The sequence below is a fragment of the Bos javanicus genome, chromosome 8 (genome assembly GCF_032452875.1).
Source record: "Bos javanicus breed banteng chromosome 8, ARS-OSU_banteng_1.0, whole genome shotgun sequence".
Taxonomy (NCBI): domain Eukaryota; kingdom Metazoa; phylum Chordata; class Mammalia; order Artiodactyla; family Bovidae; genus Bos; species Bos javanicus.
Genome location: NC_083875.1, coordinates 102,034,366 through 102,255,397, shown reverse-complemented (window position 1 = coordinate 102,255,397; position 221,032 = coordinate 102,034,366). Strand labels below are relative to the sequence as shown.

General features: G+C 42.7%; 1 protein-coding gene and 1 non-coding gene across 6 annotated transcripts; one reads left to right on the top strand and one right to left on the bottom strand.

Annotated features, from left to right (window-relative positions):
• The first annotated feature begins 21,049 nt into the window (after positions 1-21,049).
• Positions 21,050-172,065, top strand: SUSD1 (sushi domain containing 1). 5 transcript variants are annotated; one of them, XM_061426489.1, is made up of 18 exons: positions 21,050-22,270; positions 32,650-32,763; positions 34,803-35,551; positions 50,381-50,500; positions 52,891-53,046; positions 63,923-64,075; positions 64,919-65,098; positions 81,033-81,212; positions 93,397-93,494; positions 94,114-94,300; positions 102,685-102,794; positions 107,263-107,455; positions 129,747-129,838; positions 132,146-132,332; positions 144,021-144,117; positions 147,968-148,226; positions 151,778-151,817; positions 165,246-166,612. In XM_061426489.1, exons 3-18 carry the CDS (start codon positions 35,443-35,445, stop codon positions 165,419-165,421), a joined length of 2,337 nt encoding a protein of 778 aa, XP_061282473.1. In that variant the 5' UTR covers positions 21,050-22,270; positions 32,650-32,763; positions 34,803-35,442; the 3' UTR covers positions 165,422-166,612. The 5 variants fall into 5 exon arrangements, 4 of the variants coding, with proteins under 4 accessions (XP_061282473.1, XP_061282474.1, XP_061282475.1 ...); XM_061426490.1 differs by lacking the exon at positions 21,050-22,270 and having other exon boundaries at positions 32,591-32,763; XR_009738215.1 differs by lacking the exons at positions 21,050-22,270; positions 32,650-32,763; positions 165,246-166,612 and adding exons at positions 151,534-151,635; positions 166,640-166,674 and having other exon boundaries at positions 33,789-35,551.
• On the bottom strand, positions 23,975-24,081 carry LOC133253576 (U6 spliceosomal RNA). Its single transcript, XR_009738351.1, has one exon. It is a non-coding gene; the product is annotated as a U6 spliceosomal RNA (small nuclear RNA).
• Positions 172,066-221,032: the final 48,967 nt, after the last annotated feature.

Below are 221,032 nucleotides of genomic sequence, written 5' to 3'. Positions count from 1 at the left end.
TGAATGCTGTCTTTTGCTCTCTCTGTGTATATATCTCTCTCTCTCCTTTCTGTCTCTCTTTCACACACACAGACAATATATGTACAATGCCAAACAAGAGTTGGAACATTTTTTCCAGTTTTTGGCTTCCCTAGGGAGCTAATATACATAAATTTTGAGACATGAGGTGTGATCTCAAACCAAGTTTGTGTTCTTTTCAATTAAAGGGTAACGTAGTTACCAGCTGCCTATATATTTCTTTTCCATAGACAAAAATGTTTTATTTCTAGGTTCTTTAAAGTATTATTGGATTTTGGGAGTCTAAGCAGTCATTTATTTTAATCTTTTATTCTTAGATCTTTTGCAAGTGGGAATTTATGTGTGTGTGATTATTTTTAATGGCATAGAAGACTCTTAACTACTACTGATATTTGCTCATCTAAAAATCTATTGTCTCCATGAATGTAACTAGGTCAAATTTTTTTTTTTCTTTTAGATCTAGAGGCATTTTTATCAGGGAAAGATAAAATAACCCTATGGCCAAAACAGTTTTTGTTAACTTCTATAAACTATCACTTCATGGGAAATGGATGGGGAAACAGTGTCACACTTTATTTTTGGGGCTCCAAAATCACTGCAGATGGTGATTGCAGCCATGAAATTAAAAGACTCTTGCTCCTTGGAAGAAAAGCTACGATAAACCTAGATAGCATATTAAAAAGCAGAGACATTACTTTGCCAACAAAGGTCCGTCTAGTCAAGGCTATGGTTTTTCCAGTGGTCATGTATGGATGTGAGAGTTGGGCTATAAAGAAAGCTGAGCACCGAAGAATTAATGCTTTTGAACTGCGATGTTGGAGAATACTCTTGAGAGTCCCTTGGACTGCAAGGAGGTCCAACCAGTCCATCCTAAAGGAGATCAGTCCTGGGTGTCCATTGGAAGGACTGATGCTAAAGCTGAAACTCCAATGCTTTGGCTACCTCATGTGAAGAGTTGACTCACTGGAAAAGACCCTGATGCTGGGAGGGATTGGGGGCAGGAGGAGAAGGGGACGACAGAGGATGAGATGACTGGATGGCATCACCGACTCGATGGACATGAGTTTGAGTGGACTCCGGGGGTTAGTGATGGACAGGGAGGCCTGGCGTGCTGCGATTCATGGGGTCACAAAGAGTCAGACATGACTGAGCGACTGAACTGAACTGAATCTGACCCCATTGAGCTGTTAATTACCTCTTTCCAGGCTCTATCTCCAAATATGGTTACATTCTGAGATACTGGGGGTTAGGATTTCAGTAGAAGAATTTTGAGGGGACACAATTCAGCTCACCAAGTACTGATTGTACCAGAATTAAGCTATGTGCCGGGAAAGATAATGAAAAGTTAGAGATATCATGATTTACCTTTTAAGAACTGTGTAATCTAGTAGAAATGTCAGTCTAAATCCATAAGTCAAATAGCCTTGAACTCTTGCCTTCAATGGGAAGCTCCCCAAAGGGATCATGAGGCCTCTCTAGGCCATTCTAATCAGAATATATATACGGCTAAAGCTATCCTACAGCTAATTATGAACATGTAGGAACACATACTGTGTGATAGCTATCTCTAGAAAGTAAGCCATTTCAGGACAAGGATCATTTCTAAGACATATACCATTACTTGAAGAACAATTGTAGAAACAACACTATCAAATAAGCTGTACCCAATTTTTAATGCCCAATATTTGCAGATAATTAAACTGAGATGCTGTTAGGAATAGTTGGAAGTAAACCCGCCTTGTTTACTCTCTGTGTGGTTGTACATCAGTGAATTTTTTTCTATGCCACTTCTGGTGGAATTCTTCACTATATGTTTCTGTTGATTTATGTTGAGCTGATAAAATTCTAATCATTTTCTTAGAATTACCACATTCATAATCATAGGGTTCTGATATAGAATTCCTACCTCTGCTAGTATAAAAAAGTATGATTAAATAGAAAAAAATTAGTGATTCTAATGTCCCATGGATATCTCTGTATTTTCTTCATTCCTGTCTTTGTTCTAAGGATATACACAGGGTAACAGGGAAAGATTCAGTGGTTTTGTTGGAGTAAGTTGCACATCATTTGATTAAGTAAAGCACCTATATCCTTGCTCTATGCCTAAAGTTATGGAATTACCCCAGTCCTTGATCCTGCAGAAAACAAGTATTAAATTCTAACCTGTTAAGAGATTGTTTTTAGCCAAATGAAAGCCAGTATTAGTTACATAAATGTTAGGCAAAGTCACATTAGGACAACAGGCACTGTGGGAAAGAAGTTCATAAAGATGTATTTTTATAGTGGAATACTTCATACAAGTGAACACAGTAAAGCTACAGGAAAGAATCTCACAAATGTGATGTTGAACAAAGGAAGCCATACAAAAAATGAATATATAATGTGTAATTCTATTTATATCAAGTTCAGGAACAGGTAATTGAGGGCATGAGGAGAGGTTTCTGACGTGTGGTTAATATTTTTAAAATTTTGTTCCGGTTATCCTGGAGTGCTTACTTTCTGATAATTCATTGAGCTTGTACACTTAAAATTTGTGCATTTATCTGTGTATTATGTCAATTTAAAAGAATTTGAAAAATGGTTATAATTGAGCAAGGAGCTGTAAACCATTTTGCTTACTTAAGTCAGCTGATTATTCTACCCAGGAGGGCCATTTTATAAAGTACTCAAGATAGCATGTACTGAGTCTCATCATGACACTCTTCCACATCTATATATTGCATTTCTCTGACCATGGCATACCTATGGGAAAAATGTTTCTCTGACAACACAAAAAAAACACAGTGTTTTCAAATAAATGTTACCTTTTTGAATGGTTTTACACCCCACTAGATTCAGGAAAGATTTCAGTAGTACATTTTAGTTTTGTTTTTGCAAATAAAAGCTGAATCTGATGGCCTATCTGATATCTAACTCCTTACACACTTCCATCAAGAAAAGCCGGAAAAACCTACCTAGCTCCCTGGCACCCTAAGAGGAGACTTTATACAAAAGTATTGGCAGAAAGCTATATATGACAAACCCACAGCAAACATTATCCTCAATGGTGAAAAATTGAAAGCATTTCCTCTAAAGTCAGGAACAAGACAAGGATGCCCACTTTCACCATTACTATTCAACATAGTTTTGGAAGTTTTGGCCACAGCAATCAGAGCAGAAAAATAAAAGGAATCCAAATTGGAAAAGAAGAAGTAAAACTCTCACTGTTTGCAGATGACATGATCCTCTACATAGAAAACCCTAAAGACTCCACCAGAAAATTACTAGAACTAATCAATGAATATAGTGAAGTTGCAGGATATAAAATCAACACACAGAAATCCCTTCCATTCCTATACACTAATAATGAGAAAATAGAGAAATTAAGGAAACAATTCCATTCACCATTGCAATGAAAAGAATAAAATACTTAGGAATATATCTACCTAAAGAAACTAAAGACCTATGTATAGAAAACTAGAAAACACTGGTGAAAGAAATCAAAGAGGACACTAATAGATGAAGAAATATACCATGTTCATGGATTGGAAGAATCAATATAGTGAAAATGAGTATATTACCCAAAGCAATTTATAGATTCAATGCAATCCCTATCAAGCTACCAACGGTATTCTTCACAGAGCTAGAACAAATAATTTCACAATTTGTATGGAAATACAAAAAAACCTCAAATAGCCAAAGCTATCTTGAGAAAGAAGAATGGAACTGGAGGAATCAACCTGCCTGACTTCAGGCTCTACTACAAAGCCACAGTCATCAAGACAGTATGGGACTGGCACAAATATAGATCAATGGAACAAAATAGAAAGCCTGGAGATAAATCCATGCACATATGGACACCTTATCTTTGACAAAGGAGGCAAGAATATACAATGGATTAAAGACAATCTCTTTAACAAGTGGTGCTTGTAAAAGAATGAAGCTAGAGCACTTTCTAACACCATACACAAAAATAAACTCAAAATGGATTAAAGATCTAAATGTAAGACCAGAAACTATAAAACTCCTAGAGGAAAACATAGGCAAAACACTCTCCGACATACATCACAGCATGATCCTCTATGACCTACCTCCCAGAATATTGGAAATCAAAGCAAAAATAAACAAATGGGACCTAATTAAACTTAAAAGCTTCTGCACAACAAAGGAAACTATAAACAAGATGAAAAGACAGCCTTCAGAATGGGAGAAAATAGTAGCAAATGAAGCAACTGACAAACAACTAATCTCAAAAATATACAAGCAACTCCTGCAGCTCAATTCCAGAAAAATAAATGACCCAATCAAAAAATGGGCCAAAGAACTAAATAGACATTTCTCCAAAGAAGACATACAGATGGCTAACAAACACATGAAAAGATGCTCAACATCACTCATTATCAGAGAAATACAAATCAAAACCACTATGAGGTACCATTTCACGCCAGTCAGAATGGCTGCGATCCAGAAGTCTACAAGCAATAAATGCTGGAGAGGGTGTGGAGAAAAGGGAACCCTCTTACACTGTTGGTGGGAATGCAAACTAGTACAGCCACTATGGAGAACGGTGTGGAGATTCCTTAAAAAACTGGAAATAGAACTGCCTTATGATCCAGCAATCCCACTGCTGGGCATACACACTGAGGAAACCAGAAGGGAAAGAGACACGTGTACCCCAATGTTCATCGCAGCACTGTTTATAATAGCCAGGACATGGAAGCAACCTAGATGTCCATCAGCAGATGAATGGATAAGAAAGCAGTGGTACATATACCCAATGGAGTATTACTCAGCCATTAAAAAGAATACATTTGAATCAGTTCTAATGATCTGGATGAAACTGGAGCCTATTGTACAGAGTGAAGTAAGCCAGAAAGAAAAACACCAATACAGTATACTAACGCATATATATGGAATTTAGAAAGATGGTAACAATAACCCTGTATACGAGATAGCAAAAGAGACACTGATGTATAGAACAGTCTTTTGGACTCTGTGGGAGAGGGAGAGGGTGGGATGATTTGGGAGAATGGCATTGAAACATGTATAATATCATGTATGAAATGAGATGCCAGTCCAGGTTCGATGCACGATACTGGATGCTTGGGGCTGGTGCACTGGGACGACCCAGAGGGATGGTATGGGGAGGGAGGAGGGAGGAGGGTTCAGAATGGGGAACACATGTATACCTGTGGCAGATTCATTTTGATATATGGCAAAGCCAATACAATATTGTAAAGTTAAAAAAAAAAGTCTTGGCAGAACTTCTTGTTATTAAGATTCTTAAATATATACTAATTAGTACAATGGAGGCCCATTTACACAATACCCAACTTCAACTAGTGGCCAAACTTTTTCATCTACTCCTTGTTCCACTTGAATTATTTTAAAACAAATCCCAATCTTCATATAATTTCATCTCTAGATACTTCAGTACTTAGTCTACCAGTTCAGTTCAGTAGCTCAGTCCTGTCCAACTCTTAGTGACTCTATGGACCGAAGAATGCCAGGCTTCCCTGTCCATCACCAACTCCCAGAGCTTGCTCAAACTCATGTCCATCTAGTCGGCAATGCCATCCAACCATCTCATCCTCTGTCGTCCCCTTCTCCTCCTGCCTTCAATCTTTTCAGCATCTGGGTGTTTTCTAATGAGTCGGTTCTTTGCATCAGGTGGCCAAAGTATTGGAGTTTCAGCTTCAGCATCAGTCCTTCCAATGAATATTCGGGACTGATCTCCTTTAGGACTGACTGATTTGATCTCTTTGCAGTCCAAGGGACTCTCAAGAGTCTTCTGCAACACCACAGTTCAAAAGCATCAATCCTTCAATGCTCAGCTTTCTTTATGGTCCAACTCTCACATCCCTATATGACTACTGGAAAAACCATAGCTTTAACTAGATGGACATTTGTCAGCTAAGGTCTGCTTTTTAATATGCTGTCTAGGTTTGTCATAGCTTTTGTTCCAAGGAGCAAGTGTCTTAATTTCATGACTGCAGTCACCATCTGTAGTGATTTTGGAGCCCAAGAAAATAAAGTCTTTCACTGTTTCCATTGTTTCCCCATCTATTTGCCATGAAGTGATGGGACTGGATGCCATGATCTTAGTTTTTTGAATGTTAAGTTTTAAGCCATACATTGTAATTATTGATAGCCTTTTAAGATATAGCTTCCTTTCCCATCATTTTTTTTCATGTAACTTACTTGAAGAAATTGAGCTATTTGTTTTGTGAAAATTCTAGCAGTCTAGATTTCACATGCCCTCCATGATATTATTTCTTAACATATCTCCCCACCTCAGAGTTTTTGTAAATTGTCAGTTGCTTCTTTCCTTAAGTTTTGCCTGCCTCCCCCTTATTTAGGGGTGGTGGGAGGCAAGAATATTTCATAAATGGCACCAGGCACATACAATGTGTCTTTTCTTGGCATGGTAATAGCCATTGCTGATATTGCATAGGTCAGTTAATATTTAGAAATTGCAAAACAGCAAGGTTCTATCCTTTAGGGTATTTTCTTGTTTTGAAATATTTATTTATTTATTAAATATTCCTTGTTGCTGTGCATGGACTTCCTCTAATTGCAGCGAACAAGGGCTGCTGTTCTCTGTGGTTTGGGTGTTCTCACTGCAGTCGCTTGTCTTGTGTGCAGAGCATAGACTCTCGGCACGTGGGCTCAGCAGTTGCACACGGGCTTAGTTGCTTCATGGTATGTCCCCTGCATTGGCAGGTGGATTTTTTACCACTGGACCACTAGGGAAATATCTTTCAGGTGTTTTATTTGTATTACTTTTATGTAATAAGAGAACTTCCCAATATCAACTATTTGGTTACTCTGAGGTATAGTCTCTATAGGAAAGAAAAGATAAATGCTTGACTCTTTGTCTGTTTTTGAAATAATTGTTTTGTTTCCTATCATGCTCTAAAAATGTATTTGCCTTGTTTTTTTTTTTTTTTTTTAACTTGTTTTTTTAATGGAAAAGAAAGAAAGTGAAGTCAGTCAGTCTCTTCCGACTTTGTGACCCCAGGGACTGTAGCCTACCAGGTTCCTCCATCTATGGGATTTTCCAGGCGAGAACACTGGAGTGGGTTGCCATTTCCTTCTCCATTTTTAATGGAAAACTTCAAACATTTGTGAAAGTAGACTAGCACAATGAAACTCATATTCCTGTCGCCTAAACTATGCCTTTATATTCAGTATTTGGGTCTTCCCAGATGGCTCAGTGGTAAGGAAACTGCCTGCCAATTCAGGAGACACAGGTTTGATCCCTGGATCAGGAAGATCCCCCAGAGGAGGAAATGGCAACTCACACCAGTATTCTTGCCTGGAAAAATCCCATGGACAGAAGAGCCTGGCAGACTACAGTCGAGAGTGTCACAAAGAGTTGGACATGACTGAGCGTGCACACACACACACATTCAGTGTTTTATCTTCTATAACCATACTCATTCTCCCATTCTACCTGGAAAAATATTAATTCATTTTACACAGTAGTTTGCAAACTTGTAAAATGTTGTATGCAGGTAACTATAGCCATTTTTAATTGCTGTTTTTTTCTGTTGTACTTCTTTTTTCTTTAGTCATCTTGCCAGAAGAATTTTCAAAGAACCTGCTTTTCATCTGATTTGATCCCCCAAATAAGTTTATCTTTTAGTTCATTAATTTAGAAAAAAAGTGCTGTGTTTGGATTTATATTGTGGTTCTTCTGCAAAAGACTTTTGGTGTGTTAATCATAACTGTCTGCTTTGATTTTTTAAATTTATTTTTAATTGAAGGGTAATTGATTTACAGTATTGTGTTGGCTTCTGCCATATAACATCATGAATTAGCCAGAAGTATGCACATGTCCCCTCTCTCCTAAACCTCCCCACAACTGCTCACCCTATCCCGCTTCTCTAGGTTGTCACAGAAGACCAGAATGAGCTATGCCCATACAGCAGCTTCCCACTGGCTATCTATTTTAAACTGGGAACTGTCTGCTTGATCACCTTATTTATCCTAAGGATTTCCACTGCATATCTATCCCTTATTGTTTTTATGGAAAAAAACAAACAAACAAAAAAAAAAAAAGGCTTGGGAGTGAAATAAAACTAAGTAGAAATAAAAACTTACTTGGAAAAAAAAAAAGGTTTAGGATTGTCCCAATGACTCTCTCACTCCCATACCTCTTTTTTGATGGACAAATTTGCTTGCAGGAGGGTTCAAAGTGGTAAATTAATCTAACCACGGCATCAAGGAAGTGGGTTAAGCTCTGGTATGTATATCCTTTCTTGCAACATACAAGAGCTTACAAACCAAGTCTCAAGAACCTTACTCACTAACATTGAGTATTTTCTAAATATCTCTTAATATAGTCCCCAAACAGTGACTCTCAACCCAAGGTTTTCCAGAACAGGCATAGAATCTCTGTATTTTCAGATAATGTTTCCAGTTTGGGTTTGTTTTTTTTTTTTTTTTTAACATACAGTTCTTAGAACCACAGAATTAACTGTTAATTAATGTGTCTGGCATAGACAAGTTGGCTCACTTCTAGACTAATCTGTGAATTCTCACAAATAAAGACATAAAGATTAAAGAGATTACAAGGTTGTGATGATAAGCTCTATTCACTAAACAAGCAGACTCTTCCCTTAAGTAAACATTCATGCAGAGAACATCATACAGTAGATTATCAGCTAAATAAATAAAGATTTGAATTTCCTTACAGCTGGTAGGAGCTTCTGGTGGGAGCAGCTCCCCATTTTTTCCCTTGGCAGTTCCCATTCTTCACCCCTAAAGTAAAACTACTGAGACCCTTATAGATAGAACCTTGGTGCTTCAGGTGACTTTATAGACAGCAAACTGCTTATTATAGATCAACATCTTGTCTAAAACAAGCACCAGCTGTTCATCGAACTACACAGGGAGCTGAGTGAATACTCATAAAAGGAGATGGGGGCCCTGGCTCAACCTACAACAACACCTACTTTCCACTTCCACTTTAGGGCTTGGGGAATTGGGTGACAAACTCCAACAGAGCATATGTATTCACAGATCCCTACTCTTGCTGCAACTGTTGTTTCTGAACTATACATTTTTGGGGTGGCCATAACTTGTTCCACCATGATCCCTAAAAGCATTGTTGTTCAGTTACTAAGTCATGCCCAACTCTTTGTGACCCCATGAACTGCAGCATGCCAGGCTTCTGTATCCTTCACCACCTCCCAGAGTTTGCTCAAACTCATGTCCATTGAATCAGTGATGCCATCCAACCATCTCATCCTCTGCTGCCCTCTTCTCCTCTTGCCCTCAATCTTTCCCAGCATCAGGGTCTTTTTCAATGAACCAGCTCTTGTCATCAGGTAGCCAAAGTATTGGAGCTTCAGCATCAATTCAGACTTTCCCAGATGGGATCAATCCGAAGCAAGCGAAAATATTCCCTTGCACGATGTATTAGTTTGCTGGAGCTGCTGTAACAAAGTACCACAGACTGGGTGACTTAAAGAGCAGAAGTTTGTTTCCTCCAAGTTCTGGGAGTTAGATGTCTGAGATAAGGTTGTTGGCAGGTTTGATTTCTTCTCTGTGTTGTGTCCTAATCTGTTGTAAGGACCCCAGTCATACTGGATTGGGGCCCACCCATCTGACCTCACTGGGAGATAGTGAAGCACAGGGAAGCCTGGCATGCTGCAGTCAATGGGATCGCAAAGAGTTTTGAGCGACTGAACAACTTCTGAGCTCGTTTTTACCACAATTACCTCTTTTAAGCCTCAATCGCTAAATACAGTTACAGTCTGAGGTCCTGGGGGTTAGAACTTCAATATGTATATTTGGAGAGGCATAGTCCAGATCATACTACACATTTTTCCCTTAGGAACCCAGGACCCTGCTTAGAATCTTCAGGACCTTAGGAGAAGACTCTGAGAAAAGCTATCTATTTTTTAATCTCATTGATCAGGGCCTGTGCTGTTTGTGGAGGAAAAAGAGAACTGGGACTGCAGTGGTTTGAAAAGGAAAATTCTTAGAAACATAATTCTCATACCAAAGATAGTGAGCATGAGTTTAAATTTTATTTAACTCATTAATGAAGGAGTTGGCAGAATGACAGAACTGGATAGGAAAGAATTAGAACTAGTTTTCATATAATTAGTGGACAAAGGAATTCTGAAATGAGATTTCTTACTTAAATATAAAACTAGTTAATCTTCTGCAGACAATTAAGTTAAATAGCCATTTGAGGTTCTCTTCTCTCCTGGATAGTTTTTAAAAAATAAAAAAATGACACCCTTAACAGTTTTCCATAAGTTAACATCTAACTTTGTAGAATTGTTAGTTACCTAATCATCGTTTTGTATTACCTCAAAGTTTTTTTTTCTCTTGCATGAATAAAATCACCACTTAGAGTCTAATATATATTTTCATTTATCCTGAGTCTCCTTCAACAATTTTGCCAGCTATGGACCTTAAAAGAAACAGTTCTAAAGATTGACTTCTGCCATGATTGCAGTAGGGGCTTCATTGACCTGCTGTCTAGAAAGATTGATGAAAATTAAAACATAAAACATAAAACTGTTTTAAATCTGGAAAAGGGCCTTGAAGACAAACAGCACACAAAGAAGCATGTATTCAAGAACATTGACAAAAACTTGTAAGAAAGGTCAGAATCTATGGTATTTAAACCAAGATGGCTCCCTCTCTTCCCAGTACCAGCTCCCAGACAGACAGCTGCAGTCAAGAACATCTCCCAGCACACAAAGTATTTTCTTCCTGGGAGCAGCAGAACAATAGCTTTTCACATCCTGCACACAGCCATCTATTGCTGAGGCTAAGACCTGAGTGGTCAAGGAGTAGGGGGTTCTTTCTCCCACCCAGCCCCTAATCATGGAGTGGAGGCTGTCCTCAGATGGAGTGTGTTGAGAATACTCGGGCCCTGTCACTTCTGCCGTGGCCTGTGAAAGGGGGTCTCCAAGCTGGGAAGGCCAAGCCAGGAGGACACTGGGCTGCTCCCCATTAACAAAGACCATGTCATTGATGGCACTTGAGCCAGTCTCCACTAAGCCATTTTCTTGACTAGGCCTCCTCCTTGTGCCGGGTCTCAAGAGTCCAGTTTTATCAGGAAGCTTGCCAAGTCAGTTTAGAGAGACTCTCCACATCCTTCATATCCAATCACTCTGGTCTACCCTCCAGGAGTCTCCAATGTAGGTAAATGGTTTGATTTTTCATATAGGATCTTCCAGAAAGACTGATGAAGTTTTCAATGGGAAGTATCAATAGTTTGTGTCCTAAGATTCTTTGAATACCCTTTACTAGGATGAGGAATCTTGTATATCAAAGCACATGTGTTAAGTGCAATTTAGTTCTAGACGTTTACATGTCCGATGTGCTAGGCACAGAGACAAAGCTTATCCTCTGCTCTTGAGCTCACAATCTAATCAGGGAGGAAAACACACGCACAAATCATTGTAACAAAAAGTACTAAATGTCAGGATGGATTAGGATGAAATATTATGGGCTCACACAGGAGAAGTATTCAGCTCAGTGTGAGCTGTAGGAAAGGCTTCCTGGAAGATACCTGAGCTGGGTATCATAGAATGGGTAGGAGGAGGCAGGCCAGATGAACGAGAAGAGGGGCATCCAGACAATGGGAAAAGTATAAGCAAAGATGCCAAGATAAAAAGCTGTGTAGGTTGCACAGAAGCCTAACATTTAAGTATTGCCAATTTAAGGAGTGTAAAGTATGAAGCTGGAAACATGGATACATCAGGACAAACTTTACATGTCCATTTAAGGAGTCTTGACTTTATCATGCCATGAAAGTGCTTTAACCTGTATTGTCAGTATGGCAGCCACTAACCAAGTGTGGCTTATGGAGCACTTGAAATGTGGCTAGTCCAAACTGAGATCTGGTGTAAGTAGAAAATAGACCCTGGATTTTGAAGATAAAAAAAGAAGAATGTTAAGTCTTTTATTAGTAACTCCTCATATTTATTATATGCTAAAACAATACTTTGGCATATTGTGTTAAATAAAATATGTTATTAAAATTAATTCCCTCTGTCTTTTAAAATTTGACTACTAGAATATTATAAATTACCTGAGGTTCAAATTTGTGGCTTGTAGTTTTTATAGTTATTTCAATTGTACAGTGCTGCTGTAACCCACTGGATGAAGACAGATGAGTGAGATTTCTGAAATCTGGGTTCAAAAGAGCTGAGCAAAGATCCTGAGCTAAATTTACTAGTTTTTTGGTGTATTAATTTGCTAAGGCTGCCATAACAAAATATGAGACTAGGTGTTTTAAATAACAGAAATTATTTCTTTACAGTTGTGAGGGATGGAAATCCGAGATCAAGTTGTCAGCAGATTTGGTTTCTTCTGAGGTCTCTCCACAGCGTCCTCACACGGCCTGTTCTCTGTGCTCACGCATCTCTGGTGCTTCTTTACTTCTTCCTCTTCTAAGGACACCAGTCATGTTGGATTAGGGCCCCATTCTTCTGACCTCTTTTAACCTTAATTACTTCCTAAAGGCTTCTCTCCTAATATAGTCACATTGGGAGTTAGGGCTTCAGCTAATGAATCTGGGGGGACACAATTCAATCCATTACACTCTGCACTTTGGTTGCTTCTCTGTAAAATGATGGTGATAATAATGTTAGTAGTACATTTCACACAAAATTGCCATGAGAAATAAATGAGTCACTATACATAAAGTACTTAGTGATTTCACATATGAAATGTTATCCAAAATCTATTATTTTTAAAATAATTTTTATTGGAGTATCCAGCCATCTCATCCTCTGTCATCCCCTTCTCCTCTTGCCCCCAATTTCTCCAAGCATCAGAGTCTTTGCCAATGAGTCAACTCTTCACATGAGGTGGCCAAAGTACTGGAGTTTCAGCTTTAGCATCATTCCTTCCAAAGAATTCCCAGGGCTGATCTCCTTCAGAATGGACTGGTTGGATCTCCTTGCAGTCCAAGGGACTCTCAAGAGTCTTCTCCAACACCACAGTTCAAAAGCATCAATTCTTCGGCGTTCAGCTTTCTTTATAGTCCAACTCTCACATCCATACATGACCACAGGAAAAACCATAGCCTTGACTAGACGAACCTTTGTTGGCAAAGTAATGTCTCTGCTTTTGAATATGCTATCTAGGTTGGTCATAACTTTCCTTCCAAGGAGTAAGTGTCTTTTAATATCATGGCTTCAGTCACCATCTGTACGTCTAAGTGAACTCTGGGAGTTGGTGATGGACAGGGAGGCCTGGCGTGCTGCGATTCATGGGGTCGCAAAGAGTCGGACACGACTGAGCGACTGATCTGACCTGATCTGATTTGACAGTTGCTTTACCATACTGTGTTCATTTCTACCGCACAGCAAAAGGAAGCAGCCGTTGTTGTTGCTGTTTAGTCACTAAGTCGTGTCTGACTCTTTGTGACTTCATGGACTGTAGCACACCAGGCTCCTCTGTCCTCCGGTATCTCCCAGAGTTTGCTCAAATTCATGTATCGATTGAGTCGGTGATGTTATCTAACCATCTCACCCTCTGCCGCCCACTTCTCCTTTTGCCTTCAATGAACCATACGTATACATGTATCCCCTCCCTTTAGAACTTCCTCCCCATAAGGAAATGATCCACATCTTCCAACAAAGCCAGAAATTTTAATTAAACAGAGTGCTATCAGCAAGGTGGAGCCTCTGCAGACAACTATTGCGTATCCTTCTACTAGTGTCTTTTTTCAGCACTATTTTTTCCAGTTATAGCAGTTTTTCTCAACTCTTCTTTATTCTCCTTTGATAAATATGTAAATCTTGTGCTCCCCTTTAGGGTTGTTAGAACATATATAATAATGTAAATAACCATCATAACTAAAAATAAACAATAGCAATTTTTGAGAGCAAATGCATATTGTTTTGGTTTTTTTTTTAATTCATATTTTTTAGCCACGTTTTTGTAAGGTGGTTAGGGCTTCCCCAGTGGTTCAGTGGTAAAAAAAATCCACCTACCAATGAAGGAGACACAGGAAATACGGGTCCAATCACTGGGTTGGGAAGATCCCCTGGAGGAGGGAATGGAAACCCACTCCAGAATTCTTGCCTGGGAAATCCCATGGACAGGGGAGCCTGGAGGGCTACAGTCCCTGGGGTCTCAAAGAGTCATACACGACTGAAGCAACTGAGCGAACGAGCAAGCCAATAACATGGTTACTGATGTGAGCGCTGGGAAAACAGCTTGCCATGAAAGCCTTGCCTGCTATGCAGTGTGGAAGACGCAGCCTTTTCCAAGTCAAGTCTGCTCCTGCTTGGTTTACATAGCCAGGGCTGTGGACAAATCAGCTTACAAACATACAGTGATGGAAATGATAATGATGGCACATAAATTGCTTCTCTTCTCCGTGATAAACTGGGAACCGCTTTATCCCTAAATTCTCCAAAGTGCTTTTCTAAATGTTTTCTTATGTAACTGACTCAAACTTATCTTCCTTTCAACCCTTCTTGAGATTTTTCCTGGCAAAGACCGACTATTAGGAAGGAAGAGTTTTCCCCTGGAGGAGTTTCCCCAAAGAAATTTGGGTCTACCCCTGACACAAGGAAAAGTTTGCCTGAATTTATCTTGCAGCTGGACTGAAGGGGGTTGGAATTTGTTTTTCTTGGAAGCCAATCTCAAAATCCTTGTCCTTTAGAACATCATCAAAATGAGAAAATGAAAAGACGTTTCAATGTCAGCTGGAACCTAGAAATGGGTTTTTGTTAGACCACGCTTAAAAGAACAAACAGGGTTGCTATTTGAGCCTTTGTTATTCAGGTTCGGTGTTTTCACAGCCTCAGTTCTACATTCCAAGCAAAACAAGCTCCATTGCAGAGTTAGGCTGTTCTGAAAAGTTTGCAAAAGTCGGCCTCACCCCAAAGTACGGTAATAGTTTCTAAATTTAATGAAGTGAATATTTATTTGACCACCCACAAACTTCAGTGTGGAATTGAAGAAATTTGTACAAATTTGGCATCGTCATTCAGATGTTCACAAAAAATAGATAATCCAATTGTTTTCTACCTGCCCCCAACTGCCTTGATGGCAACCTGCCAGAGACTCTACAGCTTACTGCAGCCATGCCTGCTGTTTGTCCCTTTTCCTCTTTCCATCCTGTGTCCAGGTCCTCATCCCCTCCTGCCTCCCCAGAGATCTCACTCTATCCATGATCCATTATCTATGTCCACTGGCCCATCTCTCTTGCTTCTTCCATCTCATCTGCTTCATGGGGTTTTCCTGTCAGCCTTTTAACTGTGCTCAAGTCTCTCCAATCTATTATTTATTTACTTATTTATTTTTGGCTGCAACAGGTCTTAGCTGTGGCACTTGGGCTTAGTAGTGGCGGCGCTGGGACTCAAGGAAATAAAACCTCCAGTGCTCCTTTGCCTTCCATTCTACATCTCATCTTCCCCTTCTCAGACTTCCAAATAGAATGGTCTCTGCTTCTTCAACTTTCTACTCTCATGAGAGCCCCCTCTTCTGTGCATTGGATGAACTCAAAATCAGAACTTGCTTGAAAATTAAAAACCTACACTCCCCTTCAAATAGAACACTTACTTTCTGTCTGCAGGGATGGTAGCAAAAGTACACTACAAATGTGTGCTGAGCGCCACCTTGGTTCCAAGGGCTGTTCTAAATGCTTACTCATTCCATATTCTCCATGTGCCTGGCATCCTAGAGTGTCACACTTGAATCTCTGAATTTTTAAAATATTTATATTTATTTATTTGGCTGTGCTGGGTCTTAGTTGCAGCATGTGGGATCTAGTTCCACGACTGGGGGTCGAACCCCAGGCCCCTGCATTGGGAGCTCAGAATCTTAGTTGCTGGACCACCAGGGAAGTCCTGAAATCTCTGTATTTTGTATTAGGAAGTAAGTTTTTAAAGGTAAAATAGAAATATTTTCTATGTTTTCTTCCATTCTGAGAGTCTGACATGTGCCCTTTCCACCCCTCTGGTTAAGAATTACTGATCTAGAGAGTCAACAGTTGGGGAAATAATCATTCCTTCTTTCTTCTTAGTAGACTATGGATGCAACTTTTCTGCACCAGTGGCGATGGCGTCTCCAGGAAGAATAGCCGATTAGAACGGAAGCACAGCCTTGCAATTAGGGCTTCAGAATGCCAGGTGACCTTTTCTCTCACAGTGGAAATGTCATTGTCATGTTTCTCTTTTAATTTGTGACTAAGAATGAATGTCATCACCCACCATCTCTTGCTCAGAAGAGATTACCAGTCACTGTATAAATAACACAGCTACCCGCAATTCAATTTCCCAAGACTGCAGACCTTTAAAGAGAGGTGATCCTTTAAGAAAAAACAGAAAACCTGGAGAGGTGATGTTCATAGTGAGACCAAGGGACATATGAAGATACCTCCTGGCTCCAAACCCAGGACATTATTGGCCATTCATTTATCACACACTAGAGTAAATACTTTGTGAGGTCCTGTGGTCACAAGGTCAAATAAGACAAGGCTCCTTGCCCTGGTTAAAGGGAGAGAAATAGCTAAACATTGTAAAAGAGGGTTTACAGAACACTGGAGGAGCACCATGGAAGGAGAAGGAGCCAGAGTGAAGTCTGGGCAGGGTCTTGGATGATGTAATAATCAAGAGACTCTAGGTGATGCTATGATAACAGATAAACCCTAAACATTCACAGCTTCCAACAATAAATAAAATTCAGTTCTATGGACCAGACGTGGTCGCTGTACCATCTAAAACACATGGCCTCCAAAGTCTCCTTAGCACAGAAAAAGCAATGTTCAAAGGCCACAGTTCTTACTTGCCCCACTGCTCGTCTAAGAAGTGATACATGGGACATATGATATCATATTATACAATATTATGTCATGAGATTTATATCATAGTGTGCATGGGTCATACTTATACTGAAACTATTTGTTGTTGATATGAAATTCAAATTTAACTGGGTATCCTATATTTTCATTTGCTAAATCTGTGGAAAATTCTTAAAGGGATGGGAATACCAGATCACCTCACCTGCCTCCTGAGAAACCTGTATGCAGGCCAGGAAGCAACAGTTAGAACCGAACATGGAACAATGGACTGGTTCCAAATTGGGAAAGGAGTACATCAAGGCTGTATATTGTCACCCTGCTTATTTAACTTCTATGTAGAGTACATCATGCAAAATGCCGGGCTGGATGAAGCATAAGCTGGAATCAAAATTGCTAGGAGAAATATCTGGAGAAGGAAATGGCAACCCACTCCAGTGTTCTTGCCTGGAGAAGCCCATGGACGGAGAAGCCTGGTAGGCTGCAGTCCATGGGGTCGCACAGAGTCGGACACGACTGAAGCGACTTAGCAGCAGCAGGAGAAATATCAATAACCTCGAATATGCAGATGACACCACCCTTATGGCAGAAAGCAAAGAGGAACTAAAGAACCTCTTGATGAAAGTGAAAGAGGAGAGTGAAAAAGCTGGCCCAAAATTCGAAATTCAAAAAGCTAAGATCATGGCGTCCGGTCCCATCACTTCATGGCAAATAGAGAGGAAACAATGAAAACAGTGAGAGACTTTATTTTCTTGGGCTCCAAAATCACTGCAGATGGTGACTGCAGCCATGAAATTAAAAGATACTTGCTCCTTGGAAGAAAAGCTATGACCAACCTAAACAACATATTGAAAAACAGAAACATTACTTTTCCGACAAAGTCCCATCGAGTCAAAGCTATGGTTTTTCCAGTAGTCATGAGCTTCCCTTGTGGCTCAGCTGGTAAAGAATCTGCCTGCAATGAGGGAGACCTGGGTTCGATCCCTGGGTTGGGAAGATCCCCTCGGGAAGGGAAAGGCTACCCACTGCAGTATTCTGGCCTAGAGAAAGAGTCAGACACAACTGAGCAACTTTCACTTGTATGGATGTGAGAGTTGGACCATAAAGAAAGCTGAGCACCAAAGCATTGATGCTTTTGAACTGTGGTGTTTCAGAAGACTCTTGAGAGTCCCTTGGACTGCAAGGAGATCCAACCAGTCAATCGTAAAGGAAATCAGTCCTGAATATTCATTGGAAGGACTGATACTGAAGCTGAAGCTCCAATACTTTGGCCACCTGATGCAAAGAACTGACTCATTAGGAAAAACCCTGATGCTGGGAAAGATTGAAGGCAGGAGGAGAAGGGGACAACAGAGGATGAAATGGTTGGATGGCATCACAGACTCAATGACGTGAGTTTAAGCAAGCTCTGGGAAAGGAAGCCTGGCGTGCTTCAGTCCATGGGGTCGCAAAGAGTTGGACACGACTGAGCGACTCAACAACAATCCTATACTTTCAGTTGCTAAATCTGGCAGTGAAGGAAAGGTTTGTGGCATTTTGTGATCAGTTGCTACCCCCAGGATGGATGGGCCCTGAGCATCAGCCTGACATTTTGAGTGGCATGGTCACCACAGGCCCCAGCAGCTCTTGCAAGCACAGAGGTTCTGCTGGGGCAGGCAGAGCGGAGTCTGGACAGCCTCCAGGAGACCACAGCTGTTGGAGGAAACTCAGAGCTGCTGGTGTGGGCGAGAGGGCTGTCTCTGTGCTGACGATCCCTCAGGAGTTCTTCCCGGGGCCAAGCCACCCACACACCTGGCCTGGAAGCTCACATGGGCTTCTAGGGTCAAAGCTGGTCCCACGTGGTCTGATGCAGAAGTGGAGAGGAGACACTAGGATGTCCAAACATCCTAGCAGCCGTGCAACCCTGCTCCCTCCATACACACTATCATCCAAGCCACAGGTTCAGGGCTTGCCCTAGTGGTCCAGTGGTTAAGGCTCTGTACTGCCAATGCGGGGGCATGGGTTCGATCCTTGGTTGGGGAACTAAGAGCCCACAGGCTGCCAAAGATATTTTAAAAAAAAGCAGCAGGTTCATCTCCCAAGCTCCTGCATCTAGGCCCAGCTCTCAGTACCTCAGAACAAGGCAGCATTCACATCAGAGGCTGGCAGTCCCCACCACCCCTACATTTGCAGAGCCTGGGACAAGACTAAACGTGCCCCATATTGAATAATATGTCTCCCTACAAAGTTGAAAAATATGGCAAACACTCTAACCCACTCCAGTGTTCTTGCCTGGAGAATCCCAGGGATGGGGGAGCCTGGTGGGCTGCCGTCTATGGGGTCACACAGAGTTGGACATGACTGAAGTGAATTAGCAACTAACTTTTATACAGCTAAGAGTTGGCAGACTGTTAAGATGATGGAATTTAATTATTACTGCACATGTCTGGGTGTTCTGTTGAGTAGCCAGTGATGTTTGGATGAGTCATTGAATAAAGACATACACAGTTTATAAGATATATATATATGTACCCCATGTTTTTCTATTCATTTTAGCAAAATTATATTGACATACTAAAGGTTTTCTCATAATTTGTACAGTCTTGACAGTAAACTCCAAAGCAGAGGTTGACAAACTTTTTCTATGGAGGATCACATAGTAAAAATTTTAGGTTTTGTGGGCCATATGGTTTCTTTGAAAATTACTCAACTCTGCCACCAGAATGGGCTTCACTGGTGGCTCAGACAGTAAAGAATCTGCGTGCAATGTGGGAGACCTGGGTTTGATCCCTGGTTTGGGAAGATGCCCTGGAGGAGGGTGTGGCAACCCACTCCAGTATTTTTGCCTGGAGAATCCCATGGACAGAGGAGCCTGGCGGGCTACAGTCCATGGGGTTGAAAAGAGTTGGACATGACTGAGCAACTAAGCACAGCACAGCCACTAGAATGTCGTGTCTGACTCTTTGAGACCCCATGGACTATACCGTCCATGGAACTCTTCAGGCCTGAATACTGGAGTGGGTAGTCCTTCCCTTCTCCAGGGGATCTTCCCAACCCAGGGCCTGAACCCAGGTCTCCCACATTGCAGGCGGACTCTATACCAGCTGAGCCACAAGGGAAGCCCAGAATAAGAAAGCAGCCGTAGACAACTTGTAGGTGATGAGTGATGTAGCTGTGTTCCAATAAAACTTTGCTTTCAAAACAAAACCAGGTGGTGGGTCTGATTTAATTCTGCAGCATTAAAAACAAAATGTTACTGTGTTCACAGGGTACGAAATTTGAATATATTTTATCAAAAACAGTAAATCAAAATTTTAAATTATTTTAATATAATTTAAGAAATTGCCTTCTAAAACAGTCAAACTGTTTCACTAAAATCAATAGTAAAATACAAATTATGATAGGAAAATATCAACACTTGATGTCAAAGTTATTTAAATAAAGCTGACAATTTTTTGTAGTTTTATTTAAAAAAATTTTTATTTTTGATTGGAGGATAATGACTTTACAATGTTCTGTTGGTTTCTGCCAAACAACAACATGAACAACACCCCCTCCCTCTGACTTTTAGTTTTGTAAAGATTTGATTAAGCCTATGAAATCTAAAAAATAAATCTATAAAAATAAAACTATTCACAGTTCCAGCCTTTAATACTCGGTTGCCAACAGTAAAGAACTGGGATCATGCTTCATATACATTAGATGTAGACCAATATGTTTACAAAATTAAAAGTCACATGAATTCCTAATGTTGCAAAATGTTCCTCAACAGTCAGGGGCAATGGTTGCAAAACTACAAACTGGTGAGGCATGGATTAGCTATAACTTGAAGAAAAACAGACAGTGGACCCTCAGCACTGCTGGAAAATGGTATTTTATCATGAAAAAATCTGTTACATCCAAACTATCACAGAGGAGGGATTTAATAAGTTAATCTGTCTTCTGTCTCTTTTTTATGTTCTTTCAGTTCTCAAACCTCCCTACCCTTAGAGGCATCTACCTCTGACGTCAGCAGTGACACAATGAGAAACTCCTGGGGCATTTGGAAGCTGCTGAAGGAAATGGCAACCCACTCCAGAACCCTTGCCTGGAAAATCCCATGGAAGGAGGAGTGTGGGTGACTACAGTCCATGGGGTCGCAAAGAGTTGGACACGACTGAGCGACTTCATTTTCTTTCTTTCTTTCTACATTGTGTTTCAATAACGTGAGGCAAGAGAAGTGGAGAAAGACTGAGCGACTTCATTTTCTTTCTTTCTTTCTACATTGTGTTTCAATAACGTAGGGCAAGAGAAGTGGAGAAACATTTCCTGAGTTTGGGTGGGGTTGATCATGGGAGTGGATGTTTAGAGTTAGGAAATGGCAACCCACTCCAGTATTCTTGCCTGGAGAGTCCCATGGACAGAGGAGCCTGGCGGGCTACAGTCCATGGGGTTGCAAAAGTCGGACGTGACTTGGCGACTAAACCACAACCACATGAAGGCTGAGTGACTTTTAACGTAACGACTTTATTTTTCGGCCACACTGGGTCTTCCTTGCTTTTCTCAGGCTTTCTCTAGTTTGTAGTGAGCAGGGGCTACTCTTCGTTGTGGTGCTCAGGCGTCTCTCTGCGGTGGTTTCTCTTGTGGAGCTCAAGCTCTAGGTGCACAGGCTCAGCAGTGGTGGCCCCGGTTCCTAGTTGCTCTGGGGCATGTGGAACCTTCCAGCACCAGGGAAGATTCCAAACCCTGTCCTCTGCATCGGTAGGCAGATTCTTATCTACTGCGCCCTCAGGGAAGCCCCTTAGTGATTTTTGATAAATAATTTTTGCCAAGTCTTTTTTTTTTTTTCTTTTTTCTTTTCTTCTTTGTAACTTCTTTGTATTAAAATGTTTTACATTTCCCAGGCGGATGCCCAAGGTGGCAAAGGGTTGGTCCTAGGCTGATGGCTCTGTCCGTCTCCCTGGGCAACCGGATGCCCTTCAGGATCAAGCAGGTACCGCTGGGCTGGGAGGTGATGGACGTGTGCCGTGAGCGCACCAACATTTCTGGCAGTTGTGCAGAAACAAGGTAAAATCCCTGATCTTCCTCTGCAAGAGGATGAACACAAACCCATCCGCAGCCGCCGCCACTTCTGAGCCGCATCTTTTGGAGGGTGTGTGGCAGGCCTTCCCCAAAACCACGGGATGCCAGGCCATCCTGAGCCCTCAAGGTTTTTGATGGGACCCTGCTGCCCTCTGACCAGGAAAAGCAAAGAGTGGTTCCTGTTGCCCTCAAGGCCGTTTGTGTGAAGCTTGTGTGAAAGTTTGCTTCCCCCTGGGTTTCTGGCTCACAGGTTGGCAGTGGCAGCCCCACTGGAGGAGAAGTAGGAGTAGGTCAAGATCGGTTACAGGAAGGAAGAACAGCTCACGAGGCTACGGAAACAGGCTGAAAAGAACCTGAGAAGAAAACTGACGAATACGCAGAGGTCCTCAAGACTTTCAGGGTCCTGATCCGCGCCTAATGAAGACTGTGTATTTCTCAAAGGTTAAAAAAAAAAAAAAGTTCCTAATTCACTCATATGACTTTCACAATCAGATGATGAACCAGAAAGGATTATTACATGCATTAATAAATTTAATTTTTGAGAAAATGTTTGTAATTGGCAGGATCCTCTGAAAAGTGGGGTTCAGAGTGGGGGGCTCTTCTTGCTATAACTAAAGAGCATCCTGGGTTGGAGATACTTCCTGGGGAAAGTCTTTGAGAGCCTGGAGGCTTAGGGCTGGGCATGAGCAGGAGTTTCCTTTCAATTTCTTTTTTCTTTATTAATGTGGACCACTTTCAAAGTCTTTATTAAATTTGCCACAATATTGCTTCTGTTGTTTATGTTCTGGTTTTTTGGCCCTGAGGCATGTGGGATCCTGGCTCCTCAACCAGGGATCGAACTTGCACCCCATGCACCGGGAGGTGAATTCTCAACGACTGAACCACCAGGAAGGATCCTCCTTTCCATTTCTTTTTTCTTTTTTTTTAATTTTATTTTATTTAACTTTACAATATTGTATTGGTTTTGCCATATATCAAAATGAATCTGCCACAGGTATACATGTGTTCCCCATCCTGAACCCTCCTCCCTCCTCCCTCCCCATACCATCCCTCTGGGTCGTCCCAGTGCACCAGCCCCAAGCATCCAGTATCGTGCATCGAACCTGGACTGGCATCTCGTTTCATACATGATATTATACATGTTTCAATGCCATTCTCCCAAATCATCCCACCCTCTCCCTCTCCCACAGAGTCCAAAAGACTGTTCTGTACATCAGTGTCTCTTTTGCTATCTCGTATACAGGGTTATTGTTACCATCTTTCTAAATTCCATATATATGCGTTAGTATACTGTACTGGTGTTTTTCTTTCTGGCTTACTTCACTCTGTACAATAGGCTCCAGTTTCATCCAGATCATTAGAACTGATTCAAATGTATTCTTTTTAATGGCTGAGTAATACTCCATTGGGTATATGTACCACTGCTTTCTTATCCATTCATCTGCTGATGGACATCTAGGTTGCTTCCATGTCCTGGCTATTATAAACAGTGCTGCGATGAACATTGGGGTACACGTGTCTCTTTCCCTTCTGGTTTCCTCAGTGTGTATGCCCAGCAGTGGGATTGCTGGATCATAAGGCAGTTCTATTTCCAGTTTTTTAAGGAATCTCCACACCGTTCTCCATAGTGGCTGTACTAGTTTGCATTCCCACCAACAGTGTAAGAGGGTTCCCTTTTCTCCACACCCTCTCCAGCATTTATTGCTTGTAGACTTCTGGATCGCAGCCATTCTGACTGGCGTGAAATGGTACCTCATAGTGGTTTTGATTTGTATTTCTCTGATAATGAGTGATGTTGAGCATCTTTTCATGTGTTTGTTAGCCATCTGTATGTCTTCTTTGGAGAAATGTCTATTTAGTTCTTTGGCCCATTTTTTGATTGGGTCATTCATTTTTCTGGAATTGAGCTGCAGGAGTTGCTTGTATATTTTTGAGATTAGTTGTTTGTCAGTTGCTTCATTTGCTATTATTTTCTCCCATTCTGAAGGCTGTCTTTTTACCTTGCTTATAGTTTCCTTTGTTGTGCAGAAGCTTTTAAGTTTAATTAGGTCCCATTTGTTTATTTTTGCTTTGATTTCCAATATTCTGGGAGGTGGGTCATAGAGGATCCTGCTGTGATGTATGTCAGAGAGTGTTTTGCCTATAAAAAATATGGAACGCTTCACGAATTTGCGTGTCATCCTTGCGCAGGAGCCATGCTAATCTTCTCTGTATTGCTCCAATTTTAGTATATGTGCTGCCGAAGCGAGCACCCTCCTTTCAATTTCTGACTTTCTTCTCTGAGTATCTCCAACCCTTAGCAAATTTCTTTGCAATTTTTTTTTTTCCAGAGGAAAACTCTTTTCTGTCTGTCTTGTGTTTTCCTTTGGGTCCCTGTTTTCATCTTTTGAAAATCTGCTCATCTTTTAGGGTCTAGTTTGAAGGCTTCCTCCTTAATGATTTCTTTCTTGTTCTGGGCAGCTGAAAGGCCCCCTAATGTGAACTGCCCGCCCCCCACCCATAGGATTTTGTTTAAAGCAGAGAAATGCTTCTTAAAAACTCGACTGGTCGAGAAGCCACAGTCCTTCCTGCATCTTGGCAGAGGCTACAAATGCGGTGGGTGGTTGAAGGAAGTCATGGAGTGTCCTTGCCTGGAACTTCCCTCCTTAGACCACCCTAGACGGGTCCTGGGAGCTAACCTGAGGTAACTTCAGGCTCATTTCCCAGGAAAGTTGGAAAGTTTGTCTCTAGAAAGCCATTTCTAGGGTATTCTGGAGTCATTGTGTTCTAAAAGACCGGAGGTAAGCGTAATGAACTGCACCCAACAGTGTAAGGGGTATGCATTTAAGGTTGTACACCTGAGTTATACAAAATGTAAGACTATTACAAGGATTTTTATTATTAGGACCTGTGGGGAAAAGATCCACTTGATTCTACACTGGTCAAACTGTTCCCCAAGTACTGTGTTCAGTCTGGGGCATAAATAACTCTTTAAGTAGATATAGATTACAAGAACAACAATAATAAAACACAAAGTAGTTACCCACTCCAGTGTTCTTGCCTGGAGAATCCCAGGGACGGGGGAGCCTTGTGGGCTGTCGTCTCTGGGGTCGCACAGAGTTGGACACGACTGAAGCGACTTAGCAGCAGCAGCAGCAGTTACCCAGAATGGTGAGACTCAAAGCTACATCCTAGAATGCCGTAAGGCGAGGGAGTCCAGCTCAGATAAGCTTTGATTTGTGAAAAGGCAGATCTGGTAAGCTGAGAAGGGAGGAGTTCTGAAGAGCCAGTGTGCTAACAAAGTTACAGTCATACCTACTGTTCTTGCTGCCTGGCACCATTTACCCTGCTGATAAAAATGTTGCCCTATATCACGAATCCCTCCTTCCTGGCTCAGTCCTTGGGGTTTGGGTGAGGCTGACCCCACACTCAGGCTGAGCTCTGGTAGCTCCAGGCTATTTATTGATCCTATTATCCAGGACCATGGTGTGGCTATGGGTACCTCTGTCCCGAGGGAGAAAAAGTGTCGAGGCTTTTGTGTCTCTTCTGGGGAAGTGTCCTTTGTATTTGAAGCTGAAATGCTGTAAGAACTGATCTGCAGCAGCTATCATGTAGGAATGCAGTGAAAACCTGAAGAACAGAGCAAGCAGAGCTAAGAGAGAGAAACTGGATTCCAGGGGCGCTGTTGGTGTTTGGTCAAGTCACACCTTAAGTCAGGTCTGTCAGTGCACCTCTCAGATTATAGGAGTCAACAACTTCCAGTTTTGCTTTCAACATTTTGGATCATAGGAAGTCATGTGAACCAAAAGTCTCCCAAGTAGTATGCAGCAGGGAAGTGAAGCAGAGGGACTCAGGAAAGAGCAATTCTGACAGCAGCTGGTGAGTTGGTAATATGGAGAGCTAGTCTGTTTGGGAAGGTGCAGGTGACTTGATTTAGATGATGTTTGACAACTTGTGTTTTATCTGAGCGTCTAAGGTCTATGGCCTGTCAGCCCAATACTATGCAATATTGGCAAATTATTGATATACATAAGAAGTAACTGCCATGATGACAAAGAATAATTTGATTTAAAAAAATTACCCGTGAGTACTTAGGGTTTCTTCCACAAACCTGCCAGAGAAAATCAAAGCATAAGAAATCTTTTGAACTGGCTAATACCCACTTTGGCACAGACTCAAAGTTTCTCACTCATATCCATTTGAAAACCACTGTGGGAGCAAGTCAGTACAACGTGGGGTGACATCAGAGTCCAGGAGACAGTCACTGTGGGAGAGTCACCTGGGGATAGATCATCCAGGAGCATGGAGCCCTTGAATGAACAGGAAATGAGACATGTAGGGAGCTGACTAATCTGAGGATTGTCTACATTGGCTTCCTCCAAGGATGAGTAGCTGAGCTGAATGTTAACCCCCACCGGCAACTGAGGACAGACAGTGACTGACTCCAATCCTCCTTCCTTCTTCCAACATGTAGAATACTTGCTAGGTACCAAGAGTTGTTCCAGATATAAGGATAGCTGGTTAATATGGCATTCACAGCCTTGAGTCTAATGGGAAGGACAGACAATTAAATGCTGAAAAGTCACTTATAGGGAAACTTTGGAAGTAGAAATGTATACTTAATATTGGTGGATTTCACTGTATGTAAATTTTGTGTGTATGCAGTCACTCCAGTCGTATCTGACTCTATGTGACTCCATGGACTGTTGCTCACCAGGCTCCTCTGTCCATGGGATTTTCCAGGCAAAAATACTAGTGTGGGCTGCCATTTCCTACTCCAGGGAATCTTCCTGACCCAAGGATCGAACCTGTGATTCCTGCCTCTCCTGCATTGGCAAATGGATTCTTTACTACTGTGCTACCTGGGAATCCCATGTAAAGTATACTTGAGTTTAAACAACAACAACAACAAAAACAGACAGGAAAAAATAAAACAGAATCACCTAAAAGTGGAACTGGAAATCCAGGCAGGGTATTATCAGAGCACCAAAATAGAGGTTATTTGTGTAAGATATAAAGCTGATTGTGATCAGATTAATAAATGCATGAAAGAGCCGATGCACCTACAACCCATGAAAGCAGAAAGAGAGGCTCTTCAAAACAGTAAACTTTCTACTTGGAACACTAGAATAACCTCAAGTTCAGAGATATCAGGGGCAGGGAGAAGGAACTGATATGATGGTGCTGCTGCTGCTGCTAAGTTGCTTCAGTCATGTCCGACTCTGAGACCCCATGGACGATGAGCTGGTAATTAATTCATGAGCTGCAAACATCTGCACCCATTCTCTGCCTTAGAAGTGGTGGATCCTGGATTTTTTCCTCCAAGTGAAAATTTTAAGTAAAGCTTATTTTTTACCAAATAAGATGAGAGTTATGATACCTGAGGCTCCCAGAGAAGGCACTGGAGCCAGAGAAAGTAGCCAGTGTACACTTTCTCCCTTCCACCCTCAAAACCATTAGAGCTAGGACCACTGAAACCAAATCTCTATTTACTGTTAAGAAAGCAGAGATTCTCACCTGGCCTTGGGAAATATATCCGAACTTCTTATTCTACATAGATGAAACTCTCATGTGAAAACTAACAGGCATTCAAAAAGCATGAAACAAATGAGGAAAACCAACAGAAGTATCATCCAATGCTACCAATAAACAAACGACCTGCTGATGAACGTGCTAATCAAGAAAGAAAAGGACTTTGCAGTACCATAGTTGGGGGACTTCCCTGGCAGTCCAGTGGTTAAAACTCTGAGGTTTCACTGCAGGGGGCACAGATTTGATCCCTGGTCAGGGAACCCAGATCCTGCGTGTCATGAGGGCATGGGCAAAAAAAGAAAGTTAAAATATGATAGTTGGTATACGTGAGGAAGTCAAGACATTCCATTTACAGAAATAAAGGCAGTCTATAAAAAGAAAGAGTTCTTGGAAATTCATGCTTGGGAAAAACATGAATGTGGAAATAAAAAACTATTTCAACGGATGGACTGAAGAGCAGGAAAGGGATGAATGAAGACCAAATTGTGAACAGAAAGACTGTCAGAGCTGTCTTCCATATTCAGTGAATAAACACAAAGAAGATGATGAGAATAAAATAAATACTGAGCCATGGAAGCTATAGGCAAACTTTTAGAAGCTGTCTACCATACATTCCAGAAGAGAGAAATAGAATCAAGAGAACAAAAGAATCAATGAATCAAAAGGAAAAAAATGTCTCTGCTGAAAAAAGGCTCAAATCTACAAATTGAAAGGGTTCAATGAGTGCTGGGTCAGAATGATGAAAAACTACATCCTCATGAAATTTCTGAATTCCGAGGATAGACAGAAAACCCCCAAAGCTTGGGTTGAGCAGCACTAGAGACACATTACCTGGAAGGAATCAAATCAGTCTGTGGTTCTCATCAGCAACGCTAATACAGAAGACAAAATTCTAAGGAAAGATTCTTTTGAACCCAGCTTCTAGATGCTGTTACCCTATCATTTAATTATTGTGAATTCAGAATTCTCAACTCACTTAATCTTTAAGTAAATAAATGATGGGAACAAAAATCAAGATATATTTGGACATGCAAACGTTCTGAAAGTTTACCATCCAGGAACCACTTTCTGAAAGAGATACTCAGATGTACTAGAAGCTGAAGAAGAAGGAGGAAGAGGAGGAGCAGGAGGGTGAAATAGGAAGCCACAGGGCACAAAACTCAGCAGTTAGCAAAGAAATCAGTAAAACCTGTGGCTAAGCCCATTGTGAAATAATTGAGTACAGTATTTCTATTTTAAAGATTGTACTATTTGCTAAGGTCAGTGATTGGTCTTCACTGTTGGCTGGTTCTCATTAAGCAAGGCATAGCTCCATCAGCCTTCAGAGCTGTTGTGAGCTTCCTCAGCAACTGTGTCAGTCATGGTTAGATGCGCCCCACTTCTCAGGGCTGTGGGTGCCTGCAAAGGTCCTCAGGCCGATTCTTGGTCCGGAAATGGGCTGCAGCAGGCTTCCTTTTGGGGTTTGTGGAACAAACATACCAACAGCTGAGGCATCCACTTGTGAGGCAGGTGACTCTGTGTGTGTGTGTGTGTGTGTGAGAGAGAGAGAGAGAGAGAGAGAGAGAGAGAGAGAGAGACTGGGTGGCAGAGCCCTAGTCTTGCTTGGTGTTACCCCTGCTACCAAGGGGAGGGGGAAGGGGCAAGGATGGCCAATACTATGCCAGCTGCTCTCTGAACTTCAGCTGGAATGTCTGAAGTTTGCTTCCAAATCCACATCTTCCAGGGCTTTCCCTGGTGATCCAGTGGTTAAGGCTTTGCCTTCCAACACAGGAGGTGCAGGTTGGATGCCTGGTTGAGGAATTAATATCTCATATGCCTTGAGGCCAAAAACCAAAACATAAAACGTAAGCGATATTGTAACAAACTCAATAAAGACTTTAAAAATGGTCCACATTTTTAATACTGGATGCTTGGGGCTAGTGCTCTGGAACGACCCAGAGGGATGGTATGGGGAGGGAGGAGGGAGGAGGGTTCAGGATGGGGAACACATGTATACCTGTGGCGGATTCATTTTGAACTTTGGCAAAACTAATACAATTTGTAAAGTTTAAAAATAAAATAAAATAAAAATGGTCCACATTTTTAAAAAATTCCAAATCTTCTATCAGAGTGCACTTACCAGTGTAAAGTGGGGAGGGGCCACTGTTCTGCTGAGTCATCCCTTCCCACCCATGTCTGCTTTGCTTTTCTGAGAACCCTGGTGTCCGGATGGCTTCTAGCACAGTCAAATGTAACAGCCAATAGTCTATTTGTTGCCCAAGCTCCACAAACTAACTGCAGGTAGGATGTTTGGTTTGTGTGTGTGTTCGGGGGAGGGAGAGGCGTGTGGAGGAAGGCAGGATAATCCGGCTTGTTATTTCTCCCATCGCAATGAAGTGTCTGAGAGTCATTGAACTTCTAAGAATGACAAGTTTACCTGCACTTGACTTAGAGATGGTCAGCAGCAGGGCTTTTCTCCATAGAGACAGGTTCCTGTTATTGGTCTGGACAAATCTGCTTAAGAGGTTGACTCCATCCTGGGAGGGTCAATGTGGCCTCTTACAGGTAGCCTGGCGATGTTCTCAGAGGTCACGTCAGCTAGGGATAGATGTGTGTGAGAAATGTGTGTGACGTGGAGTGTGGTGTTACAGAGGGGGCTCGCTTTTATCGTTTTCAAGCACTCACAGCTTTTATCGTTTTCAAGCACTCACAGTTTTTCAACCAAAGTAATTCAGAGGCTTCAAATATTTAAATTTGCAAGTTAATTTGCAAGTTAATGCCAACTTCAAGCAATAAGTTCTACACCAAAGCTTATCAAACTCATTACAATTATATATTCAAACCATTCCTGAAATACCCACAGATAAGCAATTTATTTACAAATTGCAGGCCTGCTAGTATTCCCAAGCCAGCCTCTGGAAAAAGCAGTAAGTCATTTCTGGTTAGGAGTGTGATGACCAAGCAAGGGATTTTTCCAGGAAAGTTCCAAGATATTTGGTATCCAACCTCCCTGCCTCCCTTTTCCTTCTGGCTCTGTGTCATGTCGGGATGAGAACCCACCAGGCAAACACCAAGCTTTATATTGTAAGGAGACACACTGAAGAGCAGCCTGGGGGGAAATGCGAGAGACACTAGAACCAGTGTTCACTTTCCATTTGCCCATACTTCTCTTCTCCACACTCCTGCCTGCCTCACAGGCCGCTCAGGGCTCTCTAGGAATCCCATCCATTTATGTCTCAGGGATTGGGGGATGGGGCTTTCCAAGGGATCTTTCCTATAATTCTGATTTGTCAAGATCCAAAGTTAATGGAGGGGAGTCCTATATGTTAGCGCCTGCCTGGTAAAATAAAATAGGTACCCACATTTTTTTCTCATTGACTTTTAAAAATCATTTTCATCATGTTTAAATGTACAGCTCGGTGGCATTAAGTACATTCATCTTGTTTGCAACCATCACCACCATCCACCCACAGAATTTTTCATCTTGCAAAAGTGAAACCCTCTACTAATTAAACATCAAGTTCCCATTTCCCTCTTCTCCAAACTCCTTCTACTTCTGTCTCTATGAATTTTCCACCTTATATAAGTGGAAACTAATAGTTCAGTTCAGTTCAGTTCAGTCGCTCAGTCGTGTCCGACTCTTTGCAACTCCATGAATCACAGCACACCAGGCCTCCCTGTCCATCACCAACTCCCGGGAGTTCACTCAGACTCACGTCCATCGAGTCAGTGATGCCATCCAGCCATCTCATCCTCTGTCATCCCCTTCTCCTCCTGCCTCCAATCCCTCCCAGCATCAGAGTCTTTTCCAATGAGTCAACTCTTCGCATGAGGTGGCCAAAGTACTGGAGTTTCAGCTTTAGCATCATTCCCTCCAAAGAAATCCCAGGGCTGATCTCCTTCAGAATGGACTGGTTGGATCTCCTTGCAGTCCAAGGGACTCTCAAGAGTCTTCTCCAACACCACAGTTCAAAAGCATCAATTCTTCGGTGCTCAGCCTTCTTCACAGTCCAACTCTCACATCCATACATGACCACAGGAAAAACCATAGCCTTGACTAGACGGACCTTTGTTGGCAAAGTAATGTCTCTGCTTTTGAATATGCTATCTAGGTTGGGCATAACTTTCCTTCCAAGGAGTAAGTGTCTTTTAATTTCATGGCTGCAGTCACCATCTGCAGTGATTTTGGAGCCCAGAAAAATAAAGTCTGACACTGTTTCCACTGTTTCCCCATCTATTTCCCATGAAGTGATGGGACCGGATGCCATGATCTTCGTTTTCTGAATGTTGAACTTATAGTACTTACCCTTTTTTAACTGGCTTATTTCACTTAGCATAATGTCCTCAAGTTTCATCTACAATGTAGCATGTGTCAGAATTTACTTCCTTTTTCTTAAGATTTTTTTTTTAATGTGGACCGTTTTTAAAGTCTTTATTGAATTTTTTACAATATTGCTTCTGCTTCATTTGTTAAAAATCTTATTATTATTATTTTTTTTTTGCCAAAACTTCAGCCATTTGGGATCTTAGTTCCTCCACCAGGGATCAAAGCCTTATTCTCTGCATTGGAAGGCAAAGTCTTAACCACTGGATGGCTAGGGAAGTCCCTACTTCCATTTTAAGGTCAAATAATATTCCATTGTATGTCTCTACTACATTTTGTTTATCCACCCATCCTTTCATGGACATTTGGATTGCTTCCATCCTCTGGCTCATGTGAATAATGCTGCTGTGAACATGGGCATTCTTTGTTGTCACAGAATGTTTTGATTGTGTAGCAAGCTGTATTAAAATAGACTTCAGTATTTCTTAGACTTCGATGATGGGAAACAGGAATAAGTTAGGAAGCTGTCTGGATTATGTACAGGAGACTGCTTGATGTCCCTTAAGATCACTTCCACAATATTGGTCAGTAAACCTCAATATTTTAGGTAGGATTTAAATATTTCATTAATTATATGAAGGCTCACTGATGAGTAAATTACTGTAAAAAACTTTTTAAAGAGAAGTTTAAAGTATTTAAGTGTGGAAAATGATAGTTTTTCTGGAGAGCCAGGAAACTGGCATTTGGTGGCCTGAAGCGTGAAGAAGGGGCAGATTATAGTGAACAATATGTACACAGATGAGGAAAATAAAATGCTTTGAACTAGGAAGAAGTGTACTTTTCATTTTTTTCAACAATTCTTACACATTGGTACTGGAGTAAATTTGAAAATATTATAATATCTGTACATTATATTAATATGTACAAAAGCTATGCATATAATTAAAAAACTTTTTAAATCACATGTATTTAAAAAATTTTCCCCTTTATCTCCCATCTCTTTTAGTGGACACTTTTGTGGAGGCCGTGTGGCAAATCTAATCCAACGCAGTTTTCAAAGCTATCTCGTTCACTGATGTCATTTTTTCCTGTTTGAAAGCACTACTGCATACTTACTCGGGTGTGTATCTCTCTGGACATTTTATATTTTACTGGGATTTAGGAGATAGAAGAGAGAGCTCTTTCAGAATTTATGATGTCATCTTGAAACCCAAAGTCATTTTTTTCTTTGATGAAGTCATTAAAATCTTGATATCATGGGAAAAAAAGGTTCTCTGTAAATTCTCTTTTACAAGACAGTAGTGTACTGACCGTGCTCTCTTAAAAGAAGCACATTTTTCTTAAGCTAAATATTTTCTTGGTAATAATCTCACTGCCAAAATTAATTAACACTGGTTCAATATTCTCTTTTAATTCTAGAGACAAGTACTAATAAGATAATTTTTCATTGTGTGACTCCATGAACTTACCATTGGGTAGGATGTAGTTTGTTTTTACAAAAAATATTTGTTTGAAAACAAAAAATCAGTCAATAAAAAGAACTGAGGAAAGTCACACAATCTAATGCAGGATATAAGTGCATCATGTATTTTACTAACATGAAATTTTCAAAATTTAGAAAGACTCCAAGCTTCTAATTCAGGAGACACAGGTTTGGGGAGCTAAGATTTTACATGCCACGAGACTCAGCCAAAAGATTAAAAAAAAAAAATTTAAAAAAACCCAAATGGTGCACAATCCTCTAGAATAAAATAATCTTCAGAAGGGCTACTACAGAACACCTAAGACCCCATTGAAAAGACACCCAGTAATCTGTTGTCCATTTCCAAGTTTTGGATACTTTTTCCCTGACATCACCAATTAAAAATGTATATGGCTTCCCTGGTGGCTCAGATGGGAAAGAATTTGCTTGCAATGTGGGAGACCTGGGGTTCATTCCTGGGCTGGGAAGATCCCTGGAGGAAGGCATGGCAACCCACTCCAGTATTCTTGCCTGGAGAATCTCCATGGACAGAGGAGCCTGGGGAAGGGGGGGTGGGGTTTACAGCCCATGGAGTCGCAAAGAGTTGGACCCGACTGAGTGACTAAGCACAAGCACAATAACCTCTACACATACACATATTTATAAACACATGTACACAAATGTATTAAAATGTATGTATTTATTTGGCATGGGAGCATGGCAGAGAAGAAGACGTATAGGTTGGTGAAAATGTCCTGAATGTATTTTTGTTGAAACAATGACATGATTTGAAAGTTCATGGAAAGCGGAGCTTAAAGGCACTGTCTAAATAATAGGAGATAGCTTGCACTACCTGCCCTGTTCATAGTACTCCCCAAAGCAGGCTCTTATCTTTGCTAAGCAAAGAATAATTAGCAAGGAAGCCTGATGCAAAGGGCCTAGGAAGTTTATTTTTAACCACTTCTTTTTAAGGCTGCACAGCAAGTTGAACCCTTATATGGGTGTGGTCCTGGGTGGTTAGGGTGAGAGCAAGCCCATGGCACAGAGACAAAGCCAGTGAGGATATGGGTGAAGAAGTGGAGGGGGCCGCTGCTCTTGGGGTGCTCCACAGACACCTAAAAACGGACACCTCAAGCTGAAAACGTTCAACCTGGAACTTATTTTTTCTTTCCCTGCAGCCAGCCTCTCCCTATCCCAGCTTGCCACAACTCCCTTTGTGTGATTCCCACTGCCATCAACCCAGCTGCCCAAACCGAAAGTTTCGGTGACATTTGTAATTTCTCTTTGCTTGTCCACCGCAGTCCACTGGTCATAAGATCCAGTGGATTCCACCCAATACTACTCTCACTTGTTACTTCCCTCCACACTCAGAGCCACTGCTCCGCTCCGGGTCGTGTCCTCTCTTGCCTGGATCTCTCAACCAGCTCTGGGCGGGCTCCCTGCCTCCCGGGCCACTTTCCCAGTCCTACAGAGCCAACCCGGGGAGACTTTCCTGATGAGATCCCGGTGATGGCTTCTCAGCAACCTCCTTTCCTGGGTTTATGAGTTCTTCTTTATCTCCGCAGCTCACTGCCTCTCTCCAACTGTCCGTTCTCCCTCTAAGGAGGTCTCCCTCCCCATTTCTAGAATGCGCGCTCTCTAGTCTAGCCCCACGCCTCTCACCGCTTAGATTCCTCTCTGGCCCTTCTCACCCCCAGGTCTTCGCTTACATCTTCCTGAAGCCTCTCTGACGCCCCAAGCTGACTGTCCGCGGAGTAGCAGGAAGTCCTACCAGCTCTGAAGCCACTGACGGTCTTGTCGCCTGGTCAAGCCTGTCGCCAGGGTGCCCTGGACCGACGGGCTTCTCGCCCTTGGAGCTCCAGCCACCTCACCCAGCTCTCTTTCAGCTCCTGAAAGATTCCTGTTCCTTCTGCCCCTCACCCCTCTTCCTTTGCCACCCCGGGAGTGCCTCCCTGAGCCCCTAGGATCCCGCCATCGTTCCACAGGCTTAGGGCACGGGACACGTTTTCTCCCGGGCAGTCGGGAACTCCACGTTCGGGGGTGTCACTAGGCCGGGCCCGCCGGGTGTCCCTGGGCCCGCAGCGCCCGGCGCGCAGCAGGTGCACGGCCGGTGCAGGAGCGATTGCTTGAAGGAGCATTCTCCGGGGCGCGGGCCTGCTGGGGAGGAAGGGCCCGCGCGCCGCTCCCCAAGCCCGGGACCCCGCGGCACCCTCTGCTCCCCCGTGCGGCGCCGGAAGCGCCCAGCCCGGTCCCCTCCCCGGGGCGCCAGCCGCCTTATCTCGGCGCCTCGGGGCCGCAGGAGGAGTCCAGGCGCGCCGGGAAGGAGGCGGCGGCGGCATGGCCAGGGGACCCTGGGGCGTCGGCATTCCGCTAGGCCGCCTGCTGCTGCCGCTGCTGCTGCCGCTCAGCCTAGCCCGAGGCGCGCCCGGAGCGTGGAGCCAGGACGGTGAGTGCGGGCGGGGAGCGGGCGCGGCGCTCCCCCGCCCCTGGGCCGGGCTGGCGCGGAGCCGGGGAGTGGGGCTCAGGTCGGAGATCGGGAGGGCGGGGCTCCGCGATACTGGTGGGCTTTCCCGGCTGCCTTCCCCGCCCCCGCACAGGGGCTGTGGGGAGCTGAGTGCCCTGCGGCCGGGTCCGCGCCCCCCCGGGGACCTGGCGCGAGCCGGGGCTAGGCGCGAGCGGGGGGGTGGGGGCGCCCCCTGGGAGAGCCGCGCCCCGCGCGAGAGGGCGTGGAAGGGCGTTCCGCCTGCACTGTCACGCTTCCGGCCCCGCTGTGGCTTTTGCGCGACAAATTCTTGACCCTGGAGCAGTTTTCTTCCTGCCTTTTAATTTTTGACATTTGATGAAGAACCGGGTGCTAATATGGTGATAAAGAAGTGTAAGGAAGTTTAAGGGAATAAAGCACTCATTAATCAGTTGATTCATTTAACAGATGAATGGTCCTTGAATAGTTTTCTTGAGAAGGATGTGAGGTCCCTGTGCTGGCCCTCATTGACCTCATAGTCGTGTCCGACTCTTTGCCACCCCATGAACTGTAGCCGGCCTGGCTACTCTGTCCATGGGATTCTCCAGGCAAGAATACTGGAATGGGTTGCCATGCCCTCCTCCAGGGGATCTTCCCAACCCAGGGATGGAATCCAGGTCTCCCTCATTGCAGGCATTTTCTTTATGTCTGAGTCACCAGGAAGCCCATTCTGGAGAAGACTCAAGCAAATAATCCATTTCCAGGCAGTTGGAGTAGTAGCTTGCCAGGCTCCTCTGGTCATGAAATTCTCCAGGGAGTGGGTTGCCAGTTCCTTCTCCAGGGGAATCCTCCCAACTCAGGGATCGAGCCCTGGTCTCCTGCATTACAGGCAGATTCTTTACTGCCTGAGCCACCAGGTAAGCCCTAGAATCCCATCAGTGCTCTGAAAAGTTGAATGGTCAGAAGAGGGAGAGACTACATTTGAATAAGGGAATCCGGTGGCACCGTGGATGAGGTGACCCTTAAATGGGGCCAAAAAAAGTAGGTAATATTCGATATGGGAAGCTGAGGAAAAGGCATCCCAGCTCATCACAGAGGGCACAGTCAGCTCTCCACTGAGAATGAATGAGTGAATGAATGAATCCCAGATGGAGGGGACAAAGTAAGAAAGCGCGTGGAGACACAAAAGCACAGGGTCTGCATTTCCGTTTGACTGATGTGTAGAAGGTGGGTGGAAAATGGGGGCGGAACAGCAGGTTGGAGTTCACCAGAAGGCAGTGCGTTGTAGTTGGCAGACTCAGGCATTTAGACTTAGATGCTTCTGGGCAGTGAGAAGCCATTGATAATCACTGCAGGTTTAGTACAGGGAGTGAGCGATATAAAAAATGGTACAAGGGAGACTCTTCTGTTGGTCCAGCGGGTAAGACTCCACGCTTCCACAACAGAGGGCATGGATTCAACCCCTGACTGGGGAACTAAGATCCCACATGCCAGGCAGTGCAGCCGAAAAAAGAGGTATAAGGAAAGCGTCGAGCTTCCCTAATAAAATGAAAGTCATCCTGTGAAGTGAAGTGAAGTAAATGAAACAGTCATCCTGTAGTGGATGGCAAATACCATGTAAGGAGATGCTCAGAGACTCTGTGGCTTCTACTCTTGTTCCCCCCAATTCTCTTCACCTTGGGACTTTCACTATCCCCGGATGGTATTTTTCTTGGTTGGCGAATCTTCTGAAGTACCCCCCCCCCACTTTTTTTTTAACATCAGATGCTCTGATGGGCTTTCTAACTTCCTTCTCTAACTTGGTCTCCCACAGCAGTGTAGATAAAAGCTTGCAGATGCTTGGAGCATACTTCAGAATCTCTATGTGAAGACAGTAGCCTTGGAAACTGTCCGCTGTGTTCCCATTGACTTGCTGGGTTCAGATGTTGACCGAAGTAACTACATAAGCCCAGCCATCTGCAACTGCTTAACTGCTGTGGTGTGAATCTTGGGAAATGGAAGTCAGGGTTGAGGTTGAGCCTCCTCTCCCTATGTCAGCATTTTCCCATCCTTTACAACCGTGGAGAACCTGGTGTGATCAAGGGCAGGTTTCCTTGCGGTAGATGGTGTGGGAACTGACTGGAGGCTTACGGGCTCTTGAGGAAGTTGTTACATCTGTTCTAAAAGTCCTGACTCTTGGCCCCACAGTCATAACAGCAGGAAATGAGGACTGTGTGTAGATGATAAGGTGGAAAGGGAAGGACTTAATGACAGATGTTAAGGTTCAAGCGAACCAAAGAGGGAAGATGGAACAATACAGGTTTGGGACGGGTTGATTTGGTATATGGTTCTATAGTGCTATAGTGCTCTGTCGTGTCCTACTCTTTGCGACCCCGTGGACTGTAGCCCACCAGGTTTCTTGCCTGATTTCCCTGGAGTGGGTTGCCATTTCCTGCTCCAGGGATCTTCATGACCCAAGGATTGAACCTGCTTCTCTGCATCTCCTGCATTGGGCAGGCAGGCTCTTTACCACTAGTGCTACCTGGGAAGCCCCATATGGTTCCATTGTTGTTCAGTTGCTAAGTCATGTTTGACTGTTTGTGACCCCATGGACTGCAGCACACCAGGCTTCCATGTCCTCACTATTTCCCGGAGTTTGCTCAAACTAATGTCCGCTGAGTTCGTGATGCTATACAACCATCTTATCCTCTGTACCCTCCTTCTCCTCCAGCCCTCAGTTTTTCCCAGCCTCAGGGTCTTTTTCAATGAGTCAGCTCTTCACATCAGGTGGCCCAAGTTTTGGAGTTTCAACTTCAGCATCAGTCCTTCCAATGAATATTCAGGGTTGATTTCCTTTAGGATTGACTGGTTGGATCTCCTTGCAGTCCAAGGGACTCTCAAAAGTCTTCTCCAACACCACAGTTTGAACGCATCAGTTCTTCGGCCCTCAGTCTTCTTTATGGTGCCACTTTTATATATGGTTCTATAGGAGGACAAAAAAAGATTTGGGAAGAAAGATACTTCGTTGTTTTGGAGATCCTGAATTTGAGGTGATGTTAGGAATTTGGAGAGATGAAATCAACAGGGAATTGAGGCTGTGGACAGTAAGTGTCTGCAGTGATGGTGACTCAATGGTCACTTGAAGCCTTGAGGTTGATAAGACTAAGAGGACCGAGGACAGATTCTTTTTGGTTTTTGTTTTTTTTCCAATTTTTTCATTATTTATTTTTAATTGAAGGATAATCACAATATTCTGTTTATTTCTTCCATACATCAACATGGATGTTCCCTTCCTCGCGAGCCTCCCTTCCACCTCCTGCCACATCCCACCCCTCTAGGTTGTCACAGAGCCCCAGTTTGAATTCCCTGAGTCATGCAGCAGATTCCCACTGGCTATCTACTTTACATATGTTAGTGTATACGTTTCCACGCTACTCTCTCCATTCGTCCCACCCTCTTCTTCCTACCCATAAATGTGTTCACAAGTCTGTTCTATTTTTGCATCTCTACTGCTACCATGCAAAGAACCTATTCATCAGTACCATTTTTCTAGGTTCCATCGATATGTGTTAATATACGGTATTTGTTTTTCTCTTTCTGACTTACTTCACTCTGTATAATAGGCTCTAGGTTCATCCACCTAATTAGCACTGACTCAAATTCGTTCCTTTTTATGGCTGAGTAATATTCCATTGTGTATATGTACCACAGCTTTTTCATCCATCTGTTGATGGACACCTAGGTTGCTTCCATGTCCTAGCTATTGTAAATAGTGTTGCAATGAACAGTGGAGTACATGTGTCTTTTTCATTTATGGTTTTCTCAGGGTATATGCCCAGTAGTGGGGTTGTTGGATCATATGGTAGTTTTATTCGTAGTTTTAAAAGAAGTCTCCATACCGTCTTCCATAGTGGCTGTATCAATTTACATTCCCACCAACAGTGCAAGGGGTTCCCTTTTCTCCACACCCTCTCCAGCATTTATTGTTGGTAGAGTTTTTTGATGATGACCCTTCTGACCAGTATGAGGTGATATGTCATTGTAGTTTTGATGTGCGCTTCTCTAATAGTGAGTGATGTTGAGCTTCTTTTGATGTGTTTAGTAGCCTTCGAGGACAGATTCTTGGAAACACTAAGTTCAGATGATACACGTGGAGGAGAAGGAGCAGCACCCACATAAGTCAAAGGAAGACTGAACTAGAAGAACATCGAGGAAACCAGGAGAATGGGAGCCAAGGGCGTGGAGACTGAGAACAAGTCTTTAGTTTTGGTGACTCTGTCTGTGGGAGCCAGAGCTAACTGAGCAGTGAGAGTGAGAGCCAGATGCTGCTGCTGCTGCTGCTAAGTCGCTTCAGTCGTGTCTGACTCTGTGCGATCCCATAGGGCTCAAATGAATGCAGGACCTTGACTGCAGAGTAGATACTCTTTAAAGAAGATCGAAGCAAATAGGAGATTGTGTTCAGTTGGGCTGGCCAGGTCAGTGCAAGATATTCTTTTTTTTTTGGCCAGGAGAACAGTGGTAAAGCTGTCTCCAGCACATTTTATTTTTACTTTTTATTGGACTATAATTACCTTACGATGCTTTGTTAGTTTCTGCTGTACAATGAAGTGAATCAGCTGTATGTATGCATATATCCCCTCCCCCATAGACCTCCGCCCCACTCCTGTCCCTCTAGGTCATCACAGAGCGTGAGCTGAGCGTCTTAAGCTTTATAGCAGCTTCTCACTAGCTATCTGTTTTGCACATGGTAGTGTATATATGTCAATCCTAATTTCCCAACTCATCCCATCTTCCCCTCCCTCCTGTGTCCACGTATCTGTTCTCTACATCTGTGTCAGTATTCCTGCACTGGAAAGAGGTTCATCAGTACATCTAACACATTTTAGAATGAGATGAATTACCCAGTAGAGTGAGAAACTGAAAATGTAAAAAAAAAAATGAGACTTACTGGAGAAGGTCGAAAACAAAGGTGGTCTACAAGTGGAAAGCTTCATCAGGAGAGGGGAAGGAAGGAGAAGAATGGAGACCTGCTCTTGCCTTCCCCTACAACTGGCTGCTTAGTGAGTGCTGTGCAGTTTTCAAAACCAGCCCAACTGTCCTCCTTCTTGGAGGCCCCTTGGAGTTTTCCAGTTCCTTTTGCAGGACCAGAGACACCACACACACGCCTCTGTGCTATATTGTGTGGGACACTACACACTTAAGGAAGTATCTATACATACACATATGTACACATACATATCTATATAATACCTTTGCCCTATACGCTTACACCATATTGCAGTGTAATTGTTTACTAGTGTGAGAGGTCCTTGTGAGTAGGGACTGTGGCTTGTATTCGGAATCTGGTATGGAAATAAATGAAGACTACTCCATGAGAATAGGCAAAGGCTGTTTATATAGAGCTTCCTCTAGCAAGAGAGTCAGCCATCATCTCTTATGTTTGTCAGAGACTCAAAGACAGGCTGGGGAGTGTCACAACTTGACAGCGGAAAAGGGAAGTCTTCAGGTGTGCCCCCGTTGGCTGGAGGATGTTGCCATGGGGAAGCTGGAGATGGCTTCCCTCTAACAGTAGGCATCCCATTGGTTAGGGGAGTGTATTTGGCTTTCTCTGATTGGCCCTAAGTTTGAGGCATGGGCAAATATTAGGGAAACTGGCCAATACTGATTAAATCCTGATGACTTGGCTGTTACAGAGGTGGTTTGACTTACTAGACCAGTGGTTGCAGGTTGTAGGTCAGAGTTCTGTTTTTATGTATGATCTAGCCATTGTCCATTTGTATTTTCAGTCTCTCACTGGTAACATTGCTAAATTATATTTAACTGTCATCCAAGATGCTCCACACAGCCTTTGACTGTGTGGATCACAACAAACTGTGGAAAATTCTCAAAGAGATGGGAATACCAGACCACCTCACTTGCCTCATGAGAAACCTGTATGCAGGTCAAGAAGCAACAGTTAGAACAAGATATGGAACAACACACTGGTTCCAAATCGGGAAAGGAGTACGTCGAGGCTGTATATTGTCACCCTGCTTATTTAACTGCTATGCAGAGTACACCATGCGAAATGCAAGGCTGGACAAACCACATGCTGGAATCAAGACTGCAGGGAGAAATATCAATAACCTCAGATATGCAAATGATACCATCTTTATGGCAGAAAGCGAAGAGGAACTAAAGAGCCTCTTGATGAAGGTGAAAGAGGAGAGTGAAAAAGCTGGCTGAAAACTTAAATTCAAAAAGCTAAGATCATGGCATCCGGTCCCATCACTTCATGGCAAATAGATGGGGAAACAATGGAAACAGTGAGAGACTTTATTTTCTTGGGCTCCAACATCACTGCAGATGGTGACCACACCCATGAAATTAAAGGATGCTTGCTCCTTGGAAGAAAAGCTATGACCAGCCTAGACAGCTGTCTAGGCTGATTAAAAATTTTAATCTCTGATTAAAAATCAGAGACATTACTTTGCCAACAAAGGTCCATCTAGTCAAAGCTATGGTTTTTCCAGTAGTCATGTATGGATGTGAGAGTTGGACCATATAGAAGGCTGAGTGCCGAAGAATTGATGCTTTTGAACTGTGGTGTTGGAGAAGACTCTTGAGAGTCCCTTGGACTGCAAGGAGATCAAACCAGCCAATTCTAAAGGAGATCAACCCTGAATATTCACTAGAAGGACTGATGCTGAAGCTAAAGCTTCAGTACTTTGGCCACCTGATGCAAAGAGCCAATTAATTAGAAAAGATGCTCATCCTGGGAAATATTGAAAACAGGAGGAGAAGGGAATGACAGAGGACGAGATGGTTGGATGGCACCGCCGATTCGATGGACATGAGTTTGAGCAAGCTCCAAGAGACGGTGAAAAACAGAGAAGCCTGGTGTGCTGCAGTCCGTGGGGTTGCAAAGAGTCGGACATGACTGAGCGACTGAACAACAAAAACAACAACAAAGATGCTTCAGGGAGGAGAGAGTGGAGGAGCGGAAGTCAGGTAGCCTGAGTGGGAGGAAGGTGTGAGATGGTAGTAGACAGAGCAGGAGGGTGTTGGTGGGTGGGTGAGGTGCCAAGCCCTAGTGGAGCAGAGAGGTTAGTAATGGGTGAGGAGGGCTGGAACCAGTCAGTCCTGTTTCTTAACCTTTCCCTGGTATTGCTCCGAGTCTGGGAGTGGCTGAGGAACCTGTTGGCTCAGGCCCTTTGGGGTTGGGGAAAGCCAGGGGTTGGGCAGAGGCCTTGAGAGGCTTGGGGAGTGATGGTGGAGGGGGTTGGGGAAGTTGTTATGGTACGAAGGGCGCTGACTTCCCGAATCTGCATCCCATAGGCTTAGTTTTCACTCTGTCATCGTGAATCACAGCCGCACATACTCTGTTCAGAGTGAGAAGAGGAGGAAACAGGGGGAAATGGAAGGAGCGCCTTGTTTTGGAGTGACTTATAGTCACTCAAAGTAACAGAGCAGGATTAGAGCTGACGAGGCCGATTCCCACCGTGGCCTGTCTTCCTTCTCCAGGAACTTGGCTCTTAGGGCCTATTCTCAGCTTCTGGTCAAATCCTAAAATGGGCTCTTAGGTCTCTGCAGCCCAAGGTAGCAAGTGGCCTGTTGGCCTTAGGTCTGCAAAGGGGACGGGGCGGGGGGTGAGGTGGGGGTGGGGTTGAATATGGATTACAGAAAAAAAAAAAGGTATGCAGCTTGCTGGAGAATGTGAGGCAGCCTGTTTGTGGGTGACACTCAGGACATGAACCTTAGGGTGTGGCTGCTTTGCTCAGAGTTCCGAAGCACTGATGTTGGGACACTTGGCATGGGTTGGTTCCTGGTCTGGAGGCCAGGTGTGGCGGTCCTGCTGCAAGTTGGTCTCAGTTAAAGAGGAAGGTGGACAGAAGAAGGCAAAAGGGCCAGCGCAGCTGTGGGCTGATAGTCATTTAATGCAAGGAAAGGTTGTAGGTTCTTGACTGGGAATGGCAGCCTTGCACTGAGGGGAGAGGGAGTAGCCCGTGGTTCCCACTGCCCTGCGAGGACTATACTGCTTGAAAGAGTAGAGTGTGCTCTGTCTTGGTGGATTTTTAATGCAGAGGCTATTTTGTTTGTTTGTTTTTGTTTTCCTGTCAGGCATGTTGGAGAGGAGAGACTACAAGATCTCTCACGTTCCTTCTGTCTCCGGAATTTGATGCAGTCTCTTAGGAGCTGTGCGATTTTCTGTGGTACTGTGGAAGACTCGGGAATGCTTTCTCTTCCTGAGCATCGGCCCCCCCTTTGCTTTCTTCCTCAGGTCATCTGATCTGTTTCCACATGTCTCCATGAGTGTGAGAGACAGGATCTCAGGCAGGGGGTGCAGTGGGCTGGTCTGGTGAACGGCTGGGGAGTAGATCACGATTTGAATCCAAGCACTCCATTTGTGCTTTTAAAACTTCCTTCTTCCCTTGACAGTGGACAAAATCTGCTTTGTCACAGTCCATCTGCTGTTGTTTGAAGGGTGCATGTAAGTTGTTGCTTGAATTTTGAAATATGAGCTGGCAGCCTCCACTCCATCCCGAGGTCTAGGTGTCCGTGTGCAGTGACATGGAGAGGAGGGAGGGGTAAGCAGAGCTGAAAGGGTGAGGAAGCTGAACTTACAACTTCTGAGTCAGATGTTACTCAGAAGGCTGAGAGGATGTGGGAGGTAGACAGGGAGTGAACAAGGAGGTACTATGGTTCCCAGAATATCAACCCCCTGAATAGGCAGGCATCTGTCTACACGATATTCCTTTGGGTTTTTGTATCAATGCAGCTCTCCATGACTCTTTATTAGTATAATTGGGAGCTGGCTAGCTGTCAGTACCTTCATTTATTCATTAACGAAGAGCTGTTGAGTGGATGTTACAATAATGCCTGACATATTCTAATTGCTTTACGCGAATGAACTCCTTTACTCTTCAACCCACAAAACAGCCTGTAGGTTTATTTTCATCCTCGGATTACAGATTTACAGGAAACTGAGGCACAGGATTGTCAAGGATTCCTCAGCTAGCTAGTGGCCAAGCTAGGACTGTAGCCCAAGTGATCTGTCTTAACCTTGCTCTGAACCAGGGTGTCTCAGACCAGGCACTGCCTCATGCATGACTCGTTTCTAACAACAATAATAATATCTATGGAAAGAGATATAAATATTCATGGAAATTAGCTCTTTGTCTAGTGCTTGAAAGCTCCTGAAGCACTGATATTTCTCATTTAGTCCTCGAAACGTGATCTCCATCTGAAAGATTAAAACCAGATCTCTGACAGTTTCCTTGCCTACGATCCCATAATCAGGGAGCAAGAGAGAAAACCCCAATTGAGATTGAGACACTGGTGCTCTCATTGTTGGATGTAGTTTTAGCTGACTTAGTCACTGCAGAGTAGAGAAGGGAAGTGAGTCTCGGGTGGCAGCCCTCAGCTGAGAGATACAGTAATAGTAACAGAGAGTACCTGTCAGGTGTATCCTCTTAGACTTTTGGAGTTTGCATTCTCCTGTTGCTCTGCCAGTAATTCTAGGCATCCCTAGGCCAAGGGGAAGGTGGCGGGGGGGTGTCCCTCACCTCTGTAGTAGTCACCTCGGTTACTGCGTTGCAGCCACCTCTCTGCTGTCCTAAGCAGAATCTGCTGAAGACAGAAGTCACGTCATCCTTCATGTGGCTGTGGAGCTGCGCCTTGACACAGTTCCTCTCGCCACCCCTGTCCCCAGGTAATAGCAAAGGCACACCTGGAGGATTCTGTTGGGTTATTCTCTCTGTCATGTTGGTCCCACGGCTGAGCTGCGCCTCAGTCCAGACTTGGTGAAAGATGTCTTCGGTATTGCCTTTTCTTTCCCCAGGGTCCTTGATAGATTGAGACTTCTTCTGGTGGCTCAGTTGGCAAAGAATCCGCCTGCAGTGTGGGAGACCTGGGTTTGATCACTGGGTTGGGAAGATCCCCTGGAGAAGGGAAAGGCTACCTACTCCAGTATTCTGGCCTGGAGAAGTCCATGGACTGTGCAGCCTATGGGGTTGCAGAGTCAGACACAACTGAGCAACTTTCACTTTCACTTCTGGGAGCTTCTTAGAAATGCAGATTCTCAGGCTCTGCCCACACCCAAACCCAACACTTCAGATTCTGTTTTAACAAGTTCTCCAAATAGGGTGACCAATTATCTTGGTTTGCACCCAACTGAGGGGTTTCCTGGGACAGGGGACTTTTAGTATTAAAACTGGGTTGAATTGGTTACTTTGTCTCCGGTGATTCTGGGTGTTTGTGTGACTACAAATGTTTATTATTGTTTTAAGTTGCTAAGTTTTGGAGTAATTCATTAGGTAACAGTAAAAAACGGACTGAACAACTAACACTTTTTTTTTTCAAGAAGGAATAAATATGTGATTAATGTCTGCAAAATTTAACATTGTTAAATTTTAAAATCACTTTGTAAACTAATTGTGTACATTTATGCTCTTCTCCAGTGGTTCTTTTTTAAGATGAATTAATTGTCCGTTGTTCTGTGTCTCTGCTGCTGCGCGCAGGCTCTCTCTCCTTGCAGTGAGCAGGCGCTATTCTGTTGCGCTGCTCTGGCTTCTCATCGTGGCGGCTTCTCTTGTTGCGGAGCCCACAGGCTCTTGGGCTTCCGTAGTTGCCGCCCGTGATCTCGGTAGTTGTGGCTTTCAGGCTCTAGAGCTCGGGTTCAGTCGTTGTGGCACAGAGGCTTAGTGCTCTCCAGCACGTGGAATCTTCCGGGACCAGGGCTGGAACCGGTGTCCCCTGCGTTGGTAGGCAGAGTCTCAACCACTGGACCACAGGAGAAGCCCTCTAGTGATTCTTAACTGAGCTAGGAGCTGTTGATCGGTGGATGCTATTGTGTGGTCAGAAGCAGCCCCAAACCCACCCCAGCCGCTGCCCTTCCTTGTATTGAGGTTGTGCTTCCTACCCCTTTCTTTAGGATAGGTTTCTTCCCCACTCCTGGTCCCACAAGCAATTAGCACTCAGAGGCTCTCCCTACTAGGCCCTGCAGAGTGGGCTAATTATGGCTGAACAAGAGGCCTCCGTTGAGGTCCCACTTTCTCTGGAAACCACTTGCTCTTCTGCAGGTGGTATGGGAAGCCTTTGGTAGCCTGGCACACATCTTGTGTATTAAAAATGGTTAAATAGATTTACCCCATATTGGTGGACATTTAGTGTGGGGACTCATCTCTCCCTTCAACTCTGTCTGTTGCTCATATAACTGGAACCTTCCTGGTGCATTTTTCCAGGTTGTAACGTTCCATCTTATGCCAGGGTTAGTTAGAGGATCTGGGCATTTAACTACTCCTCCATATTTTCCACTTATTCCTTAAATTCTCAGGCCCTACCCTTTATGTTTGCATTCTGAGGCACTTAGGGACCTCATTCCTGAGCCTTTCTGGTTGACTTTTATTTATTTTTATTTTAATTATTCTTTTTTTCCCTCCTTCCCTCTTTCTTCCTTTCTCCCTTCCTTTCTTTCTTTTTTCTTTCCTTTTAATTCTTCCTCTCAGTCAATTCCCACATGTCCATCTCTTTCATCTTCTGAAATATTGTCAGCATCCTTGGCTGCTGTCATCTTCTCTTCCAGGGTTTATACCTTCTTGGTCCTTTAATGTCATTTTTAAATTTGGGGGTGGAGGGTTGTGAGTGTGTTTAATCTGCTGTGTTTAATTGAAAGTCTTTCATTTGTAATTTAAAAGAAATTGTTTATGTATTTTAGTTGTATGTTTGTATATATACTCTTTTTTTTTTCTTTACCAATCTTGAATTTGACTACTAGTCTTTATGATGGGCTGACTTTGGCAAAAGTTTTTTCAAGGAATTTGAATATATTTTCTAATTTTTTAACATCTTTTTACTAAGTCCTCACTCCCCTATCCACAGCCTCTCTTTGTTTTTTCTTTCTTCAAGCTTCTTGCATTAAAATTATATTTTCCCCTATCCCCTTCCTGGCTGCCTGCTTTTCTTTTTTCTCTTAAAGTATATAAAAACATGTCAAACTCAGCTTTTCTGAAGTAGATAAGCTTTTATGTCTGGTATTAAACATTTCAATGTTGATATCCTCTTTTTGCTCCAATAATTATTTAGGAGACTATTCTGTAGTTTACAAGAAGGCTTACTTTTGGGGATGCAAGTCTTATGTTTTATCTTGTAATTTTATTATATTATTACATGGTAGTCAGTATGACCTATATAATTTCTAACTTTTTAAAGTTTGTTGCATTTTTCTTTAAAGTTTGGGATACAATAAAATTTGTAAATATCCTTTGGTTAATTTAGTACTTCTTAGTGATAAGCATGGCTTGTCTCATTTTTGTGTTGTATTTTGTTTAAAAAAATAAAAAGCAAGCCTGATTAAGAATATTTGTATGTTGCCCTTTCTTGGTTGGTTTCATGCCTAGAGCAGTCTGTGGGCTCTTTATTACCTGGGTAGTAATGGAGCCAAGACTAAGGTGAAATTCCATGCTGAAATGTTCTCCTTCCTAGGTCAACTCCTGATATTACAGACACTGGGAGTGCAATATAATATTCCCACAAAGCCTCGGCTAGAAATTCTTGTTTGATCTTGGGCCATGTATCACCATCTGGTAGATCTGGATGTTTCAGGAATTTAAGCCCCAGACATTTTTGCTCCTTATCTAAATAATTGGGATCTGGTGATCCTCCTGGGACTGGTTATTGTCTCACTGACATTTAAAACACATTTGCCACTTTTTCCCTAAAAGCAAAATGGATAGGGCAGTAGATGAGTACCTCTCCCCTCCATTTGCTTTTTAAAAATAACGTGCTGCGATTCATGGGGTCGCAAAGAGTTGGACACGACTGAGCGACTGATCTGATCCGATCTGATTGTAGTTTATTTTATTTTTTGGTCATGCTGCACAGCTTGCAGGATCTTAATTCCCCCACCAGGGGTTGAACCTATGCCCCCTGCAGTAGAAGCATGGAGTCTTAATGCCCAGGGAATTTCCCCATTTGCTTTTTAAGTTGTAGGCAGTAGGACTCCAGGTGCCTTTATCCAGTTGGCCAATAAAAATATACTGAATGTTTTTACCCCGCCATAATGATATGTGGGCAAATGACATAATTCCTGTCCTTGAGAAGCTCATTCATAATAACAAGCTGAGAAGACAGAGATGGAATAGAATATATTGACAAATTAACATGTTTGATATGGGAATGTATAAGCATTAGGAGAGCACAGAGGAAGATACATTTAATTTTCCTAAAGAATGAAAGAATGTGGACCACCCTAGGGAGAGTGGGGTCTTGAAATGAGAATAGGTGCTAGTTGGCCAGAGAGGGAAGGATAGACATTCTAGCTGAAGGAACATCATGACTAGGGCATGAACTAAGACAGTGGGTAGCATGTTTGTGTGGGAAAGAGCAGTTGGCCTCTTTCCTGGAGAACACTGTATATTTGAGTTTGGAAGCATTGAGGCTTACAGAAGTTAGTCTGGGGTTACACTTATGGAAGCACTGAATACCAGGTAGAAGAATTTGCACTCTTCTTGTGGGGAGTGGGCAACCACTGCAGATTTCTAAGGATGAAATAAGGTCTTTTGTTGTTGTTCAGTCACTAAGTCACGTCCAACTCTTTGCCCCTCCATGGACTGCAGCACACCAGGCTTCCCTGTCCTTCACTGTCTCCCAGAGTTTGCTCAAATTCATGTCCACTGAGTCAGTGATGCTATCCAACCATCTCACCCTCTGCTGTCCTTTTCTCCTTTTACCTTCAGTCTTTCCCAGCATCAGAGTCTTTTCATTGAGTCAGTTCTTGGCGTCACGTGGCCAAAGTATTAGAGCTTCAACTTCAGCATCAGTCCTTCCAATGAATATTCAGGGTTGATTTCCTTTAGAATTGACTGGTTTGATCTCCTTGCAGTACAGTGGATTCTCAGGAGTCTTCTCCAGCACCACAATTCAAAAGCATTAATTCTTGGGTGCTCAGCCTTTTTTATGGTCCAACTCTCACACTCATATATAACTACTGGAAAAACCATAGCTTTGACTAGACAGACCTTTGTTAGGAAGTGATGTCTCTGCTTTTTAATATACTGTCTAGATTTGTCATCACTTTTCTTCTCAGGAGCAAGTGTCTCTTAATTTCACAATTGCAGTCACCATCTGCAGTGGTTTTTGAAGCCAAGAAAATAAAATCTGTCACTGCTTCCACTTTTCTCCTATTTACCATGAAGTGATGGGATCTGATGCCATGATCTTGGTTTTTTGAATGTTGAGTTTTAAGCCAACCTTTTCATTCTCCTCTTTTATCCTCATCAAGAGGCTCTTTAATTCCTTTTCACTTTCTGCCACTAGAGTGGTATCATCTGCATTTTTGATGTTATTGATTTTTCTCCTTGCATCTTGATTCTGGCTTGTGCTTCATCCAGCCCAGCATTTTGCGTGATATATTCTGCATAGAAGTTAAACAAGCAGGGTGACAATATATAGCCTTGACGTACTCCTTTCCCAATTTGGAACCAGTCCATTATTCCATATCAAGTTCTGTTGTTTCTTCACCTGCATACAGGTTTCTCAGGAGGCAGGTAAGGTGGTCTGGTATTCCTATCTCTTTAAGAATTTTCCACAGTTTGTTGTGAACCACACAGTCAAAGGCTTTAGCGTAGTCAATGACAAAACTGGTCCCCTGGAGGAGGAAATGGTATACCACTCCAGTATTCTTGCTGTGAGAACTCCCCATGAACAGTATGAACAGTATGGAATAAAATCAACCCTTTATAATTTTGGTATTCAAATGTTGGTTCTCCATTGTAAATGTCTGCTACCAAAAATGTGACTCATCTAGAGTACGTTATTGAAATGTTCTTTTCCTGATATATGCAATTTATGATTCAGATTTCCATTCGGATATCTGTGCCACTTGCCATGAACATGCTACTTGCTTGAAAAGAGAAACAACAAGCATCTGTATCTGCAAATATGGATTTGTGGGCAATGGGAGGACTCATTGTATTGGTAAGTTCTGACTCTTGGCTAAGTTGAAAACTTCATCAAGAAACAAGATTCTCCAGTATTAAAGAGTTGGTGTCCTTGGGGGGAAAACATTGTTATTGTTCATGTGCTTTTATTATAAGAAGTTTTATCAATTACAGTAAGTCTCTGTTTTAGTGTTTGGATATATCATTTCTTTAGCATTTACAAGGAATTATCCCTCGTGTTAGAGATCACTGAACTTGAAACTCTGGGAACTCTCTGACCTAACACAGATATGAAATCTGTTTTTAAGTCTTGGGTTTAACTTAGCAATTTGAGTGAGTATTGTCTTTTTAAATTTCTCTAGTTGTTTTGACAGAAAACTATTTTTATTAGTACCATGAGGAAAAACAAAGCACAATTGCCTATTGAACTTTTCTGGCTGATAGGTGAAATACTGTTTCTTTGAGTCTTATGTCTACCAAAATCCATCCTTCAAATTTTTTATAGTTGTGACCCTTTAAGCTCTTGGATGACTTACAGAAATACACATACCTTTAGACTAGAAGTATCTGAAATTATTTTTTGTCTCAGAGAATCCACCATGCCATAAGAGTCAGATAATATCCAGCTTCAAGCCCAATTCAGAGAGAGAGATTTCCATAGCAACTTTACGGTAACGGATGTTAGGATAATCATGGTTTTCTCCCAGCATCCATGTTACCTGCAGTGAACATATGGATAGTTTTGCCTTGTAGCTGTGAATTGACAGTGTATACCACCTCACTGTGGTATCTTTTTTTTTTTTTTTTTGCTTCCTAAAGAAAAATAACAATTAAATCCTGAGTTCAAAAACTCATATTCTACTTCACAGGTACATGTTTTCACAATCACACAACTTTGCTTGTTCCTGCAGGCTGGAGTTGGGCCTTCCTGACCCTCTCTGTTTAGGATAAAAACACTATATACTACATATTCCAATAACTGGTGTGCTGAGACCACACCATACGTTGCAGGTTAGATCACAGATGTGCCAATGCTAAGTCATGGGACCTAAGAACTCTAGAATCTCCTACAAACCCATATGTCCCTTCTGATGAAGTCTGCAGGGGAGATATGCCGCAGGAACAATAGCAAAGGAATATTCCATCTTATGGGCAGGTGGACTTGTGTCTGAAACCCCCGTGCCCTGCTTAGTAAGCCAGGACACTTGACCTGGCTATGGCTTGAGGGTCCATTTTGCCTCTCTGTTCTTAGTCAGATCTTTTAACCACAGATAGTTTTAATGATGAATAGATTTAATTAAAATTTAAAAAGATAATATAAGGTAAATGAAAGAAAAAAACCTACCAGATTTTGAACGGAGTGTGGGGTGCTCTTGGGTTAGCAGGAATTGTGTGCAATTGTGAGAGGCAATTGAACTGTTGTGAGTGGACCAGTAGTGTAATAAAACACTAAGTGACAAAAAACTCCAGTTTCTCAGCAGATGATATCCTCCCCGCAAAAAACTAGCTGGATAGATCACCTCTCAAAGGATGTAAGAGAAATTGGCCACAGGGGTTTCCTCTGGTGGTATAGTCTAAGGCAGAGTGAGTAAATTCTAACCTGGGGGCCAGACTTCATTGCTGCCTGTTTTTGTAATAGGGTCTTAATTTGTTTACTGACTCTCTGTGCTTTTATGATCCAAAGTATGGATGAGCAGTTGCAACTGGAGACCCATGACTGGCCTGTGACAGAAAAAGTTTGCTGACCCCCGAGCTGGAGGACAGGAGGGAGGTTTATGTTCATTTGACATTGATGTCAAACGATTGAATTAGAAATAGTCAGGGCAGGTCCTGTGGTCTCATCCCAGGTTCCAGCCCCTCCTCACTGGGTGCTTAACATTGTTTATATGGATCACTAAGGATCAGCAGGAGCTGCTTCTGCCACAGTATTAGCCCTGCCCCCAGATGAGGCTTGAGCACTAATTCCATTGTGTGTCCTGGTGACTCAGAAGTAACAGATTTTCCAGTTAATCATTGGATGCAAAATCATCCTACTTTGATTTTTGTAAAAAAAGGCAAGAGAATGGCTGAGCTGGAAAAGTGGGATTCTGCTGGATTTTCCCCTCCCAGGCCTATGACAAGATCTTTTTAAGTGTGGAGAAGTTCAGAAAGCATCTCTATCTCCCAGTCTTCAAGTAGGATGGGCTATCAGAAAGAGATGTTGAGTTTCTCTTGTGGTTTCGTACATACTTGGCATGCGACGACGAGTGGCCCATGTCCCGGAGTCTGAGAAGTACAGTGAGCAGAGGAGAGGCTGGGGAAATAGATCTTTCTGCTGTTGTCATAGAATATTGATTCCCAAGTCCATAGCACAGGAGAACAGTCTGGGTAGTTGATCGTGGTATGGAGTGACAGCCCTCTCTGTGCTTTGTCTCAATGTACCCACAGATAAAGATGAGTGCCAGTATGGAGCCAGTGTGGTCTGTGGGAACCACACATCTTGCCACAACATACCCGGAGGCTTTTATTGCATTTGCCTGGAAGGATATCGAGCCACAAACAACAACAAGACGTTCATCCCCAATGACGGCACCTTTTGCACAGGTACTCAGGAAGGGGGTTGCAGATGGCATCGTGGTGATGGCCGAGGGTACCTGGTACCTGGGATGTGGAGGAGGGAGAGGGCAGGGCCAGGATGGGGTGTGATTTAAGGAAGGGACTCTCCTTTATTGATGGGGGATATTTGGACATGGACTGAGTATTAGTATCAGGGAATTATTGTTCATTTTGTTAGAAAGAATAGCTGTATTATAGTATTTTAGGATAATATTCTTATTTTGGGAGCTGCGTGCTAAAGTATCTAGGAGTGTTATTATGAAGCATCTGATGTAGTGTTTATCTATAAGATACTTTAAATGGCAAAATGTGAATGATTGTTGAATCTTGGGGGTGGAGGTAGAACTAGAGGAGACTGTAATATTTTTTCGCTTGTTCTGTGTGTCTGAAATGTTTCATAACAAACAGCAGGGAGAGATTCTTTGAGATGGCGTGCCATCTGCAGTAGCCTTTGGAGTGACTGTGGTACTCGCCAGCTCTGTGCATACAGCCCCAGGGATGAGCTCTATGATGCACCTATTAGAGTTGTGGGCTTGTCTCCTGGAGGAATAAGCTGAGTGAGGAGCACAACTCTTAGGATCTCAGTAGCTTTGAAGGTCAGGTTTTGGACATATGTTGGTCAAATAAAAGGGATGGGCAAAGGCCTTCTAATTTTCAGTAGCTCCTGTTATTATTTTCATGATTGTATGTCATGATAATATAGCTCTTGGATTTTCTAAGGAAATCTTTGAACAGTAATGAGGAGGAAAGGCAAGAAAAGACTCCTGGTTCTAAGATGGTTTTGTGTAGACTTAATGATTCTTCTTGAGGAGGTCATGGCAACCCACTCCAGTATTCTTGCTGGGAGAATCCCATGAACAGAGGAGCCTGGCAGGCTACAGTCCATAGCATAACAAAGAGTTGGACAGGACAGGAGTGACTTAGCAGGCACAGTGATTCTTCTTAAAAAGCTTTGTGATATTTAAAGGTTTGGGGGAGACACAAAGAGAGAGGAAAGCATTTTTTATCTTTTTCCCAGGAACCTCAGGTTCTGATGCTCTGATTCATTCTTCCTCTTGACCTGTACCAAGGTAAAATTCCCTCAAAGGGTACATTTGATTTATTCTTGGCATGAATGAGCACGTTCCCTCAGAGAAAACATTTTATAATATCTTGTTGTTTTAGGTAGCAGATTACTTCCTACATGATTGCAGAAGTGCAGTGTTGCAGAATTAAATTAGGTGCCTTAAAAAAAAAACTTGGAAGATGATGGTTCATTCAATATACATTTTTCATGCGCTTCCTACGTGCCAAGGCTGTGCTAGTAGGAGGTGATGGCAGACAGCTAATTTCAGTATAATGTATTAGTCATGAGTAAGCAGAGGGCGCTTTCCAGAGTCTGGAATCCTTGGAGGCACTTACCTTGGAAGTGGGTGAGAGATGTGGTGCTTTCCGGAGGACTTAACACCTGAAATTGTGTTTTCAAGTCTGTGGGAGTTTGACAGGAAAAATTTTGTAACAGTATATTTCAGTATAGTTTCCAAGGATGCATTATGTTTTTTAAAGGATACGAAGAAGAAAAAGAAAGAAAGAAATATTATATGCAAGGGCCAAATAGATGTCAGCTTAGGAAGAACTGACCTTCCTGGAACAAAATCCTTATCTAGGCTCTGCTTCTATTTATTCTACTTCTTATAATTATTTGGTGACCTTCCCCTTTAAAAAAAAAATGAAGTATAATTCATTAAACCACAAAATGCCCTCTTTTCAAGGGTACAATTCAGTGGTTTTCAGTATAATTCAAAAAAGTTATGCAACAATCTCCACTATCCGATTTTAGAACCTCCCTTTAACCCTCAAAAGAAACCCCATATCCAATGGCAGTTATTCCAATTATTTTTTTTTTTGAGGCCTTTATTTTTTACTTTGTAAAACCTGATGGATGACTTTTCTTGATGACACTGAGTTTCTTCCAGAATCACAGTTTCACAGAAACACTAGTGGACTTTAGGTAGGGCAGAAGCTTTAGCAAGTTTTGGGGTATCAGCAGTTATCTAGTGCTTGCCTGGAACCGGAAGATTATAAATCCCAGTTCTTGAATTCTGAGAAATTCCTGTGACTTGCTGTTCATTGTACTCTGCAGGGTTCAAGTCAAGTTCAGGAGCTGTTGCAGGTAGGCCTCCTTGGATGTCACTGAGTATAGATGAGGGCTGAGCTGCAGCGGTTCTAGTGCTGGAGAACCCACAGACGTTCTGGTCCCCAGGCTGCCCCTGGAACGACTCCTGGCGATCATGAAAACTTTGCGATGAGCCACAACCCAGGGGAAGAAGCTCTATGGCACTTGCAGCGTGAGGGCATTCCAAAATGCCGGAGGCCTGGACAAAGAAAGGCGTTGTTGTCCCTCATGATGGTCTTCATTTCTTCACATCCTTGCCAACACTGGATAATATCAATAACAGTCCCCATCTTAAATGGGTGTTTGTGTTCCTCTAATGTGGCTTCCTAAGATATAGGTTTCTGAGCTGAATTTGGTGTTTGAGGAGGGACTGTGGCCTCTGTTTTAGAGCATTTAAATGAAAGAGGAGAGTGAAAAAGTTGGCTTAAAGCTCAACATTCAGAAAACTAAGATTATGGCATCTGGTCCCATCACTTCATGGCAGATAGATGGGGAAACAGTGGAAACAGCAGCTGACTTTGTTTTTTTGGGCTCCAAAATCACTGCAGATGGCGATTGCAGCAATGAAATTAAAAGACACTTGCTCCTTGGAAGGAAAGCTATGACCAACCTAGACAGCATATTAAAAAGCAGAGACATTACTTTGCCAACAAGGGTCTGTCTAGTCAAGGCTATGGTTTTTCCAGTAGTCATGTATGGATGTGAGAGTTGGAGTATAAAAAAAGCTGAGCACCAAAGAATTGATGGTTTTGAACAGTGGTGTTGGAGAAGACTCTTGAGAGTCCCTTGGACTGCAAGGAAATCCAACCAGTCCATCCTAAAAGAGATCAGTCCTGGGTGTTCATTGGAAGGACTGATGTTGAGGTTGAAACTCCAATACTTTGGCTACCTGATGCAAAGAGCTAACTCATTGGAAAAGACCCTGATGCTGGGAAAGATTGAGGGCAGGAGGAGAAGGGGGAAGACAGAGGATGAGATGGTTGGATGACATCATCGACTCGATGGACATGGGTTTGAGTGGACTCCGGGAGTTGGTGATGGACAGGGAGGCCTGGCGTGCTGCAGTCCATGGGGTCGCAAAAAGTCAGACACGGCTGAGCCACTGAACTGAACTGAACTGAAATCTAGCATTTAAATCAACAAGCCGTGTGGCCACTCCCCTGCCAGCATGCTCATTGTTCATGGTCAGGGTCAGGTGTGGGTTAGGAGTGGCTTGTGCTCTAGGGGGAGCTGAGTCAGTAGAGAGGCGAGGCCCATTCACATATTGGCTAACAAGTATTGAGGACCAAAGATCAAGCAGGCACTGTGTTAAGTGCTTTCCACATGTTTTATTTAATTTGTGCCAAAAAACCCTACTATAATGAACTTCATTTTATAGAAGTGGTTTAGAAAGTTTAAAGAACAGACATTAGTAGAACTAGTAGGTAGCAGAATCAATTCTCCAACCTGGGTCTGTTTGACTTTCAAATCCATGAAAGAATTTTAAATATAGAACATCCAGGGCTCTGGGATGAGGTCAGAGTGTCTTGCTCGGTTTTGCTTTATTTTCTACCAAAGAATGGTTCTGGCTGTGGATAAAGTTAAATAATATTATATATAGAATGAGCCATAGGGAATTTCTCCCTTGACTAGTTAACTATGTTAATATGGTTGCTCAGAACATTTTTTTCTTGACAAGCAAACATGTTATAACCTTGGAGACCCAATGGAATCTACCACTACATGGAGAGTTTGTCCTGTTGAGCTTAACATGTCTATCCAGTCAAGACCTAGAACAGTTTAGTAAAGGTATTCTTTGGGAGCATTAGGAAGTAGCAGAGGATTAAATGTGAAAATCATGTCGTACTCATCTCAGTGATATATGGTAAATACATCTAGACTTCCTTAAGGCAACTGATGTTCCTGACAATCTCTGTGGATGAGACAGAGAATTATTGATTGGATGATGTTAAAATTAGATTGTAAAGGAAGAAACAGTGTGGCGTAGTGTTTACGGATATGGTCTTAGAAGCCAGACACATGGCTTCTGATTCTAGCCTTTCCACTGTTTAACCTGCGTGGCTTCAGGTTAACCATTCAATGCTTCAGTTACTTCATCTGTAAAATGGGGATAATAATAGCATCAACTTCTCAGGGGTTTTGTGAAGAATAAATAAGATGGAAAATAATCATGAATAAATGACGAAGTGTTTAGAACAGTGCTTGACGTGCACAAGATGCCATGCAGGAGTTATCGTTATTAACAGTCATTATAACAATTATTGTTATTAGGCTGTTGAATGACTGTACACAAAGAAAACGGATTAATGCCTGCAGTGACTCATACAGAGCTAATCAGTAGCTAGAAACTCCAAGTGTTTTCCATACCACTGCATTTTTGCCTTATAAAACTTGGACCTTTTATTTTTAGTAGCTCCTGAAAAATTAATTTATTCCTACTCACTACCTTTGTAGGAATCTGGGGCAGGTGGACAGGCTGGAAAATGGTTTCTGTGTTAAAAATGTATACATAAACACATTTTACAAATTCCTCAGTGGGAAAAAAAAAATCTTACTAAGCTAAGATGATGGATCCAGTCTAGGAACACAGTGCTGAAATCATTTCTAAACTTCGTACTAGATTGAGATTGATTTTAAGAATCCTTTCTTATCAGTTACCCAAACTTCCATGATTTTGTTATCAACAATGTCTGTTGGGTTTGCCTGGTGGCTCAGTTGAATCTGCCTGCCAGTTCAGGAGACACGGGTTTGATTCCTGGTCTGGGAAGATCCCGCATGCAAATAAGCCCATGTGCCACAGCTATTGAGCCTGTGCTCTAGAGCCCGGGAGCTGCAACTGCTGAAGTCTGTGCTCCCTAGAGCCCGTGCTCCCTAGAGCCTGTGCTCCCTGCTCCGAAACAGCAAAGGCCACAGTGATGAGAAACCTGGACACCTCAACTAGAGAGTAGCCCCTGTTCAGGGCAACTAGAGGAAAAGCCCACAGAGCAACAAAGACCCGGCACAGCCGAAAGTAGATAAGGCAATACAATTATAGAAAAAAGAGCAAAAAACAATGTTTGTTTGACTGGTTTCACTTCTCACCACCCTTTGTTGTGTTTTATGACGTCTTCTCCTTTCTTGACAATATTTATTCTGATTTTTTTTGTCAGTAGTGTGGTTCTTGAGATCATTCATGTTCTAAAATGTCATTCCTTTCCTTAAATATAGCACAATGTTTTGCTCTCTTTTCCTTAGAACTCTGTACATATTACTCCTGTACTATCTGGCATTTAGTGTTTCAGACAAGAAGTCCTGGGTCAGATTGCTTCTCTTTTCCTCATAAATTACTATTCCCTTCTCTCAGGAGGTTTATAGATTTTTCTCTTCTTCCCTGAAACCCAGAATGACTCATTTTTCAGCATTCATACCTGTCACCTTAAAAGGCTATTTTTATTTGAATACAAAACTGGTGCAGTTTTTCTTTTGATATTAAATTTTTATATATATACTCCATTTTCTTCCATAATTCCTTTTAAATAGATATTGAATGTTTTGGGTCTGTCCTCATATAATTTTTTTGTCCCATAGTTTCTGTCTTAAATAATTAATTTTTCTATGTGTTTTAGAGAATTCCTTGAGTTGAAATTTGCGAATTTATTTTCAGTGCCTCTATTGAGCTTTTATTTTTGGCATTTGTATTTTGTTTTTAATTTCCAAGACTTCATTTTTTTTTTCCCTCAGAAATTCCCTTTTTCATTAATACAGTATCTTCTTCACCTAATTTGGATTTCAGCATCTCTTCCTATGTCAGGAGTGTCTTGGTTATTTCTTACTGAGTAACTCTACTCCTCCCAGCCCACAACTGCCCCCAGATTTAGTGGTTTAAAACAACAATGGATTATTTGTTGCAATTCTGTGGCTAGGCGGTTTTGTCACTTGTATGCACGTATTCAAGTGGTGGCTGGATTAGGTGGCTGATGAAAGAAGGCCTGTCTCACATACGGCTCGGTTGGGGTGTGTGTGTGTGTGTGTGTGTTCAGCTGTGTCCGACTCTTTGCGACCCTATGGACTGTAGCTCTCCAGGCTCCTCTGACCATGGCATGGAATTTTCCAGACAATACTGGAGTGGGTTGCCATTTCCTACTCCAGGAGCTCTATCCATGTCTCTTGCGTCTCCTGTGTTGACAGGTGGATTCTTTACCACTAGCGTCACCTGGACCTTGATTCTAGCTGTCAAGCAGGCCACCTTAGTTCTCCTTCATGCGGTATCTCGTCTTTAGGGCCTCTCTGACCAGCCTGTCTCTCAAGCACGGCAGCCTGGGTTTTCTGTAGCGTGGACGCTGGATTCCAGCTGAGGGAGAGAGGAAGCTGCCAGGCATCGTCTAAGGCGATGTCCAGAGCAGGCGCCATGTTGCTTCTGCCAAGTTCCGTTGGACAAAGCCAGTCTCAAGACCAGCTCAAGAGGAGGGGAAATGGATTCCATTCTTGATGGGCGGAGAGGCAAGAAAGGAAGGGAAGAGATGTTGACAGCCATCACTGGAGCCCATTTCCCACACAGTTTCCCAAAGATGTAGGTTGATCAGAATTGGTCCCTTGGGTCTCCTCCAGCAACTGAATGAATTACTGTTTCCCAGACAACAACCAGCTAGCAATGAGGTAGGTATTCCTTGGTCCAAAACCCAAAACCAAACAGACTAGTATATAGACTATTTGTTGCTAAGTTGCTTCAGTTGTGTCCGACTCTGTGTGACCCCATAGATGACAGCCCACCAGGCTCCCCCATCCCTGAGATTCTCCAGGCAAGAACACTGGAGTGGGTTGCGATTTCCTTCTCCAATGCATGAAAGTGAAAAGTGAAAGTGAAGTCGCTCAGTCCTGTCCGACTCCTAGCGACCCCGTGGACTGCAGCCTACCAGGCTCCTCCGTCCATGGTGTTTTCCAGGCAAGAGTGCTGGAGTTGGGTGCCATTGCCTTCTCCAATAAAGACTATAGTGAATTTTAATAAAATCACTAAACAGAAATATGAAAGGATTCTGAGATTATATTCTTCCTTTTGGGTGGGGGCATTGTTAAAATGTTATATTTTATTTTTTAAATGAAATGATAGTGTTAGTTTTTTTGGGGAAAAAAAGACTTTACTGGAAAATTAGAATATTTGTCAAAGAAAAGAAATGCAAGAAGGCAAAGTGGTTGTCTGAGGAGATTTTACAAATAGCTGAGGAAAGAAGAGAAGCAAAAGGTAAAGGAGAAAGGGGAACATAATACCCAACTGAATACAGAGTTCCAGAGAACAGCAAAGAGAGATGAAAAGGCCTTCTTAAGTGAACCATGCAAAGAAATAGAAGAAAACAATAGAATGGGAAAGACTAGAGATCTCTTCAAGAAAATTGGAGATATCAAGGGAACATTTCATGCAAGGATGGGCATGATAAAGGACAAAAATGGTAAGATTAAGAAGAGGTGGTAAGAACACAGAAGAACTATACAAAAAAGGTCTCAGTGACCTGGATAACCATGATGGTGTGGTCACTCACCTAGAGCCAGACATCCTGGAGTGTCAAGTCAAGTGGGCCTTAGGAAGCATCACTATGAACAAAGCTAGTGGAGGTGACAGAACTCCAGATGAGCTATTTCAAATCCTAAAAGATGATGCTGTGAAAGTGCTGCATTCAATATGCCAGCAAATTTGGAAAATTCAGCAGTGTCCACAGGACTGCAAAAGGTCAGTTTTCATTCCAGTCCCAAAGAAGGGCAATGCCAAAGAATGCTCAAACTACAGTTGTACTTATTTCATATGTTAGCAAGGATATGCTCAAAATCCTTCAAGTGAGGCTTCAGCAGTGAACTGAGAATTTCCAGATGTACAAGCTGAGTTTAGAAAAGGCAGAGAAACCAGAGACCAGATTGCCAACATTTGTTGGATCATGAAGAAAACAAGGGGATTCCAGAAGAATATCTACTTCTTCTTCATTGACTACACTAAAGCCTTTGACTGTGTGGAACACAACAAACTGTGGAAAATTCTTAAAGAGATGGGAATACCAGACCACCTGACCTGTCTTCTGAGAAACTTGTATGTGGGTCAAGAAGCAACAGTTAGAACCTTACATAGAACAACTGAGTGCTTCAAAATTGGGAAAGGAGTATGATAAGGCTGTGTATTGTCACTCTGCTGTTTAACTACTATGCAGAGCACATCATTCAAAATGCCGGGCTGGATGAAGCACAAGCTGGAATCAAGATTGCCGGGAGAAATATCAACAACATCAGATATGCAGATGACACCAACTCTAATGGCACAAAGTGAAGAGGAATTAAAGAGCCACTTGATGAAGGTGAAAGAGGAAAGTAAAAAAGCTGGCTTAAAACTCAGTATTCCAAAACTAAGATCTTGGTAGCTGGTCCCATCACTTCATGGTAAATAGAAGGGGAAAAAGTGGAAGCAGTGACAGATTTTATTTTCTTGGGCTCCCAAATTATTGGATACAGTGACTGCAGTCATGAAATTAAAAGAATTTTACTCCTGGGAAGAAAAGCTATGACAAACCTAGACAATATATTAAAAAGCAGAGATGTCACTTTGCCGACAGAGGTCTGTCTAGTCAAAGCTATGGTTTTTCCAGTAGTTCATGTATGGGTGTGGGAGTTGGACCATAAAAAAGGCTGAGTGCTAAAGAATTGATGCTTTTGAATTGTGGTGCTGGAGAAGATTCTTGAGAGTTCCTTGGACTACAAGGAGATCAAGCCTGTCAATTCTAAAGGAAATCAGTCCTGAATATTCATTGGAAGGACTGATGCTGAAGCTGATGCTCTAGTACTTTGGCCACCAGATGCAAAGAGCTGACTCATTGGAAAAGACCCTGATGATGGGAAAGACTAAAGGGAAAAAGAGAAGGGGGCGACAGAGGATGAGATGATTAGATAGCATCATTGCCTCAATGGACATGAATTTGATCAAACTCTGAGAGATAGTGGAAGACAGAGGAGCCTGGCAGTCCATGGGGTTGCAAAGAGTTGGACTGCTGCTGCTGCTGCTAAGTCGCTTCAGTCGTGTCCGACTCTGTGCAACCCCATAGACGGCAGCCCATCAGGCTTCCCCGTCCCTGGGATTCTCCAGGCAAGAACACTGGAGTGGATTGCCATTTCCTTCTCCAATCCATGAAAGTGAAAAGTGAAACTGAAGTCGCTCAGTCGTTTCCAACTCTAGCGACCCCATGGACTGCAGCCCACCAGGCTCCTCGGTCCATGGGATTTTCCAGGCAAAAGTACTGGAGTGGGGTGCCATTGCCTTCTCCGAAGAGTTGGATAGGACTTAGCAATTGAATAACAACAACAACATCATCAACAATATCAGTTCTTCCAAAACTACACGTCTTTGAAATCCCAGAGTCTGGGAATAACCAGATTTTCTTCAGTCACACGGCCCCTCCTGTCCTCTGTCCCCCTGATAGTTCTGGCAAATGTCCTGGAAAAAGTCCCCTTTTACTTAAGGTACTTTTCTTTCTCTAAGTGAAATTGGTGTGTCTGTGGCTCTGATGGAGTTTCTAAAGCTTTAAATTTTGTTCACTAAGCCAAATCTGAGGGTAAAAACTGCTAACTTGCAGAAAGATTTCTTTTTTTCAGCCTCTGAATGATTGTGTGGTTTTTACTCCTGTACCTGCTACCACTGGCAATCTTCAATCAAAGGGAAAAGTCTGCTAAGAAGCATGTCTTATCCTTCTTGAAGGCTGTTTTAAGCACTTCTGGTCTTGGTAAAATTAGTGAGACCCTTCTAAGTGGCTTCTTTTCTTCTTGCTTTATGCTCATGAAACATTTTTCACTCTGGTCTAAGCTGTTTTGTATTAGGAGTTCTTCAGATATTTTAACATTAAGTTGATGCCAGCCTTATTTTATAGTAATTTAATTTTTAGCATACTTTTTTGGGTTCATTTTGTTGGTTTGTCAAGAGAGTTGGTAATAGTTTTTGGCTTTTATAAGTTTTCAGAACACATTGACAAATATTTATTGAGCACCTCTTGGTGCCTATGATATGAAGGACACAGCAGAAGAACTCTTAAGGAGTACAACAAATTTGTGATACAGTTACAAACAAATGCATCTGCTTAAAAGTGTAGATTGAGAGTGTGAGAAGTGGCTATCAGGAAGAATGGATAAAGAAGATGTGCCACATATACACAATGGAATATTACTCAGCTGTTAAAAAGAACAAAATAATGCCATTTGCAGCAACATGGGTGGATCTAGAGATTGTCACAATGAGTGAAGTAAGTCAGACAGAAAAGGAGAAATAGCATACAACATCCTGTATATGTGGAATCTAAAAAAAGTGATGTAAATGAACTTACGAAACAGAGACTCACAAACTTTGAGAATAATCTTATGGTTGCTGGGGGGTAGGGAAAGGGATAGTTTGGGAGTTTGGGATGGACATGTACACACTGCTATTTTTAAAACGGATAACCTACAAGGACCTACTATCTAGTTTAGGGAACTCTGCTCAGTGTTATGTGGCAGCCTGGATGGGAGGGGAGTTGAGGGAGAATGGATACAAGTATATGTATGGGCGAGTCCCTTCTCTATTCACTTGAAACTATCGCAATATTGATACTTGGCTTTACCTCAATACAAAATAAAAAGTTAAATCCCCCACCACAAAGAAGAAATGGCTGTCACAATGTCCAACCCTTTTCTCCTTTTTGTTTTTCTCTCCCTTCTTGTATGGGTCTCAAGACATAGATGAGTGTGAGGTTTCCAGCCGGTGCAGGCGTGGAGGACGGTGTGTGAACACTCGTGGGAGCTACGAATGCTACTGTATGGATGGGTACTTGCCAAAAGGTGGGCCTGAGCCTTTCCATCCGACCAGAGATGCCACGTCATGCACAGGTGGGTTCCTGCCAAAGAATGCAGCATCCAAAGGTGAGAGTCTGTTGATGACTCTCCTGCTCTGAGCCTAAGTCTAGGAGTCTGTGTGGAGGATGTTGGTGGGAATTTGTGTTTTGCATATTTATAACCTATAAAATTAAGTAATAGTCATGATAGAGGGGGCTATATTAAAGTTAAAAAAAACTTTAGGGGTTTTTGTAGTTAATAGATATTCAGATATTAACCATTACATTAGATAGTAAACACAGCTAATCTGGTAAGGACCAGCATCTCAAAAGTTACCAAGGAAGTTGAAAGGCTTATATATTTTAGGATATTGTGCAAAACGAAATTTATACTTTGTTGGGCTAGGCGTCTCTCCGTTGTTGTTTAGTCCCTAAGTCATGTCTGACTTTTTTGCAGCCCTGTTGACTGTAGCCCACCAGTCTCCTGTCCGTGGCATTTCCCGGACAAGGATACTGGAGTGGGTTACCATTTCCTTCTTCAGGGGGATCTTCCTGACTCAGGGATCGAACTCACGTCTCCTGCATTGGCCGGTGGGTTCTTTACCCCTGAGTCACCAGGAAAGCCCATAGGCTTGTCTTTAGTTAGTGTAAATTAGCGAGAGTTGATTGCCAGATCCTTTCAGTTTTGTGCTGTTACTTGTGGAAGACCAGATGACTGAATAGAGACACTCAGTGGAAACGTGCCCAAAGTCTTGTAGAAATGAGTCAGTCTATTTTAAAATATGACTCAATTGTGTATGTGTGAGGGAAGAGAGGATAAAGTGAAGATGGAAAAAGATTATGTATTTTGAAAATACACGTTTATGTAGTAACAAGTTTGACGTTAATTTATTTTCAGAAATAGACTGTGGGACCCCTCCTGAGATTCCAGGTGGCTATATCATAGGAAATTATACCTCTAGACTTGGCAGTCAGGTTCATTACGCTTGCAAAGAAGGATTCTTCAGTGACTCAGAAGATACAGCTTCAAGCTGCACAGCCATGGGCACGTGGGAGTCCCCCAAATTAAATTGCCAAGGTGAGTTTTTGCAGAGGTCCAGCTTCCCAGCTTATAGCATCTGGAGGCTGTTTTCTTATTTCTGTCTAAATCTCTTCTTGGGATAATGAATGAATTAAATAAATCCAATAATTTCCTATTGATTCTACTAGGTTTCAGTTGGTTCTCTTGGTATTTAAAGGAATAATATCATCTGCTAATGATGATAATTCCATCTTTCATTTTCCCATGTTTACAATAGTCATGTTTTTCTCTTAACTGACCACTTAGCTAGTGTTTTCAGAGCAAAGGGTTAAGTAGTAGTATTGACTTTGAATTTTCTTTCCTTATTCCTGACTTTCATGGGAGTGGTTTGAGTATTTCATTATCATTCATGATTTTGGCTTTCTGATGTTACCTACATCTAGTTATGCTTTTATGTACCCTGAAAGAGTGCTATGTGCTAAATTCTGTTCTAAGCACTCATTCAGTCCTTACAATATCCCTATGAATGTGTACTATTATTATCGCACTTTACAGATGGAAAAACTGAGGCATGGAAAAGTTAAGTACTTTGAGGTTATTGAACTAGTGATAGAGCTGAAGTTTAAACTCAAAATTCTAGTTTCTGGGGTTGAATGCTTAATCAGTCTGGTATACGCCTGCTTTTGTGATGGTGTTGGTTTCTGGTTTGTTTTCTACTTTTGTCTTTTCATCATGTTACCAGTTTTTGGCTATATATACATGATATTAAGGAAGTATTCATCTATTTCTATTTTACCAGGGTTTGTATTATTTTTATCATGTCTTTTAAGCATGTATTAAGGTGATCATGTATACTTTTCTCCTCAGTTATATGTTGGTTTATATTATTAAATTTCCTAATAATGATCAATGCTAGTTGCTGGAATGGATTCTTCTGGGTCTTTGGTGTTTTATTCTTTCAGTCTGGATTATATTTGCTAAATTGTATCTAAAATTCTTGCATTGATATTCATAAGTAAGATTGGTCTATTTTCTTTTCTATGCTATCTTTGGTGGTATAGTTATTAATGTTATTCTAGATTTTGAGAAAAGAAAGTGAAAGCATTTCCTTCTTTCTATATTCTCTGGAATACAATAAACAGGATTTTTGAAGACTTCATCTGGAAAACCATCTGGATGTGGCACTTGGGGAGAGGTAGTCCTTGGGATATTAAAAAAAAAAAAAAAAAGAATACTTACTGGTCCTGTTTAAGTTCCCTATTCTTTTTGATATTCATTTTGGTAATTTACATGTTCTTAGAAAAATCATCAATTTCAAATTTATTTGCAGAGAGAAGGGTAAGGCACTCACTTACTTTACACTCAGTTACTTTTTTATTTCCTGTAGTTATATGTGTTATAATACTGAAATATTGGAGACAATTTCAAATGTCTATTGATAAAGAAAGAAATTAGTCAAATAAATCATAGCATATACATGAGATGGAATATTCTATAGCTAATCTGTTGAAAAGAATGTTTACTGACATAGGTATATTAATAGTATATTACTGAATTACAAACTATATGAATAATATGCCCTTAATTTTGAAAATTTTCATATATACGTATGTTTATGAAAAAGTTCAGAAAGCTAAACATTAAAACATTAACTGTGCAGAGGAATTCCCTGGTGATCCAGTGGTTAGGACTCTGCACTTCCACTGCAGGGGGCATGGGTTCCATCCCTGGTGGGCGAACCAAGCTCCTGTATTCCATGCTGCTGTGCTTAGTCGCTCAGTCATGTCCAACTCTTTGTGACCCCATGGACTGTAGCCCTCCAGTCTTCTCTGTCAATGGGGATTCTCCAGGCAAGAATACTGGAGTGGGTTGCCATGCCGTCTCCAGGGGATCTTTCCAACCCAGGGATCAAACCCAGGTCTCCCACACTGCAGGCGAATTCTTTACTGTCTGAGTCACCAGGGACGCCCCCTGCATGCCATATGGTGCAGCCAAAACAAAGCAAAACAAACCCGGAAAATGTTATTGAAGGGATTTTTTTTTACGTATTAGACAAAGTAACAAAGTTGTTTCCATTTTGGAAAAGAGAAAATAAAGCAATTTTCATGGAATTTATTGTGTAGCTGAGAAACCTCAGTGATGGGCTTGGCTAAATTAATCCTTTTGATATTCTGATTTGCGATTCAGGCTCTAACGAACTCTGATAATTGTCATCCTGGGGGTTAAGAAATTCTAAAAGTACATTTTAGTTCTCACATTGTCTTTCTGTGGATCAATTAAAATACAGAACTGAGATTAAAATGTGCCATAATGCATGTCAAAGAACTCCCTAGAGATTTACGTAAGAAACTTCATATAAGACAGTTCGTATTACTTTGAAAATCAGTCGTCATCCAGATTATTGAACTGAGAATATAGAAAGTTAATTTAGAGAAGAGTGCTTGTTCCATTCCCCAAAGAACTGTCACTTAGCGGGCCTTCATTTCTTCCTTCCCTCCGGTAATAGCTGTTCCCTGTGCTTGCTGACACCCTCCCCCGCGGCACCACATGGCCACTGGCTTCGCCCTGCTGTGCTTTCTCTCTAAGCTCATGCCTTCATATTTATCCTTCTTCAGTCTTCTATGGGGCTCCAGAATCTGGGCCCTGTGCCAGCCGGCACTGTATTTTTAGTTGAGTGTTATGAAGCCACAGGAATTGGGAATTCCACTGAAAACACTAGCAAACTGTGAACTTGGATGCTGAAGAGCAGGTACTTATGAAAGGAGCAGCTGTGTGGTCCAGATGGCAGCGTGTATGTCTGATGATGGACTTCCCCACCAGAGAAGGTACAGTTGGCGGGTCCTGCTGTTTGCCTTCTCCCAATTACTGGAGGCTCTGCTGCTGCTTTGGTGAGGGGGGATGGAGGGGGGCTGTGACATAAGTTCCCTGTTCAAGCAGTCCTCAGAAGTGGATGATGGAAGGGAAGATGACATCTTCCAAAATAGGTAAGAATTTGTGGAGACGTCCATCACACATTTCCAGCATCTCTCTGGAAAAGGCAATCTCTAGCTTGCATTTCCTTTGTTGTTCAATTTCTAAGTCATGTCTGACTCTCACCCCATGGACTGCAGCACGCCAGGCTTCCCTGTCCTTCACTGTCTCCCAGAGTTTGCTAAATTTGTGTCCATTGAGTTGGTGATGCCATCCAACCACTTCATCCTTTATTGCCCCCTTCTCCTGCCCTCCATCTTTCCCAGCATCAGCGTCTTTTCCAGTGAGTCAGCTCTTCACATTAGGTGGCCAAGGTATTGAAGCTTCAGCTTCAGCATCAGTCCTTCCAACAAATATTTGGGGTTGATTTCCTTAGGATTGACTGATTTGATCTCCTTGCTGTCCTAGGGATTTTCAAGAGTCTTCTCAGCACCACAGTGCTTCGGTGCTCAGCCTTCTTTCTGGTCCAACTCTGACACCTGTATACAACTACTGGTAAAACCATAGCTTTGACTGGACAGACCTTTGCTGGCAAAGTGATATCTCTGCTTTTTAATAGGCTGTCTAGGTTTGTCATAGCTTTTATTTTGCTATTATTATTTTTAATTTTCAGAAAAGGTGCCAGTTGTAAGGGACAGCTTAAAGAATTTGAGTTTTTAAAAATTCAGCCAAGCCAGGAGCAAGGTGAGGGAGTCACTTTAACCACATTATCATTAGCAACAAATCCAGAGTCCAGATCTGACGCTATACTTGATAGATCCTGTGCCTAGGCAAGTCTGGAATCTGGAAGGAGAAAAACCAGGTACACCAGGAACTATTCTATAAGACTGAATTCTTAAGTATCATGTAAGAAAAATGGGTAGAAACTTAGAGAGTTCAGATGGAGAGCCGGGGCGGGTCAAGGATGAGGTGGCATTTGCATTCTTCCGTTTGGGTAGTCTGCTTCCTGTGCAAGTGTCTAGAGACAGTGGTTAGCAGTGTAGGTAGACCAGTTGAGGGTTCTGGGACCATCTAGGTTTGTTCCCATCCTTTTTGGGGCCTTATCTTCCTTTCGGGCTGGGAGTTCTCACCAGAGTGTTTCTGGTACTGAATAGTCCCTTAAGAATCCACTTCTATGCTTGCTTCTCCTTGCTTAAAACTCCTCTAAAAACAGTGAAATGGCCACTACTCCTAGAGTAAGATCCTTACGCCTAATGATGGGTTTTAAAAAAAATATTTGTTTAATTTATCTAGTTGGCTGTATGTGTTCTTAGTTGTGGCATGCAGGATCCAGTTCCCTGAATGGGGATCAAACCCAGACTCCTTGTACTGGGAGCGCAGAGTCTTAGCTGCTAGACCACCAAGGAAGTTCCATAACCATGGATTTTAAAGCCAACACGGGTCTGGTCCTTTTGTGTTTCTGTACGGGTTATGTCTCCCAATATTCTCTCCCAACCAGTATGTCTCTTACCAGCTTCAAGGCCTTTTCTCTCTACTTGAAAGAATTGCCAATCTGCTTTAAAAAATTGTTATTGTGGTAGACCACACATAATATAAAGTTCACCATTTTAGCCGTTTATAAACCATTTATAAACGTACAATTCAGTGGCATAAAGTGCATTCACAGTGTGTGTAACCATCGCTGCTGTCCATTTGCATCATCCAAAACAGAAACTCTATACCCATTAAAAAAGAATCCCCCATTCCTTCTCTCGCTTCTACTTTCTGTCCCTGTGAATTTGTGTTATAGTTACCTCATATGTGTGGACTCATACAATACTTGTCTTTTTATGTCTGGCTTATTTGACTTCACATAATATTTTCAAGGTTCATCCATGTTACAGCATGTATAAAACTTCATTCATTTTTTTCCCTTTTAGTTTCATTGAGATGTAATTAACAAGCATTACTGTATAAATTTAAGGTGTGCAGCATAATGATTTGACTTACATACACCATATCATGAAATGATTGTCACTGTGAATTTAGTGCCGATTCATTGTCACACACAGATACGACATTAAAAAAATAGAAAATGAGGGGAATTCCCTGGTGGTCCAATGGTTAGGACTCTGCACTTTCACTACAGGCGGCCCAGGTTTGATCTCTTGTCGGAAAACTAAGATCTCACAGGTCAGCTAAATAAATACATAGAAGCTACACACTGGATGTTTCCATTAAAAAAAAAAAGAAGTAGAAAAATGAGTTTTTCTCCTTGTGATGAGAACTTTTAGGATTTACTCTCAACAATTTTCATATATAATGTATAGCGGTGTCAATTTATCACTTTGTGCATTTCATCCCAAGTACTTATTTATTTTATAACTGGGAGTTTGTACCTTTTGAAGAACGTCATTCCTTTTTCAGGCTGAATAATTTTCTATTGTACGTACACTCCACATTTTATTTCTTCATTCATCTGTTGAGGGAGGCTAGGTACTTTTTGCACAGCAAGCTCCTTTTCATCTTTCAAGTTTCAGCTTTGATGTCATTTCTGACATCCTGTTGCTTAGGATGTAAGTGTGTTGTTTATTATTATTTTTATGGGACAGACTGATAAAAAATCAGTCTGGGAGGACATCAAGCATGCATCTTCTTCAGTATCATCTCTCTGCCTCCTGGCACAGTGACTGGCATACCTAAGGCCTGTGGAAGCACCCCAGACCTCCCCCAAAAGGTGGCAGAGATGATGGCAGACATAGTGGAATTGGCTTCTGAACCACATCCTGGCTTATCCTGTGGCTGAGCCTTGCCGAAACCCTGGTCTCCTCTTTTCCTGATTCCACATCTTCTTACTCTGTCTTCTGCACCTTCATGCCTGCTTCTCACCTGGCATGACATTTCTGTGCTTTGCTAACCCACAAACAAGGCTCTGGGGCTGACTCTTGGTTTCCCCATCTCCACACATGTGGCCTCCAGGATGGATGGCACAATCCTGTGGGCTGATTGCAGAGGCAGGGTTTCTTCTTTGAGTTGGTTAACAAAGGTGGGACATGGTTTCGCAAGTCTGCTCACAGCTGAACCAGAGCTTGAAGGTTTACAAGGTTTTGCTTAAACACTGTTTCGCTTGCTTTTTAGAAATGCCTTCTGAGGTGGTTACTGTTTTTTTTTTAGTGGAAGTCGCTCAGTCGTGTCCAACTCTTTGCAACCCCATGGACTGTAACCCCATGGTCCGTTGAATTCTCCAGGCCAGAATACTGGAGTGGGTAGAGTTTCTCTGCTCCAGGGGATCTTCCTAACCCAGGGATTGAACCCAGGTTTCCCACATTGTAGGCAGATTCTTTACCACCTGAACCATAAGGGAACTAGTTTGGCTTTATTTCCCATTTCATAAATATTCCATTTACAACTAATAATGGGTATCATTTCCCATTAAGAGCTAGAGCAAGGAAATGACTTACCTTATGTCACCAGCTTAGACATCAAGTTGAAAACCCGAAGCACCTTTCCAGAAGGCAAATTCCATATACAAGCAAGCCTTAGTGAGCCCTGGAGGTGGGAGGCAATGGTGAAAGGCTGGAGGGTTCTAGAAGGAGAGAGACGCTGGGGCAAACTTACCTTCCTGCCCAGTGTGGTCTTGAACCCACCCAGAGGGATGTGTGTTGTTGCTGAGTCAACGCTTCATCTTTTAAGATTTTCTTTGTGGAGCCCAATCTCATCTCTACACAGTTGGGGAGTGTTTGAAAAAGCTTTGGCATAAGCTGGAATACAAATGACTGCCTTCAGGGGAGGAGTGGTGGACAAGTTTCACCGCACTGCTGTCTCTGAATTTTTAGTAGTGTGTGAGGATTCTGGGACTACACCCAGACTTAGCAGGGAAGAGCGCTGAGATCAGCTCCTGACGTCTCTACCTGGGTGAGAGAGGAGGGCGTGGTCACACACTTGGTGTTTAGCATCTGTGTTCCGGGTGATGGGACTTTTTGCTCCTTTGAAACTGATTTTCTGGGTCCTCACTGCATACTGATCTTTTTTTTTTAATTTACTTTTTTTTAAAGTAGTGTTAGTCACTCAGTCGTGTTCGACTCTTTGCGACCTCGTGGACTATAGCCCGCCAGGCTCCTCTCTCCATGGAATTCTCCAGACAAGAATATGGAGTGGGTAGCCATCCCCTCCTCCAAGGGATCTTCCCAACCTTGGGATCGAACCCAGGTCTCCCACATTGCAGGCAGATTCTTGACTGTCTGATCCACCAGGGAAGCCAATTTTTAAAAAAATTATTTAAATTTTAAAAATGTATTTATTTATTTATGACTGGATCTTCGTTGCTGCCTGCAGGCTTTCTCCAGTTGCAGTGAGCAGGAGTTACTCTTCATTGTGGTGCACAGGCTTCTCATTGAGGTGGCTTCTCTTGTTGCAGAGCACAGGCTCTAGGGTGCACAGGCTTCAGTACTTGTGGCATATGGGCTCAGTAGTTGCAGCCTGAGGGCTCTAGAGCACAGGTTCAATAGTTGTGGCATACAGGCTTGGCTGCCCCACAGCACGTGGAATCTTTCTGGACCAGAGATCGAACCCATGTCCCCTGCATTGGCAGGCAGACTCTCAACCACTGGAGCACCAAAGAAGTCTCCCTATTGATCTTTAAAAACTGTCTTGACTTATACTGGCTGCGTGCAACAAATCTCTTGTGTGATCCTTTTGCCAAGTAAATGCCATTAAACATATCACGTACAAATGTTTGGAGTCATGTGAGTATACAAAATGAATAATGACATTGATTATAAGACTCAGGGTGATGAAACATGAACTCTAGAATCAGAAAGTCTTGTGTGAGTTTTGGCTAAGCTGCTCAGTGGTTCCATCACCACCTCTAGACTTCTCCAAACTCCAGCTGCCTTCTGTCGAAGGGGGAGAAATTATTGTCACCCTAGAGTTATTATTACGTTTTAAGGAGATAATGATTAAAAGTGTTTGGCATTGTGCTTGATGCAGAATAGCTGCTGGGTAAGTGTTTGCCATCAGAATATGAGAGTCATAATCTAGACAGGTTTGGCTGGTAATTTTTCTAACAAAAATTCTAGGTCTTTCTGAAACATCCTACTATAAAATGGGAAGGTCTAAAATTTTTTAGCTTTCACTTTACCTTATTTATTGGTTTTTGATCCATGTGTTCTATTTACAGCTAGAACAGTTTTAGTGTTATTTTTTGAAAAAAGATTGTTATGCAGCTAGCTCAAAGCATCAAAAACCATTTCACCTCTACAAGTGGAAGATCTCTATAAGAAATATACTGATAAACTTTTTCATTTTCCTTCCAGCACTCACGCTTTTACCTGCCCTATCACCTCCTCTGATGTTTCTGAAGTTTTCAGATTCTACCTGTTTCCATATTAGACACTATTTGTTGACAGTAAGTGTTTTTATGTGAAATGGAAAAAATTTTTTTTCCCTCCAAATGATCTGTGGTTACAATCTGAAGGATAAGTATTGAGGTTAAAGTTCATGGGAGACTTCAGAATACAAAATCCACTAAAAAGTAATTTTTTTCTTTCTACCATCTTAAGGGCAAGTAGACTTTTTGGTACTAATGAGTTCAGTGACAGCAGTTCATAAGCTGCTTATAAGAATGTGCTTCATGGGATTATGTAACCCTCCCATTTCCCTTGGATGATTGTGATATGATTTTCTGAATTCAAGTTCTCATATTGTGATGTTAAGATTTCAACCCCAGCATCAAATATGTATGTAGTTTAATGCCCAAGTGATTGTGAATTAACTATATTTGGCCAGATTCAGAACATGTCATAAAGTGGGTGAAACTTTGTCATAAGGCTACATTTATATTTCTTACATATAAACTTCACCAGAATTCTGGTTCAAGATGGTGGAGTGTGCTTCATCTTCTCCTGAGAGAGCAGTAAAATCAGAGCTAACTGCTGAAAACTGTTAACAGGAAGATGCTGGAACCCACTAAACTTCACCAAAATTAATGCTCATAATAATATTAATAGCTCACATGACTATAGGGGATATTCTAAATATATAGGATATAGATATAGCTCACAAAGAGCTTACTGTTAAGAGGAGAAGAGAACAGTTTTATAAATGAAGAGTATAGGTATAAGTGCTGAATTATCTGATCTAGAGCATGAATGTAGTGTAGACTCGCATTCACCTACCTGGACTGCTCCGGCCCTTACAACCTATCATGTTACATTAATTTCCACGTGTTACAAAGCTTCTGATTTGATACTGCATGCTGCGTGCTTAGTTGCTCAGTCATGTCTGACTTTTTGCTATGGACTGTAGCCCACAAACCTTCTCCGTCCATGGATTCTCTAGGCAAGAATACTGGAGTGGGTTGCCACGCTCTCCTCCAAGGGATCTTCCCAACCCAGGGACTGAATCCCTGTCTCTTAGTTTCCTGCAATAGTAGGCAGATTCTTTACCACTAGCACCTCCTGGAAAGTCCCTGATTTGGTACTCGGCACAGTAAGGGACTTATTGTTGGGTAAACGTGAAAATTGACTTTAATGTGATTTTCTTTCATTTTCATCCGTGTAGCTGCCCTTTTGCTAGAGTTTTTCATTTAGTAGTTTATTTTTCTGGGAATAAGAAATAATTATTTTTCTGGGAAGAAAAAAGTAAAACAGGTTTTTCTTTTTTTTGGGGGGGGAGTCAATATTAATAAGTAGGTCAATCATTCATTCCCTCAGCATTTGGCAAGATGTCTGCCTCAATTTGTGGACATTATTGGTCATTTTTTTTTCTTTCTCAGCTTGGTACTTATTGGTCTCTAAAACAGTCTTAAATTAAGCCTTATATTACACTGTTATTGCTATCATCAATCACATTATTTGCTGATGTGTATAATAAACAACAGTTATTGCTGATACAGTAAGTTGTTGATTAGATGCCATAAATTGCCTATACCTTTCATCAAACAAATTTCCTTCTGGAACATTTTCTTGGGTAGAATATTAAAGGGTGGATAAGCATTTTTACCTTTAAGATATGAAACAGAGTTACAATATCAGTGTGATCTTTGAAACTGGCATAACAGGTTTTCCCCCAGGGAGACCTATTTTGAAGTTGATTATTTGAATAAAATCACAGATAATAAGATACTAAGGAAAAATTCCCAGCCACATTCATAATTAGATGACTGTATTCCTGCTGCAGATTCAATATAATTACCCAGAGATACGCGTGCTTTAATGAACACCCCTGTGCATATGCAACACAAAATCTGTGCCACTTAGTTTTTTTCTTTCCTTTGGATGTTAACTGTTTTTAAATGGCTTCTTTCCTTGTGACAATGCTAGTTTTATTATCAATTGTAATCTCTGTTGGGTTGAGTTTTGAATATGTCTTAATCAGGGTCACTGGCTTTCTTGGGTCCCATTTGGCCTGAGTAGAAGTGGCAGTGGCCACCATCTCAGCATGATGCCAACATCTATGATGGGCTTATGTTCCAGATAAGACTTGGCCAGACCCAGGGTTAAATATCAGTACCAAGAAAGCTTCAGGGCAAGTACAGTGGCAGGGGAAATCCATTTCCAGCCACTCTCTTGCTATGGTTGAAAGTGAAAGTGAAGTCGCTCAGTCGTGTCCGACTCTTTGCAACCCCATGGACTGTAGCCTATCAGCCTCCGCCGTCCATCAGATTTTCCAGGCAAGAGTGCTGGAGTGGATTGTCATTTCCTTCTCCAGGGGATCTTCCTGACCCAGGAATCGAACCCAGGTCTCCCGCATTGCAGGCAGACGCTTTACCGCCTGAGCCACCGGGGAAGCCCCTTGCTATGGTTAAGTAGAGGGAATTGTCATAGAACCATTGTGGACTGATTGAAATGCTTTTTCATGCAACCTTTTCTTCTGAGGTTTTGGTTAACCTATAAAGTCAGAGCCTAGAGTGAACCCCTTCAGTGTGAGGCTGCCTGGATTGAATGAACCTGGACTTCAGGATCACAAAAACCATGCTTTGAATACTGGCTCTATCTTTTAATAGTGAAGTAACTTTTGAATGTGACTTAAACTCTTCGGACCTCCATTTCTGTATCTGTAACCTACATGAGAATAAGACATTCACCTTGCAGTAGGGTTTTCCATGAGAAATAAATAAGATTGTATATATGGAAGAGACTACCTTATGTTTAGTTGGATTTTGGTGCATGCTACTTTAAAATTATTAAAATTTTTGATTAAAATTATTGCGGTTTAAAAAACATTCCCAGAATTCACCGTTAAAAGAATGATAGTTTTTTGTGGGCCTTTTTCTCAGCTTTCATCTATTTGGTGTTTGGTAGGTGTGAGTTACCTCTGTTAGGTAAAAAATATAGAGGTGATGTGCTCCTGTCTTGTTATCGGTCCTTACAATTTACTAATGTGTTTTTCCTTCCTCCGGGGCTCTGGTCATATCAAAGTAACATTTAGAAAAAGATTTCTTTTTTTTATTTTTGGCTGCGCTGGACCTTGGTTCTGTGCTCGGGCTTTCTCTAGCTGTGGAGAGCGGGGGCTTCTCTCAGTTGCAGTGCGTGGCCTTCTCTTGCTGCGGAGCATGGACTCTAGGGTGTGCGGATTTCGGGAGTCGTGGCACATTAACTTGGCACGTAGGTGCCCCAAGGCACGTGGAATCTTAGTTCCTGAATCAGGTATTCAACCCATGTCTCCTGCATTGACAGGTGGATTCTTAACCACTGACTACAAAGTAAGCCCTAAAATAATATTTATTGCATCTTGAACAACGATGAAGTAGTAGCAAGCTACCAATGAGCAACTGTTTATTATTTACTGAAACTCCAGTACTTTGGCCACCTCATGTGAAGAGTTGACTCATTGGAAAAGACTCTGATGTTGGGAGGGATTGGGGGCAGGAGGAGAAGGGGACGACAGAGGATGAGATGGCTGGATGGTATCACTGACTCGATGGACATGAGTCTGAGTGAACTCCGGGAGTTGGTGATGGATAGGGAGGCCTGGCGTGCTGCGATTCATGGGGTCGCAAAGAGTCGGACACGACTGAGCGACTGATCTGATCTGAAAACGTGCAAATGTAAGTAGGCATTGTGAGGATGCAAGAGATTATAAGACAAAGCTTCTTTCCTTTAGGAACTGTTCATGTATTTGGGAAGACATAGTCATAAAAGAACCCCACTAAATCCTCAAGCAGGATATAAAGGTCAAATGAACCGTATAAACATTCTTTTAACAAATTATTTATTTAGTATATTTTTGGCTGCGCTGGGTCTCTGTTGTGGGCCTGTGGGCTTTCTGCAGTTGCAGCAAGCAGCGGCTACTCTCTTGTTACGGTGCCCTGGCTTCTCATGGCTGTGGCTTCTCTTGTCGTAGAGCACGGGCTCTAGGGCCCTGGCCTTCAGAAGTTGCTCTTGCAGAACTCAGTAGTTGCGACACACAGGCTCTCGAGCACAGGCTCAGGAACTGTGGCACACAGGCTTAGTCGCCCCATGACATGTGGGATCTTAGTTCCTGGACCAGGGATTGAACCCATGTCCCCTGCATTGGCAGGCGAATTCTTAAAAAATCACTGGGCCACCAAGGAAGACCCAGATAAATAATTATCCTTGTTTCTACTTCTTCTCTCATTCTCACATCTAATCTGTCACCAGGAATCTTATTTTGCTTCCTGTATACACCTAGAATCCATCCCATTCTCTCCATCTCCGTCATGACCTTTCAAGTGCATCTAAGACCTCATCTCTCTCTCTTGGACTTCTGCTCTAGACCCTGACTCACCTCTCCTTTTATTCCTGTTCTCTACCCAACATTCAAAATGGTCTTTTAGAAGTCTAAGTCAGATAATCTCATTCCCTTGCTCAAAGCCCTCGCATGGCACTCAGCTGCTTTTTCATAAGCTCCAAGCTCTTTCCTAAGGCTTACAAGGCCCTCTGTGACCGTCTCTGCTCTTCTCTGCACCGTCATCTCATGCCACTTCTCCTTGCTGACTGTGCTCCAGCCAACAGGCCGCATTTCCCCTTCTGGAACACATCAAGAACTTTCTCACCATAGGGTCTTTGCATTGGCTCTTTCACTTGATTGAAATGTTCTTCCTCTGATCCTGAACATGACAGGCTCATTCTCATCCTGCAGGTCCTAACTCAGATGCTACCTCCTCCAAGAGCTCAAACTATTCCTGACCACTCTGTGTAAAAAGTCTTCCCCATCCTATCACATTATCCCTCCTCCTACTTAACATGTTCCACCATCTGCAATTACCTTGTTGGTTTTTTTTTTTTTTTTTTGTCCAATTATTCTCTCCCTAAGTTCTCTGAGGGGAGTGATCTTATCCATTTTGTCCACTGCTGTAGTGTATAGCATACTGTCTCACATATACTAGGTGCTTAATAAATAAATGAGTAAGTGAATGAATGAACACAGGCCACGGAAGCTCAGAGGAAGAAGGGATCCCTCTATTAGTCATAGAGCAGTTTCTTCATTGGGAAGGATTTTGCTAGGTTTGAGGGAGGAAGCATGTAATCTGAGGAGAGAGAAAGTGAGCAAGGTGGAAGGTGATAGAAAGGGGCATATGCTATAGATTTTCAAAGATGGAGCTGCTCCTGAGAGGCAGTGGTTGTAGGAATCTGATGGATGTGGATTCGGCTTCTAACCGTCATACGATTACCCGTATGACTTTGGATGTTTTATTTAACCATGTTAAGTCATTTTACCTGTAAGATGGGGGAAATAGTCTCTACTATGGAGGGTTACTGTGAAGTAGTAATGTTAGATACTTGAGGCCCATTTGGGATGCGTGTGATGTCAAGGGGTAGCCATTCATACCACTGTTTAATTTAGGTTCTCACCTGTGAGCGTGCATACAGATCAGATTGGCAGCTTTGTAGAAATGTAGATACCAAGAACCCAACAAACTACTACTCATTCAGAAGAGTTGTCTCTGGGTGATGGTGGTGTATGTGTGTGTGTGTGTGCAAAAGAGAGAGACACTCCATTGTGTGATTTTTTTCAAAAGCTCCCTAGGTGATTTAGACTGTATAGCTCTTGTTTAGAACCATGTGTTTAATCCTCTCTAAATATCTCTTGCCAAGGGACTGTCCGACTTGAATAGCTCTGAGATGGGAAGGCACAGAGTTGGGTCCAAGTTGCCTATCCCTGGGCATCTATCTGAGTCCCTAGAGACCAAGCTATTGATTTCTTATCTATTAATATCAGTTAAAAAAGAATCTTGTAGTCCCAACTAAAGCCACCGTGCCTTCCATTATTCTTGGTCATGTCCAAGATGAAAGTCAATTTAATTTTTTTTCTATACCTTTATACCTTTAGTATCTATATGCTGTGCTCAGTTGCTAAGTCCTGTCCATGAGATTTTCCAGTCAAGAACACTGGAGTGGGTTGCCATGGCCTCCTCCAGGGATCTTCCAGACCCAGGGATCAAACCACATCGCCTGTATCTCCTGCACTGGCAAACGGATTTTTTTTTTTTTATCACTGTGCCCCCTGGAAAGCCCTTAGTATCTATGCCTCACCCCTAATCCAGAGGTCTGGTTATCAGATTCCCTTTCAAACCTCTCCAATGTGCAGTTTAGAATTCCAGCTTCAATTTCGATGAAAGAAAGTCAAAGTTAGTCGCTCAATCATGTCCGACTCTTTGCAGTCCCATGAACTGCAGCCTGCTAGGCTTCTCTGTCTATGAAATTCTCCAGGCAAGAGTAGTGGAGTGGGTTGCCAATTCCTTCTCCAGGGTATCTTCCTGACCCAGGGATTGAACCTGAGTCTCCTGCATTGCAGCAGATTCTTTACTGTTTGTGCCACCAGGGAAGCCCATAGACCTACATAAATCTATACCCTCAGTTTATTCACTGATGATCCCTCTAATTTCCTGCTGTAACTGAACCCTGTCTTGAACTGGCTGTTTTAGATGTCTACAGTGGCTGGGCAGTCTTAGGAAACATTAACCACCTGTTCAGCTGGTTGCTCATATACACACAAATATACTCACATCTTGGAATGTTTGGGGCCAGTATACAGGCTGAAAGATCTGACGTTGGGAAGATATGCTGAGGGCCAAGAGGTTTTGTGTTGGGCCAACATGTACGAGAAGGGAACAAATCTCTGTGGGCAGACATGGGAATTGAGAGGTGGACAGGATTGGAGGCTTTATTTAATGACCACTTCATTCTGGTTCCATAACTGCTCAGGATTTGTATCTGCACTGACCAGAGACTAACTCTTTACTGCTGGGTCTGTCAAGCTCTACATCACACTTAAATGATTGTGGAGACTTATCTGTACATCCTGCTTGTTTCATTCTTGTGTTTCTTCTAAAGGCCATCCTTCTCTTTGCTTAGGGTATTTATTCTGATTCACTTATGTTATTGGGTTGAAGTTATTTTTGAATTTTTTCCCAGAAAAGGTACACACGTAGATTTTTTAAGAATCGTAAAATACCCGAAAGTGACTCTTTTATTCTTCTATGAGGCAGAGTTTGGCTGGGTCTAAAATGGCAATGTCGTAATCCTTGTCCTTCAGATTGTTCTCTGTAAGTATTCCAGTGTCTTCCAGTAGTCAGAGTTGCAGAGAAGAAATTTCATATTCATTTTATAAATCCAGGCTTGTCTCCCTCTATGTAGCTGATTTTTTCCCTTTGAAAGGTGCATCTACATTGAATGTTAATTAACTTTCCCCGTTAATTTCCTTTAAAAAGTTCAGAGATTTTGTATGTATTTTGTTTACTCTTCAGCTGGCCAAAAAAACCTACAATTATATTATTATTTACTCAGGAGTTAATGACCTGAAGATAAAGATAGCAGAAAAATCTTAGTGTTTAAAAGAACCCTGAGATGGATTCTTTCATTGACCAAGGAGTTCTCTATAGTATAAATAATCTCATAATTAGAATGTTTTCTATATATACATGTTTGTAAATTTCATTAAGCTCAGAGAACTCCATTTTCTTTACTTCTGAACAATCTTATGTTATGTATCTGCTGTTGAATTATTTGATGGGGTTAATGTCTTTCCTTATCCCATATGACTGGACTCTATCATTGATGAATGTTTATTTCTAAAAGGTGAATTATGGGATGGAAGTCATGGGTCATAACAAATGCCGTCCTACTTCTTATTGTAGAGATTGACTGTGGCCGCCCTCCAGAAGTGCAGCACGCGATCCTAGAGGGGAATCACAGCTCCAGACTGGGCAGCGTGGCTCACTATGTCTGTCTAGAGGGCTTTGAGAGCCCTGGAGGAAAGATCACTTCCGTTTGCACAGAGAAGGGCACCTGGAGAACCAGTGCTTCGTCATGCTCAGGTATAACCCCCATCCTGTAGGGCTCCTGTCTCCTGGAGGTAAATAGCTAGCAGGAGTGTGGAACCTAAAGCCTTTGCTTGCTTGCTCTGTGCACTGCACCTAGCCACGCCTTTACCTAGCCACAGTGGGCACTTGGCTTTAGATTTGTCAGCCGAACCCTGAAGATTTAAAGGGTGGATTGGGAAAATAATTTGGATAGAAAACATTATGCATTTGTCTTTTGAAACTCACCTTAAATCACAGTGACTCCTATCTCTTCTGCTTGGTTGGCTGAGAGACTTTTCTCTATGAACCATTTTCACAGGGGGGCTTACTTGAAAGTCCTAATTAAGCACATGTTGACAGCTTTTCAGGGAAAAGGTGGTGTCATGTATAGCGAGGTTTTTAATGTTTATTTTTAATTGTGGTAAAATATGCACAACATAAAATCTACCATCTTAACGCTTTTTCGGTGTTAACTATTTTCACATTGTGCAACCAGTCTCCAGAACTTTTTCATCTTGTAAAACTGAAAGTCTGTATCCATTAAAGAGTAACTCCCTATTTTCCCACTCCCCACAGCTTCTGGTACCACCATTCTGCTTTCTGTTTGTATGAGTTTGGCTAATTGACCTCAAGTAAGCAAAACCATTAGTATTTATGCTTCCGTGGCTGGCTTATGATCCTTAACATAATGTACTCCAGGTTTATCCATGTTGTTGCCAATGGTGGTATTTCCTTCTTTTTTCTGGCTGAATGATAATATTCTGCTGTGTTTATATATGCATTATGCTTATCTGTTCATCTGTTGATGGACAGTTCTGTTGCTTCCACCTTTTGGTTATTGAGACTAATGCCTCTCTGAGCACGGGCTTACAAATATCTCTTTGAGACCTTGATTTGAATTCTTTTGGATGTGCCTGCTGTGCTAAGCTGCTTCCATTGTGTCTGACTCTTTACGACCCCATGGACTGTAGCCCACCAGCTACTCTGTCCATGGGATTCTCCAGGTAAGAATATTGAAGTGCGTTGCCATGCCCTCCTCCAGGGGATTTTCCCAACCCTGGAATCAAACCTGCATCTCTTACGTCTCCTGCTTTGGGAGGCGGGTTCTTTACCATTAGCGCCACCTGGGAAGTTCACAATTCTTTTGATATATTCCCTCAAATGGGATTACCTGTGAAAAGGGGTTTTGAGACTTCAGTTCAAATTCTAGCCGTCCCCGGTGCCAGCTGTGTGTCATCACATAAGGCATTATTCTCTTAGAGCCTCAGTTTCCTAGTCTGTAAGAGGGGGGAAATATAGCCTGTTTTTCCTACTTCAAATAGTTGTTGAGAGGGAATCAAATGAGATAATCTACAGGGAACATTTCAAAGTTTAAACCACTGTGCACATGTTAGGTCTTTTACTGAAATTATTAGCATGACTTGAAGCAGATCCTCTCATGAGTCAGAAGTATAGACTTCCACATGCTTTATTTCACCTTGGCCTCCAAGAAACAAGATGGGGAAAGGCAGTGATTCTTAGGCTTGTGATAGTTGGCCCAGGGTGTGACAAATTGTTGTCACCTAGTCTTGAATGGGAGAAGGCAATGGCACCCCACTCCAGTACTCTTGCCTAGAAAATCCCATGGTCGGAGGAACCTGGTAGGCTGCAGTCCATGGGGTCTTGAAGAGTCAGACATGACTGAGCGACTTCACTTTCACTTTTCACTTTCATGTATTGGAGAAGGAAATGGCAACCCACTCCAGCGTTCTTGCCTGGAGAATCCCAGGGACGGGGGAGCCTGGTGGGCTGCCGTCTATGGGGTCGCACAGAGTCGGACATGACTGAAGCGACTTAGCAGCAGCAGCAGAAGTCTTGAATGACTCTGGTAATTTGTTTCTAGATGTTGACTTGCTTGGCTCTGAAGACAGATCTCTGAAGAGTGAAATCCCAAGGTAGCTTTGGTTTGGGTCTCTGGATTGACTTGCAATTGAATTATGGCAGTGTCTTCAGTTCAGTTCAGTTCAATCGCTCAGTTGTGTCTGACTCTTTGTGACCCCATAAACCTCAGCACGCCAGGCCTCCCTGTCCATCACCAACTCACAGAGTTTACCCAAACTTATGTCCATTGAGTTGGTGATGCCATCCAACCATCTCATCCTCTGTTATCCCCTTCTCCTTCTGCCTTCAATCTTTCCCAGCATCAGGGTCTTTTCAAATGAGTCAGCTCTTCGCATCAAGTGGCCAAAGAATTGGAGTTTCAGCTTCAACATCAGTCCTTCCAATGAACACTCAAGACTGATCTCCTTTAGGATGGGCTGGTTAGATCTCCTTGAAGTCCAAGGGACTCTCAAGAGTCTTCTCCAACACTGCAGTTCAAAAGGATCAGTTCTTCGGTGCTCAGCTTTCTTTATAGTCCAACTCTCACATTCATACATGACTCCTGGAAAAACCATAGCCTTGACTAGATGGACCTTTGTTGGCAAAGTAATGTCTCTGCTTGAGTCTTGTCAGTCTAAGTTTTCTAAAGGAAAGTCTAGCATGAGCAAATATAACACATGGACTGCAGGTTATTATTTGTCCATAGAGGAAGGGTTTATGGCCATTTGTGGGACTGGGATTTGAAGAAATCTATCAATTCATTCAATAGATATTTATTTAGCATACATTGTGTGTGGGGTACTTTGCTGGACACTATCTTTTTGGAATTTATGGGGCAATGGAGTAAACAGATTTTTCTCCAAAGAAATGCACATACAGATATACATTTAATATTGAAACCCTTGGGTAAAGAACCCTGGAGAAGATGAAGAACTCAGTCCTGTTGCTGAAACCATGTCTGCGCCATGCATTTTCCACATTTAGTTATCTATACCACTACTGCAGCAGGATGTAGGTTAGAGATTGCAGCCATAGCAACAAGGAGGGGTAGACTTGGATGGGAACCCAGAGATCTCGATCAGCCTTCTCTTAGGTCCCACTGACTTGTCCAACTTCACAGAGAAGCGAGGGCAAACCTGTAACTAACATCAAGGACTCCAGAGTTCCCGTCTTCATCATTGGAAACATTGAGAAGAGCTAATGCCGTTTCAAACCAGACTGATAGTCTTCCCAAACAATGACTGCCTCTCCAACAGCACCTCTAAGTTATTTGGAGGAAATGAGGCAGCTGCCTCGTGGATGGCTGAATTCAACATCGGGGAGATGGTCTTGGGCCAGGGGTACCTGTGGAGTCACTGGGTCTGAGAGCTGGGCGTAGCTTCAGGACCCTTAGCCATTTTCTGCAAGGCTCAAGCTGCTTGTGCCCCCACCATTCAGAATTCAGTGGGAGCACTAGGATTAGTCACTCCCTGAAAAACCAGTGGATCTGCATGGGGCATAGTAAGCTATTAATTAGCTGATGCTTGTAGAGCACTTTGAAGAACAAACATGTTATGTAACTGCTAATTATAATTACCGACCTCAGCCTGCCACCTTTCACAATGTCTGTGGCTCCAGCTGCAGCTGTTTCCATGGGCTTATGCAAGCTTTGATTTAAGAAGAGAAAAGGCATTCTCCCTGAGAGCTGTGATCTTTCTCTGAGGAGGCCTCTATGCCCTCAATCAAGATTGGCAGCTAAATTCAATTTCCGCAGATAAAGGGGGCGATTTACATGCTGATTAATTCATGGCACAATGCGCAGGATCGCTGGGTGGGTAGGTAGGAGACGGTTCTGGAACTGTAGTGAGAGAGGCTGATTACCACGGCTCTTGCTCAGCTGCCCCTCCCTCCTTCTTTTTCCTATTTTTCACCCGTTTCTTCCTACCACCCGCTTCTGCCTTACCTCTTTCTGTGTATTTTGTATTTACCCTCCTCAATGTTCACTTTTTCTCCAATTTTTTTCTACTTTTCTGCCTAACCCGTGAATACCTTTTACCCTGGTCCTCTGTTTCCATTCTGTTTTATACTTGAACATTTAATTCCAAATTGGGTGGAATAATTTCTCATTTTACTTGGGTTGTTCTTAGTTAAAAATAGTTTTGAAGTCCCTGCTTATTTGGACTAGTAGCTTAGAAACACATATATTTAAAAAATGTATTGAAGTATAGTTGATTTGCAATGTTGTGTTGATTTCTGCTGTTTAGCACAGTGATTCAGTTAGAACTGTATACGTTTTGAATGGAGTATGAACTCTGGCAAGGTGGTGGGACCTTTTTTTTTTAAGGCCAGTTTAGACTGGAAACTCCAGACAGCCGAGAATTAGGCAATTATGTTGGTGTCTGGAAAAACCCCAGGTGGAAGCTTGATGTTCAGTGAGTCGGCTTACCTCAAGATCAAAGAGACTGATTCATTCTTGATAAGACTGTCCCTGGCTTTCATTCTGCACAGGTCATTTGGCTTTTTATGTTTAGAATCTGAGTTAATAATTATGAAGTTGATGCTCACTCACTCCAGGCTCTTAGAAGAGCAGCGTCTCTATTGAAACGCAGACCGTTTGACTGCTGGGAGCCTCTCTGAGTCCCTCACCCGACTCAGGCACTGGAGTCCTAATGCTTCCAGGCCTCCTGTTAGCTTCTGTTCCTCCTACTTTTGTTGTTGTTGATGCTGCTCTTCAGCCCAGTGAGTGCTCACTTGCAGCTTGACATATTTCAGATAGGAGAGAAAGGTCAGCCGGAATAAATGGGCACACATGCAAATAGCCACATGCCTGGAATTTGTTTACATACATAATGTTAGACCATCAGGCATTACAGCTGCCATCGATCACACACCAGCTTAGACACCCACGGCTCTGCCAGGAGCCTTGATGCTTGGTTTCATTGTGGCCTCAGAAAAACCTGGTGAAATAAGTATTGATATTTTCATTTCATAGATGAGTAATCTGAGACTCGTAAAAGTGAAACAACTTTCACAGGGTCATTCAGTGACTAGTAAATGGCAGAGACAGGATTTGAACTTAGGTCTTGAGGCCCGAGATCTGTCTCCTACCAGTTTCCCGAGGTTGAACTATTTGTAGATCACCCTGACAGAGTTTGTCAGAGGAAAAGTATTGGTTATTTAATGTTTCTTTAAACAACTTAGATTTAAAACTTAAATTTGTAGTTTAAATTTATTGACCAAGGACACTTTGTAATATATGTGATAGCATGAATTTGATGTTAACAGCTCGTTTTTTTCAAAAGTCAATACCAGGCGAGCCTATAGGAATGTATTCAGGTGTCAGCAAAACGCATCCTAAAGTGTATGAAGCATTTTAGAAAAGCATACTCTACGTCATGCTGCTCTGCCTCTTTTATGCGACCCTAAAGACTGAAAGCGCCTCCCAGCTGGCACTGGTGGCAAAGAACTGGCCTGCCAGTGCAGGAGATGTAGAGACGTGGGTTCTATCCCTGGGTCAGGAAGATTCCCGTGAGGAGGAAATGGCAACCCATTCCGGGATTCTTGCCTGGAGAATCCCACGGATAGAGCAGCCTGGAGTGCCACCGGCCATAGGGTTGCAAAGAGTCGTACACGACTGAAGTAGCTTAGCACGCAAAGACTAAAATCAAACAGGAAGCACAGCAGAACTCTTATAAGCAAACACGCTTTGTTTAACATTGTCACCTTGGGGAGGGAGCCGTACTCTCATTTCAATGATGCTATTATCAAAATGTTTCTGTTTTGTAATCCAACTGGGATGGCCTTTGAAGGTAGTTTAATGCAGCACACTGGAAGATTGGTCATGTTAGTTTTGAAATCAGGTACTGTTTTCATCTAGAAATGACCTCCAGCTTGACCATCTGCTAGGGTCTCCTGAATTTATTTGGTAGGATCTTTTACTGTTTTCAAAAATAAAGAACATGGATATAAAATTGGAAACCAAAATTGAGTACGTTAGACCAGGCCCTGCCCACAATGGGGCTGCTGAGAGAGCGGGGTGTGCTCACTGACTCTGTCCCTCCCACCCCATTCTTGTCTCAGTCTCTCCTGCAGGAGAATCAGGCGTCCAACACCCCAGTACACTGTGGTTCTCTCACCAGGGTTTCTTAATGATCACCTAACCGTCAAATTCATCTTGTAGCATCAATCCTTGTTCCTTTTAACCTTTTTATAACACTTAGCATTGCCCACCATTTATCCATATATTCATCCATCTATTTAATCAATCAACCAAATGATAAATAGTTTAAAAATATCTGCGTCCAACCAACTGTGTTAGTTTCTGGGGATAGAGAGATAGACCTTGTTTGTCTTTGCTGTTATAGAGCTCACATTCAGGAGAGATTTGTTGTTGTTGTTCAGTCGCTCAGTTGTGTCCATCTCTTTGTGACCCCATAGACTGCAGCATGCCAGGCTTCCCTGTCCTTTATCATCTCCGGAGCTTACTCAAATTCATGCCCATTAAGTCGGTGATGCCATCCAACCATCTCATTCTCTGTCGTCCCCTTCTCCTGCTTTCAATTTTTCCCAGCATCAGGGTCTTTCCCAATGAGTCAGTTCTTTGCATCAGGTGACCAAAGTTTTGGAGCTTCAGCTTCAGCATCAGTCCTTCCAATATTCAGGGTTGATTTCCTGAATCTTGATCTCCTTGCAGTCCAAAGGACTCTCAAGAGTCTTCTCCAACACCACAGTTCCAAAGCATCAATTCTGTTCATGGTCCAAGCCCTCAGGAGAGATAGACTTAGATGTTAAACAACTAATTACAAAATTAGTCGTTACAAATGTGACGAGTACCACAGAGAAATACTAAATGCTAATAGAATGCTAAAATACATGTCTTTATATATATGTACATTTATACACACAAGCAACCATGGGCCACATGCAGAATCTAAAGCAAAGCAAAGGTACTTTATCACCAGTGAAGGCTTTTGTTCTCAAGGTTCAATGTAGAGTTCATTTGGATGGTGTTGGGGCCTCCTTTGTTTAAAGCTGGGGAGGCCTAAGTGTCCTACAACTGGACAAGCCAGAGATCTGCTCTGCCTGCCTCTCTCCAGTCAGACCTCAAGTCTGATCATGGAACCGTGTGCCCTCCTTTGGGAGAGAAAGAGCCATATGTGAGAAGGGTGAGAGATCAAGCCCTTGGTGCCTCATGTTTTGCTCCGCACTTTTCTTGGGTGGGGTTGAGAAGGTTGGGGTGTTCGGTGGGAAGGAAGCGAGATAACTTTTGAAGAAACAGACATGACTGCAGATCTTCTGTGTCCTTGACTCCCAAGGCATCGGACTGTCCTCGCCAACCACTGACCTCCTTCCGTGTCGCTCTGTCCTCTGATTTCCCCTTGGGTTTCCATGTGTCTTAGTCCCCTGCTGTTGTGCTGCCCACTCTCCACGTTGGACAGGGGTGGGTCACCTGCACCCAGAGCTTCAGTTGCCAGCCACACATTGATGACCTTCAAGAAAGTTTTTCACCTAGATAGATTAACTCAGACTTAGCATGTTCTGGGCATAATTCATTAGTTCCTTGCTCACAAATGCCTTCTTCTTCCTCCCATGTTTCTCATGAGAGCAGTAGAAGGCAATCCATTCAGACTCTCAGGCTTTGAGACTGGCAGTCAGCCTAGACGCCTTATCACTCATCTCCTATTGCTTCTCCTTCAGGAGAAACTATTGCTTATGGTTTTCAAGGCAATGCCTGATTCCATATTTTCACCTTTTTGCTGAGTAACTTCTTCAGTGCAGAGGCTCTGGGTTTTGGAGTCTGGTGGGTCTAGTTCTGAATTCTGACTTGACTGCTTACTGCTTCTGTCCACACTATCTGGTCCATAGTACCTTTTACCTTTTAACTCGCTCAGTCATCTCCGACTCTTTGCGACCCATGGACTGTAGCCTACCAGGCTTCTCCGACCATCGGATTTTCTAGGCAAGAATACTGGAGTGGGTTACCATTTCCTTCTCCAGGAGATCTTCCTGACCCAGGGATTGAACCCAGGTCTCCCACATTGTAGGCAGATGCTTTACTGTCTGAGCCACCAGGGATAACATCTGGTCCATAGTAACAACTCAGTAAATGTTCACCTATAATTGACTTTATGATTGCTTCCCATGACTACTGTGAAGATGTGATCAAGTCTATAAAGACCCATATGTCAGTGTTTGATGTATTGGAATCACTGATTAAAGGGGGTCAAATTCTTTCCTTGTGACCTCCAGTTTTTCCTTCAAAACACACCGGAGTTATTTTTTTTTCTTTTAATTAAAAAAATTTTTATTTTGGCCACACCACGCAGCATGGGATCTCAGTTTCCCAACCAAGGATTGAGCTTGTGTCCCTGCATCGGAAGCTCAGAGTCTTAGCCACTGGACCACCAGGGAATTCCTCCTCCAGAGGTATCTTTCTTAAAAAAAAAAAAAAAGTCCCCACCATCTTCCTGCTTTTAGCTCTCCATGGCTGGTAGGAGTAAGTCTGTGTTTAGTCTGGTGCACAGGTCTTCCCAAGTCTGATCCTGTTCTCTTTCTGAAACCTTGCTGCCCCTCTTCCTCCTCTCCAGCATGTTACATATTACCACTCTGAAATTGTCCATACAGGTTACACCTAGGACTTTGGACCTGCTTAGATGTCTTCCCCACTCCTAAGCCCTGAAGCCGGGAAGGGTTGCATGGCCTCCATGAAGCTGGCTTCCCCAGTTCTTCCAGTGAGAGTGGTGGCTTCTTTCTCGATACCCTGTGGTACTTGTGTGTAACTTTGTTCTGATATTGATGGAATCATGATTTATCTGCTTGTGTGTTAGCTTCCTCCATTAGATACAGTGTTCCTCAGGGAAAGACTTACCTTCTGATCATCAGCCCAGTGCCTGGCAGGGGAGGATGTTTGGCGTTCAATGATGGTTCAGTTAAGGGTCAATGGTGAATAAAGTGCACTGGACTCAGATCCAAAGAGAACTTCCAAAAGTATTTTAAGTTTTCAGTACTATTAGAATGAAGGTGTAGCCTCCCAAGTCATCTCTTTTAAAAGGGCAGCATGAATGTAGATGTTTAATATCTTTGTAACATTTACAAAGAAGTCTTTCCAGCTGGTGTGTAGACACCTGGAGGGAAGAGCAACTGAATTTTGTTCAACTACTCCTTGGGATGAAATAGCTGACCTCCCTACAAAAAGATCTGGGTCCCATCTGTGCAGAGCGCAGGGCACAGGCTGGAGGCAGATGGCATTTCTGAGATGTCATTTGTGGTTGTCATAGTGAATGAGCAAAAAGGAAGAACAAGAAAGGAAACTTTCATGTCTCCTTTCTTTTTTTTTTTTTTTTACATTTTAGGATAACAGGGTTAGAACTTTTTTAAAAATTTAAACTTATTTATTTTAATTGGAGGCTAATTACTTTACAATATTGTATTGGTTTTGCCTCATGTCCCCTTTCTAATCTCTGCTTGGGTGGCAAAGGGTCCCGAGTGGGAAGGAAGTATGCTTTAATGGCAACTCAGCGACAAGGTGAGGAGTGGGGTGTTTCCTTTTCCTTCTGGACCAGGGGGTGAGTGTCGGGGGCTGTGGGAGTGAACAGAAGAGTCTAGAACTCTGTGCTTTGACGGGCTGGAGAGGGAAGGGGTTGGGAATATTTGGGACTTTTTCAAGCTGACAAAAGACTGTTGCCAGTGTCATCATCATGATACCCAAGGAAGTGAATGGATTGGATCTTTGCATCCATCAGAGTACCCATGTCCACACCTGGAATATTTCTTTGATTTCAAATTATTTTTGCTCCAGGAAGACGCACTGATGTAGTGACCCAGGAGTGCAGTAGATGGGCACACTTGATCCTCTGGGGTCTCTCCAGAAATTTGCCTCTTTTCCTCTTCCTGCCTGCATTTATTCCCACTTACTGTCAGCTGACTGGGCTTACCCATGACCAGGTCAAGTGTGACATCAAATCTCGGCAGTGCTGCTGATTGGGTGATTTAATAAAGATATAAAATCTTCCATGGGCAAGGGGGTCAGTAGATTAGGGTCTATCTAAAGGTAGCATTGGTTCTGAGTATGAAGAAATGGGGCTTCCCAGGTGGCTCAGGGGTAAAGAATCTGCCTGCTAATGCAGGAGACATGGGTTTGATCCCTGGGTTGGAAAGATCCCCTGTAGAAGGCAGTGGCATCCCACTCCAGTATTCTTGCCTAGGAAATCCCATGGACAGAGGAGCCTGGACAGGCTACAGTCCATGAGGTCTCAAAGAATCTGACATGACTGAGCAACTAACACACACACACACACACACACATCCCAGGAAGCAGGAGTGAAGGCTGAGGTGGGCAGAGCAGGGAAGGAAGCCAAGCCAGCATGAGGATTCCTTGTTGCCCCGGTCCTTACTGAGTGCATGTGATCGCTCCATCAGTGTAGCAGCGCCCTGGGGAAGCTTCGCCACAAGGGGAAGAAAAGTAAGGGGCAGATTTTTCCAGTACTTCCTGTCTTTCAGAAAGTGTCCATTCCCCCCCACTTCCAGGTTGCACATGCAGCAGGGAAACCCCAGCCTGGGAGACAAGACATGGTCATGTTGTCAAAGCTCAGGCAGGGCAGGAGCAAGGGGCATGTGAGCTGAGAGGGTCTAAAACATCCATAAGGGCATCTGCTTCAGTGGGAAAGCTTGAATGTAGGCTGGGGAATATTCCCCTTTGGTGAGATGTTGATTCTCTCCTCTAGAGGTGATAGTTTGGTAACTTCTACCTGCATGAAATAGGGCTTCCCTGATAGCTCAGTTGGTAAAGAATCCGCCTGCAATGTAGGAGACCCTGGTTCAACTTCTGGGTTGGGAAAATCTGCTGGAGAAGGGATAGGTACCCACTCCAGTGTTCTTGGGTTTCCCTGGTGCCTCAGCTAATAAAGAATCTGCCTATAATGTGGGAGACCTGAGTCCGATCCCTGGGTTGGGAAGATCCCCTGGAAAAGGGAAAGGCTACCCACTTCAGTGTTCTGGCTTGGAAAATCTCATGGACTGTACAGTCCATGGGGTCAGACATGACCAAGCGACTTTCACTTTCACCTGCAGGGAATTTTATTCCTTTTGATGCTGTTGTAAGTGAGTTTTTTAAAAATTTCATCTTTGGCTTGTTCCTTAATAGTGGACAGGGATGCAATTGCTTTTTGTACATTGACCTTGTATCCTGCTACCTGGTTGAAGTTGTTTCTTAGCTTTAATTGTGTGTGTGTGTGTGTGTGTGAATTCCTTAAGACTTTTTTTAGACAAGAGCATGTCAGCTGCAAGTAAAAATAGTTTTACTTATCTGCAGGAAATTTGTTAAATAGAGAAAAAGCTAAGTCCTTTCCCCATTCTCATCTGAACAACTTCCTAAGTCATTTACTAGGTTCATTGGAAACTGTTATCTCAGGACCCAAGGCCATAATACAGTTTCCCACATTGCTAAATTTATTACATGAAACATGTACAGAATATTTATTTATTTGAAAAATTTTAATTGGAGAATAATTGCTTTACAATATTGTGTTGGCTTCTGCCATATAACAACGTGAATCAGCCATAAGTATACATACGTCCCCTCCCTCTTGAGCCTCCATCCCACCCCTCTAGGTTGTCAGAGTACTGCGCTGAGCTCCCTGTGACATACAGCAACTTCCCATTAGTGATCTATTTTACATATGTAATGTGTATGTTTCAATGCTATCCTTTCAATTGGTCACCCCCCCCAACCCCACCACCGCCACATGCAGAATATTTAAAAGAAACAGAACAACTTAAAGAAATTAGTGGCTTCCAGATAAATCAGGTTTAAATGGTTCCAGGGACCTCATGGAGAATTTATTTAGCTTACCCGCAACGGGCTGCTCCTGAGGAATGGTCATGGGTGGTGATCTGTGTCATTTCCCTCCTGGGAACAGCAGTGACCTGGTGATCAAAACGCTCCATCAGTCGGTGGGATGAGGGAATCGGAAGCTGGTCTAACCTGTGCAGCTGCAGGGAAGGTTCAGGGCTCGGCTCTGGGTCCCTTTCCTTCCCCCAGGAATGGAATGCCAGTGGCATCCAGTGGCCTGTCAGACCAATCACAGGCTGGAATTCTCACCGTACTTAAGGGAATTCTCAGCCTTTTCTTCCACATCAGGTCATGGGCCGAGCTCACTCATGATAAAGTTAAATTGAGTGATTGGCCTGGGATAACTTGAACTGCTGATTTGGTTTCTGAATCCTAGTGTGAATGGTGACCAGCAGAGAGACCAGCTGGGCAAGTAAACAAAGTCATGCCCTCTAAAGGGCTGGCCATTAGGATTTTTCCAAAGTCTTTTGATGCATTTTGTTGAGTGGATTCTTTCTTTTTTTCTTTTAGAAATAATTATAGAAATTAATGAGGTGTCAGTGTTTAATAACACCTGTGTGAGGTGGCAAATAAACCCAGGAAGAATAAACTCCAAGATCGAATATGTGGTAAGTGAAGTGAACTCCTTTTTTTTCTGCCAGGGCAGAGATGGTTACCATGGGAATGAGAGTCAGAGGAACTTGCTTCCGGAAGTGCTTCTCAATCAAATAGCTCTCCAATCCCATAGTCCTTTTTAAAGTGAGTAGAGTTTTTCAGATATCTGGATTATTTTATTTTACATGTGGTGTTTAATGTGCTTGTCATCCTCCAGGGTGTATGCGTGGGGGGTGTATTTATATTTGGCATCATCATGATTGCTTGTTTCCAAGCTCTCGTGTGTCACTCCCCCAGAACCTAGAAGCATCTGCTGCCTGGGTGACAGGATGCAGCAAGCAAGTCTCGGGTTGTGACTGCCTCCATTGATCGCTGGTCATTTGAGTGCAGGATAGCACTCCTTAGAGAAACTCCCCATTTTATGTCACTTCTCAGGGTTTCTGGACTATCAGGCTGATCAGATTTCATCATCAGAGACCAGATAGCAGAGGTTCGCCCTGTTTGCCTGCCCCGGGGTGAGCAGTGCAGTATAAAAGGGAGTAGTAAGACAGTAGTTTCCAGCACTACAAAATCTCTCTTGGTTGTTTTCAGTGGAGTCACAGTGGGTTTCTCTTGTCTTTTCCCCTCACAAAGATATACATAAAAGGACAGCGGTTGGACCCCCTGGAATCAGGTCATGAGGAGACAGTTAATTTGACCACAGAGAGCAGGACCCCAGAAGTGTGCCTAGACCTGTACCCGGGCACCAACTACACCGTGAACATTTCTACAGCCCCTCCCCGACGCTCCGTGCCAGCCGTCACTGAGTTCCAGACAGCTGGTAGGTGGAGGTGAAGTCTCATTTCCTCCTAGAGAATGCTAAGCGCAGGATGTGGGGAAATGTGCTTCAGAATCCACAGGTCAGGAGAGTTCACAGTTACTTTCTAAGGTTTGCAGCCAAGGGGTTAATTACTCCAGGGGTCAGAACCAGAGCAGAGCTAGTAGGAGAGATTCCTGTCCTAAGGATGCCAGACTGAATGGGCACTGATGTATGGATTCTCAGCTGGGTCCTCTAGTTGACGTGGAAGGCAACAAGAAGGCATTTAAAAGACAGCAGTAGGCAGTGATGCCCTCTGTTTCAGTTGTCCACGGCAATAGAGGGTAGCCATCTGGCTTATCTTTGGTGGGAAACTCAAAAGTCATTTCTTACTCTTGCCTATGACAAAGGAGGAGTCAGGGAGGCTGACCCAGGAGCTGTACATCTAGGATGAGAAGTGACCCCAGGACTGATTAGGGGTGGGGATTCAAAGTGAGGGTGAGCAGGTGGAGAGGAGGAGGCAGCCTTAGGATGCAGGAGGGTAGAAGTTGGTTGGAAAGCAGATTGGAGGGAAGGAGCCTCAGGAAGTTGTAATAAACACTAAGGCACATAGATATCATCTGGATTTTTATATCATCATGACAATTACAATAAGTTTTTTTCAGCACTCTGGTTGTGGGATGTCAAAATTAATTAAATTCTTTAAAAGCAAACCTTGAGAAGCCATTGGTGTCATTTATTGTCTTGTATGAGTTGAGGTAGTTTTCAGCTAGGTATTTGATATCCTATTTAAGAAAACCTACTTAAGTTGGACCATAAAGGAAGCTGAGTGCTGAAGAATTGATGCTTTTGAACTGTGGTGTTGTAGAAGACTCTTGAGAGTCCCTTGGACTGCAAGGAGATCCAACCAGTCAATCGTAAAGGAAATCAGTCCTGAATATTCATTAGAATGACTGATGCTGAAGCTGAAGCTCCAATACTTTGGCCACCTGATATGAAGAACTGACTCATTAGAAAAGACCCTGATGTTGGGAAAGATTGAAGGCAGGAGGAGAAGGGGATGACAGAGGATGAGATGGTTGGATGGCATCACCAACTCAATGGACATGAGTCTGAGCAAGCTCCGGGAGTTGGTGATGGACAGGGAAGCCGGGCTCAGAGTCGGACATGACTGAGTGACTGAATTGAATTTAAGAAAACTCAACCTTTAGGTATTGCTGCTGCTAGGAACTGGGAAGTAACATGGATGTGGCAGAAATAAATGAAAAGTGTGTTAGTCTTTACAATATCATTCAGACTATGAAATTATACAAAATAGGTCTCAGGGTACTTGTATAGAAATAAAATGATTTATTTCTAAGTAAAGACTATGTTAGGGAAAGATATTGTCAATTTAATATGGTAACTAATTAGAGAAAATTATTCAAAGTTAACAATAAACTACTGTAGATTTATTAGGAATAAAAAGATCATCCTAGGACTCCAAACTCATCTGTCCCTGTTCAGTCAATGACAGATTGCTGTTCATTGTCCGCTGTTTTTACTAACATCCTCTTCAACCTTTCCAAGTTAATTTCAGTTGGGGCAAGCATGGTCTTTGGGTTCAGACAGACCTGGATTTACATCTTAACTCTGCTGCTTAAGAGTTGAGTGACCCTGGCTGAGTCTGTTAATGTCTCCAGACCTCCTTCTGTCTGAAATTTTAAGTGGAACTAGATTAAATTTGCAAGTTAATCTAGTGAGGATTGGGCTTTATATTGAATTATCCCAACTGGGTACAAGGTACATTTCTACATTTTCTCCATATCTACTCGAGTTTTGTCTTTCCTGTTTATTTATGCCTTCATGCGAAGATTTGTCATTCTGTTCATTTAGATCCTGCACATTTAGCCATCTGATTTCATGATTAGCGTTATGCCAGTTCTCGTTAAATGAATTGGGAAGTTTTCCATATTTTTATACCCTGGAAAAGTTTATATCACTTCGGAATTATCCCCTTTCTTTAAAGCTGGACACACTTGCTCATAATGTCATTTAAGTTTCATCCCTTTGGGAGATAATTCTTTGATGACTGTCAATTTCTTCTGTGGTTTTGGGGATTTGTGTTTCTTACATATTCTTGAGTCAATTTTTATAATTTATACTTTCTTAGAAAATGCCCATTGAGTTGTGATTTTATTTTTTATCTATTTATTTTTAATTTTTTAAAATTAAAAAAAATTTTAATTGGAGGCTAATTACTTTACAATATTGTGGTGGTTTTTGCCGTACGTTCACATGATATATTGGCAGAATGTCAAATGGAATGTTTGTTGACAGCTCCTCTGGAGTTATAGATTATATATTCCCAGGTTATTTTGATTCCTAGTTTTGTGTTTCTTTCTTTTTAACACTTGCTTTGCTTAGCTTGGGTTGTCTGTTTCATTACTATTCTTTTCCCTGAAGAATAATCTTCTGGGTTTTTAAAATTATTTTTTATCTCATTAATTTCTCTCATTTTTAAATTTCCTTCTCCCGGATTCTCTTAAGTTGATTATATTGTTCTATTACTAAATTCTTGAGTTAATTGCATAGTTCAACTTATTTCCATTATTTTCTGTTTGATGATAAAAGTCTTCAGTTCTTCTTTCTCCCTTCTGGATTTGAACTTTGGTGGAATTCCTTAGGCATTTATACATATTCTCTTTATTTTTACTTTCAAGACACGGTGTAATTGCTATTCTGATTTTCCCTTGATGGAGGAATTATTTATGAGGGTGTTAATATATGTTCCCTTTATTTTTACTTTCAAAGCATTATATACTTGGTATTTTGGGTTCCGCATTGATTGAAAGATTAATTATGTATGTATCAAGTGGTAGGTTTAAAAGATTCTCAACATTTACACTTTGCTGTTGATTTCTAGGTTTTTTTTTCAATTTTAGTATTCTTTGGGGGGGATTTGCTGACATTTTCTTGGGGTTTACTATTTGGCAAAGTTTTGCAGTACTGGGTGTAGTGTTTGCTTTTAAATGAGGTAAGACTTAGTCTTCAATCAACTTTAGTGGTAAGGCTTTTCAGGACTTCTGTTTTTGTTGTTGTTATTATTTTTTGCTTATTTAGATTGCCATTCTTCTCAGTTTGTCTTGTACATTCTGATGGTTTGTCTCACACATTTTGATGTTATGATATTTATGTTCATGATTGATGTCCTAATTGTAGATTCTAACTTGCACTATTAACAAGTGGCTCACTTTAGCCTATTTAATAATTTTTTTGCCCTGATTTTCTTGACTTCTTTGTGCTCTGCTTGCATGATATGCCTTTGCCCACTTTTCTTCTTAAAATCTGTCTGGATAATACTACTATGGATGTACTTGAGGAGATAGCATATGTTGCAAACGTTTGTAAGAAAAATAGAGTTAATCCATTTACACAGTAGTGTTTGTGATATGGTTTTCCTTTCTTCTGTCATCTTAATTTTTTCTCTTTTTAATGCTTTGTTGCTATGTCTATTGCATTCTCTCTTTGCTGCACAAATGTTCTTTTCTCAGTGATTCAGACGGTAGAGATCTTGCTTTTATTCGGTACTACACATTGAAAAACAAAAACAAAAAAATCCTATTTGAATGTGTATTTCTCTTATTACCAGTGTCGAGACTGGAATTATGTTGACTTCTCCCCCCAAAAGACAAGGAAGTTAGCATTTTTTACTTCCTTTTATTCCTTCCCCTTTTGCTTTCCTTTTGCTACTGGCTTAATACAGCTTTTTATTGCCAGCCTCTTATTTTTAATAATTTTTAACATGCACTACATCTTTTAAGAATTCATTTTTATATAAACTTATAGCAATATTTATAACAATTATATAAACAGCTGTATGTTTTCATGGTTTTAGTGTTTACTAGCGGTTCTTTCATACCAAAGTTTTCCTGTTTTCCTCTATTTTTATTTCTCTTTCTGCATCGTGATTTCTATTTTCTTACTGAGGAATGGGATACTTTCTGAGCCCAGGATTATCTGAGAACCTCATTTTGTTGTCTTCACAAGTGAATGGGAGCTTGATTGAAGATAAAATTATTGGACAAAACCTTTGTTGTCAGAATCCTGGAGGTTTCACATTGGCTTTGGGAATTTAAAATTTTGAAAGAGGAATTTGAAGGTGTGATTTTTTTTTTTTTTCAATCCCATGTAGACAATCTGATCTTTTTCAGCCTGGATATCATAGTTTTCTTTATATGTAAAGTTCCAGACTTTAATCATTTACTCGTGCATGTGGTAAATGCTTATTGACCACTTACTATGTGTTTGACAGTTTTGGGCATTGGGAATTCAATAGTGAGTGAGACAGAAATCTTTTCTTTCATGAAGTTTCAGTCATGGGTTATATACATGTTAATGTTTTTCACAGAGTTTTCCTACAGCCCTGTAAGTTTTTGGATCCTCACATTTCAGTCTATCTACACATTAAGAATATTTTCTTTCATTAAATCTCTGAGTATTGTTTTTGTTTGTTTGTGTCAACTTAAAAAAATATGCACAGTGTGAGAATTGAGAGTTAAGTTTTATTTGGGGCAGTATGAGGACTGCTGCTTGGGAGGCAGCACCTCAGATAGCTCTGAGAAACTTCCAAACTGTTCCAAAGACACTATATATGTGATTTTGATAAAGGGGGAGTACATGGAATCAAGTACAGATTTTTTGGTAGAAAGTTTCTGCTTGTCTCGTGAAGCTTCTGCTAGTCACAAGAAACAATCTTCACCAAGAAGGACTTTAGGTCTTTTCTCGATATGAAGAGATATAAGAATTGGGCTCATAAAATCAGCTCCTGAGGATATCTAGCTATCTGAAGACCTGCCCTGCCAGTCTCCCGGGAGCACAGAGTGCCTCATTTCTGCTCTCCACTCTGAACTCCTTCAGCGGGTGCTGCAGTTCAGCTGCTGCAGCAGCACGTTAATCTTTGTAGAGGTAGGTGACGAGCAACCGTGGCAAGTGCCGATTTGTGATTGACATTTGTTTTTGCACTTCAAATACTCCTATGTGGAATTCCTTGTCTATCTGCATTGGTCTTCCATTTTCTCTCTCTTTTTTACATCCATGCCTTCTCCCTCTGCCCTCTGTGAGTATGTAGTAAGTTTGTTCTCTGGATGCATTTGTGCGTCTATGAGTTGACATTTCTGATGCACTTTAAATTCTGCTGCTGCACTTTCATTTCCTTTTGGTTTTTGTCTCTTCCAGTTCCTCTTTTATTTCTGCCTCTCTCAACCAGTTTCCTCTCTGCTATCACATTCTTCTACCATCTCATCCTTTATCTGTTTGAATACATCTTTAAAATTTTTTACTGAGTGTACAAAACAGATGTTGCTGAGTTTTGCCATTATTTTGCTCAATATTTTTTCAACAGTCTTCATTCTTTGCTTTCAAGGCTTGATCTCCCTCTTCTTCTTTGTAGAATCATTTCTTAGGCTCCCCCCTTTCTTGATTATGATTACTTACCCTTGGAAGTAAAAGTTTTATTTAGGGACTTCCCTGGTGGTCCAGTGGTAAAGAGTTCACCTTGCCATGCGGAGGATACAAGTTCGATCCCTGACAGGGGAACTAAGATCCCACAAGCCATGGGGTAACTAAGCCCGTGAGCCACAAATGCTGAAACCCATGAGCCACAACTGGACAGTTCATGCATACCAATGAAAAGATCTCCCCTGAGAACAAAGATCTTGCGTGCTGCAACTTAGATCCGAGGCAGTCAAATAAATAAATAAGTAAATAAATATGTTTTTAAAAGTTTTATTTAGGATCGATATTCCCTTCATAATAAAATGGATGGCATTCCCTTTGGTCTTCCTTCTTATTGGATAATATTGATATGCTTATCTCAGATCTCATCTTGAAGGATTTACTGATGGTTGGATGATCCAGTGTCCTTTGAGGAGCAGCTGCAAGAAAGCCTCCTGCCCTGATTGAACACTTGGCTATCTTGGATCAATAAAACTGTAGCTCTTGCGTCAGCTCAGCATCACCTGGCTTCATATGGACCTTCGCCTACAAAGGCTGGAAGGAACAAGTCTCCCCTTTTGCCGACCACAGCTTTCTGTCAAATGGAACCTCCAGAGCCCCAGGCCTCCACTTAGAAGTCCTTCTCTGTTAATGATCTCCATTGTGCTAACGAGAGACTATTATTATTAGAAGTAGAAGTAGTGAGAACAAACAGTGTATGTAGCCTGGGTGCTTATCAGAATTGCCTGCTGAGTTAGAAAAAGAAAAGAAGAAAAAAACCCACCAGTGTCCAAGCTTTCCTGTAGATCTGCTGATGGGCATTTAGGATTGGGAGCCACCAGGCTAAGGGGCTCCAGCTGGAGAAGTCCTTGCTTCCAGCCCCAACTCTATGGGCACCAGTCCACCCTGTTCCTTCCGTTGAGATTTTGGGACCCTGTTCCTTTGCTTGGAAAGCATATTGCACAGAGCTCTCAGCCTTTTTCTTTGCCCAGATTCTTCCATGCTGAGCTATGTAGAAATATCTTCATGTTTCTGCCTTATAGATGGCAGTCAACCCTTCTTTCCAACCCAGATGCAAATTGACCCATTTTTACTACTCTCCGTCAATTCTGTCAGGGTTGGGGGTGGGAAGTGGGAACCAGATGCCTTTGTTCTCAGACCATAAGGGATATAAGTGGGAAAATCATATTGAGACAGGAACTCTGCAGACAATACTTCTGCTTTATGTTCTGTTTGTGTACAGACATATACTGTATGTGGTATTGCTCACACAGGTATACTTGGTATGCCTCAAAACCACATGCATACATGGGGCAATTTTTGTTTCTGGTATCCTTATGCAGTCTTAAAAATGAAAGTTGTGAAGGTATCAGAGAGCACTTGTGATAGGTCTTCAAATTCTTTCTCATAACCATATTTTTACATCTTCCAATAAGAGCTGCTGCTGCTGCCAAGTCATTTCAGTCATGTCTGACTCTGTGCGACCCCATAGACGGCAGCCCACCAGGCTCCCCCGTCCCTGGGATTCTCCAGGCAAGAACACTGGAGTGGGTTGCCATTTCCTTCTCCAATGCATGATAGTGAAAAGTCAAAGTGAAGTCACTCAGCCGTGTCTGACTCTTCGAAACCCCATGGACTGCAGCCCACCAAGCTCCTCCATCCAGCCAAGACTATTTTCTCCAAGCTGATTGCCTGGTGCTGCCTCTGTCAGTGATATTTAAAATTTGAAATGGACAATTCTGATTTTGAAGACAAAAGTTTATTGCTATCATTATTTCTTCTTAGGTAGCAAAGACTCCAGTGGGAGAAATACACATGAAAGGTTGTTATAAAAAGCTTCTCTCTGCTAAACATTGAAGCTTTTTCACATTTGTAGAAAATGTCCAGACTTGTTTGTTAGGAAATCTGCTTTTTTCTTGAAAATTAGCCTTGGTGTTACTAGACTCTCTGTGGGGTCTTAACAAACTTCTTTTTTGTTGTTGTTTTAACTGCCTTAAGAAAATAGAACATCGAAGGAATGAATTAGACTGCAGGAGGCATGAAATTACTTTTCTTCTATACAGGGATGGAAATACATCTGCTTCTTGATTATTTTACTGCCTTAGCCCTCATCTAAGGAGCCCTGGAAATACTGTCTGCTGAGAACAAACATCTTGCTTGGTCATCTACTTTCTGGTCATCTTCTAGGTTGGAAACATTTGCTCTAAGAGTTCTAATCCCTGACCTTTACTTTTATTCAGCTTTCTCCTTATTCTCAGACTTTCTGCCTGTTGAGATACTTACCTTCATGACATTTTACTTATGGGACAATCCAAATGATAGGATTAACTTTCTAAAATCTCACACCTTTATTGGTTAACAATAGTTTCATTTATTTTATTATTATTTATTGATTTTTGACTGCTCTGGGTCTTTGTTGCTGCACACGGGGCTCTCTCTAGTTGCGGTGAGTGAGGACTCCTTTCTAGTTTCAGTGTTCAGGCTTCTCGTTGCCTTGAGTTCTCTTGTTGCTGAGCACAGACTCTAGGGTACCCTGGCTCAGCAGTTGTGGCACCTAGGCCTAGTCGCTCCAGCATGCAGAATCTTCCCGGACCAGGGATCGAACCCACATCCCCTACATTGGCAGGTGTATTCTTGACCACTGAGCCCCAAGGAAAGTCCTACAACCGTTTAAAAATATATATACATTATTTATGCTTGTGATATAAAAAAAGTAACACGGATTGCTTGATTGCACAAATAGGAAATTGAGGGCCAGAGGGGTTAAGTGACTTAGCTAAGGTCATGCAGTTAAGAAGCTGTGGAGCCAGAACTTGGAGCCAGGTTTGATGCTTCTGCTGTTAAACATTCTGTTGGCTCTCGGAGTTGCAGTTGTCCTTTATCATGGTATGTTTTACTAGCAACATTTCCCTGTGTTCTTTCTTATCATTTAGGTGATGATCTCTTAGAAGATGATGGGATTTTCAATATTTCAATATTTAATGAAGTTTGCTTGAAATTGAACAGGCATTCTAGGAAAGTTGGATCAGAACGAGTGTATCAAGTAAGAAGATCTCTTATGCTATTCTTAATAAATTGTGTCACTTAAATATTTGGGTGCTCTCCAAGTGGGGATCCAGAGTATTTAAACACACGAATGGAATGAACTTCTAGATTGTTTAATTCTTATTTCTAGAGATGGATGCAAGACAGCTGCAAGTGAGGAACTAAATTGAAGGAAGATACTATATATAATATATTTAATTTTAATGATTTGCTATCATTTTCTCTGATATTTCATATATATTATATGTTATTAATATTTTGGTATATTAGTTGCAGCTGATTTTGTCATCAAATTCATACATGGAGGTGGGTTTTTAAGAAACTTCTTGCAGGGCTGTTGGTTCTCATTTAACTTGAATTTATAAACATCACAAATCTCAAGTAAAATTGTGAGTGTAATCAGGTAGGAACTGAGATTTGTTATTTTTGTGTCAGTTTCAGTTCAGTTCAGGCAAATTTTGCAAATTTGCCTCAGACTGATCTTCATTCTACCCCACTGCATTCATTCTGTCCGGTTGCAGTCACCCAATCCAAATTCTCATACAGCATAACAGAGTTCCTGGTACTTGAAAAATTAATATTTAAAAAAAAAGTGACATTCGTATCTCATTTACCTTTTCTATTTACTGGGGAGAAAGAGTATCTACACTTAGATGGCTTTATATTCAGAGAAATTCTCCAGGTAGCTGCTTGGAACTTTCTAATTTTGTTCAGTTCAGTTCAGTTCAGTTGCTCAGTCGTGTCCGACTCTTTGAGACCCCATGGACTGCAGCACGCCAGGCCTCCTTGTCTATCACCAACTCTCAGAGCTTACTTGAGTAAGCTTATGTCCATTGAGTCGGTGATGCCATCCAGCCATCTCATCCTCTGTCGTCCCCTTCTCCTCCCGCCCTCAATCCTTCCCAGCATCAGGGTCTTTTCCAATGATTCAGTTCTTCACATCAGGTGGCCAAAGTATTGGAGTTTCAGCCTCAGCATCAGTCCTTCCAATGAATATTCAAGACTGATTTCCTTTAGGATGGACTGGTTGGATCTCTTTGCAGTCCAAGGAGTCCAACACCACAGTTCAAAAGCATCAATTCTTTGGCACTCAGCTTTCTTTAAAGTCCAGCTCTCACATTCATACAGTTTAGTGCCTAGCAAATCATCTGGCAGAGTGTAGACTAAGTATTAAATTAGAATTAATTCATCAACCGTTTGCCAGAAGAATATCATGTGTTAGGACCTGGAAATTCGGTCTGAATTAATATAAGCATACATGTAAACAGACAACTATAATTTGGTATCATAAGAGTTTTGATAAAAAGTAAATAAATGGAATAGGAGATGATGTTCAGGTACAGTTTTCTTTTAACAAGAATCAGAAATGATGCCAAGTCATAGACAGTAAGTGGAATTCACCAGATGAAAGATGTTGCGTGAGGTGGAAGAAGGGCACCGTGGGCATGTAGAGTAGCTTATTGGATAATCGAGAATGTGGCTTTTTGGAGGAACAGAGAAAACACGGGAGATGGGAAGAAATGAGACAAAAATCTGAGTAGTGGCCTGGTCATCCTTGATTCCTGTACTTTTGAACTTGAATCTTATTTTGATGTCTGTGTGGAAGCACTGAAGGATAAACAGGTGAGTGAAATATTCAAATTTTTATACTGGAAAGAACACTGGATCTAGAAATATATTCAGGTACCTAAGTAATTTAATATAAAATAAAGATGGTTTTTCAAATGAATACAGAAATAAATGGTTTGGAGACAATTGGTTAACACCTTGGTTAAGAGGATAAATGATTCTTACTTCATGGCCTATACTAAAATGATTAAAGAGTTCAATTTAAAAATCGCTATTTTTTTAATATGTCAGACAAAGATTAAGTAACATGTGTAACACTCTTAGCGAATCCATTGGAAAGAAGTGAACATTCAAAGGGAGTTTGCAAAAGAGAATATGCTTACTGCCAAAACACACATGAGCATGTGTTATGCCTCAAAAAAAATATAAACCATGAGTTACCATAGTCTTTCTATAAACTTGGAGTGAATCCTGTTACACACAGCTGTGGGCACTTAAATTGGCATGACTTTCCAGAATGGTTACTTGTTAGGGTCTATCAGTAAATTTTCAGACATATACTATAATTTATTATGCAGACATACACAGAAAGGTTAAACTATCCTCTGAAGCTTTATTTATATTAGGGGAAATTGAAAACAACTTAAATGTCCATTAATAGGGATTTGTTCCAATAACTAATCATACATTCATCGGATCAAACACTATCAGACTCGAAATAGCTTCTGCTTCCCGCTGGACAGCATTTGCTGCTGTGGACCAATATTCGCACTGAAATAGTCTCTTTATCTCTTCCGGTCTGAGCCCTCTCAGTCTCCTTTACAAGATCTCTCTTCTGTCTGTGCCTTAAATTTGATTACCCCAAGGCTGTGCCTTCCCTGTTCTCTTGTCCTAACGTACCTGTCTTTGGGTGTCTTACCCATTGTCTTGACTTCTGTGACCGTCTCCGTCTCCCAAGACTCCTGAGTCGACTTAGTTAGGGCTAATCTATTCTCTAAGCTCTGGGTCCTGTACCCCACCCCCTACCAGCTTCCTGTGCTCCCTTTACTGTGTCTTCACATATGTGACTCTCTACCTGCAAAACCCTTCTTTCCCTCATTGTACCTGGCTAACTCCTGCTTGTCCTGCAGTGATCAGCTTGGTCATCTCCCTGGTGGGAGGCCTTCTCTGACTTCTTCCCCCAAATGCCATCCCTTCTTTGAATTGTTTTTCCTATCCTGACTTTTCACATCTGCAACTCACATGGGTAATGCCAATTTCCCCTTCAGTCCACAATTAAGATGAGGAAGCCTTCCCTGATCCCTAAAGGAGGAAGGTCAGGTGGCCCTCCTGGGTACTCCTCCAGCCTCATGTGTTGTAACACTTATTCCTGTGTATTTTATTTGCCTGGATACTTACCTGTGAGTTCCTTGAGGTTGGGACCTGTATCTTATTTACTGCTGTATACCCAACACTGTATACTCTGGCTGGCAAGTAACAGGCACTCTATCCATTTGTAGGATTATTTAACGATAGAGAAAATTTTATAATATGTTGTTAAGTAAAAGGACTATAAAATTATTCAAACCGTGTGATTTCAAGTTTGTTAACTAGGAAGTAATTTTTGTTTATAGACTGAAATACGGGTAGTTTAGAATGAGACAGACTAAATGCAGCCTCCATAGTTGTGAGGTTTTTCTCCAGCAGATGGCAGCAGTCTAAATGTAGACGTGGGTGAGGTCAAACGTCTGGCTGGACTGAGTGCTTTCAATTGTCAAGAGTGGGTGATATTGAGAAGAAAAGGGTAAGGGCGTTGAGGGTATCAGGCAAGGAGAGCAGTAGAAGTGATATAACAATGGTTTGGTTTTTTTTGAGATAGGTAGGGAAGCTGAGAGTGGGGGTGTTAGAATATTAGTAGACAGTTTTGAGTGAGGAAGTCTTAGGGGATTTCGTGAGAGCAATCAGAGTGGGAGCAAGTGGTCCAGAAGAATAGGGGATTAGGAGATCCTGGTGGAGCAGCTCAGAGGAGGACACAGTCTAGGCTGTGGATATGGGTAGCTCAGGTGGAGTGGAGGAACTTCACAGCAGTGAACTCAAGGCACTCTGAGACCAAGTTTTGATGGCTTATCTATATAAGGACTTTCATGTTACCCAAGAGAATGCTAGGAATGCTTGCCTCTGTCGGGGAGAGAGGAATCTCTCAATGAGCCAGGTGAAGAATGGCTGTGATGAAGAAGGGTAGAGGATGGAAGAGTCAGTGACACCAGCATCAAAGGAAACTCTAAAAATATGTACGTCCAGCTAAAGCACCAGATGATCATATGATCTGGGACTTTTACATTTTTTTTTCCTTTATAAGCCCCTATATTATATGTACATCTTGAGTTGGTGGTGGCCCCACTCCAGTACTTTTGCCTGGAAAATCCCATGGACGGAGGAGCCTGGTAGGCTGCAGTTCATGGGGTTGCTAGAGTCGGACACAACTGAGCGACTTCACTTTCACTTTGCACTTTCATGCATTGGAGAAGGAAATGGCAACCCACTCCAGTGTTCTTGCCTGGAGAATCCCAGGGACGGGAAGCCTGGTAGGCTGCCGTCTATGGGGTCGCACAGAGTCAGACACGACTGAAGCGACTTAGCAGCAGCAGTAGCAGCAGCTTGACATTTGGTTCATCTGAGATGTAGTTATGCATTTTAAGCTTAGTCTTATAGCTGGTTGAGGGGGAGGTTGCATAGGCTAGGTAGGGTAACTTTGTAAAGCTGTCACCCAGTTTAGCTTGCTATTGTATTAAAAATAATTCTCTGTGGGTGAGGATAAGTAGAAGGAAGCTCCTTGCTTTCTTTCCATTTTGCTTGTAGTATAGGTATCTGCAAGCCAAACAAATTTAATGGATCCCTTTCTTTTAATCTCATGACAGTTTAAAGTTCTAGGTCGAAGGTGGTATCTGAATACTTTTTATCACGCAACATCGTTTAACTTTACTACGAGGGAACAGACGGCAGTGGTGTGTTTAGATCTGTATCCAGCAACTGACTACTCGGTGAATGTCACCCTCCTTGGATCTCCGGAGCGGCCGTCGGTGCAAACAACAGTAACCACCGCACCAGCAGGTAGGTGGGGTGTCTTTCTGTTTGGGGTCTTAAGACAACAAGTTAAATGTGTATTGAACTACACAACATGGGGGAGCATAAAGAATGCTAGTCTTGGAGGCAAGAGACCTGGGTTCTCGGTCTAACAAACTGCCAGTTTTGTCTGGGGTACAAGGTCTCTGAATCTCCCTCCCCCACAGGGGTGCAGGCTCAGAGAGGATACAGTCCAGGAACTGAATGATTTACTCAGGAATCTCTAGGAGTAATGGATCGAGCATTGTGTAAGGTTTTCTATCTTCCGCCTCAAATTTAAGACAGCTGAAACCTAAAGGTAGACATTTGGGCAACTAGAACCAGCTTCCAGGAGTTCGGAAGTGTGAGCTCCACTGTGTTGGGCATTGGAGGGACAAGGAGGCCACCTGACTGGGTCTCATACAAGCACATTAACGCAACACAGAGAACAGTGGCCTAAAGCAGATTAGGCGCCTTCCCCTGTGGCTTGTGTTGTTGCTGTTTAGCCGCTCAGTTGTGTCACTCTTTGCGACCCCATAGACTGCAGCACAGCAGGCTGCCCTGTCCTTCACTCTCTCCTGGAGCTTGCTCAAACTTGTGTCCATTGAGTCAGTGATGCCATCCAACCATTGCATCCTCTGTTGCCCCCTTCTCCTCCTGCCTTCAGTCTTTCCCAGAATCAGAATCTTTTCCAATGAGTCGACTCTTCACATCAGGTGGCCAAAGTATTGGAGCTTCAGTTTCAGCATCTGTCCTTGCAATGAATACTCAGGGTTGATTTCCTTTCCCAATAGAAGCGGCTGTGTCAACTCCACAGCTCCCCCTAGTGGCAAGAAATGCTGATGTCGCTACAATTAATTGATTTTTTTTTTTGACGTGCTGTAGCAGGAGCAGCAGCAGCAGGGCATTCAGCATCTTTAGTTCCCTGCTGCTGTTGCTGCTGCTACTAAGTCGCTTCAGTCGTGTCCGACTCTGTGCGACCCCATAGACGGCAGCCCAGTAGGCTCCTCTGTCCCTGGGATTCAAACTCGCACCCACTGCATTGGAAGTGCTGAGTCTTAACCACTGGACTGCCAGGGAAGTCCTTCTACAATTAATTTCTTTTGTTCTTTTATCAGTAGGGTTTAAGGGACAAATCTATGGACAGCCGGGCAGAGACGCTGCCCCCTTTGAAGGAACGCAGTAGAGTAAGATAGGTCTTGCTCTTACCTTCCTGAGGCCTTTATCCTGTTCACCCACTGATCTTTGCGGGTCGAGAGTGAACACTTGGGTCTTTGTACTTGGAAGGCTCTGAAATATAATAGACACAAGTGAGGGCCATGCAGTACAGGAGAATGAAAATTCACTATTTTATTTTCCATCTCAGATTATGCTTGGTATCAACACACATTGCAAGATGAATTCCTCCTCACAGCATAAACCTAGCCCCCACATCCATTTCCAGAATTTGAATATACATTTCCTCCAACTGTTCAATCCTCAGAGGAATGAAAGTCTGAAATTAACACCTACTTCTCCTTGTAAATTAATATGTAAAGGCACTCGAGTCCCAGGTTCTTTCCTCCCCAGTGTTTTCTCTGCAAAGTCTCTGTCAGAGTGGCCTGCTTGTGATGGAGAGTGTGTTCTAGCTGTTACATCCTAGAAATCTTGTTTTTTGTAATAGACGTGACTTCTTGGTGGAGGTGCTGCTCAGTCACTCAGTTGGGCCCAACTCTTTGCGACCCCATTAACAGTAGTACTCTACCAGGCTTCTCTGTCCATGGGATTCTCCAGGCAAGAATACTGGAGCGGGTTGCCATTTCCTCCTCCAAGGGATCTTCCCAACCCAGGGACTGAAACTGCATCTGTTGATCTCCTGCCTTGGCAGGCGGATTCTTTATCACTGAGCCACCTGGAAAGCCTATATTACTAAGGTACCTCCAAAGTTGAAGTAATCTTGAATTATCCCAAGTTTCATCTTTCAATGTCTCAACGTGAGGCCCAGAGTTACAGAACTTTGAAAAGCAAAATTAGGTGACAGCTGTACAACACTGTGAGTGTACTAAGTATCATTGAATTGTATGCATTAAAGTGGTTAATTTTATGTTGTGTGAATGTCAGTGAGAAAAACCCGGTGGATTAGATATGTTTGTCTTGCTCCTGGGCCTCAGTTACCTTCTGCGTGATTCGTTATGTGACATAATTCAAGTAAAATGTTTAACAGAGTTCCTAGTACATAATAATGTACATAATATGTACATTATATTACATGATGATGTAATATGTTATTATATTATTATTATATTACATAATATTTTATGTAATATAATAATATTATATACATTATTATATTACATAATGTAATTATGTTACATATTATATTACATAATATAATAATATTATATACATTATTATATTATATAATGTAATTATGTTACATATTATATTACATAATGTAATATAATAATATTATATACATAATGTAATATAATATTATATACATTATTATATTACATAATGTAATTATGTTACATATTATATTACATAATGTAATATAATAATATTATATACATTATTATATTACATAACATAATTATGTTACATATTATATTACATAATATAATAATATTATATACATTATTATATTATATAATGTAATTATGTTACATATTATATTACATAATGTAATATAATAATATATACATAATGTACTATAATATTATATACATTATTATATTACATAACATAATTATGTTACATATTATATTACATAATGTAATATAATATTATATACATTATTATATTACATAACATAATTATGTTACATATTATATTACATAATATAATATTATATACATTATTATATTACATAACGTAATTACATTACATATTATATTACATAATGTAATATAATATTATATACACTATTATATTACATAATAATGATGTAATGATGTAGTAGTGATGATGACAGTGCTAGCTTTATTTACTCATTTGTTTAAATTAATTTTTATTGGAATATAGTTGCTTTACAATGCTGTGTTAGTTTTTACTGTATAGTGAAGTGAATCAGCTATACGTGTACAGAGATCCCCTGTTTCTTGGATTTCCTTCGCATTTGGGTCACCACAGAGCGCTGAGCAGAGTCCCCTGAGCTGCGCAGTCGGTTCTCATCAGTTGTCTATTTTATACACAGCATCAGCTCTAACTTTGCTTTCTGAGCACTGAAGATGCGCAGCCGTTGTTCAAAGTGCTTTCCTTGAGTCAACCCGGGCCCACCCAACCTTCTGAGGAAGGCATTGCTATTATTCCCCCTTTACAGATAAGGACCATGAGGCACGGAGAAAGTTAAGCTGCAAGCCCAAGATCACAAAACTCGTGAGTGGTACAAGTGGGATTTGAACCCAGCCTGGCTCCAGGGCCCTCATTTTTAATCGGTGCATCTACTGCTTTTAACTAAATATTAGTGCTCGAAAAAAAGAAACATTTTGTTCCTAGAACCAGCGCGTGTTCGTCCAGACCCACCTTGCTTTGTCAGCCTTGGACTGTGAGCAGAGGCTTCAAGTGCCATGGGTGTGTAAATGCGTTCATTGAATAGATGTTCATTTCTTATCTATTGTGTGTCAGGCAGGTTCTGGTCGCTGACAATGCAGCAGCAATAAAACAGTCTCAGCTGTCATGGGGTTGGAGTCAGGAGGTTGGAGAGGAGACAGATAAACAAGTAAGGAAATATATGTTAGGTGGGGCTAAGTGGTAAGATGAATAAAATTTGGCAAAGGGAGTGGCAGTTGATGGTCAGGGAGGGCCTCTGTTGTAAAGAGACGTTTAAGTACAGGTTTGAAGGAAGTGAGGGGAACACCGTGTGACAGGCATGTCCTTGGCGTGTTCTGGGAACATCAGGGAAGCCAGCATGGCTGGAGCAGAGTGGGTTGGAGAAAGTGGCAGGAGATGCAGTCTCTAGCTTGAGTTTAATGAGGGGGGCTTGTTGCCAAGTTGAGAAAGTGAGACTATTGTTATCACCTCCTTTGCAAGGTGGACCCCAGATTATCCACAGTGAGTATAATCGACCGTGGGATGTGTCAGCCTCTATGGGTCACTAAGCAATCAGAAGTCCACCCCCCATGAGTTTCAACTTAATTTGGGAAATCTCTTTTCATAAAGTTCCTTGGATTCCGTCTGACCTTAGGCTGCTCATCTGTTATATAGGAGGAGGAAATCTGCTCTCTCTGAACATTTTGGAACTTTGCCCATGGGGGCTCCAGGTCTTTCTTGTTATCTATCCCATGTATTTAGAACCTTGTATTTTCATTTCTCCTTCAGGCCCTGTTTCTCCCACCCTCTACCGTTGCTAAAGACCTTGATCTGTGTAGTGAAAGAGCCTCCTTTCTCTGTAAGCAGGGCATCCATATCTATAGTAGGAAACTCTTCAAGTGAAACGCATTGTCTTAAACAGAAATGGACTCTCTGACGTGGAAAACAAACTAATGGTTGCCAGAGAGGGATGGCAGGCGGCAGGCGGTGGTGTTTAGTTGCTAAGTTGTGCCTGACTCTTTTGCAACCATAATGAGTCTTTTGAAACCTCAGTGACCGTAGCCTGCCAGGCTTCTCTGTCCATTGGATACTGGAGAGGGTTGCCATTTCCTTCCCCAGGGGATCTTCCTGACCCAGGGATTGAACCCATGTCTCCTGCATTGGCAGGTGGATTCTTTACCACTGAGCCATCTGGGAAGCTCCAGTGGGGGCAAGGGGCACAGATAAATGAAGAACTTGGGATTAACATATACACGCTGCTATATATAAGGTAGGGCTTCCCTGTTGGCTCATATAAATCTAGAATCTTTACCTGATTCTAGGTAAAGAATCTGCCTGCCAATCAGGAGATGCAGGAGACTGGGATTCAGTCTCTGGGTTGGGAAGATCCCCTGGAGAAGGAAATGGCCCTGCAGTATGTCATGGACAGAGGAACCTGGCAGGCTACAGTCCATAGGGTCGCTAAAGTCAGACCCAACTTAGCCACTCAAGAGCAGCAGCAACAACATATATAAGGTAGGGAAACAACGAGGACCTACTGTATAGCACAGAGAACTGTATTCAATATCTTGTAATAACATTTAATGGAAAAGAATCTGAAAAGTATATATATGTGTGTGTGTGTACGCAGAGTCGGACACGACTGAGCGACTGAACTGAACTGAACTGATATGTATATATATACATATATATATATATAAATTGTATATTTGAATCACCTTGCTGTACACTTGATACTAACACAAAATTGTAAATTAACTATACTTCTATATACAGAAAGGAGGGTACATGCCAAATGGGGAGAAAAGTACTGCAATAAACTCATAGTCGTTAAAAAAGAAAGAAAGAAAGAAATGTAATGTCTTGCAACACAGTCCCAACTTCCTGCTCTTTTCTCTGAATTTCTCTGTACCCAGAAAGCTCCCAATAATTGTTCTAATCCAAATGACTTCCTATTATTGAATGACTTGCTTCTGAGTCCTGCTTCCTGGTTAAGAAGTTTCCTTTGTCTTTCCTGGAAAATTACCCTCCTCTGATCCTTGGGCTGCTGTTGAGTTTCTGGAACTTGTGCTTTCATTGGTCTGATGTGGTCAGGAAGTCTCCTAGGTTAGTGGTTTTTCACCCAAACCCCACCTTTCCTTAGAACTGAATTTCTAAGACTTGAACTGCCCGTGTTTCTTTGATGGGAACCGAAGCACTCCTTCCTACCACCCTTTCCTTTACTGCGTTGGGAGGGATAATCCTCCAATGTTCCAGGGCCTCCTAAGTGTTCCCTTCTGCTCCGTCAGGCTAGCTGAGTGGTAAGCGTTCAACCCTCCATGCCAGCTGTTTCTATTCCTTCTTCTTCCCCAGGCCTGGCTAATACCTTTTGCTATAGATTAGTACTTACCTTCTCTATATTTGCTTTTTGTTTTCGTACTTCGATGTTTGTTCTCCTAACATATAATTTTGGATTCTACCTGTGAGGTCTTCATAGAGCAAGAGCGATGCCTTGCCTCAGTCAGTATTCAAATAAATTCTTCCCACCTTCCCTCTTGTTAGGAGATATTTATTTCTGTTCAGTTCAGTCTGTGACCTCAGCCTGAGCCTGATCAAGGGTCAGGCACCCTGAATCCTCCTTACATCTCTGCTTTCTGCTCCTTCTTTTCAAGTTTTAAATCCGTGTATTTCCCGGGCAGACTTCTTGTAGTCTGTGCCATACCTGGTGTTTCAGCTGTAAGAACAATGTCACCTGGAAACTCACTTAATGATGCCTGAAGAATCCTACACTGATCTTTCTAGTCTTTCTCTTATTAAATATGTCACATTTTCTGTAGCTACATAGTACCACAACTCTAGTTACTGAAAAGTTCTCTATTAGTGCTTACACTGGGTTACCTATTTAAAACTGTCAGAGGACCCTTCTTGATAGAATAATACTTAACTCTGATCCCACCTTTTGGGGGATCATTTTGTTTTTACTCCAGAATAGTCCCTTTATTCTTCTCTTTGATGATTTTCAGCCATTACCCTGACCTAGTGAGTATTTCTACCTTTTCTACTCTCTTTAGAGCAGTTACATTTGGATATATCTCCTTTTCCTTATTGTGGTTTTCTATCTGGGATAACAACATTGTACAGGAGATAGTAATCAAAACCATCCCCAAGAAGAAGAAATTCAAAAAGGCAAAATGGTTGTCTGAGGAGGTATTACAAATAGCTGAGAAAAGAAGAAAAGTGAAAAGCAAAGGGGAAAAGGAAAGATATAAGCATCTGAGTGCAGAGTTCCAAAGAATAGCAAGGAGAGATACGAAAGCCTTCCTCAATGATCAATGCACAGAAATAGAGGAAAGTAATAGAATGGGAAAGACTAGAGATCTCTTCAAGAAAATTAGAGATACCAAGAGAACATTTCATGCAAAGATGGGCACAATAATGGACAGAAATGGTATGGACCTAACAGAAGCAGAAGATATTAAGAAGAGGTGGCAAGAATACACAGAAGAACTGTACAAAAAAGATCTTCATGACCCAGATAACCATGATGGTGTGATCACTGGACTAGAGCCAAACATCCTGAAATGTGAAGTCAAGTGGGCTTTAGGAAGCATCACTATGAACAAAGCTTGTGGAGGTGATGAAATTCCAGTTGAGCTATTTCAAATCCTAAAAGATGATGCTATGAAAGTGCTGCACTCAATATGCCAGCAAATTTGGAAAACTCAGCAGTGGCCACAGGACTGGAAAATGTCAGTTTTCATTCCCATCTCAAAGAAAGGCAATGCCAAAGAATGCTCAGACTACCGCACAATTGCACTCATCTCACACGCTAGTAAAGTAATGCTCAAAATTCTCCAAGCCTGGCTTCAACAGTACATGAACCATGAACTTCTAAATGTTCAAGCTGGTTTTAGAAAAGGGAGAGGAACCAGGTATCAAATTGTCAACACCCACTGGATCATTGAAAAAGCAAAAGAGTTCCAGAAAAATACCTACTTCTGCTTTATTGACTATGCCAAAGCCTTTGACTGTGTGGATCACAAGAAACTGTGGACAATTCTGAAAGAGATGGGAATACCAGACCATCTTACCTGTCTGCTGAGAAATCTGTATTCAGGTCAAGGGGCAACAGTTAGAACTGGACATGGATCAACAGACTGGTTCCAAACAGGAAAGGAGTACATCAAGGCTGTATATTGTCACCCTGCTTATTTAACTTATATGCAGAGTACATCATATGAAATGCTGGGTTGGATGAAGCACAAGCTGGAATCAAGATTACTGGGAGAAATATCAATCACCTCAGATATGTAGATGATACCACTCTTATGACAGAAAGTGAAGAACTAAACTAAGAGGCTAAAGGCTAAAGAGCCTCTTGATGAAAGTGAAAGAGGAGAGTGAAAAAGTTGGCTCGAAACTCAACATTCAGAAAATGAAGATCATGGCATCTGGTCCCATCACTTCAAGGCAAATAGATGGGAGAACAATGGAAACAGTGACAGATTTTATTTTGGGGGGCTCCAAAATCACTGCAGATGGTGACTGCAGCCATGAAATTAAAAGACACTTGCTCCCTGGAAGAAAAGCTATGACCAACCAAGACAGCATATTGAAAAGCAGAGACATTACTTTGCCGACAAAGGTCCGTTTAGTCAAAGCTATGGTTTTTCCAGTAGTCATGTGAGAGTTGGACTATAAAGAAAGCTGAGCGCCGAAGAATTGATGCTTTTGAACTGTGGTGTTGGAGAAGACCCTTGGACTGCAAGGAGATCCAACCAGTCCATCCTAAAGGAAATGTCTTGAATATTCATTGTAAGAACTGATACTGAAGCTGAAACTGCAATACTTTGGCCACCTGATGGGAAGAACTGATTCATTGGAAAAGACCCTGATGCTGGGAAAGATTGAAGGCGGGAGGAGAAGGGGACGACAGAGGATGAGATGGTTGGATGGCATCACTGACTCAGTGACATGAGTTTGAGCAAGCTCCGGGAGTTGGTGAGGGACAGGGAAGCCTGGCGTGCTGCATGCAGTCCACGGGGTCACAGTCACAGTTGGACGCAACTGAGCGACTGAACTGAACCGAATATGATTTCAAATTTTCTTCTCCTCCTTCACTTTATTCCATTTTCTCCCAATATTGTCCCATTTGCAAGATGTAAACCTCTTCTGTAAACTGATTTCATTCCTTTTTCAGAGCTTGAGCAAATCTCATCTTTAGAAAGAAAGGGTTCTAGCCAATACCTTTTATGACTTTTCCTCAGCACTTGAGTTTGTAATAATCCCACTGGATTTTATCCCCTTTTCAACCAGGAAGAATCCCTGCTCTAGAATCCCCAGGCTGTTGTTGTTGTTCAGTTGCTAAGTCGTGTCCGACTCCTTGTGACCCCTGGACTGCAGGGCTCCAATGCAGTCCTCCAGGCTGCATGTCTGGAGGCCTCCCTGTCCCTTACTGTCTCCCAGAGTTTGCCCAAGTTCATGTCCATTGAATTGGTGATGCCATCCAACCATCTCATCCTCTGTTGCCCTACTCTTCTGCCTTCAGTCTTTCCCAGCTCAGGGTCTTTTCCAGTGAGTTGGCTCTTTGCATCATGTGGCCAAAGCATTGGAGCTTCAGCTTCAGCATCAGTCCTTCCAACAAGTAGGATTGGAAGGACTGATGCTTTAGGATTAACTGGTTTGAGCTTCTCAGTCTGGGGCTCTGTAAAACAATCCAGAGCAATTTGAGAGCCTGTGATGTTGGGGTGACTCCTGAGCCTGTAGACAAACCATGGGTTCAGTCTTTTCTCAGATCTCTTCATTCTGAACAAGATAAAGAGAGACAGAATTTGGGGCAGCTAATCTCCTGTTGTCCGCTAATGTCTGGCTCTTCCAGATGCTCTCTAAAATCTATCAAAATCTGCCACTAATGATCTTTTTGTGTTTCACGAACTTTAGCTAACACAAGAATTACCTGGAGAGCTTATTAAAGCATAGGTTCCTGAACTCCAGCCTAGAGGTTCTGACTCAGCAGGCCTGGAGCACAGACCTCAAAATTTCATTTCTAGTAAGTTTCCAGGCCTTGTTGATGCTGCCAGTCCATGTTTTGAACAGCACTGCTCTAACCACACAAGCTACTTAGCTACTTCTGGGCAAATTAAAACCTTTACTTAGAAGAAAAGACACGATAAAGAGAAAGACCTCCCCCAAAAAAAGTGGTGGACAAAATAATTCAAAGTGCTTATACTTAAGAAACTCACACATTTTGCCTGATATGTGAAGTTTTCCTGGTAATTGAATATCTATCAATACCCCATCTAATTATTTTTTAACGTGGCTACACCAAGTCTTCGTTGTGGTGCATGGGCTCTAGCTCCCTGGTCAGGGATGGAGCCCAGGCCTGCTGCACTGGGAGCACGGAGTCTTATCCACTGGACCACCAGGCAGGTCTCAGTGCTTGATCTATTCTTGCAATTCTAGTATAGAGACCAAGAGCCTCCATCTCTCCCGGTGGTGCTTTGCTCCCCGGTCATGGCTCTTGTCTTGATATAACCTCAGTGTATTCACATGTTGCAGGTAGAAGAGCGTGAATCTTACCTACCCCACTTCTGCAGCCTGACACATGAAAAGTAAAGTATCGACTTTATTTGCCTGAGCAAGTTCCCAGGAATTACCCCAACATACTTCTAGTAAGAGTGATACTGGAGAATGAGGCTTAGATGTGTGTGGCAAAATGGGGTTTCCTACTGTCTTTCCCCCTGGAAGTTTGGGTAGTTGGGTCTGCACAGGGACCCGCCTGCCTTACCCATCCAGTCTCAGGCTGATGATCCGAGGAGAAGGAGTGGGCAGAGACCAGTTACTCACTTCTCGGAAACGAGTTACACATGTCCCTTGCACCTGAGTGTAGGCAGGTCCCAGACAGCAAGGATCTGCTTCTTTGGGCAGTGACCTATGACATATGAACTCCACCCACTAGGAAATGTGACCGAAGGAATAGTAGCCCTCTTCTTACCTGTCAGATTACATATTACTGTTCATTCCTTGAGGATTAGTGAGTAGGGAGTGGAGAGAGGCCATAATTGTTCTTTCTTTTGTAAAAATCAGGAGACAGGTAACTAGCAAGCTTTAACACACATGACCTCTGTAACATTAGAGAGTTGATTGGGAAAGATCCATTCTAGTTCTAGGAGTGTAAGTTAGGAAAGTAACTCTAAGTTCCTCCAAATTCATGTATTTCAACATCCAAATTTCTTGACTAATTTCTTTACCATTGTTATTACATTTATCTGTTCAATTCTGTGTTTTCATTGATATATACAACTTATTCATCGAGTAAGAGTTTATTATTGGTGCCAAATTATTTGTGTCAAATACTTATCCTATTTTATTTTTTTTTAATTTGTTTATGATGTCTTTGATGTATAAAGGTTTTAGGTTTCTATGCAGTCCAATCGATTGATCTTTCCTTTGTGATTTATTGTATTAATGTTAAATATAGATTTTTTTTTCAAACAAAAGTTTTTATTTATAGTCCATCTTTTCTTTCTAGGACTTTAAGTAACCTGTACCATAGGGAAAGTGTTAGTTGCTCAGTTGTGTCCGACTCTTTGCGACCCTATGGACTGTAGCCCGCCAGGCTCCTCTGATGGTGGGATTAACCTGGCAAGAATACTGGAGTGGGTTGCCATTTCCTCCTCCAGCAGATCTTCCCAACCCAGGGATCGCACCTGGGTCTCCCACATTGCACACAGATTGTTTACCATCTGAGCCACCAGGAAAGCTAAGTGACCTACATGGGTGTGTAAAATAAGTAGGTAACCTAAAGAAGAATGTAAAACAAACTCAGGACCTAAAAAAGATGTCAGAATAAGGCTAAGAATAATTCATATCCTTATAATCTATTTACTTTTTCATCAGTGGCTCGCACATTTAAGTTTAAGTTTTCAACCCATCCAGTCAGGAAGGAAGGCATTACATGACTTATAAGATTACAACAAATGGTGTTTTTGGAAAGAAGTAAAGTTATTTTCAACATATAGAAATTTCTGATTCAGGGGGGTGGTTCATAAGTAATTCAGTGTTTGAGCAGCATTTTATGATTTTATGATGCTGTTTCTTATATTGCCCCTCAACATGGCTCATTGTATTTTCAGTTCAGTTCAGTTGCTCAGTCGTGTCCGACTCTTTGCGACCCCATGAATCACTGCACACCAGGCCTCCCTGTCCATCACCAACTCCCGGAGTTCACCCAGATTCACGTCCATCGAGTCAGTGATGCCATCCAGCCATCTCATCCTCTGTCATCCCCTTCTCCTCCTGCCCCCAATCCCTCCCAGCATCAGGGTCCTTTCCAATGAGTCAACTCTTTGCATTGTATTTTAGAAAAGCACGATTCATTGTGCAGTGGGCAAGGAAAGGTGCCTTAGAAATGCCTGTGCTCTGCTGATCTGACTTGATTCAGGGGTATGATCAGGTTAGTTCAGATTATTTGGAGGAATGAACTGGAGTCCATGTTTTTCAGGAAATATTTCCTAAATATTGCTGCTCGATAAATGATGGGGCCCATGTGTTCAGATGATTCTGTCTCATCCATCCCTAGGAAACAGTTGATCTGTGTTGCCAGTTGAATTACAAGGATCTGTGCCCGAAAAGAAGGCCACCTGCCTCCATTATAGGGCTAAGCTGAGTCCAGGGAGCTAAGCTAAGGGAAATGTACAGATCTGCCCTCCATGGTTGAATCTCAATTCCTGTCCTTACAATGTGATCACATACTTTTAGCCTGAAAATATCATGGTAGTTTTAACTAGATACCAAATTTGTCTTAAGAAAAATTTCAGCAAAATAATGAACTCTCAACTTTGAACAATGGTTATATCCTTCTAGGACAAACTGAAATGTACATCAAGGACAACTAAAATGATACCCTATTTATAGAGTTACAGAAGGGCAATAAAAATAGTAACTGTGCTTTCCAGATAGTTGATTTGTAGCCATTTTTTTTCTTGACAATATTTACCTTGAAAAACCAACTGTCTATTTAGGCTGCTTCTAATTAGAGGTTTAAAACGGAATCATTTATGACTAAGAGAATGCTGGTTTTTCTGTTCTCTTTAGAAGAGGGTTGCTTGCATTTAGTTACTTCTAAAATAGTGCTGGTAAATTTTAAAAAGTATCTAAAAAAGAGGAACAGGCCACTATTCCTCTATTCCCTGGTAGAATGCCTGACTGATGAAGTGGCTTACGATAGCAGGTTTTCTAACAGCATGCATAATTTGGGATCTCTTGGGACCTTATAAAACTTCCCCTGTAACTGATTGCTGTTCACAGAATTGAAGTCCAAACAAAAGATAGTAAAGACCTCAAATAATTTAACCTGGTTTCTGATATTTTTCCACAAAATGATAAATATTGTAATAACATTTCTGGGTGGAAAAGGTATGTCTGAAGTCAGCCTGCTTCCTTATAAGCCATCAGCTTGAGGAACTCATACTTGCCATTGGCCAAGCCAAAAATCAGCATATATTTTGCATGGAATAGCCAGTCATCTGTAATATGCCAAAAATGGAGAGAGAAAATGGTTGTTCTTTATAAGATAATGACATTGTAGATCCAGCTAGGTAGAACCATACTCAGAGGATAAATAAAGATGAATAAGTTCTTTGGAATTGGAGCTTGTCATTAAATGGACTTTAAATGGCTCTAAATGCAATGGGTTCATCTCATTCTTCTGTTTCAGGGCCACTATATTCTAATCGTGTGTACAGACAAAGAGGCTCCAAGGCTCTCTCCTTGGCTGAAATCAGACAAAAGACCACTTGCTGGGGACCAGCCCCAGCTGATCCAGGGTATTCGAAGGAGAGACGGCCTAGGCGACTATTTATATGCTAATTAGAGATATAGAGAACAATAGAATGAGGATAGCTCAGTAGGAAAATTCAGTGGAGAAAAGAGGCTGAGTAGCTTGGTTTACGCGGGAGACCAATAAAACTTCAAGACAAGAAGTTTGCACCACTTATGTAGGCCGCAGGCGCCCTCTCGAATAGCGGAAGGTGCCTCACCCTAGACACCTTCTCGAGTGGGTCTTAGAAGCCCAGGCATAATTAGTAAGCGTGGTGGGTTCCGCGCTCCAGATGGAGACTCAGCTGGAAGTTAAAGGGAAGAATGACATGGGGAGACCAAGCGTTGGTGAGCAAGGCCCATAGCTTTATTTTTAACAGGGGCTTTTATACCCTAAGTTACACATAGAGGATAATAGGGGATGCAAAGTCAGCAGTCTTTGATTCTTATCAAAAACCAAGGTTTCTTTCCTGCAAATTTATCGTATACAAATGGTTTAGGTGATTTACATCATCTTCTGGCCAGAAGGCCTACTAACATTTTATGACTCTTGAAAAGGACTTATCAACAAAGACTTATTTTCTCTAAGAGTAATTATTTTAAGGTTTGGCACCATCTTCCAAAGATAAAATTGCATTCCTATAGGGCGGATGTGTAATGGGCTTACAACAAAGAAAAGAATTTATTACCTTAAGGGTCTAAAGTTACTAACACCAAGGCCACTACTTATTTTTTCTACATACCAACTATTAATTAATACATATTCAAGGATACAATTCAGGGGATGTGAAAACTTGGCAACAAGCATTGACTCATCAATGAAATCCTTTACTAGTTTATTCTGACAGTTTTTAACTCTCTGAGAGGCTCTAAGCTATTTGAATATCTTAAGCTTCCCGTGCCTCTGGAGGCTGGGAGACTGTAAACAATCGTATGCATAGCTGCAGGAGTCCGGGTACACTTGTCAGGTGAGTTAGAGAGCCATCTGAGGGGTTTGGATTTAAACACTCCTAATTGCCCAGGAACTTTATTAATTGGAGCTGTAAGTTAACTCTTTGACAGAGAGAGAGCGAGATGGTGGTAGGGGACAGCCCCCAGTAAAGTCAGAGGTGAGAGCACAAAGCAATAAAGTAGGCAGACTCTGGTTTTTTGGGGGAAAATGCTCGAGAATATCCGGGCAGACTCCTGAGGCTCGATCCCGACTTTGCGTATGCCGAGCCTCCTTCCTCATGACCTTTGTCACGAGTGGAATGCCTCACCGGCTCCCGGCAACCACTTACTTCTTAGTTTACCCTGTCCATTAATACAGTACAAAGGAAACCTAACTACTTGGTGTTCTTTTTTCTTTTCATTTCCTTGTGACTTTTTAATTAGATATAATTTCACATTTCTCTCTCTTGTTCTCTCTTTCTCGCCCCTTTTCCTGAAATAAATCCCACTTGGTCATTAGTACATTATTTTTTTATATGGCATTAGATTCTGTTTCTTACTTTTCTTTGAGTATTTTTGCACCAATATTCATGTGATGTGAATTTATAGTTTTCTTTCTTCTTCTGGACTATCCTTATCAGGTTTAGACATTAGTATTTTCCTTGTTTCATAAAAAGAATTTGGAAAATTTCCTTCATCATCACAATTTATGAAGCATTTGGACTACCTGTTCTTGGACGGTTAGGTAGAATTCCTTTGGGTAACAGTCTAGGCCTAGGGATTTTCTGTGTTAGTTCCTTGATGATGGTCTCAATTTTTTTTTTTTTTATGGACATTGTATGTTTCAGCTTTTAATGTCTAATGGAGGCCATTTTGGTAAACTGTGTTAGGAATTACCCATTTTATCTGTTTTCAAAATTTATTTGCCTGGTGGTCTGCAAAAGTAACTTTTTGAATTTTCTTTTATTTCAAAGATTATTTCTCCTTTTACTTGATTTTTTCCTTTTTATTTTCTAGCTGATTAGTTAGCAGTTTGTCTATTTTGATAAGTATTTTCAAAAAGTCAAGATTTTTTTTTTTTATTAATTAGATCTACTATTTGTTTCTACAATTAGATCTACTCCACATCAGGGATTAGCAAAGTACGGACCGTGGGCCAAATCTGGCCTGTCATCTGATTTCATAATAAAGTTTTATTGGAACACAGTCAAGTCATTTATTTTCATATCGTCTGGTTGCTTTTGTGCTACAAAGCCAAGATTGAGTAGTTGTAACAGAAGCGTCTGGTCCAGAAAACCTAAAATATTTACTATTGGACCCTCTACAGAAACATTTCCTGACTCTTGCTCTACATCATTCATTTCTGCTCTCATATTTCCTGTATCTTTTCTTATGCTTCCTTTTGCTTTATAAAGGTGGTTGTAGTTTATCTGTATTCTTCTATTTTGGGTTCTCTTTTGATGTATGGGGCTTCCCTTGTGGCTCAGCTGGTAAATAATCCGCCTGCAATGTGGGAGACCTGGGTTCAATCCCTGGGTTGGGAAGATCCCCTGGAGAAAGGAACGGCTACCCACTCTAGTGTACTGGCCTGGAGAATTCCATGGACTGTATGGTCCATGGGGTTGCAAAGAGTCGGGCCTGCCTGAGCGACTTTCACTTTGACTTAATCGGATCGTACCTTCTCCCTGCACTATTTTTTCCTGTCACCGCATAGTTTCCAAAGGATACCTATTCCTTCCTTTCTATCCTCTGTTTTCCCAGAAGCAATACCTTTCTCGTTCAGTTGCCAAGTTGTGTCTGACTCCTTGCAACCCCATGAACTCAGCACACTAAGTTTCCCTGTCCTTCACCATCTCCCAGAGTTTGCTCAAATTCATCTCCACTGAGTCACTGATGCCATCCAACCATCCCATCCTCTGTTGCTCCCTTCTCCTCCTGCCCTCAATCTTTCCCATCATCAGGGTCTTTTCCAATGAGTTGGCTCTTTGTATCAGGTGGCCAAATTATTGGAGCTTTAGCTTCAGCATCAGTCCTTCCAGTGAATACTCAGGGTTGATTTCCCTTAGGATTGACTGGTTTGACCTGAAGTCTCATAGATTTTTCTTCTTTTGCTTGTAGTTAGTACTCTGATATGCCAGGTCTCCTTTTCAGTATTTTCACCCTTAAGGTGAAATTCCTCTTTCTGGGAGTGACTCTGACTCATGACTGGGCCCTTTGCTTCCTTCTTCTCTTTCACAGGGCTCTTCTAGAACCCCCTCACTCTCTAGAATGTTGTGTGGGCAATTGAGAGATAGCTTTGCTGGGATTTGCTATTCGTTTTTTTATAAAAGGTGATTTAAAGTTTGCAGTTTTCTCTTTTCTTCCAGTGGTGATGACAGTATTGGTTTTATGTTGTTCTGTTTGCTTTTCCAGTTGATCTGAAGTATATTTTGGAGAATGTATGGAGAGATTTGCATTTAAGGGGCCACCACTATCAGTGAAGTAATTGGAACGCTAATCTTAATGAACTCTTTTTTGAAAATTTCTTTCTGGTTGTGCTGGGTATTTGCTGCTGCACAGGCTTTTCTCTAGTTGCGGCGAGCGGGGGCTACTCTTCCTTGCAGGGCACGGGCCTCTCATTGCAGAGGCTTCTCTTGTTGTGGAGCGTGGGCTCTAGAGTTTGTGGGCTTCAGAGCACAGGCTCAGTAGTTCTGGTGCACGGGCTCAGTTGCTCTGTGGCAAGTGGGATCTTCCCGGATCAGGGATCCTACCAGTGTCTCCTGCATTGGCTGGTAGATTCTTCCCGGCTGAGCCACCAGGGAAGCCCTGTAATAAACTCTCTAAGTGCTAACTTTCCGCCTCCATATCTCTGCTCTCCTGCCCTTTCTTCTACCTGGAAACCTCACCCCTCTTCTTCAGTTCCTGTATTCCCTTCTTTCATGATCCCCTCAACTGAAAGTACATGTTCTTCTTTCTGAATCTTTTCCAGGAGGAAATATTGGGAGGAGTTTGGCACAGTTACTCTGGAGTCAGGTTATCTAAATTCAAATCGCAGATCTGTTTTCAATCTCTGTGCCTTTAAGCAAGTTATTTAACCTCATGTAGCTAAACTGCCTTAACTTTAAAAATGGGAATAAGGTTATGGATTTGTTGTGAGACTAAATGTGTTAATGCACATGGAAAACCAGCATAATATGTGAAATGCAATAAGCATCTATCAAATGTCAACTGTGACTTAAATTTATCTTATGACATTTATTATATACCCTTTTATATTTTTGTTACATTGATATAGTGTGTAACTTTTCTCAATTAAATACATATTAAGGGCAGGAACCATGTCTTATTCAGAGTACTTGTATTCCATTTGGTTAATATATCAGGTAGGGGCTTCCCTCGTAGCTCAGCTGGTAAAGAATCCACTTGCAGTGCAGGAGACCTGGGTTCCATCTCTGGGTTGGGAAGATTCCCTGGAGAAGGGCATGGCAACCCACTCCAGTATTTGTCAGGAGAAGCCCATGGATAGAGGAGCCTGGCAGGCTATAGTGCATGGGCTGGACATGATTGAGCAACTTGCACACTCCCAGTATATCAGGTACTTAGATTTCCTCATACTTCTGACTGCTTACATTTTAACAGTAGGGAATGCCATGGTCGCCACTGTCCCGGGCACTAGGTGTACAAAGATGAGTGAGACATGGTGTTTCATAATACACACATGCATAATTATACATACATAGTAATATAATGCATAAAGTGTAGTTTGAAGTTGCAGGGGACTCTGGGAGCCCTGAGAAAGTAATGACTGATTTTGCCCAGAGTTGCTTGCTTGCATTAACAAGGCTGAAACATAATTTCTAAGAATCTGATGAACTAAGAGCCAAAATTTTTCTTCTCTGAGTCATTCTTGCAGGTCTGGTTTTTCAGCTTCAGGCTTCTAGCTTAGATTGGCCCTGTGGGTGGGGAAAGGAGAGAGAGAAGGCAGAGTGACCACTGAAAGTGCAGCAGAGAATGGCCATTTGAATGAGAGACCGGGCATGTATAATATTTAATAGAGCAAAGGATCAGAGAGTGGGGCAGGACAAGATTCATCATGAGCTGCCTTCTACTGGGGATCCTTTTTCCACTCCAAGTGAGCTCAGCAGGGATTCAACCTACCTTTAGTTCAAACCGTGAGCTCTTTGGATGGAAAGAAGGGAATCTAGAGAGAGTCACTCTCTGACCAACATGAACCTAAACTTAACCAGTGAGATGTTTCCTGTGAACAGAAGGAATTGTGGACCTACCATTACTTAACATTACAGTTATCTGTGGCATGCAGGATCTAGTTCCCTTCCCAGGGACTGAACCCAGGCCCCCTGCCTCGGGAACACAGAGTCTTAGCCACTGGACCACCATGGAAGTCCCAAGATTATATTTTAAGATTTATTTTTTCACTTATTTTCTGCCTTTTTCACTAGAATGAATCCCATTAGGTGCAGGGACTTCGTTTTCTCACCACTTTATCCTGCTCCAAAGTGTGCCTGGCACATGGTGAGAGCTTTCTAAATATTCACTGAATGAATGAGTAAACTTATTCCAAGAAGGACCATGGAATCACCTTTGGAAGTACATTCTGCTTGTAGGTTACGTGGTGGAGAATTGGTATCTGCACTTTCCTATCTTTTCATTCAAGGATGTGGCATTTTTCTCTTTATTGTTTTCTTTCATGTCCTTCAGAGAAAAAAAAATCTTCATGTTGTTGCCAAAATCTTGATCCCCCTGTCCAACTGATGCCAAATAGAAATATGGAGACAGAGTTTGGAGAAAATAAAAAAGTAGACTTATTCTTTGCCAGGCACAGGGGAAACACAGCAGGCTAGTGCTTCAGGAGCTGTCCCCTGCTCTCTGGGAGACAGGGAAAAAGTTTTATATCCTAATGAATGTTTTGCTTTTTTTTTGGTAAAATTTCAAAATGGCTACAGCAACCGGATCTGGTGTCTCTGAAGTTAGCGACCTGTGACCTTTTTGAAATGTAGAATGCTACAAGAGAAGAATGCCAGGTGCAGAGTATAGTTTATATGGAATCAGAGAGTAATTAGTTTTGTTTAGCTTTGTGAAGGACAAATCGAGCTACAAGTGTTTGTAGTAACAGCTAAAGAATAATCAAGATTGCTTACCTCTTTTAGGGTTATTTATGCTGTTTCCCCAGCTTGTTCATTGCTTCCTTATTTTCCTTGTTTATCAGAAAAGAAAAGTCTCATGTCTGTTTAAGAAAAGTATTATTTCAATTTTCCTGCCACAATGTAAGTCTTGGACATTTCTACTCTGATTTATTTCTAGGTATTTGAAGTTTGTTCATGTTTTCTTCTCTTGTGAATAGAGGTCTTTTAAATTTTCTGTTTTATTTGTGGTTTCAATTTACTTGTGTGAGCAGGCCTGTGTTCATCCTGGGGGCTCAAAGGGAGAATCCCTTTCCTTGCCCTTTCTGGTTTCTAGAGCCTGCCTATATTCCTTGGCTTGTGGCCCCATCCTCAGTCTTTAAAGCTCCTCAGTTTAACCTTAAATTTCTCTCTGGCTCTGATCTTGTCTCCTTCTTTTAAGAACCCTTGTCACTGCATTGAGCCCATCTGAATAATCCAGGATAATCTTCCACACTGTAATTACATTTGCAAAGTCTGTATGCCATTAAGGTAACATGATACAGATTCTAGGAACTAGGATGTGGATGTCTTTGGAGGGACCGTTATTCGGCCCACCATACTTGTTCTTGCAGATATATAGAAAACTGTTAGTTTTTCTATGTTCTTACCTTTGGGTACACTTTGCCAAATTCCTATTATTTGTTTTTCTATTGTATATTTGTTTTTTAGTTGATTCTTTTCGATTCACTAGCAGTTGCATAATTTGATCCCTTTCTTTCTGGCATTTATAGCTCATCTTTTCATTGCCTAGGTCTGCATTGTCTAGAATCTCCTGAGTATAGAGGAGCCTGACAAGGTTGCAAGAGTCGGACATGACTCAGGGGCTAAACAACAACAAAAGGGCTAGATAGCAGCTGTCAGGCCATGCATCCTTGGATTGTTCTTAACTTTTCTAGAAATCGCTTCATTGTTTTACCACTAAGTATGGTGTTTTCTAATAAACACTCCTTTAAATCAGTGAGTTTCTATCAAATTAAATCCTAGTTTATGAAGATTTCTAGAAAGGAATGTCCATTAAATGTATTAACCATTATGAATATAAAAGTGACCATATGGTTTTTCTCTTTTGATCTATTAATGTCTTTCCTAATAATGATCACGGAGAAGGCAATGGCACCCCACTCCAGTACTCTTGCCTGGAAAATCCCATGGATGGAGGAGCCTGGTAGGCTGCAGTCCAGGGGGTCACACAGAATCGGACACGACTGAGCGACTTCACTTTCACTTTTCACTTTCATGCATTGGAGCAGGAAATGGCAACCCACTCCGGTGTTCTTGCCTGGAGAATCCCAGGGACGGGGGAGCCTGGTGGGCTGCTGTCTATGGGGTCGCAAAGAGTCAGACATGACTGAAGTGACAGCAGCAGCAGCAGCAATAATGATCATCTCTGTATTCCTGGAGTAAATCTCCCTTGTTTCTAGTATACTGCTCTTTGAATGTATTGCTGACTTCTATTTGCTATTATTTGATTTTGTATTTTTGTATTTATATTTATAACTGAGTTTGGCATACTGTGTTTAGTTATTAGTTGTGCCATTTTGTACAGCTTGGGCATTGTTGATTATCCGGTCATACTGAATGAATTGGAAACTTGCTACCTTTTTGTATGATCTGGAACTGTTTAAATACTATTAAAATTATATATGTTTTGAAAATTTAAGAAGTGTGAGTTTCCTTTAACCACTGCTATTTATCTCTAAAACCATCTTCTATACCTAGTAGCAAGATTGCCTTAACCTGAATCACCTATACTTTCTTCCCTACTTTGTCTTACAACATTTGAAGTAAAGCTTGTGACCTGTGGAACAGGTTTTCTTCGGGCAAAGCTGCCCAATCCATAAAAAGGGGTCACGTCCATTTGGCTTGGCTTCTTTCAAAGGAACCTGTTAATTGAGGGGGTTACACAATAGGGTTGGCTCTCATGAGATTTTCTTTTTTTCAGGTGCTTTGGGAGTTGTCTTTATCACATATTAATCATCATAGTGTTCCTATGAAACTTCTTAGCAAGTTTGATATATTATTTTCAGTTTAGGGACAGGGATCATCTTTGAAGGAAGTAACCTCTGATACCAGAGTTTTGAATAACTAGTCTTTATTTGGGGCTTCCCTGGTGGTGCAGGCAGTAGAGTCTGCCTGCAATGCAGGAGACCCAGGTCTGATCCGTGGGTCTGGAAGATCCCCTGGAGAAGGGATTGGCTACCCACTCCAGTATTCCTTCCTGGAGAATCCCATGAACAGAGGAGTCTGGTGGGCTACAGTCCACAGAATCACAGAGAATTGGACACGACTGATCGATTAACACTTTCACAGTCTTTATTTTAAAAGCTTGACGAATGTGCCTCTATATTACACAGTACCAGATCTGAACTATCTTTTGGATTGATTACCATGACATTGAGCAGAGACCAATGAATGGTTCTTTAGTAATAAAAGATGAGGAAGCCCAAACCAAGAGGGACCATTCCCCGCTTTCCATCATGAAAAGCCTGACTGTTTGAGGTGGCCTTTTTTATTTCCTCAGGGAGCAATTCTCAGTTCTCTGCTGAAATGTTGCTCTCAGCTCAGAATTTCAAACTGGTGCTTTTTTGTCTAAATGAGGTTTGTCCAAGGCAAAGACAATGAGTTTTAGCTTAGGAAACCAAGGGAATTTGCAGTGAATAGACACATAATTTTTAAGAAGGATCCTCTGATTGGGTATCTTTTGGTCGTGAATCTTTCATCAGGACTGAGTTTACTGGCATATAAAAATGGGGTTTCTTGGACTGCTACCACTAGTTTCTAAACTGAAATAGTGCAGAAGGCATCCTCTTGTAAATGCTTATCTTTGGAAGATTGTTCAATTAGAAAGTAGTATTTTGGTATAAGGTGTAAGTTGATTTCTCATTCTTTTCCTCTTGCAGTAAAACAAACCATCAGTAACATTTCAGTATTTAATGAAACCTGCTTGAGATGGAGAAGTATGAAGACAGCTGATATAGAGGAGATGTATTTAGTAAGTTACTGAAACTTATTTTTTTTTAGGTGTTTGTCTTGTGTGAGAGGTTCAAAAAATATCAACACCCCCCCAAAAAAAACCCCCACTTATATAGTTTCCATAATCAATGAAAGATTTATAGTTACAATTGCAATAAGAAGCAAGAACCATATAAGCCAGGAATCCCACTGCTGAGCAAATACCCTGAGAAAACATCATTCAAAAAGATACATGCACCCCAATGTTCATTGTAGCACTATTTACAGTAGCCAGGGCATGGAAGCAACCTAAATGCCCATCAACAGAGGAATGGATAAAGATGTGTAACATATATACAAAGGACTGTTACTCAGCCATTAAAAAAGCAAAATAATGCTATTTGCAGCAACACGGATGGATCCAAAGATTGTCATACTGAGTGAATAAGTCAGACAAAGAAAGACAAATATCATATGATATAATTTATATGTGGAATCTAAAAAAAAAAGTTACTAATGCCTATTTGCAGGTACTAATGCCTGTCAGACATGGAGAACAGACTTGTGGATTTAGCAGGGGAAGGGGAGGGTGGACTGAACTGAGAGAGCAGCATTGAAATATACACATTAGCATATATAAAATGGATAGCTAGTGGGAAGTTGCTGTATAATAAAGAAGGCTCAACCCAGTACTCTGTGACAACCTAGATGGGTAGGATGGCGTGGAGTGGTGGGAGCGAGCGTCAAGAAGGAGGAGACATGTGTATACTTACGGCTGATTCACGTTGTTGTTTGGCAGAAACCGACACGACATTGTAAAGCAATTACCCTCCAGTGTGAAAAAAGGGTACAAATGAACTAGAGGTAGGGGATAAGAGAGGGAGGGATAAATTGGGAGATTGGGACTGACATGCGTGCGTGTGTGCTAAATCACTGCAATCATGTCTGACTCTGTGGGACCCTATGGACCCACATAGCTCATCTGTCCATGGGAGGTACTTGTAACAGAGAAGCAAGACATTCATTCCAGTATTCTCCAAGCACGAATACTGGACTGGGTTGCCATGCCCTCCTCCAGGGGGTCTTCCCAACCCAGGGACTGAACCCACATCTCTTAGTCTTAGTGCCACCAGGGAGGCCCAGGGACTGGCATATACATACCACCATATATAAAACAGATAACTGGTAAGAGCCTGAGGTGTAGCACAGGGAACTCTACTCAATACTCTCTAATGAGCCATATGAAAAAGACTCTTAAAAAAGTGGATACATGTGTGCGTGTACCTGATTCCCTTTGCTGTGCACCTGAAATTAACACAACATGGTAAATTAACTATACTCCAATAAAAATTAAAAACGTAAAATAAAAACTGAATGCAATTCTTAAAAAAGAAGAAGAAGAAGCAAGAAAGTGGGCATTTCTGCCACATGTTTGAAGTCAGAGACTTTGGGGATTGATGAGAAAGACATGAGAGTTTCTCTGTGTAACATAGTCTGACACAGAGCTGAGGTTCAGGCGGAATCCATGGAAGGAAGCCAGCGACTTTTCATGGGTGTGTGTCTCTCTGCACCGGTGCCTCTGATAAGGGTCTGAATGTGTTGCCTAGAGAGTCAAGGGGGAACTTTTAAAGCTAAATATGTTTGTAGCAAAGGTACAGACCATGGGATGAGCTGCTGCTAGAAGAAAGTAAGTAGGAAGAAAAGTGGATCTGTTGGTCCAGATGCTGGGAATGTCAGAAGGTGGTGAGAGAGGAGAAAAACCCTTCCCAGGTCTTACCAGAAACCGGCTAGGAGTATCCTAACGCACACCCTGCTCTGGAAAAGCCTTAGTTCAGATTCTTTTTTTTTTTCCTAGGAAATTGTTCTCTGGCCTTCCTTCTTCAGGTTTGCCAACAGGCTTTCTCACTGGGCATGTGCCATTATGTGTGTGGGAACAAAAAAGGAGAAACTCGTCAGTTTCAGGGCCTGATGTGCATTTTGATTTAAAAATATATTTATTTTACTGATGATATTGTAATTATGGACTTCCCAAATATTTATAGTATTACAGCTCTACTTGTATTTCATATTTGTTTTCTCAAACTTTAAACTTTTTATTTTGTGTTGGGGCATAGCCTATTGACAATGTTCTGGTAGTTTCAGGGGAACAGCAAAGGGACTCAGCCATTCATATACATATATCCAGCCTCTCCCAAACCCTCCTCCCATCCAGGATACCGCATAATGTATTTCACGTTTTAGAGGAACTTTAGAATGGAGAGCAAGAGTGCCCATGAGAAAAAGTAAGTGTCCAGGCATTCAACCTTTCAAGCTAGTAATTTACCTGGTGAACTTTTCTATGTTTCAGGTCCACATTTGGGGCCAGAGATGGTATCAAAAAGGATTTGCCCAGGAAATGATCTTTAATATCACTGCCAGCAGTCAGACTCCTGAGACGTGTTTGGACCTGAGTCCAGGTACCAACTACAGTGTCAGCATCCAGGCTTTGTCTTCTGAACTTCCTGTGGTCATCTCCCTGACAACCCAGATAACAGGTAAATCTTGAATAACAGCATTTGGCCGAATGAAATCGCCGCAGAGCTGTATAGGCTCGAACAAAGAGGCACACTATTACTTTTTATCATTATATGATGAACTTTAAGAGAAAGAGGAAGAAGGATATGAAGATTGGAGAGAGGTTCTCAAGGGACTTCCCTGAAACTGTAATGTTTTATTTCTTAAAAGATATCTAAAACAAAATAGCAGCATTGAATAAATCTGGGGAGTGTATCCATGAGTGTTGGTTACATTTCTTCTGGATATTTGAACTATTTCATCCTTAAGAAGAATTTGTCCTCTGTTTCTTTCTCAATAACCTATTTGTGATTCTGTTACAAGTACCTTAAGAGTGGGTTACTCTCCGGGGGAGAATGACTGGCAGTCCTGCTCTAGTACCCTAGAAAATCACTTTCCACTCATTTTCTCATCTCGCCTCAATTCTGTGATGGTGTCCTCCAGCCTCTTGTGTCTTATTTTCCTGAAAAATTAGAAGTAATCAGGTGAGGACTTCCTACTCCCAAAGTCTCCCGGGGCTGCCTGCAGGCAGAACCTGTATTTTATCTTCTCTCTTGGTCCCAACTCTCTTGCCCCCATCTTCCCTTAATCCTGCCATCCCTTCTTGCCGCGTCTGTTCCCCCAGTAAAGAATGGGTCCCACCACTGCCTTGGCAGGCTGTCATGTCTCCTTTTTAAATGCAAACAAAGATAGACGTACTTCCTTGGGTGCCATATTCCCTGCAGCTGCTCTGTCTTTCCCGTCTTTACAGTGAACCTCCCTGCAAGAATGTTGTGGAGGCGCCACATCCTTACCTCCTCTTCTGTCTTTGTTTGCAGTCCAGAGGCATTTGTTCTCAATGCTTTACTGGGAGTGTCTCTATCTTGCAAAATCCGCCGGCCAATTTTATTCTTATCTGATTTTCTCTACAGCATTTGGCATCCCCTCCTTGAAACACCTTTTCTCTTGGCTTTTGGATCCTGCTGCCTCGCTGGCTGCTCCTTCCCAGTCTGTTCCACCAGTTCCATCTACTTTAATGTTGCCCCGCCCTCTGCCTTCTCATCCCTTTACTTCATTATCTACCCTTTCTGCCTCGGTGATCTCTACCAGTCTCATGGCTACAAACAATACCTGTATTTCGACAATCCCCGAGTATCTGTCCTAGTCACATTCTCTCCTCTGAGCTCCATATATCTACCTGTCTCCAATATCCTATTTGAACATTTAATAAGCAAGACCAATAGAACTTTTGATTTCTGATCTTTGTCTTTACCCTACAAATCCATTTTCCACCCAGGCTTCTCTATCTCAGTTATTGGCATTCCTATTCACTGACTGCTCAAGCCATAAAGTAATTGTAATTGATTCTGCTTCTCCCACCAGTTTCTAGCCCTTAACAAGCTGGCTTGTTCCTGAAATAAACATGAATCCAACCACTTCTACCCCCTTTGCCTTTACAACTAGCAGCTTAATCCAAGCTAGCAACTTCTTGCTTGGACTCCTGCAATAGCTTCTAAATCTTCTCCCTGCTTCCACAGTTGCCTGTCACCTGCTGCGGTCTTCATCTTCACCAGAGCTTTAAAATGATCACTCAAGGGATTTCCTGAGCAGTCCAGTGGTTAAGACTTTATGCTTCCAATGTAGGGGATGTGAGTTTGATTCCTGGGAGCTAAAATCCCATGCGTTGCACAGAGCAGCCAAAAGATTTAAAAAAATTTTTTTTTAATTGAAATAAAAAATATTTAAGAAGATCACTCAAAATGTCATACTGAGTGAAGTAAATCAGACAGAGAAAAACAAATATGTAATGTTGCTATATGTGGAATCTAAAAAATGGTACAAATGAACTTATTTACAAAACAGAAATGGAGTCACAGATATAAAAAATAAACATAGTTACTGGAGGGAAGGACGGGCAGGATAAATTGGGAAGTTGGGATTGACATATACACACAACCATGTATAGGGCTTCCCTGGTAGCTCAGTTGGTAAAGAATCTGCCTGCAATGCAGGAGACCCCAGCTTGATCTCTGGGTTGGGAAGATCCCCTGGAGAAGGAAAAGCTACCCACTCCAGTATTCTGGCCTGGAGAATTCCATGGACTGTATAGTCCTTGGGGTGGCAAAGAGTTAGACACGACTGAGAGACTTTCCGGAGAAGGCAATGGCACCCCATTCCAGTACTCTTGCCTGGAAAATCCCATGGACGGAGGAGCCTGGTAGGCTGCAGTCCATGGGGTCGCTAAGAGTCGGACACGACTGAGCGACTTCCCTTTCACTTTTCACTTTCATGCATTGGAGAAGGAAATGGCAACCTACTCCAGTGTTCTTGCCTGGAGAATCCCAGGGACGGGGGATCCTGGTGGGCTTCCATCTATGGGGTCGCACAGAGTCGAACACGACTGAAGTGACTTAGCAGTGAGAGACTTTCACTTTCACAACAATATATAAAATAGATAACAAATAAGGACCTATTGTATAGCACAAAGAACTCTACTCAATACTCTGTAATGACCTGTATGGAAAAAGAGTCTTAAAAAAGAGTGGATATATGTATATGTAAAACTTATTCACTTTGCTGTACTCCTGAAACTAACAACATTGTAGATCGACTATATTCCAATTAAAAAATTAATAAGAAAAACATTCACATAAGAACATGTCATCCCCAGCTTAAAACTGTCTGATGAGTTTGCGTTAGTGTTGGAATAGAATCCATGTGCCTGACCATGGAACGTGTAGTCTGGCCCTTGCCTACCTCACTGACCTCATATTCCTCTGCCCTCTCTCTTTCTCTCTAAGCATCAGCTGCCTCCCTACCTTCCTTGCTATTTCTCAAACGGGTCAGACTTGTTTTTGCATCTAGGTCTTTCCATCTGGGCTTACTCATCCTGAGACACTCTCTCCACATGTTGTCATTGTTGTGTAGTCACTAAGTCATGTTTGATTCTTTTTTTTTTTTTTTCATGTTTGATTCTTTTGCGACCCCGTGGACTGCAGCCTGCCAGGCTCCTGACATGGGATGTCCCAGGCTAGAACACCGGAGCTGGTGGCCATTTCCTTCTCCAGGGGATCTTCCTGGCCCAGGGATCAAAGCTGCATCTCCTGTATTGCAGGCAGATTCTTTACATCTGAGCCACCAGGGAAGCCCTATCACTCAGATTTCTGCTCAGATTCATCCTTTCAAAAATCACCTCCCCATCACCACCCTATCACTCTCTATCCATTTCCTCTGTTTGAATTTCTGCACAGAACTCATTTCAGAACTTGTATTTTGAATTTTACTTGTTTGTTTTCTTTTCCCCTACTAAAATAGGAGCACTCTGATGGCAGGGATTTTTGTCTGTGTGTTCTGCCTTGAATCCCCAACACATAAGGATCGTGCTAGCCCACGTAAGGACAGTGATAACACAGCAAAGAAATATTTTTGTAATGAACGCATATGAAGACCAATCTCCAAATGGCCAGCGGGTGGTATTGGCATTGAGAAAATGCCTGGTTAGTTAATGAAAGCTTTAGACCAAAAAAGAATTCACCAGCTGGTGAGTTGGAAGGAAATGTTCAATTTGGGCATTTCTTCCCGGTGATTTATCAAGATGAATAGGTATTCAGTCTCCCACTCGTTGGTCCTTCTCCTGTTTGGATGTTTTTGCATTCCTGATTCACATTAGCATTTCATATGTTTTGATTTGGGAGAGAGAGTTTCATCTTGATGAGCCTCATTTATACCTTGTTTTGTACATGAAACACAGCCTGGTAGCTCACGCACCCTGTATCTGTGCTCATGGCCACCAGGGGACACTGTTGAGCTGTTTGAATTCATTGAGACCCTGCCTGCCTGTTTTCGGTCTCTATCCCACTTTAAAGAATTTGCAATTTTTAAAAAGTGTGAAAGTTCTAAGCAAACAAACAAGAGAAAAACAGACTCCAAGCCCTCTCTTTAATGAAGAACAGATATGCTTCGTTGCCTAAGATGTGACTCTTTTAGTAAAATCGTAAAATTTGAATTTTACCAGAAATGTGAGGCAAGGGGTTTGGACCTGGAATACGCAGCAGCTGGTTTCCCAGAAGAAAAGTGCATGGAATTTCCATTCTGAGTGTCTTATGTTAAGTTAAATCTTGCTGATGGGAACAAGATGAAAGCATGCGCTTTAAATATATTGCTGACCTCAGAGGAGAATGAAAGTTTTCGGAATGTTGAAGGACAGAGGCAAGTGTTGCAGTGAAAACAAGAGGGTGCTGGTGAGAAGGGTGGTGAGATGAGAGGAGAGCGCAGTGCTTCTGACTCATGGCCCACACGCTTCCGCAGGCAGCCTGTTGATGGGAATTCCTCAGAATAGCCCCACCATTCATTCATACACCCTTTAGGTCAAGGGGAAGAATGAATGTTCATCCTTGATGTAGACCCAAAGGGTCAGAAGAGCTGTCATACACAGGACATGCTGTTTTCTGTTGTTGCTCACTCAGTCATGTTCAACTCTTTGAGACCTCATAGAGGTCACATGCCAGGCTCCTGTGTCCTCTGCTATGTCCCAAAATTTGCTCAGATTCATGTCCATTGAGTCAGTGATACTATTTAACCATTTCATCCTCTGCCACCCCCTTCTTCTGCCTCCAATCTTTCGCAGCATCAGGGTCTTTTCCAATGAGTTGGCTCTTCACATTAGGTGGCCAAAGTATTGGAGCTTCAGCTTCAGTCCTTCCAATGAATATTCAGGGTTGATTTCCTTTAGAATTGACTGGTTTGATCTCCTTGCAATCTAAGGGACTCTCAAGAGTCTTCTCCAACACCACGGTTCAAAAGCATCAATTCTTCAGTGCTCAGCTTTCTTTATGGTCCAGCTCTCATATCTGTACATGACTATTGGAAAGACCATAGCTTTGACTATATGGACCTTTATTGGCAAAGTGATATCTCTGCTTTTTAATATGCATCTAGGTTTGCCAAGTCAAAAAACTTATAGGCAAAATTTTCTTCTTAGAGAGAGGAGAGAACCAGAGTGGGAGAGGTAGAGGGAGGAGGGAAGAGAGGAGGAAAGAGAGAGAGAAAGCCAGTACCTGCAGGTAGATAAACCATTTATTTGACACAATGAGGTGATCATCTGTGGTTGAATGGTCATAATGGAACCAAGAGTGCTGGAAGAGAAAAAGGAAACAAATATGTACAAGAAATCATTTCTTCTTGAGTCTATCCTCAGTGCCAAGACTGGCAACGTACATGAGAACTTCCCCATCTCTGTATTCGTAATAAGGAAAAGAGAATGCACCTTTTCAGATGTTCAGGAGAGCCACTGAAAACACAGGTGTGTCCCGGGTTTTATTGGACTATCCCTTTCGCAGAAAGGTCCAGCCAGGATAGCTCTGATTCCTGCTACAGGACTAGGGACCACTGCCCGCACCTCTGACCCCTCGTCTCTCACTGTTGTGTCCTCAGGAAAGGACCATGCAGGACCAGGTGTCTTGAGTTCTCCTGACGTGGGCTTCTCTTCCACAGACCATCTAAGGGCTGTGAACTCCTGTGTCCGCAGGGAGGGCTTCACCTCCACAGGCTGGATGCGGGGCACCACCCTGGCTCCTGCTGGCCTTCATCCCAGCTGTTTCCCTCTTTGTCCAGGCTCTCTGAGTCTTTCATGGACACAGATTCGTTGATGTCTGAGGTCCTCATGTTAGGTCAGCCCAGGATGAAGGCACATATGTCCTTCCATACCTCCAAGGGTCAACTGTTCCTCTATCCCCAGAAATCTCCCAGCTACTTTCTAACTTCAGATCATCCCCCAGCCCCTTAAGGAAATGACTGTTTGGGGATGGATGTCTCCCCACTCTTCTCACTGAAAGCATCTGCACCCCCTCTGAGGCCCCACAGAGACAAGATGGTACACCACAGAGGAAAGCGGGCTGGATGTGTTATCTTCACAATGTCATGTTAACATTGTGTGAGTGCTAAGTCGCTTCAGTTGTGTCTGACTCTTTGTGACCCTGTGGACCAGAGCCTGCCAGGCTCCCCCGTTCATGGGATTCTCCAGGGAAGAATACTGGAGTGGGTTGCCATTCCCTTCTCCAGGGAATCTTCCCAACCCAGGGATCGAACCCACATCTCTTATATCTCCTGCACTGGCGTGTGGATTCTTTACTACCAGTGCCACCTGGGAAGCCCATCCTATATTAATATTAGCTGTTTATAAAATATGAATGGGAAAGCTTCTTTATATTAAAAGCCTAAAAGGCAGGCTTTCTGTGTGTTGGGTGGTTGAAAGGTATACTGAAACATAACAATTAATGCAGCAAATACCTATTGATTGGTTATGTACAAAGACCAGTGCTAAGTGCTGAAGGAGATAACGATAAAAAGAAGATGATTCCTTCTCCTTGGGAAGCCAAGTCTGATAACCTTACTGACAAGGGGGTTGCAGCTCACCTTGTGATACCTGATGACTTACGGCATAAGCTCTATTTTCTCCACTGCTGTCAATTTCAATTTATCATGCCAGCCTGGTGGGCTACAGTCCATGGGATCAGAGAGTCAGACACGACTGTGCCACTAACACACTCACACTGCCTGAGGGTCGTGGTCCAATTAGGAGATGCTGAAGATTAGAAAAGAACCTCTGGGGTATCTTTACTTTTATATATTCACATGTTAGTTCCTTGCACTTACTTAACGTTTATAGCATAAGGTTGGGACCTTTGCTTAAGTTTGGTGCAGACAAAATTTTCCTTTACTTTTTGTTCATTTCAGTGGGTCTTAGAGGAATAACACATTTGCACTTCTGTTACTTCCTTTCTCTCCTTGATTTTAATGGTTTGCCTACATTAATGATATTAATCTTTTGTTATACATATTGCACCCCAGGTTATCTACTCTTGAATTTTCTTTTCAGTATTCTTTTTGACATTCAGACATTTTAAGTTTTCATGTAATCAATTCTATTGATTCTTTTATAGTTTCTGCCTCGGGTCATGCCAAGAAAAGCCTTTCCCACTCTGCAATCAGATCAGTTCTTATTCTCTACTGTTTTCTAATGCTTCTTAACAATTTTGCTTTTCACATTTTAGCTTGCACCCATCTGGAATTTGTTTAGATGTGTGGTATAAGGCTAAATTTACATGGTAACTTTTTCCCCCCAAATGATCAGCCAGGTTCCCCATCACCTTTGGAAAGACTGTCCATGCCACACACTATATTCTCATTTATTTATTTGGGTCTCTTTCTTGATTATCTAGCTTCTTCCATTGCTTTGCCTACACTGTGCTTTTACCTTCGTATTTTAGTTATTGTAAATTTATAGTATATTTAATATTTTGGGGGACAGGTTCTGCCTCATTGCTTTTCTCCTGAATTGTCAAAGTTTTCTCAGCCTCCGTAATCCCTTTGCCACTTACTTCTAGGAGAGAATGGACGTTGTTGGCGTCTAGGAGCGGCAGTGAATGTCTTCCTTCTGGGTCTGCCCCCAGAGCACATACTCAGGGTGAAAAACTCCAGCCCAGACACAACCCATTTCTTGCCTTGGGTCTGATTTGGTTTAAATCAGTAATAGGCCAATGGAAAGGAGAGCAGACCAGCCAAAGACAGCAGTTTGGGGAGGGGAAACAGCATCTTGGAAAATATGGCTAGAAGTAAAGTTATCCACCTGCAATGCGGGAGACCTGGGTTCAATCCCTGGGTTGGGAAGATCCCCTGGAGAAGGGAAAGGCTACCCACTCCAGTATTCTGGCCTCGAGAATTCCATGGATTGTATAGTCCTCGGGGTAGCAAAGAGTCGGAAACGACTGAGCAATTTTCACTAAGGTATTTAACCTCAAAAATGCAGCAAAGAAACAGTCTACTCAAGTTCAGGCTTTTGTATTCGAGAGAAAAACAGACTATTTATAAGGTGGGGAAGGTGGTGAGCAGGCAGAACAGAAAGCAGTCTGGAAGTCATGTGTTGACTGAATCACTGGATGGTTGTGGGGCTGAGAGGGGCAATGTGGCCCAGAACAACCGGCGGAGGGGGGGCGGGGTCTCCCTGCCCTGCTGCGGGCCGCCTTCCCTAAACTGGGGGGGCCTCCCTGCCCTGCTGCGGGCCGCCTTCCCTAAACTGGGGGGGCCTCCCTGCCCTGCTGCGGGCCGCCTTCCCTAAACTGGGAGGGCCTCCCTGCCCTGCTGCGGGCCGCCTTCCCTGAACTGGGGGGGCCTCCCTGCCCTGCTGCGGGCCCGCCTTCCCTGAACTGGGGGGGCCTCCCTGCCCTGCTGCGGGCCCACCTTCCCTAAACTGGGCAAGTGCTTTGTTCTGCTGTTCCTGGAGTAGGTGAGAAACTGGGTGGTTTTAAAAGGTTCGCCAAGAGATTAGAGGACCTAGAATTATTCATCTCAGAGAAAAGCAAACAGAGGAATAACTTAAAAGAGCCCCAGGAGGGTTCTCACACAGGAAAGAGTAAACAGTTAATCTCCCTCTGGGCTGAAAACAGGAAATGTGTGATAAAAACCACTTACTTTCCTTGTGAGGACGAAATGTCACCAAGGAAAGCGCCTTTCAGTGATAGCCTGAGGGCCCAGTGTAGAGCTGCTTGGAATGTTCCTGTTCCCTGGTGGGGAACCTGGTGGGGCTTTTCAGTCTGCATTTCCCTTCTCCCCATTGCTGCAGGAGGCTAGCCACTGTCTGCCTCAGGGGTGTTATAGAATTTCTTTCTGGCCGCCTCTTGGAAAGATGGTGGACTTTTCAATACTGTAGGATGCTGTCTTAACTGTAAGTAGAGGCTGTTCCAAGTCATCCCAAGGGCCTTTAACAATGCCACAGATTTACGGAAAACATGATTTGTATGGCCACTGTATCTGCGTGGTGTTGGAAGAAATTCTAGACTTAGTGTTTAATAAACACTATAGGAAATTCTCACTCATCCACCTGGTCTTAGATTCCTGGGTGTCCCGGTGATCCACTCTGGGCCCTCATCTTTTCTCAGATGCCTTTATACCATCTCTCTGGGCCACCGTGTGTGCGAAGTTGGTTCAGTAGTGTTTGACTCTTCGCAACTCTATGGACTGTAGCCCACCAGGCTTCTCTGTCCAAGGGATTTCCCAGGCAGGAATCCTGGAGCGGGTTGCCATGTCCTCCTCCAGGGCATTTTCCAGACCCAGGGATTGAACCCATGTCTCTTATGTCTCCGGCACTGGCAGGTGGGTTGTTTACCACTGGTGCCACCTGGGAAGCCCCTTCTGTTGATGACTGACTCCGTGTCACCTTCACAGTTTGCTCGTAAGCTCTGGACCACATTTCTAACTGCCTGCTGGATGGTTTCACGAGGAATTCAAACCTAACAGGTCTAGAAGTGAGGTGCGGCTGAACCTTCCCCCAGACCTTGATGAATGATGCATGTCACCACTGACTCAGCGACCAAAACCAAAGCCCAGGTTCCTTCCCCTTCCTTATCTTGCGCCACTTTCTGTTCCGTCTCTGCCCCACGTATCTCCTCCATCTGCCCCCTCTTTTCCATTGTGAGCATCATCACTTGCTTCAGGCCTCAGACACTTCTTACCCAGATTTTGGACAATCTATGCTTTTGCTCTTTTCCAATTCACCCTCCAGCTGGCGGTCTAAATTGTCTTTCTAAAATATACATCTGCTAAGAATCTTTAGATGACTTCTTATTTACAGGACCTCAGATCTGACCTAGACACACACCGCTTAATTTTTATTTACTTATTTATTTAATTTTGGCTGCAGTAGGTCTTCCTTACTGCATGCGGGCTTTCCTTAGTTGCAGAGTAGAGACTACCCTTTTTGTGTTGCTTGGGCTTCTCAGTGCGGCGGCTTCTCTTACTGCGGAGCACAGGCTTTAGGCACATGTGCTTCAATAGTTGTGGCCCGTGGGCTTAGCTGCTCCTCCGCATGGGGGATCTTCCCGGACCAGGGATCGAACCCGTGTCCCCTGCATTGGCAGGCAGATTCTTATCCACTGTGCCACCAGGGAAGTCCTACATTTGTCACTTTATTTTCTGCCTCTGCTGAGCTGGAACTCAACCTTTTGGCCAACACTGAACTCCTGCTGTTCTCTCTCTGCACGCACTCTCTCTCATCTCCCGCCTCTGAGTATATCAGTTTCTGTATTTGATAGGCTCACCCCACTGCCCTGGGTCAGGCATTCTTCCCCTGCATTCCTACCACTCTCATTATCGTAGCTCCAAGCACCACCTGTTTACAAGACTCTGCTATCAGACTCTGAGCTCCTGGAAAGCAGAAAACATGTCTTCCATGGCTGTTTCTCCCAGCCTCACATAGAGGTGGCTAGTAAATATTTGTTGAAAGGCAGTGTGTAAATAGCATATTTAGTAGAGCTTTAAGACCTATCTTGGAAGGTCTAAACTTTTTTTTTAAATTATAATTTGAATTGAAAATTTCTACTCTAAATCTATTTTCTAATTGGGTAAAAGAATCTTGAGTGTCTGTTTTGGCCTTCTAGTTCTTAATTTCACTGTGGCAACATTCTGGGGAATTTCGGGGGGACTTCATATTTTATTTTTTCTCTTTCTATCTCTCTCTGTAACTCTCATCCACTCGATAGCACTGTTGAGAAGATTAAATGAGGTGAGGCATATATAGGGCATGTCTATATATGTGTTGTGTGCCCAACACATGTTAGCTGTGTGACCCCCACGGCAGAGTGGTGGCTGGTATGTTCATACTGTGAATGTAACTCCCAGTTAGATGATGGAACCCCAATGTCAACCAGTCAGTGCATTCTCCTCCCCATGAAGTAACTGTTTGGAAAATCTGGTTGCTGGGGAAAGCAAGATAAGAGCAGACAGCTGTGTGATTATAAAGGCTCTAGAAGTCTAGGGAATTCCCTCACAGTCCAGAGGTTAGGACTCCACGCTTTCACTGCCGAGTTGCAGGTTCAGTTCTTGGTCAGGTGGCTGATTCATGTTGATGTGTGGCAAAAACCATCACAATACTGTAAAGTAATTATCCTCCAATTAAATTGATTAATTAAAATAAAAATAAAAGGATAATCATGCACGCGCATGCGCGCGCACACACACACACACACCCCTGGTCAAGGAACTAAGATCCCACAAGCTCCACAGAGCAGCCAAAATAATAATAATTAATAATAATAATAAACTTTTCCCAAAGGATCTAGAAGTCGGATATGCTGGTCTCCTCACCAAACAGGAACCTATCTTCCAAGATATTTGAAATGACCACAGCCTCCACCCTCTGTTTAGTGCTGGGGCATCGCTTTTTAAAAGAATTATAATAAAATATGTACAACATAAAATGTACTATTTTAATCATTTTTCAGGGCACAAGTTATTGGCATTAAGTACGTTCACAGTGGTGTAAACCATTACCATTATCTATTTCAAAAATGTTTTCATCACCTCAAACAGAAACCCTGTTCACCATTAAGCAATAACTCCCCATTCCCTACCCACACCCTCAGCCCTTGGCAACCTCCCATGTATTTCTGTCTCTATGGATTTACCTGTTCCAGAGATTTCACGCAAGTGGAATCATGCGGTATTTGTCCTTCTGTGTCTGGCATATTTCTCTTAGCCTCATGTGTTCAGGATTCGCCCGTGTCGGAGCGTGTGTCCGAATTTGCTCATCACTTCTTTCATGAAAACTTTCCTCTTGATGTCCCATGAGGACCACTTTTTTCATGTTTCTGCTTGTTCTGATCACACCCGTTTTCTTCTTTGCAACATGTTTTCAGAGCCTCCCCTTCCGGAAGTAGACTTTTTCACTGTGCATGGAGGGCCTCTGCCACGCTTGCGACTGAGGAAAGCCACAGAGAAAAATGGACCCATCAGGTGAGTAGAGGCCTCTTTCCCATGGCTGCCCAGTGGTCCCATGGAGTGTTTTGGAAACACTGATTCGAGTGAGAATGAGACTTCTCTCTAGGTGGCTACACTGCGGTAGTTAAGGCAATGGGCCTCTTTTTTTGTTTCCTTGGGCACAGACTGGGCTTCCCTGATAGCTCAGTTGGTAAAGAATCCGCCTGCAATTCAGGAGACCTTGGTTCGATCCCTGGGTCAGGAAGATCTGCCAGAGAAGGGATAGGCTACCCACTCCAGTATTCTTGGGCTTCCCTTGTGGCTCAGCTGGTAAAGAATCTGCCTGCAATGAGGGAGACCTGGATTCAATCCCTGGGTAGGGAAGATCTGCTGGAGAAGGGAAAGGCTACCCACTCCAGTATTCTGGCCTGGAGAATTCCATGGACTATATAGTCCATGGGGTCGCCAAGAGTTGGACATGACTAAGTGACTTTCACTGACTGGGCACAAACTGAGCCTTTAATTCCAACTAGCAGCCTCCTTAGTGAATATAGAGACTTTTAAGGGACCAGAGATGAGCATTTGGGCAGCTAAGCTCGAGAAACTGAATCTGCTCCTTTGGTTATTGAATAAGCATTGTTTGGGTGCCTGTGACATGTCAGGCAGTATCTTTTGCACTCATGCCTCCAGGTATATCCATTAGTGATGGTGGATCAGGAGCATCATTTCACTTGCCAAAGACAGAATGTATTTTCCTTTATTTAAGGGTGACCTTGGGGTGTGTGTTGTGGTTTCTGGGACAGTCATTTGGATAATTCCTTTAATTCATTCAAGTACTGAGATGTGGGTAAGGCATTGCATTGCTAATAACTGCTTCTTGGACTCCAGATAGTATTAGGGTGGAAGTAATTTACATCAGGTGGTGGACTGTGTTGTGTTCAATTAAGCTTTTTATTTACACAGGTCATGGCAGGATTAGGAAAGCAGACATATTCCATTTTTAGAGAGGAAGATTGATGTTCACCTGGGGAGATGAGCAACTTACTGACAGGAGTCTAGAAAAATGGGATAGATGATCTTATCTGCAATACAGAAATAGAGACACAGACAGAGAGAAAAACGTGTGTGGACACCAAGGAGGGAAAGAGAAGGGTGGGATGAACTGGGAGATTGCAGCTGATTCATATACACTACTGTATATAAAATTGGTAACTTACGAGAACCTACTGCATAGCATAGGTAACTCTACTCAGTGCTCTGTGGTGAGCTAAATGGGAAGGAAATCCAAAAAGGAGGGGGTGTATATATACGTATAGATGATTCTCTTTGCTGTACCATAGAAACTCTTCCAACACTGTCATTATACTCCAATAAAAATTAACTTTAAAAAAGAGGAGATGGCAATATCCTGCTTCCTTGACCTAACCCACACTGCCTGTGGCTCTCCTGACCCTTCAGTCTAATGACCCTACAGTACAATCAGGGTAAAATTCATGAGATATCACAAAACTGTCAAAAGAAAGACCAGCAAAATTATCTGTGTGTCCATTTATCATGAAACTTGGGCTCTTCGTGTCTGTTCGTTTGAGCCCAGTAAATGCTCAAAAGTCTTTCCAGGCATGTGTATGGCCTAAGTTGTTCTGTGTCTTAGTTCCTGACAAGTTACTGGAAGGCACTGTAATTCTGTTGCTGGAAGGAGAATGGAAGTCGTGACCTCAGGGCCTGAGAGAATGTGCAATACGTACGTGATGTTTAGGCCAGGTAGTTATGTAAGGCAGAAAGAAAAGCCAAGTGACAGTCTACCCTTGTGGCTCTGTGCCGGCCAGTGCCTCCAAAACAGGAAGTGGAGATCTGTGAGTCATCAGGGAGGGTAGTGTTGGGAAAGAGGGGGAAAAGTCCTTCTGAACAGTCATGCTCTCAACAGCCATGACTGCTTCCCCAGTGTCATCGGCACTGATTACCAGCAGGATGTTGAGGTGGTTTCCTTGGCCTGAATACCTGGTTTGAGCTGGGGGAAGCAGCACTGCCTGTGGGTGGCAGCCCAGAGTCTGCTGTGTGCATTGTCCAGGATCGGGGTGTGGGGCAGTGGCTTGGGCACTTGGTGGAGTGGGGGCTCCGGCCCCACGCCTCCCCTCCCGGCCCGGATGATCTTGAGGGATGATGCACCTGTAGCCAGGCTCTCCTCATGCTCATGTCTCCCACACTTGCCAGATTCCAGGAATCACCTAGGATGTTTTATCAGCAACATGAATTCTCAGGCTCTACTGGAGATTTTGATTGAGTAGGTCTGGGATGGGGGCTGGAAATTTGTACAATTATCAAGCGACTCGGGTGGTTATGATCATACTAACTGGGGAGACTGCTTTACGCCTCTTGAATGGTACCTCTACTGGGAAATGTTCAGAACCAGATGAGTTCAAGTGAGCCTTGAACTTGCACTTGAACATCACTACCTACATGGTAAGATGAGAGGGACTTGAAGATGTACTTACAGACAGCATGGAGCCTGCTGCCCATTTACTTTTTAACCTGTGTCTGTGATTCATAGGGGTGTCTTCATCTTCAAGTCCCCAGGAAAGTTTGTTGTTATAGGTGTTCCTTTGTAGGCTGTGAGACTTAGTAAATGTTTACTGGTGGTGGCAGTGACAAAGCATTGCCCTGCGGGCTTTACTTTGTTATTTTTGTACAGAGCTCATTGCTGAAAGTGAATCCAGAAACTTTGTGGAAATCAGGGCCCTGAGGACACCTAGGAATTTGGGGAGCTTGGTGGATGGATACTTTCTAAGTCCAACACCCGCTATTAACCTAGTAACTCATGGACTCTTAGCAAGCAGGAGATGGGGCATTAGGAATGTGGAGCAAGAAGTGTATACTTATTGGCAAAATAGAATTACATATGAGTTTGGGAAATTATTAGAGTTTGGGAAATTATCCGAATCATATTTGGTGCTGATGCATGTTTTTCTTCTTTACTGAAATTTCAACTCAAGAAACATCAGTGGGGAGTCAGTCATAGCCAAAGAACTGTGCAAAGATTTGCAAAATGCAAATCATTCAAGTCCTTACTATCAAGCCTGATAGACAAAGCAGACATCCCAAAACTTACTAGGAGATGAGCCCAAGCAGATGGAAATAGAAAGGAAGATGTGATTTATTCTCAGAGTGTTTTTGTTCTTACACTTTCTTTTGCTGACAGATTTTCTATATGGTGGGATAAATAATACTGAAACATGATAAAATGGCATCAGATTGCTAGTGTGTTTCTTTGTCCACATGTAGGGAACATACAAGATTTTCCCTTTCCAGCTGTTGAAGGATATTGTCAGACTAGATGAGTTCACGGTGACTTTGCACTCTGTGCTTCTCATTCATTTCATAGGAACTTCGGTATCAGTCCATGAACTGGAGGGAGTGTCCGTCACATGAGTTCTGTTTTAGGCTCCTCATGTGATTATGTGGAGCCTTTTGGCAGACTTAGTGCCCTAACTCGTAGGCAATAGGGCTCCATGTGACTGCTAAAGCCTTTCCCCAGCCGGACTTTGTTTGCCCACGAGAAAAATCACTGATTAGATCAACTTTATGACACGTATGCTCCAGGCAGTTTCCTAGGTAGCCATCTGCAGCCAGAGCTTAGAGAGATCACTCCCCCAGTGTCATGAAACATGAATACGGTTGGTTCCAACTGGAGTTCCAGGACTGTTGGAGCTGTCAGATCGTGAAGCCCACATGGGCAGGGACTTTTATCCAGTGTTGTATCTCCAGCATCTAGCAAAGTGTTGACCTCATAGCCGGTGCTCAGTAAGTGTGAATAAATGAATGAATGACCCCTCCACCCCCGGCCGCAACCCAAGCAAGGGTCTGATAGACGTTTTCTTTTCTCTTACAGTTCATATCAGGTGTTAGTGCTTCCCTCGGCCCTCCAAAGCACATTTGCTTGTGATTCTGAAGAGGCTGCTTCATTCTTTAGCGAAGCTTCTGAGGCCAGTGGATACGTGACTGCAGAATTGCTGGCCAAGGATATTCCCGATGATGCCATGGAGATACCTATTGGAGACAGGCTGTACTATGGGAAATATTATAATGCACCCTTGAAAACAGGGCATGATTACTGCATTATATTACGAATCACAAGTGAATGGAATGAGGTATATTTCTTTAAAAACTCTTTTGAATTTGATATTTTCCTCTTCATGTGAATTTTAAATATTTGAACATTTGTTTTCCCCATATCTGAGATGAACACTGCATAGAAGAACCATAAACATGTGTTGAACCCTTTCACTTTATAAAGGAGGGCAGGTGAAACCTCTCTGGAGGTGGATATTCTGAACTTGCTGGGGGAACCTGTTTGAATCTGTGTTTGGACTGAATTTGTTTTGTTTTTTCCTAAGCTTTATGGAATGCCCTCATCCCATTGCATTGCGGAAGCCTGAACTGGAGTGGAACATCTTTCTGGCACTTCCCTGTACTCCTGCCAGGCTGCTGCCTTCCCTCATTCTCTGGGAAGCAAGAGGGAGGGGCAGATTATGCTCAGCACTATTTTCTGGCTCTATTTTCTGCTTCCGTTACTTCCTTGGCTATTGCATAAACCCCACTCTCATCTCTCAATCCTTAGAGAATCTGTGTTTCTAGCAGTGGTTCTTTCTTAAGACATGGAAACTCATGAAAAACATGAAAAACATGGACATGTATACTCTTTGCAGAATGAATAACTATAATGAGCTAATGGCACCCCACTCCAGTACTCTTGCCTGGAAAATCCCATGGATGGAGGAGCCTGGTGGGCTGCAGTCCATGGGGTCGCTGTGAGTTGGACAGGACTGAGCGACTTCACTTTCACTTTTCACTTTCATGCATTGGAGAAGGAAATGGCAAACCACTCCAGTACTCTTGCCTGGAGAATCCCAGGGACGAGGGAGCCTGGTGGGTTGCTGTCTGTGGGGTCGCACAGAGTAGGACACGACCGAAGCAACTTAGCAGCAGCAGCAGCAGACAAGCAGAATAGCCAGAGCTGGATTGATCAGTCAGAGGTGGAAGAGCTTCTGGAAGGAACATTGTCATGGTTGCCCTGCTGCTGCTACTGCTAAGTCACTTCAGTCCTGTCTGACTCGGTGCAACCCCATAGACGGCAGCCCACCAGGCTCCCCCGTCCCTGGGATTCTCCAGGCAAGAACACTGGAGTGGGTTGCCATTTCCTTCTCCAATGCATGAAAGTGAAAAGTGAAAGTGAAGTAGCTCAGTCGTGTCCGACCCTCAGCGACCCCATGGACTGCAGCCTTCCAGGCTCCTCCGTCCATGGGATTTTCCAGGCAGGAGTACTGGAGTGGGGTGCCATTGCCTTCAGAGAACTCAAAGTTTGATATCAATTCATATTGGTTGGCAATGAAGACTAGAAAAATTCTATTAATAGAAACATCTCTTGGCTGATGAATTTGAGGCATCTTGCGTGTAAGGTTCATCACGTATTTAAAACTGAAACATGCTATTAAATTTTGTATAGGACACAAGTCAAATGTGCCATTATCATGCTTGATATAAAACTAAGACTATGTCCAAGTAGCAGAAAGGTCTGGTGGTGTTTTGTGACAATTATGTAGGGATTAAGAATTGAAAGACTAAAGTCCAGAATATATTGCCCTTAACTTATTGCAGAGGTCGTTATGACTGAGACAAGGCCTCCTTGCTAGAATATCACCAGGAGATCCTGACTTGGTATCTCTAGCCATAGACAACGCTGGCGGTAGAGTATGTGTGCAATTTAGAGATTGCTCAGAGCTGCTGTCTCAGGCTGGGACTTTGGTCTGGGAGGGTGTATTAGTCAGCTTGGGCTGCCATTTCAAACCTGCCAGTACTGCCCTTACTAGAGCTTTGTAAATTGGTAAGAATGAGTTTTCCAGTCCCCTCTTTTTGTGTTTCCTTTTATGTATCTGCCCCACTAAGTAACATTACCGTGTTCCTAGTTGCCAATACAGAAAGTGAAAGTGAAGTCGCTCAGTCGTGTCCGACTCTTTGCCACCCCATGGACTGTAGGCAACCGGACTCTTCCGTCCATGGGATTTTCCAGGCAAGAATACTGGAGTGGGTTGCCATTTCCTTCTCCAGGAGATCTTCCTGACCCAGGGATTGAGCCCAGGTCTCCCGCATTGTAGGCAGATGCCTTACCATCTGAGCTACCAGGGAAGTCAGTACAGAAATCTAGGAATAATTCTTGTCTTTCTTTTTCTTATCTTCTTGTGCAGTCCATTATCAAATTCTGTCAGTTATGTCACCTTAACGCCATTTAAAACCATCCTTTTCTCTCTTTCATTAGCACTGTTTAGCCTTTGACCTCCCTGTCTGAACAGCAATTTTCTAACTCATCGCCTGGCCTCTTCTACCTGTACCCTTGCTCCATACTACTGCCAGAGTGAGTTTTATAAAATGTACATCTGATCAAGCCACCATATTTTAATGAGCTCCCTTCTTTATCTGGCCCTGTCTATGTCTCTCCTTTAATACACTCAGTTCCCTAGTAACAGTCTTGCTGTTTGAGGTCCTTTTTCTTTCCCAGTATCTTGAAATATCAGATCAGATCAGATCAGATCAGTCGCTCAGTCGTGTCCGACTCTTTGTGACCCCATGAATCGCAGCACGCCAGGCCTCCCTGTCCCTCACCAACTCCTGGAGTTCACTCAGACTCACGTCCATTGAGTCAGTGATACCCTTCACTTTATTCCTGCATATTATCTTTTATTAAATGCACTTGACGCAAGGCTTCCCAGGTGGCGCTGTGGTAAAGAATCTGTCTGCCAACGCAGAAGACACAAGAGGGTTTGATCCCTGGGTCGGGAAGATCCCCTGGAAGAGGAAATGGCAACCCATTCCAGTGTTTCTTGCCTGGAGAATTCCATTGATAGAGGAGCCTGGCGGGCTACAGTCTGCAGGGCCACAAGGAGTCAGACACGACCGAACAACTGAGCTCAATAGCGGTCATCTAGAGAAGCATTTGTATGTCCCAAGCCTTCTTATAGCCTTGCCCATAAGATGCATCACTGTCTTGCTGAACCTGGATGTGACCTTGGAATCCTCTTCAACGTCAGTCTCCAGGCAGTCAGTGCCAGTTGCTGAGAGCTGGCAAGGGGAATGGAATTCACTGCCATCCCTGCTCTTTCCCTGGAGTGTGTACTTCCTGAGATCCATTGGAAAGCTTTAGGGTCATCATTCCTAGGGTCACTTCTGTCTCTGTTGCCCTGCCAGACCCTTTGAATGCTTGGTGATCATAAGGCTAAATTGTAAGACATTACAGCTGAATGAGACTTTTCTTTTTTGGCCACACTGCACAGCATGCAGGATCTTAGTTCCCTGACCAGGGTTTGAACCAGCAACCCCTGCAGCAGAAGCACAGAGTCTTAACCACTGATTGTTTTTGCTGTTCAGTCACTAAGTCATGTCTGACTCTTTATGACCCCATAGACTGCAGCATGCCAAGCTCCTCTGTCCTCCACTGTCTCCCAGAGTTTGCTCCAATTCATGTCCATTGAGCTGGTGATGCTATCTTAACCACTGAACCACCAGGTAGGTCCCCAGGATGAGACATTAAACATCATGTTGTCCAAAATAAGAGATAAAACCCTGCAACTTGGAGGGCAAAGGTGTGTTATTTAAACAGACATCACATACCGCCCAGTTATATCTGTTGTTGTACTTTCCTTTACAGGTGAGAAGAAGTGCCTGTGCAGTCTGGGCTCATGTAAAAGGTAAAACCATTTCCTGTCCTCATTTCTCCTCTGTTCACTCGGCAGCATCAAGTGTCTGTTAATGAGATTTCTTTTTAAACTGTCACAGGCGATGGAAGCACATCTCAGACTAGCCATAGCTGAAAAGGACGGGGGTGGTGGGAGCGCATGGAATCAGAACCCGAGTGGCATCATCAGGAACTGGGACTGGGCACTTAACACCACGAGTAGGACTCTCCCTTTCTCTCTGTCTCTTGCCTCCTCTGTTTCTAAGTGTGAGCTGGCTTCACTTTCTTCTACTGTGAACTACGTGGTGGGGTGGGATGGGCAGCAGCTGCCCCATGTTAGCCACGTCAGTGGGGACAGACAGTTTTTCAGTTCCAGGAGTCTCCTCTCCTAGGCAGGTGACTATTCATTGGATGAATCACTGTTAAGAGGAGCTGGGGTAGTGTTATCAGCCTACCTGGGGTTTGGGGCTTACTGGCATGGCTTGTTGGGGGGGCAGATCAGTGTGATGGGCAATCCCAGAAGAGTTGCATTGAGAGGGGCATGGGATCCCCATCAGGAAAAGAGGAACAGCAAACCATGTTGACAGACCAAAGCAAAGAGCTACAAACAGTCCACTGCTTTCCACCATTTGGCTACTTCTCATGCACACGCACACACACACACATGCACACACACACACGCACACACACACACACACACGCACACACACACATGCACACGCGCACACACATGCACGCGCACACACACATGCACACACACATGCACACGCACACACACATGCACGCGCACGCACACGCACACACACATGCACACGCACACACACATGTACACACACACATGCACACGCGCACACACATGCACACGCACACACACAGACACACACACACATGCACATGCACACACACTATTTGGAAAAACATCCTCCATTAAGAAAGTGGAATTATCCTCCATATAACCAAAAATGGAACCTAGGAGGAAGACAGTCCAAAGGTGGATCTGTACTAAATCCAGGTCCAAGACCAAGGGATGATCCATTCCTATTGACTTACTTAATCTAGATGTGCTTCTCATGATCTGCTTAGCAATCTGTGATTAAATGGCAGATTAAACTGTTCTCAAATCACAATATATAATACGAAAGGGAAAGGTGGATAATCACAATAAATACATTTATTTAGAGAGGAGGAAAAGGGCTTCCCTGGTGGTCTAGTGGTTAGGAGTCTGCCTTGCAATACAGGGGACACTGGTTCAATACCTGGTCCTGGAGGATCCCACATGCTGTGGGGCAGCTAAGCCTGTGAGCCACAACTACTGAAGCCCGTGCTCACTGGAGCCCGTGCTCGGCAACAAGAGAGACCACTGCAACGAGACGCCTGTACACTGCGACTGGAGAGTAGCCCCTACTTGCTGCAACTAGAGAAAGCCCTCGTGATGCAGTGAAGACTCAGCACAGCCAAAAATAACTAACTAAATAAACAAAATCATTAAAAAATGGGAAGGAAAAATAAAGAACCGTGCTGTGCAAGACTTCCTTGGTGGTCCAGTGGTCAGGAATCTGCCTTCTGGTGCAGGGGACACAGGTTCGATCTCTGGTTGGGAAACTAAGACCCCACATGCTGCAGGGCATGCCCGTGCTCTGCAGCTACTGAGCCGGCCACACTCTAGAGCTCAAGCATTGCAACTAGAGAAGCCAAAAATGCAACAACTAAAGAAGCCTGCACACTGCAACTCAGACCCAGCACAGCCTGCTCCCCGCCCCCGCCCCCTGCCCTGGCCTTCTCATGCAGAAGAACCATACGGTTGCCAGGGGACCAGTACCAATGACCCCATCCTGCTGGACAGGAAAAGCAAGCCTCTCCTGGGCTGGCAGCAGAATGGGTCACCTGCTCAGTCAGTCTGGCTGCCTCAGGCTCCGCCTGATTGATGGGGGAGCACCTTGTCCCTTTGCTCCAGAGCTCTCCCTAGAGATGCAGCGGGGAGGAGCCTGCCGAGGACCCTACAGCTCAAACCTTCTGCTTCTGGGGGGCAGTGATCCGGGTGGAGGAGTTGCCTTAGGGATTGAGCTACCACAGGTCTTGTTCGCCAGGCTGGGATTCCCCTGGCAGGACATTTCTATAAACCAGAGGGCAGCCAGCCACTGGATTTGACTCATAGGAATTCCATTAATTTGTAGCTAATACCAGAAATCTTGTCAAGTTTATGACCTTTTTGAGTCTGGACCTTTTCCTTGTGGTTCATGCATCCTAGCAACTGCCTGAGGAATTCTGCTGTAGCCTAGAGTATCAGTTTAACTCTTTACATCTGTCGCTCACCTCAGAGCAGCATAAAACAATAGGCTGGGTTGGTTAGGAAAAGCCTGTATCACCCTGCTTCCAGGAGGGATCCACTAGATGGTGCTTTACAGCTGGGGGATGTGTTACCCTGTCGGTGGAGGGTGCTGCTGCTGCTACAGCTAAGTCGCTTCAGTCGTGTCCGACTCTGTGCGACCCCATAGACGGCAGCCCACCAGGCTCCCCTGTCCCTGGGATTCTCCAGGCAAGAACACTGGAGTGGGTTGCCATTTCCTTCTCCAATGTTTGAAAGTGAAAAGTCAAAGTGAAGTCGCTCAGTCGTGTCCAACTCTGCGACCCCATGGACTGCAGCCTACCAGGCTCCTCCGTCCATGGGATTTTCCAGGCAAGAGTACTGGAGTGGGGTGCCATCGCCTTCTCCAAGGTGAAGGGTACCTAGCAGGAAATGATTGGGAGGAACCTGGAGAACTAAGCTTCCTTCATTTGTCTGAAAGTGAAAGTTGCTCAGTCGTGTCCGACTCTTTGCAACCCCATGGCCTATATAGTCCATGGAATTCTCCAGGCCAGACTACTGGAGTGGGTAGCCTTTACCTTCTCCAGGGGATCTTCCCAGCCCAGGGATCAAACCCAGTTCTCCCTCATTGCAGGTGGATTCTTCACTGACTGAGCTATCAGGGGAATCTGCTTATCCCCTAAACTCATTTCCCATTTTTTAATCTCTCATCACACCAACTTCAACAAGGGTAGCGCACATGGCTTTTCATCTGGGCATTGAGCGTTACCTGACTGTCATCTGTCTTGGATTGTATATTGCCAGGTAGTGAGGGCCTCTCTCTCTTTCTTCAATTTTCTTGTGAAAATAATTTACATATAATGTTGTGTGAATTTAAGGTGTTTAGTGTGATTTGATTGATGTATATACTGCAAAATGATTACCGCCATGAGGTTAGTTAATATCTCCATCACCTCGCATAATCACCTTATAATATGTAATTTATATATATATATATAAAATCTGTGTATATATGAATATTTAAGATCTACTCTGCTAGCAGCTTCCAAGTGTACAATACAGTACTGTTAACTATAGTCACCATGCTATACACTAGATCCCCAGACCTTAACCTATGTTACATCTGGAAGTTTATACCCTTTGATCAATATTTCATTTCCCTACCCCCCAGCCCCTGACAACCACCTTGCTACTCTGCTTCTGTGACTTCAGCTTTCTAAGATTCCATGTGTAATTGAGATCATACCGCATTTGTCTTTCTGTCTGATTTGACTTCACTTAGCATCACAAGTGAGGGCCTCTCTTAACAAAGATGTGCGCCAGTACATTTCTGTTTTCCAGTTAGCTAAGCCCCTTTTCTTGGAGTTGAATGATGGCCACAAGAAACAATCGCATATTCCAACATTTGGAAATTTTTCTACCAATCCATTCCCAAAAGCTTCAAGGGTGGAAAGGAGTTTGTACAAGGAAAAGAGGTGCTTCTATCTGAAAAATGGAGGCATACAAGCATTGTGGATAGGCCCTTCAGAAACAATAGCTTCCAGAATCTACTACTTTCCACAGCTGTTTGGTGTAAGTAACAAACTCAAACTAGATAGAAGATATGGCCAAAGAGATCCAAAGAGCTGGCCACGGTCATTTTACCGAGATTAACAGGAAAGATTTTGCTTTGGAAATATCTAAGTGGTTTTTGGCAGTACCCTTTCCCCCTCATATTGAAAGAGAGTTTGAACCTTTAAATACAAGCTACTAGAAAGCTCTGAGATAATAGAAAACCCACTGTGGTGTTGAAATTCTGAAGGGAACCCTCACACAGATACATCTATGTACAGGGTTTACTTGAGTGGTCACTCACCTGGCAATCTCCTTTTGCAGAAGTTTTGGAGACTGCCTTTTCAGAAAGTAATCTGGAGAGAACTAGGATCCAAATTAGTCCTGAGATTGTTTCGGTTCGCTCGTGCCAACCAACAGCCCCATTCTTGCTTTTGCCCTCCGGTGAATTATACTATTTCACCTTTCATACATTCCCCTAAGAGGGCTTTGTGATGACGACCAGGGAGCCAGCAGTGGGTTTGATGGGAAACCCATCAAGGGAGCTGAGGCCTGAGCTCCCTTGCCCGAGTCCTGCTCATAATCAGTCGAGTGTCTTGTAAATTGTATTTAACTTGGCTGGTTCTACATTGCCTTCCTCCAAGATCTCTGCGATCCTTTCCAGCCACAAAGGACTTGAGCCTGTGTTTTCTTGAGTCGTAGCACAAGATCATCTGATACGTGAGATGATGAGAAAGTGTACATTCTCATCAGGGAACATTCTTTAGTCACAGGCATGAAACCTCTGAGTCATTTATGGCTCCTCCTCTTTCTCTTTTAGCCCACATTTTGCACTTGGGCAGGCCTCTCTGTCATTTCTGTGTTCACTCCCTGAGCAGAGGCCTTTGGACGACTGGCCAAGCCTATTTCTTATCTCCCATCAGAGTGTTCAGGGGTTCCCTCTTCCCTCCAGCCTGCCCTACCGCCTGACATGTTAATAATGTGCAGTACTGATTTTCTGATTTCCCCTGATGGTCTCTCCAGAGTTCTCCACTACTTATTTTTTAAAAAATTATTTTGGGGGGATTTATTTATGTGTCTTTTGGCTGTGCTGAGTCTTTGTTGCTGCACACAGCCTTCCTATAGTTGCAGTGAGTAGGGGCTACCCTTTCTTACAGTGCACAGGCTTCTCATTGCAGTGATTTGTCTTGTGGAGTGCCAGCTCAGTAGCTGTGGTGCATAGGTTAGCTGCTTCACGGTATGGGGGATCTTCCTGGACCAGGGATCGAACCCGAGTCTCCTGCATTGGCAGGCAGATTCTTAACCACGGGTCCACCAGGGAAGTCCTGCCAGTACTTCTTAGTCTGGTTTCCAAGGCCTCAGTTGGACAGCAATGTACCGTTCTGATTGCATCTGCATTCTTCTCCATTTAAACAATGTGCCCATACTTCTCTGCCTATGTCCCTTCTTTTCTCTCCTTAATGTCTTTGCTCATATGATTCTGTGCTTACTTTCACCTGGATCACCCTATAATCTCCCTGCAATTTCTGTTTATTACAGTCCCTCCTGTTCTTCGAGATTAAAATCAAATGCCATTTTCTCCTTGACACTTTAAGGATTTCCTCAACAGGACAGGATCTCTCTCCCTCCCTCTCTTTAGCCGTTCTATAGTACTTGCAAGCCACTGGTGCACTTGTCTTTTCTTGCTAGATTTCATACCCTTGAGGGACAGCATTTGAAGAGCTAGAGCAGTGCCTGGTAAGCAGTAGGTATTTAACCAAACTTTATTGGATTGGGTTGAAAGATTACTGGGGAACTAGTAATATAGTCTGATTAAAAATGAAGCATAGCAGGTGCAATACTATCAAATAAGCCAGAGAAGATTGACATCCAGATAGAAGCCTAGTGGGTATGTATATGTATGAATATGCTGTGCATGTGTATATATACATACACACACACTCATTTTGAACCTTCATAATTGTAGTAGGTAGTATTCTCTTAATAATACAGCCTCACAAATTCCTGGTCCCTGGGTACACCCACCTGCTCTTACTTATTCGTAGACTATTCTAGTTGTTGCTGTGAAAGTATTTAAAGATGTAACTGAAGTCCCACACAGGGAGATTATCCAGGTGGACCTGATGTTATCATGTGAGCCCTTTAAATCTGTGTCTAGAAGTCAGAGACAGGGGAATTTGGAGGTTCCAAGGGAAAGATGCATTTGATATAATGATTTCTCCTACTGGCTTTGAAGATGGGGAGGACCACATGGCAAGGATGCTGGCGGCCTATAGGAGCTGAGCGACCCTTGGCTGACAGCCAGTAATAATATGGGGACCTCAGTCCTACAACTGTAGGGAACTGAATTTAGCCCACAAGCTGCATGACCTTGGAAGTAGATTCTTCTCCAGAGACTTCAGAGGGAAATGCAGACCTCCTGACATCCTTATTTCAGCCCTGTAAGATCCTGAGCTGAGAACCCAGTGTGTGCCTGAACTTCTGACCCACGGAGCTGTGAGCTGATAAATGGGTACTACTGCTAAGTCTATGGTAATTTGTTAAGCTGCAAGAGAGGACGAATTCAATAATTTTACTGATTCATCAGGTTTTATTTATCTCTAAATTAGTTTTCTACTTTGATCTCCTTTGCCATCTTCTACTTCTCAGGAGTGACTTCCCAGATAGCACTAGTGGTAAAGAACCTGCCTGCCAATGCAGGAGACAGGACATGCGAGTTCAATCCCTGGGTCAGGAAAATCCCCTGGAGGAGGGCATGGCAGTCCACTCCTGTATTCTTGCCTGGAGAATCCCACGGACTGAGGAGTCTGGTGGGCTACAGTCCATAGGGTCGCACAGAGTCGGACACGACTGAAGTGACTTAGCATGCACGCAGGCACTCCTCAGGGGATTCAAGCAAGGGGACCCTAGAATAGCAGAGAGAAATTTAACACACTAGACAGAAGTCACAGTGCCATTATTTATACCTTTTGGAGAACAGAATTGTTGCTTTCAGAAAATGACCCTGCTGGTGTAAATTCATGAAAAAAGTCCATAACCATAGGAAGTCCTCAAGCTGTCACAACATCTAAGAGTAGGAATGGGGCCTTTTAAAGTGATTCTTCAGCACCTGTGATACTTCCATTAGTGAAGAGGTTAAAGATAAAGCCAGGGAAGGCCTGTCACTCCTCCTGAGCCCTGTACCTCTTCAGGGAGCCACCCTACAGAGACTGGTTTAAGCCTAATGGATTAATTGGTTAAAGAATTAGTCACTGAGAATCTAGGGTATACACATGATTCACTCACTTGGGTTTCTAAAAGAATATTCTACAAGTGATTGAGAAGAAAAATGGCATGAGATCATGGAAGGGAGGGTTAGCCAGATGGCAGAGCTTTGAAAAATGAAATACCCATTGGCTGGTTGTAAATTTTCTCAGTAAGAAATTAATGTGGGAAGTCCCTAAAGAAGCATGTGGCTATACCATGATTGGATTGACTCATGTTCACAGAGCACATATACAATGTAGAAAAAACGACATAGAACCAGGAGCTGTTCTATGAGCAAGAATCATGCCAATATTAGCAATAGCTAACATTTGCCAATTGCTTATGGCGTGCCGGGCACAATTCTAACCTGTCTGAACTCATTTATTTCTCACAATAATCTCATAAGGTGGGTACTGTGGCTATGATTCCCATATTATTGGAGCATCCTTCAGTGGGGAAACTGAGGCCCAGAATGGCTGAATAACTTGCCCAAAGTCACACAGTTGGAAAGTGGTAGTGTCCAATACAGACTTGGTCAACCTGACTCCAATACTCAAGCTTTGTTTATATATTTGGGTCTGTTTCTGGGGTTTTTACTTAAAAAAATTTTTTTTTAATTTATTTATTTTTGACTGCACTGTGTCTTTGCCGTGGTACATGGGCTTGTCATTGTGGTGGCTTCTCTTGTCGCAGAGCACGGGCTCTAGAGCTCAGGCTCAGGAGTTGTGGCCAACAGGCTTAGTTGCCCCAAGGCATGTGGAATCTTCCCAGACCAAGGATCAAACCTGTGACCTCTGCATTGGCAGGCGGATTCCTAACCACTGCTGCTACTGCTAAGTCGCTTCAGTCGTGTCCGACTCTGTGCGACCCCATAGATGGCAGCCCACCACTCCCCTGTCCTTGGGATTCTTCAGGCAAGAACACTGGAGTGGGGTGCCATCGCCTTCTCCAAACCACTGGAGCACCACGAAAGACCCTGGGCTTTCTGTTTTGTTCCGATGTATTCTTTCCTTTACTGATACTGCACTGTTTTAATATCTAGTCATTCAAGTCACTCCTGCTTTTTTCTTTCTTAATTTCTAATTTAATCAGAGAGCCTCCTCCCATTTTATAACATGGCTTCTTAAAAATGTGAAGGTCTTTTTCTTCTGAATACCAAAAGTAGCCAAACAATATGCATCACGCTTTTCTAGAAAGTCTCTTGACAGCACTTTCTGAGGGAAGCGTGTGCCTGGCTCTTTAGCAAAAAGGTGTGTTCTACTCTGCTTTTGCTGTACCGGCTCCTCTGTGTAGTTTCCAGTAGAATCACACTGCTCTCAGCCTGGTTGTGGAGATCTGAGCCATGCCAGTCTGTAGATTTCTGCAGCGACGGAAAGGTTTTAAAAGTGTGTTGTCCAGCGTGGTCGCCACGCACCACTTGTGACTGCTGGGCACTTGAAATGTGCACTTAAAAGAGTATGACTGAGAAACTGAATTTTTGTTTCAAATTTTTAAAATTGAAGTATAGTTGATTTTCAGTGTTGTGCCAGTCTGCTGTACAACAAAGTGACTTTGTTATGCGCATATAGACATTCTTTTTTATATTCTTCTCCATTCTGGTTTATCACAGGATAGTGAGTGAAGTTCCCTGTGCTGTACAATAGGACCTTGTTGTTTGTCCATTCTGAATGGGTGGTTTGCATCTCCCAACCCCAGACTCCCAGTGCCTCCCAGTCCCTCCCCTTGGCAGCCATAGGTCTATTCTCCATGTCTCTGAAACTGTTTCTGTTTTGTAGATGAGTTCATTTGTGCCGTATGTTAGATTCTGCATGTAAGGGATATCATGTGATATTTGTCTTTCTCTTTCTGATTCACTTCACTTAGTGTGATAATCTCTAGTTGTATCTGTGTTGCTGCACATGGCATTGTTCCGTTCTTTTTTATGGCTGAGTAGTATTCCATTGTAGTATGGACCACATCTTTATCTGTTCATCTCTCCGTTGACACTTCGGTTGTCTCCATGTTTGGGCTATTGTGAATAGTGCTGCTCTGAACACAGGGGTGCATGTATTTTTTGAATTATAGTTTTATGTGGGTATATTTCCAGGAGTGGGATTGCTGGATCATGTGGTAATTCTAATTTTAGTTTTCTGAGAAGCCTCCATATCGTTTTCTACAGTGGCTATACCAACTTATAGTATTCAGTTCAGTTCAGTTCAGTTGCTCAGTTGTGTCCGACTCTTTGAGACCCCATGAATCGCAGCACACCAGGCCTCCCTGTCCATCACCAACTCCCGGAGTTCACCCAAACTCATGTCCATGGAGTCACTGATGCCATCCAGCCATCTCATCTTCTGTCATCCCCTTCTCCTCCTGCCCCCAATCCCTCCCAGCATCAGAGTCTTTTCCAATGAGTCAGCTCTTCGCATGAGGTAGCCAAAGTACTGGAGTTTCAGCTTTAGCATCAGTCCTTCCAAAGAATACTCAGGACTGATCTCCTTTAGAATGGACTGGTTGGATCTCCTTGCAGTTCAAGGGACTCTCAAGAGTCTTCTCTAACACCACAGATCAAAAGCATCAATTCTTTGGCACTCAGCTTTCTTCACAGTCCAACTCTCACATCCATACAAGACCACTGGAAAAACCATAGCCTTGACTAAATGGACCTTTGTTGGCAAAATAATGTCTCTGCTTTTCAATATGCTATCTAGGTTGGTCATAACTTTCCTTCTAAGGAGTAAGTGTCTTTTAATTTCATGGCTGCAATCACCATCTGCAGTTATTTTGGAGCCCCCCAAAGTAAAGTCTGACACTGTTTCCACTGTTTCCCCATCTATTTCCCATGAAGTGATGGGACCAGATGCCATGATCTTCGTTTTCTGAATGTTGAGCTTTTAGCCAGCTTTTTCACTCTCCTATTTCACTTTCATCAAGAGGCTTTTTCGTTCTTCTTCACTTTCTCCCATAAGAGTGGTGTCATCTGCATATCTGAGGTTATTGATATTTCTCCCTGCAATCTTGATTCCAGCCTGTGCTTCTTCCAGCCCAGTGTTTCTCATGATGTACTCTGCATAGAAGTTAAATAAGCAGGGTGACAATATACAGCCTTGATGTACTCCTTTTCCTGTTTGGAACCAGTCTGTCATTCCATGTCCAGTTCTAACTGTTGCTTCCTGACCTGCATATAGGTTCCTCAAGAAGCAGGTCAGGTGGTCTGGTATTCCCATATTTTTCCGAATTTTCCACAGTTTATTGTGATCCACACAGTCAAAGGCTTTAGCATAGTCAATAGAGCAGAAATAGATGTTTTTCTGGAACTCTCTTGCTTTTTCCGTGATCCAGCGGATGTTGGCAATTTGATCTCTGGTTCCTCTGCCTTTTCTAAAACCAGCTTGAACATCTGGAAGTTCACAGTTCACATACTGTTGAAGCCTGGCTTGGAGAATGTTGAGCATTACTTTACTAGCGTGTGAGAAGAGTGCAATTATGCGGTAGTCTGAGCATTCTTTGGCATTGCCTTTCTTTGGGATTGGAATGAAAACTGACCTTTTCCAGTCCTGTGGCCACTGCTGAGTTTTCCAAATTTGCTGGCATATTGAGTGCAGCACTTTCACAGCATCATCTTTCAGAATTTGAAATAGCTCAACTGGAATTCCATCACCTCCACTAGCTTTGTTAGTAGTGATGCTTCCTAAGGCCCACTTGACTTCTCATTCCAGGATGTCTGGCTCTAGGTGAGTGATCACACCATCATGATTGTCTTGGTCATGAAGATCTTTTTTGTACAGTTCTGTGTATTCTTGCCACCTCTTCTGAATATCTTCTGCTTCTGTTAGGTCCATACCATTTCTGTCCTTTATTGTGTCCATCTTTGCATGAAATGTTCCCTTGGTATCTCTAATTTTCTTGAAGAGATCTCTAGTCTTTCCCATTCTGTTGTTTTCCTCTATTTCTTTGCATTGATCGCTGAGGAAGTCTTATCTCTCCTTGCTATTCTTTGGAACTCTGCATTCAGATGCTTATATCTTTCCTTTTCTCCTTTGCTTTTCACTTCTCTTCTTTTCACAGCTATTTGTAAGGCCTCCCCAGACAGCCATTTTGCTTTTTTGCATTTCTTTTCCATGAGGATGGTCTTGATCCCTGTCACATGTACAATGTCACGAACCTCATTCCATAGTTCATCAGGCACTCTGTCTATCAGATCTAGTCCCTTAAATCTATTTCTCACTTCCACTGTATAGTCATAAGGAATTTGATTTAGGTCATACCTGAATGGTCTAGTGGTTTTCCCTACTTTCTTCAATTTAAGTCTGAATTTGGCAATAAGAAGTTCATGATATGAGCCACAGTCAGCTCCTGGTCTTGTTTTTGCTGATTGTATAGAGCTTCTCCATAGAACTATACCAATTCCCACCAACAGTATAGAAGGGCACCTTTTTTCCATACCCTCTCCAACATTTGTTATTTGTAGACTTTTTTTTTCTTTTTTTACAGTACAATACATTGGTAGAATTTCCTCTTTATTTTTTTAATTTAAATTGGTTTATTTATTTTTAAATGAAACAAAGATGAATATTTTTAATGATAAAAGGTACAATTCACAAAGAAGATAAACATCATAAACCATTATACCCCTGACAACAAAGAAACAAAGATACATAAAGCAAAAATCAGAAGAAATATAAGAGAAAAGAAAAAAATACATAATCATAGTGAGACATATTAACATTGATCTGAGAATATTTTATCAAGTGCAGAAAAAATAAGAATAGGAACGTCTTGAATGATGTCATTAATAATTTAAATATAATAGATTTCTATTAATCTTATATCCTGTGCCTAATTGTGCTTAGTTGCTGTGCTTAGTTGCCCAGTCATGTCTGACTCTTTGCGACCCCATGGACTGTAGCCCGCCAGGCTCCTCTGTCCATGGGGATTCTCCAGGCAAGAATACCGGAGTGAGTAGCCATACCCTTCTCCAGGGGCTCTTCCCAACCCAGGGATCGAACCCAGGTCTCCCACATTGCAGGCAGATTCTTTACCATCTGAGCCACCAGAGAAGGCCGAGAATATTGGAGTGGGTAGCCTATCCCTTCTCCAGGGAAAATCCTCAACCCAGAAAGTGAACTGGGGTTTAACAGCTGAGCTACCAGGGAAGACCCAATCTTATATCCCACAGAATTTTAAATATATTTTGTAGCTCATATGCTGTTATTAGATGTCCATAGGACATTTAGAAAAAAACTGGCTATTTGTAGATTTTTTAATGATGGCCATTTTGACTGGTGTGAGGTGGTACCTCATTGTAGAAACTGAATTTCAAATCTAATTTAATTTAAATTAATTTATATTTAGATAGCCACATTGGGCTAGTGGCTACTGTGTTAGACAGCACAGAATTGATGTTGAAATGGTTAAGAGGCTTGAACTGTTCTCAAATACACCACATTCACTGCCAGGGAATTAAGTCATCTATGTTTTGAGGGTCTCAAGCTCAAGGGCTATTTTTCCTCTTAAGCTTCTCTCCCCCTTACAGTAGCAGATATTTGCTTTTACTGTTTTCAGCTCTTCCAAGGCAGTGCTGGGTTACGTAGGGGGTGGACTAAGCATATGCCTGGGGCATCATAAAAGGAGGGTACAGAAAAATGAAATACTGTTGGCCCTCCATGTCTGCAGGCTCCACGTCCATGGATTCAATGAGCTGTGGATTGAAAATAGTCAGGAAAAATAATTCCAGAAAGTTCCAAAAAGCAAAAATTGAATATGCTGCACACTGGCAACTGTTTACCTAGCATTTACTCTGTATTTACAACTATTTACATGGCATTTATATTGTGTTAGGTATTATAGTTAGTCACTCAGTCGTGTCCAGTTCTTTGCGATTCCATGGACTGTAGGCTGCCAAGCTTCTCTGTCCATGGAATTTTCCAGGCAAGAATACTGGAGTGGGTAGCCATTCCCTTCTTCAAGGGATCTTCCTGACCCAGGGATCAAACCTAGGTCTCCTGCATGGCAGGCAGATTCTTTACAGTTTGAGCTACCAAGGAAGCCCATAATCTAGAGATGAATTAAAATGTACAGTAGGTTATAAGCAAATGCTGTACCACTTTATATACGGGACTTGAATATCTAAAGATTTTGGTATCTGAGGTGGGGCCCCAGAAGATCCCCCATGGATACTAAGGGGTGACTGTAATTTCATACTCCAACAATGACAGCTGTAACAAATCATCTGGAAATATTTGGAAATGGATGCACATCCTTAAACTTATTCCATGGCTTGCTGGCATTATTTTTTTAATTCTATGTATGCAGAGTCAGCTGCCTGAGATCTTAAAGTCTGATGGCTCCATTGTACAGATTTATGTTCTTCCAAAGAGGAATTTGAACTACCACAGCCCGAGGTCCCAGCATCGTCAGCCTGTGCAGGAAAGATCTGGTCTGACCCGCCTGACTTTGGGGAGAGAATATGGCCCACTCGCACCCCACTCCAGTACTCTTGCCTGGAAAATCCCATGGGCAGAGGAACCTGGTAGGCTGCAGTCCATGGCGTCGCTAAGAGTCGGACACAACTGAGCAACTTCACTTTCACTTTTCACTTTCATGCATTGGAGAGGGAAATGGCAACCCACTCTAGTGTTCTTGCCTGGAGAATCCCAGGGACGGGGGAGCCTGGTGGGCTGCCGTCTACGGGGTGGCACAGAGTCGGATATGACTGGAGTGACTTAGCTTAGCTTAGCTACAGATAAAGCTGGATTCAGATCTGCACTGGGAGAGCGTGGTCCTGTGGTCAGAAGCAATGACCCCGGGGTCAGGCAGCTTGGGTTTGAATCCTAGCTCTATCATTTAGTAGCTGGGTAACCTTGGGTGAGTTTCTTAACCATTCCACGTCTAGGTTCTTCTTCTATAAAATGGGAATAATAATAGTGCCCAGTCTAATAATACTTGGTGCTATTATTATGGTACCCAGTGGGTGGTTAGGAGAGGTTTTTAGATCAGTGTTTGGCACATAATAAGTGGTAAGTAAGTGCTTGCAAATTAAAATGAGGCCTTCAGTTTGGAACATGATCCTCTGATTTAGTCATTTGACCCAAATGTGTGACTCAAATGTGGGTGTTTTCCCATTAACAACCAGGGATCTCCCTGGAGTTGGCACCTCCAAATAGAACATATGAATACCTTTCAAAGAGCTTTTATGTCAATTTTCTTATTTTATCCTCATGGCAACCTGCTGAAAAGAGCAGGGAGGTAGCACCCTTATTGATGTGTGGGGAAAGCGACAGATGACTCTACTCAACAGAGACGATTTGTTTGCTGTATTTGACCACTGAGCTAAACTATCATTTTTGGATCAAAACTCCAAATGATGTCAGAATGACGTCCTCCTCAAGGCAAAGGAAATCTGCCCATAAAAACTGATCAAGTGTAATTGGCTTGAAGGAGGATGGACACACGAAGTATGCATTTGTATGCCCCCAAAAGATCAGCTTTTATCCCTTGAAGTTACATTCAAGTTAGAACGTGATCTAGTTTTTATGCTCCCTTTTCAAAAGTGCCGTGGGACCATGTTTCCCGGATGCCCTGTCCTCAGGGCTAGCTCAAGGGGCCCAGAGGCACTCTGGGCCTTCTTGGGATGGTTTATTAAACAGGGTCAAGCTCTGGTTAATGCAGAGAGAGCACAGGTGGGCGTGCAGCTCCTGGGAGGGCCGTGATTCCGGACGCTGTGGGCTCAGCGTGTGGTTTTCGTCTCACAGGTTCATCACTCACATTCTTGCTGCCGCAGATGGTGGGCGTTGGGCTGGGCTCCATGGCTGTCGTGATCGTCCTCGCATTCCTCTCCTTCTCAGCAGTTTGGTATGTGCGACCGTCACTTTTGAGAAATGAGTGGAATGGAGGGAGGAAGGGGTTGGAACCATGAGGAACAGCTGGGACCGAGGCGGGTCAAAGGGGGTGTGGGGGGAAGATGTCCTGCGCTCCACAGATACTCAGCAGGTGAAAGGCATGGGTGACTCTGCACCGTGGGTGGGGGCAGGGGTGGGCGGGGAATGCCCTCCAGGCCCTGGAAAAGAGCAAGATCAGTGATGGCTCCTTGGCCGCCCACACCAGTGGCACATCTCCCGGGCTGCTTCCTGTGCACATGGGGATCGCCATGGGAAAACCAGCACGTGTCAGTGAACTCTCTTTTGCTCCTCTGTGTCTAGATCGCCGGTGGGCACTGTGTGAAGAGGACGCACTGCTGCTGGAGCAGATGCTGTGACAGCTTCTCAGGGGCCTGCGCAGAGGCCCCGTGTGTGTGTGGACCTGCAGTCCCATTCCTAGATTCAAGACGGTCACTATCTCTTTGGCATCCCCCCAAGGAGGACACTCAGGAATTGCTGCTGTCTCCCCTGTATCTCTGAACCTGAGAACCTTGATGTACTGTGTGATGTTGACCACAGGCTGCAGGTCACGTGGGCTGGGCCTGTGTTCTCCTCCAAGTGATGCCTGAGTGTCTCTGCCTCTTCCTTCAGAGCATCTCTGTTATGAATTCAGAATCTGTTCTTTTACAATAAGTAATGATGTACGCAGGCTTCCTTTATAGCTCAATTGGTAAAGAATCTGCCTACAACGAAAGAGACCCAAGTTTGATTCCTAGGTTGGGAAGACCCCCTGGAGAAGGAAATGGCAACCTACTCCAGTATTCTTGCCTGGAGAATCCCATGGTCAGAGAAGCCTGGCAGGCTACAGTCCATGGGGTCACAAGAATAGGACATGACTTAGCAACTACACCACCACCAATGAGATACATTGAGATGTGGGCTAGAGTCTGACTGTAGGAGGGACGTCATTGCAAAGGATAGAGATCATTGACTGAGGCAAACGTGTCAGACACTTTGGAAGCACCCCTTTTCCTGCAGTTAGTGACACACTAATTAGAAAGCATGCCAGCCTGGGACTTCCCTGTGGTCCACTGGTTAAGACTCCATGCTTCCACTGCAAGGGGCATGGGTTCATTCCTGGTGGGGGAACTAAGATGTTGTGTGGTGTGGCCAAAATGAATAAATAAAGTGTTTTAAAATACTGAAAAAAGGGAAGAAAGAAAAAGAAAGTATACTATCCTGGCCACTCCAGTAAGTTCCTTGCAGTGTCTGGTAGGCAGCCATTACTTTGCTACAGTTCCCTTTGTCTTATATGTATTCAAAAGCCATGAGTCTTCTTCCAGTAAAAAAATATTCTGTTAACTTAGTTCTCTTCCACATGAACGTTTATAGCAGCCTTGATTAAATTTTTTTATCACTGCTTCCTAAAAATGTGCTTTAGATTGAGGGTTCGTGTGATAACAATAGGTCGCAATAAGATGAAGCCCATGGCCAGAGCCTGTGTGTTTACAGGGGAGGGGAACAATGTGGTTGACATGATCCTGCGTTTTATCTACAACATCAGTGACTACGAGTGTTACTTTATCACTAACCATGACACATTAGGCATTAAGCAATCTTGGGCCCGCTGTCAATATGCTGATTTGACAGATGGAGTGGATTCGATTTGACTTTTGAAGCCCGATTCAGTGTTCCTGAACTTTCCTTCCTAAACTACAGGGTAACTCCAAGGCTCAGCAAGGCAGGAATATAGAGAAATTGGGAAGGAGGTGGGGGGCAGCTTATTGCCCAACTCGGGGTGCAACATAGATGAACGTGGTCCTAGAATTGGGCAACACTGGGTCCTAAAGAAAAGGGACAGCCTTTCCGACATGGTGGGCTGGCATATGCCCCACTGGCTCCCTGGGCATCAGTGAGGGACACATGTGAGCAGCCTGGGCTTGTGGGCTGATGAGGAGACAAGGGCAGGGATAGAACAGGTGAAAGCTGTCTATGAAGCTGTGCCCAGCCCAAGGCATCTCTTCTCAACTGCGAAGAGTCAGAGAGTGAAGTGGTACCGAGATGCTTGGGCTTTCAAGGTCAGCTGTCGGCCCTGCCCCTGACCAGTACTGGACAGTATTAGGAATAGTTGTCCTTTGTCCTGAGGTACCAGCTCAGACTGCGACTTAGGATCAACATGAGAACCACGCCCGCCCTCATCTCAGGTGAACTGTAGAGCAGAACTCTCAACAGACAAATACAAACAGCATCCTACTTTTAATTTTTATGTGCAGCAATTCACATTTAGACTGTTTTCACAGCTCTTGGGTTAATTTTGGGAATCATTACAAATTCTTGCAGTTAGTATTGAGTAAGGTCTCTGATGAGTAAGGATTTCCCTCAAAAGCCCCCTCTGTTCAAAGAATCTGAGCCTCCTCCCCTCATTATTCTCTATTGCCAGTTCTGTGAATACCGTATGTTTCTGTAGTTCCCCCTAATTTCCAGTTCTCAAATTAACTGCCAAGGAAGCTACAGTTGTCCATATGGGAACTTAGCATAACTGTCGTTGAAAGGAAGAAATCCCATTTGCTTGGTGTCAAAAGTGTCTGCCTAAAACAACTAATGAAATACGAAGTAAAATGTATTTCTGGGTACGTGCAGAAACGTAAAAGCAGTTCATGAAAGAGTACTGAAATAGCAAAAACAGAGACTCCGCTCCTCCTTCTGAATGTTCCAGATTATAACACAGAGTTGCTTGGTGTTAATACTTAACAGAAGCAGGTGCTGAACATTTGCAAAAAAGATGCACCATTTTCCTGCAGTTCTTTCCTGATCACTTTCTCATACACATGAAGGCAGCTTTAAGTTCTCTGAATTTACCTGGTTAGCTTTATCACAGCACCATCCTTTTTTTCCCCAAGTGGATTCCTGGCTAAGGCAGGAGAGCATCACCGGAGACCAATGGTGAGTCTTCCTGTAAGCATTCAGCATCCTTCTGTTGAAGGACTGATTAGGTAGCAGTCAGAGTTGAGGGCCACTAAATAAAGCTTGGTCCTCGAGTAGAGATGGAGAAAGGCTCTTTTCTTAATTAACTGTCTTGGTGACAGTGTATAGAGGTGAGTGCTAAGATTTAGTCTTGTGTGCCCTGCTAAATTAAAAATAAAAATTGGAGGGTTACCCAGATATTGGACAGTTTGTTTCCTGGCTGACTTTTTGTTTTTGTTTTTGGTGCCCATGGTTTTTGTTTATCTCCACCATAGTTTTTGTTTATACATATTCTTTCATTCAGTCCTCACAGCAGTTTTGTGTGGTGGGAAGCTTAGGGGTTATCATTTCCCCATTTCATAATGGAGAGATAGGTTCTTACAAATACATAACTTCAGTTGTGGGGCCAAATATTCTGGCAGGAAGTCCAATGCTCATTTGGGATTTGACAGGACCATTTGATTCTTGGGAGAGTCAAGTTTTGATATTTCCAAACCATGTATATATATATAACAATATATATACTGTTACTGCCTTTATTGTAGCACATGTGCCTTTTTATACTTATCTTTTCACTGTAGATACCTTCCCTCACCACTTCTAGAAGGAGCCATAAAAAAACAAAATAGATGGAGGTTAATTAGGGGAATTAGGTAATAGTCCACCCATAACTCCAGACCTATAATTGCAGCTGGGCCCTTTAAGATGAAGACCAGAGCAGAACTGATTATCTTTGACATTCTGCAGTAGCTTGGAAAAAAGTTAATATTTAAATTGATTTTAAAGGAAGTAAAAAAAGAATTCTCAAGGCTCCCTTCATATTGCTAACTCATATTTTGATTTCCTAAACCTTTAATTTTTCCATTTGATTCACCAAAGGGAAAGCCAGTAGTAGTAGAAGTCAATCCAATGGTATTTTTAAGGACTGTTTGCCTCCTACAGCCTTTGTTGGTTAAACTCAAGTGCTCAGTTTGGGAGAGGAAAGAGGGTGTGCCTTTTTGTGTGTCTGTGGCCAAGTGATTCAGTGAGGCAAATCAGTTTTAAGAAGAGTGCATGCCCATTGTCTCAGAGAGAGAATAAATGAGTCATTTTGGTGATATATGTGTGTGTGTGGATATGGATATGTTTCCATATCCATACTTTGTGGGCACAGCTAGGGGTTACCAAAACGGCATCAAGCGAGGCATATGGTTTCTAACATGCTTCTTTTCCATCAACATATCCTGGACACATTTTTTTCATGTCAATAGTAACAGCATTAAAAGTTGGTACCATAATTTATTTAACCAATACTCTGCTGTGTGTTGTGCATTTAGAGTGTTTTCAGATGTTTACTATCTTTATATGCCTCTATATAGTTGTATGCAATTATCAATTAGGCTAAATTCCCAGATGTGAAGTTGTTGGAATGAAAACTATATACATTTTAGATTTACTTTGTACTATCAGAGGAATCTCAAAGAAAGTTTATGCCAGTTTATGCTCTCACCGGCGGGAAGCCTCAACACAGTGGCATCATTGATATCCTTAATCTTGATTAATCTGGTAGGTGGAAAATGACCGTCCAATGCTTTGTTCACATTTCTCTGGTTTGCATGTTGATGGTCCTTTGTAATTCTGTTGGGGTGCCTTTTTTTTCCCTCAGTAGTTGGCTTGAATCTTATATTGATTTGAAAAAGCTCTTTATATTATGGTAATTTTCACTGTTAACTGTCACCTATGTTGTAAACACATTTTCTACTTGATCATTTCCCTTTTGACTTGTCTGTGTCATACATTGCCACACAAAAACTTTAAATCTGTGTAGTCAAGTGTATCAGTCTTTTTTCTTATGTATTTTGCCCTTGGACCTTCCAATCTCAAGATAATAACTGTAATTCAGCAGTTTTTAAAAAATTTAAGTCTTTACATGTTCTGAAACTTATTTTAGTATAAGGAGTGAGGTTGGGAGGGGTCTTTTTTTAATTTTTATTGTTGCTAAATGGTTTAGCCAGTTGTTCTATGTGTATTCCTTGACTGCTATTTTTTTCTCTGGCGATTTGACTCATATACTGAATCAAATACTAGAGTCTATTTCTGAACTTTATCTTTTGTTGTACTAATTTATCTCTATGCCAATACCACCTGCTTTGAGTTTAAAACAGGTTTTTTTTTTTTAATATCAAGTAAAAATGAGTTACCACCCTTTTTCTGTTAATTCTCAAAGTATCCTCAGGTTTTATTATATATTTATTCATGTATACATATTTATTATATGTAAACTAAAGAATTATTTGGTTAAATTCCTCCCCCCATCAAATCTTCATATTTTTCTTGGGGATGTATTAAATAAAGAGTACTTCTATCCCAGAACATGATATGTGTCTCCATTTGGTGTTTGTGTGTGTTCCTGTCTAGCATATTCTAATTTTTGACTTGGGCTTCCTGGGTGGTTCACTGGTAAAGAGTCCATCTGCCAATGCAGGAGACATGGGTTCGATCCCTGAGTCTAGAAGATCTGTTGGAGAAGGAAATGGAAACCCACTCATATTCTGCCTGGGAAATCCCATGGACAGAGGAACCTGACAGGCTACAGCCCTTGGGGTCACAAAGAGTTGGACACGACTGAGCAATTGAGCACAGCACAGCACAGTTTTCAACTTACAAGCTGCTGCTGCTAAGTTGCTTCAGTCGTGTCCAACTCTGTGTGACCCCATAGATGGCAGCCCACCAGGCTCCCCCGTCCCTGGGATTCTCCAGGCAAGAACCCTGGAGTGGGTTGTCATTTCCTTCTCCAATGCATGAAAGTGAAAAGTGAAAGTGAAGTTGCTCAGTCATGTCCGACTCTTAGGGACCCCATGGACTGCAGCTTACCAGGCTCCTCTGTCCATGGGATTTTCCAAGCAAGAGTACTGGAATGGGGTGCCATCACCTTCTCCGAACTTACAAGCTAGCTAATGCTTATTTTTGGTTGTGTGTATCTAGATATTTTATATCTTATTATCCTGAACTCTTGAGTCACTACCTCTGATCCTGCCCTTAAAGTGCAGCATCCCACAGCCTCTTACTGCAGGCATTGTTGGAATTCTCTTCCCCTGGAATTCTGCTGTTTGCTGAAGAAGTCACATCAAGATGGCACCCCAGCTCGGCTATCTACTTGACCCACAAAAACTCACAGACCCTTGTCAGGCCAAACAAGGGATTGCCCCACCATCACAGATCACTTCAACCACAGACTTCAGTTTTTTACCTATTTGAGCCTTTGGCCTCTATTAGTGGATGCAGCTTCAACTGCCTTCCCAGCGTAGTTTCCACTTTTCTGTCCTGCTCTTGGCCTGACAGGCTCAGCTTCTCGACCCTCGGGTTTCTTATCCCTGGAATCAGACACCAGGCACTGTGTCCTCTGACACAAAGTCTCTGAGTGGAGGTCCCCTTGAAGCTCCTCTTTCCCGACTTGCCTTAAGGAAAGTCCGCTTACCTCCTGCCATCATGGTGGGAGATAGACAATGCACAGCATGCCAACAGCTTTCCCCAAAGAACTTTCTTTTGGCCTTTTCAACTTTAAACAACTTTATAACCTGGGTATTGGGCTAACGGTCACAAGACCACTTGAAAATCCTTATTTTAGAATATGGGAGTGCATGCAACCTATTCTTTTCAATTTTTCTGAAATTTGATCACAGTGAAAAGAGTCCAAGTTGAGGCCAAATGGTAGAAAAATACTGTTCACAAAAAAATCAAAATAGCTCCTAAACACAAGAAAAAAATGCTCAATCTTACTTTTAAGAGAAATGGAGACTTTCCTGGAAGTCCTGTGGTTAAGACTTCATCTTCTAATTCAGGGCATGAGAGTTCGATCCCTGGTTGGGAAGCTAGGACCCTGAATGTCTCATGGGCAAAAAACCAAAACATAAAACAGAAGCAATATTGTAACAGATTCAGTAGGGACTTTAAAAGTGGTCCACATCACTTAATGGCTAATGTGATGTTTTCCTACATAATGAGAAGACAAAGTGAAGGAAGGGAAGCAAAATTCCTCAAGGTACCACTGTGGTGCAGTTCTGGTTAGAATTGTTGAGGACTGAGTGGATGATTGATTTGGTGTTTGGGAAATAAGGTTTGTGGCAGGACTAGAATGCAAATAGATTTTTGTTGTGTTAGGTAATTTATATCATATGCTATCTTTTAGGTAAGAAAGAGGGGGGATGAGAATATGTATTCAATTTTATATAAACACTGGAATGATAGCAATGAATTGATGAAAATGATTAAAATGGTTATAAATGAATAGACTGGGGAAATAAATGGTCCACATTAAAAAAAAAACCTTAAAGAAAAAGAAAAGTGCAAGTTAGTGAGGTATCATTTCTCACCTGTCAGTTTGGGGAAAATTCAGAGATTTAACAGCACACTGTCTTCTGACGCTGTGGGGAAATAGGTACTCAAACATTGTAATGGATGTACAGCACAGTTCAACCTTTATGGAAGAGAATCTGGCAATATTTACTTTTGTCCAGCTTCTGTTGTCCTTAACTCAGCAGTCCCACCTTTGGGACCTATCCTATGGTTTCACTTGCACATGTTCCAAATGATGCATGAACAGGATTATTTATCATGACGTGGCTTATAATAATAAACACTTAGAAACTACCCAAGTGCCTCCCAAGAGGAAACTAGTTGCATGAATTACGATACTTCTTGGTACACAATAAAATACGCTGAGTTATAACAAAGGAATGAGGAAGGACTCTATGCACTTGTATGAAGAGATCTTTAGCTGCACTCTTTTAATGAGGAAAAATGATGGAGAATAATGTATATCATATGCTACCTTTTATGTAAGAAAGGAGGGATGAGACCATCTGTTCAATTTTACATAAAGAAACACTGGAATGATAGCAATGAATTTTTGTAAATGGATACAAATGGTGCAGGGGAGAATGGGGTGGACCCCTCCACAGGACAACAGTGAGTCTTTTAAGTGTTTATTTTCTTATTTTGTTTTGACTTTAAACATGTAGTCAGTTCAATCACTCAGTCGTGTCCGACTCTTTGCAACCCCATGGACTGCAGCACGTGAGGCTCCCCTGTCCATCACCAACTCCTGGAGCTCACTCAAACTCATGTCCATCGAGTTGGTGATGCCATACAACCATCTCATCCTCTGTCATCTCCTTCTCCTCATGCTCTCAATCTTTCCCAGCATCAGGGTCTTTTCCAATGAGTCAGTTCTTCCCATCAGGTGGCCAAAATATTGGAGTTTCAGCATCAATCCTTCCACTGAATATTCAGGACTGATTTCCTTTAGGATTGACTAGTTGGATCTCCTTGCAGTCCAAGGGACTCTCAAGAGTCTTCTCCAACACCACAGTTCAAAAACATCAATTCTTTGGTGCTCAGCATTCTTTATAGTCCAACTCTCACATCCATACATGACCACTGGAAAAACCATAGCCTAGACTAGACGGACCTTTGTCGGCAAAGTACTGTCTCTGCTTTTTAATATGCTGTCTTGGTTTGTCATAGCTTTTCTTCCAAGGAGCTTAAACATGTATTACTATTATTACTAATAGTAATATTACTATTCAAAAACATAAAAATAAAATTGTATAAGAGAAAGTGTTCCATTGAATATCCTATTACACACATCAAATAAAAATCTGATGGGTACTGCTTGGTTTCCTTCTCAATGTAAACCCAAGGCACTTAGATTTAGATCAGATTGGTTTAATTCCCCATCACAAAATTGGTGGGGCATCCAGTACTGTCTTTTAAGATTTCTGAAAATTCCATGAGGTAGTAAATGTGGATGTGTTATGTCAACTCTACAGCCAAGTTTCTGCTTCCTATGAATTAGGTTAGTTAATAGGTTATCTCACCCTTCTGTGTGGGGCCCCGGTTCCCCTGGCACTGACCCACCTGTAGAACTCAGCTCCTTTTCATGATTTCCACCCAAAGTCTCACTAAGGACTTACGGCATTTTAGGTAATGTGAATGGAGAGTGTGTTAGTTTCCTACTGATGCAGTAAACAGATTGCCACACTTTCAATCACACAGACTTATTATTTTACAGTTCTGAAAGTCAGAAGTCTGCCTTGAGCCTCACTGGGCCAAGGTCAAAGTATTGGCTGAGCTGTGTTCCTTCTGGAAGCTCGAGGGGGAATCCATTTGTCTGCTTTTTCTAGATTTTAGAGGTTGCCTATGTTCCTTGACTGTGTCCTTTTCTCCATCTTCAAAGCCAACATTTTCAAATCTTTGTTTCTGACCCTCCTGTTCGCTTTCCCAGTCCCACTTCACTTATAAAGATCCCTGTGATTTCAAGGGGTCTCCCTGGATGATTCAGAGTAATCTCAATATTCTTAATTTAATCACATCTACAAAGTTCCTTTTGCCATGGAAGATAACTTACCCACTGACTCTGGCATTAATATGCAGGCATCTTTGGTGGCCATTATTCTCCCTATAACAAGAGTATATTATATTTTATATATGCAAATAATTAAAAGCAGATATTAGTCATCTCTGTTCTTCAATGTTCTCTTCCCTTCCCAATCCTTCTCATCTTCATTCTTTATCAAATCCCCTAAATTCCTGAAATGCAGAACCATTTAGCCGTCTTCCTTTCCTTCTTTTTTTCCCCACTAATCTATGACCTAAGGGTTTCCCTCATAGCTCAGTCAGTATAGAATCTGCCTGCAATGCAGGAGACCCTAGTTTGATTCCTGGATCAGGAAGATCCTCTGGAGAAGGAAATGGCAGCCCATTCCAGTATTCTCACCTGGAGAATCCCATGGACAGAGGAGCCTGGCAGGCTACAGTCCATGGGATCACAAGAGTTGGACATGATTTAGCAACTAAACCACTACCACCAATCTATGACCTAAGCATCAACCTTAATCCAAATAATTTACCAAAATAAATTTTAAAACAATAATAGCTTCCTCCTTAAGAACTCTGTTTCTAGGTGTTAACTTAAACTTTACATTTTTGACCTTCTGAAAATTTCCCAGAGTTTCTGATTGTTGAATGTATCCTTCTTTGCTGCACAGTGCTGATTCAGATTTCTTAAACATTTTTTTTCTGAATCTTTGGTAAATGTGATTTTGAGAGGACAACTAAAAACAAGAAGATGAAATATTTGAGAGGGAATTATAGCAAAGACTGTGTATGCCTTTTAGTTTTTTACTGTGGTGTAGCAAATTACTACAGATGTAATGGCTCAAATATGCAGATGACACCACCCTTATGGCAGAAAGTGAAGAGGAACTCAAAAGCCTCTTGATAAAAGTGAAAGTGGAGAGTGAAAAAGTGGGCTTAAAGCTCAACATTCAGAAAACTAAGATCATGGCATCCAGTCCCACCACTTCATGGGAAATAGATGGGGAAACAGTGGAAACAGTGTCAGACTTTATTTTTCTGGGCTCCAAAATCACTGCAGATGATGACTGCAGCCATGAAATTAAAAGACGCTTACTCCTTGGAAGGAAAGTTATGACCAACCTAGATAGCATTTTCAAAAGCAGAGACATTCCTTTGCCAACAAAGGTTCGTCTAGTCAAGGCTATGGTTTTTCCTGTGGTCATGTATGGATGTGAGAGTTGGACTGTGAAGAAGGCTGAGCGCCGAAGAATTGATGCTTTTGAACTGTGGTGTTGGAGAAGACTCTTGAGAGTCCCTTGGACTGCAAGGAGATCCAGCCAGTCCATTCTGAAGGAGATCAGCCCTGGGATTTTTTTCGAAGGAATGATGCTAAAGCTGAAACTCCAGTACTTTGGCCACGTCATGCAAAGAGTTGACTCATTGGAGAAGACTCTGATGCTGGGAGGGATTTCATACTGCTCCGAGGCAGGATGAAAAGGGGGCAATAGAGGATGAGATGGCTGGATGGTATCACTGACTCAATGGATGTGAATTTGAGTGAACTCCAGGAGTTGGTGATGGACAGGGAGGCCTGGCGTGCTGCAATTCATGGGGTCGCAGAGTTGGACACGACTGAGCGACTGAACTAAACTGAACTGAATGGCTTAAAACAGTACATATTTATTATCTCCAATCTTTTATGGATCAGGAATCCAGGTTTGGTTTATTTGGTTTCTCTGCTCAGGGTATCACAAGTTTGCACTCAAAGTGTTGATTGGGTTGCATCTTCATCAAGAGGCTCAATTGGGGAAGATCCCTCTTCTATACTTATTCATGTTGTTGGCAGAATTCATTTCCTTGTGGTGGTATGGTTGAAGGTCCAAACTTTTTGCTGGTTGTCAGCTGGAAGCTGTCCTCAAGTTTTAGATGTCAATCATAGTTCCTAGAGGGCCATTTTGAGTTGTTTGCTTTCTGGGATTCCTAAACAGACTGCCCAATTCATCAAGTCAGCAAGGATAATCTCTGAATACAGGGAGAGCCCAGTTCCTCTTTTAAAGGGCTTTCATCTAAGTCATGCCCACTAGGATAATCTACTTTTAACTAACTAAAAATCAACTAATTTGAAGCCTTAATTATACCTGCAAAAGCCCATCACTTTCCCCCCCATATTCTGTTGGTTAAAAGTAAGTCACAATCAAGGGGAAAAGATTATTCAGGCTGTGGACACCAAGTGGCAGAGATTATGAGGGCTATCTTAGAATTTTGCCTACCATAAGTTACTAAAAATAATCAATTATAGATTTAAATTCTACCACAGTATTTCCTAGGTTCTTATAAGGGGCTATAGCAAAAGCCGAGGAATACTTCTATTTTCTCTTAGAAACATGCCAAGGCTGCCAGTGGTGGAAGTGACCAATGGCCAGAGGTTTTAGGAAAGTAACTGGGTCTGGAAGTCTGCCTTCTCCCCTTGAAAAAGACACATTCCTTTGAGTGATGCACAGAGATTTTGGGGAAGGGAAAGGACATAATTTATCAGGGTCCATAGGCATATATATTAAAAAGCACAGACATCACTTTGCTGACAAAGGTCCATACAGTCAGGGCTATGGTTTTTCAGTAGGCATGTATGGATGTGAGAGTTGGGCTATAAAGATGGCTGAGTGCTGAAGAATTGATGCTTGAATTGTAATGCTGGAGAAGACTCTTGAGAATCCCTTGGACTGCAAGGAGCTCCAACCAGTCAATCCTAAAGGAATTCAGTCCTGAATATTCATTGAAAGGACTGAGGGTTAAGCTGAAGCTCCAATGCTTTGGCCACCTGATACGAAGAGCCAACTCATTGAAAAAGACCTTGGTGCTGGGAAAGATTGAGGGCAGGAAGAGAAGGGGGCAACAGAGAATGAGATGGCTGGATGGCATCACTGACTCAATGGACATGAGTTTGAGCAAGCTCCAAGTGTTGGTGATGGACAGGGAAGCCTGGAGTACTGTGGTCCATGGGGTTGCAAAGAGTCGGACATGACTGAGCGACTGAACTGAAATGAGCTGAACTGAGTACAGCCAAGAATGGATGAGACAGGGCAAAGCATGAATAGCTCTTACCACAAGCCATGATTCCTTCTGTCCAAGATGCCTTCCAGTGAAGAGTGAACCTTAGAACCTGAAAGAGTGCTCAACTCCAAGAACCAGAGGGACCTATTTTTGTCTTGGGATGGTTTCTGTTCATTGCGATCTCACAGAGATGAACACCAGATGATGTGGACACTCGTGCTATGCTGGGATGGTCAGGGACAGCCGTGAGGCTCTCCATCAAAGCTGCCTTCTGGTCAAAATGGGGCAGAGCCCAGGAAAGAGGAATTGCTGTCGCAGGGCCTTTAAAGGGGCAGCAGCTGGGCAGAGCATCTCTTGCACCAAACAAGGAAGACAGTGTCTTGGTCTGAGTCAGAGAGTCTAAGTGTTCACATTGCATGAGTCCCTGTCAAGGAGATGTTGCACAAGGCTGCCAGACTTGAAGACTCCAGCCAGTCTGCAGCTTGCTGCCAAAGGCATGAAACAGCTGCCTCTGACTTGGCTGCCTAGGACCAGCATTCATGAGCGTTCTTACCAGGTTTCTTGGAGAAAATTAACACATAACTATCTGGTTTGAATACCAGTCTGAGTTTGGTGAATCTGGAAGAGCTTGCAGGATTAGATGGAGGCTGAAGAAACTCCACCAAGGTGACTGACCTCGTGAGACTGCATCTCTCAGTCTCCATCTGTAACACACCTCTGGTGTCAGCCCTTTCCTCCACTTCCCTTCATCTCTGCAGTCATTCTTCCCATCTCCCTCAACAAGCGCAGGCTGCTGCTGCAGAGCCCTGTTATTGTTGTTTTGTTGCTAAGTAGTGTCCAGCTCTTTGTGACTCCATGGACTGCAGCACACCAGGGTCTTTGGTCCATGGGATTTCCCAGGCAAGAATACTGGAGTGGGTTGCCATTTCCTTCTCCAGGGGGATCTTTCCAATCCAGGGATTGAACTCATGTCTCCTGCATTGGCAGGTGGATTCCTTAGTGCTGAGTCACCAGGGAAGCCCGTAGACCCCTGTAAGGAGTGAAAGTTGCTCAGTCGTATCTGACTCTTTGTGACTCCATGGACTATACAGTCCATGGAATTCTCCAGGCCAGAATACTGGAGTGGGTAGCCTTTCCCTTCTTCAGGGGATCTTCCCAACCCAGGGATCGAATCCAGGTCTTTTGCATTGCAGGTGGATTCTTTACCAGCTGAGCCACAAGGGAAGCCCAAGAATACTGGAGTGGGTAGCCTATCCCTTCTCCAGCAGATCTTTCTGACCCAGGATTAGAACTGGGGTCTCCTGCTTGCAGGCAGATTCTTTATCAACTGAGCTATAAGGGAAACCCTGATAGACCTTGTAGACCAGCCCAGACCCCTGTAGACCTCTGTAAAGAGATCACTCATATGGGGGTGGAGCTAGAACAGAGCTGGAATCCCCACTGGAGATACAGCTGGGGGAGCACGTGAATCTGACTGAGAGCCAGGCATGGAAAGGCCAAGGCTTGTCACTGGATAAGACAGCAGAGGCAGAGACCTACATCAGGAGGGACACACGGTGCTGAACAGACTTGGGGAGTTGCCGGTGTGCCTTGGAGAGCTGCCCATGTGGCCTGGGACTGTGGTCTGTATTGATCGTATTACACACTTAGCTTTCTAAGGGTGACGAGCCAGGTCACCATCCTCAACCTCTGCCTGCAAGTGAGTTGCCAACTGGCCCTTTATCACCCACCCGCTTTCGTCAGCTTTGTCACCCACGTCATTGCCCTAAATCCCTGGAACTTCACCAGTTTCCTGAGAACAAATGTTTTGGACTGCTTCTAGTTTATGGATAATTCTAGTGCATTAGCCTGCACTTTTGGAAACGCGAGTTTCCAAATTGACTTATCTTTTAATGCCTTACGATTTCTGCTTTGCATAATTATTTGCTTGGTCAACCACCATGCTGTGCTCCGGTAAACTGAAAGAAAGTGGTGTAACTGAGCAGCAAGAAAAACAACCTATTCTGAGCAGATGCTTTCTGAGTGGAATGAGAGTCTGAGACTTGATCCTGTTGGAGAGGATGCTCAGCTGTACTGAACTCGTCAGCATTTCCATTGAGAAGCTTCTAAATTCTCTGATCTGAGTGAATGCCTATCTAATTCTGAAGAGATTCCTCAGGAGCCTCACTCTGAGGGTGGTAATAAGCCATTAAAGTCATATATATTGGTAAGATTTATAAAGAATACTCGCAGTGAAAGGAAAGCTTTTCTTAAAAAACAAACAGAAAAAGAAAAACAAAAACCAACATTCATAGTACACAGGGATGGAATTTGACTCCCTGTGAAAGAAATCAAAGCTTAACGTAGTCCGAGTTATACTGTGATTTGGACATGTTCTGAACTCAACACTTATGCTAAGACCAAAGTATGTAGAGCTATCCCTCCCCGTCCCTCCCTGCCTCAGGAATAAGCTTGCTGAATCACCACAGGTTTGTTTTTAATTACTGGTTTGCTGAATGTCATTGTCTAGTTGGCTTGGAGTTGCTCTGAGTCCACCTTTGAGCCCACTCTTTGAGCCTGTCTGTCATTTGGAGAAATGCATCACTGGTGGTCCTTCCTGCTAAGTATAGAGCCTTGGTAGTCCATGGGGTTGCTAAGAGTGGGACACTAAGAGTGACTTCACTTTCACTTTTCACTTTCATGCATTGGAGAAGGAAATGGCAACCCACTCCAGTGTTCTTGCCCGGAGAATCCCAGGGATGGGGGAGCTTGGTGGGCTGCCGTCTCTGGGGTCACACAGAGTCGGACACGACTGAAGCGACTTAGCAGCAGCAGCAGCAGCAGCCATGTCAAATTAGTGGTTAATAGTAAGACTTAACCCTTTGTTAAACATATTTGCCGCAAATGGTTGGGCATTGTTGATTCCCACACTTCCCTAATAATCTATCGTTCCCTACATAAAATCTTACACACCAATAACAAAAACCATAAAATCCTTCTGCAAGGTCAAAAAATGATTAGATAATTCAAAGCTAGTTCTGCTGATACATTTTTTTCCCAGAAGTTACACCCAAATATACTTTCTCTGGCACCAGCAAAAATGAAGCAAGAAATGAACTTGGAAGTAGGAAGCCAGGTGAACATCAGACAACTGACCAAAATGTTCCCTGTCCAAAGGCTAGGTGTGATTTCCAACCTCACTTGCACAGCCTGTGTCTTCGACCTTTCTATTCCCAGACAATACTGTTTTCTTTTTTTTTGCCTAACACTACTCTTCTCTAACTGATGGCCTCCAGTGGATTATATCTGTCTGAGGCATGTTTCTTAAACTCTAAGGAGGACTTGTCGTGTGTCCTCTGTCTGGAGTGTAGCCAGGCAACTTCCCAGTATACTTTCAAAGGAATGAGAAGGGAAGTGTGAAATACAGTCCCATCTGTTGGTTTAGCAGTCATCGTGAGCAGACTGGACCCTTGCCTGACTGAAACAAACTGACGTCATCTGCTTTCATTTGACCCTGAATGTCCCCTGTGATTGAGACATAAGTCCAGGTTTCATTTCACAACACCCAGCAAACGTTGCTGAGTGCCTTCAGTGATGGAGTTTCTACCCTACAAGCAGAATGACAAGAGGCAAGTGTGAGTTGTTGAGTCGTGTCCATTCTGTGACCCCATGAACTATAGCTGGCCAGGCTCCTCTGTCCACGGAATGCTCCAAGCAAGAATACTAGAGCGGTTAGCCATTCCCTTCTCCAGGGGATCTTCCTGACCCAGGAATTGAGCCCCAGTCTCCTGCATTGCAGGCAGATTCTATACCGTCTGAGCCACTAGGAAAGCATGAATGACAAGAGAGAAGGGGTGCGAAAAAGAAGGAAGGGGGCAGCGATGGCTACTCAGGTGGAGTTTGAGCTGGACCTTGAAGGATTAGGAGGGTTTTGTCAGATGGAGAAATCTAAGAGGGAAATTCCAGTAATAAAAGTGGGGAGGGGTATAAGAATATGAACAAAGGCAGGACATTTCATGAAGAGACATTAAAAATCACAATAGAGGGAGACATTTCCAGAGTGAAAATGGAAGAGCTGATGGTTCATCAGATTGGCTGGTTGCTGGAGGGAGGTAGTGAGCTTCATATAGGAAGGGAAAATATGCTGATTAAGCGTTTGAAAAGAACATTTAGAAAGAAGAGGACATCTGCTAGACAGTTTGTGATTCTAATGAGACTTTTTCCCCCAAAACATACTAGATTTTCATCTAAATTGTACTTCTTCCAAGTAGATACTTTGAAAAACTAAATACTTATTCTACTGATGTTATTAGTGTTTTTAAAAAGTCTTCAGAAATCCCCTTTGGGAATTGCCTTCAAAATCTGTTTATGAGTTACCAAAGAATACTGCGAAGGTTTATTACCTCATGGGTTTCTGTCTCTGTTTCTCTACATATGGTGAAAACGTTATACACGCATACAAAATATGTATCACTAAAACTTAGCCTGTTAGGCATTTTTAATTTAATTTTTTATTGAGGTATTGTTGATTTATAATGCTGTGTTCATTTCTACTGTACAGTGAAGTGATTCAGTTATATATACATTCTTTTTTCATATTCTTTTCTACTAAGGGTCATTACAGGATACTGAATAGAGTTCCCTGTGCTAAGTAGGACCTCATTGTTTATCCATTTGACATATAATAGCTTGCATCTGCTAACCCCACCACCCACTCCATTCCCCCTCCACCTCCTTGGCAACCACAATTCTATTCTCTATGGACATTTCTTTTATAAACTAGAACATGCTGAGAACTTCCCAGGTGGCCCAGTGATTAAGATTTCATGCTTCCCCTGCAAGGGGTGGTGGTTTGATCCCTGGTCGGGGAACTAAGATCCCATAGGCCACGAGGTTCGGCCCCAAACACAAAAACAAAAGCGCTAGAACATATGGCAAATGGTTTTACCTATTTCCAGAAATTGAATACAGTCTGGAAAAGATTTCACTTATGGACTCAGAATACTGCCCCCAAAATGTGCTGCGGGCTGTGATGGCAGTCTTCAAAGAGGGACTCAGCAGTAGTTTGAGCCACCAAGCATTGGAGTCATGCGACCTCCACAGGTGGCCTCCACAGGTGACTTTGCCACAGGGACTCTGTCCCTCGATTATGCACATTCTGGGGAATTTCTGTGACCGTGGCTGGACAAGTTGTCATATGACAGCTTATGGTTCACAGTGGCCTCCTATGCAGTCACTCATGATTAGAGGCTCCCCTTGCCCTGAGTCCCCCCAGAAGATGCTGCCAAAACTGGGGAGGGAAGGGGGTTTCCTAAAACCATTAGGGACTAAGACAGACAACCTAACAGCAGAATCTGAGGAGGCCTGGGACTTCAGCTCACTGCACGCTCTGGCTTTGTTTCATGAAAGCAGAGCCCTTTAGCAGAGGGAGGAAAGGCCTATCCTGTGCCTGGAATCAGGAAGCGGGCTGCGGAGTTCCTCTGATTCCATTCTGGGGGCAGACGGGTCATACCCTCTCCAGGACCACATTCCAGGGCAAGGTTCTGGATCCAGAAAGAATGCAGAGCTTGGAAACAGCTGAACAGTACTCCTGGAAGATGCACACCACAGACTAGCAGTTCTGATTCCTCAATAAAGTGCCCAAAGGGCGTGAACATGTGTGTGTGTGTGTACTGTGTATATGGCACATGTGTGTATGCACGTGCTGTTGGTTGTGTGTACACACACGTGTGTGTACTGTGTGGTGCACGTGTATATGGTATGCTCACATGGAGTGAGTGTGTATAGTGTGTATTAATGCATGTGTGCATACTTATGTTGCCTGCTGTGTCTGTACACATGTGTCATTGTGTGGTGACTGTGCATGTGGTCTGTTCGTGTGGGGTGTGTGTGTGTGGTACATGGGTGAACATATATGTTGTCATGTGTGCACACACGTGTGTGGTATATGTGTGTATGGTATGTTCACATGCTCTGTGTGTGTGTGTGTGTGAAGGGTGCTTGACATTTCTGGCAGGAGTGAGTGATAGGATCTGCCAGTGGTCATCCCTCTCCCTCCACCTTCAAAGCCTATGGGAACGGGTCCGTACAGACAGGAGACAAATTCTATGAGCTGAAGAACCAACACTGTTTCCCTTGGGAAGAAGAATGATGTTTCCTCAATGACTACTCAATGAATCCGAGTAGCAGCAGGTTGTCCGCCATTTGCATTGCACGTATTTCCCATTTGTCCTTTGTCTTTATTTTTTCTTTATAGGGCTCTTATTTGTTTTGGCACTGGAAAGTTTTCACTGTTACATAGTTGAGGTTCTTAATCTTTTGTTTTGTGATCACTGGCTGTCATGACATGCTCAGACTTTCCACACACTATTATAAAAATAATTGTCCGGTTTCTGCCCTAGTGTTTATGTTTTAATTTTGGTTTTTACTTTAAAACATTTTGTTGTACTTGGAGTTTATTTTGTGTAATGAATGAAACAAGAGCCTGCATTTTATTTAAAACATTCCACACCAACCTGTATTTTCTTTCACAGTATTCATCATAGTTACAATAGCCTAATTATTTATGTGATGAGCTTTTGCCAGTCACCACTGATTTGAGATACCATATATTTCATACAGTTGGAATACTTTTAAAAAATGCTTCTTTCTGTAAATATCATGTTGGGATTTTGACCAGAAATAGGATGGTTTTGTAGATTAAATATTTTGAAAGAATTTATACTAGAATATTTCTGTATTCTAGAACATTCTGTATTCCATAAGGGATGCCTTTTCATTTACTCATATATTATGTTCTATTTCTTCGTAATTTTCTGTTTTTTTTATGTAATTAAAATTTATTTATATAAAGTAATGTACTTTTAAGATGGACTAAATTTGGGTTATATTTATAATACATTGTAAGACTTTGAGTACTGAATATTAATATTATATCATGAAAACCTTATCAACTTTTTACTTTTCAAAAACTTTCTGCTGAATTTTAGACTTCCTATTATCTGCAAATAATGATAATTTTTGTCTTTTTCATTCCAATATTTAAACTTCTTATTTTGCTCTTTTGTCTAATTACAATGTCTATCACATAAAAGCAATGTCATATTATAGAGATTATAAATGTTTGATTGCTAAGCATGATATTGGTTTTTGGTATGAGATATGTTTTGACAGTAAATAAATTATTCACCTAATCTCATTTTACAAAGATCTTTTATTAAGAATGGATGTTAAATTGTATGAATATTTTATCGAAATCTACCATGGGACTATATGTTTTTCCCACTTTGGTCAACATTAATATAAATTTTCTAACATTTAGCCACCTTTGCATTCTTGTAATACATAGTCATAGTCACAGTATATTGCTAATTAAGTCTGCTCCCAGGTTCTACTTAATACTTTATTCTAGAACTTTTTATAAATCAACTTTGATATCTCTAATTTTCTCTTGTGCATTATCTATTCAAAGCATCAGTACATTGGTATTTGTAAATTGGAAAGAACTCCTTCTTTCTCTCACGTAGTACATTTAAAGTATGTTATTTAGTTATTTTTGGAGCTTCCCTGATGGCTCAGCAGATGAAGAATTTGCCTGAAATGCTGGAGACACAAGAGACTCTGGTAGATAGTAATTATCCACCTCTTTCCATCTGCCTTTTCAAATGTGTCAGCATAGGATTATTCCATGTTCTCTGGAATTGTGAAGTAGTCTTGTCTCTAGATACTGTCCCAATCTGATAGGAAATGATAACAGAGAAAGAAGATCATGTGCTTGGCAGACCAGAATCTCTTGCAACACCAGGTCCCTTGGCAATCAATCATGAGCCAGTGGGCCCCAACGGGAGTGTTTCTTATTCTTCCAGCAGCTTTCCCATGCCCCCAGGACTTAGACTGTGGGAACCTTCAGAATTGCCTCCACTTACAATCTATGACACTGCATTGTGGTCACGAGCTGGAAACTGGTGTCAGGTCATGGGACTCTCGGTTTGTTCCAAAGGGCGTTATAAAGGCTGCAATCTTCAGAGTGTAGCATATAGTGTTGAGGCCTTTCCCAGCTATGGCCTGCTGCAAGTACTTATTCTTGCTTTTGCTTCGTTTTCGTTCCTACTTGTGTTGGTGTAGGGTTTGCAGTTAACATACTTCTGCCATCATTTTCTTGATGAGTCCTCATAGCTTGTTTCACTTCACAAAAGTCCATGGGTGAACAGTTTAAAAGATCATTTGTGGGTGACGTCCCTGGGGGTCCAGGGGTTAAGACTCCACACTCCCAGTGCCGGTGTCTCAGGTTCAATCCCTGGTCAGGGAACTAGATCCTGCGTGCTGCAACTAAGAGCCTGCATGCCACAGCTAAGACCTGGTGTAGTCACATAAATATTAAAAAAAATACTACTAATAAAATTGGTTGAAAAAAAAAGAAGAAGAAAGAAAGATTATTTGGAGAATTTTTCTGGTCATCCAGTGGTTAAGAATTCCAACTTCTGCTACAGTGGGTTTGAGTTCCAACCCTGGTCAGGGAACTAAGGGGCTGCAAAAAGCAGCCAGAAAACAAGCAAAAAACCAAAACCAAAGCCCTGTCCCCCAAACAACAATGACAAAAAAACCCCAGAGAAATCATACTTAAAAAAATAAATAAAGGAAAGATCATTTGGGAAAATAAATGATTATAGAAAGCCTAGACAATTTTGAAAAGGTTTTCTCTACCAGATAGTATGTGCCCATCGTGCTCAGTTGCTCAGTCGTTTCTGACTTTTTAAAACCCCATGGACGACAGCCCACCAGGCGCCTCTGTGCATGGAATTTTCCAGGCAAGAATACTGGAATGGGTTGCCATTTCCCACTCCAGGGAATCTTCCTGACCCAAGGATGGAACTCATGTCTCTTGCGTCTCTGGCACTGGGAGGCAGATTCTTTACCACAGAGCCACCAGGGAGGGCCTCCAGATAGTAACTGTACCGTAAAACTGTGCTAAGTAAAGTGGTACTGGCAATTAAAGAGAGAGATCAATCAAATGAAAGCCCAGAAACATATCCAGGGCAAAACCTGTTGTCAGTGTTTCTGTGAGTGTGCTCAGTCATTTCAGTCGCGTCTGACTCTCTGTGACCATATGGACTGTAACCCACCAGGCTCCTCTGTCCATGAGATTCTCCAGGCAAGAATATTGGAGTGGGTTGCCATGCCCTCCTCTATGAGATCTTCCCGGCCCAGGGATCAAACCCAAATCTCCTGTGTCTCCTGCATTGCAGGTAGATTCTTTACTGCTGAGCTGCCAGGGAAGTCTGTCAGTGTTTCTATGGAGACCTAAATTTTGGCCCCGACATGTGAGGTAGGGGAGACTAAATGAAAAACGTGGATTACATGGAAAATTCTGGAATGGTACTGAAGTTTCTGCAGGTCATAACACTCTTTGCTCAGTTCCTGGCAGAAACCAATGCAAATTCATCCTGAAAGAACTCATCTTCAATTTAGATCCTCAGGATCCCCGTTAATTACTATGAACTATAGTTCAAAGATCACTGAACATTCAAGGAAACAAGTCACTATGACTGAAAGTTAGCTCAATCTGTACCTTCTATGTGAAGACAGCAGAGACTGGAATTATTAGACACAAAATGTAAAATAATTGTGTATGGAATATTTATAGAAATAAAGAAGGAATTTTAGAAATAAATAATTGGAGATTATTAGGACTGGGAAGATTTAAAAATAATCAAATTGCAGCATCTCTCAGGTATACTTTTAAGTGAAAAAATTAAATTCTTAATTGCATATTTGGTCTTGCTAAATTTAATGTAAAAAAGAGAATGATAAGAATGCATATATGCTTTATCTGCATAAAGAAACATGGGAAACATACACAAAAACCTAACAGAAATGATTACCCTTAGGGGCAGACTGGGATAGAATAGAAATATATTTAATTCATACATTTCAATATCATTTATATTTTTTAATCATATGGCTTTTCTTATCTGCTCAAAAATATTTTAATCAAATAGAAATCTTATCAATGAAACACATAAATATTTTAGAAAAACCTTTCTTAGTAGGTGGGTTAAACAGAATATCAAATACAGCTAAAGAGAAAATTATAGATAGTGAAGGAAATGGCAACCCATTCCAGTATTCTTGCCTGGAAAATCCCATGGACAGAGGAGCCTAGCAGGCTACAGTCCATGGGGTTGCGTGAGTCAGGCATGACTGAGCGAGCACAAAGAGAAAATTAGCAAAACAGGAAGACAAATACAAAAAAAGTAGTCAGAATAAAGCAGACAGAAAAGGATGTGTAAAATGTAAAGAGAGCTTGAGATACAGGGGATGGAATGTGAGGGTCTGAAGTACATATAATCAGGATTTCAGAAGAAATGAAATGGAGCAGGATTCTATAGTCCTTGTCCCCCATATCCTCAGCCTGCCTTCTGTCTGTGAAAAAGTTTAGCCAAAGAATAAATTTAATCAAAGAAGTGAGAAAATGCAGAAACAAAGGAAAACAGTCAAAGGAGATCAATAATAATTATGTAGTTATTAAGCCTAGTCAAGGACCTTTAGTTCCTTCTCAAGGGCTAAAGATAATGTTCTGAGCCATATCCTGTGAGTTGTCTTTATAGATAGTGAAATCCCCAGCAGGTGGAAGAAGTTGACTACATGATGACCACACTAGAGCCGTGACATGGTGATGGTGGTTTTGTAGCTGAAGTTGTGTCCAACTAGTCCCATGAACTGTAGCCTGCCAGGCTCCTCTGTCCATGGGATTTCCTAGGCAATGATACTGCAGTGAGTTGCTATTTTCTTCTCCATGGGATCTTCCCAACCCAGAGATCAAATCTGTGTCCCCTGCATTGCAGGTGGATTCTTTACCACAGAGCCACCAAGGAAAACCATATGCTGCGACAATCCCAAAAATTGGCCTTAAAGAAATGGGAACAAACTGAACACGGAACTGAAGATTAACTGTTCTTAAAACAATCAAGATGACGCTGGTCAGACCACCAATTTCAAGATGACCATCAGAACTGACTCTGCTGTTTCAACACATAAGCCCCTTCCCTCATTCTATAAAGTCTCTTGCCCCTTGACTGCTGCAGGGGAGGAGCTGGTCTTTGGACACGCATCCACCCACACTCCCCCCACTGCTTGGTTGCCAGCATCCAAAATAAAGCAAACTTTCCTTTCCAGCAATCTTTATTGGCTTTGGGTGGTGAGCAGCTGAACCTCACTTTCAGTTACCGGAAGAATAAGGAGAATGGAGAAGAAGCAATATTTGAAAAGTTTGAGATTTAGGTGCTTATAAAATCCCAGGTATAAGTGAGTCACTTTGCTGTATACCCGAAACTAACACAACATTGTCAATCAACTACACTCCAATATAAAATGAAAATTAAATTAAAACATAAGAAAATGAAGTAATGATGATATTCCTCCCATATTTGGAGTGTGAAAAATTATTAGAAAGGCCATGAACTGATGGAGGAGTCTAGGGCAGAAGGAAAGACTGGGAAAATGGTATTGAAATAATGCGTGTCCCAGAGGGCAGTACCCGGTGGCCCTGAAGATGGGGCATATGAGACATAAAGGAGTTTGCATTATGGAAGTGGTGGTGGCAGCAGAGATCAAGGAGAAAGCCAGCATGAGCTGATATGCTGATGGGAGATGCTTATGTCTTCAAGGGAATCTGGAAAATGTAACAGTAAACTAATAGCTTATACTCAGTGTATTTTTAGTTTTTAGTGGAGATAGTGCACTAGGGTAACCAAGAGAGACGGGGACAGTACTTCAGGAGGAGAGTAGTCCCAGCTGAGCGGTCAGAGTGAAGGTGCAGAATAGGGCCTCTCTAAATGAAACCATGTGTCTTTTTTTTCCCCCCTGAAATCACTCGATTTCTTTTTTTTCTTTCATTTTCTAAATTATGAAAGCATAATAACATTTACAGGAGACTTGGAAAATGCAGAACCAAGTTACATATAGTTTCACTGTATACTAAAAATTTTTTTAAAGTAGATAAAGTAAGATTTTTAGTTGGAGTTTCAATATCAAACTCTCAAAAATTATTAGAATGAATAGATGGCAGTAGTGGTAAAGGATTTGCCTGCATATGCAGGAGACATAAGAGAGGCAGATTCGATCCCTGGGTTGGGAAGATCCCCTGGAGGAGGAAATGGCAACCAACTCCAATACTCTTGATTGGAGAATCCCATGGACAGAAGAGCCTGGTGGGCTACAGTCCATGGGGGTCGCAAAGAGTCAGACACAACTGAGAGACTGAGCACACAGCACATATACAGAAAAGCAGAAGGATATAGTAGGCCTGAAAAGCACTATGAACCAATTCAGCATAATTAAGATTTATACAGTTTTTCACACCGCAGTAGGATACAAATTCTATTCAAGTTCCCATAGACTATTACCTAGATGATACTGAAACATATCCAGGGACATAAGGTTTAAAAATTTCATGGTCTAATGGCATTGAAATCATACAGAACCTGTTCTCTTATCATTGTGGAATTACATTAGAAATCAATATCAAAAGATACTGACATTTACCAAGAGAGATCTCTGACTTAGCCATTGGAAGCCTCAATCAAGTTACAAGATTGAAAAAATAGAGGTTGATTGCAAAGAAGAAAGTATTTAAATGAGAAATTAATATCAAAATATCACTCAATTTATTAATTTACATGAGTCATTCTTCATGCCAGACCATGAGCCCCAGGGCAGAGCCCAGTTCCCAGCTCTGTCTGCTCACGTGATCTCAACCTGACTGCACTTTCCCCCCCCAAAAAAATCCCAGAATGCCCAAGGGATTGGAGTTTGGGGATTAGTTTAGTAAACACTTCTTATAAATATCTCTTAAAATTTCCATTAAAAAGACAGGCAGCTGGCAACCCCAGTCTTCCGCAGTGGGCCCCACTCCATGTCTTTTTATTAAAGTCAAAACATTTTAGCTGTTTCCATATGAACTTTATGTATCAGATAGTGACAGAGAGGGGCATTTCTCTGGTTCTCTTAGTCTATAAATAAGATATGGCTAGTGGGATGAGCAGAGAAGGCACTGGCACCCCACTCCAGTACTCTTGCCTGGAAAATCCCATGCACGGAGAAGCCTGGTAGGCTGCAGTCCATGGGGTCACTAAGAGTTGGACACAACTGAACGACTTCACTCTCATTTTTCACTTTCATGCATTGGAAAAGGAAATGGCAACCCACTCCAGTGTTCTTGCCTGGAGAATCCCAGGGACAGGGGAGCCTGGTGGGCTGCTGTTTATGGGGTCACACAGAATTGGACACGACTGAAGTGACTTAGCAGCAGCAGCAGCAGCAGCGGATGAGCACCAGCTATTGAACACTTACCTTGTGCTAGGCGTGGAATTACGCACTTTGTAACAAGGCCCATTGCAGGCATCTAAGGATCGTTATCACGATAATTATTACTTCTCTTGCTCGTACTCAGCTGTGTCTGACTCTGCAACCCCATGGACTGTAGCCCGCCAGGCTCCGCTGACCAAGGACTATTTCAGGCAACAATACTGGAGTGGGTTGCCATTTCCTTCTCCAGGGCACCTTCCCAACCCAGGGATCAAACTCGAGTTTCCTGTGTCTCCTGAATCACAGGCAGAATCTTTATCTGTGGAGTTATTGGGGAAGCCCATTTTAAACATGATAAAACTGATGTTTAGAATCAGTTTAATCATTATCCAAGGTCACCTACAAGTACCTAGCAGAGCTGGAGTTCTAAGCTAGGTCTTTGTACTCTAAATCTTAGGCTTGGGGACTTCCTTGGTGGCCCAGGGGTTGAAACTCAGTGTGGCAAAAGAAGAAAAAAAAAAAATCTTAAGCTCGGAAATTGTTTGTGTACACTCAATTACATAAAAGTGGAAATCTCTCTCATTTTCAGAGGATTCTCTGGGTGATAAACTCAGCACTCAATTTCCTGTTCTCTAGTTAAGAGACTGCAAAAAGACTGACCCCAGGAAATAAAAAACACTAGCAAATATTTCTTTTTGCTTCTCAGCTGTCAGCATGACACCTTAGCTTTCTATTTCTTCAAATTTCTGTAAAACTCATTTTGTTTCCCATTAAATGTAATTTTAGTTTTGGAAGCTTTGATTTTTAAGGTGGCTGTGAATATATGTTTGTTCTAGGTGCTTGTATGTCAAAACAATTTGTAGTATAGTTAATTTTTAAATGCCTCTTGGCAACTGTTTTAAAATCATTTCAACCGCAGGGGGAGTTGAAAAATAAATGTTTGCTTCCTGAGAAACTATAAAACAAATGACTCTTTTCTTGCTCTTGAGAATTAAATTCTCACATTCAACTCCTTATCAGAAGTAGCTTCTTTTTCATTTCCTGTGATATTTAAGCCTTTTTTTTTTCTGCACAGTGATGAAAACACCCCTTTATGCAAACACTCTGATTCCTGCTCATGTTAAAACCCATTTGGAAAGCACCCCCATTCAAGGTATCAATAGCATTTTCTTTGAAGGACACTCTAAGTGAAGTGGCTTACAGAGAATATATCCTGCCCCATGACACAATCTTGGTCATATGTCTCTGATATTTGTTCACATTAGACCTTGCCAAAACTCACATGTCCCAGTTTTGGAAAACAGCATTACATGGTCAGCTGATTCCAAGCCCCAGATCAGTGGTTCACAAGCTTCATTGCATATTAGAATCATCTGAGAAGCTTTAAAAAAAAAAAATACAGGGAAGTCTCAAGAGACTCTGATTTAAGTGGCCTGGAGTGCCACCTGGATGAGTTTTTTTTTAATTTCCATAGGTAATTCTCATGTGCAGACAAGTTTGGAAACTGCTGCCTAGAGCCCAGGGTGCAGGTTTAGCCCCCATCCTGCTTGTAACAGGCTTCCCAGGTGGCTCAGTGGTAAAGAACCTGCCTGCTGATGCAGGAGATGCAAGAGATGTGGGTTTGATCCCTGGGTTGGGAAGATCCCCTGGAGAAGGAAATGGCAACCCACTCCAGTATTCTTGTCTGGGAAATCCCATGGACAGAAGAGCCTGGCAGGCTACAGTCCATGGGGTCACAAAGAGTTGGACACAATTGAGCAAGCACGCACTGCTTAGAATAGAATAAAAAGAAACAGGCAAATGTTAGGTAAAACCATTGTTGGAACCTTGGTTATCAGGAAACAGACTTCCTGTGATACCTCCTTCCATCAAATTCCTCTCCCAGGGTTGGTCCTCAGAATCATACTTGATAGAGAAAAAAATTAACTTCATTATTGTTTTCACCAGATACAGCTGATTTATTTTATGTATTCATTCATTCATTCTTTTAATTTAGGGCTTAACGTTGAATTAAGACTGTAGCAAACCTTAATGGCAGTATACATTATACAGAGCATGAAACTAACTAACACTATTTTCTGATAATCACAATATTTTAGAAGTTTGCTGCTGCTGCTGCTGCTGCTGCTGCTAAGTCGCTTCAGTCGTGTCCAACTGTGCGACCCCATAGACGGCAGCCCACCAGGCTCCCCCGTCCCTGGGATTCTCCAGGCAAGAACACTGGAGTGGGTTGCCATTTCCGTCTCCAATGCATGAAAGTGAAAAGTGAATGAAGTTGCTTAGTCGTGTCCAACTCTTTGCAACCCCATGGACTGCAGCCTACCAGGCTCCTCTGTCCATGGGATTTTCCAGGCAAGAATACTGGAGTTGGGTGCCATTGCCTTCTCTGGGGAAGAAGTTTAAGGATGTTTATAACTCTTTGGTAGATATATATCCGTAGTCATCAGTTAGTCTCTTTCTAATTGATTCCTTTATTCTTGGCCACAAACACTCAAATCTCCCCTGGGCTTTAAAACATTTTCTTCTTCCCCACTTCCCACTCAACCCATCATACCACCTTCTCCCATCCTGTCACTGCTGCATTCTTCAAGAGCACAATCTGTACTTTCCACTCTTTCCTAAATGTTATCATACCTAATTTCCATCTCCGTATCTCCATGGCAACTGCACTCACAAGAGCGATCAATGGTTTTGGGGGTCAAAATCCAAATTCAATAGATTCTCCTCATGTTGCCTAATCTGTTAATACCATTTAAAATTCTCTGAAGCAGTGATGATAAACTCGAACTTCCCTGGTGGTCCAATGGTTAAGAATCTGCTTTGCAATACCAGGGACTGGGATTTGATCCCTGGTTGGGGAACTAAAATCCCACAGTCATCGGAACAACTTAGCCTGGTGTGACGCGATTACTTATCCTGAGCACTGCAACAAAAGATCCCCTATGATACAGCAAAGATCCCGAGTGCTGCAACTAGGAAGGACCCTTTGCAGCCAATTTAAAAAACAGAAAGAGAGAAGAATGGAACACTCAGAGATATTAAAAAAAAAAAAAACAACCAAAACCCCAATGTGTACTTGACATAAGAATCTATACATAGATGGGAGAAAGGTAGCTGAGTCCAGAAATAACCTTGAGAGCATGTGAGTAATTAACACAGGACAAAGGTGGCTTTTAAATTAAGTGGGGAAAGCATTCACCTGTTGCTGGCTGTGCATAATGAGGAAAATGAGGTTGGACCTCTTCCTCACACAATACATAGAGTTAATATATCTCTGATGGATATAAACTTTCAATGTGAAAAAAAGAAGAAATTTAGAAGACTTTATTCATGAACTTTGAAAAGAGAATTCTTAAGTAAATCAGAAAGCCCAGAATTTATAAAAGAAAACACAGATGTGAATGGCTACATTAAAGATTTTGTTTTTTTCACATTGTTGTACAGTAGAAACTAGCACAATGTGGTAAAGCAGTCATCCTCCAATTAGAAAATAAATAAAATAAAATAAAGAAATAAAATCTTTTGTACACAGAAAAACACCAAAACCAAAGTCATAATCAAAGTTGCAAATGACAAGTTGGAAAAAAATATTATAAATATTATAATATTTTTATATTATAAAACATATAATAAAGATTTAATATCCTAATATACAAGCAGCTCCTACAAATTGATAGCAAAAACCCTCAAGAAACTAGATTTTAAGTGGGTAAAGGATTTGAATAGGCAATTTATAGAGAAACGAATGCAAATGACCAGTAAATGTGGAAGGCAGAGTAATACAAATTAAAGCTATTATGAGAACCATTTTTCACTTTGATTGGCAAAACATAAAAACACCAGTGATATGGCAGGCATATGAGTTGCTGCAATTTTTAGGAGTGCAATCCAGCTCTATCCATTACAACTAAAAACATATTTGAAGTGAAGTCACTCAGTCGTGTCCGATTCTTTGCGACCCCATGGACTGTAGCCTATCAGGCTCCTCCATCCATGGGATCTTCCAGGCAAGAGTGCTGGAGTGGATTGCCATTTCCTTCTCCAGGGGATCTTCCCGACCCAGGAATCGAACCCGGGTCTCCCGCATTGCAGGCAGACGCTTTACCGTCTGAGCCACCAGGGAAGCTTCAAATCTCGCATATGATCATCTATCTCTGAGAAAGAGACACTGGTATGTAGACATACATGTGAAAGTGCTTCTGGTGTAGCTTTGCTTGTGTTCAGTGTCAACGAGAGACGTATGGGGTCTGAAGTTAGACTTGCAGGGCTGAGTCCTGAAACAAACCTCGCAGGCAGCATACCCTTCTGAACTGATCTTTATCTTATTGTTTATTATTCAGTTCCTCTTTTCCTTGCTTCTTTTTCTATTGTGGCAGGTTTGATTTGTCACATGGTAGAAATACTTAAAATTTTCTCATTTTTATTATATTTTGTCATGCTTTTCTTAGTTTCCAGCGATTTTTACTTTACATGTGTTGATGTCATATTATTTGATATACAAAAGATGAGTGCTTAGAAGCTCGGTTGTGTCTGACTCTTTGCAACAGCATGGGCTGTAGCCCGCCAGCCTCCTATACCCATGGGATTTCCCAGGCAAGAATACTAGAATGGGTTAACAGGAGACCCTGGTTTGGGAAGATCCCCTGGAGAAGGGAATGGCTACCCACCTCAGTATTCTGGCCTGGAGAATTCCATGGACTGTATAGGCCAGTCATTTCAGTTCAGTTCAGTCGCTCAGATGTGTCTGACTCACTCTTTGTACCCCATGGATTGCAGCACGCCAGACTTCCCTGTCCATCACCAACTCCCGGGGCTTGCTCAAACTCGTGTCCATCAAGTCAGACACCACTGAGAGACTTTCACTATTTCTTCCTCCAGGGAATCTTCCTAACCCAGGGATGGAACCAGCATCTCTTGCGTCTCCTGCATTGGCAGGTGGATTCTGTACCACTAGCAGCAGCTGGAAGGCCCCATATAAAAGATAATAACTACTAAATATAATGACAAATTTCCTGGTAGCTCAGATGGTAAAGAATCTACCCGTAATGCGGGAGACCAGGGTTTGATCTGTAGGTTGGAAAGGTCCCCTGGAGAAGGGAATGGCTACTCACTCCAGTATTCTTGCCTGGAGAATTCCATGGACAGAGGAGCCTGGCAGGCTATAGTCCAGGGATCACAGAGTCAGACACGATTGAGTGATTAACACTACTACTAAATGTCAATGATAAATTATATGCCTTTTCCCATTTTTTGAATCCTACTTTATCTAAAATAATGACTATATTCTCCACTTGTATTTAGTTTGCATTTGCTTCAGATTTATTTGTCCATCATTTTACTACTGTGTGCCACTTTCGTGGTTTTCAAGGTTTAGGGTGTCATAAATCACATTTTAAATTCTCTGAGATTTCTGGAAGCATTCTTTAAGCTATAATTCTCTGTCAACGATAGGGAAGTTTGCTTTCCATACTGAATATGAGGAATTTAGAAAACATTTGCTCCACCCTGAACTTGGCAGAGTGCTTCAGTGTAATTCTGGGTGGATTCTGAATGTAGCAGTGGTCCTTGTTTTAACACAAGCAGGCGTTTCTTATTAACCTGTGAAGGGGAAGGAAGAATGAAATTAGGATATTTAGCCTCATAATCTTTTGTTCCAGGGAGAACTGTTTCTGCTGCTATCAGTTTCACATCTCTCACTGCCAGCTGTGATTCTGCTGAATGAAGCAGGACAAGGGTTAGGAGCATGAAGTCTCTCCAGCAAGGTTTTTTGTTTTTTTTTTTTAATTAATACTGAATCAGTAATTTTAGAGACTCTTTTTTGTATGCTGTTGTTTAATCACTAAGTCGTGTCTGACTCTTTGTGACCCCATGGACTGCAGTCTGCCAGTCTCCTCTGTCCATGGGATTTTCCAGGCAAGCATACTGGAGTGGGTTGTCATTTCCTTCACTAGGGAATATTCATGATGTGGGGATTGAACCCGCATCTCCTGCATTGGCAGGCAGATTATTTACCATTGAGCCACTTGGTAAGCCCAAGGTTTGTTTTTTTTTTTTTTTTTTTTGGCCTCACTGCATGGCACATGGGATCCTAGTTCCCTGATCAGGGATTGAATCTGTACTCCCTGCATTGACAGTACACAATCTTAAACACTGGGCCACCGGGGAAGTCGTCTCCACCAATGTTTGCACCCTGAGTTCACCACTTACTTGTTGGGTGGTCTTGAGTGATTAACTTAACATATTCAGCTTCAGTATCTGGAAAAATAAATAAATAAAGCTTGGGCAACAGCAGAATTCTGAATTCCATAGAGTGGTTTTGAGGATTAAATTACATAATCCACAATGCTGGCACATACTAAATGCTGATGAAATGTTAGCTGTGGGTTATTATTTTTACCATCATCATCCCCAAAATGGGGTTGATGACTGTTAGAGACCATTTCTACCAGAGTTCAATAAAATGGCATAATAACGATTGCTTTTCCCTGTCCTAGAATTTTCTGCTCACAGTTTTCCCATGGACCAAACACATGCTGGCGTGTCATGGGATACTTACACATCTATCAGTGAATAGTAAATTTACTATCACAAAGCAGTAACTGAGACTTTCTTCAGTTGACTTGTTTCTCTAACATAACTTAAGAGGCAAGTCCTTACTACCTCCAGAAACTGTTTCACACAGAGTCCTCTTTTCCTTAAATTCTCTGGAGCTTATTCTTCCCACTTCCTCTTGCAGTCCTCTCTGAGGTCCCCACTGTTCTAGGTCCCACTTCAATTTTCTTGAAAAACTCAACCGTGTTGCATGGGAGGTAGAAGCTGAAGACTCTGGGGTCTTCAACCATCACTTGGAAGCTAGCATGAGCAGCCTCTGCTCATACTTTGTCAATTAAAAGGGAGGAGGGGATCTGGTCTCTCCATGTAGTAAATGGTGAGTTCTCCTCTCCTGGGTTATTTTTCCCTCCAACAATAGTTGTGACCAATTTAGTCTTGCAAATTTGCTCAGCAGCCAGCATACTTCATCATCCAGCTGACGGAAGGGCAAAATTTTTAATAAATCATATACTGAGTTGTTACATATACTAGGATCTGGGCTAATTCCTTCTTCCCTATGCATTTCTGTTAAATCTTATATGTACCAGTCTGATTGCCTTCCTGTGGCTTTATAACGTATTTTAGTAGAGAACAGAGCTAATTCCCCTTTCAGTGCTTTAAATTTTCAAAATTGTTCAGTTATTTGTGGCAGAATTTCAGGTTGACTCCTCCTACTCCTCCATCTCCTTTTCATTAGAGGCAGGAGAAGTGAAGATGCAAGGCCCCAACCTCCTTTGTTACGCTGGGTGGACAGAGGACACAGTTCTAGCCAATTAAGCTGGAGCAGGGTCTAAGAGGGGAGTTTCTGGGAAGCCTTTTATTTTACTGATAAAGGGTTCAGTGAAGGCTGTCACCTCTCCTTTCTCTTTCTTCCTGTTTTGAAAGCATATATGTATCAGTCATCTTGAACTTAAGAATCATTTTCTCAAGTTCAAAAAAATAATAAAGCCAGGGGAATTTATACAACTCTGTGGAATGATAGGGATATATTATAAAATGTCCTTTCTCTAGATCTATGGGGAGAAATTAGGCAAATATTGGCTCAGTTACTGAAAGTGATTTCCATTAATTCACCCATTTAATAAGTCTTGGTTGAGTCTTTCCTGTTTGATGTGTGTGTACATAAAAAAATGAGTTCATCCCCAAAGGTTGATGGGTGTATGGATAAGGAACGAGAAATCAACCCAGTTGATGGTTTACACTTGAGAGAATGATTGTTAAGGTCTGGGCAGTAGACTCCTATCTTCTGTGGACTCTTTACAAGAGTGATTTCCCAGCAAACTTCTTGCATTTTCTGGTTTTGATGTCCACCCACTCCCTACCCTCCAAGGATGATTTTTCTTATCTCAAATTGCCTTGTGTGGAGAACATTCTTTTTGAGTAAGCCCAGTCATTTTACTAAGGAGCAAGTGGCTGTAGGAACCATTCTTGAAGCCAGTTCTGCTACTATAGGGGCCTGAGATTCACCAAGGGGATGATGATGATGTGGACATCACGTGTGCTTTTGTTACAGAGTCCCAGCTCCCTCTGCTTGCCATACAATAGGCCAGTGAATCTGAGAGATGAGGTGTTGAGGCAAGGAATACAACTTTATTCGGAAAGCTGGCTGGCCCAGAGGATGGCAGACTAATGTCTCAAAATAACCACCTTTGCCAGGGTCTGGATGTCAGATTCTTTCATAGAGCCAGGGAGAAGCATTGAGGAACTAAAGTCAAAAGACAGAATAGAGAGGGAAAGGCAGTGGGGAAGTGAGAGGAACTTCAAGCTTGCAAAAGATCTCCAGGAATGATCAGCCGCAAGGAAAGGACATGTTATTCTCTTCTTTTCACAGGGCAGAGTCAGATGATCTCCCTGTGAGCTAACCAAAGACACTTTAGTTTAACAGTCAGGCAGAGGGGCAGGGTCCTCTGAGGCAAGCCATTATGTATGACTGTAATTATAAAAGCAATGAGAAGCAAGTCAAAGAAATAGTTCCAACATGTAGTCAGAACTGGCTTCTCCCTGCAACACTTGGAGATCAGAAGAGAAGAGGCCATTTTAGACTGGGGGATTGGAGACGATTTCAGAACCAAAAAATTGACCTCTCGATTTTGGAATTATGGCTAAAGTCTTACAGACCTTAAACAATTCACCCAAAGTGGAAACAAAAACTTTTGTGGGGAAAGTAAAAATTAGCTGGTGTTTGTTCTTTGTACCACAGATATGCTAGGACTTCCTGAGGTGGGCGGCTGATAGGATCAGTGGTTAGTCAAAGTGATTGTAAACTACTGCCAAGCTAGACCTTGAATCATCTTCAGTGGAGCTTTGTGACCCAGGGAAGGCGAAACCACATACCTCTCCTGTTTGTCACCTGACCTCCTTTCAGAAGTTTTCTGAAGGTATCCAAGACCAGTAACCACGGAGCTGTGAAGGCACAGTCTGGTCTTTTAAGTTTGTAATGTAGAGGCCTGAACTTGCTCCTGGGCTAGTAAACTCTGGTCCTAGGCAGGATAATTTATTAAGATATCCATCTTTATTTTCTTGGTACATTACTTGGCATTCCAACAGGTAGCTTTGTGCTCCCTTGCTGTAGGGCCTAAAGAAAAAGTAGTCTACAGGTCACCTCCCTTCCTGGCTTTCTCCATTTACCCTGAAGAACTGAGCACATTATGCTACGGAAAGGATCTGTAGAGTGGCTTGAGGAATAGAGTTCTTAGTGAAGGAGGGAACAGACAGAGCTGGACTCCATCTTAGACCAGGCTGTGAACATTAGGCTACACGTATGGTCACCCTCCCAATGGACTCTGAACTTTGTGCCTGGTGTCTATAGAAATGGCACACCAATGGGAAACAGACCCCCAGACAAAAGAGCCTCAGGACTTGTACTTGGACTCTCCCTTGCCTAAAAGAATATGTTAATTATCTCAGAACAAAGTGGTAAATTCCATTATGTTTATAGGGATATGGCCACAGGCCTATTGATAAATATCGCTGTTTATCTAGTCTTGTGACGCATGAATCATGGGTTAACTTTGATAGTATCTCTCTTTTACCTTGTCCAGACTAGTTTCAAGGAATCTGGGGAGGCGGGTTTGAGCAAGTACACTTACGGTATATAAGGTGTTCACAAAAACTGGTTGGGGTCCTTGGCTAAGAGGAGATTCTGCCTTGGGCCCACCAGTGTAATAAACTGCACTCCATTGTCTGCATTGTCCTTCTGAGTGAGTCTGTTTCCTGGAATGCGTGGCTACAATATTTGGTGCATTGGCCAGGAAACGCCTCACTTTGAGGCGACAAGTCCCATTTGGGACTACTCTGAGCCTTGTGACTTGGATCTTCTAGAGGGGGGAAGGTGCCTCGCCCTTCTGGAAGGATTCTGCTTCTCAACGCCCGGACCTTTCATGTTAGCAGGTAGTGGACAGCAGCAGGGAAACTGAGCGCTCAAGTGAGGAGGAACCCTCCTGGCAGGGTGGAAGAGGGGGCCTGATCACCCCCTTGGGAGGGGCTAGAAAGAGCCGGGACCTACAGGACCCTGGAATAGGCAGGCGGCGATTTTTGGTACACAGGTCGAAGAGCATGCTAGGGCTTAGGGAGGGAATTTGCGAAGGTCATTTAGGTGTGTCCACACCGTCTCAGGGAAAATTATTACCAGCGATCACCAGGGGATTTTTAGGATAGGAAACTGGTCCTTGTATGCTCATATTCTGCCCTCCCGCAGGAGGTGTCCCATCTGCTGTGAAATTCTTGATCCCCTCTGAATTTCAGGCTAGAAGGAGGGGGATACATAAGTGAGTCCAGTTCAGTTCAGTTCAGTCACTCAGTCGTGTCCAACTCTTTGCGACCCCATGAATCGCAGTACGCCAGGCCTCCCTGTCCATCACCAACTCCCAGAGTCCACTCAAACTCACGTCCATCGAGTCAGTGATGCCATCCAGCCATCTCATCCTCTGTCTTCCCCTTTTCCTCCTGCCCCCAATCCCTCCCAGCATCAGAGTCTTTTCCAATGAGTCAGCTCTTCGCATGAGGTGGCCAAAGTACTGGAGTTTCAGCTTTAGCATCAGTCCTTCCAATGAACACCCAGGACCGATCTCCTTTAGAATGGACTGGTTGGATCTCCTTGCAGTCCAAGGGACTCTCAAGAGTCTTTTCCAACACTACAGTTCAAAAGCATCAATTCTTTGGTGCTCAGCTTTCTTCACAGTCCAACTCTCACATCCATACATGACCACTGGAAAAACCATAGCCTTGACTAGACGGACCTTTGTTGACAAAGTAATGTCTCTGCTTTTGAAAATGCTATCTAGGTTGGTCATAACTTTCTTTCCAAGGAGTAAGCATCTTTTAATTTCATGGCTGCAATCACCATCTGCAGTGACTATGAAGCCCCCCAAAATAAAGTCTGACACTATTTCCACTGTTTCCCCATCTATTTCCCATGAAGTAATGGGACCAGATGCCATGATCTTCATTTTCTGAATGTTGAGCTTTAAGCCAACTTTTTCACTCTCCACTTTCACTTTCATCAAGAGCCTTTTTAGTTCCTCTTCACTTTCTGCCATAAGGGTGGTGTCATCTGCATATCTGAGGTTATTGGTATTTCTCCCAGCAATCTTGATTCCAGCTTCTTCTTCTTCCAGCCCAGCGTTTCTCATGATGTACTCTGCATATAACTTAAATAAGCAGGGTGACAATATACAGCCTTGACATACTCCTTTTTCTATTTGAAACCAGTCTGTCATTCCATGTCCAGTTCTAACTGTTGCTTCCTGACCTGCATATAGGTTTCTCAAGAGGCGGGTCAGGTGGTCTGGTATTCCCATCTCTTTCAGAATTTTCCACAGTTTATTGTGATCCACACAGTCAAAGGCTTTGGCATAGTCAATAAAGCAGAAATAGATGTTTTTCTGGAACTCTCCTGCTTTTTCGATGATCCAGAGGATGTTGGCAATTTGATCTCTGGTTCCTCTGCCTTTTCTAAAACCAGCTTGAACATCTGGAAGTTCACGGTTCACGTATTGCTGAAGCCTGGCTTGGAGAATTTTGAGCATTATTTTACTAGTGTGTGAGATGAGTGCAATTGTGTGGTAGATTGAGCATTCTTCGGCATTGCCTTTCTTTGGGATTGGAATGAAAACTGACCTTTTCCAGTCCTGTGGCCACTGCTGAGTTTTCCAAATTTGCTGTTATATTGAGTGCAGCACTTTCACAGCATCATCTTTCAGGATTTGAAATAGCTCAACGGGAATTCCATCACCTCCACTAGCTTTGTTAGTAGTGATGCTTTCTAAGGCCCACTTGACTTCACATTCCAGGATGTCTGGCTCTAGGTGAGTGATCACACCATAGTGATTATCTGGGTTGTGAAGCTCTTTTTTGTACAGTTCTTCTGTGTATTCTTGCCACCTCTTCTTAATATCTTCTGCTTCTGTTAGGTCCATACCATTTCTATCCTTTATTGTGTCCATCTTTGCATGAAATGTTCCCTTGGTATCTCTAATTTTCTTGAAGAGATCTCTAGTCTTTCCCATTCTGTTGTTTTCCTCTTTTTCTTTGCATTGATCACCGAGGAAGGCTTTCTTATCTCTCCTTGCTATTCTTTGGAACTCTGCATTCAGATGCTTATATCTTTCCTTTTCTCCTTTGCTTTTCACTTCTCTTCTTTTCACAGCTATTTGTAAGGCCTCCCCAGACAGCCATTTTGCTTTTTTGTATTTCTTTTCCATGGGGATGATCTTGATCCCTGTCTCCTGTACAATGTCATGAACCTCCGTCCATAGTTCATCAGGCAGTCTATCTATCAGATCTAGTCCCTTAAATCTATTTCTCACTTCCACTTAAATCTTAAATTTCTCACTTAAATCTATTTCTGACAGAATGTGGTCCAGTGGAAAAGGGAATGGCAAACCACTTCAGTATTCTTGTCTTGAGAACCCCATGAACAGTATGAAAAGGCAAAATGATAGGATACCGAAAGAGGAACTCCCCAGGTCAGTAGGTGCCCAATATGCTACTGGAGATCAGTGGAGAAATAACTCCAGAAAGAATGAAGGGATGGAGCCAAAGCAAAAACAATACCCAGCTGTGGATGGGACTGGTGATAGAAGCAAGGTCCGATGCTGCAAAGAGCAATATTGCATAGGAACCTGGAATGTCAGGTCCATGAATCAAGGCAAATTGGAAGTGGTCAAACGAGATGGCAAGAGTGAACGTCGACATTCTAGGAATCAGTGAACTAAAATCGACTGGAATGGGTGAATTTAACTCGGATGACCATTATATCTACTACTGTGGGCAAGAATCCCTTAGAAGAAATGGAGTAGCCATCATGGTCAACAAAAGAGTCTGAAATACAGTATTTGGATGCAATCTCAAAAATGACAGAATGATCCCTGTTCATTTCCAAGGCAAATCATTCAATATCATGGTAGTCCAAGCCTATGCCCCAACCGGTAATGCTGAAGAAGCTGAAGTTGAACGGTTCTATGAAGACCTACAAGACCTTTTAAAACTAACACACAAAAAAGATGTCCTTTTCATTATAGGGGACTGGAATGCAAAAGTAGGAAGTCAAGAAACACCTAGAGTAACAGGCAAATTTGGCCTTGAAGTACGGAATGAAGCAGGGTAAAGGCTAATAGAGTTTTGCCAAGAGAACACATTGGTCATAGCAAACACCCTCTTCTAACAACACAAGAGAAGACTCTACATATGGACATCACCAGATGGTCAACACCGAAATCAGATCGATTACATTCTTTGCAGCCAAAGATGGAGAAGCTCTATACAGTCAGCAAAAACAAGACCAGAAGCTGACTGTGGCTCAGATCATGAACTTCTTATTGCCAAATTCAGACTTAAATTGAAGAAAGTAGGGAAAACCACTAGACCATTCAGGTATGAGCTAAATCAAATCCCTTATGACATAAGTGAGTATGAATTGGCTTTTCCCGGAGACGGCCTGGGACATGGGATATTTAATCTATCTATGTTTTCATCCGCACCTGATCAAGCCCACCAAGGCAGAACAGACTTTAAGGGAGAAACAGTCTTGGACCACGTGGTGTTCTAGTTTGGACTTGCTGACTGGCAGGTGAAGACACGCGGATCCTCCTTCTCCCTCTGGGATCTGAGAGGATTTGGACGAGGATGACCTGCCCCTCCCCCATACAAGATGACGACGTGCCTGCCGGCCCAGTGCTCCACCAGGGCCGGAGGCCGCCTTAATGCCCGATCCAAGGCCAGGTGAAGTTCCTGCAGCAGCCGCTGCTCCTCCGCCAGCTCTCCTGGAGGTCATAGAGCTCCCAGCTCGGCGGGCTCCGATCCCGGTGGCAGAAGCCTCTGGCCAACACTTCCAGGATCTGGCTCCAGCTGAACCGCCCAAGCTATACCCACCTCTCCTGGTGAGTACTGACAGGAAGGGGAGGGAGACGTTGGAATTAAGCAGAGACTGCGCTCTGTCAGAGAGCCGGAGGGAACGAAAGAGAACAGACAGGAGATTTGCAATGCTAGCTGCTGCTCTGGGAAAATCTATCTCGGGCCCTCCGGAAAATCTCATCTGCCCCCAGGGACAGGACAATCCTTCAACTGGTCCCAACGGAGGCCCCGGGCCCCATTACAGCCAAACCAGTGTGCCCACTACTGAGGTTTTGGTCACTGGAAGAATGAATGCCCCAAGGCAAGGAAGGAAGAGGACGCTCCCGCAGTGGTGGGGCTTGCTGACTTGGAAATTAAATAGGGCTGCCGGGGCTCAGAGATATCAGGTCCCCGAGAGCCCATGATAACCTTGAAAGTAGGGGACCAAGACTTGACTTCATGGTGGATACAGGAGCGGAACTGTCGGTAGTAACAAAACCTGTGGCACCACTGTCCAAAAAGACTACTGCTGTAACTGGGGTATCAGGAGAAGAGATGATTAAATCGTCTTTGCCCGCCCAGAAAATGTGAGATGAGGGGGCACCAAGTGATTCATGAATTCCTCTACATTCCTGAGTGCCCAGTACCCCTATTGGGAAGAGATTTGCTCTCCAAACTAGGAGCACAAGTGACTTTCTCCCCTGAGGAGAGGCCCACCTTCTGGATGGGCACAATGACTTATTTGCTCTCTCTCTCAATAACGCCACCCCCCCACCCCACCCCCCGCTACAAGATGAGTGGAGGTTGCATGAGCCTCCGAAGGAAGAACCTGGTGGGCTGGAAGAGCATGAGAGAGAGCTAACTCAATTATTCCCTGAGGTCTGGGCAGAAGACAACACCCTCCCCCCTCCCCCCAGGCTGGCTAAACATCAAGCCCCAGTGATAATAGAACTCAAACCAGGCACCATCCTGGTTAGAAAGCACCAGTACTCGCTACCAATAGAGGCCTGGGCCGGCATACTGCCCCACATCGATAGATTGAAACAAGCAGGCATTCTAGTAGAGTGCCAGTCGGCCTGGAATACACCAATCCTGCCCATCAAAAAGGAAGAAGGACAGGACTACAGGCCTGTACAAGATCTCAGGCTAGTCAACCAGGCTACTGTGACTTTACACCCCATTATTCCAAACCCCTATACCTTACTTAGCCTCCTCCCACTGAGGACTAAAGTTTATACTTGCCTAGATCTCAAGGATGCCTTCTTCTGCATACACCTCCCCCCAGTGTCACAGCCCATCTTTGGCTTTGAATGGGAAGATCCAGTCAGGGGCACCAAACAATAGCTCACCTGGACTCCCCGACAAGGGTTTAAGAATTCCCCAGCCATCTTTGGGGAAGCCTTGGCTTCTGACCTGAACTCATTCCATCCGGAGGAGTATGGATGTTGGCTCCTACAATATGTGGATGACCTGCTGCTGGCTGCCAAGACCAAAGAAAAATGCTGGGAAGGGACAAAAGCACTGCCCCAGCTGCTGATGGAAGCAGGTTACTGGGTGTCGAAGGAGAAGGCACAGATCTGCAAGGAGGAGGTAAGGTATCTGGGGTTTGTTTTAAAGAAGGACACAAGGTTCCACACCCTAGTTGGGTCCTATATACTGATGGCACTAGCCTGATAAAACAAGGACAATGGCTGTCAGGTTAGCCAAAGCGGAAGGGGCCATCAAGACTGAAAAGGGATGGTGGGAATTGCCAAGTGGTAAATTATCGGTACTGGAGGAGCTGGCACACAGTCTGGTAAGCCAAACACACCAAGCGACCCACCTAGGCATGCTGCCTGCTCACAGGTCAATGCTGCCTCTCGGTGTTCAGACAAAAACCTTCAGGTATTCAGCTGAAAGGCACGCTGCCCTTTGAACACCTGGGAGTGGACTTCACTGAAATGAAATCTCACTGACACTACCGTTACCTGCTGGTCATGGTATGTACGTTCTCGGGATGGGTAGAAGTTTTCCTACTTGGACTGAAAGAGCATCAGAAGTAGCCCGGTGCCTGCTTAGGGAAATAGTTCCCAGATTTGGACTTCCTACCAGTGTTGGTTCAGACAATGGCCCGGCTCTCGTAGCTGATTTAGTACAACAAGTAAGCAAAACTTTAAACATCAAATGGAAACTGCACACTGCATATAGGCCCAGAGTTCTGAGATGGTGGAATGAACCAACAGGACACTTCAAGAGACTCTCCAAGTGGATCATAGAGACTGACTGCTCCTGGGTGGACTTGCTTCTGACGGCTCTGCTCAGACTCAGGATGACCCCACAGTCCCAAGGCTATTCTCCATACGAAATTGTGAATGGGAGGCCCCCTTCCATAATAAAATAGGTGTCAACAAATTTGCCTCAGGTAAGGGGGGAATAGGATTTCGCAGCAGATGGAACTGTGTAAGGTAATAAATCAGGTAACTAAGTTTGTACAAGAAAGGGTGCCATTCCCCCTTGGGGAACAGATTCATGAGTTTATGCTTGGTGACCAAGTATGGGTCAAAGATTGGAAACTTGATTTACTAGCCCCTCGGTGGAAGGGCCCTTACACTGTTATTCTAACTACCCCTACTGCAGTTAAAGTTGCAGGTGTTGCCCCTTGGATCCATCATGTGACGGTGAAGAGAGCATACCACACAGACCCAGAAAACACTGAGTGGACTGCACAGAGGGACCCCGCCAACCCTCGAGAGACTAAGACCATCCTTAAGAAGAAGGAAAAGAAGATCCTGGCCGAGCTTCTTGAGGATGAAGCCGCATAATCAACTCCTGATGCTTGGTATCATCAACGTGCACATTCCTACGCGGACTTCACAATACCTCCAACTGTTGGGTATGTGGGGCTATGCCTCTGTCTGTGATGGATGGACTTCCCTGGTGGCTGTCACTGCTCTGCCAAGGAGATTTTAAACCACTCTGCTCTTTTCTGGGACACAATCATAATCTCTTCCTGCTCTCTGGGCGTAAGCCAGACCTATAGTCAATAGACTCGAGTCATAGGGTTACATTTGATATAAATGCCAGTGTAACAAAAGCCTAACCTACAACAAGCCCTGGTAAATCTACCTTATTTACATGCTAGGTGGACAAGATCTGTGTTTCAATGGTATGAGTATATTGCTGCCTTATTCATACCCTCTATAGGGACAACAGATATTATGATTAAAGTAGAGGCCTTGACTAATTTCACAAAACAGGCCCTCCTAGATAGAACAAAAGCCATCCAAGCCTTAAATGAAGAGCAAATCCAAATGAGAAAAGCAGTAATTCAAAATAGAAAGGCTTTGGACATACTCACAGCTGCTCAAGGAGGGACCTGTGCTGTAATTAAGGTTGAATGTTGTGTTTGCATTCCTGACTTTTCTGGCAACGTATCCACTGCTTTAGATGGCATGAAAAACCAGGTAAAAGCAACGTCAAATGAAAACATTCCTTTCTGGACTTCGCTCCTATCTTGGGTGAAAGGCGATTGGTGGAAAACTATATTTACCATTGTTATAGTTGCCTTGATAGTTCTGCTTTGTGGACCCTGAATTTTACAATGTATTATGAACTTTGTAACCTGAAGGTTGATGTCATTCTCCCAAATTGGCGGTTGGAGAGCCAGGGTGCAATATATCCCTATGAGTGATGCTCATAATATGAGTTAAGAGCATCAAGAGTGGGGGATGAAGGAGGAAACAGACAGAGCTGGGCTCCATCTTAGGCCAGGCTGTGAACATTAGGCTACATGCGTGGTCACCCTCCCAATGGACTCTGAACTTTGTGCCTGGTGTCTATAGAAATGGCACACCAATGGAAAACCAGACCCCCAGATAAAAGAGCCTCAGGACTTGTACTTGCACTGTCCGTTGCCTAAAAGAATATGCTAATTATCTCTGTAACAGAACAAAGTGGTAAATTCCACTATGTTTATCGGGATATGACCACAGACCTATTGATAAATACCCACTGTTTATCTAGTCTTGTGATACATGAATCATGGGTTAACTTTGATCATATCTCTCTTTTACCTTGTCCAGACTAGTTTCAAGGAATCTGGGGAGGTGGGTTTGAGCAAGTACACTTAGGGTGTATAAAGTTTTCACAAAAACTGGTCGGGGTCCTTGGTTAAGAGGAGACTCTGCCTTGGGCCCACGGTGTAATAAACTGCACTCCACTATCTGCATTGTCCTTCTGAGTGAGTTTGTTTCCCGGAACGCGTGGCTACAACATTAGCAATGGAACAGCAAAGATTTTCCTCCAAGGGAAGGAGGAGATATCTGTAATTTTTGTAAGCAATGGCACTCTGTGGCATATCCTCCACAGAACCTCAGGAAGATGACAATTCCATATTAAGTATAGGAAGGTCTTCCTGGACTCTGGGTATTGAGGCTCGCAGCCCTGGAAGATTTTCATGGGGCAACTGGGCCACCCAACTTTAAGAATCTGTGTAAGCATCTTGGTGGAAACCATGTAGAGAAGGGATTACATCAGAGGTCAAACCTGTCATGCCATATGCTTTTGTACGACCTATGAATTAAGAACATTTTTTTATTTTTAAATATTTGAAAACTATCAGAAGAAGAAGAATATTTTATCATATAAAAATAGTATGAAACTCAAATTTCAGTGTTTATAAATAGTCTTTTTGGAACACAACCAAGTTCATTCATTTACCTATTGTCTATGGCTCTTTTCAGTCAACAATGGCAGAGTTGAGTGGTTGTGACACAGTCTCATCTGGCCTGCAAAGCCTGAAAAATTTATTCTCTGGTCCCTTGCAGAAACCGTTCGCTGGTCCCTGAGACACATCAATGACCAGAGATGCTCCTCAATGTTTTGCTTTACATCATGAGTCCAGGTCATTAGCTCTGGGAGTGGGGATGGGACTGGAAGGTGGGGAGGGAAAAGAACCCTCTTAATCACTGACCTTTAATTTCCTCAAAGCTGAATATAGTGGGATGATGACATTGATGTCATACCTACCGTAATTTTATGAAAAGTAGATAGACAGTACGTTCTTTGTAGCACGTTCAGGTTTGTGTTACAAATTCATTCTTATCTCAGAGGCCTTCCTGGCTTTTGTTTCACAGATCCTGCTTTGGAAATAATGCCCATAGGTCTCTTCCATCTCTGAATATCCAAATCCTACCATTAGATCTCAACTCAAACATTTACCTTCCTCTCTATCCCTAGAAGTCTAACTTTGTTTTTTCTGCTTGCAGATCCACCTAATGAGATTTTTTTTTTTTTTTCAGAAGAAACATGCTTTCAAATATCCTGATTGTTTTTCTTTGGGCAGCGGGACCATTTCTCCCAAATTAAAGTTTTGATGTGATTTCTCCATTCTGTAAATCCCCACTGGACTCTAAGACACATGGTCAGTTCAACTCAGTTGCTTAGTCGTGTCTGACTCTTTGTGACCCCATGGACTGCAGCACGCCAGGCCTCCCTGTCCATCACCAACTCCCAGAGCTTACTCAAACTCATGTCCATCGAGTCGGTGATGCCATCTAACCATCTCATCCTCTGTCATCTCCTTCTCCTCCTGCCCTCAATCCCTCCCAGCATCAGGGTCTTTTCCCAGGAGTAAGTTCTTCACATCAGGTGGCCAAAGTATTGGAGTTTCAGCTTGAGCATCAGTCCTTCCAATGAATATTTGGGACTGATTCCATTATGGTAATTTGCGTGCATTTCTTATAAATTTCCTGAGTACAGGAGCTGAGTCTAAGGTCAATAAGCCATCCTGAATAAGAATCAACTCAATTCAGTTCAGTTCAGTCGTGTCCTACTCTTTGTGACCCCATGAACCGCAGCATGCCAGGCCTCCCTGTCCATCATCAACTTCTGGAGTTTACCCAAATTCATGTCCATTAAGTTGGTGATGCCATCCAACCATCTTATCCTCTGTCATCCCCTTCTCCTCCTGCCCTCAATCTTTCCCAGCATCAGGGTCTTTTCCAATGAGTCAGCTCTTTGCATCAGGTGGCTAAAGTATTGGAGTTTCAGCTTCAACATCAGTCTTTCCAATGAACACCCAGGACTGATCTCTTTTAGGATGGACTGGTTGGATCTCCTTGCAGTCCAAGGGACTCTCAAGAGTCTTCTCTGACACCACAATTCAAAAGCATCAATTCTTTGGCGCTCAGCTTTCTTCACAGTCCAACTCTCACATCCATACATGACTACTGGAAAAACTATAGCCTTGACTAGATGGACCTTTGTTGACAAAGTAATGTCTCTGCTTTTTAATATGCTGTCTAGGTTGGTCATAACTTTCCTTCCAAGGAGTAAGCGTCTTTTAATTTCATGGCTGCAATCACCATCTGCAGTGATTTTGGGGCCCCCCAAAATAAAGTCAGTCACTGTTTCCAGACATTCTGGAATGTGAAGTCAAGTGGGCCTTAGGAAGCTTCACTATAAACAAAGTTAGTGGAGGTGATGGAATACCAGTTGAGCTATTTAAAATCCTAAAAGATGATTTTGTGAAAGTGCTGCATTCAATATGTCAGCAAATTTGGAAAACTCAGCAGTGGCCACAGGACTGGAAAAGGTCAGTTTTCATTCCAATCCCAAAGAAAGGCAATACCAAAGAATGCTCAAACTATCGCTCAAGAATCAACTCAACCAGCTTCAAATTCTGTCTCCACTACTAGCCATCAGGGATGTGCAGCTACCCCTCAACATTTTCTGAATGCTTCAGGGTTGGGTGCCCAGTCACCAGAGCCACAATGGATAAGGTGACTTTATCAGAGGTGATGTGACAATTTCCTCTCTGCTCTGGCTTGTCCCTGGCTTTCATGTAATCTCATTAGGAATGGAGCCAACTCTCCTGAAGAGGCCAAACAAATCTCAGGATGTACATCCTGCAGAGACAGGATAATTCATGATTCAAAATCCTCCATATTTATTTACATTAAATAACTGAGATATTGTTTGTACTTCCTCCTGTGAATCATGCTCTGTGCATTTGAAACCAAGCCCCCCAACCAAAAATCGAGTTTCTCTGTCAAATTTATGAGATCTCTCTATCCAAACCACATTCCCTTTCTTGTCCAATACCCATTCCTCTCAAAATTGAGGAGTGTCAAAAAAGAGGGTGATTGAAATTTAGCGGAACCCCATGGGGCTCTCCTGAATCCAAAAGGCTTTCTGTGTCCCCTGTATCTTGTTTGTAGAAAAAAGGCTTTCAGTCTTCTTGACCATCCCTGAGTTCCAAAGGGTAGATTCAAATAGTTACTAATAACTAGAGGAGTGAGAGAATGCAGAAACAAAAAGGATAGTCAGAAAACAATAGCTGAGCATGGGAGAGGGTCTTGGGGTTCATCCTCAAGGGATATATATGCCTAACAATCTGATGCAAATGGCAAACCTGATTCTGATCAGCGCTTCTGCACACTGTATATCATCTATGAGGACTTGTCTAATCATCGCCCTGAAAGGGTTCGGCAGGGCAAAGTCTGCATGGCTCCTTCCAGCTGGTTTATAGATTGTGTGATGTCCTTTGAGTTGCTCCCTCTTGACAACTGAAATCGCACAGTGTGATAACCTAGTGATTGCACTGTTTTCATCAGTCACATTTTTACAAATAGGTAGACTCATTCATCGGAGAAGGCGATGGCACCGCACTCCAGTACTCTTGCCTGGAAAATCCCATGGACGGAGGAGCCTGGTAGGCTGCAGTCCATGGGGTCGCAAAGAGTCGGACACGACTGAGCGACTTCGCTTTCCCTTTCAATCTGATGCAAACCTCTGAATTCTTCTTTATGCATTAGGGCTTCTACTCAGGTGGAGGATGGTAACTTCAGGCTGAGCACAAGCACGTCGACCCGACACTGGTTGGAAGCAGAAGACTGATGATTGAGATTCTTGGAACACTACGCTGTTCCCTCCCCACAAACTAATCAGAGGAAGGTCACACACCCAGGAGCCTGCCCCCCAAATTTTGCCTTTTTTTTATTTTTAAAAATTTTCTTGACCACACCACACGGCATGTGGGATCTTCATTCCCTGACCAGAGACTGAACCTGTGCCTCTTGTATTGGAAGCACTGAATCTTAACCACTGGACTGACAGGGAAGTCCTCCCAAATTTTGCCTTTAAAAATGTTTCCCCGAAAACCACTGGAGAATGCTTTTTAAAGCATAAACCACTGGTTCTCCTTGCTCAGCACCTGCAATAAATCCTTCTCTGGTCCGAATTCTGAAGTTAGGTTTGTTTGGCCTCACTGTATGTCAGGCACATGAACTCGAATGTGACCACACACTTACTTTGATCACCTCTTTGTCTGGTCCACCTCTGTGAGCCTACTCCATCTGAGAGATGTCCCTTCTGTCAGATGGGGTGGGAATCCAAGCTTGGGAAACAGGAATCCTGTTTTCTGTCTCTTTCTCTAATCCATCTTTTCCACTCATTACTGTCTCTTACATGATTCGAGCCTCTCACAGAGGGGCTTTGTCTGTCTGCTGGGACAGCTGTGAGAGAGTCCCTGAGGGTGCCGTTGACACAGCCTGACTGGCTCTGTACCAATTACTTGTCTGAGACCACAATCAGAAGTCCTTCTGATGCCAGGACTGGCCAGTCGTGGCATTCCACCTGCCATTTGCTACTTCCCATCGTCACTGCCAGGGCTCGCCCTGCTTCCAGGTCTGTTGGACAGACCCTGGGTCTGGGTCTTGTCCTCAGGCTCTCGTGGCTGGAGCAGATCCACTCTCAGTGGCTCTGGGTCTTGGCTCCATCCTCTAACTTCTGAGGGCCACAATGTGAGGTCTTGCATCTTAAATCTCTCTTCTCTGGGAGACTCTCATCAACCTGAAACCATGCTCTTTTGTTTCATGCCCCAGACAAAAAGAAAGCCCCTGAAACAACCGTCCTTAGACCCCATGCTCCTCTCAAGCTGCAGCTCACTGTTTCTTTTCTTCTTTATAGCCAGAGTTCTCGAGAGTATTGAATCCCCTCACTGTCTCCACCGCCACAACCTCTGTTCCACCTGCAGCCCACAGTTGACCTGGTTTCCAGCTGAGGCATCTATCAGAACCGCCCTTGTGAAGCTGGTCATTTAGTCCTCAGCTGATTTGATTTCCATTGACACTTCTCTTCTGAAAACATGCTTTCCTTTGGCTTCTGTGACATGTCACAGTTCTGGATTTTTCTCTTACTTCTCTGATCATTTTTGTCCTGGTTTCTTTTATCAACAGCTCCTCTATCTAATTTCTTTGGTTGGAACTACTCAGAGTTCTGTCCTAGACATTCTTCTTATCCTACACTCATTTCTCAAAAAATTACATCTACTTCTTTGACTTTAAATACCATGAGAGAGCTCAGGTCTTATAGCAGAATGACCCCACTGCAATATTGGAGCTGTTGGCTTCAATATGGAAGGTCAGGTTGGGTCAGGAGAAGCCCAGAGAAGAGAGAAACTGGGGTTTCAACCCATAGAATCACTGAATAAGCAACCCAGGGAGATATCTTTCCTCATCTGAAAAAATCAGTCATTGGAGGCAGTCAGACTGTGATGGGGCCAGTGAGCCTGGGGACCCTTGATTGGTTGGGGGCCTCTCAGTCAGATGGGGTTAACCTTAGCTCTTACCTGTGTGACTCCATTCCTATGAAATATCCAGAATAGGCAAATCCATGGAGACAGAAGGCAAATTAGTGGCTGCCAGGGACTAGGGGGAGAGGAGACAGGGATTGACTGCATAATGGGTACAAGGTTTCCTTTTAGGGAGATAAATGTGTTTTGCACTAGATAATGGTGATGGTTGCACAACAGAGTGAATGTACTAAATGTGACCAGTGATAGAAAACACATATCTCCTCAGATTGACCTCAGCAAGAGAGCCACCGCAGCTGAACCAAACCCCCTAGAGCAGACACCCACGCAAGGGCGGCTGTGACCAGTAAATAAGGAACCGCACCCTGGAAATGACTCTTGAAAGCTACACCTTACCCTAAGATACAGAGTGTGCTATTTTATAAGACTACTAGGGGATTTCTAACTATACTAAATCACAGTGAACTGCAGGTGTGTGGTGTGACAGTAGAATATAGACTAAAGTTGAATGACAAATTTTTTTTTCAAGTCTATATTTCTGTGACTATGACGAAGTGAAATCTGATGGTTCAGTGGAGCATTTTGGTAGCCTGATCTGAGGCTGGGGAAGGAAGCTGGTTAGAACTATTTAAGGCCTTAAGAGCTGGTAGGACTCTAACCGTTTGGAGAAGTCTAGAATTACACCCTTGACGAGTGACGTGAGTGAACGCAGCCTTGCGCTGGTCCTTTACTGATAGTGTTCTATTGTATTTTTCACAATGACCAAGAAACACAGGAGACCCAAGATTTGAACCAAATATACCTCCAGAATCTATGAAATCCTTCTGAGCCTGTGAGTCCTTGAGTCAGAAAAAGAAGGATTGGCTGGGGGAGGGAACTGCTGATACCCTGGGCTCTGCCTAAGATTGCTGAGCCAGCATCCTTCATGACATCTCTCTTACTGTGCCTGCAGGCTGTGTAGACTGGGAGACGTTGCCTACACAGTCATCTTGTCTGTGATCTTGACATTCTCTCTACCCTGCTGATAACAAAATGTGAGCGAACCATCGCTGCTCAGTGAAACTTCTAGAGTTCGCTTGCTTGTCAATTTCCCCCTCGTGTCTGCCATCCCCTCTTCATTTCCTGACTTGTAAACAAGCAGGAGGAGGGCAGGTGACTGCCGGCTGTGCTACCAGAAAACTCTGCTGTGCTCAGCACATCCTGTTATTGTGAACCTCAAGTCCTGCTTTGGCGTCTACCAGCCCTATTTTCCCTCCTTTTTCTAGCCTGCGGTTAGGGGAGTGAGTGGATGTACGGATATTTTTATATCCACATTTATATTTTTCACTGGTGTACTCGGAAGACTGTGAGCCTTGGGACTGGTGTTGGATTCAAACCCTAGTTCTAATACTAAACCTCAGTTTCCCATTTTACCTGGAAATAAATAAAAATATTGAGCTCAAAATTCTTTTTATTTTAAAATTTCTTTTATTGACATATAGTTGATTTACAATGTTGAATTAATTTCTTCTGTACAGCAAGGTGATTCAGATACGTGTGTGTGTGTGTGGTTTATCATGGGATGTTGAATCTAGTTCTCAGTGTTATACCTTATTTATTCTGTATATTATAGTTACCTCTGCTAATCCCAAATTCCCAGTCCTCCCCTCCTCCACTCCCTCTGCCTCTTGGCAACCGCAAGTCTGTTCTCTGTGTCTGTGAGACTGTTTCTGTTTTGTAGATAAGTTTGTGTCATATTTTAGATTCCATATGGAAGTGATATCATACGGTATTTGTCTTTCTCTTTCTGGCTTACTTCACTTAGTATGATAATCTCTAGCTGCATCCATGTTGCTGGAAATGACATTATTTCATTCTTATTTATGGCTGAATAGTATTCCATTATATATGTGTGTGTGTATATATATACCACATCTTTATCCATTCATCTGTCAATGGACATTTCCATGCCTTGGCTACTGCATGGGGGTATGTGTATCTTTTCAGAATCTTTCTGAAGCCCGCATGAAATGATGGGAAAGGATCTAGCTCTTTTCTAGACTTTCAGTAGGCACTCAAGAAATTCTATTTCTCATCCTTCCCTAAGCCCCCTCTCAAATGTTTCAGTTTTAGCACGAAATCCAGACTAAGACCCTGATACTGGGAAAGATTGAAGGCAGGAGAAGGGGACGACAGAGGATAAGATGATTGGATGGCATCACCAACTCAATGGACATGAGTTTGAGCAAACTCTGGGAGATGGTGAAGGACAGGGAAGCCTGGCTTGCTGCAGTCCTTAGCAACTGACACCAACCAGACTAAGCATTTGACCGTGACACAGACTCTATATGTCATGGTGCTTGGAGTGAGTGGGGATGGGATAAGCCCTTGGAAATAGTGAGGAGGCCGCCCTTGCTGCACTCTCCGTGAGTGAAGCCTGAAAGGCTGCAGGATTCTGGAGGACATTCTGCCTTTTCCCTCTTCTCTTCCAAAGCTCCCTCCCAGCCCAGTACCCTCAGCCTGGGCCCCCACTGGCACAAGTTACTCTACAGGCTTGGCTTCTCTGAGACCATGATGGAAAGTGGTGGTGCCCAAGCTTGGGAGAAATGACAAAATATGTGATCTGTCTCTGTGCACTAACATTCTGAATTCAGTCCTTTCTTTCCTTAGAGTTAGCTTTCCGTGCAGTGTCCTGATCTCTCCTTTCCATCTTCCCCTCCACCCACAAGTATCTATGCCCACATGTCAACTTCCAGAAGGTATGTGGAGGACTTCCCTGGTGGTCCAGTGGTTAAGAATCTGCCTTGCAATGCAGGGGATGCAGGTTCAGTCCCTGGTTGGGGAAACAAGATCCCATGCACCAAGGAGCTGCTAAGCCCACGTGCTGCAACCACTGAAGCTCACGAACCGCGGAGGCCGTGTGCCATTACTAGGGAGTCCTCAAGCTGGAATGAAAAATCCTGCATGCTGCAACTAAGACCTGATGCAGCTGAATTAATATATATATATACATATATATATATATATATATATAAAGAATGCATGTGGATCAGGCCACACCCCTCCAGGGCAGCCTTGGTCCTGCCATAACATATTAGGACATGGTTGCCCAAGAAATGCCCATCAGACTAGGCAGCAGAGTGAATCAACAGGCAATTCCTTGTCTCCACTTATGAATCTAAATAAAGAATGTCAGCTTGGTACAATATTTCTCTGTGTGTGTGTGTCTGTGTGTTAGTCTCTCGGCCGTGTCTGACTCTTTGTGACCCCATGGATTGTAGCCCTCCATGTTCCTCTATCCACAGAATTCTCCAGGCAAGAATACTGGAGTAGGTAACCATTCCCTCCTCCAGGGAATCTTTCTGACCCAAGGATCGAACACAGGTCTCCCACACTGCAGGCAGGGTCTTTACAGTATGAGCCACCAAGGATGCCCACAATGTTTCTCTATTTATTTCTTTCCTTCTTTCTATTAATGTATCAGTCAGGTAAATAAGAACACCCAGAATAATATCAGGTACCATATATTAAGCATATGATATGTTTTCAGAACAAGTCTAAGTTCTTTATTTATGTGTATTTATGCACCAGCAGGGCTTCCCTGGTGGCAATAGTGGTCAAGAACCAACCTATCAGTGCAGGAGATGTAAGAGATGCAGGTTTGATTCTTGGGTTGGGAAGATCCCCTAGAGGAGGCCATGGCAACCCACTCTAGTATTCTTGCCTGGAGAATCCCATGAACAGAGGAGCCTGAAGGGCTGCAGTCCACAGGGTTGCAAAGAACTGGACACAACTAAAGGGTGTTGGAGAAGACTCTTGAGAGTCCCTTGGACTGCAAGGAGATCCAACCAGTCCATTCTGAAGGAGATCAGCCCTGGGTGTTCTTTGGAAGGAATGATGCTAAAGCTGAAACTACAGTACTCTGGCCACCTCATGCAAAGAGTTGACTCATTGGAAAAGACTCTGATGCTGGGAGGGATTGGGGGCAGGAGGAGAAGGGGAAGACAGAGGATGAGATGGCTGGATGGCATCACTGACTCGATGGACGTGAGTTTGAGTGGACTCTGGGAGTTGGTGATGGACAGGGAGGCCTGGAGTGCTGTGATTCATGGGGTCGCAGAGAGTCGGACACGACTGAGTGACTGAACTGAACTGAACTGAACTGAAAGGGACTCAGTATATATGCATGCATGCACTAGCAACAACTCTGAATCAGAACCATTATTATTCCCATTATACCAATAAAGAAATGGAAAGCACAGAAAGGTTAAGTCACTCTTCCAAGGTCATACAATTAATGGTAAACCAAGTGTTAAACCCTGGAAATTTAACTCTTACATCCTGGGCTTTTACCATCATGCTATTGCAGAATAAGGTGTAACATGGCTTTAAATGTTAAGGTCTGAATTTTGGGTCATGACTTAAAGGTCAGTACTTACTGGGATGCAATCAGTATCTTTTGACTGAACCTTGTTATTTGCATATTTCTATTATAATCAGAGCTTGTGGGTTGACATATACATTGGTGCAGCCATCTTTGGAAAATTTGCCCCTACAACTTTGAGAATGTTGTAAAAATCAGGACCTTTATATAATATATTACAGCTTGTTCTACTATAAAGTAAAATACAGCCACCGAATTTCCTTCTTTCTCTGGGTTTCACTTACACGTTCAAAGCATTCCCTATCTAGTGGATGGAGGTGGCCCCAAAGCCATAGTCTCTATATACAGAGATATCTAAAAGGCTACATAAAAAGTTTCTGCTTTTAGGGACTTCCCTGGTAGTCCAGTGATTAAGAATCTGTCTTCGAATGTAAGGGACACAGGTTCGATCCCTGGCAAGGGAAATAGGATCCTGCATGTCCTGGGGCTGCTGAGAATCAGCTATAGAGAAGCTTGTGTGCCACAACTAAGACCCAATGCTGCCAAATAAATAAGTAAATATGTTTTTTAAAAGATTTAAAGAAAAGTTTCTGCTTTCAGACTTATATATCCCTCCAGGTAGAGAATGTCTTCCCTTGCTTGATACTTAAAAACCCAGGAGGTGGAACCCTTTTTCCATTTTTCTGTTGGAATTTTCATTTTTTGGTTTAATTTGTAAGAAATCTTTATATGTAATATAACACACACACATATACAACACACCGAACTACATTTGGTGTTTAAAAACATA

Excerpts from the sequence above, each read along its gene's own strand:
- SUSD1 (XM_061426493.1), top strand. The coding sequence starts at position 35,443 with ATGGCCAGGGGACCCTGGGGCGTCGGCATTCCGCTAGGCCGCCTGCTG. Across the intron at positions 107,456-129,746 it reads AGTAACCACCGCACCAGCAG|TAAAACAAACCATCAGTAAC; the intron begins GTAGGTGGGGTG and ends TTCCTCTTGCAG. Across the intron at positions 132,333-144,020 it reads CCTGACAACCCAGATAACAG|AGCCTCCCCTTCCGGAAGTA; the intron begins GTAAATCTTGAA and ends ACATGTTTTCAG.